Raw genomic sequence first — 243,793 nt, 5'->3', positions numbered from 1 at the left:
GGAAAATTAAAGATTAAACGCTGGCAAAAATATTCCCGGGGTCAGTCTGGTCGTTGGGGAGGTGGGGGGAAGGAGATCCAAAAACAATGTCTGACTAGACAGGCAGACAGATGGCAGCTGTGAGGGCGGATGCTGGAGGAGATGGTGGCCAAAGTCAAACAAAAGCTAAATGAAACGCTGGCATTTTCTCCCCACTCGATTTTCGATTTCCCGGATCCAAGGAATGAAGCAGTCAAAAGGTCCAAAACACGACTTCCAATTTATGCGCATTATTAAAGTAAACGCATGATATGCCCGGAATTCTAGCTACCCAGCTAACCCAAACCTTGTCCGTGGAACTGCTACGGGCCACGTTTGTAGGTGTCCGAAATGGACATTTATTTATTTAGATTTTAGTTGAAGAAAACATGGAAGGAATTACGTTTGGGGTCTGGGCTTTTGGCTTTGGCTTTGGCATCTTATTGGTGTTATTAAATCAAGTGGTTGGGGATGGGGAAAAGGTAGAGGGAAAATGTGATGGCAGATGGGAGAAATGTTGGTTATGGGAAAGTAAAAGTTTTAAATAAGTATAATAATATTCGTTGTTTTTTTACATTTTTTACTGCTTGTGTTTCACAAACATTAGGTTATAAATGATATCTAGTAATATCAATTGTTGTTAATTAATAAATTTAGAATATTTTCCTCATTTTAAGGTTCTTCATAAATCCCCCATTTTTGATTTCATAAACATAATCCCCAAGGCCTCTTCACCCACCGAAAGTTAAGCCCTAAACAGAAAGCCATTTGACCGCCACTGCTTCATTAAGTCCAACATTTTGCGGCATTAAAAGGGATTTATGAACACCGCCAATAGCAGGAATTATAAGTTTTTAATACGCCCCCCCCTCCACCCACCATGCAAAACCATCTGTAATGAGGCTGGCATTGGTGCAGTGCGTCGAATTATGAACGCGCCATTTGAAAGAGGCCTACGCTGGGCAAGATGGCCAACACAATAGGCATAAAAATCAATTATGAACCATTAGCCAGGCCCAGAAGATGAGGCTGTTGGCTGTAAGGAGGGATGCCTAACAAAAGGCCAGGCCGAGAGCGAAGGTCATAAATCATCTGGCCAGGCTGTTGCTCCGAAGGTTCCTCGGGGAGGTTCCACTTCCACTTCCCACTACCTCCTTCTCCTCCCCACCAGTTGTTCACGCATTAAATATTTATTTAGCAAGATTTTAATGGAGCCGAATAAGTTAAGTGTACGGAACAGTCCATGGCCGAGACAGAAGGTGGCCCAAACACGTGTTCCAGCAACAGTTCGAGAGTAGGTGGCATGGCCCAGGAAATGGCAAAGGACTTCGAGGAGGAAGCAGAGGAGGACATTCGCAGTGAGTCAGTCAGCCAGCCTGGGTGCTTTATGTATTTGACAGCTGGAGGGGCATTGGGACTGGAAAATAAAGAGAGAATGGGAGGCAGGAGAGCTCTTACAGCCGAGTTCCAAACAAATTCATTTCATTCGTGCGGAAATTAAATGCATATTTGACCTATTTAAATTTTTGAGACCGAGTGTCGAGCCGGAAACAAGTCTGACTGAAATTTAATTTATTGTAAGCGATTTTTCAAATCGTTGAACTGGCAATGGAAGAGTCAAACGATGTTGGACACCAGCAACAGATGATGTCAGAGTTGGGATGGCAAGAAGGAAGTTGTTGATTTAGATATCAAAAGATAAATGTTATGGTAGATATGGTAAGGGTCATTGATAGTGGCCATTTTATGGATTTTAAGTTTAAGTTTCATAAGTTTTAAGCTAAAGTTGAAGACCTAATAAGGCCTTTGAACAACAGAAGGTACTTAAGTGCAATCTCGTACACTTTTAACCCTTATAAGAGTAAGTACAACCTTGCATATCCTCCCTAAAAGTATAGTTTTTGTCCTTTTATCTTACCTGCTAAAATCAAAGCATTTCCTCAGACCTTTTCCCCTTCTAACACCTCAAAACCAACCATTCTTTTTAATTTATATGTCCTCAACCCCCAGCCTTGTAATATTACCCATTTAATTGGCCCGCCCCGACCAGGCATTGTCTGCACACCTGATCCCTGTCATTCCCGAGGCCCCTTAAATTACCACAAGTTGCTCATTAACCATAAAAGTAGTCACATCCAGAGCCAAGTGGCAATTAAATGGCCGAAACACAGCATAATCAGTCATAAAAGTCTTTGGGGACGAACAAAAGGAGGGAAGGAGAGCAACGTGAGCGGAAAGTGAAATAGGTGGCAACTCCTATGGCCAGGATTCAGGTTGAGATCCTGCTGGTCGAGACACCACAGGACACGAAAGTGTCACATGACCAAATAAGAATGTTCGGCATTTAACTGGGAACAACTTTTATGATTGCTAATTAAGCCTAACGAGCGGAGATCCCATGTAAAGAGCCCAGAAATAGGCAAACAAAATTCTTTCCAATTAGCAGGGCATTTTTCTTTTGTGACTCTTTTTCCGTGGGCGAACATAAATTCAAGTTGGAAACCAGGAAGTTTTACTCCCTCAGACAGTTGCGCATTTTCCCCTGAGGATTCTTTGGGCCAAAGCATCCAACAATGATGAGCCTCATCTGCATTCGTTGCCAAAAACTTATTGCAGCCTGCGGGAAAATGCCGAAAATCAGCAGGAAAACTATGGCTGTGGCAAATGGAATATTGCAAATTGCATGTCAAAAATTGTCAGAATAGCATCTGTATCCACATAAAATTGTTGATAAATAACCGTTGGAGTTGGGTTATATATAGATATAGCTACACAGACTCTAGCTTTCAAATTGCTTCAAACTGACTTAATGGCCATGGCTCAGATTGGCAGCAAACAGACGTCTAGAGAGATACGGCCGTGGAAATGGGAAAACAGAAATGCAGTAGATGGCTAAAAAGAAAACGCATTACAAGCAACTCGACGGGAAGTTCTTTCTTTCAAACTGAAATTATGCGTTTGCACAACGAATCAAAAGTTAACTTGAGGCCTTTAGCTTCTGCCTTAAAGGCGATTCTTGAATACCCTTTTGTGGTAACTGAAATCAAAGTTCCATCTTGTCAAAATCATCTAACTTGTCCCAGTCATCAATGTCCTCCTCAAACTCCTCCTCTTCATCTGGCTCATCTTCTCTTTTCTTCCGGCTTGGTGGTCTGTATACCCTACAGGTGTCCAAACACTCTTCTTTCGTATAGAAACGATTTGGATTGCCTCCACAGCCGCCGTAGTAGAAGAAAATACAGCGATTAGTTATGTAATCGTACCCCCAGACTTTTAACAAAGTTATCACAGGGTCCGGGATTGGCCACATACCAGCATTTTGCTAGGAAAACATGTTTTTTATGTTAACTAAATAAAAGTTATCTTAGAACTTACGCTCTTTTATTGTTACTCCTGGAACGATCACGGCAGCTGAGGGCTTCAAAATTACAAGCCATATAAAAGGAAGTATAAAATACATGGCTAAAATAAAGTGATTGATAATGACTGATATGTTAGGAAAATGTGACATCCTTTATTTTCGAATAGAAACTCAATGCTTATAAGAAAGTTTGAATAAACTTGCCTATCTTCTGATTTGATTATGAACCAAGTTCTTTAAAGAGTCCAAAAATATCAATCATGAAGCATTAGAAAACCCTTAAAGAAGTCAAGCACTTCAGGATTTTCAATAGACCCTTCTTGTTCATGGTTCAGTATATATGAAAACCAAAGGATATGCCTGGAATGCAAGCTTTCTCAGCTCCTTGGCTCCTTGGGTTCTTTTTTCCCAGACCACTCCCACTCTCCTACTCCGAAAGTACTTCATCATTTTTATTGCCACGAGAGACTTGCGAGAAGAGCAAAGAACTTAAATATTTTTTGTTTTTCTCGTATTTGACTAACGATTTGATGACGTTGATGGTTCTTTGAGATGCAGTGTCGCGACTATGCAGACACCAAAAGAAAACTGCAGATGCATATTATTTTCAGAGCTTTAAGCTTGAGTGCCAAAACGGAAACGGAAACGGAAATGAAAAACCATAATGTATATTTACAAGCTTTGTAACTTCCTCCTTTCCATCGTCTTCGAGAAAATCGATTTAATTTAATTTGCAAAGCGATTTTCACTTAAAATGTGATTACGCAAATTTTCAATTTGAAAACGATAACGTAAATTGGCAGACACAATGCTGGGGGGGAAATCGTTCAAATGGAGGGGTGTTTACTCGCCAAAAATTTCGCTACCAGCCGAAAGGAAGCGATTTGAAAATTGTTATACCCGAAAATTTGTTGGGGCGGTGGCTGGGGCGATAAGCCAGCCAGCCGCTTTTTGTCTCGCGGGTATTAACTGTCTCTGCATAATTCTTTATTGCTGGTAAAAGGTGATATTTCGGTAAGCATGGAGAGCCCAAAGATCCTATCGAAGGGCAAATGAATTTAAATTTTAAGACTTACAGGTTTTGGAGGGAGTATCTTAAGATGTAGATAAAGCCATTATTGGAAAGCAGGTCCTAAAAATGCTTGGCTAACTTAAATTATTTCGAAGCTTATTCAAGCTTTTACTATACTCAGAACCATACCATTAACCCCCTTTTGACTTCAATTTAAATCGTAAAAATTAGCAACCAGTTTGCCTAACCAAAACCAAATCGGTTAACATTTACCAGCAACCGCTGTACAATCATTTTCCATTCCAGCTCCAGGGTCCAGGGTTTGGATTTTGCCCTGGTCCCCATGCACTTAATTAAGTTTCAATATAACTCGATACGGTGTGCTATCCTCAAAATCATCGAACAGCAACCACGGCAAAGCTCAGTGCGAAGCCACCAAAAGTGGTTTAGTCGGTCGAATACCCACACTTTGCCGATCCCCATGTAAAATTTCGCCGGCAGTTGATTTCAGTTCGCTGATTATCGTCGCACTGACACCCAAAATTACACAATCCAATCTACATACACAACCCAAAAATAACACTAAAACTAAAGCAAATTGTAACAAATTGTAGGAAGAACCGCTCCCTCTCTCTCTCTCTCTACTAGCATTTGTAAATTTAAAAATAGTTGCCAAGTGAGGAATTCCTGGGGGGAGGCGGAAGAACCCTCATCAACTACCATTAGAATGTCAGAGTTCAGCGGATGTCGTAGGCTTTCGGCTGAACCGTGTGCGCAAAAGTGTCAAAATGTTTAACATATGCCCACATGAGACATTGCAGCAGGACGAACCAGTATGAATGTCCTTCTGTCCCAGTGGCTGTTGCTATTTTCGGTCTCGCCATTTGCACTGACAGCGTTGATAACAATGACAATAACAAGCGTTCTGAGCTTAGGGACTTGCTGTTGCCATTGTGATTGGGCGGAAAGAAGGGGACAGAGAAAGGGGGACAGAGCTGAGAATCGGAAAAGGTTATCCTCCCTGAGCTGTGTTTTCTGAGTAATCACATGAAATGGGCTGTTGACCCGTTAGTGGCTGCACTGATGTGGGACCGCACACGCAATGGTGGCGCTTGGATTTAATGGATGTCAAGGGGAAATCCGAGATGAGCAACTCCAAATTGCTGTTTAATCAGAGATGCTTTTCTGGGATTGTGTTTAAGTAGGTAAATATACAAAATATAAGTTTGTCTTTGATCTAATCTTTGTTAGTTTTGGAGAAAACTAAGGAAATGGAAAGATAAATGCGATTGGTTAGTGTAGTAAGCCTCAGTTAATTTTGATTTCCTACTTAGGGTATTCGAATAGTAATCATATTGAAGCCTAAAAATGGATAGGTTTAAAAAGAGGATAGCTTTAGAGGACAAGTAAATTAAACTTATTTATGAATTATTTTTATCAATAATGAAAAAGTATCTCAGTTTCTAAAGCTGTAGTTTTTTTTTAAGATCCAAGTTGCTTATTTCCTTCGATTCTATGCCCACCAGTCTAACCATTTTCAACCTCAATTTTCCATTTCCCAAGACCATTGCCAAAACACTTGAATTCATTTATTCAAAGCCAGTCAAGCCCAGTTTGGCACTCAGCTAATTACAGGACCCTTAAGGACTTGCAACGCCCCTTCCGGCAAACATTTTCATTAGCTGTCAGCTGCGACGCCGCATTTCCGCACCATTTTCCCGTCCTACAGGAAATTCCTAAAATTACATAAAATTTTAGCTACCATTTTGCCGCCTTAATGTTGAACTTAATTTAAGCGAACGAGTTAACAAGCAAACGCAAAAAATTTGATTTATCGCTGGGAAAACTTTTTCGGCTTGATGAGCTTCGGCTGAAAGTTTTTCGGGAATGGGAAGGGAAGGCAAGGCTAAACGTCTGCTGCATTTTGCTGCCGTCTTGGCCAGTATCCTTTTTCGAAGGAGCTTTTGGGGTCTTCTCTCAGCTAAGAACCCTATGCAAAATCGCCCACTAAACTTTAATGGCCTGACATTGAGGCGCCGCCGTCGTCATGTCCGCCATTTGGGCGCCAGTTAGGAACCAGAAGTTTGCCACATGCAACCCGATGGGCCGCTTTAATTGCTTGGCGTGCCATGTGAAAATGTTTGGGAATTGGTATGAGTGCCCCGCCCATTTCTCAAACCATTCTTCGCATTTTTAACCCCTTTTCGCCCACCCGCTATTTGTGATTTTATGTGCACTTTTATGGGACACGAGTTAACAATTTGCAACAAAATTTCCAAAGGCTGCTTATACTTGGGGTTGGTCAGTTTTCCCAAAAATGTTTTCGTTTGTTTTAATTTGTTTTCGGTCGTTACCTGGCGAGAGCGAAAACTTTCGTCTAGACACGACACTTGAGCACGCGCTCTAAAAATACTTAAAATGCAAAACAATTAGCAAAGAATGCCCTTTTCGGGGACATTATTATGTCGAATTACTAACTCATATTTCGGTTAAAAATAGGTCTTTATTTTGGGAGCGAAAAATGTATGAAAGGTAAGAGGATTTTCCCATATCAATATGCAAAGGAGGTTTAGCCCAGCCTTGTTCTAAGTGAATGTGAAGGCACGAGCAGGAGCACGAGAAACGACAGCAGGACATGGCCATAGAAGGGGAAAACCTGGTAAAAGCTGGAACTTGGGCTTGGGACACAAGTGGCTAGACGTGACTAGCTTACATTATATCTGGTCTGGTCCTGGCCACAATAAATGCAAAATATATATATGTAAGCATCAAGTGCAAAACACGCCTTTGAGGAGAAAATTGTACAAGTGCGGGCGACAGCTTAAAATGAAAAAAACGAACAAAATATTCAATCAGACAGAGAATTTGCAGGGACAAGGAGGCAGAGGAAAATGCGTGAGAAAAATCGCGAAAAGTTTGCCGAGGGAAGTTAAGTGAAACCAAAAATAGAAAAGTAAAATAATCAATAAGTTTTTAATATTTTTTATATAAAATAACTCAAGACCTCTTCCTCCTAAGCAAACCATAAGCTGTCCCATAAATTCTTGTCCACATTTTTCAATTATAGGAAAATTGGCAATCTGGTATGGAACAAGGCCAAGAAAATGAAATTATTCTGACTTCCCAGCCCTTAGATTGAGAGACTATAAAACAACTTGGCACATTTAAGGACTAAGAAAACATTTTTTATATATCAACAATTTTAATGTCAGCAAAATCTTGGAAGTCCCCTCAAATTTAATGCATAATATTAATCTTATGCTTATTTCATTTGAATGCAGTCGAGAGGTAAACTGGCAAAGAAAAACTCTTCAGAGAAATCCATTTGTTGTGAAAAATTCAATTTATATATATTCGATTACGCGAGGATGTCTAAGTAGGAAAATAGAGAATGGCTCAAGTGCTTGTGAGGGATTTCTTTTATTTTTTTTTATATTTTTGGCTTGGAGCGCATTGAGAATGCCCTGTCATGCGTTAAAATTGCAATTTCTTTGCACAGGCAAAGTAAGAAAAACCTTAAGAAAATTGATGAATAAAAAATGTGTATAGGAAAAATCAATCTCGAACTTCAAAAAATCCCTTTGGCCTTTAGTTCAATCCTCTCTAATTGTAAAACACGAGGCAGCGGCAAACATAACAATCATAGCCAATTGTTGGCAGTTAAATATTCATGGGCCGAGTGAGAAATAAAACTGGAAATAGATATCCCAAAGGGAAGGGAATGGGTCTAAAAACCAGAAGAAGTATCCCATGGACATGAGCGCTGATTGCCCACATGACGTGCATAGGAAATGCCCAAAACTGCTATTGGAGGGATAAAACTCTCTCTCTCTCTCGCTATATATATATATATAGTCGTATACTGAATTCAATACTGTATTGGAAAACGATTTCCATTCAATGGCAGGCAATGGCGAGCAGACAAAACAAAGACAGGCCCGGCACTTGCGAAAATTTCATTGCAAATGAAACGAAAAGCGTTTTATTTTGATTTTCTGCACACGCTCGTCGATTCAAGATGGGGAATGAGAAGGCCAATTGGTGTGGGGCTGGAAGTGAATCCTCTTCAAAAAGGCAAATGTTTTGGCACTTTTTTTTTCTATTTTCATTTGCCAATTGCCGGGGAACATCCTGTTTTTCCGCTTTTTACGTGGGCAATTTTAAGGTTGAAGTTTGGTAAGGGAAAGGTAAGAAGAGGTTTGGTTGGTTCAGGCATGAGGGCTAACGCCACATGTTGACAGCTGCTTGTCATTAGATATAGGGGCTCTTGGCTCCAGGACTTTAAAATTTAATCAACTTAACTAAGCTAAAAAAAGCTTTGGCTTAATTAGAAAGTGGACAACTCGATTCATCAGCAAACTGTAACTAGAATTAGATTTCCTTTTTCACTTTCCCTCTAAGCATTGACTTATTGCATTTTCCATTTCACTACGACTCTGAGCCATGTGCTTTTTTCCTACTCCTACAGGAATTAATAAACCACTCAGCGGAGGACTCCGAAGACAATTGTCGTTACCTCCCCGAAGCAATGATATCTGGGAAAAGTCAAGGAAATGGGTAGCAAAGTGGCAGACTGAATGCAAGTCTGATTCCGTTGCAGCTAAAATGCTTTTCATGTTGTAAATCCACCGCAAACCAGTCTCCTTTTGCCAAGTTCGTCTAAGAACGTTAGTCAGGCGGACAAATAACTGAGAACACACACAAAACACGAAGGAATCGAAGTCTAGATGGGGGGTTGTCAAAGTGAAACAACTCGAAAAATATCAACTTATGTAAATTGTCCTGGACGAGGAGGAGGACGGGTAGGACGGTGGGCGGTGGGCGGTAAAACAGTTGGCACTATTTGTATTGACAGGACTTGGGACTATGTCTGCCATTTGTCCCTCAAGGAATTGTGGGCATATTTGCTTCTGCTGAAATGAGCAAAAATAATTGCAAATCGTAAAAGAAAAAAAAAGAGAAAGCTAGATAGGGCGCCTGTCGTCGCTTTTCCATATGTGCAAGGATTCGGGATTCAGGACTCTAGGCTATGGAGCTGAGGGACCTGCAGTGGGCCAAGACTAGCCCAGTCTGTAGGAAACGGAAATATGCAATGAAGCAGAAGTTGGCAGGAAATTGTTAAGACGCCGCGCCTTCTCCACCTCGTCTCGCTTTAACTCTCACTCCCGCTCTCTTTCGCTCGCTCTGTTTTCCCCGTTTTTCCTCGTTTTACAACTCTTCTTTATTTTCCATCATCGAAAGGGTTCCCCGAAGGTTCCCCTGGCTGGCATTTGTTTTTTTTTTATGTTCTTGGAGGAAATGAAAAGCCGCATGCAAATAAAATTTGCCTTCTTTTTAGTGTTGTCCTATGACCGCTCACGACCCCCCTTTGGGGGTCTCCCTCTCTCTCATTTCCGTTTCCTTATTTTATTCTTTGGGTTCTTGTGGTTTTTATATTTCAATCGAAGTCTTTGTATGCCTTAAAGTGTTTTCCGTTTTCCCCCTTTTGGTGTTTTTGGCAAGAAATTTATAGAACATTTATAAGCCATGCAAATGATGATCTATTGCAGGCGCAGCTCCCTGGGGATCTATGCCCTCGATTATGTAATGGATTCCATCCGTTTTGAAGAAAAGGAAGACCCCTAACTTAAATATAAAGAAAGTTGGTTGGAAAGTTACTTTTGATGTTGCATTAAATTATACAATTTTTCGCTTTTGATATAGTGGTTTCAATTTTTACATTATTTTCTTCCAACAACCATTTCCCAGATAAATAAAATCCCAAATGATGCTTCCTTTTAGCGTAATTAAACACTCTTTCCACTTAGCTTGACCCACTTAAGAACTGTAAAAACAAAGCAATAACATACCAAAACCGTTGTTTGCATAATTTTAACAACTGTCTGCATAAATTTCAAACAACGACAGCAATATATGAACTGCAAACTGAATCGCTGGCCAAATGCGAAAAGTTGTCCTAACCGAGAGCCAAACTTTGGCTGACAACTTTTAAAATAAAGTAAACAATAAAATGTGCCAATTGCGATTTTGTGCCAAGAGAATATAATTAGGAAAAAGCTTATAAGCTCTTCCCTCTTATAAGCCCATAAAATACCAAAGTTATGCTGAATATCCCTCCTAATTTAAGGTTACAATAAGAGCTGCGTGGAGACACCTCAATTAGTTGGTTACTTTAATTGCAATTTGTTTTCCCAAACAATTGCTAATCATTGTTCATGAAATGTAAATGTTGCATCACTGATTGAATAATAATACATCACTTTGAGGGATGGAAAGATATTACAAAAAATAATATGCATTTTAAAATCCACTCCCTAGGATGGTGGAGGCATGAAGATTAATACGGGCACTGCCAGTGGTGGAGCACACGTGCCATGGTTTAGTCTGCACGCGATTCCCCCAAACCACATTTTGGCGTCCTTCCGATTCGTCTGCCGCCTGTCGCCTGTCGCCGAAAAAGTGGCTAAAAACGTGATGTGCATTTCAAATCGGGGTCCTCATCATCACCACAATCCTAGAGAGAGAGCTGCATCCCCAACAAAATGCATACCCACCGAATGCACCTGCTCAACTCCCCCGACGACGAATCGCTTGCACTTTTGTTTATGCTCCTGGGAAAGGCGCGAGAAATTGAAAAACGAAGGGTAGCTCTAAGTGATTCAGCAGTGGGAGTGCAAACGGGGGCTTACTCCACTAGAAGTCCCTGTTAAGTGGCAGCTTGTCTCGGGTAAGGATTTCACACATCATTAGCCTCCGGAAAGTGTCTTTATTGCGGAAGAGGCAGAAGAGATCAAAGAAGCGCTTGGATTTTTCACAAAAATTTTACTTTACGTTATACAACTTGACCTGATTTAAAAGTGGATTTATGAAATCTATTAGTTTGCAATAATTTGATAAGTTTTTTATATTTATCACCACCTTAAGTTTAAAGTAGTTTTATATCTTATATTAAACTTCAAAGTGTAAAATTATTAAAATTAGTCATACATGCCTTTATTTACATTACACAGACCTTACTGCACCTTTACATACATGAAGTAATATTGAAGCTTTTCGTTCTGTTATCTGCTAAGGGGCTAGACTTTCCTTTTTAAGCCTTTTTTTAAAGGATATTTGAAATTGATTTGACAAAAATTTTTTATATACGTTACATATATTTTACACATACATGTTACATATACATGTATTTTACATATACATGTTACATATACATGTATTTTACATATACATGTTGCATATACATGTATTTTACATTTTACATTTTTTCGCATATTTTCGCTAGTTGACGCTGAAAGCGCGTAGTTCTTGTATTCATCGCATCAGGTCATACAATACCTTTTTGGAAAGCTCATTTCACGTCGCAGTCATGGAGCAAAATAAAGAGAAAATACGGCATATTTTACAGTACCACTACGATAAAGGCAAAAATGCACCTCAAGCCGCCAATAAAATTTGTGCAGTTTATGGACCGGATACAGTTTCCATTTCCACCGCACAACGATGGTATCAACGTTTTCGTTCTGGTGTAGAGATGGTCTAAGATGCGCCACGCTCCGAGTTTTTTGCCAATAGGGAAGCGAGCTTCTACGAGAGGGGCATTATGAAGTTGGCATCTCGTTGGGAACGAGTCATCGAACAAAACGGCGCATATATGACTTGATTCGCATTATTGTAACCAATTTTATACCGCAAGATATTTTACAAAAGTTTTACATTTGTTTTACATATGACGTATTCAAGTATTTTAACAAATAAGCAATGTCATCGATAGGCATCGATTTCTTTGAATAATTTTATTCAAGTTAAATCGAATACTTGACATTTTAAATTTTCCATTCAACAAGAAATATTTTTAAGAGTTTTGGAATAGTCAGTTTAATATTCTTGGAAAAAACTATATTAGTTAGTTTAACTGAATGTATAGCTCTTCCTTCCTTGAGTCCGGACATTCTACTTTTCAACGCTGAATGCAAGTTCCCTCGAAATATATTGAAACTTACTGCATTATTCTTTAATTAAGGACCCAAGATTTGTCGAATTTTTTTTTAAAATAAAACTTTTCACATTTTCTAACAGGCGAGTAGATTTCTGCTTACGTGCGCTAATGAAGATAAGATTTAGATTTAAAATAATCATAGGCTGCGCAGGAATATGTAAATCTTATAGCTCCCGAGGTCTCCGCCTTTATATGGACATACTCTTTTGATTGGGACATTGATTTCTGGTTTATAATTTATTATTTTATAAGGTGGGAAACTGTTAATTAGATCTGCTAAAATCGTTACAGCGTTCACAATATACCCTCTAATTTTACTAGTAATGGGTATAAATATCTACAAACAACCTAATATACAAAGTTAAGCTTTCGCGTTAATATAGTGCTGTAAATGAGGTGAAATAACAGAAGCTCAGGGGCTGCATACAGAGTCCTGGAACATTTTTAGTGGTTCTTTCAGGCAACAAGGGCTGCCAAAATCTTTTAGTTCTGTAACACTCAGCCTTTAACAGCTTCCAAATGGCGGGAATTTTAAATAATGAAATTACAAAATGTATTCATTTTAATTTTAAATGTATTACAAGAACAATTACAATGAATACAAATATACCAGTTTTGTTAAATATTTATTCTATAGATTAAATTTGAAATATTTCTCATATCTTAAGTATTTTATTGTAGATGTGAATTTATCACTGAAATGATTTAGTAAAGTTCCGATTATATATCTCTTAAAAATCTCAACAAACTCATATCTTTTTCTTATATATTTCTTTCAATATCTAACGAATTTCCCTGCAGCTGTTGCCTCAGCATAAGGTGTGGCATCGAATAGATCAGTTTGTTCCAAAAGTTGGGATTATTTCGATCCAGATAGGTATTCAAAACCATATAAGCCCTCAGTTCACTATCCAGATCATCGAAGTTCTCCACATCCGGATAGAGGACCACGATGAGGCGCTTGCATCGATCCTTTGAGGTGGCATGAAGAGCCAGCCTGAACTCGAGTCGCCCCCAGGTGGACTTTAAAAAGTTCTTCGTCATCAGGATGATAATGCGTCTGGAGTCCTTGACAGATTGGTTAATGCATTCGGGTATGGACTCGCCCACCAGCCAATCTCGCATGTAGAAGCAAAGCTTGAACTTATGCTTGCCATTCTCCAGTCGTTCCACAAACTCATCAATCAACTCTTCGTCCTTGTGAGTGAATGATAGAAATGCATCGAATTTTTTGTCCTGGTCGAGTTCTCGCCGGGCAGCCAGACTCAGACATATTTCATGTTCATAAAACCAGATCAAAATTGGTTGCCTGAAGCATATAAAGACGTTAATGGACAGAGCTATAATCAATAGGGAAACGGCAAGGGAAGTATAATAGATAAGGACAGAGGGACAGATGTCAATCTCTTCAACTTCAATCAGTGATTTGCCAGTATCGCTACACTGAACTGCTGATGCATTGCCAATATTTTTGGCTTGCTCTTTTACAAAGGCCAAGAACTCCTTTTCCTCACAACTGCAAGTCCAGGGGTTTCCAGAGAGAACCAACTTTATACGGTTAGAATTCATTCTCTTCTGTAGAAAATCTCGTACACGATTGCTTAAAGCTGAGAAATTGTTATAACTTATATCCAGATAGTCGACAATAGTTGGTAGTTCGTTGATAGAGGTCAATCGGTTGTTGGCCAAATAAAATCGTGACACACTTGAGTATCCTGGTAGTGAGCTGGAGGGCCATTCCTTGAGAAGATTCCTATCAAAGATGAGAGTTGTGCTGCCAATAGTAGGCGTGGGTAGTGGAGGTATCTCCCGTAGACCTTTGTTACTACAATCTATGATAAGTGATAACGATTCGGATTTGGAGGTGCCCAAACAGCAAATGCACGCTTTAGGACACTCATCCTGCGTTATATTCACACGACGAAGGACTGCCTCGTATTCCTTGGGCTCGCGTTCCCTGAGGAATATCAGAAAGGACTTGGCCTTGCAGTCAAGTTCCCATGGGTTACCCGACAAGCGAACTTCCGTGATTTCTTTACGATATCTAAAGAAAGCCACCGATGCATCATCAAGAGAAGTCAATAGATTGTTTCGCAGATCTAAATAGGTTACGTTCTCCGGAAGCAAGTGATGTGGCAGTTCGAATAGCTTGTTGTTTGACAAATGCAGTTTCTGTATGGAGGCCAGACCCGGAATGATAAGATTAGTATTAGAATCAGTAAGTTTTCTAATATCATTGTTATCCAGATATAGCGTTGTGTTGTACAAAAGAATGTTCGGGAGAATTGGATAAAATTCAAGATAGGCATTCGTGCAGTTTATTATGAACTCATCGGTTTGGCGATCCAAGCAACAAACGCATCTATATGGGCATTTTTCATCAAGATGATGTAGAATGAATTCATCATGTTCGCCGTCAAACAGATAAATGGCACTGTTTAGTTCTTCCAACAGCTTATATGTATAGAAAAGATTTTCATCACCCAATTCACGTATTAAGTTGTCTTCATGTAAGTAAAAGGTCTCAAGATATGGTTCGAAGAACTCGCTTAGGTACGAGGCGCTTGCTGTTATATTCATAAACTCAATAATGAGGTGAAATTTGGCACTCCTTATCCTAAACCATTTTGAGTTTTCCCAAAAATAATCAATTAGGTAACTTTCATCGCAGTATACAATCCATTTGTTGCCATATTGCTGAAAAGTAGTTATCTTTCTGATATAATCCACAACTTCTGGGCTCATTGTGGTAATCTGATTAAAGCTTATATCCAGATAGTCAAGAGCCTTGGGCAGCCGGTCAATGGTGAGACTGGTTATTTGGTTTTGTGAGACATCCATACTTCTCAAACTATTATAGCCCTCTAATGTGTTTAAGGGAAGTTCAGTTAGTTGGTTCTCTAGAAACACAAACATTGGTACTCCTATTCTAGGAACAGGTAGTTCAGGGATAACTGAACGATTCTGTTTCGAGCAATTCAGTTCGGTCACCTTTTCAGCCCGAAGATATTGGCAGAGACAGTTGTGGGGACATGGAATGCCATTTGTGCCCATTGTAAAGTAACATTCATTTTGATTTGGCCGGCAAATGAATGCGGTTAGATTTTTATACTCCTTAAAACCGTAAACATCAATTATTTCCAGTTTGGAATACTGGTCAAAGTATTTCATATCCACATTATTTTCAATATACATAGTGAGAGATTTTAATGATCCCCGAAGTGTGGCAGATCTGAATTATAAAAAGTAGTTAGTTTAGCTCATAAAAATTAGTCCTTTACATACCTAAAAAAATCAAAATTGTCCAAAACCACATCGGAAAATACCATCATAGTTAAATTTGTCAAGTCAAGGAAGGTTATCTCTGTCAAACCCTCAACTTTTAATCCGGAAAATGCTATATCATATATTTGCGACTTGCCCTCAAAAATATTATCTTCAATTACGAGCTTCAGTTTTTCCGAGGTTCTAGCAAACATTTTGATTAGTTTCGTATTATTCATGCATTCCCTTATATAGTCATTTGTAACTCGAGAATTTTCCGCACTTTCACTCAAATATTTAAAGTTGAGAGTCCTTGGTCCGTCTCTTATAGCTTAGATTATTCTCATATATCTTCATGGAAGGAGTGTGAGTTTCGTATTCATATAATTCTGATATCCCAAGCAGGCCAAGATAATGTACACCTGGCCGAAGTCTAACATCTTGGGCACTAGTTATCCCAATCACAGTGATTTTCAGCATTTCACACTCGGGTTCTTTCGAAATATTGTAGATATTCCATTGTTGGAAACTGGGGTTGGTCCAAATGATTTGTAATTTTGAAAAATACAACTGCATTGTATAATCGTCTGTGGTTAGAATTTTGCCTGACAAAAAGCACGTTTGGTTTACACAAGATCCGCCGCAATACAGTTCGCAGTAATCCTCGCGGATCCTGTCCAATCCTTTGATACAGGAAATCGTAGAAACCTTCAAGGAAAACGCGTAAAATTAGAAATAATATTTTTGCCGTCATTTTATGATCCACTCTCTGCCGAGACTCGAATTAAACTGAATTTTAGTTTTGCTAAAGTTTTATAAAAAATTGTTCATAGAATTTTCAAATAAGTCCATAGAGTGCAATAATGTAATATATTTTTCCCGTCATTAAGAACTGACCTTGACTGATTACAGAAAGATTTGTTTAAAGAAAACAGAAAAATATTATGGATTCTTTAGCAAGTATGTAACCCTGTAAGGTATAATGTGCTCCTGATCGGATCAATAGCTAAGGGATCGATTTAGCCTTGTCAGTCTGGCTGTATGAATGCTGAGAACAAGTAAATTAATCATGTAGTTTCTACAGTTACCTAATGTATCGAAAGTGTATCCCAGCACGCTCAATCTAATGCCCAGAAGCCTTGAAAAACACAAAAACTTTGTGTCACCTCATGGGTTTAATAACAATTTAATTTAATTTCAGTTTCGGTTTAAACTTAAATATATTTTTTACGTACTATCCTATTTTATAGCCTAGTTTAGAAAGTTATTATTCGCAACTTATTAAAACCATAAAATTTTCTATAATCTAAATTTTAATTCATAATTTTTATGATTTTTACCATCCGTTTATAAAAATTTATTATAAGACTCAAACAACAGATGGCGCTCGTAATTCATTATAGGTTCGAACAACAGATGGCGCCCGTAAAATTTTACAAGCCAATTTTTATTAGCCTAAGAAGTTAGAACTTGGTTAATAGACTAAGGGGTATCTGATAGTCGCAGCACTCGCCTATAATACTGCTCTGTGTATGTGTGAGCATTTTTATTACTCCCATCGCGAGTATTTTAATTAATCTTTAACCATCAGAGCCACAGTAGAAGGGGGACATTTTGCCCAACCGAAATAGTAGACGACCAAGTATATATATTAAAATTTAATATAAACCGAGTTTCCAAGGAAAACTCCAACATAATTTTGTACCATGCAGGAAATGTTATTATCTCCGTTTCGAATTTCGCTATAAAAATAATAGGTTTTCAAAAATACACGACTAAAGGCAATATTCCACCGCTAGACAAAAATATTTTGTGTAATTAAATTGGCCAGCGAGTACACATATTTAATATTTTAATTAATATATAAAATATAATGGCGCGCGTGTCCTATTTTCTTTGCCGTCATTATTCTTTGGCAGGATGGGAATTTCGCCCAAGGGGCGGTGTTTGTGACATTTTTTTTCGAATTTTCACTTATTAAATTATATAAGCTTTTGATGCATCAATTAAAATTGTTCAGCGATGGTACGAAAGTTATTCGTTTTGTATACACAAAAACGGGCTTTTCACTTTGCCACCTCATGGGTTTAATAATAATTTAATTTAATTTATAATAAAATCCGGTCTAGTTTAAGGCTTAAACTATGCTTTGTTTTAAATGTTATAATCTTTAAAATATATAAAATATTTATAGATATGGTTAAGAACAATACATTTTTATATCAAGAAAAGGGCCTTAAAACACCCTACTTTTGCTCTTTTTAAAGGCATACAAGATAAACACCTTCCTTTGTTCTCTTTGAGCTTAAAGAAATCCCAAAAAAGTACAGAAGAAAAGAAGTGGTTAATTCGTATTAAGGAATCTATTGACTATTTTCCTGTCAAATTGCTCCGGAACCACCTTCATTTCGACTCACTCGCTAACCCGGTCCTTACCTAAGTCCAGCTGGATTTATATTATTTTTTTTTTTTGCAATTTGGCTCACATCCACATCAGGGCTCCCCGTCTTCAGCCCGAAGTTGCCTCCACTATTTGGCATCCCGGCATCCTTGTGCCTGGACTGTCAGACCTTCGTTGGTCACATGCCGTGGCAATTGATGTCAAATTTATAACGACAAATACTCGAAAAGTTTGCCACGTAGCCCAAACACACACACACTCATGCATTTATAGTGCCCCCAGACATTCCCGCTTCTCCCGCTTTTCACACCTCCCGTCCGAATTTCCCGGCCCAACCCGGACCCGGGACCCGGACCCGGCTGTTCAGATTTCGAGCATCATTATTGCTTTTTGATTTTTGGTGTGAATTTGCTGAACAACAGAGGTCCGGCGATAGTTGAGTGTGTGCTAGTGTGTGTATGCTGGTGTGTTTGTTGGCTTTCAGATGAAATATGGCCAGTAGATCCGGGAAAAGGCACGGAAAAGCTCTTCTTTTTCGCTGGAAATTTGCCCAGGACACAGGCTGCAGTTGGGCATTTGGGTATCTGGGTATCTGGGTGGGTATCCTTTACGGCGGAGAGAACATATTAATGCAATTTTATTTAAATTACGCTACATTTATGCCCCTTGCTCGCTTTGATATATTTGCTTTTTATTCGCCGCCCCATCTCTTTCACTCGGTCTTGTGGCCATCTCGCTCTATTGTTGCGGCGTGGCAACGAGAAGAAGAGGAAAACGGCAATCGGAACTGGTTTCCTTATTGTCCTTTTGTGCATTTCATATTGCGATGTCTGCAAAGTTGGCTGCCTCCGTTCGTCGGCACAGATATTTATGGCCATCAAACAATTTATGTCAACTGATAATTTTAAATGTTAATTAGGCTTGTTGGCTTGTTGTTGGCTAGCTGTTGGCTTGTTGGCCCAGAGACCGTGCCAATTATTAAAGACTTAACAAATGACAAATAAATTTGCGTTTAACAGGAACAGGATGAGTTAAATACAAATTGATATATTAATGTTAATAATTAAATTGTAGTAATGCGTAATCAATTGTCAGCGAGTTGTTATTATGCAAAGCAGGCTGGCTGGATGCGTTGGCTGTTTGGGGCTTTAATACTTAAATGCTTTCAATTTTTGCCCGTATTAAATGAAAATCCGCATTTAGAGGTAGACAAGTTGATAAATCAATCAGTAATTATTCATTGGAAGAGCTGTTCATATGAGTTCTCAGAGTTCTCAACAAATTTTCTTGCCATGGCGAAATCATTAAGTGAACTGCTGTGGAGCGTGAAAAGACCTTAGGAAAATTGAAATTGCTTAATTTCGTTTACACATACACATTGAAAATCACTTGGAATTGTTTGCGTGGATAGCCTTTGGGGGTTGGGGTGGGGGAGCTGGCCCCCAAGGTGCCGCAGGAACAGGAGGAACTTTGCAATTATGGCTAAGGAATAGAAATTCCCGTCGAGCCGTCAAAACCGGAAATGGCAAAGTGGCAAAGCGCAAAGCGGAAATGGCAGGCACAACACAACGCAAAGCAACAGAAAAATGCAAATTTCCACCAAAAAGGAAATTATAAAAATATTTGTTGTTGGCGTCGCACCTGCCCTGCTCTGCCCTGCCCAGCCTCAACTTGTTTTCCGCCCACTAGCCCCAACCTTTGGCACCCATTGAAAAATGGCAAAAGAATTTTTTCACGTGGATCGTCCTTGTTATTGCACTCGCACACTGTTGTTGGGCGTCTGAAGTCCACTTGAAGCGACGTTCCCGCACTTTGGAACGAAGGTCCCACAACTTGGAGTGCTCCATCGTCTGGCTGAAGGTTTTTATTTCATTTTATTTTATTCGACATTTTTTGTAGTTGTTTTTTTTTTTTTTTTTTTTTTGCTTGCCACTATATAACAAATAACAAGTAGCCAGCCCAAGCGTATATATCGTAGCCCAGATATAAATGGCTGTGTGTGTGTGTGAGCGGGTAAATTTATGCACTGGCAAGTGAAAGGTGGAGTTCATATTTTAGCCAGCCAGCGAGCGATTTCAACTTTAATTATTTTTACAGGTGCAATTTATTTACATGAATTTCAATCTCCGCACCGGGGTATAAATTACCATAAACATCTCCTATATGGATATATATTTTCATATCTATATGTATGTGGAGGATATATTTGCACGTATTTGGGAGGAGGCTTCGCCCATTTTTTTTTCACCTTACCCAGTTGCCGGGGCTTTTTCCATGATGAATATTTAATGCATGGGAAAAGGAGTTTGGGGGGAAAAACCACTCGAAATGTCAGAAACAGCGAGACAGCAAAACGAGCATTACAAACAAAGGCTGTTCGAGACTTGCTTTTCCGAGGCCTTTTTCCGAAATCATAAATGCACAAGCACAGGCACATGCAAACGGCTGAGTGTGTGCGAATGAGTGTGCAGATGCACAGGTGAAAAGCCAGGCAAAGTCAAATTAATTCCACTTAATTTGTTTTAACCACAAAAGCCAAAGTATCCAATGTCGAATGGCTGTCACGATTTACTATGCATTTTTTACGCGACCATTTATTTTGGGACTCAATGGGTTTGTTATTGGCTTTGTTTGTTGGCTTAAAATATCAAATTATTCTCGAGCTTTATTTGGGTTTAAAAAAAGTATATTTTATTTTAATCTTCCTTATAATTGCAAATTTTTATTAAAAAGTTGCCATTTTTATCTAAAAAGTATGCAGCCTTTCTCAAAATGTTAAAGATACATTTCTGTTAATATTACATACCACACCTAACATATTTTACCGAACATTACTTTTAATGCTTACATTGCCGTTACTAACATTTTTCTAAAGAGTTTAAAATGTTTTTCAATATGTTATAATTAACATTTCTGTTAATATTACATACTATGCCTAACATATTTTACTGAACATTACTTTAAAAGCATACATTGCTGTTGCTAACATTTTCCCTTTGCCAAATTGCTTAAATGTTAAATATATAACAGCTGCCCCGACCTCTCTGGTATTTTGCAGAGTTCTCTCTTTAGCCGTAAAATTGAGCTGTAAACAAGAATGTTACGGGTAACATCTTATGTTTTCTCCAATCTTAATGTTACTTACATAGCTGTTAGCTTGAATTTCCCTCGAATAGTGGTAAATTTCCCCCAGATTTTTATGCTAGCTTTCAAGCTTAACCCATTAGCTTTCATTTTTTAACATTAGCTTTTCTAAACAGCCACCCCAATGTATCCCACCCCCTGATCTGGATTTCACGAACTCGATATAGCATCGGCTCCTATTGGCTGGACTGGGTTATAAAAGTCAAGGCGGTGCCCAATTGAAGTTTAGTTAGGTTCTGGAGCGGAACTCAACGGCTGACGCTGAAGGATGTGACGGACTCTAGAAACTTTCCCAAGCTTGCAGGAGCCAACAATAACAACAAATATATTTGTTTAGCCTAAATACTAATATTTTCAATAAATACCAATTTATTTCTCAAAGTGTTTTATTGGAGGGAATTTATTTTGTTTGGTATTAAATAAGCGGAACTTTAAATTTAACACATTTTTTCTTTAAAAATGTTTAAGTAGGTTGTCCCGTTTTAACTCTTTAATTTATATGTTATTTATTTTGTCGCTAGAATTCAATTTCCAGAAGGTAATTTATTGAGCCCTTTCCGAATGGATGGGGAGACAGTAGATAAATTGCATCAGTCGAGTGAAAAAGTGACTGTCGCATCAAACGGTAAAGTAAATACAATTTAAATTCCAATGAGACGAAATGTAATCTATTTTATATTTAACGAATACAAAAGGAGTTTAAGAGCTGCTCTTAAAAACTAGAAGTTGAAAAATTGTTTTTAATAATAAATATATTAATTAAAGAACGAATAATTGTTTGCTTTAAAATATTTGCCATTGATGTTTATACTTTGCTTTTAGTTTTCTAAAATAAAAATCAACCCAACATAATATTTCGATGGAATAATTTTAAAAGTACCAACTTATGAAAATATTTTCAACTTGTATTAAACTAAATTTTAGAGCGCCTCGAAATGAGTTACTATTTTCTGTTTCTATCTACGTGACTTATTTTACACGAATTTATTTAATGTCTACATTAAATGTATCTTACAAAGTTAGTACCGGATTATCTACACTAGGATGTCAAAACATACCACCACTTACTATTTACAAAACGAAACCAAAAGATGTACACAGTTTCCTTAATAATAAATTATATTTAGATTAAAATATTGAATGATTTTTTCAGTTTAAAAAAATATAAATGTAAAATGAAATTATCGATTCTTTCATGAGGAAAAGTAACGATGGGTCACAACGATGAATCCGGCATTTAAATCACGTACTGGATTTTTATGATCGGAAAAGCGGTTGCTATTAATAGTTGCTGTATCAGAGCCAATGACCTAAATTGGAGTCCAGTTTTTTACTTACTGCTTAATTTTAAAAAAAACCCTTCTTTGTAAATTAAAAAAATGTAAATAAATATAAGCCTGAATTTGTGTTCTTTATTAAGTTAACTGGTTAAATTTTTCAACTCAGATTAAAATGAGCTTTAATGCCTGTTCGAGTTACTGATGATAAAGACATTGCATGAAGGCTTTAAATGGTTTAAATGTTTTTGATGTGAACAGAAATATATAAAAAGAATTGCCTATTCTTATAATCTGAATTTGGCTCCACAACCATCCAGTCATCATCTAAAAATAGACAAAAAAAATCCCTGAAAAACGGAATAAAAAGTTTAAAATACTTTTGTCATAACTATAAAACTATTAACTTAAAACGCCTTAAGTTTTCGTAGCATCCCACACGACTGGCTGCCATCATTTATTTTCCCCTTTTATTTCCCCATAAGTAATGTCTTTGGGGAAGTCACCCTCGAATGACTCTCGACCGCTTCTAACCTAAATTTCTCAAAAACTCCAATTACGACCTAATTAACAGCGCCTAATTACATCCTGCCACGCCCACTCCGCCCCTAACTAACTCCCACCCATAACCTTAAACGCATTTCTCTTGTGCAGTTCACTAGAGTCGTGAGTAAATTAAATGCTACGCGGGTTTCTCAGCTCTTCTTATATACGTTTTTTTTGTCTTATTTTTGCCAATTTGGCGAAGTCGAAGCGGAGGAAGCGGAACTACTCGAGGCTGGAAACAATTTATTGGAAATGCAATTGAAAATGCAGCGAGCGTTTCGAGGTCGATTCAGAAAAATGCCAGGCATCGAAACGTTTTGAACTTGCGGCAATAAATTCTTCGGTTTTTGGCAAGCTATAAAATATCAAAAAAAAAAAAAAAAGGAAATAAAAATCCTAATGAAGAGCAGCCAGAGCTGTAGTCAGAGCCTACAAATTGTATTACAAGTTTCCATTTTTTGTAGCCCAGCACTCAAGGACTGTTTTTCGTTTTGTGGCTTTTCATATTCATTGGAAAATTACTCACGTTTTTGTGAGGGGAATACTCACACAGAGGTTTATGGGCCATGGACGATAGTTCAGTCAAAGAGCCGGAAAAGTCGACTACTTTTGATCTTTAACTTCATTTGATACGCCCAAAAGTCCAGGGGAGAACATTTAACTATCCCACATAGACAGCCACACATACACACACACACACATAAAACTAAACTAAACGGACTAATTCCAGTTTTCAACTTATTTACTCTTTACCATGACTATGTCCATCTCGGGGCATCGGACGAAACGGGCAAACAAGTTGTCAGACCATCGGACTATCCATGACTGACTGGCTAACAAGTCGTTTAACGCCCACTCAGCTCCTGTTCTTGGTCCTTCCGAGCCCCTAAACATATGCCACAAATAATTTGTTATTCAATACGAAACACGAAAAAGTACACAAAGCGGCAAACGAGCTTCAACAATTCAACACACACTGGACATTTAGTAAATTGGCTAACAACTTTTTGTTCGGTTTCGCTGTTGCTGTTGTTTTTGTTGTTCTTGTTGTTGTTGTTGTTGTTGTTGTTGTTACGTGATTGCCCGGTGTAAGTGTGTGAGTGTGTATCTGTGTGCGAATGGAACACCATGTTGTTCTGTGTTGTGTGCCATATGCTTGACCACAAGCAAAAACCAAACCAGACGAAAAGGGGGAAAACGGGGAACATCAAGCCGTCCTGAAAAAAAAGGAAGGAAAAAAAGATTTCATGGGACAGATGACACGAAGGACTTTCAGACAGGATGACTGGACGGATTGAGGTGTGGGATTTCGGGGTGCCAAAAGGGTTTGTCGCGGCCAATTAATCCCTACGGTTTTCAGGTCCATTTCAGATTTGTTACGCATACAGCTGGAAATGGGTGTTGAGGACTCGATATATCTAGAAGATGAGAAAGGTTTTATTTGAAAATGGATTAGTAAATTAGAGGAGTTACAATATGAAGACGTTGCTAGCATAGCTTATTAGGATTTTAACAAGTAAACAATATCAAAATATTTTTGACTAATTATGATCAAAAATCCTAATAAAAATACCAAACTATCTTCCTTATCATACATAACTATCGCAGCTGACATATAACTTTAAAACTTTTACTGCCTTAAATCCTTGTGCCAATCAAGAAACCTGTACTCAGACTACACTTACACTATCTTTGGGTAGTAGGTACTTGGGGTTATTTTATGTCTGCAACCCTTGCGCCCCTCACCCAGTTTGTTTTCCTTAGTTTACCCCCGTCTACTTTCTTTGTTGTTTACGCTATGGCCACTTGAGCTGCTTTTATTTTATTGAAGATTTGTATCAAAATGTCAACAGGAGCGCAAGTCAACAACAACAACTAAGGAACAGGAGCAGCAGCAACAAGAACTGAGGGGCAAAAATGCAGAAGTTGCTCTTTTGATGTGGGTTGTGTGTGTGTGTGTGTGTGTGTGTGTCTCAAGTTCCATTCTCACTCCATCTTGTTATTTTTTTTTTTGTTTTCCTAGCATTTGAGCAAATAAAATGTTTGCTTAAAAAATTGCAGACATGCATTGCCAGTTGCCTTGTCTCATGTTTTCGTTTTCCATTCTTTTTTTTTTGTATTTTTTGGTCCTCTTCTTAAGTTGAAAATGTTGAAATGCTCATTTCTTCCAAGTTTGCCATTCTTCGTTTTCTTGGGAATTTTTGGGTAGTCAGGAATTTACTGCAGTCACGACTTCAGCCTGACACAAATACATTTAAAAATGTGCTAACATATGTATGCTGCCCGCCAGAAGCTCACATATTTCTTATCCATCCGCCGTGTTGACAGAACCCCATCCCCATTCTATCCTTTTGCCCATATCCTAGAGCAGTGAGCAACTAACGACAGTTGGCATTTAAGTTTGGATAATGCCAGCTGGTTTGGGGGTGGTCTTTGTGGGTCCATGCTGAGCTTATCACAGAGTGTGTGATGATAATCTGCTAAGCTATATACAAATCTGATTTAAGTCTAGAGAAGGGAATTAGTGGTAAGATTAGAGGAGTCAGGGGTGGTCATACAGATAGATTCTTAATTAAGAAGATCCCTTTAAGGGACTCCAATCAGCAGGAAGTAACATTGTTAGCTTTAACAAGTTTTAAAGTTCTTTAGACAAACTGTAAACTACTTTCTCCAAGGTGTCAAGCCATCCATGCTGGAATTTATCCATTTTCCTCAAATACAATACAAAAACAATGGAGTTGATTTGCTGAGACAAATAGCACACAAGCCAGCGAAACCTGACTTCCTTCCTTGCGGATCCGATCCCCAGACATGTAAGATGTGAAATATTTAATATACTTTCCCCTTGTTCTCTTCTCCGTTTCCAAACCCCATCAACATCGAATCAGCACAAGAACAAATTCAATTACTCAACACTGGGGCAATAGCATTTGGCAGGGGAGGGGGTGGTTGGCGTGTGTGAGTGACATTAATGCGATTCCAGGGACTGTCAATCATATTAGTATTTCCAAAGCAATTGCCAAAAATAATGTTCCACTCGTTGTTTTTCTGGCACTTTATTTTTATTCGCCAGCTCTTTGATGAGCGGGCCAATGTGAATTTGCAATTTAATCGACTGCCTCTAAAAATCTACAAATAAATTGGTGTAAATATTTGTTTTAGCTGGGAGGTGTTCTGGGAAAGGCATATACTATAAAGTTTACACAAACGTTTTTCCCTTTAAAAATTGTTAATTTGAGTAATTTGGAGGGATAAACTTTGATATTTCAAGAGACTTAAAGAAAGCCTTGATCAAGCCTTATCAAACCAACCCAAAGAGAAATCGTTTTCCAAACTGCCCTGTAGCTCCCTGTCAATTACCTAACGAATAAATAACACCCTTGACACACTCATTAACACCCAGCCACCGCTCTCCTGCAACCAATCCTCCCCCATTCCGTAGTGCGGAAAGAAACACAAACAGAATCGCTTTCAACATATTGCCAAACGAAATCGAATGTCGAACGTTTGTCGGACAGATTAAAAATACAATTTACGGCAAATCAATTGCGGCTAACATGGCAACATCGACGACGGCAAGTAAAGGAAAAAAAGGAAGGCGAAAATTAAAATGGCCACCGCAAGGAAAACAGTTGGAGCAAAAAATGAAAAGCAAACAATGGGAGAACCGAAATCCAGAAAATCGAAAAATGAAAGGCACATCACCTACTTCCCTCCCGCCCAAAAAAAGAAAAATGAAAGGACGACAACAATAAGGCCGGCGATAGCAACAGCTGTTGGCATAAATTTGTATAAATAATAAACAATTCACGGGGACAACTCCGGGACGATCTCCGGTTCTGGCGGCTGAATCTCGTTGTCCATTTTTTCCCCATCCGCCTACTTTTCCGAATCCTCTTGGCCAGCAGGTTCACCCGCCTGCTTCCTTTGCTGCCTCTGCTGCACTTTGCTGCGCAGCACTTGCATCTCAAAGGCACGAATCGATAGTAAACGGTCCTTCCGACTCAGTTGGCAAAAGTAAAGGCATCCAATCACATAGGTGTGCATATCCAGAAAGAAATCGTAAACTGGTCCACAGCCCTTGGGAACGGGCAGGCCAGCTATGATCTCAGCCACCGAATCCTTCATCTGGGATTGGCAAACCATTCCAACCACAAGAGTTAGTGATGCAAAGGCTCCTAAAATGGTGCAGAATGTCATCAATCCGTACTCGCACCACATATTTCCTTTACAAACAATCTGCACAGTAACATAAGTTATCCTTTCGAATCCGCACCAGCCAAGAAGTACAAAAAGTTCAGTGAATAAGATGGTGAAGAAAAGATCACCTCCAGCCAAAATCCATGGTGAATATATATGCAACTTCTTGGGTATCATGTCAGAGTCCCAGAAAAGCACAAGAGTGGCCACCAGAAAGAGGTAGCTTCCAACGGCTGGAGCTGGCGAGCACTGATCCTTCGGCTGGGGCACGAAAAAGGATATGCCCAGAAGTTGAAGCACCGCAGCCACCGCAATCGTGTTCAGGCTCACCATCTTGAAAACTTTCTGCTAAGAAAAAAAATAAAATTTATTTAGTTGCTTGGAAAATTCCGTTACTGCTTATCGACCTCGAAATCTATTGAACTGCTTACTTTGACTTTCCCACCAACTGATAAACGCATCAGTTGAGTGTCGGTCTGCCGAACTGATAAGCCAAATGATAGCTGGTTCTAGGCAAACTGGATCCACCTGATGGCTTTTCCTGCTCCTTATGCTTTTCTGGACTTTTTACAGTTGTCGGCATCTCTTGGCTTTTAAACACGTCATAAGCTTTTGGGGCTGCCATCCTGGCTCAGCTTGGCCTTAACATTTATTGCATACTTTTGAGGGTCATGGCTTATAAAACACATTCTGAAGTGGCGTAGGTGAAATGATGCTCTACCGAAGTTTGGGTAACTTCTGAGCGAGAACCACTTTGTGGATGGTCATTGAAAAACTTAAAATATATTTATTCAATATTATATATGTTAAGTAAGGCTATTTATACTGAAAACCTTTGTTTTTGAATATGTTTTTAAGTTTTCTTTGCATTTTTCTTATTTTCACACGCACTCATAAAGCAAAAGGGTAGATAACAGGTAGAAGGAAGCGTTTTTGACCCTATAAAGTGTATATATATTTTATTAATCTTAATAGATAGAGTCGATTAAATGATGTCCTTTTATCCATATGAAAGCAGAAATATCAGGAAATCAGTAATGCAGACTCTAAAGATCCCTATGCAGTGCAAGTTTGTTCCAGTGTCCTGCCAGGCCCACTCTAAACTATTTTTAAAATAAAAAGAGTATCCAACAAGAAGTTAGTTTATATCTGAAATAGTAACATTTTTCTCCTGCTTCTACCTGCAGAGTTGCCTCTTTGGAATTTATATTGGGCCATTTTCTGACGTCTTTCTGGTTTCAGTTTGTGTGATTTTGACTGGCCTCATAAATTATTTGTAGCCGAAAGAGAGAGAGGAAAAAAACAAGTTTTAGTGCACACTTTGTGGCAAGCCCACAAACAAACAGACACTTAATGTGCCATCAAACCATTTCATGGGCGTTATAAGGCTTTGACATTTAAGCGTGACAAATTTGTGGAAAACTTGAACACTTTAAAATATCATAACCTCAGGCCTACCAACCAGAGAGGGCGGAGCCTCTGAACAAACATTGACCAAAGTCAATGACAAAACTTTTCCATGCTGCAATAAAAATCAACATTATTATGTTAATTGGCTTGGTTTTTTGGCGGAGCGAAAGAAGGAGGTCATGCCCTTTGGCGATTCCCCGTTGGTTGGGTCAAGATTTTAATCTCTAAATTAGTTTACAAAATACGTAAGTATTTTTCCAGGAATTTTGTAACCGAGTGCCTTAGGTCAGGTACGAACAATCAGGATGCAAAAATGCCTAAAAGCATGTGGCCTTTATTTGTCTTATAGCGTGAAACGCGAAAGGTATATTGTGGGTTCTTTTGTTAACTGCGTAAAGTTTTTACTTGTTAATATTTTCTCTTCTTGTTGCCTTTTGGTTTTGTTTTACCTTCATTCTTTTTTCAGGGTAAAAATAATAAGTAAACATTATTTATTTTAAAGGAAGCAGCCAAAGCCGTTGCATATCCCCGGGCGTTTCAAAGTGGAAACAATGCCGGAACGGTGGAAGTTGGCTTGTCATGGTCGCGGGCAGGACGTCAAAGTAATTAAACAAAAGTAATTAAGATTAGCGGACTTGGAGTAGCTCCGAGTCATCAGCCATCTTCTCTCACCTCTCGACCCGCCGCCATTATGCTCATTATCATTATCATAGTGAGCAGGGGCACAAGAGGCACAAAAAGGTAAGGTTAATGTTAAAGGCAACAATATGAAAAACTCCCTGACAACTTTGACGTCATTATAGCTGGCCATCTCTCAAGGGCTCTATCCATATATTTTTATGTGGGGACTCCTTACCCTTTTGGACCCCTTATGGCGTAGCTGCCAAGGACTCATCTCCAGGGGTATTTGGCAAATTATTATTGTTATGAAAAGTTTGGGCGAACAAAGCTAATGATCTTTAAAGATTAGTTTCAAACAATAACAGCATACAGCACACTCACTTGAAACTGGACGAGGGCAATCAACAAGGGGTCACGACCCCCCAGGAACAATCATCATCAGGCACTAAACTTAATCGACAGCTGACTTGCCATATTTCTCTCTTTCTCCTTCTCTTGACCCTTGAACCCTCCACAATCGCCGTGCTTCATTAACTCCCACACATTTCCCATCCCTCCCACCATATCAAGCCAATCCTTCATTGGCTTAACTCCTGGCTATCATCAACTAAAAAGAAAATCCCTTTCGATTCTGATTCTTTGGTCCGTTGCTGGCCAAAACTTTCGGCCAACAACTTTCGCAGATATTTGGCTACTTAAATTATTATATTCGACTGCCAAAGGTCGGGTTTAAGCGTTGATAGGCATCCCAGCCACGCACCGAACGAGATTTATTAGCATTCAAAGAGGCATTTTAGCCTGCCGCTTACCTCTTCTGTGAGGGGGTAATTTTTCACCAGACCAACTTTTGTTTTGATTAAATGAAGCTTAACGAGAGACCGCACAAGCCAAAATAAGTACACTGTAAGAAAGAATGTTATGTTATAGGGAAATTACAACCATTTCTTAATTGGAGAGAAAAATGTAGTTACGAAAATTAGCAAGGTTTGTTAGTCCCAGAAGTTCAAATTTATTTAATATGAGTCTCCTCTTAAAACAATATTTATCTAAGTCATTTAAAACACTTTAAAAATATGAAAAATATTTTTCTAAAATCTTTTGCTCTCACTGCACCACCAACTACGTGTTACTCATAGACTGGTCTTAGCCAAGCTCGAGGTGCTGCCAACTAACTAATGAGCTGATTTACAGCCCAACACGTCCAGGACAAAGGCCAAGGACTGCAGTTTGCCAAAAGGTGAATGCCTGGCAGGAAGGGAGTGAAGTGAGAATCGGAAATCAGGGATCGGGAACGGGAACGGGATTCGAGGTGGAGCGAGGTCGTATGACAAATGCGCTTTTGTGTTATTTATGGTGACCGCAGGACAAGATGTTCTACGTGCGGTCATTAGGCCTGTAGGCGTTACCGCCTAGCCATATAAAGGCAATTTGTACTGGTTATCGATGTCCTACAACCGACTTTGCAATGCTGGCTGTAATAAGAGTTCTTTTGAAATTTTAACAAAATCATTTTTTATATTTCAAAAATATCCTTCGGAGGTGACTAATTTGGTATTAAAGAAGGGAAAATTAAAGCCAATAACTTCCATCCTTTAGCTTCTTAAGTTATGCAAAACTCTAAATTCTTTAAAATATTTCTCACTCTTCATCTTGTTTACGTTTTTATCCGCCGCGATTATCCCTAATTAGGCCCTGAAATACATACCTTTTCCAGCCAATCAGGCGAACAAGGACAAAGGCAATCCCGACGACCTAAGCCCAACTGACAAATTGTAATTGTGTGACAAACAAGCGGAAATCGGCTTAAACTTGCCTTGGCACAAAGGAAATCCGCAGAAGGTGGAGCGTCGGCGGCGGATGGTTTAGGCCATGACTTCCTTTATTGAGTTATTAGCCGCCACAACGTGGCAGCTCGCTTTTAGGCCGTGTGGCAAGTCAATTTGTCAGTGCGAAAAAAGTTTCAACAGTCGCGCTTAGTCATGATTGCTAATAAAGTGCAGACAGATTTTAAGGGAAGGAAAGTACATAGTGACAGGCTATAGAAAAGATCATTTTTATTTGGTTAGAATGACTGAGGAAAATTTATGTCCTTTCTTTTGGAAAAATTGGCTGAATTATTGGCTGAAATCTCCTTTGCAGTATGTTCCTATCACCTAAAATTCTTCTGTTTCAGCTTTTTAGATTTTCATATGACTTATGTAAGATGTTACCCCAGTTCATTAAGTCATAAGAATATCTAAGAGAGACCAACTTAAAATACGACATACCCTTCCCTTAATAGCTTTTATTTTCTATTATAAAGTCATGTAGCTATTAACTTCATGAATATTGAAATTTCCCACAAGACGCAGCACATCTTTAAGCATTATAATGCCCTATTTTAAGTGAGGGGAAAACACAAATGTTTTTCCGTATAATAAGCCCTCATCGACTGCCAGAAGAAGTGAAATAAAAAAATGTTCTACTTGCTAGGTGCTAAAGGGCACTTATGCGTAACATTGCGTAAGTGCAGCTGTCAGATAAAACGAGGGGAGTGGGGTGCATCGTGAAGGGGAGAAACGGGGAGGAGATGGTTTCCAGCAAAGTGCATGCCAGCTTGGGTGTGAAAATTGCTGGAAAAATGAATGCATGCTTACGGGGGAGTCAGTTTTGATTCCCTACCATTTTCGCCTTGACTGTGGAAAAATGGAAATGCGACGTCAGCCTGCGGTTTGTTCAACCCCCGCAATACGTGATGTTATTACGTTTTTTGTTTTTCATTTTCTTCGTAACATATAAAAGAGACTACAAATCTCCGCCCATTAAACTTTCGATTCTGATCTTAAATCTTGTTTTATTACTCCACCCGATTCTTTTCCCATGTATTTGTTTCTTTCGCAAACTTGAATATCCCAAGTATAAATCTCCAGAGACAGGTCTGAGGGAAAACTTTCCTGGCGTATACTAGCCAAACTATTTTACCTCATTTGGACACTCCTTAGCACAGAGACTAGTCTGCAAGGCATACTTAACCAAAGTCGCAGACAAACTGCAAAAGGAATTGTGAATATATCTATACAGGAAAACAAGAACGAAACTTTCCATTTTCAATTTGGCCAAGTACCATAGGAGAAGGTCCAACATTTTCCGGGTTTCTTCCTTATTTTGTTTTTTTTTTTTTTTTTTTGTATTTTGTAGAGCTCTGTCTACTTTAACTCGCATTGAACTGGAAGAATAACATTGAACAGCAAACAATCAGCAGTCAAAAATTTCATTGTTAAGGCAGCAGCAGCGGAAAAAAATAGCAAAACAAGTAAGGGAAAAAAACAGAAAACTTTCGGACAAGGCGTGAAAAATACAAAAAGACTTCGGGGGGTATGAGGAAAAAAAAAAGTTTTTCCATGGTGAGAAAAACTTTACAAAGCAGCCAACAAAGTGTTGTAATGGCTGGCATCCAAGGGGATCCCCCGTCCATCGCTTGACTTTTGACCCAACGAAGCGAATGTGTTGCAACGACCTTTGTGGCCTTTCCGCCTCCTCCATTCCCTCCCACCCCTTTCCATCGCCTCTCTTCCTGATCCTGGTCACATGCTGGCGCAACAGTCGGCCACGCCCACTCAGTGCCGCTGGAGAACAGTCCCCTACCCCTCACCGAGGCCCTCACAATGAACTTGCCAAGCGACGGTGCACGTTTTTCCTTGGGTGTGTCCCAGAGCGGGGGTCAGAGGGCAGTCATCTTGTCTGCCGTCTAGCCTTGTCAGTTTTAATGTTTTTGGCATTGAGCGATGCCTGTGATTTGAAAGAGTTCATTAAGCTGGTTCAGTATGGTCAACAGGGAGAATTTATCACTCTCATTCTAGCATACTTCTCTGGATGCTTTGACTGCCTTTTGCGTTTTCATTACCCAACATGGAAAACATGTTAGGAATTTCATGCTGAGCAGTGTTATTTTTAAAGATTTTTACCTAGAAGATCTCAAATATTTCATATCATAACATATAAGTTTAACGTAGTAAAGGAATTTTCTTATTTGATTTTAAAGTGAAATACTCGCAAGACTTCAATGTAAGTTTACAGCCAAAAGCTTTCGCGTTTTATTTTGAAAAAAAAGTTATCAAGATAAAGTTTTAATCTTTAGGTAGATTAAATAAGCATCATCATTCGAGTCTAGCCATATTCTTTAAAGTATCTTAAATATTACTTCCACATAAGCAATCTTACTAAAGCAATCTCAATAAACTTTCTATTGATTGGCCAGCTTTGGTAACTTAGTCAGCCATAAAACGCAATTATCACCCTCAATTAGATGAAGCTGCGTCAGCGGAAATCGAATAAGCAAAGCTTGCAAATTGAATATCTCAAATTAATTGCACTTTTTCATCCAAAAATACACACAAGGACTTCGAATAAAATGCAAATAAATTTAATTAACTTGTCTAATTAAAAGCACTGCCTCGAAATAGCAATGTTCAGCCAACAAACCAAACAACTCCATGTGTTGCGGGATAGGGAACTCCATGTGTTTTGATTTTGTTTTCATTTTGGCTTAATTCGATTATTATTATTAAAAGGGTTCAAGCCGGGCAGCCAGCGAGCCAAATGGTTCGACAGCGAAATTGGCTTGCAACTCGAACATTGTGCGGCGTACATTTTGGGGGCATGGTATGATGGTTGGGAGGCGGCAACTCTGTTAACATTTTTGTCGCGTGTTTTGCGGTCTGTTGTTGTGGTTGCGGTTGCGGTTGCACGCAAAACTACAAGCCCCACGAACACAACAAGGATACCGGGCATTGCCATCAGCCAGCAGCGACCAGAAACCAGCAACAACTACCAATGGACAGCATCCTGCGTCCTTTGGTTGGCTTAAACCGAAGCTCCTTTTCGGCTCTCGCCCTGTCGTTTCCGTCGGTTCGTCCTGGCCTGTTATCACTCGTCCAACTCCGCGTATACGTAACAGCGCTTTTCATTCGTTGGATTTTCTTTTCTTGTTGTTGTGGTTGTTGCTATTGCTGTTGGTGTTGGTGGGAAAAAGCCAGAGCCCGGCTCTGTGCGAGCATTAAGTGTCGTCGGCAAATCAGTTTCGCTACGGATTCTGCACGAAGCGGACGCGTTTTATTACCAGTAACTCTGAAAACGTGAGTGAATGATCCCTCGGCTAAAGGGAAAGTCGTACTGAAGTGTCATGTGATCGATGAAATAATGAGCAAGCAACTGACTTTATGTGATCGTGTTTTTTGATTTTGCTGTGGTGAAAGATGGCACAAACTGCGCGGTTGTCTTTCTTGTAAAATTGTAATTGTATTGTAAGAGTTTTAGAGTTTAATGATTCACAAAATAAGAAATCTTTACACTTCTTTCGTATTTTTAAGTAAATATTTGTTTAGAACAAATAACAAATTATGAAGTTTGGGGTTGATTTATTAAAATAACAAACAGATCTACATTAAATAACGAGAAACTATAAACCGAAAGTATAGGTTGCGAGAACAAAGATATCGTACGTTATTTATTAGTAATTTTAAAATAGGAATTTCACCTGGCATGAGTTGCAAATTGAATATAGGTAGGTAATAGCGTCGATTCAAAATTAAAACAGCAGATCACTTTTTAAATACAGTACGTTCCTGGTGTGGTAATAAGAACTAAGCAACTACTCTTAGTATAAACATGGCCAACGTAGTTTTAAGTTATTTATATTATGTTATTTGTGTAGCCCTGGTTATGTATTATGTGTGCTATCCCTGGTTTGTAAAAGTATCGAGAGCATCTTCCATCCCTGGAATGCGAAAACGAAAAAAAAGAAGAGCATTCTAAAAAACGTAGACGGCTTGATCGGAAGTTAAGAACCGAAATAACTACAAGTATACAATAAAGACACCATACTATACTGGTTACTTAAGTTGGCTTAAACCCAAATGAAAGTTAAAGAAACTGAATTTAGAAATATATTACAGTATTTTCCGTGATCATCACAAAACTAAAATAGCTTTACTCTCAATTCCCTATTCACCGAAAAATCGATTAAGTTCTACGCATTATCTTAGTATCAGTTATTCAAGCAGACACTGAAATAAGTGAAAAGCATTTTAAAGTTAACCACAGCTACGATTCAGACCACACACTCACATGTCACTTGTCAGGCACTCGAAATGGGTAAACAATTAACAGTTAACTCTGCTAATGCACATTTCATGCCAGCAAAAAGTAAACAAACAGCGAGAGACTAACTCCAGGGCCCTTCAAGTCCTGGAAATCCCAAAACCGGCAAAACCGGCAAACACAACGCCACTCTGGTTGAATCTCTGAAAAATTCCCAAACAAACTTATAAGCGAATAAATGAATCCACTGGAGTTCACTTTGGGACAGATGGCAACAAAAAAAAGAGTAGTTGAAGGGGAATTTTGTAGCGATTGATAAGGGACAGGCAGTTGCTGTTGTTGTTAGCGTTGCCACTGCAACGTAACGCAAGCCAACGCAACGCAACGGAACGCAACGCACGACACACAAACACAACCGAAAACAGCAAGACAAATATAAACAAAGAATTTAGCTTAAAAATACATTAACCCACTGCAGCCAGGGCGAATCAGGGTATGTTGGGGAAAAGGGCCAGGACCCGTCTGCCAGCTGCTGGGAACTTGCATACGTAATGGGGTAGGAGATAGAGATAGTTGACGCGTGAGGCTACAGTGAAGCTAGTGTTAAGCTGGATACTGAAGGTTGTGTTTCTTTAAAATAGGATTATATTTATATAAAGAAGAAAATTTCAACCTTAGAGTCAAATAACCATTTTGTTTTCTATATTTTTAAAACCAAATAGTGAAGATTTTTAAACTATATTGCTACTTTTGTGTTGAGAATTTTTATCAGAAAAGAGATGAGAAATTTTTAAAAATATACGAATTTAATGAATCTTTTTTAATTGTTACTTAATAATGCGTTCTGAAGACTATAATACTAAATAAGCAGCTCAATTTTTATAATTTTGTACACACAGAAAAGAAAAGTCTACTAGTATTTTCATCATAAAGATCTTCAAGATCTTATGATAAACTATAATCAGTATCTAGTGCGTATTTAACTGCACTTAGTCCCACTGTAGAACGAGTTGTTTTGCATTCAAGCATCATTGCAGATCAATGGCAATATGGAGCAGATGCAGTGCGAGTAAGACACGTAAACACAGAGAGAGAGAGCAGGAAAATGATGGGAAACCCATGGATGTCAGCTGTTTGAGAACTTTTTGTCAGCAGTGGGAAGGCTTATGCCTCTTTATTTATTTCCAACTCTTTTTAAATTCTTTTTCGAGTTTTCAGCTTTGTTTTCGTTTTGTTTGCTTGAATTTGGTTTGTCGTTTGCTCCTGCAACTTTACAATTTGTTCAGAGGATGGCAAACAAAATGGCAAAACTATGATGCTGTCGATGATGATGATGACGAAAATATGGATATTATGTGTGACAGAGCTTTGATCAAAAGTGAAAATTTATTGATGCGTTTATTCATATATTGCCAAGTTGAAAGGGACTTTTTGTGCAGATTTAAGGGAGTAACTTTAGAGGGAAAAACTAACTAAACTAAATATAAATGTAGCTCAGTAAATAAAACTTAATAATAAATTAGACGAAAAATATTTCTTTACAAGGACGATTGAGCGTAGTTTAACTTTAGTTAATATTCATAGCTGTTCTACAATAATGTTTAAAGAATTTATTTTAATATTAATATTTATATTTAAATAATAACTTCTATTAGAGATTTCCTCATATTTATTATGTTTTTCATTAGGGATTGATTAAAAATCTAAGATTTTTAAACATTTTTAAACAAAAATACAAGACAGAAAGTTACCATAACTAAGTTTCTTATTTGGAGGAATTTTTAATGTACACGTTTGGCCGCCACAGGTATACTTAACTTCCCTTTCCCGGTTACCTTTTCCTACACACTTTTCCCCCCTCAATTACTATGGAGATGCGGAAGCTAAAAGCTGTCAAGCATTAAGTGCAGCTTAGGAAAAATCGCCTGAGGGCAAGGACCATTTTCCTATGGTTGATGATTTGCTCAGAGGACACCACACCTGTCAAGGCTTATTATTGTTTACACAATACCTTTTAAATAATTTTAGCAGTTGCTACAAAGGAATTCCCTATAATGGTTAAGATCTCTTCTGTACGATGACCAGCCTTACTAGAAACTAAAAACAAATACTGATTGTAAATTAATTAGCTAGCATCTAAACACTGCATAAACAACATGACATTCAATTAAGCCTTTAAAAGCTTAGAACCATTATAAACCAATTTGTTTTGGCAAAAGTTATCATTGAAAAACAGAACAAGCCAAAGCCAAACAAAACACTAAATAGCCTCATTAAAATTTAATTTGCCAGCATAAAAAGAAAGGAAAAAAAAGAGAAAACACATACGGAACAAGTTCCTACCCCAAACAATTTATTAATTTAATTACAAACACTTTGGGAAACTCATAAAAAAGTGCATAAAATTTGTTGGACTTCTTGTTCTTGTTGTTTGATGGCAAATCTGTTTTGGTCCATACCAAAAAAGCTTCATCATGTGTGAGTGGGGTATGGTGGCATGGGGAGAGGAGGCAGGGCGGCAAAAATTGCTTAATTTCATAAGCGAGTCATAAGGGAAAAAGTTTTGTCTCTCTCTCTGTGTGTCTGTGCAAGTGTTTGCCAAGCTGCGTGTGGAACCCACAAAAAGCTGAAGGCGACACGCTTAAAAGCCATAAAAAATACAAATTTTTCAAGAGAAAGTTTTGATGGCCAAGAAATAGCAACGAAACAGGGTATGGGAATGTGCGTGACATAACTATAAAGATAAATATTTATGGGTTTAAATGAAAACTTGAGTTTCGCTTAGTTAGAAGTTATATTAATAAATACTTACTATCTTATGTAAAATAAAGATAAAATCATCTTTCGACTTTTATTACAAAAATAATAATATTTTATATTTTTTTATCAGAATGATAGATATTAGTTTTCCAAAAGGAAGAAGCAAAATGAAAATCATAAGCCATTTAATATATGAAGTAACTTTAAGTAGTTAAAAACGACAGGCACTGTATGCCTATCCCAGTTTACCAAACAAATTTCTGTTGGAAAAACTTAAAATATAACAAGAACTGACAAAAATCAAGTTGCAAAAGTATAAAATAAACTCAGCAAAAAGAGAGTAAGCATGGCAAGAAAGCCAAACTTAAGATAAACAACAAATGAAAAGAGCATTTAAATTAATTGGCATAAACTAGACTGTCTGCACATGTGGTAAGAAAACTTTTTATTTCCGACATCTCCAAAAAGTTCTCAGACTGCGGTGCCTTTACTTTCATAAGATAAAAAATGTTTTGCCTTATGAATTCCGCTTAGGCCTGGCCGGACTTTTAATTTTTGCTTCACAGATAAACCTTGGAAAATTGGAATGTATATCAACTGGCCGCCAGAGGGCGCTCAAGTTGCTGCTACTGAGGCAAATCTTTATGACTTTTTGGTTTGTCCCTTTTCCCCTTCTTTTTTTTGGTGGCTTAAACTTTGCTGCAACACGTGCGAAACGCCTACGCAAGGAGGTAGAGCATGGAGGCGTGGCAGCTAGCATGCGGCTCTATGGCATAATATTTTGCCAAACTTTATTGAATTCCCAAGCAAATCTGCATGGCATCTGTGTGCATGCGTTGAAAGTTACTAGACAGCAAACAATTGGGCAGGGAACAGGAACGGGAACCGGAACGGGAAAGGGAACGGGAAAGTGGGAATCCAGTGCATTGAAAGCAAATTTATGGGTGCTAAAGTCAAATGGAAAACTCGAGAATTTAGGCAGTTTCTTTTTTTTTGCATTCGTTTTGGTTTTGGAAAATGGAAAAATGTATCACTGGAAAAGATTTAGATTTAAAATTAAAGAGAGCTAATCAAAAACCTTAAGATTTTAAAGGATTTGTATTGATAGTTTTCTGACAAAGTAAGTTTCTACATCAACAGACCTTTAGAATTGCTATTTTATTTACTATTTCCTATTGTCTGTCATCATTCTTTATACTTTACTTTATAATTTCGGTAAAAAATTATATTAAGCTAAGAAGAAGATTTTTTCTTATAATATTTGGATTTGCAATATAAATAATATTATAGGTCTTGTGGATCATTTTCAAACCTCTGCAATTTCACTAGACTTTGATAAACTGATTTTACAAGATTGGCTTCTCTTAAATACAGTACATATTAACAAAATGCCTAAGGAGAATAATCCGACAAAAAAGAACTAAAATTTGGTAATTGCCACGAGCCAAAAACTGCGAAAACAAAACCGTGTGAAAAACTGAGAACAAAAGCAAAAACACAAACAAGCCCCGTGGCGTTCAAAAAACAAAATCGAGAGCATCAGCGAGGTGGTAAAAAACTGAGCCAGTAGATCCGAGAGGATGCACTTTGGCCAGGAGACGAGGCCATCATTGGGGCTCCTGGCTGTGGCTGAGTCGACCGCAACGGCAAGTTGATGTTGCCCCCGTCCTGGCATCTAATTGGGGCCCTCCTAGTGCTCGCGGCAACAGCGGGGGACTCCACCAACAAGATCATCTTGCCGCAGATTCTAAACGGTGGCGTCGGGGGGAGCGTCGGTATTGCCCAGGGCAAACATCCGTCCGGCACCAAGACAGTGACGGTTGGAGTGGTTCCAAACTTTGGTGGACCAGGAACAGGAGGAGCGGGAGTAGGAGGAGGACCCGTGGCTGGCAGCGGAACCGGAAGCACGGTGGTCGGGAGCAATGGCGTGATTGTGGCCGGAGGTGGGGCCAATGTGCCGACCTCGAATTTAAACAGTGAGTATCTGGCATGACATATCTAAATGAATATTAAACTTAAGTAATAATACACTGTGAAACCAGGGATGTAAAAATAGTTAACTGATTTCCCATAATAAGTATTTTTATTCACTGAATTTAACTTAAATATATCAAAGAAGTAACTTTAAACAATAAATTACTTACTTTTATTGGCCAATAACCATAGAACTCCTGCTGCTTACCAACATTCCCCCCACAAACACCATGCAAATATCCCTTGGCTGGCAATTTTGTAGGGCAGTGTAAACACTGCAATCGCACTTTATCTTTATCCGCGATTGCCTTTTGGCTGCTCTCCGACTCCCGCTGCCTGATGCCATCAATAACACTCTGATACCACGTAGGCAGCCACTCGCCCCCGCAGCCAATCATATTTGCACAAACAAATAAGGGGAAAAGGGGACAAATACCCACGGATTGAAGGGATAGGGTGCCCAAGGGCAAAGGTGATACAGGGCTTTATGCCAAAATGGAAAGCCATCAGGGCAGAAGAGCCGCCATGGGTAGCACTTCATAGATATCCACTTCGTGCACAAAAAGAAGATATCACTAATACACGGTTAGCATGTATTTTATTTTTAAAATCGAAACTAATTTTCTTTCCCAAAAAACAACTAAAATACTAATAATAGTCCGACTTTTAGTTTTAAACAGAAATGTGGTCCTAAAACACCAACTTTTAAGAATTTTCCCAAGTGCAGAATTCTATTTTTCCCATAGCATAAAAGCAAAACTTCACCACAAATTCTACAATGTCATCCGCTTCAAGAGCGATTTCATATAATAGGAAATAGTTTCGAGTGTGCTGTTGTGAGCCACGTGACGTGAAAAAATAAATCCGGGATGGTGACAGAGCCGCGGGGTTAACACGCCTCCAACCCAACACCGATTTGCCACTCAACTCCAGTGAATGCCGGCTGTCATTGTTCTCAGGTGCAGCAGTGGCAGCGGCAACAAAAACAGGAGGGGAAACAGCGGGCCAACAACAGCAATAATGCCGTTTAACTGCGCGCAAAATTCATTCAGGCAGCGCAATTTATGTCGCAACAGGCGACATCCACCGCATCATCCCCATTCGCATCCTTAAACCCATCCATGGCGACATCATCATCATTCCACTGATTCACCATCCTTCACCGTCACCGTCTCAACTGCCGATGGCCAATATCATAGCCATCGTGTTTATGCATTGCGAGCTGCGAATTTATTCATGAGTCGAGCACCTTAACTATGCTGGCAAAAATGCAATATCAACTTCAATTAAGTGTTGAATATTAAGTCGAAGGCATTCATGACATCAACGTCGATATATGCATGGCTGCATTGTTGCAAAAAGAAAATGAAAAGTTATTTATGAATATAATTTTGAGCTTTTCTGTGCAGATAATTCTGATTTCTTATGCACTATTAGTTCTGGTAAATGTGATAGTTTCTTGCCATAGAACAAAAGAACTTAAAGTAGCATCTTCCTTGGTTCTGTTTATGAGATCTAAACTTAAATGCTGCAATGCTTATATATACCTTATAAGGTATAAAAGCATTGAGAAATATGGTAAATAGGTTTAGAAAACATAAGTTAGACTTAGGTCTTTAGTTAGTACTTTAGAAGGAAAATTCCTTCCTCTTGATAAGTCAAGTTTATAACTTCTCCTGAAAACCTGTTATCTCTATCAGACTTTTCATTTGATTGTTTGTTGTTTCTGTTTAAAGGGCGTGGTCGTGTGGGCGTTGGCGGACGGCTGAGACCTCAACAAAATTTATATGCAGACACGCGCTCTGGCGCGAAAATTGCAGCTGGATGAAATCCCATGATTATGCAGACCATTTTCGCCCGTTGCCAATGCCATTGCGTAAACGTTGCACGCTAGACTTGCAACAAGGGGTCATAGTTTTTGCCCTTTGCTCTTAGTTTTTTGTCAATCTTAGTGAGTCAGGAGATCAATATATCTTGATATTAACTTTTAATGTTAATTTATTAAACAAATTTAATGGAAGAGTGCTGAAAGATTTTTTCTTTCACATTAACTATCTTACTTATGCTTGATTAGTTTATAGGATGCTTTTGCGGATATTTATTATTTGAACTGACTTAAGTTAAATATTATTCTAGGTTTTTACAAATATTTGTTTCACTAAACCTCATTTCGAGTTCTTCCCATCAAAACTATTCAATAACATTTTCTCTGCAACATAAAAAACAGATATCAACTTTGGCCAATTTATGCAACTCCTGTGTTATTGTTTCATAATGGGATTGACAGGGCAGGGCGTGGTCGAAAAGGCAGAGTGGTTGGCATATTGTTTCCATCGCCCATGGCCTCGTGGAGTCAACAAATTTCTATTGACTTGTGCACATTTCAGCTCGGCAAATGTGTAACTCTATATGTGTGCGTCTGCTGCTATTTGAGTTTCAGTTTAAAATGTATATACTGTATGACTGGCAGGCACACCGACCCTCATAAATAGCTAATTAAGCTAAAGCAATAGTTGAAAACCATTTCTAGGTTCAAATATAAATTGCAAAATCCTAAATTCTAATTAAAATTTGGACTTTTGCAATGTTACTTTGATTCAGAGAGATCAAACGATATAGAGGTAGAAAAATTCTAATAAATCAGGCATAAAGTCAAAAGGCTTAATTCCCTTTGATTATATCAAAAAGTATACATTAATTTCCATATATTTTCGCCTGCAATCAACACCTTTAAGTTTTGAAAGAAAGAAGAGCAAATCTGTTTTGAAATTATAAGCGAAGAACATACAGAATTCACTTAGCCTCCCTGCCTAGTGAAAACTCTTTGACCATCCATCTAAGCTGCATTTTGGGCTTCATTAAAACTGCGTGATTTGTTATGCATAATTGTTGCCTTTTCAGGAATGCGATTAAATAATTGCAACTCAAACAGTTTAATTGAATTGCCAAAGCTATTTCGTTAGGCTATCAAGCTCAAAGCAAACAAAAATTGAATTTCTATATTAAATATTTGCTTAGCTCAACTAAATTAGCAGCTAAATGAATAAAGCCAAGTCTCCAACGCATTCATCCCCCCACCCTAATGTCGCCTGTGGAGTATCAATATTTGTCTGAATAATAAAGGAAATGCTGTTAGGAATTTTCACAGTTGCTTTCATGGCACAATTTAAATGCATTTCCACACAAAATTTTATGGTCATTAAAAGTTTAATGAATGCAGCGGCAGCTGCTGCAGCGACAGCGACAGCGACAAAAAAAGAGTTTAACTTGTTGATGTTTGAAGCAAATATTTAAGTGAAATTCACTATAGGGGTGTTTGTCTGTGTACGAACATGTGTTTAATTATATTTGTACATACATTCGTTGTCGGGCCAGCTTGCCCGCCAGCAAATTCCCATATATACAGCAGCAGCTGGAATAATGAGTCAACGCAAAAATCAATGAAATAATTATTTTGCACCCCCGAAAGCCATTTTTCGTACCAAAACTTCTGGCTCATCCTCCCGCACGCATTCAGAAAACATTTTTACAATTAATTTTTCGCGCATAATTGATTTTTATGGTTTATTTGATTATGCAAATTCACGGGCGGCATATTGACATAGAACTAAGTCAAATAGGAATAAAATTGTATAAATATTTTATGCACTTAATGAAAATAAATTAATGTTTAACTGACTCATTTTTAATCCTCTGACAGTTGTCGTCGAAGAACCCGAATTTACTGAATACATCGAAAATGTAACTGTACCTGCTGGACGTAATGTTAAACTCGGCTGCTCTGTTAAGAATCTGGGATCATATAAGGTGAGAAAAAGTAAAAAATTCTTTTAAAATTATTTTTAAATATTTATAAGCTTAAACTTAAACTAAGAAAATGTAGGAGAAACCCTAATTTATTATAACTTTAATCAAAGGTTAAAATCAGATTATAAAAAGTGATTTTTAATCAAAAAAGTGTGGGTACCCCCTTAACAGCTACCCTCTTAACAGCTACCCATTAATTAACAAAATACTAGAAAATATCCTTTAAATTCAGAATTAACTAGTACTTTAAACCCTTGAACTAAATCACAAATAAAATCTTACCGTTTTCCATTTAAAAACCGCAGTGAAAACCCGTTAAAAAGTGCTGACGTCGAATCGCTTAGTTTTTATGCATCATTAGCCGTTTTCCCTTTGGGCGGCTAGAAAAAGAAATCCAAACAGAGCAAGAAAAGCGAAAGGACCGAGGATAAATGGGGTTTTGTACGGGAGGGGACGTGAAATGATTTATTAATTAAGCAGCTTGTAATGAGTGCTAATGATTTGATTACTTGGCATAAAAACCATGTCTTAAAAGATTACACTGGGCATGCATAGCAAATGAGCTGGCATCGCGATGTGGTATGAGCTGGCTAATTAAATTTCATTGACTGCATTAGGCTGCTTTCTGCATTCTCCTCACAAAATCACCCATTCTCTATTCACTATTGAAGCTGGAATGGGGAATGTCAAACTGCTTTTGGCAGGGCTTAAACAGATCATTACCATGAATGAATGGATGGAACCAAAAGCGGAAGCAGCTTACTCGCAACTGACTTTGGCCATCATTAGGGGACACTCGAAAGTGCTAGATTCCGGGCTCAAGTAGCCATCATCACTGCCAAACGTCGCTGGCCTTGTTAGCAAGTTGACTCCGCAAAGAAAAACCCATCCAATAGTCTACCGGAACGCAGGAAATAGAATCAAATTGAGGTGTAAATGAGAGCAACAAGAAAAGCAAAACGTGCAGTGCATGCAAGTAAATGGAAAAAACCCTTGGAAAATTCCTAGCCAAGGTGGAGAGAAAGAGAAGCCCGGTTTAGCTTTAGTCGAATAGCATGTTTAAGTAGCTGGGCGTCGGTAAGTAAGGCTTCCTTTTCCTTTCCCTTACATATATTGGCTTCATGTAATTCATAGCTATCACCACACACCCAGTCACACACACACACACAGGATCCTCTGAACATCCTGGAACTTGTAACCGGTTGCGTTTATTTTTATATGCGACACTATGATGCAATTTTCTCGCTTCCGCTCTCTGCCACACATTTTCCCACCATTTTTTTCCGCCTTCTTCTCCATTTTGACTGCTGATGCTGAGCTGTGAAATTGCTGGGTGTTCTACGTAGCTTGTGAGTGTGTGGGTAGTGACAGAACTAACAAAACTAAACGGACGTTAGGATGTTATTAAAAAGTTCCCTTTTTATAAGTGCCAGCAGTGGTTGAAAGGTCGCTAAATAGTAACAAGGTATGATTCAAAAATAAGATTGCAGGTTGGAGCTTTTACTAGCCTAGCTAAATTAGATATAACACCTAACCCTAATCTACGAATATAAGCAAAAGCACTAAATGATAAATCTTTGGCTTAGGTTTCTTAATTAAATTAAATTAAATTTTGTATATATTTTTTATACTTATTAAAATTTGTATATCCACTTTCTCTTTTCAGGTCGCCTGGATGCACTTCGAGCAGTCGGCCATCCTGACCGTTCACAATCACGTGATCACGCGAAATCCGCGCATTAGTGTCACGCACGACAAGCACGACCGGCACCGCACGTGGTATTTGCATATAAACAACGTGCACGAGGAGGACCGGGGTCGATATATGTGCCAGATCAATACGGTGACGGCCAAAACGCAGTTTGGCTACCTGAACGTTGTGGGTAGGTTTATGGTGGAATCTAATCACGGCAGAGTACTCTGGGGATTTTAAGGTAGGGATGTTAGGAGGGCTCCTCGAAAATCCTGTGCAAATACGCGGCGAATTAAAAAATAATTTATGTGCCTTAAAGCGGGGTGCAAACATGGCCAGAAACAAAACAGAAAGCCGAAAAACAAAAACCGAAAATTGGAGAAAGCCGGCAGCAAAGTGGAGCCGTCCAGAGCCGCCGAATCCTGGAATCAGGACGAGGGCCAGTACTCCGGAACGGAGCACAGTTCAGTGAATCCTTTGCCCAGGCGAAATTATTTTCCCTGCCCGGGCAAACAACAAACAAATTATTAAAAATGCATGCGATATTTGTGGAAAAAGGGAAGCGAATGCGCGTGCTTTTAATTAAAAAATGTGAGAAAAACGAAACGAAATTATATGCACACCGAATATCAGGCATTTAACGAAACTTTAAAATTATATATAAAAATTATTTCAGAAGAGAAGAAACCAAATGTTTTTTCTAATCAAATTTAATATAGAAAGCCAGTTGAGTGTCAATAATTATATTAGACCAAAAGGGAAAACCTTTTTTTTGACTAATGGGAATATATAAAACTGAAGCATAGCCAATAAATGCTTTTCTATTTGAACGAATAATGGAAAATTGGAAAATAATTGCTGTGCGCGAATGCCGGGTCATATTAAAAGCAATTTCCTGATGCCAGAACTAGGAGTTTGCCTGTGTTGGCAAATATTTATCATGCATAAATACGAGGGCAGAGTTCAATTTTAAATGGTCGCTGACTGCATCTATTTAAGAGGATTATCGGTGTGCAACAGTTTAGCGGATATTGCAGATTATTATTCCACTGATTTTTCCCACTGATTTTTCACTCACTGCAGTTCCCCCCAACATCGATGACTCGCTGAGCTCCAGCGATGTAATTGTCCGAGAGGGTGCCAACATTTCGCTGAGGTGTCGGGCCAGCGGCAGTCCCAGACCCATTATCAAATGGAAACGGGACGATAACTCCCGCATAGCCATCAATAAGAATCACATAGGTAAGTGCGGATGCACTGCATCAATCATTTAGCACTGTCCCCTGTCATTTTCCATTTTCCTCCCTTTTTTTTTTTTTTTTGCTGTCTTTTTTTCGCAGTGAATGAGTGGGAGGGCGACACCCTGGAAATAACTCGCATTTCCCGCCTGGACATGGGCGCCTATCTGTGCATCGCCTCCAATGGGGTTCCTCCCACGGTTTCCAAGCGCATCAAAGTCAGCGTGGACTGTAAGTACCATAGATCAGACTGTCACATCCCACAAAAATAAAATGATCAAGTGACCGACTGGCCCTTTAAGTCAGCACTTTTTACTCCACTTTTCACTGTATACATATAGCCACGTTAACAGTTTTTTTTAACTATTCGATAACGTGTTCCCCCCGCGAAAGTTGACTAAATTCTAAATACAAACGATGTTGTTTCTATTCAAATTCTCTATTTTTTCCAATTTTTTTGGTTTTCAATTTATTTTTTGTTATGTGCGTTCTGGGAACTTTGTTTGGCTTATGAAATCGTCAGCTATATTTTTCCTTTTTCTGACTCGCTGCCGCTCATATTTCCATTTGTCGGAAAAGGATTAAAGTCGAACATCCAGGGATCCCAGGAAGAGATGTTAGAGAGCGATTGAAATTACTGTGGAACGTAAGACTTTTAACTTTGTTTCATAACTTAATAATAATTTAAATTATTATTTTAAAAATTGAGCCAGAAACTCATTTTGTTTCCCATTTTCCATATTTTACTCAGGGGAAAGTAGGTATTATTAAAAAAAAGATATCCATGATTTATTTTTAGGATATTTTAGACAAATTTTATAATTTTTTTTGCGGAATTCCTTTGGTTAAATCCTAAAGTATTTTTGTAATATTTTATTTTTAAATCATATACTACTGGAACCCAGTTCCTTGGTCCTTAATCCGCACTTCACATCTCACTACAAAGTCCTTTTAGAAAATCCTCACAAAGAGGCCCATGGTAACGACTTTTTTCAATCGGAAACACACTTGTAGCTGCCGCAGTTTGTGGCTTATACAGCTGCAGCTCAACAAAATAAAAAATGGTAGAAAAAAAGAAACGAATCAAATCACTGCGTTTGCTGTTGTGCACTTTTTTAAGATTTATTACAGGCGACAGACACATCACATGTGCTGTCAAGTCCTGTCATGCCCCGGGGCTGGCGGCTTTCAGTGGGCGTTGCCGTGGTTGTGGTCGTCACAGAAATTTGCTCGTTTGCTGTCACTTAAAAATGCCGCAAGCATAAATCTATTTTTGTTTTGTACACCGACATTCGCTGCTGTAACCAAACAAACAAACCTCCGTCGAACAGTGGTTCCAATTCCCTTGGCGCCGCACTAAAACCAAACTGGGCCGAAACCAGTTCCAGTTTCCGTTAACAGTCGGCCGTGGCTAACCTCTGGCCAGCAAAAAGTGCAATACAAATTACACTTGCGCCAGGGAATCACAAAAAGAAAGTAAATGAAAAATTGTGAAAAAATACAAACAGAAGAGTGGAAAATACCTTGATTGCTGCAGATGTCCTCCATAAAAAGAGAAATTGTTCGATGTGTGTGCAGATACCTCTAGATGGAATTGTTGTAGCTAAAACGCAATAGCGGCGAAATTGTTGTGTAGGCAAATGGTCAGCTGGTTGAAAAACACAAAAATTTGTTTATTTTTTGTCAAATTTTTCACAATAAAATTTGTTTTTATATAAAATTAAAGCTTTAAAAATCTTTAAAAAAATGAAAGTTCCGCGAAAACACCAATCGAACTTCCCTGAATAAATCTACCATTGTAGTTAGAAATTATGACATTTTTTTAAAACGTTACTAATCATTATGTCAATATGTCATGGATAAACCTTTATTCAGCTTTCCAAAAGGAGAATCTTTATCAATAACTTAAACAGTGTAACATTCCTCTAAGTTCAACGTCTTACGGCAGGGCATTTACTAACACAGATATAAGAAAGTGTGCACATATTTAGTGACCCTTTTGTGTTGGTTTTCAGCTGTGCACTGTGAGAAAGAAAACCACTTTTTTCGCTAAACAATTCATCACTCTTTTTCTTGACTCGCCAAATACTCCATTGCGAACTAAACTCCAAAGTGAAAACAGAAGTTAATAGGAATGAATTCCAGTGCAAGTTTTTGAAGATGATCCACGAAAAAACAAGAACAACATACGAGGTGTGTTCAAAAAGTAAGGTGACTCTTCAAATTTCGCGAATTTCAAATTTTTCGATTATCGATTTTTTTGTTTTGTTATATTGGTACACTCTTCCCTAACATCTGTACCAAGTTCAATGGAACATCCTTTTTGTTTGGTTGTGAGAGGTATAAGTTATTTTGCGAGCTCGGCGATTTTTGCTATCGAAAATATGGATCAAAGAATTTTTTGGCACAAAAACAACACCACAATATTCAGCAGTTGGCCCCATGTGACTTTTTCTTGTCAAACTGAAGATAATCAAATTTGAAAATTTGAAATTTGAAAAGAAGTTCAAAAGGTTTGATAATCGAAAAATTGTTAATTGCGAAATAGCAAAGAGTCACCTTACTTTCGAACACACCGTATATTACAGTTAGCGATGAACTGATGCGAAAAGAGGAAAACCAAAAAACTGTTAGTGGAATAGCAAGGAGTTCGAGGATGATCGAGGAAGAAACAAAAACAATTTATATTGGCGACGGAATGAGGCAGAAAGAGGAAAACGAAAAAATAGGGCGAGCATTTATGATGAGCACTCAGAGCATAGGCTTTGAGCACCCCTGCTTTAAAGAAACGTTTAAAAACTTGTATTATTACTAAATTTAACCCGCCCACTAAAATAACCCTATTCAATCCACTGATAGTCCTTTACAATCGGTGATTGCCCAGCTCAGCCAGAAGAAAGGATACCAGACGCAATTTCTAGTGCGACAATCAAGTCAATGCCATGAAGATGATTCCCATTTCGACCCACACTAATTCCACAAATATTGTCCCAGGATTTTTCCAGGACTTTTCCCCCTTGGCAGTGCAATCAATGGTCCGCAACTGTTCGACAATAGTGGCACTTGAACAGTAATCCTCTCTCTCTCTCCTTCTCTCGGCCATCTTGCAACCCCTTAACGAGGCTTCATTAACGGCTAATTTTCAAGTTGTTTACACTCGTAGTCAGCTCACCTTTTTTGCCATTTTCTTTGCTATTTTCTATGGAGCTGAAGTTGAAGTTGGAGTGGGAGAGCGGAAAGAAAAGAATGTCACTCAATGTCCAAGCCACCTTACCCTACCATCACAAGGACCGGGCTAAATTATTGTTGACTCAACGCGAGTCCTTGTGGCACTTAACAGCTGCTTGACTCGCCTGCTTCTACTGCCTTTCTGGCTTTCCTTTCGCCAATATTGTCGCCACTCAATTGTAATTTAAATCAGTGCCTCGAAGGGAGTGGAAGAAGCTGTTATCCGGGACAAATGTTTGTCCTGCCATGCCATGGCCAGCGCATTCACTCGACTCCTGCGCTTTTCAGAGTCCTTGGTTCCGCCCTTTTCTTTTTGTGTGGGCAATTAAAATGAATGGAAATAAAAGGAAACGACAACTTCAAGGTGATTTCTGCTTGACTTTCGCTTAAGCTCCGCTCAAAATTTGTCTGGGGAAAAGGGAAAAATGAACAAAAATTATATCAATATAGAATATCTGTACTGCATACGAAATTAGTAGGGAAAATGTTTCGCTCTTTTCGGGTTTCTTTTGCCATGGACGGTTTCCTTTTGGATTGGGACAGGTTAAGGGTCGTTTGCAGCATATGTTGCCCCATGTGCCGGCGAAGTTTGCTATTTCGGTTGCACAAAGGCAACAAATCAGTATGCAGTCAGAAATATGTACGCAAAAGAACCGTTCTCTCTTCGGAACCGGAAACAGAAACTGAATTTGTTGCTTCCTGCTTGCTAAGCAACGCACGCCACAAAAATAAACGTATGCGTGTATATGAGTGTGTGTGCCTGGTAGTAGTAAATGTATGTGTATCCTTGCCAAAGGACATATGCAAGCTGTCACAGTTGTTTTAAAATTGTTCGGGCTGTCTCCTATGTGTGTTTTCCCTCCATAAGTTCTGAAAAATCAAACAAAAATCTTCATGTTTATATTAAAGAATATGCCAATCAAAATATTATTGCTAGATTGGAAAATCTGAAAAGCAAAGATGGAAAATTGGATTTAGTATCTCTGCTGTTGGTCATAATTGGTGTGCCGAGCACTTCACTAACCCACTTGACCCAACAGCTCGCTGACAGGCTAATTAAGCTGCTCACTTTGTCACACTTAAGCTTATTTTGATTAAAAGGATTATACCCAACCCTGATGGCTCTGAGCACCTCATCAAAAATACAAAAGATCCACGAGTTACTTTTCATAAGCATACAGAAAAGCCAGCCAGGACCAACGCTAATTTGTGTCCAAGCTGATTAAAAATTCAATTGGAGCATCATCATCATCAGGTGGGGAGGGTGAGGAGCAATCCTTTTTTCCCTGCCCATTTTCGTTAGCCTTCAGCTTAATTGCCAACTCTTGGTGGACATAAATCAACAAAAGGTAAAACAGGCAGGCAGACAAATGACAAGGCAGAAAAACTCCCAAAGAATATATCCATTGTGCCCCTTAATGATGATGAAGATCCTGATGCTGATGCCGCTCCGGATGCTGACAATAACTATGGGAAAAGCGTAGTGCTCGAGTGTTCATTAGTCCCACTCTATGCGACATTTTCCCATTTAATATCTTAATTAAAAATGTGCGCCAAATGCGCCTGAAGTGTGCGGTATTTCTTTTTTGTTTGGTCTTTCGAGGTGGCAAAGGTTGCATTTCCATAGATGTCCTCGCACATAATTACTAAGGTGCAGGCAGTGCAAGATGGTGCAGCCGACTCAAGATGAGAAAAATCCCGAATAATGCTATTCATAAGATTTCGTTGAAAGGAAAATAGTTGATTTTTTCTTCGTTTTCGTTTGCGAGGCTCAAGAACTTTCTCTTGGTGACTCGTCTTGACTTGCAATTTAAATGAAAATCAGTCTGAGAGGAAAATGCCTGCTTAAATCAAAACTAAAAGAGAGCATTTGCATAAACCTAAAAACAGCAGGCAAAAATATATATATGAAATATATATTCATATATATACATATATCTTTTTTGGTCTTGCAACTTTGTTTGTTTGTCAATAAAAAAAAATGAAGAAGAAATAACTTTCAAAGTAACTGAAATGAATTATAGAGAACTTGACCACAAGTTTACTTGCAAGTTGAGCTTATGAATTTGCTGAGTTGAACTTTTTTGATTACAGAAATGGCTGGAGAGCAGTTTTATGATTTGGAAATAAAATTGAAATATTTTTACATCGCAATTTCAGTTCCCCCAATGCTGCTTATACCCCATCAATTGGTTGGTGCTCCAGAAGGTTTCAACGTCACCATCGAATGCTTCACCGAGGCACATCCCACATCTCTGAACTATTGGACACGTGGCGAGGGACCAATCATCCACGATTCGCACAAGTACAAGTGAGTGACAAAACTATATACGATATCGTATATATATAGGTTAATTTTCTTACTTTTGAATTTTGTTTTCTGTTACAGAGTTGAAGCCACAATCGGAGTGCCAGCTTATAAGACCCACATGAAGTTGACCATCATCAATGTGAGCAGCGGCGATGATGGCATCTACAAGTGTGTGGCCAAAAATCCCCGAGGTGAAACGGATGGCATTATACGATTGTACGGTAAGTTGAAAACAAGAAAATCTTTTACGTTTAATTAGTTATTTAAGAACTTAGATTCGGTTAGAAAGACGGAATGCTTTTCTTTCTTAAAGTTCTTGAATTGCCAGTTCAATCCCAACTAATTAAGTTCTCCGTGTCCAGCGGGTCCAATAAAAGGACTCGAGGCATTGAAAAACTACCGCATTGGCCTTAACACGAATTGACAAATCTAAGCCATTTAGATGTTTGTCCGTGCCAGGGACAAAGCCCAAATGAAAGGCCAAAACGAAACGGGAGAGCAAGGAAAAAAACTCAACCACATCCGTGGCCTGACTTAATTGCCTGTCTGCGAGTTGTAGGCAACCAGGCAGGCAGCACTCTCACTCTCCTCCCGCCTCCTCCTTTTTGAGCCATGTAGAACTTGGCCCCAACGAACCGAAATAGTCACCCGAAAATGGGATAGGGGGTTGGCCATAATCAAGCCAGTGAAAAATCAAGTCACGTCCCTCTACCAAGGTGTGGAATTTTCGGGCAGGCTGCTCTGACTCTGGCTTATCCCGACACTGGAAGGCGGAGAAGTTTCCACTGAAGGAGCGTCTCATATGAGCCAATGGCGAACTTGGCTTTAAAGTTGATATGCGTGTATGTGCTCTGAGATTGCTGGCAAGTTAATATCACGTATTTAGTTTAATTACGTGATGGATTCAACGGTTGGCTACGTTTTTAAGTTATCGATTGGGAGGGAAACTGTTATGCCCATTTCTTGGCAGTGGATTGAAAGTCTAGTCCCAGATTGAAGACTGTAAAAATAGCAAATACGGGAGATGCAATTATGCAGTGTCTGTTTAAAGGAATGGTTTCAGATATTTTCCAATTTTACAAATTATATCAAAAAGCGAATATATTTGACATATTAATTAATTTGAAATTTTGGCAAATGCCCATCATAATGCCATCTCGCCCAAAGGTACATTCCATATTAAAATATTTCGGAGCTAGCATATCCAAAATGCGGCATTTGTTTTCCAAAATGACCAGGCATAAATTTCAACATTCGAATTTTAATATCAACAAATTGAAATGGGACAGCCGAAACCGAACGAAGAGCTTTAATTATGGACAAATTTCTGGGACGCCCCCGCGGCGAGGGCAAAAATATGCATATTGACACATTATTATGAAAATACAAAATAATTAGCATTTCGCATAAACCACTGAGGCCGTATGAAATGCCCAGCCAGAGACAACTGCAAAAATTATACAGAATGAGATGGGAAAAAATCAGTAAAGTGAGACTGCGTCAGAAATTTAAATAAGTACAAAATTACGGAAATCGAAACAATAAAAAAATGTATCTACCTATATAACGAACGTGCTGTAAATGCCAAATTGAAAAAATGTAAATTTTATGAAAACAAGAAACATTTTCAACAAATAGAAACATATTTATTTTTGCCATTGTGCACCGATGTGGTGTGTCAAATAAATGCAAAGTAAATGAAAACACAATACAATGCCTGGCCACAATGAACTGAGAGTTGTCCTTTTAAAGGACTCAATTGTAAACAATTGGAGCTTATTATTATTGTTATGGCTGTCATTAAGTAGGTATTTTTAAAGAGTCAAAAGATTTACTAGGTATTTGGATTGTGTTGTTAACAAAAACAGAGATTGGTTAGAACTATTATTCATAAATAATCCTCTTTTTTTGCTTATTTCAGTATCCTATCCTCCGACTACTGCCTCGTCGGGCATATACTCCACCGATTCGCATTGGGGAGAGAATGGGATCAACAACAACTATGCCTACGGTGGCTCTGACTCAACGCGTTCTATATATGCACAGGATAAAAGTGAGTAGATATATCATATATAAATTCTTTCTATACCCCAGCACCCTTACTTATATCACCGAATCACTCTTACCCTACTCACACGATCTCTTCTTCGGCTTCTATTTGTGCTCTCTATTTCATTCCATGCCCAACATTTCATGGCCATGAATCAAACCATTCAGATACGCGATATCAATCGAATTTGAATGAAATCGGTTTATCTGAACAAAAATCCTTCCTAGATAAGACCCAGAATCCCCTCGTGGCCAATGGCAATGCCAACGAGGCCGATGCGGAAACCAATGGAGGCCACAATCCTTCAATGGCCATTGCGTGGCTGTTGGTCCTCAGCTCGACATTATTGTTAACAATCCGATCTGCGGTTGGTTCTAGCCCTAGCCTAAGTCTATGTTAGTTAATGCAAATCAAGCTTAGAGTTAGCTGTTTCAACTATGTATGGCTGTAAGGCTTCACATAAAGTTAGCAAATAAAATATATAATATGTACTAGTCCCTAGTGAAACAGACCCTAATTACGATCCGCCCTTTCCCCATATATATTCCAAAAAGTATATATATATGTGACAGACCAGGCTTGATCTTGGTCAACATATATATATATATATAGTATGTATATGTAACGCCATCAGACACAAATCTATATCTATATAGAGTCATAATCACCATCTATGTCTAGGTTGTAAGATAAACCAACCAAAGGGTAAATGCAATTTCATTTTGCTTTCCATGCTGTGCTTCAAACTGAGAACGTTTCATAGTTACCACATAATATATATATATAGTATACCACGATCTATATACCATAACACATCTTTATATATTCGTGCGTTAAACGCTGCTGACTCACACTTGCATATAGATTAACAGACACTTAACTATATTATTATGCATATGCCTTAAGGATTGCAAGCTGAAATGCAAATTAAATCTAGAAAATTAAGCCACCACACACATATCGATCATGGAAATTGTTTAAGTAAGCTTAAAAACTGGTTAAACTTATAAGTAAGATATAGAAAAAGTTGAGTTTGGGAAGAGATTTCACAGAGTTTTGATTTAGTTTAAACCTTATTAAACCTTTCAATCAGAATACTAAACTATAACACCCAAAGTATCACCTTTATAATCTGTTTATCATTTTATAACTTCAATAATTCGCTTAGCAATCCCCATTTTAATTCAGTTCATTAAATATTTACACACCAGCTCATCAGATAAAATCTCTTTCGGTCATCAAAAACCAACAATTTAATTACGATGTAACTAGCGGATTAACATAAATGTAAAGTTTAAACGAAATGTTAAACATTTAAGCTAAAATAATACGAAATTAAAATTGTGTTGCTTTAAAAACAAATTAAACTAGAAGCAGGCAACCATGTTGAATGATGAGAAAAATATATTTGGATTGAACGCAGAGCTATGGACACAAAGATATATATATATATATATATATATATGGATATATAACATTATATACAATTATAGACTTGGTATATACAAAGGAACACACGCATACACTTATGTAACATGTATTTAAGCATATAAAATGAGTTGTAACTGAGGCATTAAATTAAATAAAAATCCCGAAAAAAGACAAATAAACCAACCAACTCAATGGCATTCAGAAGTGGAGAGGGAGAGAGCGTCACGGCAAGTAATGAATGTGAGCAAATTGAAATAAAAATGATATGCATCGGCGAACAACAAGAATGATGTGTTAAATGCTTAATTAGCAACCAAATTAAACAATCGCCACGCAAACAACACCAAACATTAATATTAACAAAAATAAACACCAACCAATAATAAAAAAAAAAAAAAACGAGGCCCTGGAAAACATTAATAAACAATTAACCTGGTAATATTTTTTTTTTTTTTTCCCCCCGATCTAGCAAGGAGGAAGGCCAGGAAGACCAATTCATTCTGACCGCATTTTATTCGTTATGCAATTTTATTGTATCCATTTTTAATACCCATTCCAAAGAGAAAAACTACAGCAACCATAACAACGATGTTATAAAGGAAGGGGTTTTGGGAGGTCGAAGTCTTGTATACCCTTTAAATGCTTATACAATTTGAGTTTTCTCGACAGTCATCGAAGCGAAAAAATATCTATTTGGGGTTTTATTTAATTACACTGATGTTAACATTATGTTACTTAATATGTTTAAATAATATTATTAAAATTAAATCGTCTTCATGTCTTACTTCTTTTCGTTGACAACTCTTCTCGAACAATCATCGTTCCAGCCATCATCTACGTCGTTCCCATATCCCTCGCCAGATGGCTCTTGGTACCTGGTGTATAAAAAGTATTAAAGTTTTTGGTATTTAACTTACAGAAAGAAATTCTACAAAAATACATAAAATACTTTTTCCTACCAAATGTCACAGCCAAATCATAATACCCCCTCGTAAAGGCATAAAAACAAGTGAAATTGCGTAAAATTGCCATATTCAATTTAATTATTATGCGGACGTGTGATGTCTGAGGGTTTAACAGCAGGGATTGTGGGTTTGAGGGGGGGCGGATGGCGGTGTCTCACTTGAATTTCAATGACACAAACGCACCAAACTTTAGCATGCATTTTTCATTACGGTTTTTAATCATTTGAAAGTGCAACCCGCGCTGCCATGGTTAATGAGGCATCCCATCGGATGTGGACGATCATGATAATGGTTTACTGAGGCTTACAAATTATTGTCGCCTCCGGATATCGATTATATAGTTGAATACAACGTCGAATTCAAGGTAATAATAATGAAAATATTATACAAAATATGATAACTGATTAATTAATATAAATTATAGAGAAAAATACGGATTTCGAAAGTGAATTGACCGAAAAAAAGCATTTGATTTAGTGTTAATTAGTTTAAAAAGTTAGTAAGCTCTTTAATATATGTTTCAGTTCCATATTTCAGTCTCTTTCTGAGGCAAAAGGAAGCCCAGCAAATGCGGAAATTGAATTGAGAAACAGTATGAAAGAAAAAAAGGAAGAGAAAGGATATTAAATGTTGCTTTTAACCCAAAAAGGAAAAAGTAGTTTTTGTGGAGAATCCCAAATGCTTGATGAGGAAATTCGAAATGCTAAAAGAACATAACAGAGCGGAACAAAAAGGAAATCAGCTTGAAATCGCGACACAAGATGTCAATTTCATTACAAAAACGGACACTGCGAACTGCAGGACTCATCTGCATAAAAGGGAAATTATTTTTGCTATTTTTTCCTGGTTATTTGCCTTCTCCGCTTTCGCAATTGCAATCTGTTTGGACAAAGTTTTCGCCAAGAATGATGGCAAGAACGATGAATTTTCCAACGAAAACTGCTGAAATGAAGTATTCAAAACAATTTCCGCGCAATGCAAGAGGCATTGCATTAATGTAAAGTTAATAAACTCAATAAAACAAAATAAGTAACATAACAGATGAACTGGAATTAAGTTTAAATTCCAAATAAACTGGAAATTATGGCTTTGAGGCGAAATATGTTGAAATACTTAAAGAAATGACATTCCCATTCCATTATTAACCCATTGCATTGGCTGCGGGGTCTTTTTATTCGCTCTCCATTGTTGAAAACTTTCGAAAAATCCACGGAATCTGGTGGAAAATGAATGCAGCTGCGACTGCATACTTTTTAGGCCGCAAAACGCGAGCTGGGGCCAAAATGTCTTTGTGCATGCCTCGCGAGCCTAACAACAGAGATATTTCCTTACATACTCTCTATATATTACATAAGCGAGGGTGAGGGGGGGCCAACATATGCCAGTGGAAGAAAGTTTTTGTGGAACATCCTTGCCATACTTTTGGTCTTCTCAGGAAGAGTTCTTTATTACAGAGGAAGAACAAAATAAGTTCAAATATGTGGAATGGCAGGGAAGTACATTTCCCATTAATCGGAAACAATAAGGAAAGAAAATACGAAAAATATCTCCATAAAATTGAAGAGATAAATATTTTCTTTATTGGTCAAACCACAAACTTTGGCCCAGATAACACTCAACCCAGATTTGAATAAGCCAACTTCCCTTCATTCCCTTGTAATTGCCACAAATGAGCCGTATCAAATTTGATTTGATTTCAGCATTTGAGCCACAACAATAGACGTTGGGGATAACAATCGAAGGACAACACTTAGAGCGCATTAAGTGGAAAGTCGGATGGAGACGGAAGTGAAAGCGGAGGAATGATAAAAATATCAACAAGCCAGCAATAAAACATTCAGCCAGTGAAGTGGGGAAAGAGATCTGAACTGAGGCATCCAAGTGAGCACTGGAGGAGAATTGTCCAAATGACATCAATAAAATATTTAAACCCAACAGCAAGGCAGGGCTAAAAAAGACTGAATCGCAGCATCGAATGTCCTTGTGCCACGCCCCCTCAAATGGGGTAAGAAAAGAAAGAAAGAAAGCCCTGAGAAGGGGATGCAGGAGGTGGAAAACTCCACTTGACTGGCGCCGTGGCAAACGAGCTTAACAGGATAAACAGGAATAAGGATGTGCATGAAAACTCACTTGAAGCTGGGACTGGAGATGGAGCTCAATCCTCGCCGGAGTTTCTCGTCTCGTTTTCATCTTGACTTTGAAGTAGGATGAAGGAATTTGAATTCAATTGCAATCGCTAACCAATCCGTCTCCTTTTTTATTTTCCAGCCATAACCGAGTTTTTATTGCGGTTTCACCCCTTTATTTTGGTTTTGCTTGAATCATTTGTCGAAGGAAAAACACTCTGCCAAGGACTATGACTTGTTGGTTGAATAGAAAAGAGGGAGACAGTTTGTTTTGCCATTGCGTTGATCCGCTCAAGAAACCGCGGATGCCAATCAAAGGAGGAGAAGCAGCTGAAAGGACTTTTAGATGGGCTCTCGATGATAGGATACCAATTGAGATGGCAGATAGCAAATGGACAACGCGAAAGTACAGGAAAATTGTGGAAAATCCTTAAAGGATGCCGCTGCTGCTGCTGCTCCTGCTGCCTTGGTTGCCATTTCTCGTTTTCTGATTTCTCATAATTTGTGCACTGCTCTTGGAATTTGTTCCATTTCTGTAATCATTCCCCTTTGAGAAGCTCGAATCTCATGCTCAATTTTTGCCGCCAGAAATTTACATATTTTAATCAGAAATTGTCGATTTCCCAACGGCAATCAATTTGCCGGCAACGTTTCTGCCTCTCAGAGCCAGTCTCATTTTAAGTTCAGTGGAGATTTCATCTTTGATTTGGCTTGATCTCATTTCGTTGGCCAGTTGCAAATTGCTTTTTAAGAATTTCAACTTTAGGCTGAGTTTGCTTTAAAGTTTGGCATTAATACCATGTCTACAACGAAGGTGATAGAATGTCCGCCGTAGCTTCAGAGATGTCAACCAAAATGATAAATGACCTTAGTGAAAATTCATATTAAAGTGGTATTCTATTAGAGGTCCTCCCACACAGAGTTCACAGTCAATAAAGTATCAAATTACCTTTTAATATGCCGCACGGCTTAATGAGCTGCCCTCGCGTCCACCCCACCCTGGCGAAAACCATCGGGCTAAGTGTTTTACAGCGTTTTCCTCATGTACTTATGTAAATTTTTCATTGGGTCCAGAATCTGTTTTTGTGGCCTGTTAATGCAGGAAAATTGAGGAAATTTTACAATTTTAATGCAAATTTAATACAATTAGGCGGGAACACGGAAGCTGGCAGTTTAAAGCGGAAATGAGTGGAATGGTAATAGGCCGAAAGGAGGTTGAACTCGTGAAGAGGAAAACCAATAATCAGCTCGAGCAAACTTTCTTTGTAAAAAGGAAGATAAAGATAGATGATAACGAGGGCAAAAGGGAGGGAAAACCCGAAAATGCAATTGGGACATAAATTTCCATTTTCGGTTTTATGCCCTCGAGAGTTCGCAGTAATTTAACGCTAAGTTTTCCGCTTCGGCCGGCTCTTGCCTTTGGGGCCACAATAAAATAGTAAACATGAATAAGAAAATAAGTCGCGCAAAAAAAAAAAAACTGAAATGAGAAAAGGAAATTTTTGCTAAGTGTCCTGGCTGTCCTGTCTGGGTCTCCAGTTGACCGCCATCGGAATCCTGGCTAGTGGAAAAGTTTTTCGCCTTTTTTCTAAAGGATGGCCGGGGGGATCTTCAATCTACGCAGCTGTGAGTGGTTTTTGTTTTCTTATTTATCTTGGCCTGGTTACCAGTTCTCCTCTTAGCCCTTTTCCTTCGTTGTTTTTTCTTCCTTTTTGTGGCGGCAATTTAATGTCATCATAAATACAAATTCAACTTGCTGAAAGCTTCTACTCCTTCTACTTTTCCTGCTCTTCAACTTGAACTTCACGGTTTGGCACTCTATTTTTCGTTGGCTTAGACATTCAGTTAGTGGCGGTGGCTTTAAGCCTTTGTCCTGCTGCAATTCTATTAAGCGAATTCGGCCGCAAGTTGCCAGACCCTCTGGATTGCCTATAAATTTCAGCTGTTATCAAGCTAACCCGTCCACTTATTCATACCCCAAGTACAGCATGCAGCTGTAGCTTGGTAAACCAGAGCTCCATAGCTCTCCACTCGTTTCAGACTACATTATTTAGCATTTTTCCTGTGCAGAACATAAAACTATCAGGGTGTACGGTAGGGTTAAGGCAACATGGGAATGCTCTGCTGTGGTAATACAAATCGTTTAACAAGATTCAGGAATATCCTCTCCTTTATGTGATGTTTCTGTTATTCACATTTAAAGCAACAACAAATCTGTAAAATCATATTTAGCCTTAATATCCATATAAAATTCGAGCTTAGTACTCTTCAGTACCCGTTTTTTTCTTAATTTTTTGATTATATTTAAATTTAAATTTCCACCTCACAAAGAGCATTGGCGAACCGCAATTTCCCGGAGGGCACCTCTCTTTGCGGAAGAGGAGAAACAGACGCACTTGTGCCTGGGCCATGTCCTTGCACTTGAGCAGCACTAACAAATGCAATCAACGGAAAAACTCTGCAACGGCAAAAGGCAAACCACCAGGGCACGTACCTCTGTACCTACAACTAGGATCCACATCCGGAAGGTGGGGAAACTCCTTTACCCCGGCAACTAAAGCGCTACAAGTGCCGACTTCCCTTTTTTTTTACCTTTGCCTCGCGTTTTGTTTTACCGCTGAGTGCAAATTATTTATGCCACATGGGGGAATAACACCTCAGACCCCTTGCCACCTGGCAATGCAATCAAAGCGAGCGGTGAGAGGCAAATAACAAAAGCCACAATGCCACATTGCCACATTGCCACTTTCCACTTGCCACATTGCTACTTGCCACTTTCCACTTTCACTCGAGTGCAATTCGGCTAGGGTACCATCTCTTACCCCTCTCTCTCTCTCTATCTCTCTCTCTCTCTTTCTGCCTCTTTAGACCGGAAGTTGAAGTCTTTTGTTTTCATTTCCGTTATTTAATGCGAGTGCCAGCCAAGGCTGTTTGTTGTTAGCTGCCATTGTTGTTGGTGGTCCTGTTTTTAGGTGCCAGCTGCCTTGCCGCCTCGACTAACATAATATATGGGGAAAACCAGCCAGCGGCGGCGCCCCATGATGAAAGTTACCCCCCTTTTCAACAACTTTTAACGCAAACTTGTTGGCACCTAGTTCCCTTCTACCACTTGAAAAGAATTTGCATTTTAGTCTCCGCCTGTGTTTGTTTGTTGGCTTTTTGACTGCATTTTGAAAAATGTTTGCATTTTACCTGCTGAACTTTCTTTCCTTACTGCCCTCTCATTCTCTCAACATACTTTTTCGCGGTTCCTTTCTAAACGAAGTTAACCAGATTTTCATGTGCAGATAATGATTTTCGCTTTATTTGCATTCAGCTGTTTTTTTCCTTTACTTCCAGCTTCCTCTTTTATGCGGTTTACTCTTTTTTTTTATTTTAACGATTTTTCACTTTGCTTCGGAGTTGGTTTAGTGGCTGCGTGGGATTTATTGCATACTTTTGTGCGCGCAGAAAATGAACTTACGTCCAGAACTCTGGGCTGCATTTATAAGGTAAAATCTGGATTAGGTAGTGAAAAGAGCTTCTATTGAGAGCAAATTTATAATCCTCCTTTGAATATGAACTTTTGTAATCAACGAGTACATGCAAAATGTCATTGATTTGAAGCTTACAAAGAGTAAAGAAGAGTAATCCTTTCATGAAATTAAACATCTTAGCTAACTTTAAATAAGGTAAAAAATCATAAAACTGTATAAAAATGCGGATTTTAAATAAAATTGAAACTGGTAATCCCTTAAGTACTCCAAAATATATTTAACTGAGTGGTAAAGTCTTGTTAAGCCTTTAAAACTACATTTACCCAATGTTGGCAATTGATTGGCTCAATTTTGCTGAGCTGCTTACTTAACCCATTGATGCCCATCTTGGTGCTAACAAGTTTGCTACTGCAACTTTTTCGCCCAGCTGCTCGCTCAATCTGCTGCCACACACATTCCCAAACTAGCGACGGCCACAAATTGCTTTTTAATAACTCAACTAAGCCAACTTAAAACAAGCAAAACAACCGCATCAGTGTGGCAGCACCCAAAACACCGACCAACAGCCAACAACCTTCAACGGGAAGTTAAATGAAGGCAGCAACTATAACATCAAAAACAACTTCAATCTGCACTTTAAGAAAATCTTATTAAAAATTATATAAATATGTTTTTAATTCTATTCAGAAAATTGCATTTTTTAATGAATAAACATAAAAGAATGTAATGCCTACTACTTCTAAAATACGAAATAGTTTATCTCTTTTTTTCAGTGTAAGCAAATCTGTATTCCCAACCAGGATCTCACTCTCCTTACTCCTCCTGCGGCTGCTGCAAATCTCTGTTTCTGAATAGTTTCCCGGCCTGCCCACATACACACTCTTGATCCTGGATGAAGTCCAACCCGTTTCCATCACCCACCACTTCCCTCCTGTCGAAACTTTAAAACTTGAGCAATTTGTGAATTTAGTGGCAAAGTTTTGCATCAATTTTGTGGTTGCCACTTTTTCATTATCGTTCGTTGCTGTTGCTGTTGCTGTTGCTGTTGCCATTTTCAATCCTCATTCCGATTGTTGTTTTTCAGCAAATTGCGTCTGCACAGATTCCTCACCGGACAACCGGAAAATGATAAACTGCTTAGACAAATATTGCAATCATTTCGGTTCACAATTCTCTCGATTGTTGTTCTTGTGCGGAGGTAAAGTTTTGCCTTTGGCAGTTTCGAATTAAGCCAGCTGAAAAGGATAATCAGGATGATCGTGATAAAGAGTTGTGCTGAGTTTGATTCGAATTATGGCAAATTAACAAGAAGATCGAAGAGTATTTTAAGATGAGATAAGATGGATTTTGAAGATTTAAACCACAAAATCGAAAATTGTAAAATGTCTTAGAGCTGGTAGAGCAGGTTAAAAGGATAATGTAGTATTGCTGAAATATTAAACAAATTAATGTAATGCCAACAGTACTAGTATGAGTAACGACTTATTTGAAGTTAAAATATATTTATAAAGTATAAAATTCATAATGAAACGAAGTTGTCCTTGAGGAAACTAACCAACTACCATCTCACTTGCAGGCTTGCAATTTTTCCCCCAACAACTTTATTCAAGATTTTCCCAATAAAAGTGTAAACATGCCCGCCACAAACTTGGCGACATAAAACAACATTTAAATAGTTATGAGTGCCAAGGATGTAACATGGCTCCAAGACCTAGACAGCTCAAAAGAATGCAACATAAAATGGAACATTTAGGAGGCGCCATCAAAACAGCAGCAGACGGAGAGAGAAAGAGAGCAAGCGATAAATGTCAAAAAGAGACAGAGAACAGCAGACAACCATGAAAAGTTTCACATGCAACAACAAACAATCCACTTTTTTTTCTGCTGCGTTGTGGTAATAAAAACTAATTAAATCTGCACGAAAAAAAAAAAACGACATGGAAAATCCGGAAAGCAAAAGAGCAGTATATATCGCTATCTCACTCTAACTGGCTATATCCTGCTCTTTCTCTTAGTAGAGTAGCTGCTGTGTAGTAACATGTTTTAACACTTTGCGTCTAGCCGGAAAACAACAGGCCAAGAGTGGGGGTGGTGGCGGCAAAAGGAAAGGGATCTGACTACTGGAGAGCAATTCAAATTCCCATTGAAAATTTAATAACCGAAAATGTTCGGAGCACAAGTGGATTTTCCTTCTTTTATACTTCTTCTTTCTTTTCCTGGATTTTCCCTGTAGCTGTTGCCAAATTGCAAAAGCGAGTGGAGTCTATCAGCCTGTCTCTGTCTGCTCTTAGCTGCTAATTGTTGTTGTTATTCATTTATGTTTTATGCGGAATTTCCCGCTGTCGTTGCCTACGTTTTTTTTTTTCGTTTTGGGAGGACGAATTTTCCTCCTCGTGGCACTTGCTGACAAAAAACTTTGCCTGTCTGGCAGAGCAAGTGTTGTTGCTGGCGTTGCAATTATTATTGTTGGCACTTTCTGCTAAGTAATAAGCAACCGCAACAACTAGCAAAATCAGTGCAGAAGTGTCGACAAACGAAAATGTAATAAAATTGTTGGCAAACTTCCGAGGCGAGACGAGTGCCAAAAACGGGTCTTGGGTGGGTAGTGGCTGAAGGGGGAGTGGATCCCACACACACACACACACACATCCAAACACCTCCGTCGAAAGCAGGTGTAATTGAATGGCCTAGACTTCCGCTTTTTCCCCCGGGAAACTCTTCCGCTTTTGGCACGAGACTTGAAATGAGCAGCAGCACACGACAACCTTGCCTGTCTCTTTCTACAGACCTTACTCCATCTCTCTCACTCTGTAGCCATCAGCTTGGGCGGATTTTACTCAGGAAATTTTCATATGCATTGTGCACGGGCATTAAATGTGATAATTGTATTAATTGCGCGACGGTTTCCCACAAAAGCCGAGGAAAACAATGTGCCCGGAACGGAACGGAAAGGAACGGAAGGCAGCGATTGGAGGGAAATTTAACTAGCGAAAGGATATGCAGGGCGGAGAAGAGCGAAAGAGAGATTTCCTGATGAAGAAGGATTAGCAAGGAAAATACTTTTTAAATGGCGGAATATTTATGCTTTTAAGATGAGTGGATTAATTAAAATTTAAATTATATTTTAAGGCAGTTGGTAAGTTGATTTAAGCATTACATATCGCTGAATGAGTCTCTGTTTATAAGACATTACAAACAATTCCAGTTTTTATTGGTTTATTCATTACCAATAATAATAATATAAACTTTACGTTGCATACTTCAAGGGATATCCTGAAAATCACTTCCTCAACTTTCAATTTCCGAGTCTCTAGGCAACACTACCGAACCGCAATGAAAATAAATTTGGCAAAAATTAATAACTCATTGAAATTGGAAAGCCGAACTCAATTATCATTTAACGATGGCCATCAAATGATATTCTAACTAGTTTATGACTTACCCCGAGCTGAGAAGTCATGCCTGCGGGCATTGCCAAGCAGTTCAAAGGTTTACAAAGGCCTAAAGGGACTGAAATGCTAATTTGATATTTTATTGACTTGGCCAAGGCAACTCCATCTACCTTTCATTCCTCTGGCCAATAGGCACGCTTGCTTTAAAATTAAATGCAAATTTGCTGAAAGAAGCAACAGACAAAGAAGTCGTTTATCATTCTGGCGTTGGACTTCTGTAAGCTTCGGTCGCGACGATGGCGGACAGTTGACAGCCTGAAAATCCTTGGCGGATAACCAAGGCGTCGACATGGGATTAGGATCCGTTTTAAAGTGTCTTGTGAGGTTTACCGAGCCTAGTACATTTGCCGCTGGGAATGTCTAAACTGGCTAATCAAAGATTAAATCTCCTTAAAAATGAAAGTGAAACGATGCCAGCAAATAGATTGGGAAACCGGCGATTTCTGATTAAAATATGTAAATTTTTACCAGAGAATCGATCTTTTGAAAAGAAAAATCATTATGGGAAATTAGGAGAAATGAAAACGTGAAATCGAAACCTTTACTAAAATATCTTAATAGTATACTAAGCCATTTCCTGCGTTGTCCATTTACTATCTGCCATCTCAATTGGTGTCCTATCATCGAGAACCCATCTATAAGCCCATTCAGCTCCTCCTCCTCTTTTGATTGGCCTCTGCGATTTCTTGAGCGGATCAACGCAATAGCAAAACAAACTTAAGTCCCACATCCTCCATTCAACCGCCTAAGACCCGTAAACAGCTGAAAGACCTCGCTAACAAGTCTAAGTCCTTTGGCAGAAGGCTTCCTTCTATTCCCACAAATGATTCAAGCCACAAGGAAGCCGCAAATAAAATCTCTGTGTTATTGCTGGTTAAAGGGGTGTACCAGGGAGGGGGCAAAAACATAAAAAAGAAGGATTGGTTAGCGATTGCAATTGAATTCAAATTCCTACATCAATCCGCCCCTTGAAAGTCAAGATGAAACCGAGACGAAGACTTCCTGCTCCAACTCCAAGTGTGTTTTTATGCACATCCTTATTCCTGTTTATCCTGTTAAGCTCGTTTGCCACGGCGAAACTCAAGTGGAGTATTCCACCCTCCTGCATTGCTCATCTTGGATTTTTCTCAGCACAAGGACATAGCTCCTCCTCGTTGTTTGGGTCTAAATGTTTTATTGATGTCATTTGGACAATACTCCGCCAGTGCTCAGTTGGTTGCCTCAGTTCAGATCTCTTATCCCCACTTCACCGCCTGAATGTTTTATTGCTGGTTTCTTTATATATTTCTATCATTCCTCCACCGACTTTCACTTCACCCTCATCCACCAGTTATTGTGTTTTAAGTGTTGTCCTTCGATTGTTATCCTCATTGCTGTTTTCATTCTCGTTCTTGTTATGGCTTAAATGCTCAAATCAAATTTTATATGGCTCATTTGTGGCAATTACAAGGGATGGGGAGTGGTAGTGAAGTTGGCTTATTCAAATTTCAGTTTACTTTTAGCTCTCCCGCAGATAAAGTTTGTTGGGGTTAACCGAGTTGACCAACATCGAAAATATTTATCTTTTCAATTTCATAAAGTTATTCCTTTTGGCCACGTTCCGAGTTTCAATTCTTTGTGTTTGTCTCGATAAATTGAACAATTTCCCATTTATGCGAAATGCACTTACAACTTTTTCACCCAAACTACACCCCCCTCCACATATTTTGGCTTCTTTTGTGCTTTCTCCCTAATAAACTTTCCTCCTTTCCCTCAAGAAGATAAAGAGGGCGGCGTGCATGTTCAAAAAAAAAAGAATGTTTAAGCCATGTGTTCACCGCCCACTCTATTATATGGTTACCACGCCACTTCACTTCCCCATAACCGAAAAGGGGCGGAACCCTGTTGTTAGGCAGGAATGCATAAAGAATTTCCTACGCTTTTCCACAGCTTTTTGTGTTTTTCTTTGTTGGCGCCTGAAAGTATGCAACTATTTTGCAGAATTGGCCAGCGGAATTGGCACAGAAATTTTTAAGGATACTTGAAATAGTAATGCTAAATGCAGCCAAATTTCTCAGGAACTTTTATATATTTTCTTTAAAGGGTTAACAACTGATTCCTAAATAATTCGAATTTAACAATAAACATTAACATTAAGACTTAAATAAAGACTTCCTTTATATTTAATATTGGTAAATTCCTTATGAAAAGTTCAGTTAAATTACGTAGTAAGCTTTCTTTTCCCTTCCGTAATACTAACTGTGACTTCACCCCTTAAAGACATTAAAGAGCGCCCTTTTTGGGAGGAACCTTAACCACCGGGCTCCTCCGCATTTTGCGAGTTCTCCTCTCACTCGATAATCGAAAGCTATTATGCCCACATTAGTCTGACTCCCAGATTTCCCGTTGTCGTTGCTGTTGTTGTTGTTGCTGCTGCTACTGTCTGTGGGTTGAGAACGTGTCGCCTCTTTGCAAATATTTACATATGCTCAACGACGACATTGGCGGCTGCGGCACACTTCTCTCGTGTCCTTGTCACTCCGGGGTATTTCCCATCTTGCACCGCCCGCCGCCCCTTACGACATTTATTTTTCGATTGTTTGCAGAGGCTGGTAGATATTCTCCACCCATGCCCCACCAAAAAAAAAGAAAGGAATATATTCGCTTGTCTCGTATTTTATTGTTATTTTTCCTATTAAATTGCGTCGGCTTATCGCACGTTTAAAATAACAGCAACAACAATATCAACGGCACCCTGCAGCCCCGCGGAAACCGTTTGAATTGTAACTTTTAACTCCATTTATTGTAAATTGTTGTCTGTACAATACACCCATCACGCCCAGCGGGCATGTTGCGTGTAGGCGTGGCATCTATCATTACAGATAAGAAAGAAAAAAATAAAATGGAGCGTGTGCTTTACGGGGTTTTCTTTTGGGGTTGGGCTCTGCGTATTGAAGCTGGGAAAATCTTCTATCGATTTTGATTTTCCATAAGTGTAATTTTTGCCTTTTTAAGGGGAGATGGAATTTATCGGTTCTGCTTTTCCATTGCTCATTTTCATTGCTTTTTTAAATGGCAATAATCTAAAAGTTAGAGTTTTTTATTTACAGAAATTATTTTAAAAACGTTAGGAAAGGTGTACAAAAAAGCCAAGTATCATTATTATTTGCATCATTACTAGCATGTAGTAACAAAATTCTCACCACATTTAGAAAGCCAAAAACAATCTACAATCTCCTAAAAATACTGACAGTGCCAACCCAAAAGTCACTTTCTTTTCAACCTAATTCTTAGGTCAAGAGCGTAATTATTTTGCATATTTCATTCAACTGCTGAAAGGATAAGGAGATCGTGTAGTTGGGTGAATGGCAAACAAGTTGAATAGCTGTCGACTTGTAGCTGCCTTCCCTCCCCCCAATGCCCACTTCAAGGTATAAGACCCACTCAAGTTCACAACTTGTCTATCCTTTCGGTTCCCCGCCCAGGCATTCGACTTTCTTTTCAAATTGAATCAACACAATTTTCTTTGCCAGAATTATCATCATTATCACCACCATCATCATCATTGTCGTACTCCTGTTTTCTGTGCATATATAAGTGACCAAAGGACTTGAGGCCTCCGTTCGAGAAGGGAGCCCAACTTTTTGAGACTTGTGACAAGCCACTTAATTACAAAATAATAAAGATTTTCGGTTGCAGACGGTGGCGCCTTCATTAACACAATTCCATCGTGTCTCTCTCCGCCCACAGAAGTTTTTATTCTAATTTCAGACTCGTCGCCGTCCATAATGACCTGGTTACCAGGATCTCATCTCCATCTCGCCATCCTCCCCCCCGTCTGGTCCCTTGTTGTTAATTTCAATTTGAAGAGTCCATGGACTCACTTGTGGGACTCACGTGGCGCCTCCTGGGTCTCTAGGTTCGTCCGTGGCCCGTTTGTCTGATTTGATTATTAATTGAAATTATGTTTGCCGCGGCAACGCGCATTGAATTTCTGACAGTTTTGTAGCAGCTCAGTGGCAGGGATTTCCATTTTCCATTTCGACCACAAAAGTCCCTTCGGGCCTGGCCAGTGCCAGAAAATACATGGTGATTAGTGGGCCAATGTAAGAGGATTGTTCTGGTAATTTAAGGTGAACTTATAGGGTTAATGAGAAGTTAGAAGTTCAATTTGGAGATTCAGTTTAAGGCTACCAATAGGCTTCTGAATAGGTTTATGAGGAAAATTATGCCTTCTTTGGTCAGAAAATTTGATAAAATGAATTAGACATTCTTAGACTTGACTTTAATTTAGACAAAAATTAATTCTTCTTGCCTCTTCTTTATAAAATATTTAAGAAAATATATTGAATAACCATTAACTAAAACGGAAATCCCTAAAATATTTCCGTAAAATAAATATTTAAGAAAAACTGAGATATTTGCCAACATATCCCCCGCTGGGGTATTGCATTTTATTGGATGGCCTATCCCAAAAAATGCCTTTGGCAGATCTCACTTTGATATGCAGGAACATGTCGGTGTAGGTTTCATCTGGCGGAACCCCGGAGTTTCCTCATCCCGTCTGACATTTATGATGACAGCCGGTCATGTTGTGGTGTGTGTGTGAGCGTCATTCGTTACCATTCCAACTGATGTTGACACGTGCTACATCATCATAGATGGCTATTCCCTCTTTCCAGCTTTTCCCGCCAGCACGGCAGCGTGTCTCCTCCTCTGATGCCTTCCTCGGAGGCACGTACAAAACATAAAAGTAACTGCACTGCGCTTTGTTGAAATAGTTGCAAAAGGAAACGGGTAGCAAAGCACCAGAGGGCCACCGACACACAGCACCAAAAAAAAACTGCAAAAATGAGAAAAAAAAAAAGGCTAAAACGCAGGCCAACACACAGAACGTCCAAATTCGACTGGACTTCAAAGTGTTCAAATTGCAGCGTCACGGAAAGTGCGAGAGAGATTGCCGCCGAGTGCAATAAACCCAGAAGGGAAAAAGAGGAAAAATGCTTATAAAGGATAGCTGGAATCGAGACAGAGAGCTCGATAAGCCTGGAAAAAAGAAAAGAAACTGCAAAGCCTAATGACGAACTGAAATTCTTGGGAAAGATTTTAGCAGAAGGCATACAAGAGATTCAGGGTCTGTTTGAAGTGTGAGCTCTTATTCATGCAGGCCAAATTGAATGGGAAAGCCTAATTCAAGCTGCACTTACATTAACCTGATTTCTATAATTAACTTATGTCTTCTTATGTAAGTATTGGGAAGTCATTTTGGGTCAAAAGTTAAACTAAAATCAGATATTGAACCTAATAAATGCTAAAAATTCTTAATATTCATTCATTTTCCTCAATATGTTTAAAATCCTCTCCCAATCAAGAACTACTGATCGACTGGCAGCTCTTTAAACTCATTTCAATTGCCTTAGCCCAATCACATCAGCAGTAAGCCACTTTATGTAAACATTAGCCTTAGAAAGCAAGGCACACACCCATACAAACGTACATAGATGCATGTAGCAGCCATATAAGGTTGCATTTCAATGCTTACAAGGTCCCTGTAACCACCACCCACCCAGGGGATTCACAAGGGGTGATGGAAATCCTGAGAGAGCACACCGATGGCAACTCTCACTTGACTGCCCTGAAAGTGCATTTCATGTTCAAATCAAAGTAAAGGTTGTGCCAGCAGTCAACCCACTCTAGCTCGGCTCAGTCACCCACAAAGTTCAGTTTTGCTGGCAATTTTTCAATGATGTTCCACCGACGACTATAGAAGCTGGGCTTTAAGAAATTTATGAAAATGAAAATGATGGTTGCCATGGCCATCAGATAGGAGCCAAACAACCCAAGGCAAAGGCAAACAAAAGTCGCTGGAGAAGGGCAACAAAGATCCTTTTGGCTGAGTTGGAAAGAGAAACGGGAAAAGGTTGCCAATGCCATTACCACAATGCAGTCATCGTTGTTGTTGCTTATATATATCCTTGCAATGATTTTCAGCGTTCTGTTTACTCACGTCTTTCCCCCTCGGATGCTCAGTGAACTGTGCGAGGAACTGACGGCCCTGGCCGGGAATAAATTATTAAATCATACACCGTTTTAGAGCGCTTTAAGTTCCGCGATTTGCCTTGTTGTCTCTTGGCAGGAAATAGGGTATCAACTTAGAATATTGGAAAGTGGTTTGATGAGAAATATTCAAAATAAGGTTGATATAAAAAAAGTTAAAACTAAATATGGGGTGTTTTTGTAAATAACCTTTGTAAAAGGCTCTCACAAACTCTACCTATCCCTTGGCTTAGATCAAACCAAAGTCCTTGCAATCGGTTTTGTAAACTAGTTAAGTTTTCCTTGAAGAAGTCATCTTTTTCCAACTTACAGACGATTTCCACAAGCAAAGTTTAATAATTTCTCAGTGGAAAATTCTTTAGAATTTTCAAAACGCTTAAAAAACCCTTTTGAAGATTTTTACGAATGTTATTGTAAGTTTGTCTTAAAAATATAAGGAAAATATGTTATTTTCTATGGCTAAAAAATCATTTTGCTGGAATCCTGCAACTATTTTTTCAAAGTGTTCCCAATCTCTTTCTTTTAGCCAACTTAAGCCAGTTATGAATATGAGAGGCTTAGACAGCGAACAACAAATTTCACAGTCAGCGCTTTTGCTTCGCAGAAATCTTCATCCAACTTAAACACAGACAGACGAAAAGTAGGAGATCCTTCGCTCAAGCGCTTAATTGAAGTTGGATAAGGAAGCCGTAGGAGAGTGAAAAAAGTGTAGCATACCTACAGGGCTTTGAGCCATAAATCCTTGTAATTTGAGAAAGCGAGTTTCGAGCAAAGTCGCCGCAATCGATAAGCGCTTAATTGGCCACACGAAAGACATCTTGATGCAGTGCCAGTCAGAGGCTGAGGCAATTGGCTTAGCCGTGGAAATCAAGATCTTTGGACCTGGCTAAATGAAGTTGCTTATTGGCTGTGGAATTGTCTGACTAAAATCGCTTCCTTTTTGAGAGGTAGAGGCTATCGACTCTTTTCCACCTCTTTAAATGATGCATTAAAAGTGTGTGGCGAGCATGAAACTTTTATGCCATACCAAAGAGGAGCATAATTACGAAAAGTTTTTAACCCAAACATACGACGAGGGCCACATAAACTGGTTTTCCACGCACATATGCCGCAGTTTTATGAGTACAATGAGAGGCGGTAGCGTGGGATCAGATCACATTGTAAATAAAACATTGTAGAAAATGACAAAGGAGCCGTACCGTAAAATGAGCACCGACCAAGAGTTCCATAAAACAAAATTCCCCCCCTAAAAAAGCACAAAAAACTGTGAAAAGGCAATGGCAAAGTGCCGCGAGTGCCGTCAAGTGCGAAATTTAAATTTGCATAAATTATACAATGGGCAGACCCTCCGAACACCAAAAAAAAAAAAAAAAAAGAAAAAGACAACGGAAACCAACCACAAACACGAAAGACAAAAGCTCACAAATGTTCCGAACAAATTTTTTGTGTAAAGTCATGAAATATATATGCGATAATCATGAAGGCGTGAGATTTGAGTGGCCATAAAGTGTTTGACAAGGGCGTTAAAACGAGGAGTGTCGAAGGGATGGGGCTTAAGGGGTCACCATAATGACCAGCGAAAATATTTACGGACGATGGAATAAATTACTTTTAAATTAAGTTAAATTTGGTATTTGAAGGGCCTACAAAGGAGCTTTTAGAAATCCTTTGCTATACATTATTATTTAATTTATCCTTTAAAAAAACATATTTTTATATATTATTATTTCATTCATTTTTAGTTTTATCTTCAAAATCAGTTATGACTTCCTAATAATTCATCTTATCTAGCCTTATCCCAAATCTATTTATCCCTTATCATTTCCAACATGTCAACCCTTTTTGACGACCCTTAAATCTTATAAATACATCTTAGAAAAAGCAAATCTAGTCAGCAGAAAAACATTTACAAATAGCAACAATTGTCTGGGATATTCGCCAGCATTAATCACAATAACTAGCCCTAAGCTAGGTTCAATCCCTGCCCACTCACTAACCAGAAAATAGACCGCAAAATCCCCATAAATATGCGGAACAACAGCAAACTATTAAATATAAGCACAAACACACACATATGCAAAGGGGGACTGACTTATTCCAGGACATTTGGGGGGGGCAAGGCAAGGGCTTACCCAAACAAAAACCCGAAAACCGCAGCTTGTCATAATAAAAGTAGGAAAAGGCGATGGAGGGTGGAAGCACGTTTATATTGGCCTAGCAAACGGCTGGACATCTACAAAACAAAGGGAAAGGATAAGGATAAGGAGAGGGCAGGGGCATATGTATATATATATGATGGACATGGGCTAGTTGAGGTCCTGCCGAGACCCCATCTCTGGTGCTTTGCTACGTGACTTTGTGATTTTATGAGCGCCGAGAATGCCACACGTACCCGGCAAGGATTTGCTTGGCCCAGCACTCCGTCTCCCCTTTTGGAAATCCCCTGCATTAACACTCAACTAGTGGGGAGTCCTGGCAATGCTTTTTATGGCTGTGTTTAGTGAAAAAAAGGATTCAACTTGATTGCACCCCCAGGAATCTTGGCCTGTGTGCTAGGATATTGGCCTTATGGCGAATTTAATTGGCCAAAAGAACACTGGACACTGAGCACTACGGCTAATCCCGGCCAATTAGGAACCCCAGACAGGCACTCAAAATGATCGGTATTACAGGAATTTTCACAAGCAAATTCTGGGCCATATTTCGTCTCCTTTTGAACTGAAAGTAATTCCATTTGTTTGTGGCGAAAGCGGCAATGGCGCCAAAGCATCAGATCATACTCGAACTATGCAACCAGCAGGGCCAATTTAATGCAAAGTCGTCTGTAAAGTTTCCATTCCTCCTTTGCTGGCTGGATTTTTTTAAAGCGAAAGGCGAAATGTTTCAAGTGCACAGAAACAAAGAGTAAAAAATTCTGATACACAGGCATGGTAGCAAGGAAAAAGGCATTTTTTTCCAACGGCCTCAAAAAAAAAAAAGGAAGAAACTGAAAGACAGCAGTAGAAGTGGCCCGTCTGGCTGCGGATTTCCTGATGATTTTATTGGGCCGCCAGCAAACATTTTTGAGTGTTGCCAGCAGCGGCGGACTGCGGAATGCGCCAAAGTATTTGGTAACTTTTTTGTTCCCCTTTTCCCCTTCCCCTTCCCCTTCTCCTTCCCCTTCCCTTTCACTGCCATCATTCTTTTCCTTGCCAGAGGCTAGCCAAAGGATGCGGCATAAAGGATTAAGCATGGGTAGCCAGAAGGCTTGTAAATTGTTCAGGAAGTTTTCGCTGGGTGTTTTTAAATTTAATTTTTTTCTCCTTTAGCCACAGAAGAAACCGAAGACGACACAATAAAATGTGGCAAAATATTGAGCATCAGTGATGGGCATCAACAGGATGAGTGGGAAACTTATCCACCCACATACCTACTTACATGAACTGGCGAATGCATCCTTGGGTTCCTTCTTTCTGTCACACCCACTACGGTTTAGCTTGCTCGCCGACTCCCTTATTGCAGCCGACATCCTGCAGGCTACTTATGGTACTGCATACTATATGTATAGGAGAAACCAGGCCGGAACCCTCTACACCCTCTACACCCACCCCCTTTCAGCACATGTGTGTGCTATATTTCAGGCGGAGTTCCGTTCCTCCTTGGGCTTTACGTATCGCTGCTTATAGACTGTGGCATGGCTTCTGGGCCACTTACTTAGCGGTTGAGTGCAAATCTTAAGCGAGTATGTTTGTCTGCACACACGAGTGTGTATGTGTTCGAGTGTGCGGGGGAGTGTGTGAAGTGGCTGTTTTGTAGGTTTAAGTTGCATTTACAGCACGGGTATGTTAAACATTTGGCCACCTGGCCATGGCACATTGCGTGAATGTGATTGAAATTGGCCATAAGGGCCAACCGAATCAGCAAATAAGGAATCGTTAGCGGGCGAGTTAAGGAAGAAGAAGGAGGTACAGAGCTCTATTTCGAAGGGTTTTCTAGATTAAATTATTATACCGACTAGACAAGGGCTATGACTAACAAAAACAAAAAGCTGGAAAGACTTATTTATAACTTAAATCATAATTAATAACATAAAGTATGTAGCTGTAACTTTCTTTTCCATTATCGCCGTAATTCCTTAAAGATCTCAGCCAACTATACATCAAACTCCTTACTTAACCCTCCTTTTAAGTTCTTACCTTATCGAAAATACTTTTAAAAACTTTCAGCTTAAGCTGAGAAAAACTTTAGCCAACAACTTCACTTACTTATTTTTGTAATTATCACCCGCAAATAGTTAGTAAACTAGGGAAAGCGCAAATATTTTTAAATTTTTATTGAATCCCCGCAGAAATTGTACTTTTCCTCTTAGCTTTCAGGTACCTTTCACTGGCAAGACATTGCCACAGCCGACAAATGCTTCTTCCTATTTTAATGTCATGAAGTCATACCCCAGAAGAGTCTCCACTTGAATCGTTAATCATTTTGCGGCCAGAAATTACGTATACGTCAAGTGTAGTCGGTCAGATAAGCGGCACAAGGAGAGGGTTGGAGGAGCCAAACAAGGTTAAGGTTTGAGTAGGACAAAAGGGTTTATCGTTTGATAAATGGCTGTGGAAATTCACCCAACTCCATAGCCCGCCTCTTTCTTTCCTATTTTCATATGTTTGCCGTTGAGTTCAAGGTGAAGCCGTGAACTGGCTTTGTGCCCAAAGAATGGGCAAAAACCTGAGATGAGATGCGACATTTGGGGGTTAGAATTATGCAAATGAATGCCCACAAGCAGGGAGCCAAACAATTTGTCAGTCAGTCGAGTTGAGAGGGTAAGGAGTTGCCAAGGAAAGTTTCAAGACAAATCAATGGAGGACCACAATTGCAATTAAAATAGTTGGGTGAAAGTTTTTCCAGGATAAGTACGTGACTGACTGAAAGGGCTTAACACTTTAATTAGGCACTAGGGAAAATCAATATAAGCCTTCAGCCGCAATCTCTGGCACATTTCCACTAATTCAGCTTCATATCAATCGAATCGACAAATGCAATTTTACAAGCAACTGCAGACAGACAATGATTTTCAAGGGGGGAGGAAATAAAGAAGTGGATTTTCCGCTCTACGCAAGTCAGTCCTCATACCTATATATATCTCTCAGTTGAAAGCTTGTTGCAGTGGGTGCTGCACATTTTTATGCTGCCTCCTGCTGTCTGTCTGGGCTTGCAGGGTCGTCCTTCCCTCCTTCTTCCTTATCGAGCCCTCAACCTCTTTGATCACCCCCGCCGACTGTCATTTAACTGTCAGTTTCTCTGCTTGTTTGTGTCGCCCCGCTGTCGCTTAAACGTCGCCCCAGGAAAATCGCTAAGGGGGCTACGGAAAAGTTCGGGCGTGGCTGAAATACAAATGGCGGGAATTCTTTTGGGCATATGTGCGACTCTTTGCGGTGATTATCTTCGCGGCCTGCCGGATATTTTGGCTCCAGCCAAAGGGAAATTGGCCAAGAGATAATTGATTAAGAAAACAGAAAGTCAGACAATTTCGGATGACCCAATGTGTAATTTATGGAAAAGCACTGCTTATTAGGCTTTTAAACTTTAAGTTTTAAGTTTTTCATTTTGCCCAGTAAGGATTGACTTTTGAAGTCTTTCATCTTTTCAGGAACCAAAGCAAAACGAAAAGATGTAAGATTATTAATATTTGCTGATTAGCCACAGCTGCTTATTAACAATATTATAGTAGTATATATAGTAGTTAGTTATATATAGTAGTTAGTAGTAGTCCGGTCTACTTTTTTACCCAATTTTAGCATTCCTAAACCATAAAACCACCATAAAATCACATTCCCGTCAACGGCCTTGCAGTTCGCCGACCGAAAATTCTAAATTCCAGCTCCCTTTCAGCCTAATTGATTTCATTGCCTCCACTTTCTGGCCAAAAAACGAACAAATTTAAATAAACTAGTTAGCCAAGAGCCATGAAAAAGTGCATAAAGAAACCGGGGGGGATGGACTAAAAGCCAAACGGGGAACATATTTTAGCCATGAAATTTATGCCGCCACACACTAAATGAATTTCCCAGACCAAGGACCTTCAGCTGGCCAGGACGAGAACAGCAGCAGCAACAACAACGGAAACAGAAACAACAACAACAACAAGAGCAGCGGCAACAACAGTAGCAACAAAGGACAAATGCAAACAATGCAGATAATTTAGTTGGCGGCGGATAGTTTTGCAACAAAAGCACAACACAGGGAAAGAGATCAGAATGGACTATATAACCAGAAAAGCGAAGAGCAGGGTTGGTGGTGGGTGGTGGTGGGGAAAGCGCTGAAAATTCGTTTGGCCAACTAGGCCTGCCAACTTGTTTAAATTGGCGCTAACACAACGGAAAAGTGGGGGAGCTCTGGGTCCGGAAAATCCATTGGCACGCCACAAAAATAGTTAACTTTGTGCAGGCAACATTTAAATTATGCAAGCTCCGCAGGACACCGGACTAAGGACCTCTCGTCCATCCATGCAACCGCCTCTGCTACACCCCCACTCGTCCTCAATGCTGCCTGTTGTTTGTTCGTTTGTTTGCTAAACGTCTGTCAGGCTTCACAAATGTTTGCATTTGGCATTCAAAAAGTTCATGCAAAATGAAATTAAGTTGACTCCGCAGTGGCTTTAAGGATTTACAAGTATCTAAGCTGTGTCCTGAGCTTGTGCGCCCTCTTCCACCGCCAAATGCAGCTCATTTAAACACATGTCACAATACTTTCGCACAGCTGTCACTTTGACAATTTTCTAGATGAGTTTCTTTGCGATTTCGTCGACGCTTCCGCATACCGAGTCCCGAGAAATCGGGGCAAAAATGCGAATCTTTAAGCCATCTTGGTTGGTGTCTGCGTAGGTCTGTCAACGTCATCATCTCTCGCTCGTAATGTGGCTCCTCTTACAGGACCCCCAGCATAAGGTCCTTCGTATGAGGCCCATTCATACACACACACACACAAGACCCACACATATCACACGCCGGCTTCTTAAACTTCCAGACGCATAATGAAAACTTATATCACGAGTATTAGAGAAATTGCCAGCACATGTGGCCCCTGACTTTTCCTCTGACTTTGAATGCCAGCTAAGGGGGCTTAAAGCTGAGTGGGAGAGTGCTGTAAAGTGGATTGAACTATTAGATAATCTATAATCAAGTAGAAATATTTCTTTTTTAAGGTTAACTTCCTTTGTATCCTTCCTTGTATCTTTAATAAGCTAAAGCCTATCTATATTGCAAATTAAGAGGGTTAAACTTTATAGATAGAAACTTGTGGTTTTCTTAGCCAAATGGCTTAAACTAATAGGTACGAAAGCTTTCTGAAACTTAGACCACAGTATAATCTTGAAAAATGAATTTTGCCTCAAAAAATCTCCCAAAAAAAGAAGGACCCTCTTCGACTTTCCTTGCATTAGCGAAATTAAAACCCATGACCGAGGAGTGCGTTTCCGTTGTAATCCTATTCCTCTAGGTTGGATGGCATAAAATTTCATAACAAGAGTCCTTGCCCCAAAAATGGGAAGGATGCGCTTTGTGTGGCACCCACAACCACATCCGCATCCGCATCCGTATCCGCTCTATCTTCGTGTTCGCGGCTTCCTAGGAAGTAAATTTCGTTATCGTTTATTATTATTATTATGCGCGATGTGTGAAATGTCTAAGTCCGGCGTCTTCCCGCCCACTTGATTCTTTGCCAGTGTTCGGTGTTTGTGTTGTGACGTGGGAAATAAATTTATATTCATAACACACAGGACGAAAGGCGGGCGGGGGTAAGGGCACCCCGACATGCATACAAAGTGCTTTATGTGTGCCACAAGATGGTGAAAGATGGCTCCGCCTAGATGTGGAACGCTCCTGTAGCATTCCATCAACAGAGACTCGGCAAGTTTTTTGATTAAACTCGAGTGCCTCAGCAGAGTCAGAGTGGGTTCTTTTTGGGTTGCTGTCCTTCTTCTCTGTTAGCTTATTAAAGCCACGTCAAGTGCGTGTCGGGTGTAAAGTGCTGGTAGAGCATGTGCAGCTAATGGGATTAGCGATGCATCCAGAGTGGGAGGAGTCCTTCCTCAGAGGATCCGACCAGAGCTCCTTCAATCTCCTCATATTGATTACTAATTTACTTGCCAGAACGGTCTGTTTCCCCTTCTATTAACTTTCTAGGAACTTCATCATACAGTAAAACTTGGACTAGAAGAACTTAACTATTTCTGGAAGTAAGTTATCAAGAGATAGTTATATGTATTTTATAACTTTAAGTTAATAACGAGCTTACAGTTTGATTTGTCCTTCTTAAAGATAATGACTTGATCTATAGTGTATTCACTGTAGCACGTCAGCCCAGATGCACATACAGTCAGACGCAGATAACTCGATTTCAGGTAGCCAAACTTGGCATTAACGTGACGACACGACGACGACAACGACCAAAGTTGAAACATGCGTCTGGAATCCCCGACGCTGGACAACTTTGTCGTAATATAAAATGTACAAAGCTCAGGTAGTATATAGTTTTCCGAACAGCAGGGGACAGTCTGCGAAGTCTGTCTCCAATCCGTGCAATGTGCAATGCCTTCCAGCCACATAAAGTGGCCAAGTTCCACTCAAAGTCATTCATGCATAAAGTCAAACGGCAGCCGAACATCGCAGAACAACAATCAAAAAAGCGTTTTCTGAAGTCAAAGATGCCGCTGGGCAAAACTGGAACTAACTGGGGAAAAAAAAAGGTGGAACTGGGAATGGAAATGGTCATGGAAATGAGTTGGGAATAGGCAGGCGAATATGAATGGGAATGGGCCATGTGCAGTGCAATAACTTGCCAAACTGACACCATGTCCTTGGGGCCCACTTTTTTCGGGAAGAGCGCGCGCGACGTATCGATAACGGTTGGTCTACATCTAAAAGGGGTGGCGCTAAGGGCGCTTAAACTACTATTGCTGTTCATCATATGTCGGAGGACTTCCAGGGGATTACAGTGAGAGTAAATGTTATTTATTAAAGATTTTCTAAGAGAATTTTACTGGAAGATTCTTAAACTAATCATTGAGAAGCATTTTTGGGAGATTTTTGTGATCGATCATTAACTTTTACTTTTCATTTACATTTTCCATTTTATTTACCAATATAATTCTTGAAAACAGTTGCGTATGTATTAGATTGAAATTTACTTATGAAAATTATTCTTTTTTTAACTGGAAGTTTCTCATAAGTTTGTGTATAAATATATTGATAATCTTTTCAAATATTTATTAATTAAGAAATCCCTTCTTCAGCATTAAAAATCTCATTTCCTCCCACTGCATTTTCCTTGACAAACAATAAGAAATCATGCACAAGACGAGCAGATTGCATATTTCTTATTTCTTACGCTGCGACTTTTAATTTTTTATGCGAAATGCAGTTGAGACACGACTGCGACTGCAGATCCTTACCCGTTTTCCACCGCCATTTCCATTCCGATTCCGATTCTGATTCGCAAAAAATGCATTCCCCGTTGGCCAAAAAGGAAAAATGATGAGAAGGAGAACGAGAACGACCGCATACCTCCGCCTTTTGCCTTTTTTCTCGAAAGAACTATATTTTGTACGGTCGTGTGTGACTTGTAAATTTCCCTTGTCGGACTCTTAGAGGCGCTTGATTGAGCTCACGTTCTCTTTTCTCCAGGCTTCTCTGACTTCGCCGGCTCTGTTTTCCCGCCACCCGGTATCCATCTACGATTTGACTGTCAGACAAAGTGCACACTTGGCTTGACTTTTTATTCAAAATATATATATGAAATGGAGTGCATACTCGAATAAGCCCTAAAATTAAACCGGGCTAGGGAAACGCTTCTTTATTTCCCCGGTGAGTGTGAGAGAAGTTTGCCGCAATTTTCGTTTAGTTTTTCGGGTCGGAGTCGAAGTCGCAGTCCGGACGTGAGTTCCCGAATTCCTCAAGCCCAAATGAGTTTCCAAAACTTCGACATCATTGTCTTTAATCAAAGAGCATTAAAATGTGCATGCATGTTGAAGCCAAACCCTAATCCCAAAACCCGGATCCAAAACCCATTCGAATCCCCTTTTCTTCTTCAAGTCCGGAGTTACATTTTTGCATGTCACACGGCGTATTGCGAAACATGAGTATGTAAATTTTTTCCTCTCTTCTGTCAGTCACCCACCATGCAAAGTTCTATACGAAGCTCTTAGGGGTGTTCCCTATGCCATTATACTGTATTAAGTACGGAGTTGATTTCACATGTGTCCCCAAGTAAGGGTGGCTGCTGCTGCTGCTGCTGTGAAAAATGTTGCAAAGATGCAAAACAACTGTTGGCAGTTTGTCAAATTTGATTTGTCATACATCAAATGGCTTTAAAATGACAAGGAGCAGTCTGATGTGCTGCTGACAGTGGGTAAGAACCTCTGGGCGGGTTTTTCTATCCTTTTTTTGCTGAGATGGAAAAGTAGACAGCAAAAGCTGGGGGAGATTCTGTGGGTTTCTGTTTATTCTGTTGATGTAAAAAAATGTCCAGCAAATAACTAAAGTGTTGATGTGTAAACTCAATTGTGGGTTGGTTTTTTGCGAGATGGGAATGGTCGTGAAAGCTTGCACTAGAAAAGGGTTCAAACTAATTAAAAGGTTTGGAGAACAATAATGATAAGGAATCTCATACTGATTAAGGGAAGGAAACCTAGGATTGTTCATTACAAAGGGCTTAAGCTCTCTTATTTAATCATCTTCCAAACTTGAAATGGCTTTGACTTTGCTTCGAGATTTCATCTTCTTGAGGTCACAATGTCATATAAACTATGCATGATGTCACTTTCCCACCAGCTATTTCAAGGAGTGTACATATTGTTTTCTCCCCCTACAGACTAGAAACCCCCATCTAGACCTTCTTTTTCCTCATTGAACTACCATTTATCAAACTTATGCAGAACCCGGTGAGCTTATCAACTTAATAGCCGAGTCATCAGTCACTAGGCCAACTCCAAATGCGGCCAGCTTAAGCCACAAATTGACGCCACTTCACCGCCCTTAAGAGCCCTGCTCATTGCCGTAATATTCTAATATAAATTTAACGCTCTCCATCAGGAGAGTGGCTACCTCAGGTTCAGGTTGTTACGATACCAAAACACCAAAGGACTAAGGAACAGCCGGCGGCAATGAGCTGACTTATGAACAACGACCTGGGTAACCCGACGCCAAAAGGTACTTCAGGCCAACAAGGCAGAAGGAAGTCAAGGAGCAGCTGAAGGACATGGATGGCAACGAGACTCATTTGCCTCATCAGGCCGAGAAGAGAATAGGAAGCTCTACAGTTGGTTGCGGCCAGGACGTAGCTGGTCTGCAATTGTGCAGCGTGACAAGCAAATTGCCAGGATACACACCTAGCCACAGACAATGTCGGTCCTTCACTCACTGTTCGCGTGTTAAACTTTGCTGAATGAACTCCACACCACTCTGTGGGCCAACCAAACCAGCCAAAGAGCCAGCCAGCCACCACACACACATTTCCAACATAACTGGGCCAAAAGAGCTGGGATGTGTAGGTGGATGAGGCTCACAAAAGGGCTGGCACTGGCCTGTGCGACCATGACTAATTTGTTAGCAATTATGTTGGATTGACGTCCCGGATTGGGCCACATTAGCATAATTGTTGTTATGAGATCGCCCAGGAGAGTCCACCAGTACAACGGACATTTTGATGAGGGGGGTTCCTACAGGCAGTGCACTTGACATTCATTAACATGGCACTCGGAGATACATTAGAGGTTGGCTGAAACTGCAGAGGCAAGGGGCATGTAAGCTGAGGCAAAAATAATAATGTCCTTTAAGATAGCCTTACAGCTGCTGTCCCTTTACTGGCCAAATAAGGCTTTTAAGTTTGTTTCTATCAACTTCTCTGGTCCTATCCATTCAACATATATGGGTTTTTGAAATGAAATTAAAAATGCGTTCAGACAAAATTCAAAATTTGTTATCGACGCCCGAATGCCGAGCCATTCCGAGGCGCATTACCAATTCTTAGCTGGCGCATTATCTGGCTTTCTGGAAATAGCCTGCTTCCATCCCCTCGATGTCGTAAAGTCACGGATGCAGATGCAGGGCTCACGTCCTATTCATGGCGAGGTCATCTACAAATGTACTGGCGAGGCTCTGGTCAATATATATCGCAATGAGGGTTTGGCCTCCTTTTGGAAGGGCATAGTGCCACCGATTTGCGTGGAAACCCCGAAGAGGGGCGCCAAGTTTCTGGTTTACGAGCTGCTGAAGCCGTATTTCCATTTCGGAGCTTCTCATCCGACTCCACTGACTCATGCCATGGCAGGTTCATTGGCTGCATCGTTAGAGTCATTTCTGCTCAATCCCTTCGAGGTGGTGAAGATCACTCAGCAGGCTAATCGTGAGAAAAGTCTAGCAACATTGTCGGTGGTCAAGGACATCATCAAGCACGATGGCTATGGCATCGAGGGATTATATCGCGGGATTACGGCGCTCGTGGCACGAAATGCAATCTTTCATTTCGGTTTCTTTGGCTCGTACAATGCTCTTAAGGATTGGGTTCCTAACTCACAGGATAGCACCTCGGAGCTCTTTCGAAAGATCGCAATAGCTTGGTCGGCCAGTTGCTTGGCTTGTGTCATGAGCGCCACTATGGATATGGCCAAGTGCAGGATTCAAGGTCCCCAACCGGTGAAGGGCGAGGTGAAGTACCGATGGACCATAACGACCATAAAAACGACCTTCAGAGAGGAAGGCTTCAGAGCCTGTTTCAAAGGTCTGGGAGCGAATTTACTGAGGGTCGGTCCAGGCGGAGCTCTGCTGCTGGTGTCCTACGAGTATTTCTATGAGTTTTTTAAACGCCAAAACTTTTGAATTTTTTTAATAATTTACAAAGCTGAATATAAAGTAGATATATATAAAATATTCTTAAATTAAATATAAACAGCCATTTATTAAACATCAAAATCATCCGTTTTAGGTTAACAACTCAATGCTGAGCTCATTTTCCCAGGACTAATTGCTCAAATAAGGGATAACCATCATGGCAAAATCTGTTTACATTCCTGCTAATAATGGCCACCCAAACAATATAAATTTATCTTCCAGTCTTGGGGGAAAGTCTCTTCAATAGTTTGGTTAGTGTTTCTGGTTCTGTTACAGCTTGAACTTCCGTTTCCGTTTCGTGGTTTCACCACCATTTTCACACCCACACACAGACAGAGACAGAGAGAGAGAGACATGACCGCAGACCGCAGCTCCGCATGTTTTACAATTTACACTTAATTGTTTAGCACGACAACAACAGAGCAGAAACACCGAAAACAGCAACTGAAACGGCATCAACAAGACCGACAATTATAAGCCAGCCATAACAACAATTACAATTACACGGAGCACTTACAGGGGGAATTATAATTAATTTATGCCGAGTGTTGGAAGTGCTTGCTCGGACGCGTCTAAGTGAGCTACTGACTTGGTTTTCCTCCTAATTTCCCACAGTTTTTCTCTCTCTCTCTCTCTCTTCTGACTCCTTTTTTTTCGTTGGTTTCATTCCACTTGACACTCGCACCTAATTGCGTGGTAATTGAAGGGTCCTGCAGGACGAACGGCATGGCAGCAATTAAGGGCCATTAAGGTGAGCAAAAGTGGAAGAGAAGGAGCATTAGGATCTAGGCATTATCATATCTAAAATCAAGACCCAATTAAGCCGCTTAATTCCTATAAATCAAAGTTGAATGCTGTAGCAAATTTGGAGCGGCTGCAAATCAACATTTGTTGCCATCAATCAAATTTTGAACCCAAACAGGACTTTTCCTCTGCCAAAATGAGTGAGTGTGTGTGTGTGTGGGGGGGAGGGGGTCATCAAATACAGTTTCATGCTTAATTAGTTTTAATGCGTAATAAGCATATTTCGGCTGAATTAGCCAAAAACATCAACCGTAACTGCGCTTGCAACTCTCCAACACACACACTCAAATGTTCAATTGTAATGGCAATTTGGGCCTTAAAGTATGCAATGCACATTTTCAATTATTCATAGTTGAAATTGCAAATGCGTAATGAAATGAAATCAAAAGCAGAATTTCCAATAGACGGCTATGCAGTCGAAAACCTAATTCCGCCCACAATCCTCAAACCCAATCGTTTTCGTCCCCAATGGAGTGGAAATGCCCTTGAGCCGTTTGCCATCATGTTCATGTCGACGTCATTTTCCATGGTATAGTAATTACACTAATCTATGTTCCGAGTATCTGTGTGTTTGGTTTCCCTCTGTTGTCCATATGTATATGTGTTGGTATCGTTGTTTGTTGGCCTATGTAAATGCATTTGAAATTGACCCTGGAGACATTTTCGTTGGCCACAAAATGCAACCCGAAACGCATTTATTGTTTTCTCCTCTGCCCTGCTCTGCTGTTTGCTGTTGTTTGTTTCTCAGTTTGTTTAATTGTTTGCCAGCTGGAAGTGTTTCTTGTTTCTTGTTTGGCAATTTGTCGAGCGGTTTAAATTTATTGTAACCAGATCTGAGAACAGGCTAATGGCTGAAAATTTAAATGATAGTTCTCGAAAGTGCTTCATTAAATTGGAGTTAATAAATATATGTTTTTTGGAAATTTATAGCTTGACTATTTATGAAAGAACTAACTAATTTGATTATATCCCTAATGAACCCATTAAAAATAAACGCCAACGAAACATAACATAAACTATTTCACTCACTTGCTGCTCAATCAATTGCTAAACAAATTTTGCTTTTCAAAAATTTCGAAAAACAAATTGAATTAACAGAGAGAGAGAAGTGCACAATGCAATTTAATTGCTTTGGCTGTCTGTGTGTGTGTGTGTTTCCATCCTCACTTTCGGCCACAACTCTGTTGGTCATGTCTAGTCAATAAAATATGAATTATTTGAAATATTTAAACGCCCCAAAATAAATCAAATGCCAACACTCAACACCATCAAAGCCCGTAGAGAAGGCAAAAAATTTACAAGTATTTTTCTTTTTCGTTTTTCTGTTGCTGAATTGTGTGTTGCCTGCCAAAAAATTTTCCAACTGAGGATAATATTTTTTTTTTTTTATCGGGAAACAGCAAAAAATTTGTGTTGCCGTTGTGGTTGTCTAAATAAATTTTTTATTGACCATGGTTAACGCTTCACTGGCCAATAACCAGAGACAGGCAGTGGGCAGTGGGCAGTGGGCGGGGAAAAGGCAAAAACCACTAGAGAATGCCAAATTGCTGGGCTCTGAGAGGAGGGTGAGGGGTTGGTGGAGTGCTCAAAGTTTTGGCTTCCCACACAAACGCCTCAAAGCATGCCACAAGTTATTTTCACAGCCCAGCTCACACACAGCAGGAATTCAACTGTGCGTGTGTGTGTGTGTGTCTGAGCCTGTGTCTGTGTGCGAACGAATAAATGTATGAATGAATGAATGAAATGCTCAAATTACACATGTTATACAATTGTTGGTAGAAAATATGATTATGCTTTTGGGGGGGAAAAAGGCCAGCAGAACTCCGAACACGCCCAACGAAATTTCAAATGTCTAAACGTGGGTCTTGTGTGCGTTCTTCGGAGGTGTTAATCTGGAAGAGCAGAGGATGACTACATGTTAATACCCTTTTGTTAGGTTCATAAATGTGCCAGACAGGTGTTTTATTTAAAGTTTTCAGGCTGAAAAGTTACATTTTTGTAATGTGTTAATAAGCTGCAAGTGTAATGTCATAACTTTATTGAATGTAATATCTTATTTATTTGCTTTATTAACTAACTAGCATGTGTCCTTGTGGTTTTTTGGTTATTTTGTAAAGTTATTGTTAACTTAGATAACCTTATGTTAGCTTCTTAGTCTTCAGGTACTTTAAAGTTTTAAAAATTAATTCATTTTTAGATACTAACTACTACTAACTACTATACTCCTATTTCTTAAAGAACATTCCCAATTCGTTGTTTTCCTGAACTATCACATTCCATAAATTCATAACACGTTTCCCGGTTACCGTATTTCGCCTAGCTATCGACTGTTCAGACGGATTTTATCCTTCTTGACTGGCTTTTATTCTCGCATTTTACGTGTCTCATGTGCACCCATTTCCCAACTTTAAAGCAACCGAAGGCAGGGCTGGGCTGGGCTGGTTGAAAATGAAATGAAATTAATATGAAGTTTGACTTAACGCCTCATAAATCATTGTCCAATTTTCAGACGACAACGATACAGGGACACTACAACCTCTGGATTCCAGAAGAACTCGGAACTCTGATGGAGAGCGCTGGAGAAAATACGGGCCATCCTGTGGTGGCATCGCTGTCCTGCTGACGTTGTAACACAAACACACTTAAAATGATTGAAATATATGTAGAGTCGGATATATGCGTAACATGGCACGACATTGCCTTATAGTCGCATATATATATATATATATAACACATCCCGACAATATATTGGCTGGCTAGCTTCCTAGACGGGCGAAGACTGAAGACTTCCTCATTACACGCTTGTCACGTGCACATTTAACGTTCCGTTGCACACACACATCCACATAATTATACGCACACACAAGCAGGACCACCAACACCAAGGCATGACAGTCATTCATATTAATATTGTTGGTCAAAATATAAAAAAAAAACCAGAGCGGAAAAACAACGCACGAAGAAACGACTCTTTAGACGCTAGAACGTCAGACTTGCATACCAATTCTTAGATTTTAAAGCTTTTTGGAAAAGTTACAATTTAAGATTAAGTGAAAGCAAAGTTAGGATAAGATAAGTGAGGTTAAGCTAGAAACTAAAAGTAACTAATATCTTAACAAGCAGACTGTACCTTGATAGTACTATAACTAAACTAATAATTTTGTAAGTTCAACGATAAGGATAAGTTGCCACAAATACAAAAATTACTTTAATTTTAATCATAGTTCAAATGTAAAGGTGAGTTTAGTCTACAAGCCCGTTTGAAGCCTCAAACTACCCAACCAATAAAACTAAACTTAAGCTCTCTATGAACAACTTTAAGCCATGAAAAAACAATCTCTGGAAAACAAGAGCCAAGAAGACCCTATCCAGTCCTAGTTAAGTTAGTCAAAATTTCCCCATCCCCCATATGCTAATTTTTCCTGTGTTGGGAGAACAATATACAGCAGTATAAGCAATGCATGGCAAGTGTTTTTCAATTTGTTTTGCAAATTATGCAGCAAAGTGAGAACTACGAAATGGAACTCCTCCTCTACTCAGCATCAGAACATAGTGTTAAACCTAAAGACCTAAGGGACAAGGGACAATTTGAAGTTTGCAAATGAAAAGTTTTAATTTAAAAGCAATGTCCTTTAAAATTGACCCTAATCAAATTGCACGTTTCGAGTTTTAATTCTGTTTTTGACGAATTTCTGCACTATTTCGAAGCTGATGTGTAATTTAATGGCAACTAAACAGACCCAGATCCGAGCCGGGTCATTAAGCTTGGACTTGAAACACTGACCACATGAGCCGCAACCACATGACGCCGTCGCCCCACTCAGCCACACATCCACATCCCTATATCCGCCCATTCACATTCGGAGATAATTAAACATGCTGCGCACGTGCAGCGGCTGCTTTCAACATTTTATGCTCAAGCAAAAATGAAATAAAATGCGGGGAGCCCTACAGGGGGGGGAAGGAAATAAGGGAAGTCATGTCTGGGTATGTGTTCCACAAATTGAACCGCAAGTAGACGAAGCAACTGCTGACCAACAGCAGCAGCAACAATTTTATATATATTAATTAAAAGGAATTTTACGCGCTAATGAAATAAAATGTGAAAGTGTGTGGAAAGGGAAGCTTAATAAGGATATGCGTGAGGGTGTGTGTGTAAGTGTGTCTGTCTGGTGGTGCATATGCAATGAAAAAGAATTCCACAATTTAATTTGGCAAAGAAAATGAGGCACACAAAAAAACAAGCTTCACATTACACATACGCCCTGTAGACCACGTAATTTGTTATGATATCTCAAGAGGGAAAAGTAGCGTAGTCCTTGCGGAATCCTAGCAGTTCCAACAGCAGTTGCCGAGGAACTGAAAGAGTGTTAAGATGGCTTAAGAAGTTCGTGTTCAGCTGCCAACAAGTTGCAGCCGAAAAAAGTTCGATCGAACTTGTGCTGCTAAAGAGGGTGGTAACAGAGCGGCCCACTGTTAAGGCCATGACGTGTGGCCATTGGTAATTGAATATGTGGAAAGTTCAGGCCAAAATAATTAATGGCAACACCACAAACACACTCATCTTTCGCTGCAGCCGTTCCATTCATTATAATTAAGGGAATAATTTTTATATATTTTTCGCTGCAACTTAAAAGCCTTGCCGAACCCGATTTCATATTTCAGTCATTTACTTTTTTTTGCATTTCATGCTGTCCATATTGCTGACCCATATCGTGGCAATGTTCTGTCAACGTTTTCTGACAAATATTGTGACAGCTGTCAGCGAAAGTGAAAGTGACAGGCCACTGACCCGGACTTCCGGCTTGCTGTTGACTTTCCTGCTCCTGCTCCTCCCTTTCCCGAAACAACTGTACCTCTCATGCGAAAGGATTTACCTCGACGCATCTTTATAATTGAAAATTAATAGTCGCTAGTTGCTTGTTTATGCATTCTCCGGCTGCCCATCAGCCTCGCTTTTCCATTTCCCTTTTTTTTTTTTTTTTGGCTCTGGTGTTGGCTTGCATTTCACTGGTTTCCATTTTGCATTTTCGGTGGCGCAATGATGGAATGACGGCTGTGGGCATGGGTGTTGGTGTTGGTGTTGGTGGCAACCCTGGCCATTCCCAAAGAGTGGACACGCGTTCAGGCAAACAATACCAATTACCAGGCGCGTAACGGCGCGGTACAGGATATATGCCAGGTTGGAGGATATGAGACCCCGTACGTGTGTGTGTGTGTGTGTGAGTACTTCCTGGCTTGCTGCCCTCTCATATTCATATAGATATATATATGCACGTGGGTGAGCATGGTGGGTGCGTGTGTGTGTGTTTCTGTCTGTCAACCATGGCCAATGCAGATGTCTGCTTGTGTTTGTTTTTTGCTGTTTGTTCGTTTAACTGACATTCGTCCAGTGTTATTTTTCCCTTCTCCCCCGTATTCCTTTTTTTTTTGGTTTTTTTGTTTGGAGTCACTGCCTGACCAAGAAGCCATTGTACAATTTTAATTGGCGTTTCAGTTATTGAAATGTTGCACCCAGATCGATTTATATATGCCCTATGGATCGGGGTATCATGGCAGAGTGAAGAGGTTATGATTCCTTCCAACAAATAATAAAAATGGAAGACCTAATTAGGTAGCCCTGAGTATCATGCATAGCATTAGTTACCATAAGAACAATAATATTCCAGTGCACTTTTGTACTAAAAAAGAAAATATTATAAGAAATTCCATATTACAAGTTACACAGCGAAAGGGCAACGAAATGTCCCCTTTAACGTAATCCCCCTGCCGTTGTTTTCCAGGATATTAACAGTCAATAATGTCAGGTTTTTGTCCAACATATGCGGCAGCGATTTTTCATTGTCGCCTCCAATAAAACGAGTTTTCCGCTCTCTCACTCTCTCCCTCTCAGTCTATCTTAATATTTTAATTTTTCCTGCATTTCACTTTTAATATGCTTAAATCCGGCAGAAGAAAAAAAGAACAATAACTTTATTAAGTGTCACTTTTGCCGTTGCAAATAATGATTGATTTTCAGCTTGAGTGGAGATTTTGAAGGGCCAGAATTCAGGGATTCAGGCTAATTGAAATGCAACGATTTACTCGTTTGAATTAAAGGCAGTTCTGTCCTTCTGTTTTTGTTTATCGTTTCAGATTTTGGTGTTAATAATAATATAAGCAGACGAAGGAGGACTGCAGTTTCAGCTTGTTTTGCTTCAGCGATTGTTGCCTAATAACAAACACGACACACCCAAATTCCCTGTCCCCGGAAAATCTCTCGCACTTTCTCTACAGCAACTGACAGCTCACGTTGGCGCCTCGCAGGGATTAAGTCATGCTGATGTCATGCATAAATTCTGCAAGTTGTGCAACGGGAAGGGACTTGAGTTGGTTGAGAAATGGTTTTGCATTTAATGCAGTAGGTGGGATTACAGAATTATGGTTAAAGAACAAAGTTATATGAGAAACAATCGACTATGAGATACCTTTACAGAGAGAATCAACTTCAATATAACTTTCAGCCTTTCCTAGCCCATTTTGTTACCTTCTGGCCGCCGTTTTTCAAAATTTTGATTAATAAACTATTTACTATATTAGTAAGAGTTTACAGGCTATTGCTTTCGCCCATACTTTATAGGATTGAAAATGCTATTTTCCACCAGTTTCATGATTTTCAACGACTGCAATATGCCCTAAAACTCTATGAGTAAAATTGATAAAAATGCAGTTCATAAATTAAATATTTCTAAAAATAAACAACAAACTCCTTTTTAAAAACTAATCATTTATGTAACTAATTATTAAACTTAAGTCATGTTATGACTTCTTTTAACTGTGCCACACAAATTTAAGCCACTCAGCCACTTCAACCCAATGCCCGAAATTAGAAAATCATTAGCTTGAACTTGCCTCCATCTCCACATCGTTATTACCATAATAATGAAGATGTTGGGTCGACACAAAACCACCAACAAATAAGCCAAATATCTTTCTAATTACTGACAAACAAGTCCCAAACCGAAACTGAGCCCAAAAGCAAAAGCAGAGCTTAGCCAAAGTTACATTGGCAGCAGAAGGACCAAAGACATTTGCTAATCTCTCAACAAAAACCCCAAATCCGACCCTTTCTCGGCTCGTTATGCTGCATTTTGTGACAATGTGATAAACGTTTTAGGCAAATATTACAATAATAATTTTCAAACTGTTTTACAGAGTTTGTGGCCAAGGAATTTGAAGCTGCATTAAACCAGATTTCCCCTTCTTTTGCTGGGGGATTTTCACTTTTCATTTAGAATTTCTTGGTGTTTACACTTTAGCTGCAACTCGTAAATTATGAATTCCCTGCGAATGTGTGTATGTGCATAGTTATATAGAAAATTCTAAAAACAAAAAGCAAATGTATAAATGTTGTTTATTTGTATTTGCCTCTGATTTATTTGTTACATATTAATTTTTAGATTTATGGGCTAGCACTGCGTTTAGCCTAGTGCTGAGTTTTGGCAACACTTTCTCTTTAAATGGGCACTGGGGATGGATGTTGGTAAATCTCATGAAATATTTCCAAAATGGTATCAGCTTAAACAGAAATGCAATTTATTTCTTGGAATATTATTATTTATTTATAAATTTTTGTCAGTTTTAACAACGCAATTTTAAAACAATTCACTTAAGCTAAAATATTTATGCAAATAGAAATCAATTTGAATTTCAATCTTAAACATTTGCATAGAAAAATTAAAAGGAAATGTGATTAATTCAAATATGTTTATTTATTCAATGAAAACTGAATGTTTATGGCAAAAGGCAATTCAAAATTTATGCACCATATTTGGCCTTTAATATGAGCATGTCATATTTCCTATTTAATTCTGATTTCAGCATCATTATTCAAATTGCCTTTCTTTGATTTGCATTCCGAAATTCACAAAGCATCAAGCTGCATACCGCAGCCATTTTGCGACAATATAAAATTTTAATACATATTTAATTTGCAACATTCGTTCGGGGTATATGACTTTGTATATAGATACAAAGGGAAAATTGAAATAACTGTCAGGCATTCCGTGTCAAATTAAAATAATAATAAAATCCCATAAAAAAAGAGGCAAAAACTAACAATGTAAAATTGAATAAAAGTGACCAAAGAAGGAGCTGAATGTAAAAAAAAAACGAAATTAACCGCGAATTACAAATCAATTTAAATGCGCCAAACTTTTTTCCTTGCTTTCCAGCAGCCAAACAATGAAAATTCTCGTTATTCTATTTCCGCGGAAAAGCTGAAACTTTTAATTCAATTCTTGTCTCAGGCATGTCAATGAGCCTGCCTTCGTGTGGGCGTGTTTGGTGGTCTGTGGCCCAAAGTTTTATGCCTCTCTTTTTTGGCCTCTTGAATGCAACATTTTCGGTCGTCGCGAATAATGGAAATTTGTTTAGTAAATTAAAAGTACTTAAAGTGCAAGTCAAGATCTTAGGTCTCTTATTCCACCCTCCTCCACAGAATCTGTGGCATTATGTATTCTTTTTTAAAACATGCAAAATCACGTCTATGCATCTTAATAACTTTTCGTGCTCGTGCAAACAATGCGAACGTGAAAGTTGAATAGGTTTGGCTTAGTTATCAGAGGGTTCCCGTCTACGTTTTCGCAGGAGGAAATTTTCTGGTGCTTCAGGAGGAGAAGTAGGAAGAGGAGGAGGTCTATGGTCTCTCAATGCATAAATCAAATGTACATATTGTAGTTGTAGTTAAACTTAATTTAGTTTCTCCGAGTTCCGCACAAGTTTGGAAAATCGGGGGTGGTCCTTGGTCTTGGGACTTTGAGAGGATGCTAGGAAAATGTTGTATAGGAAGGGTGCTTTGATTTTTGTCTAAATAATTTGAAGTTTTGTAAATGTTTTTTTAAGAGATGTAGTTAGCAAGTGAATCTGCTTCTTGAATATCTTTGAAGCAAACGTGATAATTTGTAATGCTTAAAGGACTTACAAACATTTTCAAGCATTTTTGACCCGCAAACCTGTTAGCTTCCACAACATAAATGTTTATTTTAGTATTAGTTTTTAGTTTAAAGATGATTAACCCGGCAAACCTTTGAACTTTCAACCAAATTCAACGTACAAGCTCTCTTACTTTTATGCAAAAAACTTCATATAGCTCATCTCCAGATGTCAAAGTCATAACCATAACTTTGTTTAGCGAACACATCCATCGCCACGCACACAGATGAAACAATTGAATCGAAAGGAAAGCAATCAGTCAACAGGGAGGTGGGTGGAGTGCAGCAAAAAACCCACCCAAAAAACAAAGTTACAACAATACAAAAATTAATTGATGACGTGAACACACACACACACACACCCGCACACACACTAACACACAGATGACGCACCAACACTAATTGGCAGCTGGAACAACGTGGCGCTAGCACATTCATATATGGCCAGGAAGTCGATTTGATAACGGTGCAGGATATGATGGGCGGTATATAGACCATGCCTCCCTCTCCACGCAGCCTGTTTGTGGGTTATGAAACATCCGAAACGTGGAGCTGTAACGGGATTTTAGGAGAATGGACGAGTTTAGGGGGGGTGGGCGGTGTGAACACGGCCAAATCGATGCAGACATAGACGAGCAACAATCAATCAATTAAATGCCTGACTGCAGTTCCAAACAAACGGAGCCACAACAACCATGACATGACCCACCGGATAATGTTCGGCATGCAAAACTGAGGCTGCCTTTTAGCCAAACCGGCAACACTATTAAAGATTTATTCATGTTTCTCGGCAAGTTCTAGCCCAACACACGGCGGCTTTCCCTGGGATAGTTTGCCAACTTAAGTGACAGACTGAAATTTTTAGAGTTCCCCTGATGGCTAATGCAGCAAACAGATTTTTCATGAGAAGAGAAGATGGGGCTAGAAGGGGAAAAAAGGAAATAAGTCTTCTCATAGTGGCATAGATTTTCCATTTTAAATCGACATGAGTACTGAAAGAGTTGCACAGTTAATAAAAGAGTGATATCTATGCCCTATAACTTGTTTCCTATAGAGTAATTAACAATCTAACAACTTAACTCAAATGCTAGACTACATAATTCTTACAAAGAGCTCTGCTAACCAAGCACAATCAGTCTAGTCGGTTGTAATTAACCTGAGACTTTACTTAGCTAAAAAGAACTTAAAGAGAGTCATAAATTTTAATCATAGGCGAACCGATTAAGAAAACGTGAAAGACTGGAAAGTCCAATCTAATCAAAAGTTGATAAGAAACAAAGTTACTAAAGACAAAAATAATTTATTACAAAATGCTACGGTCCTATGTTCTTAACTCATCTCTATAAATAGTCACACTCTAAGCATAGATCTTGACCAGCAAGAGACCCAGAATGCTTGCCGTAATGGTGATGGTGCTGCTGCTCATCTTTCCAGCCGGATTCTTGTTGCACTTATCGCCGGAACAGATCTTACAAAGGGTCTTATTATAATGGGCATAAGCTGGCTTGAGGCTCAGACTGCAGGCTCCAACGTTTGGATGAACACAGCCATGGAGCTGATGGATCACATCGTTATCTGGAAATATGGGAGATATGTTTTAGAAATCTATCTAAGTTGATATTGGTTAACCAAGCTACTTACTCCACTTGTACTGCAGGGCCAGGCAGTCAAATCTAGAGCTAGTCAGGTTAGCCACTCCCTGATGATAGACACCCAGGTAATAGCTGGTCTCATTGGCAGCCGCATTTGTGCAGGTTACCTTCTTGGGACTCTTGCAATCCTTTGGCGTAACGCAGGTATAACAGACCAGAGAATCAGCTATGTAATAGGTTATATTACTAACTTTGAAAACCATTTTCCTAGACATCTGACTCACCTAATTGCACACAGACAAAGGCCACCAATACACTGGCTATTAATGCTTTTTATACATTTTGGTTTAGATAAATCTTTTTCACACTTAACTATAGAGTAAGTTGTACGTTCTTAGTCGCCTTTTCGCTTTAAACTAAACTCTCGGGGAATTTCGGGAGCTCTTTTATAAAGCGTTTCTCCTCAGATTCCGCACTTTACTCAATTCTTGTCAGATAAGCATGAGTATTTTCGTTGATTAACTTATCGCAGCGTTTATAGCCTAGTAAGCTTATCAAAACGGTTTCAATGGAGGAAAGCAAAGGGTTTCCCCTTTTGATATTCATTCAATAGAAATAGAAAGGGTGTAATTATGTATATCAGGAGTGCTCAAATTCGTCTTACGGCAGAGCATTTAGTAACCCATTTAGTGACGCTTTTGTGTTGGTTTCACAGCTTTGATCCTTTTGCCTATCACACTTTTTATTAAGAACTTAAAGGCTTTTTAATATTTACTCATTAATGTAGTAATTAAGAAGCAATATATAAGCTTTAACTTTCATTTTCTGTACTTTGCAATGATATTTGGCACTTATCTCAGACCTAGCCCACTCTTTCAAGTATTACTCACAGCCTGACAATTTCACACCCGACTAAAGGGTAGGGCTTTTTCTCACCAGCTAATCTTTTAAGTACCTCTTATCTAAGTCGGCGCCATATCAATATGAAACACTATAGGGTAATAAATTGATAAGTCAGCTGCGTACAATTGGTAGCAATTAAAGAGGGGAAGTTGGTTTAGTGCGTTGCTAACCGATATTAAAAGTTATATATTGACTCATATTTGATGAGATTCAAAACTGGAAATAAGTTCAATTTGATTATTCATATTATTTATTTATTTTTATTTCTTATTTAACAAATATTGAGCTCCTCAAAGCTGTTTAAGCTTTTTATGATGTCAAATAATAAATAAATATAATTAAACTATAAATCGATTAAACAAACCTCCTGAAAACAGACCAATAAAAGTTGAAGTAAACAGTTTTGAGTAAAATGTGATAAGATTTGTGAGTCATAAGATAATGTCATGGAACAAGTAACATAAGTCGGAATATTCCCAAAGTGATTCCATTCTAAAAAGATCTAATTCCTACCTAATTCAGGGATCCATCAGGGTATCAATGCTAGTTTTTACTCCCAAAGTCCATTAAAAACTTCATATAGGTTTTTGTACAAAGATGGTCTATTTTAAATCTTTTTGTTTTTCTAATGACTTTCTTGTTTAAGGAACATAAAGTAAATAAATATTATACACATAGAACTCCGATAAGCTAAGCAGTAGAGCTCCTCCTCCATTAGACCATCAATTTAGCTTAGGAACTTGGCCAAAAGCAGGGCAATTACAGAGCCCACGATGGTGTAGGCACTTCCGCTGAAAGTTCCCGCCGGGTTGCAGTAATCGGTGCCGCATTCTAAGCATTTCTTTGACCATCCACTCGCCGTGTTGGTCAAAGTCAGAGAGCAGACATTGGTCTCATTGAAGACACAGCCCAGGAACTCAGAGGTGTGAGTGTAGTCTAAAGGAATATTGATAAAATAAAGTTATTTAAACCCATTTAAGTCAGAAAAATCTGTTAAAAAACATACTTGCTGCATGGTAGTAAGTAAGATTGGCACATGAGAAGCTTAGACTTCCGTTGACTGTGGGCACATTGCTGTGATAGGTTCCCAAAAATTCCCTATTGGCATTGGCCGTGGAATTCGAACAGGTTTCCGATGATGGGCTCTTGCAGCCAGAAGGAGTTGTACACTTGGTGCAGGTCAGCGAGTTAGCTAATAGTTAAAAATAAGTTCTATTAGCAAAGATTCAAGTTGGAAGGCACACAAATATTTCTCACCAAACTGCACGCCTACAAAGGCCACAAGGACCACACAGAAAATCACTTTCTTCCACATATTTGATAGGGATAAAGTTTTTTTTATTTTTTAATTTATGAAACACAACTCTGCACAAAGCTGTCTCGATCGAAACTGAATCAAGTGCAGCCGATGGCTGCTCATTTTGTAGGCCAGCATTTAACCATCATAAAAGCGGCTTTTATGCCGGCTATAAAGATTAGATTTGGTTATCTTTGTGCTTCAACCCATTTTGAGTCAGGCCAATTGTTGACTAAACCCTATAGTAAGGGGGTTTTCAGTCGATGGGATGCATTTATAGTTTAGCTATATGTACTTGGGGAATACTTTTATCAACTGAATTCCAAAGCGATAGCCTCAACAAAAAAGCAAACATATTGATCGCTGATTTTATAACTTTTTCCACATCCGTTTATAAAGAGTGACATCATTATAAGAGTGTTTATATTTCGTGGAAGCAATACGTTCTTTATTTCCTATGTCTAACATTCTGATTGCTAACAGCTGATAGTATCTAGAGATATTATAGAGATACGGTTCATAAATCATAATGGTTAATGATAGAGGAGATAATAGCTCAATGTTTGGCTTATATTTCCAGATAAGTCTGTCTATGAATGTATATATTATATTGATAGCTATTACACAATGATATTAGTTTAGAAATAATGTTGTTACAAGAGATATATATTATTTATTTCATTTCTCCGAGAAAGTTGCATTAGATTGAGTAATATCTAGATTCTGGATTCTAAAGTTTAGAGTTTATTCGACAATAGACCATCGACATGAGAGTTGAAATAAGTGATGAATTGCTTAGCAATTTCTCTCAGTGCACAGCTGCAAAACAACACAAAAGCGTCACTAAAAATGTGCTCGTTTTCTTGTGTTTGGGTTAGTAAATGCTCTGCAGTAAAACGACTTTGAGCAGCCCTAATGTAGACAATAAGTACTCATAATTCTAAACAAATTATAGATCATGTTCTGGTCTGTACTTCTATTTTTCCTATGTATTAACTTATAAAATAAATTCGTAACCCATTTTGAGTAGCTTTGATATTGCAAAGTAATAAAGAAACTTAATTAAACTGAATTCTCCTCCCAAGAATTATATATCTTTATTATGTTATATGGAGGACGAGTATTGGTATGAGTAATCTGCTTCGGTCAAGATAAGATACTCTATAAGTTTTTTAAAGATAATATTCTTAAGCCCAAATACGGAAATTACAGAAACCGAAAATATAAATTCTTATAAAGAATCAAAATTAAAAACATTTTTATATATAAATAATTCCAAATATTTAAGAAAAACAACAGCACAAAAGCAAGTAACTTATCCCCGAAAAAAACCCCACAAAAATGTTTCCATTTCATTTGTTTTTTTTTCTTCAGTTAAACCAACGAATTATATAAACAAAATTAGAAGAGGACTTGCCGTAGGTGGAATTGAAAATCATACATCACAATCGTGGCCAATGCCCAGGACATGCCACGAATAACTAAGCAGCTATAACAACAAGGATGCTAAGCCGCTGTCAAGGATGCGTGGGGGAATATTACAAATGACAGGACAAATGACTGACTGCATTGGAAGCAAAACAGGATGAAGACAGGGACGAAGGAGCAAGGAGCAAGCACTCCAATCTGGTAAGCAAAAAACCAAGAGATCACCTGCGGTCGAGATTTAAAAAGTACGTGTATCCGAGTGTCCAAACAGGTAAACAACAGAATTACAATATGCTTTCTTAAAAATTAAAAAGCAAAAAAGTAACAGAAAACAAGCAGTAGCAGCGAGCTCTTTCCGACAGGACAATAAGCAAGGATAAGCATCGAAATGATGATGATGATGATGATGGTGATGGAGGTTGGGAAGTGGCTAAGAGCTGGCAAGAAAAATACAAACATGGATACAGATATGCGACAGGCGACAACGATAGCAAAAGTCGACGAGTCTGACAGATACATTTTAGTCCTGTTGCGGCTCCTGTTTGTCTACTTTTTCCGCTTTTTGTTTCCTGCCCTTTCCATTTTTTCCTTTGTTTTTTTTTTTTGTTCCGCTTCTCTCGCAGATCCTGGCCACATTTCCGCATGCACATTGCACTCGTATTCCGGTCACGTATCCTTTTTAATCCTGACAAGAATATTATTTCCATAAAAAACATACATACATATTCACTAGGAAGAAAGAGCGAGCTGCGGCAGCTTCCTGTCAGATCAAGCATACGCCGCGTGGGCCACCTAACTGAGTCATAGACAACTCGCAATGGCCCCCCGGCAGATGTATTTAATCTTTCGAATATATATATTGCCATTAAACTTCAGCCCTAACTGCTAGTGCGGAATATAAACAAATTTAAATAAGAGAAAGGCAAAGTAGGTAAGAAAAGTAGCATTTCTGTTCAAAAAAAAACAAAAATTTCCAAAACAAGTTACAGTTTTTATAGAATTTTCAAAGAAAATACATTACGTATTAGTTGATAGAAGTAAAAAGTTTATTATTAAACTTAATTAACCCTTTTTTATACTTTCAAAAAATATAAATAAAAAGGAAGAGTTCCCATCTAAAAACTGAATGTCGTCTCCTCATCAATATGCACTCTGTTATTGCACAAAAAACAAGGACTCAATAGATTTTTTATACTCTCGACAATATTTGTTGTTCGCATAACAAATTACAAAAGCTGCAAAATAATTTATAACAATCGATTGTTGTTGGACCATCTGGACGCACACTCACACACATACCGAGATGTGTGTGCTTTTGGCCTGGCTAAGAGAACAACAATGTGGACTACAATGCAAACAAATCGACAAACTATAATAATAAGACAGTCCCCTTGGAATGCCAGCAGATAAAATTAGAGTCAGAGGAGGATATAGGGAAGGGGCGGGAATATAGGAACCGACTCATTGCATTGTCTGCAGCAGCTGCAAAAACTTTCAACATCAATGAAAGGAAACAAACAAATTTTACATTTTCTATGTCTCGCTGGTTCCAATGAAAAACAAGGAAAAAAATAAAAACAAGGAAAAGGGGGGAATTTTCAGCAAGAAAAACAATAACAAAAGCAGCTTAAGTACTGCCACAAGTCGTTAGTCTAGGTCGCCACTCCGTAAAAAAGAAGGGACTGGATAACTTTAAAGGATAAGCTTAAGGCATCCTAATTGCATAGTGGAGAGTAGGAGGAGGAATCATTCAGATGAGCTCTTCCATTGCTTTTCTCCTCGGATTTTTGTAACTATTAGTATTCCTATACTAAGACTGTTATCGATTAGTGTACAGGCTAGTTACTTATTACCGAATTAAAAGGATATTGCTATTGGATAAGCTTAATGTGTAGATGACAAAAAAAGTTCATCATTTTAAAGGAAATGCTCCGAAAAATTACAATTTCTTATAAATAGTTATAATATATAAAAGTAATTTTAGAAATATATTTTCAAGAAATCTTATAATAACCAGAATTTCAAATTAAAAAAGGTTATGAATTTTGTACTGATTCTAAACAAAACTTTAGTGTGTAAAGTCGGTTGCTCCCCCGACCGTAGATTAAATGATACGCCGGAAAGTATGCTACACATTGTGACCCACTTGAGTTCATTTGAAAGTTGAAAATTGCAACGCCAAGTTTGCCTTGTAACCCATCTCCCGACATAACCGTTCAATTTGCAGTTCATGTCTTGGCTTCGTTTAGTTCACCTCTGGGTTTTTTTTTTTTTTTTTTGCAGCTCCTTGCTGTTAACAAGTTCACGTGCAAAATTGCAATGACCCAAAGGACACACCTGCCGGGTTATTCTCCGCCACCCAGAACTCCCCCTTTAGCACCTGTGGTTCCCACTGCTAACTGCTACGACAACCATAGATGGTGAAAGGTAACCGAAAACGTCAACGGCAAAGGCCAGCTGTACGAAGAAAGGCAACAATGGTGAACACTCGCAGCAATTTGCAGCATTTAATCAACAATTAGTGAGCCCAGGAAAATGGAAAATGGCTGGGAAAGACCGAAAGGAAAAACAAGCAGAGAACACTGCAATCGAAGATGAAAAATATCTAGAGGCGGAAACGTACTGCGAGGACTCCAAAATGGAAACTTATGCCACTCTAACCAATCAATTCACTTTACCTATGCCAACTTCGGTCGCTTTTCCTTCGGTCCTGTGAACTTTTGTGTTTGCCTTTGGGCCAATCATTAGGTAAATTTGATCTTTGTCTCTCTGTCTGTCTGCAGTTATTGATATGCTGTGGTCATCTGACCCCTTTCCACTACCCCTTACAGACTGTGTCAACATTTGGACATGGCGGTTTTCTGGGTCAATTGCTAGCGTTGGCGATGATGAAGATGAAAAAGTGCAGCTGCTGCAAGGGAAGTAACAGAAATTCGTTGATTCTTTATTCATCAGTTAAGAATATCTTAGAAATTGTTAGTTTTTGGTCTTAAATTACTTATTTGAAAGTTTAATTAATGTTGTGATTTAATTGATCAAATTGAAAAATCAATATATTTTAAAATTATTTTATCTAATTACAATCGTTTTTATTGATCCATCAATCTCAAATACCACTAACTGAAGCAATCCAATCCCGAACTGCAGACACTCGTGAGTAAACACCGGGGTAGTTGGGTCTGGCACAGCCATAACCCCAGGAGACAACACCCCAAAGGATGCCATCTGGCGGCCAGAGGACCTCCAGAATCACCTTGGCAGGCATCCTTGCCACCCTCCGGTAGTCCAGCGCAGAGCATGCGATCCGTGATGCTGCCAAAGCTACCATATGCCTCTGTGCACTGCATCTGACTGACTTTGGGAACGGTTACGGCCCGGAGAACGGTAGTGGGCTCCAAGCTGCTCTGAGTGTTCCCCCAGCCGGAAACCAGCACGGGAGTTCCATCAGCAATGTCTGCATCCTGTTGTGGTAGCTTTATGAAAGCCTGGGTCACGTTCTCCGCACTATAATCCTCCAATTCAAGGAGCGAAAAGTCAAAGTCGATGGTGTAGGCATTGAATTTGGGATGTCGATGCACCCGCTTGATCCCCACCAGCTGTCCACCATCGGAGGTACGCGAAGAACCGATGCGTACCTTGGATATGAGTATGGCTGATCCTTCAGTGCAATGGGCGGCTGTGAGAACCCATCCTTGAGCAATCAGTGAGCCACCACAGAAATGATAGCTCCGTTGCAGTGAAACCTGGTAGGGAATATCCTTAATACTAGCCACCTGACCGCCCACAATGCGTCCATCCAATCGAGGTCGTCTCACAGTGCCTCCGTAACTAAAATTCACCAGGAGAATCCCTACGAGAAGCAGTTGAAGAATCGTCTGTGCCATGGCTGCGACTCCGATGATCGATCGCTTGTGCTGCAGGTGCAAAATCAGATCCCTCTTTATATAGAGTCCGAGCCAATCGATCGAGTGATTATCAACTGCGCTTTCAGGGTCAATTCCTGCACTCTCGCCCCGAGTCTCACCTCGCTCTCTGTCCACTTGGCCTAGTTCGATGAGCAGGCACTCTAATGGCAATAAATTTTATTACTTTCAAATCAACAATGTGTTATCTAAGAGGGGGTAACCGCCCAATAGCCTTAGTCTAGTGCACTATTTTATAGCTTAAGCCAGGTCAGAAACTTATTGTTCGACGGCATCTCCACGATCTTCTCCAGCTCCAGTCCATTTTCGCTTGCCAAGACTTTTAGATCCTTGATGTCACGAACTCCCCAGGATTCATCTCTTATTCGCAGACTAGAGTCGAAGTTGACATTGCTCTGAGGGGTAAGCACGCCATCTTCCGCATATGGTCCATAGGTGAACATCTTTCCGCCCTTTTTCAAAAGCTGCCCGGCAGCCCGAAAGAGGCCTATAGAGCATTCCCACGGAGTGATGTGCATCATGTTGGAGTTAAACATGTAATCGTAGCTGGCAGGTGTTGGGGGAACTTCCCAATCTTTGGGTTCCTTTGAGATGTCCGCAAGGAGAGGTTCTTTGATATTTTTGGTTAAACACTCCTTCACATAGACGGAAATCGATCCGAAGTGAAACCTTTCGTACTCCGACGGTTGAAAGGTGATGTTTGGCAGCAGTGGAGCCAGGAATCCTGCATGTTGTCCGGATCCCGAACCAATTTCAAGCAACTGCAAATTCTCGGTGGTTTTGTCCACTTGGGAAAGTAACGCCTCCGAAATCGGTTGCGAGTTGCGGTCCGCCGAGGGATGCGTTCTCTTGGGGAAGATTAAACGAGGGGTACTGTGAAGCAGACGTTTGGTCAGGCTGTGTTTGTTTCGATTTAAATTAATACAAAGTTAAGATATGCGATTTGTTTACCTCATTTTATTTGCACAAAAGGATGAATGCAAAAACCGGCTTGACTGATGGGCAGCACTGTTTAAAACTAGGGATGGAAGCATTATCGCAGTCGTTATTTGTCAGTAACAGTGATAGAGTCACAAAATTGTTAAAGTATGCTACGTATGCTAACATTATCGCTGCCGGTATTTGTTAGTAACAGTATATATTAGTGAATGCAAAACGTAATTTTGAGTAATATTTTCAATTAAATTATTTTTACCATAATATAACATCAGATTTAAAATTAAGATCACACATAACTGTAGTCACTCTTTCTACTTTGCCATCATCGTAACTGCTATCGATGAGCAACAGCTGATAACCACATTCAACATCATTATTTTGCTATCCCCCAAACGGTCACATCTTTTCTTGCTTTGTGTTTTTTAACACAAAAAAAGTTTTTCCCTTTCGTACTTTATTTGTTGATAAGCTTCTATTTACGAATTAAAAGCAATAAAATGTCCGACAATGATGATGACTTTATGTGCGACGATGATGAGGACTATGGATTGGTAAGTAATAAAGAAATCTCGATGATTTGGAGACCATCAAATAAAGCCGGCTTCTGTGTATTTCCATATTTCACAAACTTAATAGGAATACTCCGAGGATAGCAACTCGGAACCGGATGTGGATCTGGAGAATCAGTACTACAACAGCAAGGCTCTGAAAGAGGAGGAACCCAAGGCGGCGTTGGCTAGTTTTCAGAAGGTACTCGATCTTGAAAATGGCGAGAAAGGAGAGTGGGGATTTAAGGCGTTGAAGCAAATGATCAAGATCAACTTTAGATTGGTAAGAAAGTTTGAAACCGGTGGATATATAACTTTTGATAACATTTTACCACCTTCAGTGCAACTACGATGAGATGATGGTTCGCTACAAGCAGCTCCTAACATACATTAAGAGCGCAGTGACCAGGAATCATTCGGAAAAGAGCATCAATTCAATCCTGGACTATATATCGACGTCGAAGAATGTAAGCGAAGGGAATATGTGTATTTCCTAAGAAGACTGCTAATATAAGTTTCTAGTTTCTAGTTACTTTTCTAATGAATTTACTTCTTTGTAGATGGCACTACTGCAGAACTTCTACGAGACCACGTTGGATGCCCTTAGGGATGCCAAGAACGATCGCCTCTGGTTTAAGACTAACACCAAGCTGGGAAAACTGTACTTTGATCGGAGTGACTTTACTAAGCTACAAAAGATACTAAAGCAATTGCATCAAAGCTGCCAGACAGACGATGGCGAGGACGACCTTAAGAAGGGTACACAGCTACTGGAAATCTATGCTTTGGAAATTCAAATGTATACGGTACAGAAGAACAATAAGAAGCTCAAAGCCCTCTATGAACAGTCGCTGCACATCAAATCGGCCATTCCACATCCATTGATCATGGGAGTGATACGTGAATGTGGCGGTAAAATGCACCTGCGAGAGGGTGAGTTTGAAAAGGCGCACACGGACTTCTTTGAGGCGTTCAAGAACTACGATGAAAGCGGATCGCCAAGGAGAACTACGTGCTTAAAGTACTTGGTATTGGCTAACATGTAGGTGTAACAAAATAATCCATAAACCCTTTGCGTAATTAACTACTCAAATACTCTTTAGGTTGATGAAATCCGGAATAAATCCCTTTGACTCACAGGAAGCCAAGCCTTATAAGAACGATCCCGAAATTCTCGCCATGACCAATCTGGTTAATTCCTATCAAAACAACGACATCAATGAGTTTGAGACCATTCTGCGACAGCACCGAAGTAACATCATGGCCGATCAGTTTATAAGGGAACACATTGAGGATTTGTTAAGGAATATTCGCACTCAAGTGCTTATAAAACTAATCAGGCCCTATAAGAACATAGCAATACCTTTCATAGCCAATGCGCTGAACATTGAACCAGCTGAGGTGGAGAGTCTGCTGGTGTCCTGCATATTGGATGAGTAAGATTAATGTTTTAAAAATACTTAGAATTTTACTAACATTTATTGCATCATCAGCACAATAAAGGGACGCATCGATCAGGTCAATCAAGTGCTTCAGCTGGACAAGATCAACAGCAGTGCGTCACGATACAACGCCCTGGAGAAATGGTCCAACCAAATTCAATCACTGCAGTTTGCCGTGGTCCAGAAAATGGCCTAAGTGCACCTATTGCGTATATAATATCTTTGAAATCAATTAAAAATGCTAGAGTTTAAATTAAACAGTTAGAGATGATTCTTTTGGAGTAGCTTCTATGGATGTTGTTTCCTTCTCCTTGTTACAACATCTGTATAAGGAAATGCGCAATCTGTAAATACCAAAGGCCACCAAGGCGAAGCAGCAGATTAGAACCAAGGCGGCGCACACAAAGCCAATTGCCAGGCCAGGACGTGCCCAGTCCAAAGCATAGTAGATAAAGCGATTTCCGTCCCTAAAAACAGGAATTTTTAATACAGAAAAGTTCTATAATATATTAAAGCACAGCTTACATGTCAGTGCCTCCAGCCCAATAGTAGATCAAGGAATGCACTAAGAAAATAAGCACAACGGAGATGGGATACACGAAGTGCATGAGACGGTTCGGGTAGGCCACCATAAAACAGTCAAAAACCATGCAGATTGAGTTGAAGGCATGACACCACAAGTTGTAGAGCTCCCCAGCTATTTCGGGCATTGCTAAAGGAAATAATTGGTTACTTAATATAGGTAAAATATATTTTAAGTCCAAACTTACTAGAGGAAAGCGCAGCCCAGAAAACTGTGGTAATTAACATGGAGAGGACTGAAGCCGTATAGTGCGAGATCCAGTAAACCTTAAGAGATCGATCACCAGGCGCTAAAATTAGTTGAGAAATGCAGAACAACTATTGATAAGCATGTTGGGGAAATACTCATGTAAAATATGAAACCTTTTAATATTACCCTCGGCAGTTTTAACACGATTTCGTTACTACTCACCAAAATAAGCTTGATTAAAGTAGTAAATAGTAGAGATTACAGCGCCATACGTGCAGGTAAATAGGCACAGTGTGAAACCCCAATCCGTGAGGAATATAAACCAACGACCTCCATTAAAGTCCTGCCTCATGCTGCCAATAACTCCTGCGGCAAAGAAGGCCGCCAGAATCCAACGATACAGAACCCAAATTATATTTCGATCTGATTTCTGCCACTGAGATCTACAGAAGACTCCCGGATCCTCATGGTACAGCGAGAATTTAGAGCGTTGAAACTCCGCCTTCAAGGGACAGCAGACCTCTTTATCCTTATCACTCATAACTTGGATTATTTCGATGGACTGCCACCAAAGCTAGTTATTGCTTTGACTGTAAACCACGGACTGATTTAGGAACAGGTGTTCCATAGTCTTAATAGGGGGCCATATTTGACTGGAATCGTGGTAATCGTGTGATACACACCATGTGAATTATCACGATCCTTATCATTCCTTATTCGGCTTCACGACCACGCCCCCGATAAGACCCCCAACGTGGACAAGGTCGGTCAGTACGGTCAACCAAATTGAGCTCCGAGGGGAGTAGCATACCTTTAATCTTCCATCTGGCGCAGTCGCAGTGGTAGCTATTGGGATTTCATAAACTCATTTTCGGGATTTTCCGTATATGCTAGTGGGACATAAAACAATTGGTGAAAACTTCTCAGCCTAGGCAAGTGTCGGATGATTTTCACCGAGCAATAAAACGTTTTGCCAATATAATTGGGAATTCTTGATCAAAATGTCGATCTGCCACCATTCCTTAGCCACGAATCATGAAAAACACCCTATCAGCAGCTGTTGTTAAGATAGAGGCTATAATGTGAGCACTTTTATAGCCGCTATCGGACCTGTCTACCAAATCGCTTACAGATATGAATACTTTACAATAGTTTTTTTTCCATTGATACTGGAAAATCAAACACTTTTATATATAGATGTATTAAGGTACATTGGCACTTGTAGATAATCTTTGAAACATTAAAATGAAAATATGGATGTAAACAAGCTATATTGGCAATGATATATAAAGTCATTAATTAGGATTTACATTTCAAAGTCATTGATCAGAGTCCTTATTTTTCACCTTTTTAGGAAACACTTTTTCTAAGCCTATGGTTTCCAGATTTACTTTTAATTAATTGGTTTTAATTAATTGGCTTCATATTTAATCCAAAGAGAAATTGAGCAAAAATATATATCTTTTTGGATTGCAACCCAATTGCAAAAAATACTTTCATTTTCATTTCGTTTTTTAACTTTTTCATTTTATATAGATAATTATTTTCACAATTTCAATATGAATTGTAGAAAATTGTAAACGAATTTTCAAGCGTTATAATAGATTGAAAACTTAACTTCTTAGTCAAAATGCTCTAAGAATATTCCCTTTAAAAGAGGTTATAAAACAGAAATTAAAAGTTCTATGGAGGTAAGGATCGAAGTTTATAGACTTTCCAGATCTGAGCCTCAACAACTCCCTCAAGAAACTTATTTGCATACTTCGAGTTCTGCCAGAACTTCAATCAAACAGTTTGAGCTGGCTGCTTTGGTGGAGTTGTAGCTGGAATTTCCTCAGGTTTTTTACAACAGGATTTGTGCATCGAGATACGCAGCCTGTAGAGACCAAAGACAAGCACACAGAAGCAACTGACTAGCAACCACACAACCGCAAACAGTTCCAATTGCCAGACCAGGTCGCTCCCAGTCCAAGATGAAGTAGATATAACGATTTCCCATTCTATAAAAATGATACTTTGAGCAAATAGAGTTATTTCTTTATCTTAGTTTTACTTACGGATCTGCGCCACCAGCCCAGAAGTAAATCAATGAGAATATACCATAGGTAATACCTGCGGTGAAGGGGTAGACAAAGTGCATGATCCGAGTGGGAAAGGCCACCATAAAGCAGTCGAAGACCATGCAAATGGAGTTAAACGCATGAGCCCACAAGTTGTAGAGTTCAGCACCCATTCCTGGCATGGCTATAAAAGAAAAATCGTTTCAAAAATACTTATATTTTGATAAATCATTAGCACAACTTACATGGATAGAGGGCAGCCCAGAAAACCAATGTAATCATCATGGCCAGAACTACAGTTGTGTAGTGGGAAAGCCAGTAGATCTTCAAAGCCCAACTGCCGGGAGCTGAAATGTGTATATGATAAAGTATATTCTTGATAGATCATGTTTTATAATACTATGGATATAAGATGTTTATATCGCTTTAATAGGACATGGGCAATGAATATTTCATATTCTATTTCTTGATTACTTTGCAAACTAAACTTAAAAGATCATAAAGATTGGTTCAAATTTTGATCTTCACAAAAAGTTATACTGAAGTGATATGATTCATTCCTGACAAATCAATACAAATCAACAATAAAGAAAGTAAAAGTATAAGACCCTGAATACCATATTACCAATACCCATCAATACTCACCGAAATATGAGGGCTTTATGAAGTAAATAGTGGCGATAACAGCTCCATAGGTACAGCAATAAAAGCACAAGGAAAATCCCCAATCCGTGAGATAAATGAACCAGCGACCACCGTTGAAACTCTCCACCATGCTGCCAATGACGCCGGCGGCAAAGAAACCAGCCAGGATCCATCTGTACAAGAGCCAAAGGATATTCCGATCTCCCTTTTGCCATTGCGAACGACAGAAGACTCCAGGATCTTCATGATGCAGTGAGAACTTAGATCGCTGGAACTCCTCCTTCAAGGGCAGACAGCAGGGCTCGTCACTCTTATCACGCATTTCGGTGGTCGGATGAACTCGTCGTCGGTTTCGCTGAACTAGGATGGCCAAAAGAGACCAGAGCTGGTGACTTCCTTGCCGGTAGATCGCAGACTGACGGAACCATGTGGCCCAGGTGTCAAATAGTCTGAATGGAGGGCCATTTTTTCCGCAAATCGTTTCGGCTTGAATCGTGCTTAATCGGCTGTGATAGTAGGAACCGATTCAATTATCTGGATCCTTATCACCTGAACGAGTACCGTTTATGCCTAATTCGTCGGCAGCGTACGCCTCTGATAAGGGTAACAACTTGGACGTGGATGTGGCCAAGTGCGGTCAGAGCCATAGACTAAATAAAAACCCAGACGCCGGCCAATGACTGGAACTTTTCCCATGCCCCATTAATATCCACAGATTGGGCCGGGACCCACGCCAATCAATGGCCCTGAATTTTTAAACATTATTTTGGGAATTTTCGCATATGTAAGTTGGGTCATAAACTTATTGATAAAACCAACACTCGTGTTCCTGAAGTGTTAGCGGTTTTTCCTTCCTGACAAGTCAAGTGCTGGCGGTTCCAGCCATTCCCCGCAAATTCAGACGTGATAATGATCCGCCAAGACAACAACAATAGCAAAATTCAAACTTCAAAGGAAAATACAATTTTGATTGAATGCTCTTTAAATACTGTTGCTACTTCTAAGAAACCTTAGGACTTAATCAAATACACTATCAAATATAAAAAGAATTATAATCAGTTTTTGGTAAGCAAAAGGTGCTATAAAGAGTTAATGTATGTTTGGCTCTATAAGTTATATTATTAAAATATAAATTATATTTTATATTTTTATTTTCTTTTCTTTCACCAGCTTTTTAAACCTTTGTGACAACTCTTTTGTAGAGTAACCCAGCCTTTTCTGACAAACTCATTTGGCTAATTTAGCAGTTCGTCTATCATATGTTCAAAGTGGAGGAAATGTGATTGACGTTGTTGCCATTACTGATACGAGGCTTTGTTGATATATATGTCTATATACATATATATTTATATATGTATGTATATGGAACTTAAAACTAGTGGACTCTAAGCAAATATTTTGCAAAAGCTTTAGGGAATGTCCAAAAGATTAGAAAAAATATCATTTCATGACGTAAACTTTTAAAAGTGACTTTTGCTCATGAATCATTGGTTCTCTGATAAGTGAAATAGCCAATTAAGAAATAAAAGTTCGGTGATAAAGATTATTGTATAAACAGGGTGTTTCTTTTAGAGAAAATACTAAATACTTGAATACTACATTTTTTAATATGATTTTAATTTCTATTGTGAAGCTCAGCACTAGTTTAACCATAGAATATTAAAATATTAGTATTAATGATTAAATACAAAAACATATACTAAAATTCTCATTTACGCCTTGAGATATGCAATTTATTTTGAATAGAAAAAGTGAGTAAATGGTAAACGGGCATTGATAAGACATGAATCGTGATTATGAGCTGTCATTAGCATTTAGTATTTATTTACACTAATTTAGGCAAAGGTGTGGAATATTTTAATTAAAATATTACATAAATCTTTATAGATCATCGTCTAAGAGTCAGACAGGTTAGGGCGATAAAAATTTGTGGAAATCTCAGTAATACAACTAAGATAACAACTAAGAAGTTAAAATGAATTTAATAAAATATTACATTAATTAATTTATGTTCTTAATCTAGGTAAACATAGATAGAACATTCGATTGGTACCTTATGCTGAGCTTACTGTTTACAGATGAACCAAAATTAGTTTAAGCAACTAACCCTTATCTAAGTACAAAACTTATCTAAAGCTTTATTAAATTAAATACTAATTAGCCGTTTTCGAGTGCATAATAGCTCTCTCCCTGTGATGGATTAGATAAGAGCGTACTTTGCTTAACGCATTGGGAACATGTCTGCCCTCAATAAATGTAGATCAGCTAGAATTTCTAGCTGTTTTTTTTGGGTGGTACTTGTTAAATGGATATCTTAATTGGTCGACCTCCGCGGCTTCAAGTTCAGTGCTGGTCAATCGTGACACATGTTCATACATCCGAGCGTTCCACGCCAATAATATGACTGATATATGTATCCAACTATGACTCCAAACTGTCTTCGCCACCAAGGTGGATGGTTAAGAGTTTGTTAACTGAATTAGCCACCCCGCGTAGCTCCGTTTTTGGGTTTCTCGTTGAAAAGTTTCATTAGCGTGGCGGCATTCGTGCAAGTTCAGGGACAATGAACAGCGCACTCTTGAAATCTTTATATCAGATTGCATTCTCTTGAGAAGTAATTACACTTAAGACCGGGGGGTATGGCACCATGTTTGACCCGCCCAGAAGCTCGGAGTATGGCATCGCTAAACACGCTTTAGATTGCTTAATCCCTTTTGTGAGATTTGTCTACTTACGTGAACCCAACTTAGCCAAGTTCTAAAGCCAACAGAAACTAACAAGATGAGCAAACTCCAGATGATCGTACATCTAGTGAAGAAGGAGTTCCAGCGGAAGAGCTGCGGCTTTGACCACGATATGTCCGATGATTTTGTCAAGTCACAGGTAAGGATGGGCTTACAGGATGGGTCATTTTAAATGGTTCAATGAAACTTTGACGACAGTACAAATAGCTGCGTCCTTGAAGCCCACAAAAAAAAAAAATAAACGCCTCCATTCGGCACGCACCTGAGCAGGTGTGTTTCTATTTGTTTTGCACTCGGGCGGCGGGTCAATGTACACAGTGGGCAGTTTAAAGTGTAGGTTGTTAGGGTAGGCTATAGGAGAACTATTAAGATTAATCTAGGTAAAGATCTAGAGAAGGTTGCTAAAGATGTAAATGTAAATGCATTAAAATTTGTAACTAACTTAAAGAAACTGCAATCTTAAGTTATCTGTTAAGTAAATTCAAAAATTTTAAGTTAATAATATTTGATTAATCATTAAAAAATTCAAATTTTCACCTCTCCCTCATAAAAATCTGCCAATTTGTATACAATCCCTAGCCAAATCGAATCTCCTTACCAAAGCTAAAAGGACATTGGGCGTTTTACTTGGGCTTACCTTGAGCATATTTGATGACTTCTTTTATTCACAGTATCAATAGGAACAGGGCTCTGTTTGGGTACAAATATATAGTATATAGTCGTATATGAACAAACTGATATATATGACAGTACACTTTGACTTGTGTACACCGATTGCTCTTGCATTGTAAATTACAGTATTGAAATATTCATAAGCAGCAAGCCGTTACAAACTGTGCGGCAAGTCAGTTCGCAAGCGAAACTTTAGGCATGCGACAGGTACAACAAATTGCGCTTCTCTAAATTGCTGCCCTTTAACCTTTAGAGCTTAAAATTTTGGATTAGATATGGGTGTAATATGTTTGTAGATGACATGTGGAAAATATGATCGAAAATTCACAAAGATAGTGAGACGTTGGCATTATTAAATGGCTTTTTAAATTTATTTTTACAATTCAAGTCAAATAATTTTAACGAACTGTACTTTAGAATCTATTATAATGAATCTGAATAAATTATCTATAATAAATTTTTGGAAACCTAATAATAGATATTTCTGAATAAATGTATCAAAAAGTTAATCAGTACAAAAATGTTAATAAAATAAGTTACAAAATCTATTAAGAAAAATAAAACAAGGTATTAACAAAAACAACTTACAGCAGGGATGCTCAACGCCTCCATAAGCTTTGAGCGCTCCCGGAGCTACTCCACTAACAATTTTTGTGTCCCCTTTCCGCCTCATTCCGACGTCAACTGTAATACAATTTGTTTTTTTTTTCTTCCTCGATCATCCTCGAATTCCTTGCTATTCCACTAACAATTTTCCGTGTCCTCTTTCCGCCTCATTCCGTCGCTAACTGTAATATATGTTGTTCTTGTTTCTTGCTGGATCATACTCGAACACTTGCACTGGAAATCATTCCTTATAGCTTATGTTTGCACTTTCTAGGTTATTTTGGAGTGGAATTGGCAACCAGTTTTTCTTTCTCTCAGTGCACGGCTGTAAATGTTCCGTAAGTAAAATTTTAGCACCCCTGGTTTACAGTATATTAAAAAAGAGTTTGATGAATAAATAGGAAAATACTCTCATATTATAATATATGTACATATGTACATATATATATACATTTCGTAATAAACACTAATAAATCATAATTAGTATGTGTTATATTATAATTATTAGTTCAAAGGTCAATGACTTTGAATAATAGAGATATAAAAACCTAAATTATTATGCATAATTATGAAATATTTTGTACTACTTTCCTGTGGCAGTCATGTACAAAGAGTATGGCCTACTTGTTTTATCGCTGGTTCATGGCCCTGTTCTTTGTGGTCGTAGTAATCATCTCGATTTGGCCAGAAGCCAATGAAAAAAGCAGTTATTGGCTTTAATTCATCTAGTCTGGCAACTCGGGCATCTGGATGTGCATGCTGACGAACGTATTGGGTGCTGTTCTAGTCACAGTCTGGCATTATCATCTCGAATACGCGGGTAAGTAGAGGTGTAAAAAAACTTAACTGATTACTAAAAAGTATTAATATATTTTAAAGATAAACTCTTGAACATAAAAACCTTCAGCTAATTTCGAGTGTATTCGGGTATGCATATCATAACTTTGGTGCTGTCTATTGTAGTCACCATTATCTACTGGACTATTCTATGTACATACATATATAATGGTGAGTTGTTGTTCCTGCAAACAAGTTGTTTAACAAGTTGTATTAACGTTTTTTTATTTTCTCATAGCTTTGGAACTCAAATTCCATGTTTATCGATCTATGGATAGTGACACATCCGCTGAGATTGGTGCATGTCTTATATCATTTGTGTGGAGGAGTAAATAAGTAAGTTACAGAAATAATGTATAAAAACAATATTCCCAATTTTCATTTTGTTTTTTAGGAAGGGCATGCTTTATATCTACTTCGTGATTGATTGGAGGAAACCCCAAGATGCTTTTGTCACAGTCATTGGCGTACTAATCCTGACCTGTTGCATTTACGTACTGCTTTTTGCCTTCTTTAAGCTTCGACTATTCCTCCATTGACGCTGTCGTAATGTCAATTTCGTACTGCCAACCAGTGCAAAATCAAATGGCTAAATATGGATAAATCTGGAAATGACATTCAACACTCGCCTTCGCGCATTTCAACGGTTTTGGGCAATTTCGCTGGCTACTAGAATCAGGCCAATTTACCCTCCCTGGATTCCCCAATTTCCCAATATAATTTTGTAGAATTTATAACCAGTGATATTATATTTTATTGTTTTGTGTTACTTAAATAAATATTTGTTTCCGTGGTAAATTCTGGGCAAGTGCAAGTTCTTTGCAGGTAAAGGGTTCATAAATGTCCTTTGGCTTAATCAATATTTATTCTCAAACTGAAAACATGCTTAAGAATTCTGATCAAAAATTCATTCATAGTTAAAAGTTTGAAGTGAAAAACATGAATGTCCACAACAGCCTTCGGGTTTTCCTATTTTTTTTTTCAATTCGATTGACACACCCGCTTTTGGGAACTTTACAGTTGATTATTAAGAATTTATGGATGACCATAGTTGGACGGAACGACGTACATGTGCACTAAGAAAAACTGTAAGCCAATTAGCCTTCTTATTTTGGACCGGGTAAGAGATGTGTAAATATTTTACTCAAGCCCCTAATCACCTTTGAATGGCCACATTAGCCCAAATAGGCCCTGAAGGACAACGAGTTGGAGTTAATAAACTGGCAAGGACAGGTTTAATTCCGATAGTGGGATATCTATTTATAAATACTAGCGAATGTCAGAAGATTTACAGTGCTCTTTAGATTTAAATATGTTTAGTTTAAATACAAGTGAAATGAAATTATTAATTAAATTTTATTCAAAATTTTAACAATATTTTTAAGGCTTTTCAGGATTTTAAGCCAATTTTAAACAAAAAAGAAAACAGTTTTTTTATAATAACAAAGTTTTTTGTTTGTATATCGATAAATATATATCTAAAAGCTATGTTTTTAAAAAAAATTTAACAAATTTGTTGATTTAATTTCTTGAAGTAAAAAGCTGTAAAATAACTTATTAAAAAGACCATTTTAAGATTGATATTTTCGCTTTTCCAGCCTTTTTATTTTTGAAAATATGTAGTTGTTAAGTAATATTACTTATTTAAAATTAATTACTTTAAACAACTGCTGCCCTAATAACATATTTTCAAATAATTTTCGAAAAGATTATAGACTTTACCTACAAAATGAATTCCTTAAAAACCAACTAATTAGAGAGTTGAATATTATAATTTACGGTTTTTGTATGTCTAACACTGGTCTTTCCCACCTTAATAACGTATTTAAATAATTTATTTGATTGGATCTTTAATTCAATTGAATGATATTTTCATAATCTCCCATCCTTCAGCACACTTAACACACCTAACAAAGAGGGTCCTTAGCCAGTGTCCTTAATCACAGATGTTCGGTTCGAGTTGCTTAACCCTAAGCTGGCCGCGCCCGCGTCTGCAATTGTGTACACACGTTGGCCAAAACGTGTAGTCTTAATTAAGTTTGAAAAGGCGATTTAATAACCAAAGGGACCCGCCCTAGGAGCGTCCAAGGACGATCACGAGCCGCTTCTACTGCTGTGGTCATTGGTGGTCATTGCGAAGGATTTACTTTACGCATAAGTTGGAAAAGGAAATCCAGGTAACAGCAGTTCCATTGGTGTGGTCAGGTGTGGGTGTCAATGTCAATCGGTAGTGTTGTTCTGGTCAATTCGGTTGTTATCTTTGTTGTTGTTGCCGTCCTTGTGTCGACGGGCACATGACATGTCACAAATTCCAACAAATTAGGCGTCGCATCTGTGGTTGACCATGGATCGATATGAGACCAATTTGGTCGATATGAAGTTTCCTTGAGCTTTGAACTTCTTTAGTTGTCCTTGGTAAGCCTACTCAACCTGTAACCTTTCCCCTCTCACCTCCCACAACTTCAAAAACCCAAAAAACCCAATCAAATTGAATTTTAATAGAAAACATTTTGGAACTTTTGACAGCTGTCCTACACCCACTTCGCGTCTAGTCCATTTCATTGAACTGCAACTAGAAGTGAAATTAATTATTAACGCCAATTAATAGTGTGAAATATTAATTGAATGCTCGCCCACTGCACATCAGACAGGCAGTCCAGTGTTCTAATTCCCATCTAATGTTTAGAAAGAAACACCAAAGGTGTGCTGTAGCCCCCTTTGGGACTTATCAATTTGGGGCTCTTGTCACTGTGTGGCGGCATGATTGCGCAATTTTTCTGCCATCAAAGTCAAAGAAAAGTAATTCAGAATGAACACATACCTTATGGCAGACTCATGATAGGTGAACACTTTGACAATGCAATGGAGGACACCTTTTTAGAAACAGTTTGCGGGTTCTTAAAAATAATTGTAAGTAACTTTTATTTTATAGATTTAACAAATTTATTTTAAGGAATATTATAAAGGAAAGAAGTTGAATCTTTTATAAATATTCAACAGAACCTAAATCTTTGTAAGATAAATGTTTATTCTATATCGTAAATTTTCCATACTTAAATGGGTTGGTTTTGAGCTAATTAAAGGATACGTTTTAAGATAAGAGCTATAGAGAAAGATTTACGGACTTAAAACATAACATAAATTTCTTAGGAATATTAAAAAGATTAAAATTGTGCTATAAGAGTCCGAAACTTTTCTACTTTCTTATTTAACTCTTCTCCAAGATTACTTAAAATATAAATATAAAATTTAAAAGAAAATTTATAACTTTTACCTTTCCAAACGGCCAAAAACTATTACTTTCTAATTTCAATAAAGTTTTCTAATAATTCAAATAAATATATATTTTTAAAAATTAAATTATTTATCTACTATCTAACCTGTAACTATTTTTGCGAGCCTCACCTAACTCTTATATTTGGCCTCTTGACTTGAACAGCTGCAAGTCAGGGGATTTATTTGCTCCAACAGAAAACAGAAGCCCCACTGACAACAACAAACAACATAGACGACAGGACACCAGCACTGACAATAACAAAAAACCGGGAAAATGTTTTAAAAAAACGTTCCATATACCACTGAGAAAGAGCAAGAGCGAGAGAGAGAGAGAGTTCATACCTATAAAGGATGTATGAGAAACGCACCGCTGGCTCCAGGACTCAGGACACTTTGTTTGGAGCGCATAAACAAATGGCGCCACCCGCCGAAATGAATGACACAGACATGTGAGGTGGATTTTTGGATGGACAGGGCACTAGGGGTATAAGTGTACCCTTTCTAAGGTCGTGCGTGAGTCTTCCAATGGGACAAGGAAATCCCGACCGAAAGAACCACCCACGCGACTGGAACTGCATTCGGGGGGTACGAAACTGCTGGAACTCATAAAGTATTCATTAATTGGAAAAGTGACCAGGGGAACTCGTAGTAGAACCGTAGAGGTAAAAACCGAGTCAGTTGTCAATTTCGAAACTCAGTTTCGTTTCGGACGTTCGTCGAGGCGTACGTGCTCGTTTTCGTTGAACTTATGAACTCCCTCGGTAAATCAGAACGGCTAATGCAGGAATCAAAACACCAAAACCGGCAGCGTCATGTAGTAGTTCGTTGTTGTGCGTGTTGCCGACGATAAAACGCGAGAACAAGTATCCCAGAGATACCAATAATAAATGTACACATATTTATAATATATATATATATATATCTACCATATACACATCGGGCGAATACCTTTAACCGTAGCCATGGACAAAGTGCAAAACATTTGTGGAATTTTACCAATTTCCATATACAACTCCCTCTAAAGTACTTGATAATAATATTTTTTCAAACGATTTAAGCAACTTTATATTGGTAGTAGGGAGTAAGTGTGTAAACTCGAGTGTGTGTGTGTGTGTGTGAGTACGGTGTGCGGTAGGGAAAACACAATTGCGAAAATTCAGCTATACTGGCCACCGAATGGATAATGGGTATTTGTTTAGACACAGGTGAGTAATGCCACATGCAGGAGATTTGTAATCAAAGATTAGCCTTTTGCCTCTCCACGGCCAAAGATAGTAAAAAGAACCCTAATGAGTCGCCCCAGGTGAACACGCCAGCGGGAATACAATATACAAGTTTTCATTAGCTATTTTCTCTTTCTGCCAACGATTTTTCTGACAAATGAGGAGGGGAAAAGAACGATTTTTAGTTGATCGGAGAAGGCTAGTAATGCTTTTTAGCATACTTTTGGGGTTCATAATAAATTGAGACCTACTGAGGCATTTTTTTAGCATTTATTTAAGCGAAAGCCCACTATTAATGGTAAAGATACGAAAACTTAATTACTTAAATAATGAGAAAATCATGTAAAACATGCATGTTAAAATGAGCTACACCACAAAAACTATTACCCATATATCAGCCGTATCTTTTCATATCAATGAAGATTAGCACGAACTACAAGAAATTTCAAAACCAAACCACATTAATATCATTTTTACTTTTTATTATTTAAACAGAACTTCTAAGCCCTACCCCCTGTGACATATTCAATTGAACACAATGCAAAGGACAGCTGCAATTGAAATTACTGCAATTAGTTTGGGTTTGAAAATCATTTAGAAAAGCGATTATCTGTGACAAAACGGTTTTGCAATGCATAGAGGGATATGATTTTATATATGTACTCGGGGGTTATATCAAAATCGAGACCTTGCCCAACGCTATAATTTGTATCGGAACTTGGACCCATTGGCCTCCATGGCTGCCAGGTCCTTGGGCATGTTCGTTGACCACCAAAAGCTAATACACATAAATCCTGAAATGCGCGTCACTCACAAAAACAAAAAAGAGAAAAAGGAACACGACCGACTGACTACCACGAAAATAAAAAGGGAAACCCCCGAGACGAAAAGGGATAGCAACAATAACAAAACATGTCAATTAAATAAAACTGCAGGAAAATCAATAAAAATGTTACAACGCTGAACTGGTTTTCTAACTGAATATACAAAAATATTTTCAATTGGGTTTGGCTGTGGTTTGGGTTCTATATCTAAAGCTATATAATCGCCAAGTAGCAGCTGATTTTCCATGAATGAATTCAGCGGTGACGCCATACTATACTAGATACCATTGCCATACAATTAAATAATTGTTAAACATGTTTTAATGATTGGGTTTGCGATTTGCTTCGATCCTTTTTGCCCATTCTGATTGCTGAGTGCGTGTGCTTCTGTCACTAATTTCCTACTTCTGGCAAATTACTTCCGGCCTCGATGAAGGCTGGCTAATGCCAACTTGGCACGTTACGGCTGCCCTTGTTTTTTCTACACCCCCCTCCCCACTCTCCCGTGCATTTCCTTGCGCTAACCTGCCAACACATCCGGTTTCCGGTTGAAAAATTTCTGCACTTAAGTCGAGGCTCAACTGTTGCTCCCACACGGTGAGAAAATCATGGTCACTAGCTATTAAAAACGGAAGTGCAAGATTTTGTAAGTGTTTTACACATTAAATTTAAAGTTTAGAATATATTTATATCTAATTTCAAAGGGATTTCCATAAATAATGTTAAAAAAGGGGAAAAAATAAAAAAGTTTTAGGCAAAGATTAAAAAAGGGTTAACCACCGCTACTATTATGTCAGGATGACTGTCTTAGGAAGTTTAAATATATCTGATAATATCATATATAAATAGATAACTAATTTAACTAACTAACCTTTATAGATGCCAGCGCGGCACAAGATACCGGCGAACCAGGCAACGATTGGAGTCTTACACGGAATCGAAATGCCCAAAATGCTGGCGATTTGGAGGCAGCTGCGGCTATAGGACATTTGGGTACTACCAATGTCGGCGGTATCGATATGCAAAATGCTGGAAAAATCAAATTCGATCCGCCCAAAGTGCCAGTGATATTTGTTTTAGGCGGCCCAGGTAGTGGCAAGGTCACCCATTGCGACACTTTCATGCAGGAGCGACGCGGTGTAACGCACATCAATATGATGGATCTGCTGCAGCAATATGCAATGGGCAATGGTATGGAAAATATTTTATTATAGTGTTAAGAACACCTAAAAAGATGGCTAAGAGCATCTGATAACAAGAAAAAGTGAAACCTAAAGTCCTTTAGACTTATAATTATATAGTGTTGCATACTTTTAGGCATTGTAATTTTCATATATCATATCATTTCACTTTATAATCCTTTTAGACATGCAGGACTTTTCGCAACTATCGTCGAAAACAGTCACTGAGGTGCTGATGTTGGAAATGAAAATGGCTCCAGCTGCCAAAGCATACCTAATATCTGGATATCCACGCTCAATGCGCGACGTTGTCGAGTATTCTGAGAAGGTAATTTTCCCACCCATACGGCAATACGCCACTAATTTGCGCTGTCTTCCCCACCAACCATCAGCTCTTTTATTTATTATGAAGCCATTTTTTTTTTTTTTTTTTTTGTTGTTGTTGTTACCGCACACTTTATTTGCCCAGTAAATTGCTGCTGAACTATTTGAACTAATTAACTGGGAAATGGTCGCCGACAGTGTGTTTATTCGGCCATAATTCCCATGGATTTACAGTAAGCCATTATCTATTATATATGCAAGTGCTAATTGGACAGACTTGGAGCAGGCGGAACTTAGGGTGTTCCAAACAACCAGTCACGTAACCATGGCATATAAGGACATATTCTTTGACCCTTAGAATATAATTCCCAAATCATTTCTTCGATTAATAGATTTTTGAAATTATTTTCAGATTCAAGTCGTGAATGGCGTGATCCTAATATCCTGGCGTCAATCGGTTCTACAGAAGCAAATCGATTATGGGGCCAAATTAGGTCATGTAGTACTCTCCTTAGCCAAAATGGAATTGGAAAATTTCTTTAAAAATGTGATGCCAGTTGCCGATTATTTTGATCAGAGCGACATGTTGTTGGCCGTGAGTATTGAGAATATTCTTTTCTTTTCGGTTAAAAATTTATTAATTTCTATTGTTTTTGTTTCACTTTTAAAGGTTAATGGCGAGCGTGCTCCCACAGAGGTGTACAAAGACTTTCGCACCGCTGTCCTCGATATACTGAGCACCCTCGAGAACCAAGAGGCCGTGATGAATGGAGTTACAGGTATGGGCAGAGGGATACATGATATACCCGGCAGTATAGTTAGCGTAGACACCGCACCAAGTCAAGCCCAACAAGCGACTCAAATTGCAGAAGTCAACGGGACCAATACCAATGCCGAGACAACGGGAACCGTTTTGGCCAGAGATTTGGCCATCGAACGGATCGATGGTGGACCAAATGGAGGTGTTGCAACCCTGAAAACGGGAACCACCAGTGCTGATGATGACAGCGGTGTTGTGATCACTCAACAGCCAAAGTTGCGACCGGATGCTGGATCAGATGAATCAGGCCTGCCACCCATTATCTGGGTGATCGGCGGTCCGGGCAGCAATAAAGCCACACTTTGTCTTAAAGCTGTTGGTCTCAATCCTGGCTGGTCTCATATCAGGTAGGTTGATATGTGATTACTTTTAGATTTAGTTAACTAATTAATTTATTTAATTTTTTGTAGTGTCGGTCGTCTCTTACGCAATATTACCGACTCTGCACCACGTGCCAATACGGAAAGCTTTGCTGTCAAGGAAGCTTTGGCCGCTGGGGATATGGCCCCAGAGAAATCCCTTAACCAGCTGCTGGAAACCAATCTTCGCCAGTTACGAGATAGAACTGGTATCATCATAGATGGGTATCCCAGGAACCTGCAGCAGGTCAAGTACTTTGAGAATAAGGTAAGTTATAGATTATCAAACTAACTTTTAAAGATATTAAAAATGTTTTGGTTATTTTTTAGTACAAACAACGACCTCCTATTATCCTGCTCGATTGCTCGAAACTTCAGTTAGGCAGAGGACGTATAGATGACACTGTATCCTCATTTCGCCGGCGATTGGAGCTCTTTCGTGAGCAGACCCTGCCCATGCTGAAGATTCTCGATACCAGCAATCGTTTGCAGATTGTAAGTTTAGTTAAGAGTAAAACCTTTAAAATATAAAATTTAAAAAAAAACCTATCCACCAGGTTGATGGAGACACTGATAGTCCATCTGTACAGCGTGAATTCGAGCGCCTCATCCGAAGTCACATCCATCGTTTGTTGAACAAAACAGATGACACGGATGACACGGCCACTGTGGGTGATCAAATGATGCGAAACGAGCAAACGGATGCGATTCTCCATGATTTGGAGACCAATGTACCGGGAGCAGTGCCCACAATAAGTCATCATGTGAGCATGATGAACGGTCATCTGAAGAATCGAGGAAGTGCCTTGGGCAGTGGCAAGCATCAGGGGCAGATGATGAATGGACATGTTCCAGGCAGACCCGGAACTGGACCGGTAGGCCAACCCGTGCCCGTTGATTTCCGGCATATGCTCGAGGAGGCCGAAAGATATCCGGTTGATTCGTACATGTAGATTCTCAAGGGAATCAAAGTTTTATAGTTTTCTAATGGACCTAGACTAAGCGTGTATTGTTAATGAAGGTTTGTTGAATTTTCGAATGCGGTTCGAGGGACCAATGCGTATGTTAGTCCGGCTAGATTAAGAGTTAGAAGAATTCAATTCAATATTTTATTTCACTAGACTTAGCCTAAGAGTGCCTTAGGGGTAGCCGTAAATTAAATTTCAATAAAAGCTAAAAGAAGTTCAAGATTGATCAAGGAATGGAATTAAAGGATTTTCCAATGTTACATTTTCTGAAGGAAAAGAAGAAGTTTGTTTGGCGAACTTTTTTCTTTTCAAGCTCTTCCACACCTTCATATTTTCATTTAACTTGTCTGGATAGCAAAAACAGAACTTCTTTGCCATTTTATCATTTATGCACATCGAATGTTTATGGTAGTTAATCATGCTACTAATATCCGACATTCTTAAATCAATAAAATCATTTAGATCCTCCCTATACCGAATCGTAGCCTCGAAAACTCCCTGAATGGGAAAGGTGCGAATCCTTAGGCTATAAGTCCCTTCCTGGCCATCGTCATTACTAATCGCTTCTTCCATATAATCCAGTTCAAGAAGTTGCAATCTCTGGCAGAATCGATTGAATCGCCTTTTCAGCATCCATTTGTTGATGTGGAAAACAAGAAGTTTTCCCAAAAAGTATGATCTGTCATCGTTGGGCAGGGGAACAAACTCGTTGCAGGCGCACCAATTCATTCCAATGCCAGCCTCGTCACAGCTGCGATTTTGAGGAACCAAATGGAACAGGGACTGACATGTGGAGCAGTATTGCAGTGGAGATAATTCATTAGTATTTGATGTGTTGAGACTTAGTAAATGGTTTAAGGTATTATGGAGGTCAAATGGAGAAGTCAGGCGATTGCGATTCAGATGCAGATTCTCGGCGTACTTTGGGTATGCAATGAGGAACCATTCCGGTAAATAAATATGCAACATGGGAAGTCTTTCTTCGAGGAAAGCATTTGGAAGTTTGACAAAGTCTGATTCCTTTTGACCCTGATCACTGACTAGAATCACAATGGATCGCTCAAAAACCTTATGCTTTCGCATTAGCTCCAAGTACTCCATGAACTTATCATCCAGGATAATGGCTCCCAGCGGGTAGTTACGTGTTAAGGAGGAACTCCAAAATAAACCAAAGGCCGGGTGATCTAGCTCCTCTATTATGCGCTCCGTGAACTGCATACAAAAATCGTATAAATAGGATAAGCTTAAGCGTCTACCTATGCAGTATTCGGTACCAAATTTTCGATATATACTCATAGATTCGGCAATCTGTGTTAGAAAAGAGCGAAGCTCATAATCGCTTGGAGTCTGTACAGAGATCGATGATCGCAAGATGTCTTCTGCGAATGCTGTTATATAGCCGGCTTCCTTAAACTTCTTCCATAGTAAAGGATAACGTTCCAGGCACTGCTTTCCCGAGAGTTCACCAGCAAAAATGGCACAGAGATTTGGAAAACATGGTGTCGCCCACTTTGTTGTATCCCTCCATCTCGAAAAATCCAAGTTCTTTCACAAATTGCGATGTTCCTGGCATCGTGCGCTTGAAATTCATTCGTGAAAGACTGTCCAGTCCTAGGATTATAACACTAGGTTTTTTGTTCACCAATTGGGAATCTGATGTTGACGTTCGATTAGGTATCTGAATCAAAGGAAATGCATCCTGTTGAAAAATCTCAGAGGTGTTTCCAGCTAGGCGACACTCCGTTATGATGCCAGTTAGTTTGGTGCTTAAAACCTCAGTTTGCTGGAAGCTTTTTCTATATTCAAAATGAAAAGATAAAATATTTATTTTTATCATAAATTTAAGAGGAAAATACTGCTTAGTCACATGATTGTTCTATGAGATATCAGATTTTTACAAAATATGTTGCATACCTAAAAGGCGTGCCATGGTTTTAAGAACTAAGAAAGCTTTTCTACCATTGAAATTAAGGATATCTCTTAGCCATATCACATATATATATTACAATTTATAGTGAAAAGCAACAAAATATTATAATATAAACTTACTTCAGCGCTTTTCCATCAATATCATCTGAAAGCCCTCTGTAATGGCAGCTCATTTTGGCCTTAGAAGGTAAAAACTTAGATAACACTTCCTTATTTGCATGCAAACTATACTGCTGCAGATTTAAATCAAAGTTCAGGGTAAGGAAATCACTTTCCTTGCTGCACGTCTTGTATTTTACAGGTTCAAGGGTAGCTAAGACCCCGCTGGAAAAGGGATCCACATAGGGCATACGGCACTTGGAACTGTTCACAAAATAACGGCCAAGTGGGTTTCGTAATCGCATTTTGCGTTTTTCAAAATCATTAAACTTATCATCATCAACCTGAGGATACTTCTCATGGATATCTAAGCTCCCGAAATCCACTTTCCTCCTTAATGAACGATCCTTGGCATTCTGAAGCGGCGTTGTTTCTTGGAAAGCTTGATTAGTTGGTATAACTTTGACGACGGTACCACTCTCTACATGGCTTTCTTCCCTGATGGAACTTTTATGATCTTCATCGACTTGGAGATATTTCTCAAGGAAGTCTAAGCTTCCGGAATCCACTTTTCTCCTTAATAGACGATCGTTGGGTTTCCCATGTGGCAATATTTCTTGGGAAAGCTTGACTAGTTGGAATAACTTTCACGAAAGTAACGCTCTCAACATGGCTCTCTTTCCTGATGGAACTATTATGATTACACCATATAAACACCAAAAGTAGCGCAAAGAATATAATTATAAACTTTCTAATCCTTATCATTGTTTTGCGTCTAATCATATTCCGGAGCTCAACATGAAATTTTACATAAATTGTGACAGCTATCAAAACGAACGCTGGACCAAAAACTACAATCAAAGTCAACGGAATAGTATAAAAAAAACCACCAAATATACAAAAGATTATTTAAATATTATTAATCTATTTAGTTTCGTCATAAAAGTCGTCCTCGTTCTCCTGTATTACATATCTTAATTTTCTTTCCTTTAAGGCTCCCTTCCCTTTCCGAAACTGATCCTTGTAGCACAAACAGAATTTCTTGGCCAGAGCATCCTGTACGCAATGAGACTCATTGCGATAGGAATTGAGCCGACTAATCATTTCAGTCTGAATGGTCACGATTTCATTGTTCTCTCTGCTATAAACTGTGGATCTGAATTTAGCATTGTTCGGTTTGGTGGTAAAGACAAGCCGATAGGTGTCCACATTATTAGGAGATGCCATTTCGTTTCCCGACTCATTGAAGTGCAACTGTCGGTCGGCCCTTAGAACTGCACTTAACTTAAGACTCTGGCAATCTTCATCGAGATTCAGCATCTTCAGGTATTTGTTCATCCGACTAACAGCCAATTTGGCAAGACTCGTGATGAAAAGAGTGACTTGAACACCTACAAAGGGCTGGCAAGTACACCAGTGATCGGGAATGCCTGCATCCGAGCAACTTCTGTCACTAGGAAGTACTTTTAGGATAGATCGGCAATAGTTACACTTCACAAGTCTACTAAAATGTAGCCTTGGTTGAATTTGCTTAATCAGTTGTCTTATACCAAGATGGAGATCGTAATTAGAACTCAGACGATTCCTATTCAAAATCAGAGCCTTCTCCACCGATGGGTGGCGCCTTCGATACCAGGGTGGTAGGTAAATATGCAACATGGGCTGGCGCTCCTCCAGAAAGCCGGTATAGTGCTCAACCAGAGGTCCGTGCTTAGAGCCATGATCACTGAAAAGTATCACAATAGATCTATCGAATAGTCTAAGCTTCTTGAATTCTTCCATGTAGCCTACAAATAGACGATCCAAATTCGCACCACCACGAAAATCATCGTGGGTAAAACTGCTCGTCCAAAAGACACCAAAAAGGGGCTTTGGCTGCTCAAATACAAAACGCTCTATCAGCTGCTTGGCAAAATCAAAAACATAACTAAAACTGTGCCTTCTGCCAATGCAATATTTAAAGTCAAAATACTTCAAGGTTTGTTCAATGGCCATCAAAAAGGGTCGCAAATAAAAGTCCACTGGAGGACGTTTGAATCCCATCTTCAAGTAGTTGAAGGTGGAGATGGAGGTCGAGTCATCGGCATAGGCTGTTAGATAGCCGGCGCTGTGGAAGTGATTCCACAGAAATACAAGACTGTCCAGGCAACCGGACTCTCTCACATCACATTTGCTTCGCCATTGCCTTGGAGTACGACCCGTGAGTAAGGCCATTAAATTGGGCAGAGTATTTTCGCCAACCTTGTTATATCCCTCCATCTCGAACCATCCCTCTTGGCTGACAAAGTCTGAGGTCAGCGGCATGCTCCGCCGGAAGTTCATGCGCGACATACTATCGATTCCTAAGAGCAAGACACTCGGATACTCTCCACCTCTTTCTCGATCGTTCTTCTCATTGCGATTCTTTGGATATTGAACGAAGGAGAAGGCATCCCGTTGAAGAATCCTTGACTTGTTAGCCATTTCATGACATTCTACGATCACACCCAGAAAATGATTGGGAACTATCCAGTCCTGGTGGAAGTATTCAGGAGATTTAAGACTGAAAAGGAATTAATGTAAATTTTTTATTGCCTTTCGATTGTAACATCCATCTTACTAAGCAAGAACGTCTGCTGGTCCGGGGACAACCTCGGTATAGGTGCATCCAAAATCCGAAAAATGTGAAAAGTGCTTTAAAGATACTTCCACATTAAGATGCAGTTTGTAGTGTTGCTTGGCATGATCGTAGATAACACTGACCAAACTTGGCTCATTTGTGCAGACTTTGAACTCGAGAGGTTCCCACTTGGGGTAGCCTTCTGCAAACGGATTGACCTTTAGCATCTTGCAATTGGGACTGAGGACGCAGAAGCTCTCGGAGACATTTTTCGGAGCAGCCCACAAAGTCTCTTCAGTATAATTAAAGTTGAACCGGGTTAACGGCTCGATATTGATCTGCCATGATTTATCTATAGTTTTTTCTTTGAAATTGCTTGACTTTTGGTTTGCTAATATAAAAATCACCAGAAGAAGTACCAAGCACAGGCATAGTTTTCGGCCATTACATCGAAACATGATTGTTTTCTGTAAATTTTAGGAAATTACTTTTGCTTTGTTAGGCGTTACTCACTTTGTTCTTAAATTTTGGTTCGAAAATATGTATTAAGCAATATTTTGTAATATCAAGAGATTTTCGAAATTTTTTGAATTTAATTTCGCAAAATAATGAATCTTAAACCTTAAATGCAGGGCAAAGACTCTTCAACGTAAGATGATGATTAAAATAATAGCTTGTTCTCACTAATATTATTTGATGATAATTGATCCTCAAGCTAATAGTATCACTCCCAAAAGGTAAATATAAATCGTCTTGTCGGAATTTAACTTTTAGCGGAAAACCAATCTATGGATTTTTAATATATATTTTCCTACAAAATCCTTATTTCATTACCTTAATAACATAAACAGATTGATTTCTGCCTTGCCATTATTACATACAAGAACATTACTAAGTTCTTACATTATACCTATCAATTGAGGGTATATATTAGTGTATATTCTACTTGACGACAAATTAGCTGAGTTCATTTCACCCTAAAACTATGTTGGTCTACACTTAATGATAACTTAAACAGAAATTTCTATGTTGAGATATTTATGACTTGAGGTCACTGAAACAAATGCAATAAAGTTTGGCCAGTTTGTCGTCGATGCAGGTGGAGTCCTCCTTGTACGAGTTCGTTCTACTGATTTTCTCCACATCGACCTCAGCTTTTTGTGTGGAATTATTATAGACAACGGTGGCCTGGAAATCAGCGCTATTCTGCTCCACTTTGAACTTGATACGATATACAGAGGTCTCCACCTCTTTTATTTCGTCATACCAATTGACATCCAGACCCGTCTTAATCTCAGTCTTATGGATGTAGTTTAGGGTTAGATTGCTGCATAGTTTGCTTAGATTTTTTTGGACAAAATACTCGTTCATCCGATCGATCACACTATGGGCAATGGGTTCTGTCCACTCTTGATCTTTGAGAAGCAGGTATGGTTCGCAGGTGCACCAGTGGTCGACGATGCCTGCTTGAGAACAGGTGCGATCCTCGGGCAGAGGATAGAACAGCGACTGGCATGTGGGACAGTCGAAGGACTTGGGTAGCTCTGGCCCATCTGGAATACCCCCAATCTCGACGATGTGCTTCAGTGTATTGTGGAGATCATAATTGGAACTTAACCGGTGCTGATTAAGTTCCAGTGCTTGAGCATAGGAAGGATATGTCTCACGGAACCAGGGAGGCAGGTATATAAACATCATGGGCAGCCGTTCCTCCAAGAATCCTTCCTTCAACGTAGTCAACTCACCAAAGCGGGTGCCATGATCGGCAAAGAATATCATAATCATTTCCTCAAAATCCCCATCCTCATGGAAATCGAGCAAGTCTCCAAGAACCTTCTCCTGCATGGACGACGGCATGAAAGTATCATCATGACTAAAATGATTTGACCAAAACATTCCCCAAATTGGACGCTCGTGGACAAAACGCTGTGCAAACTGGCGACCGTAGTTGTAAATATAACGATTTGCAATTCGACGTCCCAGACAATATCGCATATAGTCATGTTCCGGCAATCGATACACATCCATCTCGCTTTCAAGTGCTCGCAACATTGGGCGGAAGTAGTAGTCCATGGGTTTTCTGGTGAAGCCGGGTCTCATATAGTTAAAATGATTCGAATCACTCTCGTCCTCTGCATAGCCTGTCAAATAGCTGGCATTCTTAAAGTACTTCCATATCATGGGCATATCATCTAAACAACCCTTCACGTCAGTATCACACACCTGTTCCCTGGCCGCACTAATAGAATACCCACTGAGAATGGCGAGGATATTGGGAAAGGAATTGTCCGCAACCTGAAAAAATTCGACAAGAAAATACACTTTTACAAAAGCAACCTAAAGGTAATGCGCATGCAGGGCTTTATAGCCTTAAATTTGTTGATAAATTGTGAAATAATGTTTATACAAATTAAGACTTTATTTCCAGTGGATTGTTCATTATTTTATTGTTCAATAATGAGTCCATGTTTTGTGGATCATTTTAATTACTCTATTTTACTGACTCGAACAAAATTTAAATCAAACACTCGCATCGATCATTCACTGCGAAATAAACTCTTTATTGCATACGAAATTTATAAACAAATTATTTCCGGTGCAAGTTTTCAAGGAAAAAAGAAGAACAAATTATACTGCAGTTAGTAACGGAATGAGGCGGAAAGAGGAATACGAAAAATTGCTAGTGAAATATCTCCGCGAGCACTCAAAGCTTTTGGGAAAGCATAGCGAGCTTAACATTGTATAGTCTATCTCTCCCTTATGATTTTTGAGAACTGTTATTTGTGGACATTTCCTTGCCTACTCATCTTTTTCTTGTGATCTGGCGTTGCCACTATATTTTAATTTATTTGACTTGGAAATATAAAAAAAATACTTAGTTTACTGAGTTTTGTGTTAAAAATAAAATTATTTTTGAAAAATTCAAAGCTCATATATTATTATTGCCGAGAAAGTTTTAAAAGGAAGTTTCTTTAGACTTTTTAGTAAGAAGTTAATTTAAATATGTATATTTAATTTAAATATGAATATGTTGAAACCCCATCTTTGCAAACTTTAGCTATTGCTTACCTTATTATATCCCTGCATCTCGTACCAACCGGGACCCTGGAGAAAATTGAAAACCTTTGGCATAGTGCGGCGTAAATTAATCCGAGAAAGCGAATCGATACCGTACATTATGACACTCGGCTTTCGGGCAGACCGAGGTTGGTTGAGATCCTTGGGCAGCGGCCGATATTGTATAAACATGAAGGCGTCCTTCTGGAGGACCACTTTCGGATCCTCAGCCGTCTGGCACTCAACGATCAATCCCTCCACATGCAGCGGCACCACATAACCGTTGGTAAAGTACTTCTTTAACCCGAGACTATGCGATTGGAACATTGGATAACTATTTCTTTGCAATTACGGGAACTTGTCTTACTTATCATAAGTATCCGCACTATTCCCATATTTGATTTCCTGGTAAAAGCAATTATATTCCGATTCGGTATTATTGAGTAACTTAAACGCTACTTCATCGTCAATGTGCAAAACATGACGCTTTATGTTTTTGTTATATTCAGTCCAAATGAGATCGCTCTCATTTGAACACCTGACTAAGGTTTGTGGTTTATAGATTTTCATCACTTCATCGTTAAAAGGATCCACGAAGGGGATTTGACATTTTGAGGTTTTCACAAAGTACTTCTGTAGTTCCGGCTTGAGTGAAACTCGCGATCGCGTTGTTTTTGAAACAAGTTTAACATCCGAATACGAAAGATTATTAGACCGAAGTAATAGATAACCCACAATGATCAACAAGTAAAGCATTCCAAGGATCTTGTAGAGCGGATGAGTGAAACGAAATTGCGACTCCATGGTGTTCCTTCGACAACATAAACGTTCCAACTGAACTGAAATCACGGAGCACAGAAGAATTGTACCAACATACGAGGTGTGTTCAAAAAGTAAGGTGACTCTTCAAATTTCGCGAATTTCAAATTTTTCGATTATCGATTTTTTTGTTTTGTTATATTGGTACACTCTTCCCTAACATCTGTACCAAGTTTCAATGGAACATCCTCTTTTGTTTGGTTGTGAGAGGCGTAAAGTTACAAGTTGTTTTGCGAGCTCGGCGATTTTTTGCTATCGAAAAATATGGATCAAAGGATTTGGATTTTTTGGCCAAAAACAACACCACAATAATGCCTCAGCCACCATATTCACCGGATTTGGCCCCATGTGACTTTTTCTTGTTCCCAAAACTGAAGATAATCGAAAAATTTGAAAAATTTGAAATTTGAAAAGTCACCTTACTTTTTGAACACACCTCGTATAACTTCTAAAAGGTTTCGATAATCGAAAAATTTGAAATTCGCGAAATTTGAAGAGTCACCTTACTTTTTGAACACACCTCGTATGTATGACATTTCGTTATCACAATGAACAACGAACTAGAGGTGGAGAAACATCGATGTTCACGGACATCGATGTTTACGATCGATGAAACATCGATGTTTTAAATAAAAAAAATGTGCAGTTATTTTAATGTATTTAAACTTTATTTTAATTTGTAATGTTTAAAAATTAAAAGTCAAATTTTCAACAAAAAATATCCAATTTATTAATCACTTATTAAATAAAAACGAAAAGAAAAACAAATTAAAATAAAACTGTTCATGATATTCATGTTCTACTTCTTTGGTATATTGTCATATTCTTAGTTTGTAAATAATAACAAAAAAAACAAATTTTATATCAATGTTTCAATATATACATACATGATCCAAAGAAAATAATAGTTTTTTTGGATAATGTGATATTCCTACTATACTTACTATTCCGAACTCTACTATATATGTATATTTATACATATACATATACACATACACACATATACACATATACATATGTATCTGTGTATTTATTTACATCTTTGTTTTTGTATAAAAAGAGGAGCTTATCGACAACGGTCGATGATAGCCGCGTGCGACGTTCACTTATAAGTTGTCCAGCTTTACTGAAAACTCTTTCAGATTCGCACGAAGATGCCGGATCGCAGAAGTATTATTAAGCTAACGTTTTATAAGCGTAGCCATTAAATTAAGTTATATATGTACTTACAATTCGCCAATCAATCAATGTGCCTTAGAAAAGAAAAAACATCGATGTTCCTCCGGTAAACATCGATGTTGCCGATGTTTCGAAAACATCGATGTCATCGATGTTCGCATCGATGTTTCTCCACCTCTACAACGAACGTACACGACTAATTACCAGCTCGAGACCGCACTTAAACATTACTCTGCCAATTATCTGAAAGATATTCGGAATTGTTGTTGTTGTTGGGCAAGGTCAGGTTCTAGGTAATTTCGGGAAGCACAGGGTGTAATTGTGGGTGTGTCATTGGATATTGGACAAACTTCTGTTGCTACCCAAAGAGGCATTTCCTTTGAGTGTAATAGTTTCTAAGATAAGGTCAAATCTACTTTACATAAATGGCAATCAGTTTGTTACAAATACCGCCTCTAAATTCATGATTAATGAAAAAACCAATTTTAAAAGGCAATTTCAGATAACAATTAACATAAAGTTTGCCATTAGCTTTTCCACAGATAAGGAAATCGTTTTGGAACAAAAATAAGAGGGATTATTAGTCTTATTTCATAAATAGGCGTATGTATGTGACAAATGTTGGCTGTATTTTTAGTTTACCAAACGAAAAGACAATTTAAAAATACATTTCATTTTACTTAAATAAAAAAAATGTATCGATCGAATCATTAATATCAAACTGTTATCCATAACTTTGATAAACATACACAAAATAGTTTATGTATCTTATTATTAACGCATTCAGCATCGGAACCATACCAATTAGTACGACTAATCTGTTCCACATTGATCTCCAGATCTTCCGTTTCTCTATCGTAGGATGTGGTGGCAAAGAACTCAGCTCTATTCTGATTAACCTGGAATTTGGTGTGATAATGTCGCATTCCCTTTATAGGGCTTACGTCTCCATCCAGCTCAAGCATTCTTTCTTCGGTGATGTTGACCACCCTCAGAGTGAGATTGCTACAAAGATTCTGTAGGTTCTTCCTCTGGAGGTACTGATTGATGCGACCAACCACCAGATCGGCCATCTGCCAGGTCCATGGGTCCGCCTTAACTTCCTCGTAGTTGTGGCACGTACAGTAAGCCTCCGGTATGGCAGCCTCCGAGCAGCCGCGTTTATCGGGCAGCGAATAAAATAACGACTGACACTGGGGGCAGTCGTGGGACCATTTGGTATCCTCTTTTAGTTCTTCAATATTTAAGATGTGCTTCAAGGTGTTGTAGACGTCAAAGTTTGAACTTAGACGATTCTGATTTTGGGAAAGAGCTTCCGCATATTGGGGATACTTTTCCCGGAACCATGGAGGCAGGTAAATGAACATCATGGGTAAACGCTCCTCCAGGAAAGATTCCTTCATGTGCATCATTGGACCAAACCTGGCTCCGTGATCCGAGAAGAAGATCATTATCGTATGCTCGAAGGCTCCATCTTTCTCAAAATTCAGGAGATCATTTAAGATCTTATGCTGCATTGCGGACAGCATGAAGACGTCGTCGTGGCTGAAGTGATTCGTCCAAAACATTCCCCAGATTGGGCGATCGGCCACAAATCGTTGCATAAACTGACGGCAGTAATCGTAAATGTAGCTATTGGCCAAGCGACGACCCAGGCAGTATTTCATTTTACAACTTGGGCAATATTGGATCATCGTTTCCTTCTCCAGAGCATTAAGAAAGGGGCGAAAGTAGTAATCTGTGGGCCTGTAGTAAAATCCTGGCTTCAAATAGTTAAATGTATTTATACTCAGCGAATCCTCAGCATAGGCTGTCAAATAGCCATCTTTCTTAAAGTCCTTCCATATGAAGGGTATTTCATCTAAGCATCCTGTTTTACTTGTATTGCAAACTCGAGCCTCTGCCGTCTCTGGTGAAAAGCCAGTTAGCATAGCGAATATGTTAGGGAAGGTGTTATCGGCCACCTTAAAGTTAAATTATTATATTTATATTATTATACTAGTACTAAAACTCCTCGTATTCTACCTTATTATAGCCCATCATTTCGAACCATCCTGGGGACTTCAGGAACTCATAGATCATGGGCATCATCCGGCGTAGATTAGTTCGTGAAACAGTATCTATGCCGTACATAATAACACTGGCTTTCCGATCTTTCTGAGCGCTGTGGGGAATCTTTTTGTCCTGTACAAACACAAAAGCATCCTTTTGCAGAAGTCTCCTTTCGTCCGCTGTCCTGCAGTCCACCAACATCCCTTCGACATCCAAAGGTACCAAAAAGTCTTGAGTAAACTTCGTTCTGTTTCCTTTCCTGTACTCAAAAAAAATAAGTTTTTCTTGAAAGTTAAGATCGTTTATTTCTCCACATTACTTATCGTAGCGATCCGCTGATTGGCCGTAAATAATTTTCTGGTAAAAGCAGGAAAAGTCATTACTTTTCGACTGCGACAGTTTGTGGAGCACTTCCTCATTAACATGAAGTGTATATTGATTGAAAACTTTATCAAAATGCACTGTAATGAGATCACTTTGATTGGAGCAGCGCGTAAAATTTCTTGGCTTGTAGGTTTTCATGAAGTCTGCACTGAAGAGCTCTACGTATGGTATTTCACATTTTGAATTTTGCACATAAAAACGTTTTTCACTTTCCTTTTTATATATTATAAAATTTTCATTTTCTTCTAGTGGCATTATGTTCCACAGTATTAAAAGGCAGAAAATCGGAATAAACCATAAAAATCCCTTTTGGGTGAGGACTACTTTCTCCTTCATTATTAATATGTTACTAAAATAAACGGTTAAGGATATATGATAATATGAATATAGATGAGTACCATATCTATACAAAAAGGAAATCAGAAATAGATAACTTTGAGTCTAAACTAAAGACCTTTAATAATATGACTTTTAAAAACAGCAAAATATTTATTTTTAATTTATAAAACTTAGTTAAAACAGTCAATGATCTGTTAATGATAGTTATTAAGTTGAAAAAATTGATCTTTATTGGTAAAGCTATCACTAACAACTGACTTCGATAAGCAGCTGGAAGCGAGGAAATAAGGTCAACAGTGTGTGAACTGACAATATTATTTACTGATACTCATTATTGGTGTAACATAACAATAACTTCGCTAAACACAACTTTAATTATCGAGCGAACTATTTCTACCTATTTGTTTGTTTCCATTTTTTCTCAATATTTTCCTGACCAGACTTTTCCATTTTTAAGTTTTAGTTACTTTGTTGCAATTTTGAACTGCATATGCAGAACAACTTGGTGATCTTATTGTTAATGCATTCTGAATCCGAACCGTATATATTAATACGGCTGATATGTTCCACATTGATCTTGAGCTCTTCTGTTTCCCTATTGTATAGGACGGTGGCATAAAACTCTGCCATATTCTGATGAACCTGAATCCTCGTATGATAATACTGCATTCTTTTCGGTAGGCTTTCATCCTCTTCGATCTTGTCCACTCTCTGTTCAGTACTTCTAAACTTCAGAGTGAGATTACTGCATAGGCTATTCAGGTTCTTGAGCTGGAGGTACTGATTTATACGATCCACCACCAATTCGGCCATGCGCCAGGTCCATGGCTCCTCCTTGACTACCTCGTAGTTGTGGCACGTACAGTAGGCCTCCACTATGGCAGCCTCCGAACAGCCGCGATTCTCTGGCAGCGGATGAAAGAGCGACTGGCACTGTGGGCAGTCAAATGCCCATTGTGTATCATCTACTCCTTCATCAATGTTTAGGATGTGCCTTAATGTATTGTAGACGTCGAAGTTAGAACTAAGGCGATTCTGATTCTGGAAAAGAGCTTCCGCATAGAGAGGATACTTCTCTCGAAACCAAGGCGGCAAGTAAATGAACATCATGGGTAGACGCTCCTCCAGAAAAGATTCCTTCATGTGCATCATTGGACCGAACCTGGCTCCGTGATCCGAGAAGAAGATCATTATCGTATGCTCGAAGGCTCCATCTTTCTCAAAATTCAGGAGATCATTTAAGATCTTATGCTGCATTGCGGACAGCATGAAGACGTCGTCGTGGCTGAAGTGATTCGTCCAAAACATTCCCCAGATAGGGCGATCGGCAACAAATCGTTGCATAAACTGGCGGCAGTAATCAAAGATATAGCTGTTGGCCAATCGACGACCCAGACAATACTTCTTCCGACAATCCGGGCAATACTGTACGTGAGTCTCTTTTTCAAGGGCATTTAGAAAAGGGCGAAAATAGTAATCGGTGGGTTTCACGGCAAAGCCTGGTTTCTTATAGCTGAATGTATTGGAGACCTCCTCATCCTCAGCATAGGCTGTCAAATAGCCGTTTTTCTTGAAGTCCTGCCATATGAATGGTATTTTATCTAGACATCCATCAAGATCCGTATCACAAATTTCGGTTTCTGCTGTCTCCGGGGAATATCCAGTTAACAGAGCGAATATGTTGGGAAATGAATTATCAGCCACCTATAATGAGAAATAGGTTGTTAGTTCAGATCCAAGTTGATCGGAGTGGTAGTATTTTCAGGAATGATCTGCTTAGTATCCATTAGGGATATTTCTGGGGCAATTTCTGGGGTATTCTTCTTACCTTATTGTAGCCCATCATTTCGTACCATCCTGGTGACCTAAGGTACTCGTATAACAAGGGCATCATCCGGCGTAGATTAGTTCGAGATACCGTATCTATGCCGTACATAATAACACTGGCTTTACGATCTTTCTGGGAACTATGGGGAATCTTTTTGTTTTGTACAAACGTAAAAGCATCCTTTTGCAGGAGCAAAATGTTGTCCGCTGATCGACACTCCACCAACATCCCTTCGACATCCAAGGGTACCAAATAGTCTTGAGTAAATTTCGTTCTGTTTCCTTTCCTGTAAATAAAAAATGTGATTTCATAGAATGTTGAGATTACTGATCATTTAGCATTACTTATCGTAGCGCTCCGCTGACTGACCGTAAATAATTTTCTGGTAAAAGCAGGAAAACTCATTACTTTTCGACTGGGAAAGCTTATGTAGAACTTCCTCATTAATGTGTAGTACATACTGATTATAAACTTTATCAAAGTTCACTGTAATAAGATCACTCTCGTTGGTGCAGGGCATAAATATCTTGGGTTTGTTGATTTTCATGAACTCAGCATTAAAGGGATTTACATATGGCATTTTACACTTTTCTGAATTTACATAGAAAAGTTTTTCCCCTTCATGGAACTCACGCACAATAATTTTGAACTTTTCTGTCGTTTTTGAGTTAAGTTTATTCCATAGTGTTATGAAGGATATAATGAGAAGGATTTAAAAAAAGTTTTTTAAAAGGGCTCGAAAGAATCCGCACCATTTTTAATGTGCCAATTAAGTAATATTTTGCATGTATTTTTAATTTTACTACAAAAAAGTTAAGGGAAAACATAAATTTCACTGTCTAATTTAATATTCTTCGCTTCTTAACTAGGGATTGAGGGAAACACTTTAACAAAATGTTTGGTTTTTTAATAAAGAATCATAATAAAAATGTTCGATTACAGAATGACTTAAGTGATATGATAAGCATATCCTCTGCAAAGTAATAAAGAAAATAAAGTTAACATTTATTTGAAATGTTTAGCTCTAAGAACAAAAAGTGTACTCGTAAAATAATATATTTTTAAAATTTACTTTTTTAAAATTTTATATAAGTGGGGTTTGATTTAAATTAAATTATTTTTATATTATATTACTTAATTACACTTATTTTTTTTTTTATTTTATTTAAATTGAATGTCGTCTCTCCGCCTTATTTGCTCTTCTTGAGCACGTCTTATCGGCGTCAACTTTTCTCGAACACTCCTCGTTCCTCTCGTCACTTCTCTCGTCGTTCGCTTCAATCTTCTCGTCCTCGTCTTCATTGTCCACGTTGTTTCCACCTCCTTCGCCAGATGGCCACTCTCTATCTCTTCGTTCCTGGTGTTTCGCCGTTATGTACGTATGTACGTATGTACGTATGTATGTATGTTCTTATTAACCATTTCTATGTTTATTTTACTTTTCACAGTGATATAGGAATAAACACCATGAAAAATGGAAATTTACCATGAAAAAGCTAACTTAGCTCATGAGAAATACTACATATTAAGACCAGTTAAGAGTAAACATGTCACCTATCAGCTTGCTGCTTCTAGTACTTAATTTACTCCTTTTAAGCCATTTGACGGACACAGTTAAAAGGCATAAAATAAAGCAAAACTCTTTGCAACAAACCAAACATGAACATTATATCAAGACATCAGAGTGCCATATACCCTATATCCCAAGGGAAATAAAAAATATAAAAAGTATATCTAGAAATGAAAAAGTTTGCTCCCCAGATGAGAGTTTGATCAGCATTAGTTTCGATGAGAAAACCCAGCAATATGTTTTACATGTTAACGATTCTGTTGCCCAATTGAGACTAAGGGCTTTGGAGGATATACCCCTCAGCTTGGGGGGATATAATTGCAGCTACCAAGAGATCCAAAGGGTAAATCAAACATATAAAGCTAAAGAACCTGTTGTGTAAGTACATTTTAGTTTCTTAGATAAAAATCTTAATTTGTAATTTACTTTTAAGCAGCTTGGGTGAAGAAGTGGCCTTTTGGGATGGCTATTTGGTACCTCGTAATGTCCAGGGCATGACAGCTGCCTGTCGAAATGAGCTGGCTGAGGAACTTCAAACAGATACCTTTGCCCTTGTGCAGCCTAAAAAGTCATATACCCCTCTAAGCTCATGGCATCGCAGACCCAGTGTTCTAATGATTGGCATCGATGGAATATCTCAAAACAACTTTCACAGCAATATGCCCAGAATATTCAATTATCTAAAAACGAATGGCTGGTTCAGTATGGATGGTTACACCAGGGTGGGTAAAGATACTCTACCCAATCTAATGGCTATGCTAACAGGTTATAGTCCTCATACTTGGTCTAATCTGAAGTGCCAATCGGAAAGACAATTGGGATGCCTTAAGACAATACCTTTGTTATGGAAGCGTTTTAAGAAAAAGGGTTATATCACTGCCTATGGTGAGGGCATGTCCGACTTGACAATGTTTAATGTGGATAAGATTTGGATTTTCTGAAAATTCCATTGACTTTTATGCTCGACCTTATCTTGAGTTAAAGAAAAGACAAGATTGCATTGACAGGCGGTTAAATATGAGATATATCCTAGACTTTTGTGAGGATTTTGTTAAGCAACACAAAAACATCTCTCGGCCTTTGTTCGGACTTTGCTTTAGCATTAGTATAAGCCCTGAAAGGTCCTATGCCAATGACAGAATGCAAACTGAACTCTTGGAAAAACTGGAGAAATTTAAGAAAATGAATGTGCTTTCCCAGTATATTGTGATACTTTTCAGTGATCAGGGATCATTAGAAAAGGGAAAAAATAAGGACTTTATAGAGAAAAGTCTGCCAATTTTATATATTTGGTTGCCAACATGGTTTAGGCTAAGACATCCCGAAATAGTTCAAGCCTTAAGGATCAATAGCAAACGCCTGACTTCCCCCTACGATCTTCACCTGACACTGCAACATCTTTTGGAACTGGGAGAACGTTGGCCTCGAGCTGTGGATAAGCTGGTGGATTGCCCCACCTGTCAAACACTTTTTGCTCCAATCCCCGAGAACCGCACCTGCTCAGATGCTGGAATAGGAGAGACCTACTGCCCTTGTGATAGCTATAAGATGCTCAATAACAAGCAGGTCAAGCAATTGCCCTTGGGAAAGCTTCTCATTCGCAGTATTAATAGTTTTCTCAACCATAACAATTTGCGGGAACTCTGCTCCAAACTAAGTTTGAACTCCATCAAAACTGTGCTACAACGTAAGGATGTGAAGTTTACAAATGGCAGTACTTATCGAGTCGAATTTACTGCCAAGCCAAATAACTTAAGGTTTTCGGCCACCACACGCTTATAATCATAAAAACCAAGTTTTGGAATACCTAAATGTAGAGTCCATAAACCGCCTTAATAACTATCAAAATGATTCCAACTGCATGCGAAGATTGCGAGGCCGAAAGTTCTGTGTTTGCAAAAAACGAATAGTTAAGGCTAAAACTAAATCTAAAGTTAAAGTCAAGGAAAAGCTGGTCGCCAAAAACAAGGCCTATAGAGAAATACTAAAAAAAATCAAACTTAACAAGGAGTGGGAGCTGAAAAACAAAATCTGGAAGAAAGTAGATGATAGTTTATATAAATTGCCAGATATGCAACCAGAAAACAACCAAAACATTGAAATTATATCGGTATAAATATATTATAACTTCAATAAAGTTAAAACCTACCAAATGTTTTAGTTTATAACTAATAATGAAGGTGTTTAGAAGAGGCTTTCTAGTAATGTTAATAATTTTTCAAATTATTGGACAGTTAACAAGCAAAAAGTTAGAAACTACGAAAACACCTTTTATAAAAAAGAGTACAGTACCCAAATGGAAGGTGAAAACGGATGAAAATGTAAAAGATATCATTAGTTATAAATACAATGATCATAAACAACAATATGAGCTATATTTGGACCGATCTGCAGCCCATAAAAGTTTACTTAAACTTAAGAATAGGCCAAGGGATAAGTCTTTTAACTGTACCTATCAAAGTATAGCTTTGGGTTTATATAAGAAGACTAATATCAAGTAAGTTTTGGAATTAAAATATAGAAATAAACATCTTTAAGGTTGTTTTATTAGAAAAAAGCTGTTGAAATCCCTATAAAAAATGGAGATGTTTTACCCAAAAGTGTGGAAGCTATCATCGCCACCTGCAAGAGTAAAATGAATGATCTTCTACAGGTTAAACCCATTTTATTTGTGAGCCCTAAATACCAGGCAATCCTCAAAAGAACACAACGGCGACATACGAATGTCTTGCTATTTGGATTTAATGGAATGACGGCAACAGCTTTCCAATCAGTACAAAAAGAAGTTCGTGGATCTAAAAGTATGGAAAATTTCTATGAAATAAAAAGATACCTAACCATCAGTGAAAATGAATATCTGAATTTAATGGCATTGCTCACTGGTTATAGTCCAAATGATATTGACAATCTGAATTCAAAACAATCGTTGCCTACTATATTCCAAAATTACAAAAAGGAAGGTTATGTGACTGCCTTTGCTGAGGATATTGCAGTCATAAAGAAGTTTTCCTTTGAGATGGGGGAACAACCTGCCGACTTCTACCTGAGACCCCTGCTGAAAGCAATCTCAGATAGTCCAAAATTACGCAATCAAACCATACTTACATCCAACCTTGTTTACGACTATGCTGAGCAGTTCATGAAGCATTATCTTTACAGTTCGCAGCCAATGTTTGGTTTGTTCTGGACTAATGCTTCCGAAATAGAACAAAGAAAAGATAGCTTTCTGGACTATATAAAACGATTTAAGCAGCTGGGTTTGTTCAACGAATCTATTGTGATCTTTTTCAGTGATCATATATGCAAGCCAATGCTTTTTATATGGCTGCCTAACTCATTTCGTAAGAGAAACCCTAAAATTATTCAGGAACTTACTAAGAATGGAAATCTCCTGACATCACCATTTGATCTTTTTCTTACCCTACAACATATACTGGACCTAGAAAGAGATAAAAACGAAAAGCTAAGCAGATCTTTGGGTTGTCCAAAATGTCATTCACTTTTTAAAGAGTTGCCAATCAATCGCAGCTGTGAAGAAACGGGTTTAAAGGATAGTAACTGCGAGTGTGGCAATCTAATTAGACTTCCTCAAACGGATCCTTTAAATATTCCCCTTGGAAGGTATTTGGTTAAAAGTATTAACAAGTTTCTTCTAAGTAATCACCTGTTGAATCGTTGTGAAGAGTTTACTTTACAAAAAGTTGATTCTATTTACAGAATCAGAACCGAATCAAGAACCATACTCGAAAAATATAGAATTCAAATTATAGCCAAACCAAAACTAACCCACTTTTTTGCTACCATACAGTATAACCCAGCTAGTGGCAATATTGAAAGTGCCTCCATACAAACTTTCGACCGACTTTACAGACATGCCATAGAATCTAAATGTCTGAAAGAAGAAAAGCTCAAGAAGTTTTGTCTATGCAAAGCCAAACTAAATAACAACAAGCCAAAGGAAAGTTCTACAAAAAATATAAATTTATTGTTTAATAAACTTATAAAGAAAATAGAGGGCCTACGAAGAGATTTAATCAGTTTAAAGGATATTTTAGCACATAATCCTGACCAGCAGAGATCAGCCATCACAGAGCCACCGGAGAGTCAAGAATCTCATGAAAACATCGAATCTAGCCTGATGATGCATTACTGATGCAAAACTTTCCACATTGCTAATAAAGTAACTTGATAAGATTTAAGATAAACTGTGCCGTGCCGTAAATCCTTAATTTATTTGATGTCTAGAACTGTTGAGAAGGGGGCAATAAGTAGTTTTATCTTTTGCTTTTTTGCTTGCTGAGCATCCGATAGATAGCGACAATAGATTAACGGCCAATACGTTCTTGCATTTCTACAAGCCCTTCATATTTCTTTAAAAAGCGGAAATTAAATAATTTTCTCATTTTCTAAAATGATTTTCTAACCGGATATTGCCGCTCGCTGTGTTGGTTTACCAACTAAACAAGCAATTAATCAGGTGTGGGTGTGTAGCTCTTGCCAATTTTCAAAAAGTTCCCCTGTTTCCAAGGAAAATATATCAAATCGTTTGATAGATATATAACCTAGTTCAGAGCTAGCAAAACAATCATAATTAGCCGCTTATCAATTGAAAGGCTGCGTCTGGGTTTATGTTCTGTCTACTTATTAACATTGTTTACTAATTCATTATGATAATAGGCCGTCAGCGACTATCAGTATCAGTATCAGTATCAGTATCAGTATCAGTTCAGATGAGGACAGACACCCCCGACGACTGTTTGGATTAAGCGTCATCGTTATCCCAAACATTGTCCACACTCGACTCTCGCACGATTCGGATTATATTCTTGATGTTAGTTCGCTGCAATAATTCATAGGCTTCGGTTCTGCTCTGGCTTCGGTTTAAATCCTTCTAGAAATCACCCTTAATAGCTAGGATGCCCAACAAAAAGGTGTTCAACAGGACTAACTCAGTTAGTCCTGGACAATTGCATTATTATCACACGGATTTTTACTACTCCATGCCGGATTTGAATAGTAAGTATTAGGGAAAAGTGGATTACAGTTCAAACTTTCTTATGATTACAAAGGAAAATTACATTTTTCTATTCTTCAAATCAATAAGTCAAAGTGCAAATAAAAATGTGGAAAAAGTTAAAGGAAATCAAAAGTAAAATTAAACACAAATTGGATTGGTTTTTGGGTTAGTGTGGTTTAGTTTTTCGAGACTATTAAATATTTTATCATTTAGAAATGTCGCTGTCAGATTAAGTTTTTCCTTATTTATTATTTCCGTTCAATCTCTTTTATTTCTTATTTTGACAACAAAGATTATAGATGTACACAAAGATATTATCTTTTTCACATATGTCCATATATATATATGTATATATTCTTGATAAGATAATATCTGCCTTCTTCTTTATTCCACTTTTTGCATTTTTAACCATCTGGCTTCATAAAACAATAAAATTGTAATAAATTTTTAATGCAAACAAAAAGTATATATTTGTATATTTTCTTGCTAAATAAAAATCAACTAAAATAAAAATTTATTTCTAATTTACTAAATGTTTAAATTTCTTAAAATAAATAAAAATAAATTTTTATACTCTTTACCTTCTCTTCTTCTTCAATATTTACTTCAATCAAATTTCGAATTTATCCTAGTTTTCAACCCAATTTTGTAGCGCAGCCAACTTCACTTCAAAACAAAATTCGTTTCTCTTCAAATTTTCTGGCCCAAACAAGATTTTTCCGAGCAGTAGTCTCCCTCCGCTCATACACGGAGTCTTGCTCTCAGAACTGAGAGGATACACTGAGAAATAATTTTGTTAACAAAAAATAAAATTATTACTAAAAAATATTTCATTTTCATTTTTCTAATCTAATTTGTAATTTACAGTTGACAGATTGTTAAAATATAATAAATTTAAATAATTAAAATCAAATATTGTATTTATATTTCATTTTGGTTTATATATATATTTTTAATCATGTTTTTTCTTTGATATGTATTTTACATTTCTTAATATCTTTCTTAAATCTAAACTAAACTAAAAGTTTTGCCAGTGTAATATTAAAACAAAGAGCGCAGAGAGCGCATTGCATTGCGCTATCGCGTCGTCTAGATTTCTTTGGGGTTAAAATTTCCACTGGTGCAGTTTCCGTCTCATTTGTTGGTCTGCTTTGTGAGTGAGTTGAAGCGTTTTGTTTTTCCTCTGGCGAGTCTTGTGAAAATTTCGTAATAATATCGGTTGATAAATATTTAACTGACTTGTGAAGAGAGAAAAATGCTGAACTATAACCAAAAATAGCAATAAAAAGTTGATCTTAATTTAAAAATATTCCACGACGTGACTCTAAAAACAAACAAAGATATGCGGAAGCTAAAAACAAAGTGTTAAGCAAAAGAGAGACAAAGAGAGAGTGTGTCGCGATAAGCGGGAGAGCCAGAGAAGAAGAGAGAGCTAGTTGTTGATTAAAATGTGTGTCAAAAAAAGACAACAAACCGATGGAAAAAACAGTTGTTTTTGATAATAAGTCATGGGAAGCGGCACGTGTGTTTCGGGTCTCTTAAATTAAATATATCTATAATATACAAATCTAATTTTGGATATATGCTCATCCAAGCCACTTAGTTTTTAAACAACAAAATAGAAACCCAAACAAAAGAAAAGACAAATCGACAAGTAAATGTGAAATTCGCTCGAAAATCGCACTTGTCACCACTTCTTAACTCTACGCTAATCCCAAAGGTACAGATCAAATATAGGAAAGATACAGATACATGTAAGTGCAGCAACAAAACTAAAACAAGAGTGTAAATTTGATTCGAGTCCCACGCTAAAATAAACAAACAAGACAAACATTTCCACAGGTGCTTGCAGCGGGTTTTGTAATTCAAATTCAAATTTTCGTTGCGGCTGCAAATGTTTTTCAAAACCAGAAAAAATCCGTATTTCCATATTACACTTTAAAATAAATATAAGACTTTTGTTTAATAATCGGAAAACTGTGTTGATTTGTAACACAAAATTTAAAAATCTTTAAAAAATATAAAAGTTTTTCACTTCATTTTTTAAGTCAAACAAAGATGAGTTTTCAAGTTTTTTCAGTTTTAAAAAACTAACAAATATGTATTCTTAAAAAATACTTGTTACGATTTATACTTATATTTAAATAACACAAATTTTTCTTCTTAACCGCCAAAATCTTTCCCTAAATTGTTATTAAAAAATCCATTTTTATTGATCATAAAACTGACTCCCTTTAAGTTGTTTTCAGTGTAGTCACAACAGGTTTTTTTTTTGACACCTTAGCAACGGAAATAAAAAGAACATTGTCGAAAATGCAAAAAAGATATGTAAACAAAAATAAATTCTTAATAATACACGACCTATGCCATTTTTTGAGGCCACATTGTATGTGTTTCTTTGTCATGGGAAAGCCCTGGGAAAACCTGACAAAGAAACAGCAAAACCGGCAAATGTATATAGAGAAATGGAAAGAAAGAAATTTTATTGGGCTCAATTTATAAGGGGGCCGTTTATGTTGTTATCGAAAGCAAGGCTACTGATAGTATTGGTGATAAAGCCAAAAACTAACTAAAAGTAGGCCATATGGTTAGTAACATCAAAATACTAATTCTTTTAGCTTTTATTTTAGTCGGAGGCAAAGAGTCTATAGAATCAAAGCAAAGTCACTTTACTAAATTCGTTTATTAGGGTCTTATCACCCAAAATGAATTTAAACTGACTATAATTTATTTATAAAGATTATGTTATCAACTGTTTAAGTTAGGACAACTTGGCTTAGTTAACATTTTTTTTGATTTTTGCAATTTCTTTTTCTGCTTTCTTAATAACTTTACTGGTTAAAGATTGTCAACCATTCTTGTGTTTTTATACAATGAATAATTTAATCTCCCATTTGTTTATCTTATGTGGCTTTTCTTTCTTTATAAACGTTTTCAATTTTCCTTTCATAACATGTTACCATGGCAAGCGATAAAGGTTAAAATTGTTTATGGTATTGTTTTTAGCTGAAAAGCACATTTCAGGCGAGTTCAAAAAGCACTCGACAAAAACGTGACAAATAAAAAAATGACTCGTGTACGCCATAAATACTATATTTATGTCAGAGAAGTATCGCACATATGAAATTATTCACATATATTTCTGATCACAACTCGCTCGATGTTGATAAGAGCCGACTAATATCAGCCGACTAACATCACTTTCATGAGGGCAAAAATGGGCTTATCAAAGCTGGCATCTATAGGCCGGCGGTAATTAGCCAAGGCACCTGATAAGGTAGTAAAAACTATTCGTAATCATGTGAGATTGGAGAGTAAATGAAGAAAGGGAGAGGCTAGGAAAATATCATTAGAAGATAGAGAGAGAGCTAAACCTTAAACGAACTTAGTAAAAAGAAAGAATAAAATGTAGTATTTTTACCTTACAACTTGAACCCAAAAACAACAAAAATAAGATACTGATATAAAATACTATTTAAATAATACAAAAATATTATTACCATCTTGTTAGTTGCAAAGCTGCAGTATAGTTAACTAGATACCTTACTTCCCGAAACCGCTCCTGTTCTAAATATTTCCCAAGCTAACAAAATATAACCTCATCTTTTTCCGCAAAATTAAGTCCGCTGAGTGATTGATCCAGAGTCTCGGGTCGCTAAGTATCGATCAAACATCGGCTGTCACTTGGCTGGCCATCGATCTGAGTCTGCCAATAGAATCTTGTGAATAGCTTAGTTATACACTGGGCCAATATCAATAATCGTGTCAGATTGTTGATACAATCTCGCCGCCTCCTCTCACACATACATTAACTTGGCCATAAGAAGGCGTGAAAACATGCCGGTCCCCGACGGCCAGACTAATTTTGATAATCGCGAAATCAGACAGTGTACAACAAACCTGCCTGGCAATCAGACGTAGTCGCCGGAAAAGTTATTTTGCAGGAAGAAAAAATAAAGAAAAACTTAAGTCACCAAGATGCAGCCCTTAACGGAATATCACTTTGAAGGTGCCTTGTCAGGCCATATAAAATAAATAAACAGAAATATATAGTAACGAGATAGTAATTTTTATCATTTTTTTTCTATTTACTTTTCCAGAAACCCGCAAAATGCACGGAGTGAAGAGGGTGCTGATCTTCTGCCTGATGATTGTGATACTGCCGGCCATACTCATCATAATGCCACTGCACCTGCGAAAGACCGTGTTTGCGGATGTCATCTATCCCATGGCCGAGTCCGATATCATTGAGATTCGTGCAGGAATCTCGTCTATCTTCTGCGCAAAGCACACCCTGCGAATGAATTCCAATTTCAATGCCTTTCAACTTCGGAATAAGCCAGAGATCGCAACAAATCGCAAACATATTAGGCTAAAGAAGTCTATGATACTGCCGGATGATACCCTGGAATATTGGGGCTTCTTTTTACTAAAAGGTGCCAGAGTCCAGGTGAAGTTCTGTTCCCGCTATTATGGATCACGAATCCTGATCGTCCATGGTCACAGGGAGCTAAATCTCTGCGGTCTAACCGATCATAATAAGAACAAGGTGGACGCCAAAGGTTATGCCAAAGGTCATGACCAGGTTCAAGTATTCTTCGAAGACAATGTAGAGATCACAGAGGAAAAGTATAACCAGGATCGGTTAATGGAGCATGAGAATCATGGTGGCGAGGACCTGAGCGACGATGGGCCACAGTTGCAACCCAAAATGATAAAAAAGAAACTACAGAATGGCAAATTTCATGGTGATTCCAGTCTATATGCACTTACAGACTTGCAAGGATCACATCACACCGAGCACATATTAAATCATAATAATCACAGCTCAAATTCTTCTGGTCACCATCATCATCATAATCACTCCTTGACTGATGCCCCCTATCTTCAAGATCAAAGTTCGAATATCACAATTGATGAGTTCAGAGGACCCAATTCAAATACGAGTGAGATTCATCATAACTCAAATAGTGCACCCCACAAGGAACGGCTGAAGAGGCATAATAAGGGAACCCATAGACATCAGAAGAGGCAGGAACTCTACGAGACACTTTATAAGAGATCAAAACGTGAGAACGTCTATGATCGGAAGACCATCCATGGCGGTAACGCCGCGAACTTTACCCAAATCGACGAATCAAATTCAGTGTCCAGTTTTGAGACAGGACTTCTTGGTTGCTTTCATGGAATGATACTTCTGCAGGAGTCCTTCAATCCAAAAAATGAATGCTCAAATCCCCATACAATGGAGAGTTCATCCAACATGAGTTCATTTTTGGTGCACAATGTGATCGAGGATGGTTACTACTACTATATCTTCTACAGTGACAATGATGAATATAGAAACGAGATACATGCCATATTCGACTTATACAAACCGACGTATCAGTACTCAAACATGAGCGACACCCAAAGCTGTATGAATACCACAAATTGTACTTTCAACATTAGTTTCCTTTCGGACGAGATCGTCGTAGTGGAGGTACCCACACGGGATGGCATTGAGCACGAGGCGGATGATATAACGAATCTGATATCAACGTGTCATCCTCGCAGCGAGATATATGCCATATTTCCCATCACTGTGCTAGTCCTGATCCTGTGCTGCTCCTTCCTGTAGTCCTCTCTTCAATCCAATAATATTATTAGATACTATTGTGATACTCATTGTGAGGTAACGACTACTACTGAGTGATAAACTCGCAATGTGAGTAAGAATGTCTGGCCCCCAAAACCTAGAGCTTTTCGAGTAGCCATTATGGCTATATCCAATATCGATTATATATACACACACACGGAATGAACAGTCTGAACAATTCGTTATCAATATTCGTAGTCTGTAATATCAATGTAGATAGCCTAAGATGCAAGCATTTTAAAAGTCTATGGTTTATTTTGTGAATGTTAGGCTTAAGGATATATATAAATTGTATATTGTGTACAAATAATTGTAGATAACGAGTAGTTTTAAGAGTAAGCAATAGTACTTAACAATAATTCTCATTTATAATGTGGAAATTAGCGACTTCTGTTGATAAGGTCAAGCTAAAAGTTAAGTTAAATCCAATTTAAAAGACATTTCTTACTGAGACATTTCATTTATGTTTAACTTTAGTTTCAGAGTTTTAGTTTTGAATAAAAACAACTTCAAAGAACGTAAAGCAACCTTCTGCTTGTTATTTTCAAAGCACATACTTTGCCAGTGGCGCAATCATGGCCAGAATATTTTCCATTGGCTATAATTTCAGGACAGAAAGCAATTTTGTTGATTTTACTTATTTTAGATTAATTCACACACAAGTCGGTGGCTCGTTTGAGTGTGACTTGGTACTTATTTCTCAAATTGGCCACGGGAGTAATGCCAATATTTACACAAATTGTATGCCTGCAATGAATGGAAAATAACATTGTCATCAAAAATAAATTCATTTACTTTGCAGTCTTTTGGTTTCTTGCGCTCAATTGGGCAGCGCAAACAAAGTGCCTTGGATTATCCGTTAAACATAGTTTCATTAGGGTAAGCTTATGATTAAAAAATCAACAAAATAAATAAATAACGATGTCAAGTCTTGAATGATATTAATTTTTTTTATTAAGGGGCAGAATAAAAGTGAAAACATTTTTGAATTTTGTGGATCGTTATGAGCGGAACAAACAAAAGCTAAGTGCTATGAAAGTAAGGTTGTCGCATCGACTGATCTACGCCATGTAGAAAGGTGTAGAAATTATGTAAGATAACAAAATAAGGTAAAGTATTTTTGAGTTCTTTTTGAAGTTTAAAAAAACGGTTAATGCGAGTTTTAACTACTCTAGTACTAAAGTTAAAACAAGCAATAAACTAGTAATAAAGTGTTTTATTATGAAATCTTCGAAATTTCCAGGATTAAATCCTTTTTCAGGTAACTTCTGTGGGTAGAACGCACTAATTAAAAGTGCACATTCTGTGTTATCATATTTGTCATATTGGTTTGTATGAAAGTAGTTATGCACTTAATATCTTATCTTATCTTAATTTGAAACGCGCAACTAACAAATTCAATAAACATTACTGCAGTTCAGCAACAGTCACTAATTTACCGATAATGTATTCTGAACTTGAAAAAGTAAAAACTTGACATCAACGAGTTATTTTTAAGTATTTGCAAGAAGTGTTTTTTAAGACATGTTAACCATTCCGGTTTAATGTGAATTATGAAATTATTAGAGTCTACAATATAGCATCACAGAAGCCAGTTAGTTGTTGATGTAGATAAGAAATCAAACAAAAACATCTTCTAACGAGTTAGCGCTTATAACTTGTTTAATTACAGTCCAATCACAACAATTAATACGATGTTTGAAAAGGTCAATAATTAGTCATTTAGAAAGTACAGTCGAACTTCTTTAATGTGAGTACTAACTCGATGAATTAAACCCTTCGGGGAATCTTAAGATACAAAGATTGTTTAATTTTAAAATAACATTTAGTGAGGAAGTAAAAAGATTCGTAAAATAAAACATATTTTGAATATAAAACTAATTTTGATAATATGAAAACGAATGCCTAGGTTGTAGATAGCGAATTTTACCTGTTTAAAATTTAAGACTTTTCGACTTGCATTTACCGTTTTTTGGCAGTAAATAAAAAGGTTGACAAAAACATGTTTTTTGTGATTATATCAATAACGGTTGGCGTGCAATTTTTTAATGACGTTTTCATTAATTATTTATAAAAACAAAATGTTAAAGTCATTGAATTATAGAACTTTAAAAATATCTCTTTCAACATTTTTGAAAAAATTCTGAGATAGTTACATTTTAAGAGATCGCTCCGGCTTGGAATTTTCACCCCCGAAAACAAACCCTTAACATAGATAATAGCTCCCAACAGCTGTTTCTCTCTCCTCATATAGAGTAGCAAACAGCGAATAATAACGGAGATAAGCGATTAATAAATCAAAAGTCAGATCCCAAATACATACCATTTGTAATAATCTTTATGCACACATTTATAGTAGTAGTTTTTTTAATCAGTTACTTTATCAATGCTCTCTTTAATTCGCCGCTCTTTATTTGCTCGCTCTCTGAAAAAGCTGCAGCCGGTTCTCACTAAGAATTGCCGGCAATTTTGTAACAAAACCCTCTTCACCACCCTCAACCAACGAAAAGAACAGAGAAAAAGAGAGAGTGAAAGCGCTCTTAGCACTCTCTTGATTTGTTGTATACCCATTGCTTACAGATTATAAGGGTATTTTACGTTCCTTCAAAGTTATGTAAGGTAGCTGTCTAGTCGCTTTAAAACGCATATAAATTTAGGATCAGGAACGTCCTTATGAAGTCCATGGCATGGCTGGTAAAGGCCAAGATCTTAAATACTATAAATGTAAAAGTGTTTAAATTATAAGAACATATTTTAGTGATGCCGCAAATTTGGAAACTAGCAATTATTATTGGTTTTAACACCAAAGAAGTAAAAAGTAGAAAGAAAGTAGAATCAAATTCCAACAAGGGTTACAAAGCAGATCATCCTTGTTTCGAAAGTTCCTTAAATTTTAAAATTTGGAAACATAGTAAGAGGTGTCACATAACCGAGACTCCCGACTATCTTTTCATCTTGCTGCTACTCTCTTGTCGAATTCATGGGGGCAGTTCCTGCTCAGTTTTAGAATTCGCGGCAGTTTTTTTTGTTTGGCCGACGCGTTCGCTCGTTTCATTTATGCGCTTGTCGAAAATCAGGAAAAGGGGCGGAAAATAAGTTTAATTAAATATTTCGATTGCCTCGACTAGCACAGCAATTAAGTGAATGTGCAAAACGTGAGAGCAATTGTCAATAGTCAAACTAATACACAATAAATGCTTTTTTGGAGCGTCCTGCGATGGAGAAGCGCGTGAGGAATTGTGCAAAAAATCAATTCGTAAGTAAATGGATGCCGCGTCGAAAGATGATTAAAATCAGTCAAAATGAAACGCAAATGGAATTTACCTGGAACGAAATACCATTTGCTCAGCACAAAATGGCATTTTATGTCAAAACAAAAAGTGCAACGAAATTGTAAAAAAATGCAAGAACAACGTGCGAGTGCTTAACAAACCAGCGGAAGGTAAAAAGTGCGAATAAAAACAAAACCAATAAGAACAAACAAGTTTTGAGACAGCCGTAACGGCGGGTAACGCACGAAAAAATATATATGTATGTACATATATATATTGGTTTCCAACTGGATGCCAACTAAAAATGAGCCGAAGGAAGTGGAAGGAAGAACCTCCGCTTAAGGCCCTTCTTCCAGTTCAGCCACTCTCACTTTCTAAGCCCCTTTGCTTTAGGATTGAAGGAGAATAAAATAAATCAAGTGATTCGGTTTCGGAAAAGTTAAAAAAAAGTAGTTGCAAAATATTTATACAAAAAATATTTTATTAATTATTTTCGGTGCTAACAAAGTGCAGAAAAATATAACTATATTTATTAAACCCTTGAGAATTTCGATTTCAAATGTTAAAATGAAAGATTTTTTTTTATTTATTTAAAACCGAAAAACAAGCTATTTTTGATCAATAACACATTCATTTGAAAAATCTCAAAAAACGTTTTAAAATTTTAAAGCCAAAATAAATTGTGCAACACATAAAAATATTTCTTTTATGACTCATTTTAAATTTAGTTGAACTTTGTTCATATGTGTACGAGTATATCGACATTAAAGACTATATCGTTTATTTATGGCATTCATTTTAATGGTGCCAGATACTTTTTCCCTCCATCAAGTCTATTGAACTCCCTGTAAAAATACATTTTTTTTAGCATACAACATAGCTAAACTTTCTTAAAAGAATTAATTTGTTTAATGCATTGAATGTTAAGTTTCAAGGGTTTTCTCAATGACGACACATTCAAATGTAAAATTTTATCAGCGGAGTGCGAAGTAGTAATGTGTTATTCTAGTAATTGTCAAGTGGAAACAAAACATTGATAAAAACTTGAGAAGTGTCTTCCTAATTCGTAGTGCCTTATCCTAGTGGTTGTTGTTATTTTTAATGCGATGACATTCCCTCGAGCAGCTGCACTTTGCTCTCTCTTTTAGCGCTCTCAGTCTCTGTCTCTCTTCGGTTGTCATTTCCTCTGTTTGCCCCTCCCCATTATATTTACACTCGGGGGGTGGAATTGCCTGCAGCCAAAATGCATTTACTTTAATTTATTTGTGGTTCCAATTCCATGTGGGCGTCGCTCTCTCTCCCTCTGTCTCTTACTCTCGTGAGAGGGCAGCACATGGAATTGATTAGCCCCCTGTTGTTATTGTTGTTGGGATAATTCGTTTGCAGATTGCACATAGTGATTGCCATTAAAATGCAACTGCAACTGATAAGAGAAGCTTCAACTTTACACAGAAAGCTACTGGATTTTGTTTATGGTGTATCTAGCAGAAATGCAGTTGAACTTCTATGGCTTAAAAGAACAGATTTTAGAAAGATAAGTTGAGTTAATGTTTGTTAAAAAATAGGAATTCTAATATAATAACTAAAAACTAGAACACTTCAAAGATCCTTAACATCTGGAAATCTGTTTCTTTTCTAGTTTTAAACACATACATACATTGAGAATATAAATAATCTACATTTCTTTATATACTTCTATTAAAGATAGATCACTTTATAAATAAAAGAGAGAAGTAGCTTTAGAGATCTCTTGCATTCTTTGCTTGTTTCGTTTTATTTATTTTCTAAGCTCTTAAAATTTATCATTTAATATTTTAATAAAATCATAAAGTACATTTTCAAACTCGATATCAAAAGTACATTAATCAGCCTAAACTGTTGACTAATAAACATTTCTTAAAGTACATAAAATACAAATATTCCATATACTAATTCCCATTTGGGTCACTTCGCTTGCTAAGATACAAATTTGTATTTGAATAGGATGACCCATTAATCTTAAATCGGCTGTTATACCCCAAGGGCTAGCCTGTAGAACATTGTTCAATGGTACCCATTCACATAAGGTTCCAGTGAATAGACCTAGACCTCTTTCATCAATCAGCAATCAATTATCTATTGGCAACTATTTTTAATCAATATTTTATTGGGAAACTTTCCTTCGCCGTTTTTATATTGATTGTGCACAGAAAAGATAAGAAAAGTGTTGTAAGTTAATTGAGACAGAAAATATGTTGTTTTGATTGGGTGATAGATTAGCTTCCTATTAGGTAGAATAATTTATAGGATTTTTTGTTATATTTGGTATTAAATTAATGGTACTCTGAATTATCGGGCATTTTATAAAAAAAAAAAATTTATTTATTTATCAAAAAATAAAATAACACAGTCAAGACATTTTTAATTCATACATAACGCATACTTTGTTATCTGACATAAGTCATGTTTTGTCCAGTGCTACGACTATTAGATACCTTTCCCCCTGTTAGCAAATTTTAAAATAATTTTGATAGCAGCAATAGACGCTGTGTATAGTCTTACCAACGGCATTTGTTGATAGAACTATGCAAGACCTTGTTAACTAAGTGTGTTAACAAATTATGAATTAATGTTTTGATATAAAGAGTTATTGATCAATCGATAGGCATTAACAAATAAATATTACTTAAGTTCAAATCAAAACCGAAGCCTTAATATTATAGAAACCAATTTTTTCCGTGGTTTCTAGACTAGGGAAGGAGCTTGCTTGTTAAATAAGAATTTTCTAGTTTTTATAGTTCTTGAGATCTCAAGAATACATATACTTTATAGTGGGCTTGGTACTTCCTGTTACATACTTTTCAACGGATACATCATACTCCTAAACTCAACACGTAGAGGATATAAAAAATATATATGTATTTGCATAAATATATGTACTTATTTGTCACTTACTGTATAGTTAATCAATGGAACAAAGCAGTTTGAGTTTGTTGAACGGATGTCATATGTTTTCTTTATGCTTGATAACAATTCCCGCCCCGACCAGTTCCACATTGATAAGCAGAGCCCATTTGTTGGACGAGTGTGTACTGTATTGTTTATCTGAGAGGGGAAGTTGTACTGAAAGTGAATTAATATAAAACCACAGTCATAGAGTAAATTTAGTTATTTGAATGGTTCCAAAAATAAAAGTACGAGTATATAGAAAATGCGCCAACTGAATTGAAATATTTGCGGAATCGCAGAGCGTGGCTGATTTTTATTGACCGCAGATGAACAGCGGCCTAACAAAACAATTTTACAATTGGTTTGGTTTTGGCTTTCTGGTTTCGGGTTTTGTTTTTTCTTTTTGCTCTTTTTTGAATGGAATGAAAATGGGGATGTCACGCTAGTTTGAGTATAGGGCAGGAATTAAATCAACGGCCATTAACCGAATGACATAATAATAAATTAATTTTAACCAAGTTTCTATTAACAAATGATTCATTATCAGACAGTGAATAGAAAACTATCAATGATTAAGCAAAGTAATTATTTATGTTTATTAACTGCTTAAATATGATTATGAAATATTTTTTAGACGTCCTTTAAACTTCTTAATCGTTTAATTAATGTCGCTGGCATCTTAGAAAGAAACACAATAACTTAATCTAGATAAACCAGTAGGTAAATTATTTGCAATTTTAAAGGTAATGTCGTGTCCCTGTGCTTAATTATAAATCCACAAGAAAACATATTCATCATCGTCATATATTTTATATTTTTATAATCAATTACATTTTTATTATCATTTCTTGACTGTTAAACAAGATTCTTGCCTAAGAAAATAATTCATATCTAAATTATTTTTTGTTAGATTGTAAATCTTATTCTATGACCTAAGACACCCTGACTTTGAGACACGTTGAGAATACCCATTTTTGTTATCTACGTTATTCAAGGTTTATTTTTATACTTTTGCTCCACATAAAGGCTTTGCTATGAGGTTTTACTATCTATTACGTTATCTGAGTAACTCATTAAGTCCAAATTTTCAATGATAACATATAATTGTTTAAATAAAGCTAATCACCATAGATAGCAAATAAAACAGCGAAATAGAATGCTAGACACAGGATGAACTATAGTCACGTTCCCATTCGTGTTACTTCAACCGACATGTGATTATATAATTTTCTTTTTTTTTTTTTTGTTCAGTCACTAATTTTTCAATTGGAAGCTGTGCAGTGCATGTAAATAGGTTTTTGGTTGGCTTTGAGTCTAATATTAGAACATTTTTTGTTCTAATATTTGTCTAGAATCGCAAATCGTTCTTGTTTGTATACTCTCCACGCGAATGCAGTGGAATCTCCTCAGTGGGCTGCAATGATAAGCAAATATGTTGTTAAATTGCGTTTAATTGCAATTGTAGATTGAATTGGAACGGCTGAGTCGTAGGTCTGACATGTTGTTCATGCTAAAATTTAATTAATTTGCAATTACAATTGCAATTTTGAAGTCTCTGTGGGTGTTCCACCCACAAATGCGGTAAATTGCATTCCCAGAAAACAACAACAGTTTGCATTGGATAATTGGTTGGTCTCAGGGGTTTGCTTTAGATTTTCCAAATACTTGACCTGCTAATTGGACATCCTCCTGAATGGGCCTCAATCTGAAGCTATCAAAGTCATCGATGCGCAGAGGAATGGCTACGAGCTTAGTCAGGCCATAGAACACAATTAGGCACAAAAATATAGTCAAAATCAATTGACTAGCTGGCACTAAAATACAGATTTTATATTAATTAATTAATTTTATAAAGGTATGTAAGGTATAAAAACCTTTGGTAGCAGACCAAGGCAGCTGAATCTTAGAAGTTATCATTTTTCGGCCCACTTCACACCTCACTGACTGACTTCAAAATGAGAAATGAAGTTGAACATTGAAACATTGTGATCTAAAAAACAAGCAGCTGATCAAACAGGAATTACGTCTACAATATCCCAACATACAGTGATCTCTGGTAATAAAGGGAACAAGTGAACAGAAGACAAGGAAGTGATAAGTTAACACGCATGCCACCTTTTGGTTTTTCTTTCTTTAAACAATTAAAAACTCTTGTAAAATATAGACTTTTGATCGTAAGGAACAATGAGATAGGAAAGGCTTAAAATAGGTTAAGATAGCTTAATAGCTTTAAACAATTAAAAACTCTTGTAAAATATAGACTTTTGATCGTAGGGAACTATAAGATAGGAAAGGCTTCAAATAGCTTAAGATAAGATATATATTTTTACCATTAAGAGTTTGTAGTGCTTTGCTATTGATAATGGCAATTCCTTGAAATCGATTTAGATAGTAAATCATTGGTACAGAAAACCTATCATAGTGCTGAAAGCTGACCCACAAAATGGTATAATATACCACACTAGTTATCGGCTGGGGAAGTTATGTATGATAAAGAACAATTATTGGCTTTCGATAAGGCTAAGTAGTAATGATAAGTCCCGTCTTTGATAGTGGACAAACCCATATGATTCACCAAAAATCAATTAACAAAATTCCAATATTCATTTGCATTTTTCGTGTTCATTTGTCTTTCCTTACACTCACTGATAAGCTGAAAACTACTTACTACCTACCAGTAAGTACTAAAAACAAAAGAGAACAGAATGGAAAAAATGCAGTTGGAAATTGCTTAAAATAGCTCTGGTTTTTGGTATTCTGACTGCATTTATTAACCAACTGGCGACTCGTTCGGGTTCAGAGCAGCAGTCTCTGATTTGTTTTCAGCCACAAACGGTTGACGCAGCTGTTTTGCATCCTCCTGCTATTATTATTACCAATATTATTGTTTTATCCATGCAAACAAAAAATTATTAAGTAAGTGCTAATGGCAAAAGATTTGCTAAACAATGACTGCGAGACAAAGAGATTTTCGTAATCAAATCGAAGATTTAATTGTTCTAAGAAATGTGATGACAGTGCCTAATAAAAATATATAAAAATAAAATACATTTTATGACAGACATGAAGTGAAAACAATTTTTCATATTAAACTTAATAGTTTTTCGGTTTAAAAAATAGACATAAAATATTCCCAGCTTTTTACACATAGAAATCCCAAAATTATTGCTAATTTCCAAAGTGTATAAACGGCTTCTATTTAAAATATAGTTTATTAATTAACATTAATTATGCCAGCAACACTAAGTGAGCAGTCAGTTCAACGACACCCGCCGAAATAATCTATTAAATGGGTTTAGTACTCGTTAAGCTCGTTCCCAAACTGAACAAAAGTGTGAAAACTGAAACTAAAACAAAGCCATGTCGAAATATGTTATCTTTATTACGGAGCCAAAGGTGTAATTGCTTTTCTATTTGCGTTTTGCGCAACAAAATAGGCAAATCCTTGGCCTAGCCAAATCTCATAATATTCTTCATCTTGTCTTCTTGCTAGTTTTATGACACAAACTCGAGAATGGGCAAAAACTCAGCGCGATTTTAGCCATATAAATAATATATTTACTTATGCCAAAATGCCAACGTTCTGCGGTTATCTTGCAAGGGAAACACATTAAAAAAAAAAAAAAACAGGGGTAAAAACACACACAGCCACGTGCATAATTGAGAGAAGAAAAGAAATTAAAATGTTTTTTGAAATAAATATTTATCAGCTACGACGGTTGCACAGAATGCAACTCGCCAACAGTGGCAATTGTCACGTTTTGCATGAGATTAACACAGTTCGACTTAGCCCGGCGGAGGCAAGCCAATCCGAGCAGAACCATCTCAATGTTCAGATGCTTGACACTAATCACCAAGTGCAGATGCTTAAACGTGGCTTTAACTTTAAATTCTACTTTACTTACTTGCAGAAAATGTAAGGAGCAGCCTTGGTGGATTTACCAGCTGAAGAAACGCAACCAAAGAAGCTGCCAGTCCTCAAGGGAAAAGGCTCCTCGCCAGTACTCAGTGTTCAAGTTCCTTCCATCTTTAAGCCAGTAATTAGACCAAAACTTAGTCCCAATGACTGCCAACAGTTTGCTGGGAAGGTCCATACTCAATGAGGGTGAGTAGAATCGGGGTTCTATGTTTCAAACTGTTTATTTTTAAGTTCTTAGTTTAAGATTTAATCAACTAATACATCTTAAAAATTATAAAGAAATGTTTAAATTACAAATAAAAGGGACTAAAATGTTGATTTAGAAACTAGCTAAACTTTTCTTCAGCTTAATATTATATAACTTTAGCTACGGAATCAACGTTTTTTTTTTTTTAATATAACTCTTTGTAGCAACTTATATCAAAGATAACTGCCCAGATGTCTAAGTACTTTCAAATCCACGTTGTTAAAACGTTAAATATTTTAAACATCAAACGGGTTACCTAATAATTTATCATTTAAATGATATGCCAGCGTAATAATTAAGATTCTAGAAAACAAAAGGGAAACTCTCTTTATATTGCACTAAGAATGTTTACTTTATCTTATGATTATTACACCACCTGCTGTTTTATTAACTAAATATTGACTTTTTCTCTTCACAGGCCGCTCGAATAAGCGATCGTTCGTGTCTTTGATTGTGGGCCTTGTCGTGGGCTTCTGTCTGGCGGAGCTGTTTGTGTACTCCACGCCGGAACGCAGTGAATATATGCCATATGATGGCCATCGGCATGGCGATGTCAACGATGCCCATCACAGCCATGACATGATGGAGATGTCCGGGCCAGAGCAGGATGTGGGCGGACACGAGCACGTCCATGAGAACTCCACCATTGCGGAGCGTCTGTACAGCGAGGTTCGGGTCCTCTGCTGGATCATGACCAATCCGAGTAATCACCAAAAGAAGGCGCGCCATGTGAAGCGCACCTGGGGCAAGCGTTGCAACAAGTTGATCTTCATGAGCTCGGAGAAGGATGAAGAGCTGGACTCTGTGGCTTTGCCGGTGGGAGAGGGTCGCAACAATCTGTGGGGCAAGACTAAGGAGGCCTACAAGTATATCTACGAGCATCATATCAACGACGCCGATTGGTTCCTGAAGGCCGATGATGACACCTACACGATAGTGGAGAATATGAGGTACATGTTGTACCCTTACAGTCCGGAGACCCCCGTCTACTTTGGCTGTAAGTTCAAGCCATATGTTAAGCAAGGCTATATGTCCGGCGGTGCCGGATATGTCCTCAGCCGAGAGGCAGTTCGTCGCTTTGTGGTCGAAGCTTTGCCCAATTCCAAGCTATGCAAGTCGGATAATACAGGAGCCGAGGACGTTGAGATAGGGAAGTGCCTGCAGAATGTGAATGTGCTGGCAGGGGATTCTCGGGATTCAAACGGACGGGGTCGCTTTTTCCCCTTCGTTCCGGAGCATCATCTAATTCCCTCGCACACGGACAAAAAGTTCTGGTACTGGCAGTACATCTTCTACAAGACCGATGAGGTGGGTTTACATACATAGTATATATATACTTGCGGTTACTAATTAAATCCTATAATTTCAGGGTCTTGACTGTTGTTCGGACAATGCCATATCCTTCCATTATGTCTCCCCAAATCAAATGTACGTGCTGGACTATCTGATCTATCATCTGAGACCCTATGGTATCATCAACACTCCCGAGGCATTGCCCAATAAGTTGGCCGTGGGCGAACTAATGCCGGAGATCAAGGATCAACAGACAGAGAGTTCGAGCGATGGCGTCTCGAAGAGATCCACCGATACAAAGACGCAATAGTTTAGAGACAGACGGATATAGACTCTTAATTGTATATAGATAGCTTTTGTATATATTTATAGATAATTGTGTTGTCACACATATTGAGTCACTATAAGCTATTCTAGCATTGCCATTACCATTTCCATTAGCCGTTGGTCCTTCGACTTAGTACTAGTTCCATTTCAATTAAATCAAAAAAGGTTTCGTTTTGGGGTTCCATTCGCAGAGCTCGTTCCTTTTGTACAAACACCGAACCTAGTTATAATTTAGATCTGTTACTATAGTTTGTAATTAAATCTCGGTTGTACAATTGTTTCAAATCATCACTAATAATCATAGTAGGGCGCACTAACTATTCTATTCCGGTTTTCCAATACTGAATTAGTCGCTAAATATTTATAAGTCGCCTAAGTATCACCTTTATATGTAGCTATATTTAATCTCTTTTGTGATTGAGATTATTACGTATTATTGATCTTAATCTTCTACGTGTATTGAATAAAATGCAAATGTATTACAGAAGAAGGCAAAAGTGACTTTTGAATTCACCCGCCTATTGCATGGCCTAAAAGTTCGATAAGTCGATATTCTTAGAATGGTATGAGTCTTTATATCTATATTTTATATATATAAAAATTCAAATTTATTACAAAAGAAAGGAAAATATAATTTTAAATTTAACTAATATATTTTAATTAGTTAGCTATCAAGATTTTTAGATCAACAAATTAAAGTTGGTGCGTGTGTTTGCTGATTCGTGTCTCTTGCTTTTCGATTAATCGTTGACCACAGTAATCGTCGCTTTGCCATCACAATAACACATGTTTTGGCTAAAGTTTGTTTATAAATAAAATTTGGTTATAATGTTGGCGCCAATTAAGCATTTATTGGGCAATTATCGCATTGTTTTGGCCAGCGGCTCGCCAAGAAGGCAGGAACTGGTTAAAATGTTGGTAAGTTGGCAGAGTAATTGAAACTCTTTAACAATCTTATAAGAATCTTTATTTCTAGGGCTTAAATGCAGAACTTTGTCCTTCAACTTTTGAAGAGAACTTGAAGCTGGAGGATTTTAAGGAATTCTCTGATTATATAGAGGCCACCGCTTTGGGAAAAGCCGAGGAAGTCTTTGAAAGATTGAGTTCCTCTGGGGATTCAAAGGATTTGATAGTAATAGCTGCAGATACGATGGTGACTTTGGGAAAGGAGATCTACGGAAAACCAAAGGACTCGGCAGATGCAATTCGAATGCTAACCAAGTAAATATTAAATTACATAATAAGAATAATATTTTGAATAACATTATTTTTATATTCATCAGTACATTTATCTATTTTTTAAAGTTTTTCTTACTTCTTAAAAAATGTCAAAAGATGTATTATAAACCCTTCACATCATCTTCTAGTTTATCTGGAACCTCCAATCGCGTTTTTAGCGGCGTTGTACTGAAACATGCCCAAGGAATTCGCAAATTTACAGACACCGCAGACGTTTACTTTGGTGACCTGCTGCCAGAACAAATTCAAAGCTATGTGGATTCCGGAGATCCTCTGTAAGCTGTATATTTATTAAAGATAATCTTAGTAACTAACTTAAAGTATTTTTACTTACTCACAGAGATAAAGCTGGAGCCTATGGCGTCCAAGGACCTGGAGGAGCCCTTATTCACCGAATCGATGGAGACTTTTACTGCGTGATGGGACTACCTCTGCATCGACTGTGCTGTGAACTAAATAAACTGTTCCTTGAAGATCTATCAGCGTAAGAGAAGTGCCATTGTCTTGCTCATCACAACCAAGATATCTGAGGGCTATGCGGCAACAAGCGTCAGAGGCTACGCTCTTGTGATTTTAATCTTGGCTGATAAGCGGTTGTATCTGTCCGACACTCTGGGCTTATTTGTTTTGTTTTTTTTTAGCCAAGTCAATTAAAAATAAAAATCATATTGCTAACTAGAGAGAGAACAGGGCACCGTGGTCGCAATGCTGTTAGTTATTTCCAAAGAAATATAAGTTCAGAAATTAATTTGTTGGTTACTGTAAATGAATTTGATATTCAGAAATAATTGACTTAAATTGTTAAACGCATTAAACCAAAAAGCAAATTCATTCCAAAAGCATTTCAATTTTCAACCAACTTTGATTAGGTTCGATTAGTTTAGAACTTAATTAACTATTTCAAATTTTATTTTAAGCTAAACCACTGTTCGCACAGAGAGAATTTCGCGTTTGACGTGCCCTAATCATATAAAAAAGCCGAGCAACATATTATTTTCAAAGATAACACTGTTATATGGCACAATAAAGAATTGTATTCGTGAGCTGAGCTGCAGAGCAAATACTCTCAGTAGACATCGCACTGTTACGCCAATCGGATCCATAATGACCCAGATCCCCGAGACTTGCTATAAAATGTGGGGTGGACGCTTCACCGACAAGCCCCATGAAGCGCTTCAGTCTCTAAACAATAGCCTTCCCTACGATTATCGTCTGTACGCAGATGATCTGGATGCCAGCAAGGCATATGCAGAGGCGCTCCATAGAGCTGGTCACCTGAATGAAGCCGAAACGGATAAGTTGGTGAAAAATCTGGAGCTGTTGCGATTCGATTGGATCGAAGCATCCGTAAAGTTCCAGCCTGGTGATGAGGATGTGCACACGGTCAACGAACGATTGCTGGTGGAGATCACCGGTGAGCTGGGCCAACGGCTGCATACGGGAAGGAGCAGGAATGACCAGGTGGTCACCGACATGAAGCTATGGCTTCGCAAGGCCATTCGTGAGACCTTGGGCCGTCTGAGTGCCGTCATCGAAACTGCCGCCCGTCAGGCGGAACTTAATCTGGGCGTCCTTATGCCAGGATACACTCATCTGCAGAGGGCGCAGCCAGTCCAGTTCTCCCATTGGCTGCTCTCACATGCCTTTGCCTTGAAGGAAGATGGCCAGCGGTTGGTGGAACTGAGGGATCGTTCTAATGTCCTGCCCCTGGGAAGTGGCGCACTCTTGCTGGCAATCCCCTCGGCATCGATCGTTTGTGGCTAGCCGAAAGGCTGGGATTCTCCGGCATTACAGCCAACAGCATGCACGCCGTGGGAGATCGGGATTTCGTGGGTGAGCAGACCACTTAAGTCATTTCAAAGTCGTTGATACTGCATTTTTGGTTCGATTGATTTCTTATCTGAGCACTCCTCGACACTAGATTGTTCGGGGGAGAAGCTGATAAGGAGGTCTGGTGGAATTACTCAAGAATCGAAGAATCATTGATTACGTTTATTACTTTTATTTCCCATAATACTGGCTTGAGCTAATATTGTTATAATCTAAATTGTATTTTGAATTTTGGTTTCTCATTGCGCTCAACTAATGCAAGTCAGTCAACACAAAGTCTAAGGCAATTAGGTTTATTTTTGGATTTTCTTTCAAGTCATTATCTTGAATTCTCAGCGGTGTCTTAGAGGAAAGTTTTTGAAATTATCAATAGATTTGGTATATAGACATTTGCACGGGTAATATTAAGGTCTTACTCTCATCCGTCTTTAGACATTTAAGGCATAGCATATCGTTTGCAATTGAGGATCTCCTCATGGCTTATTACTCATACGTACTGTTGCCTTTGATGAAGTATTCTATTTGGTTTGTATATTGAAGGTGTAGGCTTGTTTTTATTTTCTTTTCTATTTGTGGACTCATTAGAACACGGCCAGAAAGTTAGGAAGGGCAGTACGACTTGTATCAGAATTTTAGCTTAAATACGTGTCGTATGAGTAATTTTTATTAAAATTATCTTTCTCACCCTCTTAGTTGACTTTATCTACTGCTGCTCCATGGTGAGCTTGCATTTGTCCCGTTTGGCCGAGGATCTGATCATCTACAGCACCAAGGAGTTCGACTTCATCCGACTGGCCGATGGCTTTTCCAGTGGCAGCAGCCTAATGCCTCAGAAGCGGAACCCGGACAGCTTGGAGCTGATACGCGGCATGGCCGGAGTGATCACCGCAAATCTGACGGGCATTATGATGACTATCAAGGGGACTCCATCTACATACAACAAGGACTTGCAGTACGACAAAGAGTTTTGCTTTAAGTCGTTTGACAAACTTTCTCAGGTTCTGGATGTTGCCGATGGTGTTCTGCAGACAATGCAGGTGAAGCAGGAATCCATGGAGGCTGCTCTCAGCACAGATATGTTGGCCACTGATTGGGTAAGTTTACTTCTCCAGTTGTTGATAATAATTACTATTTCGAATAACTTTCCTGTTTCTTTCAGGCTTATTATTTGGTAAGGAAGGGCATTCCTTTCCGCCAGGCTCACCACATTATCGGTCGCCTGGTTTCCGAGGCCGAACGTCGAGGTGTGGACATCACCGACCTACCATTAGGTGATCTTCAGACCTTTAGCCCTGTTTTTGGATCGGATATCGTTGGAGTGGCTGATTACTCTAACAACGTGCAGCAGTATAATGCGATCGGTGGAACCGCCAGTAGCAGCGTCGTTGAGCAGCTGAGATTACTCAAGAAAGTTGCCAAGGATTTGCGCAAGCAATCTTAGGACTTCCTTTTTCTGTTGACTCATTTTTGTAACAAATTAAAAAGATTGATACTTCAGACTTTTAAGTTATTAAAAAAGAGGACACTTATTGTGGCTATTAGGTGTACCAATCGCTATAAAAATCTATGAGGAATCGTAAATGTAAATTTCGGTTTTTGCTGTCCGAGTGGGCTTTCCCAGAAAAAAAGTTCTGAGAATAGTTTACTTTCTCTTATGTCTTTTTGGCTTTCTGAATCTTACAGAATTAGCTTTCCTTTCCCAATTAACTGACCAATATTTTCAGCGCATAGTCCAAGGACCACCGCGTTTATTTCGTTTTACTAAGTTTGGTTGTTAACAAATTAAAAATGTACATTTACAAGTGGATCTCTTTGGGTATTCTATATGGTATAAATATAGAGCTTCGATCTGTGCCAAAGTCTAGTTAACGCTGGGACTCTGGGGCGTGTAGGTGTAGGGTTCGTTAGATCCCTGTTCGCCGTTGCCCAGCTGCTGGTAGCCAGCAACCGCCGAGTTCTGGGGCAAACCCATCTTTCCACCGGAGATGAGGACGCCGAGGCTTTGCTGCAGCTGCCAGCGGCGGGCCTCTCGAATGGACTTGTTCCGGCGGAGTGTCTTGGCCAACATAAAGGCACAGAGGACTCCAAGCAGCTGGACAAAGGCCACCGTTGTTGCCCCTGTGGCAATTAACATGGCGCTCTGCGAAACAATGAAGTTCATCTTGCGGAAGCAACCGAGTTCAAAGGTCTCCGTGCAGGTCACCTGGGTGGCATCATAGAAGTCCCGGCCCGAATCGCCGCAGCAGGAGATGGGCACCACCACGTCATCGGATCCAAGTGTGAGGTTCTTGTTGGGACTGTAGTATTCTTTCCAGTCCTCCGGCTCATTGACGCCGCAGCACTGAAGCTGTAAGAAAATACGATTTTTAGAAATTTCAAATGATTCGAGAGTAAATTATTGGAAGGATGTTTTATTTCCTGGCTTTAGCTTACCCCAGATTGCATGAAATCCACTCCAGCAGTCACATAGGGATCAGATTCGTACTCGGCCAAGGCATTGCGCATTGTACGAGTCAGCATCTCCCTCACCTGCGATTGCATCACGAAGGCGGCGATGGCAGCAGAGACCTCGAGGATGAACACCAGGAACAGGCAGACTCCGTACTACAAATGAAGGAGATTATAATATACTTTTTATGACAAAGAATAGTATGGATCTAAGATCCTTGAACTTACCAGGTTAATGACCATCACACTCTCCTTGACGGCTCCGTAAGCTCCCAAAGTGGCCACTGCGATCAGGATGAATCCAATGGCGATTAGGAGAGCCGGAGGTGATGAGAAGTGTCCATCGAGGAACAGGCTGAAGTCACCGAAGACCGCCTGGATCGTAGTTCCCACCATTATCAAAAGGATGGCGGTGAGCTGCGGGGAAATTAGAATCAGGGTTAGATATAGTTGCGAATTGCATGTCAAAACCCATTTGCGGCGAGATTTTCAGTGTGACTTTGTGAGCACACGAAAGGCAGTGGCTTTGTGATGACGGGGTAATGGGTAATAGCATGCAGTTGGGTATTCCAGGTAAAATTATGTCGAGTGGTTATTAAGCCATTTACGAATGATCTGCCATTATGAAACAGTTGGGGTTTTGTAAAACTCTTTAAACTTTGTCTTTATATAAAGAATAAAAATTAAATAAATTCACTTTTTTATCTTTTACTAACAAAAGTAACCAACAACAATGTTAGCTTCGACATTTATTTACCTTATCTTATTTATGTTTGCTTATAATGTTTGTTAACTCATTATGGCATAGCTGCTTCCACTGCAAACCTGATACTTTTACATACAATCCTCAATATTTGTTTGTTTAAAAACAAGTTTGTAAATATTTAGAAATTGTTGTTTAACAACTTTAACTCTACATTAAATTAAGAAAAAATGTTATTAACTTTCCCGGAAATAAAAATGTATATTGTTTTACCAATACACAAACACAAAGTAAAAAAGGAATGTTATTCGTTTTTATCTTATCAAAATGAGTAATTTTTGTACAGTTTGAAAGCAACTGAGCTGTTGCTAGAATGGTGAAATATGGGAAAGAAGATCAAAGGAATTAAGATGTAATAAAAGGAAGGGAAAATCAATAACGTATGTTGAAAGGATTTTTCAAACATAGCTTTTTATATCTTGATCATATACTAATCTTAAGTATTTTGAGAAATTCTAATTTAAATTTGCCTAAACATCTCTTCTGACTGTAAAAGATCTTATCTATGGTTATCAACCATAAATACGATATCATCTCAATAGCTTCTGACCTTGATAGTATAATTATTCCAAAAGCTAACAGAGAACAGTTCCTAAGAGAGAACTCCAGCTTGTTCTTGACCCGTTTCTCTTTTCCCCTAATTTCCCAGTTTGCTCATGTTTATTTTCCTAACAACGTCTTACGTAGGCGCAAAAAAGTTAACAAAAAAAAAAAAACAATAACCCAACACCCACACACTCTATTACCTGAAAAGCTGATAAGAGTGAGTGTTCCATTTGATAAAAAATAAATCAAGATGGCGGCGCAGTAGTGATTCATGGATGGAATTTCTAGAGGATTTCGACTTCAGGGATCAACTCACCGCAAACATAAAGCTCACGATGATGAGCATGTACTTGGCGCACCGCATGCCCGAATCCAGTTGCAGTTCCCGATTCGCCATAATGCAGTTTAGAATTCTCGCTGGGATGTCAGCTGCAATTTGTAAAAGTGCTAATAACAGGCCAATTCCGATATATAGTATATATATCGCTCGCTTTAATGTTGTCTCGCCGACCGACTCGACAGTGAACGTACTTTAACTTTTGCTAGTCACACGTGAACTGAGTGGCAAAACGGTAAACGCAATCGACGAACTCAATTGCGAGTCGTCATTCCCTCTCCCACGCTCTGAAAAGAGGCCGTCCGGCATTGTCACCCTCCCCCTTCTACTGGCTTCAACACTGAGAGAAAATGGTTTGGTTTTCTTTTTTATTTTAACATTTTTTATAAGCTTAACCAAAATTTTAGAAACATTACCATTCTTTCTACAAAATTTTAGATACATTTTAAAAATCAAAATTTAATATATTTTTTACCTATTTTTTAGATATTCTTTACCCCATCTTAAAAACAGTTATAGGGAAGAAAAATTATCTAAATAATAAGAAAAAACACTTTTAAAATGTTTAACTTTATAAATTAGCCTTTATTCTTTCTTTCACTTTTTAATAATTATGAAAAATATTTTATCATAAATACAGCCATTTTTTTTTCCAGTGCACCTTCTCTCCAGAGAGCTTTTCCAGCGACGCTTATCAGGCAGTTATTGTTCATAGTCTTTCCGTTAGACAAATAGTTGATAAGATAACGATCGCTTTATTCTCATTAGGCGAGTTTTCGCAATACAACGGAAATGGTGCAATCGAATATTGGAAATCGTCTATCCTGTATGCCATGTCCTTCGGGAAATTATTTAAATTACTAGGAACTACTTTTATGTCTTCATATCACAACCCCCCAACATTGTCATATACTTTGCTGGTCAAGTTCACAAGTCAATGTCGCATGCCATATCGAGTATATTATCGATTTAAATTCAGTTTTAAGTGAGTCAACTTTTATGGTCTATCGATTTTTTAATCGCACTGCACTGCTTAAATTATTCAGAGGTAAACACAGGTGTGCTTGCTCATAAGTGTGTTGGCTGATTGTCTTACTCGGCTGGGAAATAATAATTGTATTTGTTTTGACTGGTTATTATTTTTGAACATGTTTTAAATGGGGCTTAGACTAGATGACGGCTGTTATTTTAAGTTAATTTGAATGTCAGATGCTCTGAAAATAGCTTACTAAGGTTTTAGGGATATTGGATGAACTTATTAACATGATCTGCTACTTAAGTTATCATCAATCTCTTAAAATGGCTCACAGCAGTTTTAGAAGTGTTGGATCTTCATCGTTCTCTGAAATGCAAAACAGTTTTAGAGTAATTGGACACATTTACTAACAGTATATGAACCTTCAATAATTTTCGTGGTATAATTCTTTCATACTTTTTTCATCTTAGAATACACATTTATATATATTTTGTAAAAACCTAAGAAACTTAAAACTAACTTGCACTTGACAAGTTTATCAGCAGTTAAGCAAACCTAGAAATTATATCTTTTGGGATAAACTTATGATTCTTTACCATTACTGATGAAATAAGTACTTCGAATATATATAACATCCAAATATTTAGAGGTGCGGTCTACACAATTGAATTTTTATAGGCCACAATATATGAGTGATAAGATTGGATTCCCAAAGGCCGCCCAATATAAAACCTACACGTCAGATAAGATTTAATAACTCAAAGAAACAAAAGAAATTCGCAGAAATTTTTGTTTAGAATTATATATATTTTTTTTTATTCACACAAGCAGAAGGAAAAGTCAATATAGAACTATAGAACATCCATCGAATTTAGAAGTTTCTTAAAATTAAAAGGCGGGTTTTTGATCCTCTCCAGTTCCTGTTCCCCACCTCACAGATCAGGTATCGATGTCATCTTGGACTTACATGAAGCCAGTGATGCCATTTCGGATCTTGATCTCTCGGGCTATATAGCAGGCAAAGATGACTCCAAAGAACTGAAAGGAAGAAAATCATTATTAAGTACATTAAATGTATTTATCAATGGAGAACCATTCTGTAAAGAGACACCTTAATGGGCTCTTCTGAAGATCAGCGAAACTCACCTGAAGAACTGCAATGACCACACCCGCAGCTCCAAGACTGACCGCATGGGCGGAAATATAGTTGGAGAATCCGTCGAGGCAGCCGTTGTCATGGCGGGTTGTATCGGTGGTCGCATTGGCCGAGCAACTGAAGGTTCCCACCGTACCCGCTGGAATGTCGCAGCAGGAGATGGGCAGCTGGCCTTCGGTCAAGGTGACGTTCCAGTCGGTATAGGAGGTAACTCCACAACAGTCGAATTCCCGCTGCACGTCATCCCAAAGTTTGGTGGTCGAATTTTTACCAACTACATTGTACTCGTGCAGGGAATCAGTAAGCGACGTTTTGATCAATGTGGAGGCATCGTTGCGCAGGACATAGCCACTAATGCCAGCAGCCAGTTCCAGGATGAAGATGATGGCCAGCATGATCGAGAAGCTGAGCACCAGACAGTAGTTCTCCTTGAGGGCTCCCCAGCAGCCAAAGAACGAGATCAGAATGATGAACGATCCGATCACGATCAGGAATGTGGGGATCGAGAAGAACTTGCCGGCCAAGAAGAGTTCATAGCCCGTGTAAACGGCACCGACTCCGGCTCCAACGGCAATCAGAATAATGCCAGTGATCTAGTTGGTTTATAATAATGATCGATATTAATTGCTTTGACTAGTCTTTTAGGTAATTAATAATATTTTTGATTTCGTATTTAAAGTTGTTATTAAAAAATTTCAGGAATCTTTCTTATTCATTACTCATTAAACTAGATAAATAAATTTGTATCATGTTGACATGTCTTTTGCAAATGAGATAAGATAATGGTTTAAAGATTCTTCGGGCATTGTGAAACTAAATAGGCTTAAGTGACGTGTTTTTAAGAATTTTATACAAAATTGCAAACCTATTTTGAATATCATTATATAATATAAAGTAAAAGAGAGTTCATTTTTTAAGAAAAGTAATGGAATGGGTCTCCATTATTATTTTATTGATTTATAAACCATTAATCGTCTTTGTGGTTCCCCTTTAACCAATGACAACCAATCGCTTTATCAATCTAATCTCGATACTCTGTTATCAATGTGACTCTGACTGGTGACTCATCCAAGCCGAAAACTTAATTAGTTTACTTACCAAAAAGATCAAGTTAAATCCAAAGAGCGTGTATTTCACCGCATTGGCGCTGCCCGTTAAAAGCGACATCGTTTATTATTTAGTTTGTAACCTAAAAAATCGATAGTTTTTAAGCTCTTAATGAAATATTAAAATGTCGAGAGAGCGAGGGAAAGCTTGGTCAACTTCTTCGATGGGCCGAAAATTTAAACTCAACTGTTGCGATTCGATTCCGAAAGTTAAATAAAGTGGATTGCAGACCAAACTTAGACACCAAGGAAGGTCTCACTTCTAATCAACAAAAACCTATATGTATTTATATATATATTTAGTTATCAGTAACTGATAGGGGACATTGCTTTTGTTTAAGCCAAATGTGGTCAACTACCTGCTGTATTTTCAATGTACTGATGTTGCCTAGACCGCCATTTCAGACAAGATAACCGCTCGCTTTGAATCCGATAAGATATAATATGATAGAATAGGCCTGCAGTTTATATTGTGGCAAAAACAAAACTAAATATATAACTAATATTGATCAGTGTTACTAAATAAATAGTAATATATCGGGACAAAGGGTATGGAGTGCAAAAAGTTCTCCTTTTTTACTGAAACATAAAAAATCAACTTTTTAATAATATTTTTATTGAAACAAAAAGTAAATTTGCTTTTTCACTATGACACAGCAAGTAAGAAAAATGTAAATAATTTGTTGCAGAAATTTGTTATGTTAAGAGTTTAAAAACTGACAGCATATATTTCCAAAGAAACCTAAAAATTAGGCTTGAACTTTGCGCCAAAAGTGTTTCTGACTCATTTCGTTAACAAAAGAAATCTAAACACTGCGAAATACAGGTGTTATCACAGTTGAACTTGATGGAAGACACAAATACGTTGCTTCTGTTCGTTTGATATTAATAGATTATCATGAGATAGTAGAACGAAATGCCAAGGGTTGATCTGCCTATCAGATCGATGACTCATTTCAGTGTGGCAATGGCTCTGAGTGTAATCGAATTAATAATTATGTGGAGCATTGATAGTGCCGATTTTATGGAAGCTCTTTCGCTTATCACAGACCCAGTTAAAACATAATGCAGTCACACTTGAAATTATCTTTTTTTCTTTTTGATTATACTCACGACACTGGCACCGGCACTGAATGTGAACAATTTTAGTAGTTTGACGTGACGGCAGTTGGACAACAACTGAGAGCCTCTTCCATTTGCCGGAACGCTCACAGAGGATTACAATTACGAGTAACCATAAGCTTTGCTACCTATCACGGCGTTGCTTGGTGTGAGTTTAGTGATAAAAAGTTAAATATATAATGAAATACTTGGCTGAAAAGCTGCGAAAAAGCTTTTCACACAGTTAGCACCGTTCTGCGAAAAGAAAACCTTCGCGTTGTTTTACGAGTTCCACGAGAGATCTACTTTGTGTTGAAATCAATTGGTTGCTAACTGCAGATTGAAAATATATCATTTCTGTAGATATATAATTAATTTGGTTAATATCAAAAGTTCCCATTCCCTCCTCAGATCAAACTAAAATCATTTATAATTGAAAAATGTATTATATTTATTTTCATTCACTTTTGCTTGTCGTAAACTAAATGCTATCGAAGAATATTTATGAGTATCATTTGTTATTTTATATGTTTAGTTTTTAGTTTCATTTTGGGGAATTGGTGGCATCATTTTTTGTTTTAATACTTGAATTTCGAGTGCAATGCCAAAGCGGAGGGGGTGTGAAAATGTGTGTGGTTGTGGAAATGCGAACAGGAACTGGGAACTGGAACATTTTCAAAGTCACATTTTGCAATATCGAAACATTAGTAAATCGGTTAGTTCTTTTGTCCCATAAACCTCAAAGTAATTTGTTTGAAATTTTTTCACAATGCCAGAAAATTTCGCAAATTACCAAAAAAAAGTCTCATCGAATTTGGGCTGGTCGTCGTTCATGTGTTAGTACATATTACAAATGTTAAAATATATATATATAAGTATATATATTTATATATCTATTAAAGTAGGTTTTTTTTTTTTTTAGTAGTTCGTTGCTTGCTCGCTGGAGAGTTCCCATAAATTCTATTTCCTATCCTTGCCGTGACGATCGCGCTGATGTCTGCTATTGGCGATCGACGAAGTGGTCAGGCTGTGGACATGATGTGGCTGCTGCTCCCGATGACCATGTCCGGATCCTTGATGCTTGCCGCCGCTGCTGTGCTGGTGCTGATGATGATGCTGGTGTCCATTCAGTGTGCTTTTACCGTGTCTGTGGAGATAGATAATAACCTGTTAGATTAAACCTTCTTCTCTGAAAGTTAATATATTTTTTAATAATTTTTCTACTGTTTTTTTGGTTTTTGTTTCTTAGGATAGTGTTTCCAAATTGCTACTTCAACTACGTAGTTCCAGTTGCTAAAGAGAAATAGAATAGAGGCTGTTTTATGTTGTGTGTTCGGTTTTTTTGTTTTTAATTCCAATTTCATTGATGATTTCTTGGTTTTCTGGTTTCCAGCAACATGTTCATAGTCAGTTTTTAGAGTTGATTCTACTGATAGAGCCGAGTGTTGTGCATGAGGTTAGAAATTTAAGTGTTGTCAGTTAGTTAATAGTAGTCAAACATGCAATGTTATGGTTAAAATAGTCTAGTAAATATATTAGTTGAGTTTGTTTTTCAATGCTACATTTGGTAGTTGGAAAGTTATACCCATTTCCAAACCACTTTTCGTTTTACCCAATAAAACATGCACTACTTGGGGGTTAAACAAAAAAGGAAAACAAAATTTGGAAAAAACGCTTACGCTGTGAAAAGTAAAAACAGAACCCAGAGACAGGCCCTTTCTTTTTGTGCTTGTGCTTGTGTGCTTTTGGCCAAGTTTTTGATTGTTTGTGTGCGCTCCGAAATAAATAATAATCAAAATTAACAAACGAAAATCTCTCACACTTGAGTAGTAACTTTTTGAGGGAGGTTTTAGTATTAGTATGGGGAACACAGTGGTTGGGTGGTTAGGGAAATGCAGTTCGCTTTTGGAAAATCAAACGTAATCGTGCATTTGGGATTATTTGGGTTTCTTTTTTTGGGGGGTGTGTGTGTGTGTGTGATATTTCTGTGACGAGATCCTTGCATCCCAAGATTATGTAATATATTTATTCTGATTTTTGGTTTCTTGTGGGCTTAATATCTTGTGTCTCCAGCGCTGACTATGAACATGTGCAGATGCCAAAGGGCTGATGGGTTGACACACTGCTTCGAACTTGTCGCATTTTCAGCCTCTTTGGCCAGCCGCCCAGGCGACCACGCCCCTCCCTATGCCCAGCCCCTGCTGCAGCAGCACCAAAAAGCTGCGCATGGTCATTGCTCAGATTGTTTTGATAGGGACGCAGTTTTTCCGTTTTTATCGGATCTTCACTGGTGGCATACAGCAGGTAATTGTCGTAAACATGGCTAACGCTCGAGTTTCGCTTGGCCGGTAAGTAGGGCAGAAAGGCAAAACTGGAGCTAGTCGATTGGGTGGCTTTCAGGGAGGGTTTCTTGCGGGCCACACTGCGACACCTCAGGGTGGACTGATTCGAATAGCTGGGCGGTATCATCTGCAATTTGGTGCGATACTCATAGCTGGCGGGCTGATTTATGGGCACTGGGATCATCGATCTCTTGCGTCTGCTACGCGGCGGTGGCTGAGGAGTATTCGATACCTCCACCTCATCAATACTCGCATAGTCCGCCTCTTTTGCTGGCTCTTCGGCACTATCACTCATAGTGATTCCTGGTGACTCCTCGTTGGTTTGTGTATTGGCTAAATTCGTTACGTATACGTACGTCAGTTCGTGGTGCGTGGGTGGTGCTACTGTGGTGGTGTTGGTGGTGCTGGCTGATGCAGATGGTTTATGCGTTGTGGTTTTCGATGTTTTCGAACTGCCTGTTGTGCTCGTGGTCGTCGTTGTTGACTTTTTGTGTGCCGTCGTCGAGTCGTGGCTACTGCGACTCGATCTCGTCTTACTTGGGCGACTGCTCTCCCGGGTTCCCGACGATGGGTGCTCACTGTGCCTAGAGCGACTGGAGTGACCTATGCGAGGGATAATATAAGATTATTAGATTAAGCTTTAAAGGAATCTAAAATGGTTAAGTGGCTTATTAAGTTTAGGATTAGAACATCTTACAAAACTGTTTTTCCTTAAAGGTTTTAGTTTAGTTAAGAAAGTTAAAAATCATGCTGAGCTAATATATAAAACTCTGTGCGATATCTTTTGGTGTTCTTATGTACTGTTTTTACAGAAATTTTCCATTTACTCCTCTCAATTTAAATCAGTTTAGGCTCTTCTCTTGTTTTTAAGTCCATTGTGATTTTAGCTTTGAATATCACAGCATTACGAAGGTTTTTCTTGAATATAACAATTTACCATTTTTAAAACTTTTTAGGATGCTAAGACTTCGGTTTCAAATAATAAAATATAGAAAAAGTGTCAGTGTGTTGTATAAGACTATGTGTGAATGATGCAAAGAAGGTATAAGAAGATTATCATTTTTCTGACAATTTGTGTGTGTATTTCGTTTAAGACAGTGTGTGCTGAGAAGACTGAAAATAATTTAAACAGTGTCAGCTAATATTTCTGTAAAAGTGTGCGCTTTTAGTGTTAACTAATCTGATCGCAACTGAAACTCATCTGGCAAACCTAAAACGTTTGTTCAGCCTCTGCGGCTGTGTGGCACCCATAATGAGCAAGCCCAAAACAAGAAGTTCTGCAAGATTAACCGGAAAGTATTATATCTCCATTTAATCCTTCCTGAAAAATATCTAGAATATCTTTCTATATCTTGTTATAACCTACCCCTGGAACGTGTGAGTTCATCGCGATGTTTATCGGTGCCTCGAGAGCGTTCTCGATCGCCTTCCTTCTCCCGATCCCGATGGCTGCTCTGTCTCGAGCGACTTTCATCAGCCACCCGAGAAGATCTTATCAAGCGGCTGGAAGAGGAGGTCTTGGTCTCCGTGGAGTGATCAACCTCCCGGCTGTGGCGTGAACTGTGACGAGAGCTACGCTTGGACTCCAGAGAAGATGACCCCTGTGCCGTGGCATTTGAACTGCTCCTTGGCTTACTGCTGTGGCGGTTGACACGAACTTCGATCGGTTCATGACGGGACTTCTCTCGTTTTGGAGTGCGCATGCGAAGGCGCTCGGCTCGCTGTTTCTGGGCCACTTGGTCATCGGATGAGCCACCACCGTGGGTCATCGACTCCCGCGAACTGGAGCGGGATCGATCCCGTGGACAGCATTCGATGGAGGACTGCGACGAGCTGCGTGCCCGCGTAGGCGAAGGAGTCGACTGCCGGGAATTACGACGTGCCTCCGAGGCGAAAGTGCCACGGGCCACCCCGATCGTTTGGGGGTATATCTTCACCTTCTCATCAATGGTCTCCAAGGGCTTGGCGCTGCGACGCTGCAGGGAACAGGATCTGCGCCGCTGATCCTTGATGGCTGCCTCATCGGAGAGAGCCTGTTAAGGAAGAAGTAGATTTATGTCTTGACTAGAAGTACTTGAACTATCACATACCTTCAAAGTCTGATCAGCGTTTCGGGTCATTTCGCTCAGGATCTGAGCGTCCCTCTGCAGGTCGGTCTTCCTTTCATAGCTACCCGGTGATCGTGATCGATCCGGGGAGTGGGATGGAGATTTGACCCTAAAAGTGGTAGTCAGTTCGGTGGCAATGTTCTCATAACAGTGTTCCTCGTCCTCATCCAGATCATTATCATCCTGGTCGTAGTCGTTGGTCGTGCCATTATCGTTTTGCTGGGGACTACTGTGCCTCAGCAGGTCGGGTCGATCGTTGAGCAATTGCCACTTGGTGGTGGTCGTGGTGTTGGCCTTGATCTCATCACTGTGGCTCATTTTGCTGCGACTGGGCAGTGTTCTTCTGGGATTCGTGGTTGTTGTCGATAGTTTCGCCTGCTGCTGCTTCTGTTGCACTCCAAAGTAAGAGAGTTCGTGTTCACGCAGCTTGCGAGCTCCGCGTGCTTCCTTGACAATCTTCAAGGACTCACTTCCGGACTCGTCACCGTTGTCTGCTTGTGTAGTCTGTGTTTGGATTTGCGGCTGAATAAAGAGGGTCCTGGGCTTGGCCACAGGTATCAGTTGGCCAATTCGAAGGGTAGGTGGTGTAGCCTTGGGCTTCTCAATTCGGGGAGCGTGCAGAGCTATGTTCATCACATTCGATTTGGGTAGATCTGAAAAGGTGATCAGGAAGTTATTAGGAAGTCAGGATTACAAGTTTTTTAACTATTATAACTCTTTTTAAATAGTCTTTAAATATTAAATTAATAATGTTTGGTAAAAAGCTGATAGACGTCAATGAAAATGGCTTAGGTTCCTTGCCCAAAATCCTTCTTCAAAAACCTGTTAACAAACTTTCTTGTTTTTTCTGCCTGATCTGATGCCCCAAATGAACTCCTCCTAACTCAACCCTCTCTGTGAATTGAACAGGCTTTACCTGCTCTCTTCAGTATCTGATCTTGTGCCTCGATTTTCCAGATGGTTCGCTTGGCCTTAAGGCGACTCCAGCTGCTGGAATACTCGCTGCCCTTGAACAACTCCGCCGGCTGATGATCTGGCGAGGAGCTTCCCTGAGTTCCTCCACCGCTGTCACTATTGCTGTCCCGGAAGTACCGCTTCACCTCCTCATCGGCACTATCTTCCTGATCCTGTTCGGCAGCATCGTAGAGCCTTCTCAGTTGGGTTAACTGCTGGCTCACCGGGATCTGAGTGTTTCCCAGTAATTTCAAGCGCGGTGGAGCCAAAGGTGTCCGCGGCAGGGAATCATACAAGGCACTGCCGAAGAGATCACTGCTTGTTATGGAGGTGGTGGATATGGTGGAAGGGCGGCGGTTGGAGGAGTAGGATCCCTCCTCCTGGTAGCTGTGCGATCGCAACATGGGCGTGGGCACCACAATAGTCGGTTGAACTAAGGCGGACTCAATCGAAGCTATGCTCAGGCGTCGCATGGCCTCATCGAATTCGCTGGCCGATCGCATGGTCCTCATTATCAGGGACGTGGACTTCAAACCCTCGTCCAGGATGCGCTGATGCTGGCGCAGATCCTCCAACAATAGCTCTTGGGCACTTGGACGTCGATACTGGCGGTATTTCGAGCTGGGATGATGATGCATGGCTGTGCCTGTGTGGGAAATGTGCGGAAAGTGTCGTTGGTGGGTTTGGCAATTCATGTTTTCTTTCGATTTTCTTTTAAATGGTTTTTTTAGAGCGTGGTTATCGAGCTGAGCTTAGCGAGTGGTGTTAGATGTAGCATTAGATGTGGTTTAGAGAAGCGGCAGTCAGAGTTCACAACATGCATTAGAAATACAAATCAGAGTACAGAGAGTTCGAGTCAAGTAGAGGAGTCCATGGCTAAAACCCAGATAGACTAAATCATACAACGTTTTGGTTTTTTTTTTCAGTGGACAAGGTACTACAAACTACAGGCATTCCAACTATCTAATCAAATGTACAACTAATTATGCTTAGGAATATAGTAAAAATGCAAACCTGGTTCTGCCCAATCCTCGGAGCCCAGGCTCACATTGATCTTGGTCGAGTATCCATTTCCAGCTGGAGAAGGTTGCTGCTGCTGTTGGCGCTGCTCCACAATGCGGATTCTCTCGGCCACCGACTTGGGACTAATGGGTGAATCGCTAGTCACTCCTAAGGGTGAAATAAGTACTACTACTTCTGTAAGTTATCCAGTATCTAATTAGTTTCTTACCGCTATCTCTTGCCGAGGGACTTTCTCGATCGACTTTCATAGCTGGCACACTCCAGAGTACATCGGCGCTCTCTATGTTCTCGCCCAGGTGATAGGGCTTCGGTTTCACCGGTTTGTTCTTCAGGATTCCCCTAATATTTGATAGCTCATCTGTCTCGTTATCCGTGGTATCCACTCCACTAGTGGAGGTGTAACTGTTCCTCGAAGTGGACTCCATCAGGCTGTATCGTGGTTCGTGCACAGGCTTAGCCACTGTGGTTACGGTCACTTGGGTGCTGGTGGAGGTGTTGCTGTGGCTACTGGAAATCTGGACATGAAAGAACAGAAAGAAATCTTTATAAAACCAATTTAAGGAAAAGTTTCCCTAAAAGAATACTCACTGGCTGGCTAACCACCTCTGGCGGATCCATGAGCGTGGCTCGGTAGGCCACAGTACTGGTGGCTATCGTCTTGCGACGCTGTGAATCGTCCCCAAAGTGGGTCACCTCGCTGCTCTGCGTGGTGGCAGTGCCACTTCCACCGCTGGCACTGGCTGACTTAACCAGACTCTGCAATGGACCGCTGGCTGTGGTGGTGCGACGGCGTCGGCGAAAGTTTTGCGTGGGCGGCGGCTTGCCGTCGGTCTCCACGATATTAACGCGACCCGATTCCGCGGCAAAGTGCACCTCTGTCTTGCAGAACTCCACTCGCTTCTGAGCGCTGCCCTTGTGCAGGTGACTGGTGGTGTTCGAGGTGCTGGGGACAGCGCTTCCTCCATTCACATGCACCTGCGAGGTTTTGCGAATATCACGCCAGGTTTCCTCTACGGCTATCGAATGGCGTTTACTCAACTCTCCTTCTGTGGGGCTGGATGATGGGATGATGGGTCTCGGGGATCTGCCGAAATGGACAATGGTTCCACCGCCATTGTTCTGATGTCCACCAGCGGCATTCCTTTTCGTTTCTCTCACGCTCTCTTTCCGTGGGTGACCAGTTGCCTAGTTGCTCACCAGATCTGCCTAGGCCACTATCTGTGGAGGCGTCTACCCGGAAGATGCTCTTGTCCTCGGGCGGTGACATCTTCTCAAAGCCGTATGACTTGCGCCGCAAATGCCATTCACTGGAACTGGTGTCCTTCTGCCTCTGACGGGACTCCAGACTGTGGGTATTGTGAACGGGTCGAAAGGCCGATGGAGTCGATAGAGCTGGTGGTGTAGGATCTACCTTCTCCACGCTGATTTCCCGCACTACCGCAGGATTTTTTTGGTGGTAGGCCAGGAAGTCCTCCTTGTAGAGACTTTCGTCTGAGAGTTTCTTCAGTTTGCCGCGTATCTCTTGCAGGGACTCGGCCGTGAGGAAGGTGTTCCTCTTGGCCACCGTGGGTTTGGCTGTAGGAGTGTTAAGTATATTGTCCAGGGCTGCCAGATCCACGTGGTTATTCCGCATGGCCGTATGCAGGCGACGTCCGTTCTCCAGTTCCGCCCGTAAACGAGCCACACTCACTGAACTTGCCGGCAGATCCAAGGGTCGAGGTCGATTCACGGATACCGGGCTCTTGTAGTGATCTTGCGACTGAAAAGATCGTCGCAGCTTGCTGACTCGTCGCCACTCACCAACCGGCTGTTCGGCGGGATCCTCACGCTCCCAGTCGTTGCTGAGATCATCCGTGGAAATGGAGCGGGAGCGCTGGAGCAAAGTGGATCCTAACGAGGGCAATGGTGGGGCGTAGACCGACTGGGACACCTGCTGACGACGCTGGTGACGAGCGGTAAGTCTGTATTGGAGTTGGAGATAGAGATGTGGTACTGGATTCAGGGCCGATCGGCTAATGGACAGAAATTTCTGTATGTGACTTACCGCAGATCGTCGTCGTCGTCATCGTTATAATGCCGGAAACTTTCCAAATCACGACGTTGCGTTGGCGTGGCAACAGCTACGTCAGCATCACCACCAGCAGCAGCAGCACCAGAACCACCCACGCCACCGGGGAGTTGGCCATATAAGTCAGGCTGCTTGGCCCAAACCGCTGACGATGATGATAATGATGATGATGATGATGATTCTGGTCCCACAATTGCATGTAGGCTTATTTTGCCCGCACTTTTGTGGGTGTTGCTCGCTTGTGTTGCAGTTGTTAAGTTCGAATTGTTGCTGCTCTGGCTGGAAATGCTCGAACTGCTTTTCTGTAAATGGCAACACACAAAAACAACAATGAAAGGCGCTAAGTTAAAAACAAAATTAAATAAAAATCAACCAAATCAACAAAATCAAAATGAAAATCAAGCACAAAGAAGAGCTCAGTCCGACTGAGCGCATTATATAGCCAAGCTATATACCGATCTCGAGCGCGAGTGCGGGAGTCTTTTGTATGGTTATCGTTATTGATGCCGTTGTTATTGAAATTGTTATGCTATATCGTTGGAGTGGGTGCAGTGTTTGACAGGAACTGCTTAAGGAAGCTGGGCACTTAAGTCGCATATAAATTGCAGACAGCAGCAGCTTGAGTGTCTAAATAAGCCATGGCTAATGAATTTCCGTATTGGTAGCAAATGGTTTTAAAATAGAATTAAGTCCTAGAATAAATTAACAACTAATAGAGAAATAAATTTTGTTTAGATAAGCTTTTATAAGATATAAAGTGATTTTGATTGAATGATAAAGTTGATGCTAATATAGATTTATGGCTAGATTAAGTACATTCAGTCTGCAGTGCAAATTTTCATATGAAAAATAAGGAATATACAATGATTTAGATTATAGATAGTGTTGCGATAAATAGTAAACTGCTCTCGCGGCATCTGGCAACGCCGAAGTTACAGAATCGATAGTTTTAAGCTCAGGTGTTAAATTTCTGTTAAATCAGCTGGACATGCGCAGGACATTAGCTAAAAACTTTAAAGATCCGCAAAAGATAATAAAAGTAGTTTGTGAAATGCAATAAATAACAGAAACCATATAATCACAGAAAGCCATTTAACTTTCTGATAATAAACATAACATAAAACATATATGAATATTTTCCACCCCTTTAATATAAAGTTATTTTTTTGATTTCCAAGCTTAGCTGAAACAAAACGATTTAAGCCGTCGATATTTTCGTGGCAAGATTGATGACCAGAACCTTCAGGTGTTTGTGGGCGTTGCTCTTGTCTCAAGTCACTTTCGCATCTCTTTTTTTTTCGCTGCTGCCCAATAATTAGATACTTTTTCTCTTAGAGAGAGTTGGCGTAGAAATTTCCTTTGTGGTCATGACCTAAATGTCCAGCTGAAGTGCTAAGCAACGCCTAATTGAGTTGGGTTATTATTAAATTCGATTTCGATTCGATCGATGAGTCAAAGAACCAGACACTTTGTAGATTGTCTAGAGAGGTTTAGTCTGATATATGACTTCTGGCCAATTGTAGAAACTCAGATATTTTTTGGTAGCTAGATGATGTTCCTTAATGACACTTCCATTTATTAAAATCTTAATTTTATGGCCAAGACTAATCCATTTGAGTAAAGTAGAGAAACCCAAAGAGAATATTTACGGGTTATAGAGTTAGCTTTTACTTTTAATATCTGTTTTTACAAGAAATTTATATAAAATATTTAGTGTCATTAATGCTTATTATAAGCACTCAGATAAAATCTTTATTTGAAGTTGTAAAGCTAACAACCATCTTAGGATTTTAGTAAGTAATTTTCCGAACCCTGTTCATTACATGTTTTCCATGATTTTCCCAGCGGCTAAAAGCGAAACATTTTCCCCGCAAAAACACGACAATCGTCGTCCGTTAACAACTGGCCATTTTCGGTCATTGCCATGGCCATGGTCAAAAGATTACTCCTCGAAAGCCACCGAGTACGAAACGAGATGGAAGAAAGCAAACATTGGTTCATGCTAATGAGCTAACTAAACAAAGCGAACTACACTGAGTAAATAGTAGGCTTAACTTGAACTAATTTTAAGTCAATAAATAAGGGGTAATATGAGTCACATTAAGTTGCAAAAAGTTACAAGTTATTAAATTGCAAGTTTTGTGGAATTAACTTAGTACTTATTTCATTAAGATAATAATAGATGTTTCCACCCTATTTTTTCTCAGTGTTGCCAAGTCAATAGAAGCAAAACCCTGACTCTGGACTACTGCATTTGAGCCTGATGCAGGCAACTTACCATTAGATTGCTCAATTTCAGACTCGGAGCCGTATCGGGTAACAAATTGTGGCCGCCTTTGTGCAAATGATCGTCGGCAGCGTCCTCTTGATCGCTCGCCTCGCCATTAATCACAACAAAATCAACATGATCGTCTATGAGCTCCTGGCTCAGTGCGGATGCGGATGCGGAGGCTGAGGCGGATGTTAAGGCAGATGCAGATGCAGTACGAACGATGCCAGCATCGCTGCCGCTTAGACTGCAATCGTCGCTAAGTTCGCAAATGTCAACACCACCCTGATCAATGGGGGATAGGATTGTGGGCATTGATGGTGGAACGTGGCCATTACTGTTACTCGTGCGGTGGGTGGTGGATGTGGTGGTTGTGGATGTGGAGGTGGACCACGAGGACGAGCTCTTTTGTACTGTCTGGGTGCGGATCACCTGCATGGCGCCGTTGGCGGTGCGGGCCTTCAGCACCTCCAACTGTTTGCGCTGCGTGTGCTGTGTGCCATTCGGCTGTGAGATGTTTTGGGAGTCGGATATCTGGGGAGAGATCGGAGAGAGAGAGAGAGAGAGTGGGATTCAGTGGTGGCAGGATAATGATGTGGGATGTCAAGGGTTCAATATTTGTTATGTAATGATAATCTTTGGGTTAGTATTAGGACTTTTAGTACGACTTATTGCATGTTTAGTTGGAGATTGTTAGCTTATCTTAAAGGATTCATTTCCTCTATCTTGGTGACCTTTGATATCTGATGATATTCCTAAGATTTATAACCTTCACAACACCATTCTTCAACTTCCTTTGATCTCAAGTACTCGTAACCCTGCCCGATCTAATTAATACATCAACAGCTACCTTGCCATATCGATTTCTTGGCTATAATAACATTCAAATCTGTTAAAAAACAGATAAATAAAACATTAAACAAGCGATCGCAATGTGATTGTCTAAATTTTCTGTACGGATGTGGGTGTGTCTCTCTCGTGTGTGCTGGGCGTAAAAGTGCTTTGTCGCATGGCATTCGGCCGTTGGCAACGGGGCGTATGAAAGTTGCCAGACGAAACACTTGACCGTCAAGCCATTCCCTTCCCCCGTTCCCCCCCGTTCAACTATCCCCCTTACCAAAATGTTTAGATGTCTCTTATCTTGGCAGCTGGGCGTGCTTAGTTCGCCCGCTCGGCACACGTGACCAAACGCCAGCCACAAATCAAAAGACTCTCGAGAGCAACTGCAATTGCAACGGCAACTGTAATAGCAACTGCACCCTTTTGTTGTCATACACTGGGAAAAATAAAGACTTACTATATAAGAAAAAGGGAAATTATGTAGGATAAGTTGGAAAATGTGTTGGTAGGTTATAAAGTTGCTTAAAAAGTATGAAAATCTGAGTAAGTTTCCTAAAAAATCCCTAAAAATCAATAATTTTGGAAAATACGATGCTAGAGGAAGGTTTATTCCTGTTATGGCACCCTTATATCTGACCTTAAGTAAATATATTTTATTTTAAATACCAAAAGAAGTCAAATTTTTGTTTTCCGTGAATTAACTCGAACAATTAGCAGATCCGTTCAATGGATCGTGCCATGACACACCATCGAAGGAAAGAAACCGAATTGGGAATAAGAAACACACTCGAACTGGCCCAAAGATCGATTGTGGCAATCGATTGCATTGATGATTTATAGTGCTAAAAATGCATAATATGCTCCGAAATGAAAGCCTTTAACCCGCCGGTGTCCAGTACTCGCGGGGTATTCGTGTCAATGACCAAAAACCAGCCGCACATTTGGTCTATGAGTCAAAGTTGAGCATTGTTTATATTAGAATATAAAAATTTGAATGTTCTCCAAGCCAAGGCAGAAACAAAGAAAAATATGCATATTGTATGCAAGTTGAGTCACCTCAATGTTCTTGGTTCTCTCTGGGAAGTCTAGTCTTTGGTTTTTTTTGTTCTGAGCTGCAACTCATAACTCGGCGAATGGCGCAAAACTAATGTCTGTGGTTTAACCTCTGTAATTAGCTTCATTAGATGGGAGTTTTTTCGGGTTGCTGAACAAAGAATATAATATTCTAGGGGTTAGCTAAGAATGAGGTAAGTCAGTTGGATTTGACTTGGTAATAAGAAGGCATTCTAAGAAGTTTTGGAAATTCTGCAGATATGTGACGGATTATTATGGCGAATTCTCTGGAATACTAAAGATAAAATTGAAAATATTTATAAAAACTTAAGATGAGGATGAATTTTAAAGTAGTTGATGGATAAAACACTTCAAAAATTATATAAACACCAAAAGAAGTGATTTTTGAAACCATTTTGAGACTCAATTAATATAAAATTGATACTAGATAAAGCCCCAATCTTCACTATCTTATAGTTTCTGTGTCATATTTTTAACCTTCTTTTTTCCTTGAATTTACTTTCAACTTAAAATTATGCTATTACGAGAGGTAACATCCAAAGCCTTATACTTATGCAATGCACTGTCTTTGAGTTCAGGGTTATCCCTTCCAAAGTTCTCAGTCGGGCTATTTCCTTCACTTCTCTGTACATTTTAGTTTCTGTCTGGTTTTGGTCAGCTTGTGATTTTAATTCAACGTCCGTCTCTTTGAGCTTCCCATTGACCCCGTAGGGCATATGGACAATGCATAATAATTTCAGCGGCTCCCTAAAGTCACACTCATCCTTGGGACTGGGACTGAGTGACTGAGAAAAGGAGTGCAGAATAGCGTGGCAGACATAAATTACAAGCCCAGTTTGGCACCCGCGGGCCATGCACGTTCTGCCGTAGTTTCTCACGATGGTCAGGAGGAGGCTCTTGGCTATCTGGGTCCGCTTTTCCGTAATGCCTGGCAATTTACAATGTGCCTGCTATGTGTATGTGTATCTATCGATGACCTCTTTTCCAGCTTAGTTGCTGATTTTTCCGTCTAGCTGCGCCATTTTAAGTTCAAGCTAGCTTATGTGTAGGCTGTTGTTTGGCTTGTTGGCTGGTCTTGATCTTGGCCAGGCTTATTAAGCTGTTTCAGTGCCTGCGCTGGCTTTGGCAATCTGCATGGCCCAGGGGGTGGCTCAATCATGGAGCAACTGGCTCAGCGAGCACACAGCTGGCGAGGATAGAAAGCCAACTGTAAATGAATTATTTCAACCTGGCCAAAATCAGCCAGCCAGCGATCAGTGTCATGATCTTGTACAGCCTCCGCCGGCCAGCTGATGCCGATAAAAACTAACACTCAGCTTAAAAAAAAAAAAAAAAAGGAAAAAAACATTGAAAAAATTGAAAACGCTGAATCCAAAAACCGAACCGAAGCGCAAAGTCAAGTTGAAGGTTCAATGAAATGCAGAGACTTGCCACGACTTCCACAGAGCCCAGCACTCGCATATATTATAGCCAGCCGAAGTCGTGATGATGTAGAGGAAGACTTTGCTTTTGGCTCTACACTTAGAAAAATGGGAGAATATTTACCTAAAGCTTACAGTTTTAAATGCTTTTAACTGGCAAAATAAAGTTATATGACTTATTTTATAACTTCTAACTTTTATAACTTTTTGATTGCAAGTTATGTTAAGAATTTTTGTTTATTAACGTTAAGAAATCGTTAAGAATTTTTCACCGTTTATGAATATGCCAAAATATTTCGTTGCCTGCGCTTGAAACGAATTTAATGATGCTGCACCATCATCATCACGGTCGTCGCAGTCGTCTGCCTGGTCGTGGTCGTCTGTCTGTGGCCATAAGATTGACTGTCTATCTACCAACTTCTCCGACTTCTGCTGTGTGTGACTCGGTGACTCTGCCATATGCTCCATGTACATCCATGTCTATCCGGCATCCAGTCTGACCCTCTGTCCTTCTGTCCCTCCGTTCGTGGCATGCATGTCGCCTTTTTCCTACCTCTTCTGGCTCTTTTGGCTGACAGCTCACACAGATCGACGGCATAGACATGCCGAAGCGTTGACTCTTTTTTATTTTTAGCTGGCTTTGACTTTGGTACTTTGCAGTAGAGCACTGCACAGTGGGATGCAGTTTCTGGCCAAAAGGAAATGACGGCTTAGCGATCATAAATCGGCAATTTGGTTAACTAACTTAGGGGTTTTCTTTTATGTGAGTTTGCTTTTTTCTTGGTAACTTTAGAGACTTTTGGTCCGGAAACTGTTTGTTATTATAAAAGAAAATAATTATTTCCAAGAAAATTAGTAACTGACGAAATGGTTTATGTTGCCTTAGATATCTTAGCCACTGTAAGAGCACATTGCCCAAAGTTGCTTTTGGCCATTTTATAAACCTTTTCACTTATTGCGATCTGTGCTTTAAGGCTATATAATAACATATATTTTTTATGCATTATTTCTGCCACGATCTTGTTGGCTCTATATCTCTATATGCTTGAGCTTCGTAGTGCAGGCAGTAGATCATGTGAATCCCCTCTGCCTCTCGCAATCTCACTTTGGGTGTGGAGTTCATTAGCGGCAGAGGAAACACTTAATTGAGGCAAGACACGTCACGTTGACATCCTCAATTAGTTGCAAGTAATTTACGTGTGTCGGCCAAATGGCTTGAAGAGCACTCGGGGAAAAGAAAAAACTGAAGACAAATGAAAAGCTGTTGACCAGAGGTAAATCTCTTTGGCCGGCTGCATCTTCTCTGCGGGCAGCATCTCTGCTTTTTATTTTATTTGTAGTTTTTTTTTTTTTCTGGTTAGACTTGTGGCAACCCAGTGACCCACAAAGGCGGTGGCATTGCCAGCAGCTTGGTACCGTTAGGCGGCAACATTGTGGCAACATCGCCACAGAAACAGAAACAGAAACACTGCAACTGCAACTGCATCTGCGAATAATTCAAATGCTGCTGCGCTTGCATGCGGCGAAAAGAGAAAAAAAAGATTTTGCAAAATGTAAATTTCTGCTTTGCCTTTCATTCTGCACAATCCACCATCCGCCATCCGCAATCCATAATGCTAATGAAGAAGTTGTCAGGGATCTATCCGCCGTCTGGTTGCCTAACGGTGTCTGGGGTGCGTTGGTTCTGCCCTGTCCTGAACCCGACCGGATTCGATATTGGCCATAATGGGTATTGCCAAATTGATTTTCCTGCGATCCGTGGCGGCTGGCGCTGCCTTTGACTTTGCCTTTGTCGGCAAAAGTACTTTGGACGAACAGCGGGATGTCGGTGATATAAATCCCGGACTTGGCCATCAAAACAAGCCGTGTCGAGCTCTTTAAACTGAAACTAATGCGGACTAGGACTAGAGATGGCAAGTTATTAGCTTACTTGTGCTTTTTTAAGAAGTTAGGAGACCGTTTTATGTATCATAACTATAAGCACAGATCTATATATAGTCGATGAATTAGGTTCTTAGATTGCTTGTTAATCAAAAGAATTTTTTAAAGAATTTTAAGAACATTTTTGGAGACACTCTTGCCGCATTTTTCCCCTAGCTTCTTGGTCAATGAATTAACCTTAGCATTTTATAATCCTTATAATATATATACAAAGATTAAACGTTATTTTTATTATTTATTGTTAATAAAATAAATGAAAAATGATAGCATAAAATCCCAAGCAGCAGAAGGCATATCTCCCTCTCTTCGCTATGAAAGTTAACTTTTCTCATCACTGGCAAGGACCTGGTGTCTTCTTTCCGCTGATCGTTTCCAATTGATTGTATTGATCGCTTCCCTAGCCAACCCCCCACCACTCTATTACCCTTTCATCTTTTGGCCAGGCTCTCAGCATCGTCAGCCGCAGTGGCAACAAAGTTCAATCGCGATAAGATACAAAGTCAGCGGAATGAAACAACTTTCAATGGTATTTTTGCTTTTTTTTTAGTTTCATTTTTCGGTTTTCGGTGTTTCTCCATCGAATACCCTGCAGCCATAAAAGTATGGCTTTAAAAAAGGGCATATCGACACTGAACGGGTGAATGTAACAGTTGCCAAATTGAGTGACTGTTCGGTCATTAAATGATCTCGAATTTTGCTTCAGGAAGAAGGCATTTCAAATGTCAACTTTTAGTAAATAGTTAAAAACTGAAAGGGAATCAATATGTTATCTTAGTGCTCCCCCCAAAACAGATTAAAGACAACTTCTAAATGGCCGAAAAATGTCATAAAAATCTTTTAGTTGGCTGAAAAATCGTAAGGTCAACAGTCTTTAGATATTTTACCATGATCTCATCGACGTGGCAATAGGATATTCTATTGTTTCGTAAGCCGATCAGTATTCAATGGCAAAAAATCGCTTAATTATTTGGATCAATCTCTTCAGTTTGAGTGCGGCAATACCAAAGCCATGATGTCATTGCATTTGATGGACGTTCCCGGGGCAGACCAAAGCGAATGGCTAGAGTATCTTAAAGTCCAGATCTCGTTAAGTATGTGGTGCTATTTAAGTTTTTTTTTTTGTTTTTGGCCCCAACACGAACTGAGACCACGAACTAACTTTCAAGATTCTATTTCGATTTGGTTCTGGGCAGCCAGAAACTTGAGCACTTGAGGCGCGAACTCCAACTTGACCACACACACACAAACTAGATGGCCAACAGACTAGATGATGATGATGATGATGGGCCAGGTTGATGACGGCTGCCAGTGGATGAACCAGCATAAAATTAACGATAGGCCCCCAAGTGCTGCTGTGCCATCCAGCCAAAAGGCATTTATAATTAACCGACAAATTCTAGAGCAATCAATGCTAAGGCATAGCCCAAAGACAAGTGAAATCTGAAATCTAAAATCTGAAGAGGAATATCACGAATTAATTAAGGTATATGGCCATATACCTCTCTCTCTGCTGAGCTCTCGAATCACAAGTGGCACAGCAGCGTGTTTAGTTTTTCTTTCACTTTAATTTATTTGATTTTTATTTTCGTTAACTAGCAATTGGGACTTGCATCCAACTTATCAGAGCCGTGCGTGTGACCTGTTAATTATGGTTGAGTAAAAACGGTCAACGTACGAGTATCTCCGTTCATGTCCATGTCCATGTCCATGTCCATGTCGATGTCTGCAGTTTGATAGGCATTCGGTGAAAAGCCAACTGACACACAAAACGATAGGAATTGCGGTATTCTGTAGTCAGTAACCACCAATGAGCAGCTGACTGGTTCTCCAGCGATTAACTTGGCTATGCGTAGTTAGCGTTCCGTTCTTGCCGAATTATTAAAAGCCAGATGTTTGAGTTTCCATCACGGGAATTTGTGCTGAATTTAATTGCAATTTAACTTTCTTAGTTTAAGTTTTCTTGACAGCTAGTAAAAAAGCTCTTAGGTTTATATATAACTTAATTCCAACGTAAACTCCAATTGATTTTATGAACCTTAATCGATCAACTTCTGTTTCTTCTGGCCAACTCATGCAGCTTAGCTTCGGGTATTCAGCTAAATAAACTATTAACTGATTAAAATCGAAAAGCAAGGAAACCGAAACTAGCAATCAAGCCGCAATTGCCGCAGACTCTGCACTAAATTAGTGAACGCCTTCCCATTTAGAGAGTCTGGACCTTTCAATTTCATTTAAAATACGATGGACAAACACAGAGCCCAGCAATTAGGTCTAGACCCGAGGGGAACTCAGCAGACTAGAGCCACTACCAGCAGCATCATGGTCTGGAGCCACTGGTTCCATCAATCAGAGCCAAAAGTAATCGCATTGTGGTCTTGGGCCATGTCTCAGGGATGAGTGTTTAGCTCGTGAGTGGAAGAACGGCTACTGGTGTTTGTAGAAACTTAAGAGGCTTTTTTAAGGCTTACACCAGCTTACTAATGAGTGGTTTATATTATAACTTAGAACTATTTGAAATATATATTCGAGTATATATAAAGTTAAATGATGTAGAAAACAGAGAAATTGCTATAACAAAGAGCTTACTCTTTTCCCGGAAACATAACCCCTGATAGGCAGATCACGCTACCACCTTTAGTCCATTTTCCACTCACCTTGCCATAGCTGTTCAGCGGTCCATTTATCCAGCGGTCAGCCTCCAAGCGTCCGGTGAAGAGGGCTCCGGTATTGGGATCGATGCGTTGCCATTCACGCACCTCCCGCTGGAAGGGGGACCGAGAGCCGCTGCCTTGGCCCCCCAATGATGGCTGCAGCTGATGATGATGATGATGATTGTGATGATGATGGCTCTGACTGTGATTGTTTGTTGTGGCCACTTCCATGTCGAGAAGAAGCTGGAGCACTGGGGCTACTGTGGTGCGCTTTTAATTTGCACGCTCGATGCGCTCGAGCTGCCTTTTCCGTTTTTCCTCGCTTTGTTGTTTTGTTTTTTGTTTTGTTTTCTAGCTGCTCCTCTGGAACGGGAGGCTGCACTTGGCCACTTCTTTGTGGTCTTCTTGTGTATTCTGTCTTCTGTCTTTCTGCTTTCTGGTGCTCGCCTATTTCAAATTATTATTTATTGTTATTATGCTACCGTCTACCATCCAAGTCTTTGTGGCCGTCTTCCCAGGCCTCGTTCGCGTTCCGTTTTGGCTAAATTAATGGCAACTTTAATTTATTATCATAATAATAATTTTCTAGCTTTTCTAGGCCTGCTACTGTGTGCACGTGGGGCACTGCCCCCTCTACTCTTCAACTCTATCTAATATAATTTCCCTGGTTTTTCCTTTTGCACGCTTTGCTGGTTATTTACTTTGCGGCTTTCACGGTCTAATTTGAGACCTCACTGTCTGTATTGCCTTTGCCTAGCTGTGAGTGTGTGTGTTTGAGCTGCCTGAAATGACAAGAGCAGAGTGTATAGAAATTTCGTTAGTTAATTATGTTGCAAAGTGTGAAGAGATATAGGGAAAATATACAAGTTATATAGTATATATAGTATCTTTTTGCTGATGTATGGCGGAAGCGAAAAGTGCTTTGAACTGCCGTCGTGCAGATTTCTAATTAAATTTGTGGCCAACGTCCAGCGGATATGAGAGACGGGTCTATCTACTCCTATATAGATGCTCTGAGAGACTGATAGCCCCTCGGGCGGCAGAGCCATGGATTCTTTTGATTTCTCTCTCTCTCTTTCTGGCGCTGTCAGCGGATGTCACAGTCTATTTCCGCCTCAGAGGCCCCTCAAACAATTCGCGGACATGTGTGTCCACTTGTTGTTTCTCTTTTTCTTTTTTTATTAAATTTAATTTAATTTAATCTGTTGTTTCGTTATTATTTCAGGTAGTCGGGCGAAAAGTCCGCATCTCCAATGCGTGGTGCCTGCTTTTTTTTGGGAGCTTGTCATCATATGCCTGACACATCATTTGTAATTGTCAAAGTTATGCAAGAACTTCATTTGTTTGGGGGCACAGTGGTTGGTCTTCAATTTAAGGTTAAGGTTTAAGGTTCCCCCAAAAAGTTATTAGGCTAAATTAATGATTTAAGTTTCTGTTAGAGCTGTGAGGTTGCTTGGCTTAATGGAGTTTTTGGTGATGAAATGGTGGATTTAATGGTTTTACTTCTACAAATATTATGTCTTCTTATGGATGTTTTTTATATTTCATAAATGAATTAGTTTTTCAAATAGTTTTTAAAGTTATTTTCTGTTTTTATCTCCTCTAAGATAGAGTAAGCAAATGCTCTTGAGTGTCAGCTTAAGTCTTGAAGGACTTCTATGAGTTTCAGAAGGTTTTCATATTTTTCAAGTTTGTTGCCTAAGTCTTTTGTTTTTGTTTGTCAAGTTGGCAATATTTTACCAATAAACTATAGCAGTAGATTGACTTAGAAACAGCATTCAATTTAAGATCTTTTTATACCCCAAAATATCACCTTTCGCCCCACTGTTACGCCCATTAAGGCTGTCCAAATAAGTGCCAGTCGGCATTAACACTGAAATACTTCTGTCTTATGGCTTTTGGAAAAAAACTAAGGAAAAACACAAACCAAATTTAGCACAATCCAAGTCCCGCAGACCCAAGTCGAAAGCAGACCAGCGGATGCAATTGGGTGGGCACCCCCCCACCAACCTGGGCGAGAAATTGCAACAACAACAACACCCACAAAGGAGAGAGAAAAGCAATTTTCTGAATATTTTATGCGGCTTTGGTCGACCGCTAAATAGTAACTGTTACTAAGTTTTCCACAGCTACACTTGGCTCGCTGTTAGCCGCACTTTGGTTAGCCAAGCTGCTCAGGCATTAACTTCCTCATATGCCCAAAGAGCCAGGCGATGTGGAAACCCGTTTTCCCCGTTGAACTTGCACTCGTTTTGGTTTTTGGTTTTGGTTTTGGTTTCGGTTTTGGCGAGTGCGTTGCGTTGAATCTTTTAGCACTTTGGCTAGAAATAAAAGTTGCTCGAAATTGTGGCCAAGCAGCACTCTTTCCTTTTTTTTCTTTTTCCATTTTTTTGTGATTTTATTTCTTCGGCACGCAGACTTACTCCACATTCACAAATTGGATTCGTATTTCGGACACGTTTTGCCGGTTTTCTACGGTGAGGTGACTTTGTGCCTATGCATCTCCCAGTGTGCGAATACTAGTTGATTGTGTTAATTAAAATTTAATTAGGCGTAATTTAGTGTAATTAAGCAGTGGCATAAATTTAATGACATGGAACTGGGCACCGCGGGCACTGGGGCGTAAGTATGGCCAATTTATTAATGCTATCCTATCGCTTGATTTATACTCTTTGGCGACTGGCCAAAAGGTTATGCTGATTGCGAATAAAAAACGCAAATTGAATTCATTAAAGCTGCGGGGGATGTTGGTAATGAGATAAGCAAGTTCGTTGCTTAAGTCTTTTGTTTTGAGTGGCTAGTTTTTGGTTTAAAAATTTATAGTTTTTAGGAAGAGAACTTTCCTTGTTCTGTTATCTAGAAGTCGCGTTCTAGCTGCAGGTTAACCTAACCACAGAAATACATTTTCCAACGTGCACTGGGCGACTGACTTTAGTCCATACCAACCAACAATGAAGTGACGATGAAGGTCAGTGTAATTATTACTATTATATGTACTCTTTTTACAGTTTGACTGTCACCCAACCGCAGTAAGGAAATACCTACGTTCACAACGGTTATTTTTGTTACAATACTTGGCCAAAACGAAAGTCATTTTGCTTGAGGTTTCTGCGGTTGATTTCGTATTGGTTTCGAGTTATTTTTCAATATCAATCGGATGCGTAATTCGCCACAAATTCGATTGAAATTGTTATTTCTTCGCAGCTTAAGTGTCCCTATGTAGGTTAATCCCTCATTTTTGGTTTTGCATTACCCTCCGCCCACTTGCCATTCAATTTAAAAATAGTCAAAACTTGAGTGGGCTGAAATATAAAAAACAATAGGTCCATGTTTATTAATAAACACAACAAATTCAAGCCTAAAAAGTGGCAGCAATTGGCATTGAATGTGCGTTACAGTAAAAATATTTGGCTTAAATAATTTTAACGAGTTTTGGAGGAATTCGAATTCACACTTTTGTGTATTTGCAACGCGTGCGGAGAGCACGAAAATCGTGCAACAATTGACCGATATGCAAATCGTTCTTGTTATTTTCAGAGAGGCAGAGTATGGGACAGGCTGACAGACAGTTGGGAATTTGCATAATTGGCTTGGACTTGCGTGTTTTTCGTGTGTTCTAATTTGAATTTGATTTGTGCGACACACAAAAACAGAAGCCACGGCAGCACGCTTGGCCAGCAGCAAGTGTGAACAGAAAACTTGGCACAACAATAAATTGTCAGTTTTAGTTTTACAAACTCTGTCTGGCAAAGGTGTTAAGACAGCTGCAAGGTAAGTTAATGCAATATCAGTTTATGTTTTATACACCAAACTAGTATTTTGTATTAAGAAGTAGCCAAAAGTCATGGAAAAATTTGGAGTTCTCTAAGCTGATTCTGATATTCCATCACTTCCAGTTCTTTCTTGGTTTTTTTTCAATTAAATGCTTCCCTTGTTCTGATTCTGCCATACATTGACTTCTTTTCTCATTATTATTTCTATTTTTAACTTATCTCTTTTTACCTTTCAACAGCAATCTTTAACCTCATGATTTGTGTGTCTCAATCGCCTTTTGATGTCTGCTTCATTTTTCAACATTTTTTTTGCTTTGCTACAATTCAATTATGAGAATATAAAAAACTTTTTGATTGCCGCCACAATTGAACAGCAACGCCTCTTTGAGTCTATTGATATATCTAAGCACAAATATATTTATCTACATATGAAAGAAACCACAATGGAGGCTGGCTTCCGTCTTTTAATACCTGGGCTGGGTCTATAATACTTTAGTTTGCTATGACTGGATAAAGCTTGGAAAATAATTCACATATATAATATATTTTTGTTTCAGATTTTGCTAATTTCAAACTGAACTTGGATAGGGGCAGGCTTTCGTTTAGCAGTCGTTATTAGTCACACGCAAAATAATCTTCGAGTCTTTGTCTGACTTCCGTATGCTACATGCTGAGCCATAGACAAATGCGCAAATCGGTTAATTATATAGACGATGGAATAACGATTCTAGCCAATTAGCAGCACCCGCATTTGTTTTCTCTCTCTCATTTCTTATTTAATTAGGCAAATGAGCAGGTCTACTGTAAGTTGAGTTGATATTTGTCGAGAGTATTCCTTCGAGCATTTCACTCAGATTACAAAATTACATAATTATAGACTGGGCTGGCCAAAGTGCCAAAAGCAGAGACAGGTTCCAGCCTCTAAAGCCATTCACACTCTGCCCACGAAACAGGTAATTGCGGTCGTTGTTATTTTGCATTTGCCGTGTCTCTAAATGTACAGACATATCATAGATATACCCGTAACTATAATGATATATATACTTGTTCCGTCGAATGAAAATTGTAATTTTATGATTTCCTGCTGACGCCCACAACCCAGCCCGTGCGATCAATTTTCCGCTACCTGCACCCCAAAACACAAACACACATAAGTCATCTAGCCATCCAGTGCGTATGCGTAATATGCATACGGCGCGTATGCGTAATGTGCAATTTTATACCCAACTTGTGTAACATCCAACTTGGCCAACGAAAACGGAAAAGTTGAAAGCTAATTTTGCGAAAGTTTTCATCCGCAGATGTCTTCGATATTTATGACGCTCTAAAAAAATACGAAAATTATAAATTTTTCGGCTGTTAATCATCTCGAAACCGTTAGCTTTAACACTTGCACTTGGCTTTGAATCGGTGGTAAATATTGGAGTTTTTAATTAGCAAGCATAGGCTGAATCAACAGTAAACATAAAGAGAGGCTATGTTTGCTTGGACAAGCAAGTTTGTTTACTTTGTGGTGTTCAGGCAGGGAGATGTTTTCGATTTCATTGATAAAAAGTTAAGTTTCATTCTCCTTGAAATAGTTATAACGGAATTTGTATACAGTTTCACATTCCTAAGCAAATTTGTATTTAAAAATCAATTTTTCAACATACCTTTTGTTTAGAGGCTAAACTTTATTAATCCTTGATGTTTGTCATTCAACTATCTTTATGTTTGGTTTTGATTTGTAATTTATTCTTGACTCATATTCAAAAACCCCCTAGTTGATGAGTCACTGACAGACCTGGCCAAAGCCATCAGTCTCTGCATTTTAACAATAATATATGACAAAGCTGTCTGGCTGAACTTAAATTTAGTTCGTCACATAAATACCATTCAGCGGGGCAAACAAATTGAGTTGCATGCCGCGGCGCCTGCAATTGTCAGGCAACATTTACAACGAGCCGCCCTCACAGCGGTTTTGGCCCGAAAGTGAAACAAGCCAATAAATAAAGCCAACATCCAGGGTTTATCGGACTTGAAAGATCTGGCCACAAAATATGTAGCCGCCCTTCTTTTTTTTCCTTTTGCCTTTGCTCCCACATGCATTTGTGGCTTGAATGTGACAAAATAAATGAGCCGTTTGGCCATGCGAACAGACGGAGCGAAAAGAAAAAGCGAATCAAAATCAGGAACTGCATATTAAATGAAGCGTAACAACAGGGAAAAGGGTTACCGCACTGGAAAGCTGGCTAGCTGGTAGCTGGAGGGCCTCAAAACTTAATTACAAGTGACGCCTACAAGGCAAAACCATCTGGGTGGCCCTAAAAAAAAGGCCCCTCGTCGAATTTTTGCATTTTTCGCTTAAGTGAAATATGAGCCGTAAACATATTTTTCATGGTTTCCTTTTTGTCAGCCGCTGAAACATAATTTCATCATTGTTTAACACTTTTACTTTTTATTTTGTCGGCGAGACAACAACGGACACTAAGAAATTATAATTTACATAATAATTTGCCGCTATTTGCTGATTGATTTGCGCTGCTTGTCGCTCATTTCTTGTCGCCAGCTAATCTGCAGCCTTGAACAACTCTCGAACAAGCTGTGTGCGCGCATTTGTCGCCCAGTCTTTTGTTTGGCTTTAATTGGTTTCGATTTTGGCAAGAGAAGGTAGAGAAAAACATGCAAAATTTTGCCAAAGATACCAAAAGAAAGACAAAAAATTAACAATGAAAGAGTGGCCAAATTTGCATATGAAGTTGGCGATGCCACGATAAATTGACATGGGTGGTGTGCGAATTTTGTTCGCAGATTAAGATAGATTGGGCTTTCATTTACATAAATGGAGTTAAATCGGTTGAAAGACTCCTCCTGCTGGCCAAAAAACACCCACGGATATTAGAATCTTAATTGACAGCGGGAGATATGCCATTTAGATTGATTTAACATTATTTTTAGGTTTAGCAATTCTATATATAATATGTTCTAGCAGGTCCGGGAGAAATTTGATCTTCAAAGAGCTAACAATGTTAACATGCAAGCTCAAAGATAACAAATTTGGATTCTGTTTTGAGGATCTAAGATAGGGGTGGTCAACGCCTGAGTGCTCATATGTTTTTGTAAATGCTCTCTTCATTTGGGCTTGCTCTCCCATAAGCTTTGAGCTCTCACCGTGCTATTCCACTAGCAATTCATTCCGTCTCTAACTGTAATATATTTTGTTATCCTCGAACTCCTTGCTATCCCACTAACAATTTTTCGTTCTCCCCTTTCCGCCTCATTCTCTAGCTAACTGTAATATATTTTGTTTTTGTTTCTTTCTCGGTTATCTTCGAACTCCTTGCTATTCCACTATTTTTCGCTTCCCTCCTTTCGACTCCTTTTATCGATAACTGTAATATTTTGCTCTTGTTTTTCCCTGGATCATCTTGGAACACTTGGAATTTATTTTTTTGTAACTTCTGTTTGCACTTTCCAGTTTATTTTACAGTGGACCATCGATGTGTGTGTCGAATTGAGTGATGAATTGGTTGGAAAAAAGAAGATGTTTTTCTTTTTCTCAGTGCAAAGCTGCAAACCAACACAAAAGCTTCACTAAATATGTGCACGCTTTCTTGTATTTATGTTAGCAAAATACTCTCTAGTAAGTTGAATTTGAACACATCTAAGACATCTACATGTATGGTACTTAAAATGTCAAGTTAGTTAGCATATATTCTTTAAATTAAATGACTAAAAACTTATGGGTCAATCTTCATATATTAAACTTCTTCTGTTTTAATGGTTACTTCCTGATTCTCAGTCATCAAAATAGAACTCCAGCACTTAACGACTTTCCACAACTTCCAAACTCCCTTTCCCTAAGACAGAACTTTCATTCTCCAATTCGTCGACACCAATCGTGTCTTCCAATGTCATTACACAAAATTATATATCTAAAGTACCCACTATAGAGTGAAATACCAAAAAGCAAACGACTTTCACCCAACATCTGGCAACTGGCATTGCTGCTGTGTGAGAAATCTCTGACATTTCTCCCGATTTCAGTTCACTTTATTTTGCACCATTTTATGACACATTCTTCGAGTCGCCTTTCTGTCAATTTGTGGTTCACAGACAAGACAGTCACAATAGGCGACATGGCCTAAACAGAAAGCAAAAGCGAAGAAAAGTACTTTGGCAATAGTAGAATGGCAGTAGACCGTAATTATATGCATGGTAAAGAGTCAAATAAAATAACTTTATACTTGTTTGTTGTCTCACAGAGAAGAAAGTCAAAAGTGGAGTGATTTGTCAGGCGTGACAGAAGAAATATAAGTAAAATAATAAAACAAACGAACTTGGCATTATTCGAGGGTTCTTTGGGAACTCGAAACTGTCTAACAATGGAAGGAGAAAGTGTTCAGTGCTCCATCTTCTACAATGAGTAGTACCTCTTCTTCTTTTTTTGTTTGACTAATTTCATGCAACAGAAGCAGTTTATGGCCTATTAGATATGCAAATTGAACACGATTCGCAATCAGCCTTATCACATAAATTATTTAACAAGTCAGTATTGTTGTTGTTGTTCTTTATGCCCAACTAAGCTTGGCTTAGCTTTGGCTTGTTTTGTTTGCTTTGTCATTGCCATATAGGAGAATACGAGTATATGGTCGTACAACAACGTATCTTATCTTTACGAACCTTTCCTGATACTTGCCGCGAGTATTTTCAGTACTTGATGGCATGAGTACGTCATTGAACTTGACTTTGAAGGCGTTCCACTTTATAATACCATGTTTAGCTTTTAGATCTTCACCATAGCCAGCATTCCCGCCTCCTTCTGCCACTCGGTGTCAGTTGGAAACGCATTCGAAGTCACATCTGTTGGTCAGAGGAAACCAGTTTCTTCCGCTGCCGCCGCCGCTGCTGGTCCGATGGTCACTCACAGTTGAAAATTAAAGTTAATTTTTGCTTTTTACTTTGCTGATCATTGGCCGATGTGGGGGCGTCAACACAGACAGAACAGGGGGCAAAAGTTGGCTGCCGTCTCATGGCTGCTCGCATCAATATGCTAATTAAAACTGGAAACTGGAAATCATCCAACGGCAGAGACAAATAAAATCTGATTTTTTCGTTTTTGTCATGAAATTTCCCCTCTTTATAATTTGTTCCCATTGAGTCACAGTTATGTAGGTTCTTTATTTTTGGTTTACAACTTTCCTGGGCCCATTTCGAGCAAGTTCGTCGCTTAAGTCTTTTGTTTTTTCACTTACTCACCCCAGAACTGGGATGAAAAATCCCTGCTAATAAAACGGAATGACTTGTTAAAAAACCGAAATTATGAATTGCCGTTAGCATTTTGGGTGAAATTACACAACTTAACGGTTAATTTCGTTTATTTTTATACCCGTTACTTGTAGAGTAAAAGGGTATACTAGATTCGTTGAAAAGTATGTAACAGATAGAAGGAAGCGTTTGCGACCCTATAAAGTATATATATTCTTAATCAGGATCAATAGCGAAGTCGATTGAGCCATGTCCGTCTGTCCGTCCGTCCGTCCGTCCGTCCGTCCGTCCGTCCGTCCGTCCGTCCGTATGAACGCTGAGATCTCAGGAACTACAACAGATACAAAGTTGAGATTAACCATGAAGATTCTTGAGGTCCCGGGACAGCGCAAGTTTATTACAGCATCCTGCCACGCCCACTCTAACGCCCACAAATCGCAAAAAACTAAAATTGCTGAAATCTCAGGAACCATTGGAGCTAGAAAGTTGAAATTCAGAAAGTATAATCTTTAGATGCTAGCGCATCTTATAGTGGTTCTACTATCCGGCCACACCCACCCATACGCCCACAAGGCTCAAAAGACGGTTTTCGGATATTTTAGAAAAGTTGATATCTCGGTAACTATAAGAGATAGAAAGTGCGGATCAAGCATGTAGGTTTTAATAATACTCCCAATGCGAATTGGTTTTTTCCGATGAAGCCACGCCCACAAAACTCGAAAAACCAAAAATGCAAAACTCTCGAAATCTATAAGAGCTACAAAATTTTGCTTAGGAACACGTATTAAGGAGATGCCTCTGCAACTTGCCACGAAGTTGCATCCGGCCACGCTCACTCTAACGCCCACAAACCGCGGAAAACTGTGGAGTCTATAATATTATTATGAATGCCTTCGTTTGACCTTGTGTAACTTATTTCTGTTAATATCTATCGATTTACAAAAGATTTTTCAAATCGGAACATTATTTCGCTATTTATAAAGAAATTAAGGTTATAAGGCCTCACATAGGCAGTGACGTCACTATAAGCATACTCAACATACTTCCTCTGACAATAGGTGGCGCCTTGTGAATTTCCACTAGCAAAATTAATATTTTAAATTTGTGTAAAACAGTAACGGGTATCTTATAGTCGCGGCACTCGACTATAGCGTTTCCTCTTGTTTTTTTTTCGTTTTTTGTGTAATTTGCGTTTTGCTTCGAAAACAACGAGCTCAAAGGGCAGCTCTGCGGCATTTGTTGCACTTAATGAAAGAGAAAAACCGAAATGAAAACAGACGTTGCCAAATAAAAGACAAAACGGTCGAGCAATCCGTCAGACTGACAGGCTTTTGACAGCTGAAATGCTTTTGAGGGAATTTCGCTTGGCTCTTTGTTCGTTCTTTGTCTTGGACAAAAAGTAAAAAACCAACAAGATTTCAATTTTCATTATTTATTTATTTTGCTTTTCGGTTTCGTTGTTTCACAGTTGCACGCGGAAATAATTCAGATAATCGATGACAGCTTCATTTTTACGTTGCCTGAATGGCGTGTAAGAGGGTTTCTTTTCGTAGAAACACTTTGTTCTGCTAAGTTTTACAGGATAAGAAGCTTCAAAGACACCGTTCTTGAGTTCACAAGAGTTAGCATGACGTACATTTACGAGTTACTTCTTCTCTTCTTATTAATTACTTACTGTCACATGCTTGTTAAAAAGTTGTTAATAAAAAGTTTGCATCTTATTTTCATGTCTCGCCTTTCTCATTTGCTCATTAAGACGATTTAATTTCTAGCTCCGATTACGTTATTTCTTCTTTCTTTTTGGCTAATTTCCATATCGATTGTCCGTCACACGTTTTGGGACTTTATCTTACCAATTTTTTGCGATTTTGCCGTTAGGTCATGAAACGTTGACCCGCAGAACTTGTTTGCTTAGGCTTTGCCATCAGTTGGCCAGATCTGCCATTGAGTAAGGTTAGGTTAGGTTGAATTGAGTCGCAAAGTGGTACCCTGATGGATGTCAGTCAATGAACGAGGGCTAAAGATCAGATTTCCGTGAGTTCTATTGTAATCCCGTTGCGTGGGCGATGACAAATTTTTGTCGGGCCACACGTGTCTCTGCATAAAGATCAAACGAAAAGTATCTGCTGGATATGTGTCGCCGAATTGCGTCATTTGGAATATTCCGCATGGGTTGCCACACGCTGGCCATAAAACTGCAGTTTATGGCTCTGTGAATGGGGCACCGGAGTGGTTATGATGGAGGAAACCATATCAAGGAACTGGTTAACTACCAAAAAACTAGAGTGACATTAACACTGCACGTCCGTGCTCTAAAGATCCGAATCGCCTTTTTGGCGGATGGACCGAAAAAATGCATAGAACATGGGTAGAATCTTTCTAGTTCTTCGACCTTTTCGAAATGGCAATACAATACGAGCTGGCAACAATGCAATGCACATACCAAATAGATTGTGATTCAGCCATTTGATTAGCACTGACACTTTTCCCATAAATAACCAGCTAAAACATGTGCCCCCAAAGGCAGCCAAAGAGACTTGAATGCGCCCCTGACACGCAAAAGTACTTAACAATGACCAAAGTGTACTTAAAAGGCTAAAAATGGTCAATACTGCAAGTACGTGGTACGTACAAGCGACAAACTTGAAATGGCAGAAAACAGACAGCAGCTGGACTGGCTGGCTAACAAGCTCTGATGCCTTTTGGCCAAAAGACAAAAGGATGCCTCTTAGAACTCTGTCTGTGCAGAATGGCAATAGCAACAGACAGCTTAGGCAGCAGCAGCAGCAGCAGCAGGAAATAAGCCGCAGCTCCTTTTAAAGCTAACCAAGGCCTTAAACAAACAGCCATTGGGATTTCGACTCTCGACCCTCTTTCTCAGCTAGCATCTGACTCAAAACGAGAAGAAGCCAAGGAAGAGGTCTTGGCCAGAGCATCCTAAGTGCTGCAGCTTGTTAGGGGCCCAAACTCCTCGGTTTTAGCCATCTCTGTCTCGCTGTGTGAGAAATCATTTCAAGGTGTCTTTTGATTGCCCAGCTAAGCTAGTTAGTTAGTTGGGTATATTGATTGCAGTTACAGGATGACACTTTAAGGAGGGGATCTTAAACCATTTTTATAATAAAAAATTGAAAATCATTCACTGAAAGCCAAGTTAGTTAGGTTTATATTATCAGTCTTTAACTATAACTAAGTTTAGCATTTTAACCGTTGTTTTTTCACGAGCTTGTCAACTTTTTGTACAACCTATATACCCTTTAACCCGTATTTCTAGGGCATCATTTTACCCTAACCCCCATCTGAATCATTGCGAGGCTTATTTCTTTCCTGTTGTTATTGCCTCTGCGGCTGCTGGGTTGTTAGTTCCTTTTGTGGCTGTCTTTAAAAATAGTTTATCGCCCGATCGCGCATTTATTTCGTTTGTCTCTGTCGAAGTGTTGGCCCCCCAACCCACCCACCACCCCCTGGTGGACCCCGAAAGTTAATGCTGTCAAGATAGCAAAAAGGAAATCAATGCAGCAGCAGCGGCAGCTCGTTTGGCCGGGGCTCTAAGGGCTCTTACCACCTCTTACCGCCTCTCTTCCCCCCCTCAGATGTCTGTCTCTGTGTGAGTTACATGATAAATGCAACAGCTGTGCCACCAACAACAACAATAACAGCCACAAAGTGTCCAAGAAACAGGAAATGAAATCTGGGCCCTCCACCGCTGGAGATCTTTTGTGCTGAGCTCTGTCGGCCCGAAAAGTGGAAAAAAAAACTGCAAGCTGGAAAATATTCTAAATTGCTGATTAACACGCCGATTGAATGCAAAATACAACTTTCAAACTCTGAACATAATGAGGTGGTTTGGCCATAAGTTTGAATGCAAATCTGCCAAGAGGATGACTGGGACTTTTTGGTAAATAATGTTGGTCAGCAATCAGGGAGGGAAATTGCCAAATTGGAGAAGATTTCCTTATGCAGTGGGTGAAGGAGTGTAAGTTGTAGGTGGAATTGGGAAATTTACTTCTAGTAATGAGGGTCTAGATTAGACTTTTACAGATATTTATGAAATTAAGATAAAACTCTAGGGATTAGGGAGAAATTCTCAGAAATATCGCTAAGAAGGCATTAAAGATGTTTCTTTTCTGAAACTTTTGGCCTAGAAAAGGTTACACCCTTCCCTCAAAATAGAGTTCTTTGATATATTTTCTCGAAATCAGCGAATTCGAGATCAATCTCTGTATCTTTCCCACCCCGAATACGTCGATTTTTATTGAAACTTTCGCTGTGGTCGATTTATCACCTACGACGACACTCAATCACACCGCATCACGTCTAAAGTCGAAGTAGAGCGCTGGCATAAAAGACTTTCAGCCATCCCCAGATCCCCACCTAATGACTTTCAAAATGTTCAGTCGCTGGCTGCCATTTCTTTCAACAATTAAATCATAAAGCGCAGAAATTAATTATGACAAATGGCGAAACGAAAACTTTTCATTTCAAAAGCAAAGAAAAAACAAAAATATAAAGAAAAAATTGACCAAAATGAGAGCAATAATCAATAATCGATACAAAAGTAAGTTGTTAAGGAAAAGTGAACAGCGAAATGGAAAAGTGAAAGCCGCCAAAACGCAGAATGTTGGAGTTGGAGAAAAGTTTAAGGAAATTATGTTCGAATGTCTGTCGGAGTGTCGGGCACAACCGCAAGATATAGGAAAATTATATCTCAGTTCCGCATTTTGCTATTGAGTAACGAAAAAGAAAAAGACACTGCACCCTGAAAGATAGCTGAACCTGCTGGGCCATTGGACTCATTAAAAACCTGACTAGGCCAAAAGCCGTCAATAATGTCTACAAAATAGAGAGTATTATTGAGTATTCCAACCCGCCCTGCTGCCAACTCAATTAATTTTCAGGGTCAGCCCGAAAAGTGTATAAACTGAAATTGCTTATTTCCTCGCCCAGTTATCGCACCTCAAAGCCATTTCTGTCTTTAATTCTAGGTCAGCAATGACCTTCACGTGTGTGCCGACACAAATTTGCATATCGCCCCATATAAACACTGTTATATAATATAATGCCATCCAATTAGCCAGCCTTAATCAAATTCAACTTGAACTTTTCTAACGACCGGAATGTGTAAACAGAGGAAATTGAGCTATCAAAACAGCTAACAGAGCTAAGCTAAGAAAATGAACTTATGAAGTTGAAATTGTTTTATTTTGGTTTAAAAAGAAATTTAGCTTAGATTTTGTCTGAAGTTTAAGTTGAAAATATATTTAATTAAGCCCAGAAAGTAGAAATACTTCATTATAAATACTTCATTAATTTATAAACTTAAACTTTAACCTAACTTAAAGTACTTCTGGCAAGATCTCAAATACTTTTTACCATCCAGGTCATGTCCACTTATTTATTTTCATATTAAACCCAGTTTAAGTCTTAGTTTCCCACATAATATTAATTAAACTTTTTATTACCAAATGCGGGCTAAAAATAAATAATTTTATTTATATTTTATGTTTACGCGTGCTGCTTGCAATTTGTCAGTTTGCTTTTAAATTGCTGGCTGGCAATTAAGCCCAGAAGTTTTTTTTTTTTTGGCAATTATTAACCTAAGCTGGCTTCTAGTTGGACTTCTGGCTGATTAATGAACTTAGCTTAAGGCTAATTAAAACATTAAATTATAAATGTTAAAACAAATTAACTGTGCAAACAATTGGCTGAGCCCAGCTAAGTGGGTTAACGGAAAAACTGCGATCGACTGTCAAAGTTTTCCATTTAGAAATCGTGTAAAAGTTAATTGGCGATCGGCGGATTGCAGTTAATTGAAAAAAATTGTATCTGTCGGCCATCAGGTTTCTTGCAGCGATGACAGAAAGTGCAAGTGGGAAATGATTGATAAAAATAAAAAATGAAGGAAAATATAACTCAATGCCATGGATAGCCATGGCATTAGACTAGCATGTAAAATCTCGATTATCTCTCAGATACATTGTACAACCGTTTTCATTGCCATATCGTAAGCGTTTTGCAAGCCAATCAACTCAAGAGCGTGAAAAGCATTCACAATACATATGTATTTGGTTGGAAAAAACATTCGGGGAGGCAATAATAAATAATATAATTGCTCGACTTCATGGGATAAGCAGCGACGTACAAATTAAAAGCATGAAAAACGAGTCATAAAAAGTAATAACAAAACCGAAATGAAATAACAACATCAACTAAAACTAAGACAGCAACAGAAATGTTACGAATTTTCTAGCTCTTTTTGCTGGCCAAAGATTGCGCAGTCAAAGACCTTCATGCTAGTAATTGGCAGCACCACTTTAAGCCCATACTAGACCCACAAAAAATCCCCTAAAAAAAACAAAAGAGCCCAAAGGTGACGTACCTCTAGACAAGAGAATATCGTGAACATAATTTATGCAGGCTGGTAAAAATAAATAAACAAAATGCTGGGCCTGAGACAGGAGCCAAGTCAGGACTGAACCGAACTGAAACCTCAACTAATGGGCCTTTAATATGGCTTCCCTGCACCCATATGATGGCTATAAGAAGCTAACCCCCAATAGGAGCTAATATGCTCCACAAACTCCCGTAAAATCAGAGACAAGACAATGGCCAAAGTTTGATGTCCGCGAAATGCTATCCAATGAGTGCTTTTTAACAAGGGTATTCGATTTTATGAGGCAGTTTCGGCGAAATGGTGTTCATGGTTAAATGTATAACAAGATTGTTGGTAATAAAAATCAACTGCGAAATGTTTAATCATGAAGCTTAAGGCTCAGTGGCTAGTTTTATTCGAGATAATATGAATGTTTGGGGTACCAATATCTCTTAAAGGAGCTCTCTAACCACCTTCTGCTGGGTATCAAAAAGTCGTTGCCACCCCTTGCCCCACACATAGCTACCATTTTTTCCACCTCGCTTTGGTGTCTCTGTAATTGTTTGCAATTATTACAATTCGCAAGCAGTTTTTGGCTTGGGCTTTGGTCATGGCTCAGCGGGCGGCGGTGGTTTTGGCCACCAGTCCACTCCCTCGTATCCTCCCGCCAAGCCCGGACAGAGCCTGGATTTTCTCCACATTAAAAGTAAGTTTTTGTTTTTTGTTTTGCCTGTCGGCTTGTTGGTTTCATGAAATGACGTCAATAAACACATTTCGGCTTTTTGCTGGCTGTCATTTGGCTCTGGTTTCTGGTTTTAGTTTAAGTTTTTTCCGCAGCCTTTTTTCCATTCCACTATTTTTTATGACACTTTGCCGCGTAAATAATTGTCATTTGGCATTGCCGGGCTTGTCATCAATCCTAAGAGTGTGTTTTTGTAAGCGACTTTTAGTAAGCGGCTTTGATTTGTTTGGTTCAATGACACAGCTCAGGAGACGCGTCTCGGTTGGGGTGCCGATTTGATGGCTCATTTAAATGGCAACAGATGGATGGGAGGTGGATTGGGTTGACAGTTGACGAGCTGCAGGCACTTTGATATTTAGACGATTGGCCATGGAAACTTTCACTTAAAGCGGACTGGCTGAGTTTGGATAAAGAGATTAATTATATGCAGGTTAGCGGAAAGTTAGTGTCCTAAGTCTTTCGTCTTGCAAAGACTGGCTAAAGTCAAGAAATCCTAAGAGGATTTTCAGCTTTTGGGCTATTGACATTTCCAAATGAGATGAAGATTAGTAAAGCTTAAGTTATTTTCATGTAAGAAAAAACAACTTTATATAAAACGTTTCATACAAAAGATTTCATAAAACTTGTTTATAACATTTTAATGGCCCTTGATCAAAAGAAATCGTTTCAGAAATCTACTATTAATCGCATTTATGATCAGCTTAGAAAGACATTAAAAAAAACACTCAGAGCCGCCATAAATTCTAATCACAATATCCTCCTGCCCTGCCCAATCTGTCCGCACTCGATTCACCATTAAATCACTTTATGACTCAAAGGAAAATTTGCATTTTTATAAAAATCGAAGCCGACACCCACCAGAGTCCCCCCTCTGAAAGTCTGTCCATTATGCATATCGAATGAAGCCATTAACTGTTTAATTGCCAGCATTGGCCAACTCTGAAGTTAGATATTCATGCATCCATTTCAGACTCGGGGAATCTGAACAAATTAGTGGCATTTTCCTCATTTGCATTTCATTTATGCAGATGCTGGAGATGCAGAGATGCCGAGAGCCGAAAGACTTTTCGCAATGTCCACGAGACCACGAACAAAGAGCCTAATTGAAGGTAATTTAAATTGATTAAACATGTCTTTAGGTTGGGCCTCCTCTATGCCTGTTCACTGCTCACTGCTCGGTGGATCGTGGTCGCTGTCTGTTATGCGGAGGTGTTTGTTTGCTGCAGTTTTTTGGCTGCTCAATGATTTGGCATTGTCTTGGAAATTGAAAAAAATGAGGGGGAAAAAATGAAAAATGAAACAAGAAATCGATGTCGTGTGGGTCGTTTGCCAGTGGTGATGGGTGGGTCACCGGCACGATGTGTGGGGTTCTGCCGTGTGTTAAATATGGTAGCATGTTTTGAGGTGTTTATGGTTTAATTAAGGCTGGCTGTTTGGATGATGAAAAATGAAAGGATTGGAAAAACTGGCAAGCTAAACTAATGAGAAAACTTCAATTCGTTTCCTTGGAAGTCCAAGCCTGCTTCTGAGCTCATCATAGCTAGCCACAGACCTTGACCCAGGCTTTATTAACCATATTTTCTATGAATCACATTCGAACATCCTGTTCAGGCCTCAAAAAGTTAATGCCAAAAGATAAATATTTGGTTGCGAAATGCAAACAAATTGCAAAGCCAGGCAGAGTTCATTGGAAACATTAGCTAGAAAATGATTTATAAAGAATTTTATTTATTCCCCAGCCATAAAAGGCAAAGCTAATAATTATGAATTTGTTTGTTTTATTTTTCGTTTTATTTGATGAAAATATAACAATAGCTCATTCAAAAATGTCAAAAATATCATTAAAAATTATTGGCAATGCAAAATGAAATTCCAAAAAGTTTGAATTTTGGGCAGCATCAACCATTAAGCCTTTTCTGGTCATAAAAGGGTGTGTAAAGTAAAGTGTGAGTTGCAATTTGGGAATACGAAATGGAAAAGTAAACGTGAGAAGCTCAACTAATTTGATTCTTGATTCAACAAGGGATATGCTATGCTTAAATCCTTTAAAAAACTTCAAGTTAATTAAAAAAACTCTGTTGAAACGGTCTTAATGTCAACCTCGACTGCCACGATCGCCTCAAGTTCTAACTCTTGACATTCAGCACGACCGATAAAACGACCCAAAAGGCGCGTGCCCATAAAATATACATATAAAAGACCGTGTTGAAGTACAGAAATCAAGTATTATCGCACTTTGTTGACGAGGTAATGCAATATGCCATAAGCTCTGAGTTCCGCGCCCAGTTTTTCGTTTCAATATCTCTGGCGGAGGTGACAATTGGGGCCAACACCTTTTGGCAATTTGCACTAATGCGGTCCGCCAGTTCCTAAAGCGACATTTGTCCTCCCCGAAATCACTGGATATAGTCATAAATATCACTAAAGAAGCAGTTAGGATTGGATTTCTTTTAGATATATAAATATGTAAGAAAGAAAGGTACAAAACCAGACAACTAGCCACATAAGGCCAGAGTGAGTTCTGGTCTGGACACTCCGATGACTAATGGGCAGTCTGTGAACTCATGCCCAGCACTAGAATCATTGAACCTCAATTGCTTGAAAATATATTAATGAATCATGATATATATATAAAAGAATCGTTTGATTAGGCTCCCTAATGGGTGGTAAGAAGATATATTGGCCAGATCATAGTAATTAACTGGGAAATATTACTTTTAGATATCAGACAAAGGGAGGGATCAGAATATTCTCCTCCATTGTTGGCTGCTCTAAAATGGAGCAGGGAGAAAACATAATTATGAGAAGGCTTTCTTGGCCTAAAAGAGAATGTTTCTTTCTTTTATTTGCAATGTTTTTGTTAGTTTTTGAATGAGAAATAAATTAACAGAAAGTCGAAACTACAGAACAATGACCTCAACAGGCAAAGACTTTTTCTAAGTTTGATTGTTTTTAATGATTTTCTATAAGTCATGTTCATTTTCTATATCTAAATTTTGGACATGTTTTCAACTGATTTATTGCATCATCAACTGTAGTTATTTACTCATTAGTTTCTTTGATTTTTGGGCAACAATTTGTCTCAGGACCTAGCTCCTCTCACTTGATTTCTGTTACTATTAATGTGAGTTTCAATGGCTAACAAAATATAAACCGTAATTTATGGCTTTTTGTTAGCTTGAAAATAAATCAAAATGAGACGAATTGCACGTACCTGTCCGTTTGATATCTTTTTTCCAGCCAACTGAAGTCCACTGAAGGCGTTTTAGCTTATATTTTATTTGGCTTTATTTCTTTATATTCTGGTCCGATGCAAACGGCAACAACAACAAATGCACTGCCGATTGGCATCAATGTCGCTTGGCCGCTTTTTTATCCGTTTTTTACGTTTTTTTTTACGTTTTTTTCTTCTTGCCGTGCTCTGCTGATTGTATTTACCAACACACACACGTACGCACACACACACACACACACAGACAAGGGGCTCAATGAATCAATGGCAATTCGACTTAATACAAAAAACGCGTGGTATACGGCAATTTTTTTTCTTTTAATTTTCAATATTTTTTGTCAGCTCTCGATGAATACGAATAAAAACGCGTAGTCAGCTAGGCATTGGACAAAAATTATTAAAAATTTATTATTAAAAAATTGAAAGAAAAAAAACGTTTCAATGATCAGTGGGCGATTGTCTGAGTGTAACAGCTGTTTTTTTTTAGGGGGGACTTCTAATCGTTGCACCTGACATAGCATCTATGTAAAAGTTAGGAAAAACTTAAGTAGCCGCAAAGAAAGGGAAACCTTTCTCGGACTTTTCCTTTTCCCGTTGTCTCTGATCTTTCACTTTCTTTGCAATTGTTTTCGGGACTCGCGCTGCTCAGTCTTTGAGACGGATTCAGTAATCTCGCCAGTTTTGCATTTCACACTCAACGCTTGGCTGCACTCCAAGTCAGTCACAACATCCCAAAAAAGCCCAAGCAAACCAAGCACTGTTTAATGTTTACTCGTGTTTTTGTTTCTAGATTATTTGTATACTTTTATTTTAGGCACCGAAAAGTGTTGTTCATACAGTATCTGCTGCTCACACACAGCTATATATATATACACATTAATATTTGCTTAATAACGAACTCGTTTTGAGGTCTGAAAGCTGTCCAGAAAACCGAACCGTCTGTCTCGCACGCCAACGCTGTACTAAAAGAGTTTCGTGCTCGCAGCTCGCATTAAATACTCGGCTAAGACCAACAGTCTGGCCTATAGTTTTTCAAGTTGGCCAGGTCCGGAGACTGGGTCTCTCTCGATGATGTCAGCCCCAGTTGGGGAGCGGCTCTCTGCTAGAAAGAGATCTTCTATATTTTAGATATGAAATGTGACAGAGAGCTTGGGTTCTCTTTGGCTTAGTTCTACTTTTTTTGTTTGCATAAAGATAATGGCGTTCCTACACACTGTGCCTAACTCATTGTGGTAACAGTTGATTTATTGTCTCGTTCTCAAAAAGGAGCTGTTCAATAAAAGTTAATAACAATTGAGAAATATATTTAAGTTAAATGCTAACAAATGAAGTCATGTCAGAAGCTCAGCTGCACCTTTTTTCTTTAAAGAAAAGATAACCTTGGAAAAGCCAAGTAGCTGTAAATATAACATTGAATAAATATAACAAAAAGTTCGTTTTTTCAATCTGTAAAAAGTCTGGCAACTCTACACCGCGCTCTCTTAGTAACTCGCTCTCTCTTTCACCGGCTTTTGTCTGCCATACAACCGGCATTTTTAACGTAACGTAATGCTACTTAACGTAATGCCTTACGTAGCGTATATGCCATTGAACCAGACTTTATGGGCTATTGCAGCGAAATTGGACTTTAATAATAATAACTTTACGATGCCTTGCGGGTCTGGCTAATTAAACATTTATTGTTCTCAGCCTTAAGGTGTCATTGGGGCTCGCTGGGCGAGAAAATGAAGCCATTAATTAGAACAGCACACTTTCGATATGCGAATAACTCAATGTTGAACGTGGGACGAGCCCAATGCAGTCTAGACTGATTACTACCCTACCTACAGCATACATGCAACACGCACCAGCCGGTTAATCATGATCGAATTGTGGATCAGGGATTAGCAGATCGGGCAGGGGGAATGAGACTATATAGCTACGAGCATACATATGCATGTCAAGTTCAGACGCAAGTAAGGTCTCGCCACGCACTGGGGCATGAAGATCGAAACGATGCCAAGCGACTTTTGAGGGGGAGGGGGGAGATCGGTTCTCTTGAGCTTGGAAAGCGGCCCTTCAGTGGGTGGCCCCATATAGGCAGTAAAACTTTTTGAATTGGGCTACTGCTGCTGCTGCTGCTGGAAGCGGTTTAAGATTTTAGCCATGGCTTTCGCTACACGCGCCACTTGACCCTTTCGGGGTCGGTTAGTTCAAAAACGTGGCTCTGGCTGCCGCATTCGCAATGCAATTGAAATTGGATTTGGACTTATTTGGATCCGCGAATTAGTTGCATTCATTGGTTGGTCTGTTGGCTGGCTAGTTGGTCGGTTGGCTAGTAGCATGGCCAACTGTTGTCACGCCGTTCTCTTCCTCCAACTCTTTCTGTAACAAATTTTTGTACAAATCGCATTTGAAAGTTATGGCACGAGTTGTGGGCTGTCGTCGTCGCTGGGCCTACAAATTGCATTTCAAAGTGTTATTTCTTCCCCGTGCTCGTAACAGTTTCAGTGATCCATTTTTGGAACTCAAATTTGGTTTATTTATGGGGAAAAATTAGGAAGTTTAGCCGTTGAAAAGGGGAGGAAACCTCTCATTTTTAATACAAGTTCAAATGCCAATGACTTGCCTTAGACCAAAACGCAAAAAACCTATCAAAACTTCACACATTAATGCATCGACTAATGGGCAGTAAATGGGCGTAACCGATAATATCACTCCATCATTGGGTCCACCACGTGCCACACGCAGACATATTAGAAATATACAAAAAATGAAATTTATACATAAAAAAACCAAAAAAAAAAAATCCCACAAAAAAAAGGTAAGCTCGTATTTTTGTGTGTTCACCTGGGTGCTTCCTCAAACAAAATGTTGTACGTGTTTTGACAATCTTCCTGATTTTTAGCAGAAGGTGCATGCCTGACTAATTGCTAAACACAAAACTGAAAATAAACCCAAACGAGAGGCCCAACTTGGGAAGAATTAAATGCTTAAATACACTTTGAATTTAAGTAATTATTTTATTTTTTTTAGTTCTCACTAAGATTTGATTTGTAAGCCAATTTAATTTGATAATTACAGCGTGCGACAAAGATTTTGAAGGAGATTGTTCTGGAGTAATTAATTTGTGGATTTTGGAAATATATTTTATAAGGTTAAATGGGTTATCTTATATCTTATTAGCAGTTTTTATTTTTGAAAAATTGTTTTGTTATTTTCTTACAAAAATACTATTTGAAAAATATATAAAAGTCACTTATTTTTAAGATAGTTTAAGATAATAATGATTTTTAAGAGAAAATTTTATTTAATTTCTTAACACTTTCTACCTACAAATCAAAGTACCCTTAAAAAAGGGTATAAAAACACAGAAAATGTTTAATTAGCCGCCAAGCATGAAGAAGAGGTTTTCGTTGAATATATTTGTTATTATTTTTTTCTGTTGGTTTCTGGAGACACGCCCTGGTAATGGGCAAAGGTTCAACTGTTTGGCGTTTGCCTGCGGCTTCCGGTGTCGCCACTTAAGCAGGTGAGACAGCTGTTTAGGAGGCACAAAGCCTAGGAAGTTAATGGCAATTTTTCATTTTTAACATTAGCTAAAAAGCCAACTTCACTTTTAGTTTTCTTTTTAAGAAGTTTTTATATGTTTAAATTATGAATTTTGGATTTATTAAAGATTTAAGAAGACCTTTCTGGAAGTTCCCTTAAAATTGTCACAAAAATCTTAGAAAATAATTAAAAATCAGTAAATAAAGATATATTATAGCCTGATCTATATACTTTTTTAACATGTCTAACATTTAGCTTACCCCAAACTCACAAGTGTTTCTTGTCTGGGCGTGATTTTATGTTTGATTTACGTCTTAATTTGCATTTGCCCAAGCAACGTGCCCTTTTTATCGAAAAAACAAAATCATAAAAAAAGGAATCGTGTATTTATGAGACATTTATGGTGGGAATATGTTTTGAATATTTAATTAGAGATCGTCTTTGGCCACGCGCTAGACTTGGCCGCAATCTGCCAGTGTGGGCTGATGGTAAACATTATGACTTTGCTAACAAGGCAGGATCATTGTATCAGCAGGGATATAAAATCAGTGATTTCTTCATAAGATTATCAGCTTAAAGACCCTGAACTAAGAAATAAACTTTATAATTTATAGTAGCCACACTTTTCGGCACCACAAATTGAGTCATATTGCACGATGTTTCTGCCAAAGTCTATTTGCCAAAAGTTACGTTTTCGGTTAGTTCACTTGGCTCGACTCACGATTAGCCCCCGTAAACTTTGACCCCGGCTAATCAATGTTCATCTCCGAAATTCGTAGCTTATGTGCTTGAGTGTGGCATGCCCCAAAATGCCTTTAGCTAGCTGAAACTAGACTCTGGCGGCTCACATGCTCTATAGGTAAATACTTAGAGTCGCATACATAACACTTTGCTGACCCAATTCAAGAGTCGAGAGTGTGCTTGGGCTCTGAACCTTTTAAAGAGCTATTACATGTTGCAGCCAAAAGATTAAATGGGGGGGCCTGACATCAGAAACAACAGCGAATGCCAGGCCAAAAAATATTGCGTTGTCTTTTGGAGGCTGACTGACAAGACAGAAGTCGGTGCAGAAAACGGTTTGGAAATTGAAAAAAGCGAAGCCAGAGCGGAGATTATATGAATTTAAGGCAAATGGAAAGGGTGAAACTATGATATTATAGCGGAGCCGTAAGTTTAGTAAGTTAAACCAGCACTTACATAATTTTTTAGTTCCTTTTTAGATAGTTCCTACTATGCTGCTTTTGTAGCTCAAACATGCTCCCTCGCCATCATCCACATTCCAATCACTTCCTTCCTGTCCTCTCTGCCTAACATCATTTGATTTAACATTTTTTTTTACTGATCACTTAATTAACTTAAATTGTGGATATTTGATATTTCCTCAGCCTTAGATCAAGCGATAAAAAAATCTTCAAACCAAATAGAAAAACGTCTTGGAGAAGCTGCAGAAACGTCAAATAGTTTAGGCCAAATAAAGCTAAACTAATTGGCTTCCTGGCCAACGGAAAAGGCAAAGACCACATCGTCTGCTAAATAAACAATTTAATTATAAATAAATAATTAAATAAATGCCCCACACGGACAGCCAATTTACATGGCATGTAAATGTTTTTGTTCAGCTCAGAATTCTGGCCAAATTCTATAAATAAAATTCATATAAATCAGTCAGTCAAACGGTTTTGGACAAGTTCAAGTTTCTACCGAGAAGCGCATATATGTAGATGGCATTCGGAACAGTGCGTTTCATGGGTATAAGAGTGTGCCCTTAGGGTATTAAAAATCCTCATTATTAAGAATTAAATAACAATTTTTAAGTTTTTAATTTGAAGTTGCAAAATAAACTTAACTTTTTAAATTCATTTAAGTTTTATCTTTATGTTAAGAACTGTATTTTTGGCATAGGCTGACAGTGGATCGATCTGCCTTTTAAGGCAACTGGACCATGTGGCAAAATTGAATATCATTTCAAGTTTCAACTTGTTCAGGTATGTATATATATATATATATATATATCGTTTGTTCTCGCTCGCTGGCTCGTCTCAGTCTGAGACCCACGCGTGTTAATTACAAATTGTTTGTTGTGCCTGCTGTCGTTGTAGGTCTTGCCATTGTGGGCATTATTTTGTATTAGATTTTTGCTTTTTGTATTTCTAATTTTTTTTAATTTTATTCTTCTCCATTAGTTTGTGTCACATTTAGAAGCAGCGAATTTGTCATGTCAGCAATTAATCAATGGAATTTGTATAATATCAGGCAGGTTACATGGTTACCTCACAGAATGGAAGTTTTCTAATTTGAATAGATTTCAAATTATAGCTAACACTAGTCTATAGCCTTCTTATTTTCCTAATTTGATTAATTAAATACGAATATTTGCTTAACATTTTTGATTTTTAGAGCTCAAGCTGCTCTAGTCAGCTCTAGTTAGAAACCCAACCTCATGAGAGCTATCCCTCAGTTTTTCGTAATCATCTAACTCATTTTCATTAAGGGGACCAGCATTGCTAGCCTTTCGCAATGTTTCTGCATCTTTAGCGGGTACAGCATGCCATAAAGTCTGTCCCAGTCAGTCAGTCAGTTACCCAGTCAGCCAGTAGTTATTCATTAGGTCGCCGTAAATGGTCAGCGAAAAAATACTTGGCTTGTTAAATGGTTAAATGCGAATTTCTTGTTTTACTTTGCCAACCGATCTGAGAAAGCTGGGTGAGGTGAGCTCTGTACGGTGCCATGATCTAATCAAAAGGCGATAAAGTACATGCTGAAATGGATCAGTAGGCTAGGAAGGAGTCTGAGATGGCTTAGGAGAAGGAAATCTTTGATCTTCAATTCAAAAAATCTAGAAAAAAAAGGACTTTTGCTTGTAAATAATCATTGGGTTAGCCAATTATTACTTCATTTCCTTGACTTATATTATAACTTTCCAGCCTAGTTATAGTTTCATTACATAATCCAATTAAGCTGCAAGTTTAAGGCAATATTAAATGTTAACCCACCGAACGGCATTGCAGATAATTAAACACTGTTAATTGCGGCAAGTGAATGAGTCCGAAGTAGGCGTTTCTTCCTCTTTACATGAACACCTTTGGCTCGATATTTTTTTGGGTTACCCAATGATGGGGTCCGCCAGCCAGAGCTGTTACCATTGCGCACTTCATTTATGCCACGAGTCTGGGAGGGAGGCTGGCTGATTCACCTACATTAGTTAATTATGCAGCCCATTAGGCCCGATGAATGCGAGCCCAAGTACAGGTAGCTTAGTTGGCCGAAAGGGGGTTAAGTCAGGTGTTGGGTAATCCTCAGGCAGACAATTGTCTCTGGAGCGTCTATCTGGCATCTTCATTGCTCGCTCAGGCAGCCCACACCCCAGTTGGGGTACAGTGGAGATTGATTTGAGAGGATTTGTTCTTGGTTAAAAGTTAAAAAGGCAGGAAAATATGCAAGATTTTGTACTACCACCTCAGCCATAAACATTTTCAGCTTAAGAACTGATTAAGGAATATAATTTTTGTAATACTTTCTTAATTTTCCTTTATTATGGCCTCACTGTACCAAACTGTCTATTGTTGTCGCTCGTTGGCGCTGATGGCATCATTTCAGCAGCTTCACCAAATCTGCAAAGCACATGCAATGCCTGCTCTTTTGTAATTTAACATTTTGGCTGGTGGGAAGCTCACTGCCTGATTGACTGACTGAATAAGTGAATGACTAACTGACTGGCTGACTAACTGACTGACTGACTGACTTACTGGCTTACCTGACTGCTCCCTCGAACTCCACGCGATTCGATTCAACGACGGCATAAAGTTCGTCGCTTAACTCTTTCTCCATTTTAATTATTCATTCAATTGTGTTAATTCTATGCGTGCCACACACTGCACAACGATTCAATTTTCAACGAGTCTCTGCCCCAGACATAATGGCAGCATTCGATATGTGACTTGCGTGGGCCAAACTTCATGACAAAAAGGAAAAAAAAATCGTAAAAAACGAGAATTAATTTCTGAAAAGATGCTAATGATTGATTGCGTCTGCATCGGTGGATCTCTTAAAGATCTTTGGCTAAATGTCAAAATGCATTGCGTGAGTTTTTCCTTGTAATTGCTTTTATTTCGATGGTGGTGGTGTGCTGATTAATTTGGGTGCAGCCTGGCGTCGGGGCGGGAAATTACGAAATTGTCTGGTATTTTAGGTTGCCAAAGTGTGTTGTTAAATAAAAAACAATAAAATTGTAAATATGAAATAAGGTATGAACCCCCCTTTACATGGGAATTAACTGGAATTTAAAAGCTGCCAAACGTTCTACAAAATTGCCCCTTAATTCTCATTTTTTCGATAGCTCCTACAAGGCAAAAAAGTCACAACTGCATACCTCTGTCTGGTACCAAGAAATACTCAAACTGACAACAACTTTAAAGCTCCACACAAACTCTTCCCTAAACAGAAGAGTACATATCCTCAACCGACTCAGACTAGGACACTCATACCTAACAAACACTCACTACCTTGACATATCAAAATACAACCATTGTGCAACATTCCTCATCTCTCAGGTGGACATCCATCATATTATTTTTACCTGCCCTACTCCCTCACCATGCAAAGATTCCTTTTCCTCTAAAATCCAGACCCAATCACCGCATAAGCCTCCCTTAATATCCTTAAGTTCCTGGACAACTCCCTAATCACCTGCCAAATTTAAACTAGCCGCGAGCGGAAGGCCTTAGCTGTTGTTACTAGCCTTATGTTAGTTCTTAGGTTTAACTAGCCTTAGATAAATAAATAATCTGAAATAATATGTTTAACCTGTAACTTCAAGGATTTGTTGTGATATTTTGAAGCCTGTAAAAAATATGTTTCCCCAAACCAACCAAGAAAAGAAATGATTACCTTCAAAAGTCAATTTATTAATTTTGAAAAACAAAAAAACAAGTAAATCAAATTTATCTTTGCAGTTAAATATCTTGGAAAATTATCTTTCATTGCGTTAGAAGAAGATCATTAAGAGGTCAATTGAATTCTTTAATTACGAATGCAGGACCTTTGACAGCCGACCAAAGAGCAATAGCGATTGTTGTTGCCGCCACAGCCGTGGTACTGCATTTTCAGGCACTGGTTGGTGGCGTGGTTATAGTACCACATCTCAGGATTGGGCTCACTTATACAATGGTGCTTCTGTCTGACACCTTCGTCCTTGCCGCCATGGCAATCCTGGAAGCCTATTTCAAAGAGAATTTTGTATTTCAGGTTTTTTTAAATTACGGTTTTTTAATATAAACTCACGAGGACGTCCATTGCACTGAGCAGAGCTGAGGGCCACACAGAGGACGAGGCAGCACAAGACCAAAAGGAATTTCATGGTTAAAGATTTCTTTTCGAATTAACGATTTGAACTGATTATTTAAAGAAATTACTGACGCATATATATAGGGCCATATCGGAAATAGCTACTACCAACTGCATTACCACGTGCCGAATTTTCAATATGGCAAAGACAATGCAAAGTATTTTCCATAAAACAGATATTTTAGCTGAACATTTGTTTTAGTTCAGTCAATAAGAAGTCGATGGGTCGCGTGTTTTTTGTTTTATTTTGCTTGTGCCAATTAACGAAAACAGAAAAATAAATATTATATGTTAAATTTATATGTTTAATAATTTAATTTTATAATTTTATAAGTTATAAAAAGGTCTTAAAACCTGAAATCCATTTTTAAAGCCTTTCCTGATCGTAGACTTTCTTTTTAAGTTCTTAATTGACCAAATAAATTAATAAGATTATCACTTAAAGTCAATCTGACAACTTTAATCAGCTTTTACCCACTTAATCAATAAATCTCATAAAAATAAAATCTGAAAGTGGACTTATAAAAATCCCCGGGATATGGCAGAATTAGCCAGGTTAATAAAATAAAATGAGCCATGTAACGCCCACCAGCCATTAAATGAACTTCAAAGCAGGTACCCTAAATGCGGGAGACAATCTTTAAGATCGACATAAACCCAAGCCTTGTGATGCCAAGCATCCATAAAGATCTCAATTTTATTGTCCATCATTTCTGGGCAATCGAAATCACACGACTTGTGGCACCGATTCGTCTGCCAACGCATGAAGTTATCGATATCTATATGGATATGGCACCGATGATTGATTGCCATTAGCGATTCATAACGGTTTCGCCTTTTTCTCTAACTGTGATTTACCATCAACTTGGCACTGGTGTGTGTGTCATCATCACATCAATCATACGCCCCGGCTGACAAAAGTTGAGCTCCAGATCCAGTGCAGCTGCCACGTTGCATTGTGGATACGTGTCTCTCCCGATGACTTTGAAGTTATAATAATGATGCTCTTTGTCTTCCATATAGGAGAAAGTTTGAGCAAGAATTTAAATTCAACTCATACGCCCACTACGATGGACAGTACTTGGAAAGAGTTTTCTTACATGGCTAAAGATCATCATCAATCTTTTTGTCAGTCTTTGGGATGTTTTTAATTAATTATTTGGGTTTTCTTTGTTTATATAAAACACTGCAATGTGACTTTTCAAAATAATTAACTTTTAGATTTCTTTTAATATGGAAATATCTTGAAAAAACTTAAAAATTGTTTAAAAAAATTGGTATAAATTGATGTTGGACGAAGTATTTGAATTCCCTTTCATTCTCTTTTTTAATATATTTTTTATTAAATATTTCCAACTCTTTAATATTGTTTATTCGCCTTTTTTCTGTACGAACTGTAGCTGTTCCTGTTGCCAACTGCTTTGCGAGATCCACAAAAGCTGGCCAAATTCTGTTGATTTATTTTATTGGCAGCTATTTGTCAAATTTCCTTAAACATATCTATTTCGTGGTTGTCTTTTCCTAATTTAGCAAAAGCTGAAAATTAGACAACTTTTGGATATAATTAAAAAATTTACTCAAAAGTTTGTTTCTCTAGAAAAGTGTAATTCCCCTTTTATTTCATAATTTTTTAACATTTTTTCTTTAACACCAAACTAAAAACTAGATTTTATATATTTTTAAGTAACTTTTAACTGACTTAAACTATTATTTTCGATTATTAGTCATTAATCATTTAATTAATTAACCATTGTTTCGTATTCTTTGTTCGTCTGCAGAATCTTAGACATTCCTAGCGCCGCTCGCATTAAAGTTTTTTATTGATTTTCAATATTTGTTTATATTGGATTTCTTTGTTTAGTGCCTCACGACTATACAAACACCTTCGGTGGGGGTGTGGGAAGTAGGGGGCCATTTATTTGAATGATTTGACAGTTCTTTAAGACGATTGAATCAACTCGTAAAAGTCGTAAGCATTTGAATTGCTCAAAAAAATACTATTAAATAATAATAGTTTGAGTACATGCTGTGCAAGCCAAGTTGAAGCTCGAAATTCTTGGAGTTAATGTCTTAATAATGTTGGCCCAGTCAGGAAATACGTAAGCCAGAACCGAAGAAGGGAGGGATATTAAAAAATGTTAAATGAATTTTCTTGATCGGCGGAGTTACAGAAGAGATTATGAAGCCACCAAAGGGCCTTCAAAATGACATTTCAACTGTGGGCCCTCGAATATGGGTTTCTATATTAATCATTTAGCTATAAAAACATTGTAAATGATTATAGTTCTGAGGGGAGCAGCTGTGTCCGACCCATCTTCACTTCCTTATGGCTATCGGTGATCCATTGTGCGTTGAGATCGTAAATCGAAGCGAATCGAAGCGTCGCACAATGGAACTTCTGTGACGGCGGATAATGAATTATGCGGTTAAGGTTTTATTTGCTCATCAGAACTGGGAACTGTAACGTGATTGAATGTCTCTTGACGTAATGTCATACCTAGATATTTTTATAAGGAAATTATTAAAATTATAAAACTATTTTTAAGTATTAATTTAGCAAAGAGACACCCTTGTCCTCCGCTCCTGCTTAGCTAATACAAAAACTTCCAGCATTTTATATATATTTTTTTGATAAATTTTTTAAATATTTAATTTTTAATTTAACAATGCTTAAAAAGCTTTTTAATTTTGTTTTTTGTTTTTTAACTTACCGTAGACACAAACCATGAGAAGTTGTAAGCAAAGCAGAGAACCTAGACGCTACCTTAGCATATACTCAAACCATCAACTACTCTACCCCAAATACGTAAGTAATAAAGTAAAATGTATATTTCGAGTATATCTACATGTTCAGCTCATGTAAATTATTTTATAGTTCCGAAACAAGACGTTCTGTTTTGCTTTTTCTGGCGGCACTGAGCTGGTGTGGTGAATAAAATTTATTAAAGTATTTAAAAAGAAAACCAAAGTAAAACCTAAGCCAAGAGCCAAGATATTATAGCTTATATTTATTGTATATTTATCGTATTTTATCATTTTCCTTTTTTACTGAGCACCTAATGGGTTTAAAATAGCATTAAAACCGAAACTTCACCCAACAAAAAGTATTAAACTATACTTTTAGATACCAATTTATGTAATACTTTCAAAGTGCATCTCTTCGTTGCATTTAATCGTTAAGTTTGACAAAATATCTGTACCTTTGGGCTATCACCAACCGGTTCTACATCGCTTTAGCAGTTGGACGCCCCCGATGAGGGATTTTCAGTCGGAGATTCGAGTCCGCTTCAGGTGTCAATGTACGTGTTGGGCAATTCTAATTAATTAATAAATTAAGAATGACAAATGATTTTCAAATGCCTTAATTAATCATTTTTAACGCACCAGCGACAGCTTCGAACGTGCGTTGGACAGGTGACGCCAACCGAAATGGTCAAGGAAAGGTGCCAACGAAAATGTTTGTCCGCCTTAACTAACGATTTCTTTTTGGTGATGACGATAAAAAATTAATTTAGTGGTTAATTAGAAAAGCGCTTAGAATATTAAATGAGTCACATGGAATTTTAAGACTTACTTCTGGGCATAAAAATATTTGTAAATTATGAAACATTTTTAAACTTTAAAACTAGAAACTGAAACCACTTTGTAGTTATGTTAATTTCAGGTAACAAACTCCATGCATCAGTGGTTCTAAACTATCAAAATTATATACTTGATGAACAACTACAAATTGGCATTTAAAAATATTAACAAATTACTGCCCTGATATATAAAATAGTTTAAAACCCAAAGTTCCAAAGTTCCAGCAACTTTACACCGAATTCATGACAATTTTTTTGGCTTGATCTCCATCTCTCAGTTGGCCACAAAATCACAATCAGTTTGGTAACCGTTTAATTGGCCGACAATCGAAGCCAGGAAAATGTCAAGCGTGGAATGCCGGGTAAATGCGGCGGCTAATCAGAGACCGAGGGCCACAAAGAGCCATGTGAGTGGAGGCCAGGGTTTCATGATCGATTGCAGTCTCAGCTCAGCGCGAGGTGACAGTCACCGTCTGTGTCAGAGTTTGACAATCGACAGCCGGAATGGGCGAGGCAGTTATATAGCTATATATATATATATATTCCACAGCGATTTCCATTTCAAATGGTAGCAATTACAAAGCGACCCCCGAACTATTTGACACTGTTTTGGCCAGTGAATGTTGATTAATTAGATCGGATTTGGATTGGATTTTGTTGGATTGGCTGAGATGGCATGGGGGCCTTCTTCTCCTTTGAGAGATTAGCGCATCTCAAGAGGATGGGGTTTCAAGCTATACCCGAACATATATATATATATATATAAACACAAATATCAGGCGTCGGCATAGCGCATTTGATCCACGATGACTTGGTTTTAATACTAAAAAAATATGCTGACTGTTGGTCTTCGGATTCGTATCGTATCGATCGCCAAACACTTTTTGGAGTAATTTCAATTTCATAATTCGTTGCGCTAATCTCGTCTTTCTCATGATCCCAGAGAACTCTCAGCTGAGTCAGTGCATCACCAGTTCCAGCTCCTCCAGCTCTTCCATCTCCCTTAACCTTACACCCAAGGTATCCCCCTTACCCAGATCCATTTCCAGCTACTTCGTTTTGTGCCGCATCATGCAAATGGATCCGCGCCTCTGATTGATACATAAACACGCGCAAAACTCCTTCTCCGATCGGATCTATATCTATTGGGTTCCATTGGCGGCACCTCTAATAGAAATGTCGGCCTCGGCAGAAATCAGAAGACTTTCGTTTTTACCCCCGTCCTTACTTTTGTTACGAAGAAGCAGACCTTCTTCTTCCGTCGGCCGCCTTTTGACTGTCTAAGCCCTTCCGCTACCTTTATCAATATAGAGATATATATATATAGTCTAAATATATAGTAAGCCAGTTGAGATAAGCTTGGGGGCCTGGGGCTCAGAGGGAGAGCGGACTGCTTCCTTGGCATGCCAGCTATTTTGCATAAATGACAGTCGCACTCATACCTATAAGCACGCCACATACTCAGACCTTCAGCAAACAATCAAATGCTGTCTGGTGCCAAGAATGGGCGTTCCAAAAAGGGAGTTTCCCGCCCCAAAATGCTAGGAACGGTGGGTAAAATTTAAAATTCTGTATTCTTCATGAACTACTAAAACATTTTTTGAGAACGTAAAAATAAAATTAATAAATTTTTAATAAAGAAAGAGCCTTTTTAATAGTACAAAGACCTAGAAGGAAGGCCACGACATGAATTATTTAAGTTTGCAAAAACTTTAACAAAGCTAACAAAGTTTTCAGGAATAAAATATTTTAAAAATAATAATAATTTACTTAAAACAATTAAAGTTTATATTTTAATGTTGCTTAATAATACTTTAAATAAAGATTTTATTCACCCCCAAAAACTCATTTCCACAGTGCAGAGACTTCTTAGACCGCCCAGTCATGCTGAGAAGGAGGCGTTCTTGTGGGTTGTGGGCGTGGGCTGGGTCAGGGGGCGTTGCTCCACTTGTGGTTGTTGCTGCCACCATTGTTGTTGTTGCCGTCCTGGCTGCGTATTCGGCGCTTCCTTCTTTTGCATACATGAATACGTAATTGAATTTTGCGGCGTGTTGTCAATTTTGTTTTTCCCGCCAGCATTTCGAATGTTTTTCACCCATTCCACTTTTCTGTTTTTCCCAGCCAAAAGAGGCGCTTTTTTTTGTATTCTTGACTTTGTTGCACATTTGCCAGTGCATCCACTTAATTTGAAGACTTTTCCTTTCCGCTGAGAGAAGTCGTGGCATCGACTTGTTGCATTAAGCAAAAGATAAACTGAATAAAGTTAAGTTCATTTGCTGGTTATTAGGGAGGGAAAACATGCAATTTAAAAGTTGGTTTTGAGTTTAATCATTTAAAGTTAGGTTTTTAAAAACATTCTTCCTAAGTTAGGCAGTGAATTTTGGTCATAAAATATAAACTTTTTGTATTTTTAAAGACATTTCAGGTTCGCCAGGCTGTTTTTTTGAATAAGAAAAAGTCTTAAAACTAAAGTTACTAATTTTTCATTAAATTTACCTTAACGGTTACTTAATTTCATCAATTTTGCTTTATTTTTTTGCTAAATTGCAAAGAAATAGTGAAAAAGTTAGTTCCTATTGCCAGTACTTCCCCTGCAAACCGTGAAGGATTTCTGATTACTAGCCAGATTTCACCCGTCACCTGACTTAATTGCAATTGGCAATGGGAGTGACTTGGAGCTGGTCGAGAAGTTGGAAGCTAACAGCAAAGAACTCTAATGCAGTCGGCATAATAATTATCTGCAGCATCAGGGGCGAGCAAAGGCCAGAAGTCTGTGACATGAAATTGAAATTAAATATGAGTACTGCCTAACCGATGGCTGAGACCCATAGCGACGTGCCTGGTATGTTTAATTATTTAGGATGATATTCAAAAAACTAGGTATGAGTGAGAAAAGATGAGTAGGAATACCGATTTTTATATGCGCTGCTGCTGCTGCGATGACCGTTTAATAAAAAAAAAATCCAAAATTAGCGGCGCATAAATTTGAGAGATCTTCGATCCCGATCTACGTTCTCCATCTGAGTCAGACATTCCGACGTCTATTTCTTACTTATCGCCAGCACTTATCTACGAATGAGCTGTGGATGCTGAAGATTTCCAACATACACGCAATGGTGCTAGGGTTGTGAGAAGACTCCATTTAATTGAGGTACCAAAAGATGCAGCACTTTGGGTGATTGCTGGCTGCATCGTTGCACTGACACGAAGTTGATTATGCCTGCAATTAGATCGCATCATCACTCACCATTTTTTAACACTTTCCGACAACTACAACTACTGCTGCCCTAATGTCTGTTCATCAATCAGATTGGCGGCTCCGTAGAACTATATATATATATATCTCGGTCTCAACTAAAATCGGAGCTGGGCTTGAAGTCATTATTTCCACATTTACCTTGCTCATTTATCAGTATTTTCTTTGCCTTTGCATTTTGCGCCCACAACTTTCCAACCAAAAAAAAAAAAAAAAAACTGGGAAAACATTAGAGGAAAATTTCAAATTTCGGTTTGGTTTTTTGTTTGAAAAATTTACCGCATTTCTTGTTGGCTTTGTAATTTGGACATTAATATAAATGTCTCACTCATTTGGCTTGTTGCAGGTTGAGTTTTCTTATGGCTGAGGTCATCTGATGCTGTTTTAATGAAAGTAATTATCAGGCGGCATATGAAGAGTTAAAGAGTTGGGGGATTATATATTTTTTAGCCAGAAGTATAGATCATTAGTTTTCACAAATCCCTGGAAAATCCCCCACAACTGTTCGAAATAACTAAATCGAATCCGACACTAAAATCAAGTGATATATCGATGAGCGGCTTTGAGGTCGTTTAGTGGCATTAGCCTGGGAGTATCAGCAGTCGGCCTGATCCGCTCAAATTACCGCAGTTAAGCTACTTTTTTTTTTACCACCCTCTCGCACTTCGATGGGCCGTAAAAAATGACAAGTGCAAGGTGAAAAGGGGTGCATAAATTTAGCCAAAATGTAACACAATTGTTTCTGGCCCTTAGCAACCCTCGCAACTGTTCCAAATAAGAGGGTGGAAATCGAAGGTCTAACTGTGGGTGGGTGGTTCCTGGCCGTCGTAGTAGCATGTGTTTATGGGTTTGACTTTTCATTTGATTTAATTTGCCATGGCCATGCCCCCGGAGGGGAGACCCCAGATTAACTGTTAGCTTTTGGCACGTTCATCAGAAACAATAAAATCAAATAAAAATCCTCAACGCCCACTTAGTTATGGTTGTTGTCACTTCATTAGGAATGAACTGTGAATATTTAATATATGGTTGCAGGGCAATGCCGTTTTCGGGGGAAAACACAATGAAAATCTATCAGTTTTTTCATATTTATGGTTCTGTTTTTACAGATTATGATGATGGAAAGTTAAGTGAATAATAAAGAGTGAAATATTATTTAATTTTTGTATATTTTGCCAAGTTTTGTGTTTAAGATTTTTAAATTAACTTGGAAATAAATGAGTTTAGCCGTTGTTTGCTTATTTTTAACATGTTTTGGTAAGGAAGATATTCTAAGTATTACCAATTATCGCTTTTACTTTCAGCATAGTTAGAGTTTAAAACAAGCATCCTATTCCAGCTAAGGTAACGAAGTTCATAGAAAATAGTATCCAGAAAATACCTCCCAAGTGAAATCCGAAAAGGAATCTCCACCCCAAAACATTTTAACCAATCTAGTACCCCACCTTTACTACCACTTTGTCACTTTTCATCACCCACGCACATTCCATATTCGATGATCCTAGGCTTTTAGCCAGCAATTTGCAATCTGTTGGCCTTGCGGTCAGGAGAGCATAACATATATTAGCCAGGGTCTAGCCGCAAAAGCCCTTCATTCGCCAGCAGCACTTACACTTTTTTGCTTGCCAATTCATTTGCTCATAATTTGCGGTTGGCAATACCAGCAGCTGGAGGGCAGCACTTGTTGGCCAAGAAAGGATCACAGGATCGAGACCGACTTGCAGACTGAAAAATATGATTTAAAAGCCAAGATTTAAATGCAATTACAATGCAGACAGACAGTGGCACTGGTTGTGGTCTTTCTGGGCCAGGTGCCAGATGCCAGATAGTTTCTCTGGGCTTGACTTTTGCAATGGGCCGTGCGGTTTCTCGAATTGGTCATAGCCCAAAATGAATTTTCGTGCCAATCACGCTAATATCTATGTCACTGGAGCGTTGCTAAGCCGGTGGCCCGGTGGCCTAAGCTAACAATGGCCAATGTCCAATGTCCAAAGCTTAGAAGTGGCCCTCGAAAAAGATATCGGTAGCCAATTAGAGATCGGGCCCAGAACACCAATGACTTTGACTTACTTTCTCCATATATATTATATATATTCCTTCGCTTCAAGCTCTTATTTCGCTAACAATGACAAATTCTGCTACGTTTCCAATTTCCAACATTATTTTTTTTTTCTTAACTTGGCAAATTCATAGTTACGCTGCCATTTTTGCTCTAAGCGGCTTAGGTTGTCGGCTCAGTGGCCAACGGACGACTTTAATTAACAGCTCATCAAGATGAAGTTGTTAAGCATTAATTACATCTCACCTGGCATTTGCCTTCTCAGCTGAATCGTCTGCCTGTCGGCGGCTTTCCTCCCACATCAAATCAAGTGCTGGCAAAGTAGTTAACCAGATAGTTAAAGACAAAAAAAAAAACGAAAAACTTAGGCAACAAACTTGTTTACTTGGCTGTGAATACTAAGTTAAATGAGAAAAATAAGTTATTAGAAAGATGAATCGTCTTTATACCCCTAAAAATGTTTACATTTCGAAATAAATCTGTAAAAATCCTGATTAAAGGAGAGAACTTAGATCAAAACTCCTTTGAGCTTCAGGACTTCAACTTTCAGAACTCAACTCGCATTGCCTGATCGTGTTACTTACCAGCAGTTGCGAGGGTTGCGAGGCATCGAAAAAGTCCGACAACGATGTGTAAATCGATTCATCGTTTGATGCCGGCGATCGTGGATGCTGATGATGATGTTGATGATGATTTGGTGATTTTCTTTATTATTATTACTGTTTTTAACCAACTTCTTATTACAGCGAGTTTTTTTTTTTGTTTTTGTTGTTTTTTCCTACCTTCGTGTTTTCTTCGCGGCGCACTCGAGAGGTGTTGAAGACTTGGCGGTGCCAGATAAAAGGCGCTACAAAATTGCTTTCTACCCGCGCCGCGCCTCCATCAACTGGGGCGTTAGAGAGGGAAAACTCGAGTGGAAACGAGATGGGGAGCCACAGATTCCACACATCAATTCATTTTGGATTGCCATGGACGGCGGAATATCTAAAGTGTGAGAGGAAAAAACTACCGTTTGGCAATCAAAAAGCCATGGAGTACTACCGCCAGCTGATGATGTTGGCTGTTGCCTGTTGGCCATTGCCTGTTCGATGATGAAAAAAGTGGGCTGTAAGGCGTTAATTGCTCATTATTGGGCACACTTCATGTCACACACAAAATGCAGACGCAGAAATTTATACGCTGATTGAGTTGTCCACGCCGACGATGATGATGATGATGATTATAATCATTGTAATGATCACTATGACGCACTCCTCCAGTTACCTTTTTTTCTTTCTTTTTTTTTCGTTGAGTTTTTTTAAATTTTTCCACCTCCGCCACCGCCCTCCTTTTTAACACATCGTCTGCTTCTTGTTCAAGTACTAAATTACATAGTTTTTCAAGTGGAAAAACTCAAGAAATTAAGTTTTGGCTGCTGTAGCTGTAGCTGTGATGTTGCCTTTGTTAATTGTAGGTTTTGGATCTGTGCCTGCCGCTGGAGAAGTCGCTTATGACATCCCTGCACTTGGAATTAAAACAGATATTAAGTTTATAAAAATACTAGTTAAATTTCAAACTAATCTCTTAAAAAATATGTCAAAAAATTTAAATTAAAGCTAGTAAATAAAGTTAAACAAATTGGTTTTAAAAAGGAAAATCAAATTACATTTTTTACATTTTACATTTAAAAAGTAAAATCATAATTTTTTACAAAATAACCAATGTAAAAAAAATGTATAAAAAAATAGTTTTTTTTATTTAAAATCACTTAATTAACCAAAAATAAAATTTAAAAATTGTAAAATAAATATTTTTTATTTTCTACATTTTTTAAAAATTTCACCTAACAAAAACTGTTAAAAGTTAAAAGTTTTATATACTCAAAAATTGAATTTTTCTCAGTGCAGCTGCTATTGCATTCGTCTGGACGACGGCTCACGTCCGGGGCTAGTCCGATGGATGGATGGATAGCTAGATGGATGGATGGATGGTCCACTGACCATGCGCAGCTGCGTTTGCGGCGGCGAAAAATCTAAGTTGCCCGGACTTGAGTTTGACTTTAATTGCTCTTGACAGTCATCACTGTCAGCGGCGCGGCAACTTGCGCTCCCCACCCTCTCCACCCATCATCATAATCATCGCCATTATGGTCTTCATCATTATTATGATTGTGGTAACGTGGCAACAACAGTTGTTGCCGTTTGCCAATCTCGCTGCCCCAATCAACATGCGCTTGTCAAACCAGACTGGGGCTCCGCATTTTCTGGTTGGGTTAGACCAACCAACTGGTACGGCCAAAGGTAGTGGGTCTTGGGTCTTGGCCTGGGCCTGGGCCTGGGCCTTCTTGCCTAATATGGCCGCCATTTTGCAGAGTCATTTGCGTTAATGGCGGCTCCGTCTTAGTCGACTTGGCTCTAACTTTTTGGTCTGGTCTTTTTAGACTGTACAGGCACTATTCCATGCATACTATGTAATTAAATGAAAATTTACGAATTAACATTTAATGAATGCGATATGGAAAAGGTGTTAAACTACTCTTAGAAGAATTTGTATATTTATAAGTTCTTTAGTAACTAGAGAGATGGGGAAAACTATCTAGCAAGGAAAGCCCGCTAGTTTAAGTAAGTAAAGACTAGACTAGACTAGCTTATGGATTAGCAAAGGTAGTTATTATCCATTTACTCCCAACATATACGAATTTCTGGTGACTAATATTTCGCTTTTACTAAATAATATTCACAAAAGTTCATTAACACTTAACTTAAATAAATGTGGCCAGAAGAAGTTCCAGACATTTTTAAGGCAATCTGTATAAAATAACTGTTCGCCTAAATATAAAGCGCTACCAGTCAAAATGTATTGTTTTAGCCGTTGATTAATAGCCATAGATTAGCTGCCCGGATAAGCCTTACCCCTTTAAGACAAAAAGAAACGAGACTCGAGGCAGTTTAAAACGGTTCTGGCAACTAATAATATATTTATTTAAATATTTTGCACGCTGAAAGCATTTTAATTTTTAGTTAATGTTGCTAATTTGTCAAACATGTTTTGTTTCTTTCTCGGCAAAAACTGTTTGTTGTTTACAGAATTTGTATGGTTTTTTATTTGCCATTCGCTTGTTAATTGCAGCTCATTCTAAGGCGTAAATTATTAATTTTCCAATTTCAGTGAAATTTATTCACATATTCCTATGATTTATGCCTGTTAATGTGAAGTTCGCAGCCCGTTACCATTTTTTGTTTTAGCCAAAATCATTATTATGAAAAATTATTACTTTTCATTGTGTTTTGTTCTTTTTTTTTGTTTCTGCTTGACAATTATGTTTTTTATTGTTTGCTTTGCGTTGTAATTAATGTTGACACATTTGTTTTAGTCGATGTTTTACAACTAATCTCGTATATGAAAGGGCACGTTTGGCTAAAAGAGAAAATAAATTAAAAATCAATTTGTTTTAGAAACTAGAAGTAGTGGGGGGAAATCAAGCTCAAGCTCTTTCCACTAACAATTTTTCGTTTTCCTCTTCCCACCTCATTCCTTCGTCAACTGCAATACATTTTGTTTTTGTTTATTCCTCGATCATCCTCCAACTCCTTGCAATTCCACTAACAACTTTTCGTGTTCCTTATTTCACCTCATTCCGTCGCCAACTCTCTTCCTAGATTATCCTCGAACTCCTTGCTTTTCCACTAACAATTTTTCGTTTACCTCTTCCTGCCTCATTCCGTCGCTAACTGTAATATATTTTGCTTATGTTTCTTTCTCGATCATCCCCGGACACTTGCACTGTAACTCATTCTCCATAACTTCTGGTTTGCACTTTGGTGTTTACTTTCCGGTGGATCATCGTAATAGCAAACAAAGTGCCTCTTTTTCTTTCAGTGCTCAGCAGCAAACCAACACAAATGCGTCACTAAATATGTGAACGCTTTCTTGTAGTTGTGTAAGTAAATGCACTGGCGTAAGAGAAATTTTTAGCACCCCTGATTTAGGTTGAGCGGTCAAAAAGCCAGATATTTCCATTAAGTTTAAGTTTAAGGACCAATAAGCCAGATTTATCCTTTAAGCTGGAACCTTTGACTTTCCTAGACAAAGAACCTATTTTGAAATTCCCTACCTAATCAGCTGAATCAAGATCGAAATGCATATCCATATCCATTAACATTTGTCGCTGTCAACCTCGCTACGCCTGCTGTCCCCAACCACCTCTCATTCCATTTCCATTGCGACAAAACAAAAACAAAAATATTGAAATGCGCATACCAAATTATTCAAATGCGTTAAGTTATGAAGTTATCACGATGGCACTTCTGCTCCAGCATTCCACCCCAGACCATTCCGTTCCGATCCGATCCAATCCGGACCACTGGGTGACAATGGGTCTATGGGTTTCCCTCAATGCAAAGCACCCCGTGGTCAGATTTTTGGATATTTTAGTGGCCAGTGAGCGATCGGCCCTGGACTCGCATGGGTATCCATATCTATTGTCAGGGGGGGCATTTGTTTTTGTGCGCTACAATTTCGTTGAGCGACTCCCCTGCCAGCCGTTTATTTATGGGGCATTATAGGCGACCCATAGCTATACGCTTCTTGGCCCAAAACTCACTCCCCGGTTATTTTGACAGTAACAAGTTGGCCAGCAAATATATGAGCCGGGACAGTCACTAACTGTCGCCGTTTGCCGTTCACCGCGCCACATCGCTTCGCTTCGCTTTGGTACATATTTCATCGATTCATTTTAAAGATGAAGTTATGAACGCCGAAGCCCCACCAGAAAAAATGACACAAAAAAAATGTATTCCAATTTGAATATTTGATTGGGACGCTCGCGAGCTGCGAGCTGTGAGCTGCCAGTTCCAAGCTGCCAAGTCAGGTCCCCCCTTTTGCCCACCGGACAATCATCAATTTATGCGGCGTGAACGGTTATCATTTGTTGTTGTTGTTGTTGTTGGCTGTTTTAAGGTAGCCGTGGAAGTTTGCCAAGAGGAGGAGTGCTACGTGACATGCGCAGGTGTTCCGACCGATCGATCGATCCATCGATCCATAGATCTACCAAACTTCCAAAAACGGAAGTTGCCCAAATGGGTCTTGGCCAGGGCTGGCATTGGGTAAAGTAAATATTTATGCATTTCGCAGATACTCGTGTTTGGAGATATAGCTTTAGAGGTGAGATAGGAGGTATTAAAGTATTACTTTAGTATATTATTAGGAGATTATCTGCAAATCTAGGTAGATGTACAATCTTATTCTCAAGTCTTGCATTAACATTTCCCCAATCAGGCTATAATGAAACTAAGGAAACATTCATACTCTTATAGGCCGTATCTTTCTGATGAATTGACATTCTTCTTAGAGACTTTACTATCACCTAGCTGAGACGTGTAGCTTGCACCTGATGCATGCATCTGATAAGCCGTTGACAACTGATCTGTTAGGTCAAGTGCGGCCCAGTCGTATATAAGGTTTATGTTCGGCTTTATCGGACTTATCAGATCGAGGCGGCACTCTGGCTTAGCCGACAACAACTTAATTTTCTCGCCTCGACTTGAAAATGTTGCCTAGCCGGGGTTTATGGGCGCGTAAATAAATCAATGGGGCTGTCAAACAACGACGATGGGTCAAAGGCAAGAGATCATGGCATCTGCGCATCACGGCTAACGGTAATGGTGGGCTATAGTGTGATTGAGATCGGGCTGGAAATCGGAACCGGAGTCGCGTTTGGGATGGATGCTCGCTTCATTTAAATTTACAAGAGGCAACCACCTCAGACATCAACTACTTAACGCAGCCATTACACGATCGATGATGATGATGGGTAAGGTAAGGGGTTTGGTATGGGGACTGTGGTAACTTCATTACCGCACTCACAAGAGCCCCCCAGATTCCAGTTTCCCCCACCCTACCATCTGGCAGCTACTCAATAGTCAGGTCGGTTCGGTTTCGTTTCATTTTTCGAACATTCGGGCACTAATGACACTTTAATAAATCATTCGAAAGGTGAGACATCGAGTGCAAGTTAAAGTCGATGATGGCCCAGAAGGGTGTTCACAAGAGAAACGGAGAAAAACCCAAAAAACAAATCCAACAGCAAATGAGAAATGCGGTTATATAGGCGATTGGAGAACAGAGAAATAACTCTGTGGCATGATATTTCATGGCTAGTGGCAGGCTTCAGGACCGAAACAGTGAGTTATGTAAATTTTCGAGACCTTAGTTATGAGGAATTGAAATGTCTTGTCGATCCATTTGTAATGTGATATGGTGCTGAGGGGAATAAAAACTGTAAATTGGAAGAAATACTCATGACAAATATAAATAGCTTTAAAAGATTTCACATATTTAAAAATCTCTTCAAATTAGTTACAAATATTTATCCTGCCCTAAGCTAACCCTTTGGCTAAAACACATTTCATTCATTCAACCAGCTTGTTGACCTTCTAATATAAGCTATTTTTAAGTATGCCCAACCAAAAGGGTTTCTTAAATCTAAATTATGATAGCTTCTGCATAAAAACAAAGGTCCGGCGAAGAGCTCCAAAAAGTCCAAAACAAGACAAAACAACCTGCCGCGGCTTAAAGAAGATGATACCAAAATCGACTTATTTACGAAATTAACATTTTCTCGTTGACATCTTATTAATACTTCACACCTTTTTCTTCGGCTCGAAAATCGATTGGTATTTTATTAAAATTAGTCAACGCGCCGCAGACAGAAAAAACAACTCCAGAGAAGAAAAAACCGAAAAAAAAAGTCAAATGCCAGACCTGAGAAGATGCTCTTCCTCCGATAACGAGTTAAGTTTGGGATTCTAAAACTTAGCCCAGAAACTGTTCGAGTTAGAAACAAAATTGGTATGAAATTGGGTTTGTTCCCCCGGCAAAGTCAGAGGGTTTATTGAATCTTTATGAAATGTTTTTGTTGTTAATTTGGAAGAAATAAACAATTTGAATATTTTTTTAGCCTGCTGCTGCTGTATTTAGAATTTTGATCACTGGCAACTTTGACGCCAGTTTGCTTGTTTTAATATTAATTAGTTGCTGGCTGTGTGCTGCTTAATATACATTCGTGTAGCTATATAAATAAATATTAAATTAAGGCAGTCTCGCTGGGAGCCACACTCAACATTATTGAAATATTAATAATACAAAAACACACACACAAGCACACACACAAGCGTTGCCGGCAAATGGAAAATAAAGGCAAAACGTTTATGCATAATCCTAATTCGGTGGTGTGAGGTTCTCGGCCAAAAGGCGACAAATTAAAAATTCACATAAAATATATTAAAAATTGATCGTAAATTTCATGCACTCAGCATCAAACATGCCAAACTCCCTCACAAACCCCCTAACCGCCTAATGCCCCGGCAGTCGTTATTGTTCATGGTTATTAAGCTGTATTAATTTAGCATTTCTTGCCTTTGTGTTTTTGCTTTAATCTCTCCTTAATGAAGTGTAGGTTGGAATTGTAATTGAATTTAATATTTCACTGATTTCCTTTGCAATTAATTCATCATAACTTAAGCTTTATGGATTTCTTAATTCCGAATGATTGGGGATATTCAAAATATAATATATTATTATTTTGGATACAGTAGTTGATGTTTTAGGTTTTAAATTTTAGAACATTAACAATGTTTCGTGTTCTTCGTGTTCCTCATTTCACCACATTCTGTCGCCAACTGCAAAACAATTTGTTCTTTTTTTTTCTTCGATCATCCTCGAACTCCTTGCTATTCCATTTTTCGTTTTCCTCTTTCCGCGTAATTTCGTTGCTAACTGTAATATATTTTTTTTCTTGTTTCTTTCTGAATCATCCTCAAACCCTTACACTGGAATTCATGCTTTGTAACTTCTGCTTGCAATTTAGAGCTTTTTTCGCAGTGGAATTGGACAAGTGCTTTTGTTTCTTTCAGTGCACAGCTGCAAACCAACACAAAAGCGTCTCTAAATATATGAACGCTTTCTTGTACTTCTGTTAGAAACTGCTTTGCCTTAAGAATTCTAGCACCAAATTGTATGACATTAGAAATAAGCTAGCTATGTTAGTCAGCTTACAAAATTAAAGAGATGCCTTAACTAGGAAGGTAACCAAATTCAATGAATAAATTTAGCATATTGAAATCCTTTAATTAGTTTTCATACACTTTCCCAGCAACATGTGGGAGTGGCTTCAGCCTGTCCTGACCATTTTATGACGGGCCCTATAAATCAGCTTTCGTCCGGCTGACAAACCAAAATCATATTTAATTTATTTTGGCCAAATGATTTGGCATAAATCGTCGGCCGGGCCCGCCGATGCATTATGAAGGGACCCGCTTTAAATGACCATGACTGTGAAAATTTCTGGCAATGAAAAACATTTGTCATATGGCTGGGGAGGAGGTTTGGGGATGGTGAGGTCCCGGAACCAAGGGGATCCGAGAAGCGCATTCCCCCCCTTGGAAATTACCATGGAAAGTGCTGCATCATCGATGGCAAAAGCAACTAACTGCCTGGCTCGTTAATGTCCTCGTCCTCGTCCTCATCGTAGTCCTTGCCTGGCTTTATCTTGTTTACCCCCTCCCCTCACCGTATATAAGTATATACAATGAGTTAGTGTTGGTGTCTGTGACTAATGTGCACACCTGAAACGTCGCAGGACGCGCACAGGTGCAGGGTTTCGGGGACTGCGGGGCAATAACAGCAGGCGGCGGCAGGCAGACGAAGGACCTGAGAACGGAACATTAACGCCAGGCTGTCTGCTGCATCGCCTCGGGCCTGATCGATATATTCCGATTAATCAGTCGACTTTTGTCGCCTCGTCCCTGCGACTCCCAGCAGCGCCGGAGGTGTGAAAGATTTTACGATCCCTTTGGTTGCCTTCGAAAGAAAAATGCCAAACCCGCTGGGTGGTGGGGTCGGTGATCGTGCTGTGTGTCCTGGAATCCCGAGGACCCACCTGGTGTGGGAAATTTCTAAATGGTTCTGTGCGAATATTTTGACTATTTTTTCGTGCATTCCCATGGTCTCTGATTTTTCAGAATTTCCACTTTTAATTACTTTGCCAGGTTGTCTGGTTTTAGATGAGGTTTATTTTGTTTTTTTTTCTTGATTATTTTTATTTTTTTAATTTTCAGAATGGATTTCCTATAATAAAGGGAATGTAATAAATATCTATTAACTATTTTTAAAGAGCTTTCTACCCTAGGAATGCGTTTTTAAATACAAAATAGCCAACAAATCTTGACTTTAGTAAGTCAAACTGACATCCCTTTAGATTTTGATAAAGCCGATCTGAAAATAAATCGAAATTTGCATCTGATTAATTTAAAAAAATTATAAATACTTTAGGAATAGTTTAAAATCCAAAAATAACCCCAAATCAGTTTGATTAATCCCTTAAAATTCTTAAATAAATATTAAAATCAATAAATAGGTCCAGACTAGGCATATACGATTGCAACCACTTTCGGATGCATTTCAGCCACCATAATATTTGGCCATATTTGTCCCTTAATTTGTTTTCATTTATTTCTGTGGACTTTATGCAATTACTCATAGACACTCCAGTTCTGGAATGGAAGGGATGAGCCGCTGGTGGCCGGACTGGCGGGGATTGATATTGACTTAAACCGCCGGCGGTCGGTGGTCGACGGCAGTCGATGGTCGGTTGACATTGCCAGGACCAAACACGTCGCCCCCAATGGCAAATGGTAAATGGCAAATGACAGATGCTGTCAGCCACAAAATGCATAAACAAATACGAAATACACACATGTCCTCCTCGGGGGTGGGGAATGGGTGGTTTATGGGTGGCTTTGGCATATGCATTTTGTGAACGAGAACGCAGCGGAGGCTCATTAATTATGAAGGTATTAATATTGGACCGAAGCACACACACTCCCTCACAAAAGGACTTGCATATATGTATGTGTGTCCACACACACACACACATACATTTATGGGCATAAATTTTGAGCAAACATAATTTATTACAACACACACATTGCTTGTTGCTGGCGGGCTGTCGCTGCTGCCTGTGACTTTGTTTATTTGTTTGTCGGTTTTAACGCTCAAAATATTGTTTGCCCAGGGCATAGAGAAAAAAATTAGCACAAACGCACACACGCACACAGACACACATGGTCATGTTGGGGTCACCGCACCGTTGCCAGTCGCCATTTTGTCCAGTTGGGCGCCATTTTCACTGGCGACGGGAAAACTCCGTGGCGAGAATTTAGCAAATGGTACTAACATTGCATTTAGTTAGTGGCATTAATCACTGGAAATTCAGCAGGCTTAAGTTGGTAGAATTTCTTAGTGGAAATAACAGCAAATAAACATTAAATACGTGGAAAATTAGGGATATTTAATCATTATAAAATCAATATTTCCCAATTTTCTTCGAGAGTAAACTTAATCATTTAGTAAACTCCAAACCTTCTACTAAATATCTGACACATTGACAATGACCTTCAAAATGCCAAAGTCAAAATTATCAATAGTTCAAAAAGCAAACGCTACATGGGCCACCCTGCATAAACTAATAGTTAAAGGGAATGATAAAAATATTACTTTTTAGCCATCATTTGTTTTTCTTTTGAAGGCATCTAAGTGATTAATTAGAAAGCTAAAATGCAAATTTACTTATATATTAACAAGGCAAAGTAAGGCAGCCAGTTTCCAGTGCCTCTAAAACCGTCTACATCAACTTTTGTATTGAATATTAGACTTAATTTCTGTAAAAAATATCTATAAAAATATAATAAAGTAAAGCCTATAAGACAAATATTTTCTTTCTATAACTGACCTAGTTAATATTAATAAATCATAGATTTTCTATTTAAGCAAAATTTGTAAAGAAGCCTATAAAAAGAATATAGTGTATCATATACCCAGACCTACTCAAGAACTCATTGTCATTTGCTATTTTAAGAGTATTTGTCAAAGCGTTAGAAAGCAAATTGGAGAGTATTGACTATTGGCAAACAAAAAGGTTGTTAGTGTTTATTCAGCTTTTCCAAAAAATGTACAAGTATCTTTGTGCGGAGGTTAATGTCCATTAAAAGTATCTTTTTAGAAAACATAGCTCAAAACCGCCTAGTTGAACTTGACATTATTTTAGCAATTACCTATACTACCTTCTTTTCCAGGCAATATCTATAATTTCCGCCGCAGGGCAAGTAAAATGGCTTCTATATAAGCCACTCGAAGAAGCCACAAAAAATGGTTTAATTAAAAAAGCAATATGAAATATGAAATGAAAAATGTGATGAAAGGTTTAGCCATCAGCGAGTCAGGCAGCCGTGAACCTTGACAATTATCTTCACACATTTGACAGGGAGGCGGGGGATCCGGGGAATGAGGATAATCCGCTGACAGTCGCATCGAAGAGTCCTTGTGTGTGACCTCCTTTTGTGCCACTCGATTGGTATTGGGATGGCGGAGAGGAATAGCGATTGCGATTGGGATTGGGATGAGAATGAAGATGAGGATTGGGAGAGACAACGCCTAAGTCGTGGAAGATAACTCGCGTTCAATCACGGCCGCTGAAAAGGAAATGAAAGCAGTCTCCTTTCTACATACAATAATCGAATAAGCCGCGTATTCATTGCGCGAAAATAGAGGAAAGAATAAATCCGCACATGTCCGTCCGTCTGAGACTTGAAGATACATCTATCCCAGATACAAAGACGCTCTTCATGGAGTTGCAGGCGTTGCTGCAGTTGCTGATGCATCAAAAGCCTAACACGGGGATTTGTCTTTTCAATTGCTAGTCCCAGAGAAAGGGGTTTGGGGTTCCTGCCATTACGGCTTAGGCCCGATAGATATAATAGCCTTATAAGCTGCTCGGTGCCAATTTCAACTGGCCCAGGCTCATCCGCTTAGCTGTTGGATTGGGAGGATGGGTAAATCAAGGGGTTGGCCTGGTCTGAGGTCGCTTTACATGATTATTATTGCCAATGAAATGGCAAGAGGAAAATCAAATTAAAATATACAATTTTAATGGCCACTGGGATGGCCATCTCTCTCTCTCGCTTGTTCTGGCCAGGTCTTTTGTTCTTGGCCCATAACATTTCGCCAGTTCAGTTCGGTTCAGCTCGGCTTGGTTCGGTTCGCTGGTTCAATCTGCGATATGACATAATGCGTTTGGCGTCACGTTACGTTGCGTTGCAACTGTCTACTGTGCCTGCCACAGACTGCTCCCGTCCCGTCCGTTTCCTACCCTTTTTACGTAATTCATTAAAAAAGTTAATTTCTGCCATCCGCTCGGTCGTCCGTGGGCCTGATTGTGTGCCGATTATGGCCACAGGCCCGAAAGGATATGCCGCCTTATTGGCTCTGGCTGGTGGTCAGATAGTTCGTAATGACGGCGCACTTGGGAAACATAATTCCAGCGACAGAGATTTAAATCGTAAGATATGGCCATATATATAGTAAGTAGAGCCATTGACCTTAACTACCCAATTTGCTTAACTCTTGATGGTTATGTTTATTAGCTTGAAGTTTTCATTGATATTTCAGCATTTCCATAATAATTTCCCCCTTTTCCTGATTGTAAGACTTCTTCTGCTTTCTAATTAAAGAAAAAACATCTTGGCTCAGACTCGCTTTGCCCCTGCAACGAATCAAATCAGTGACCCCTGGTGCACCTTTTCGCATGCCTTTACACACCTTTTTCCATTCTTTAGGGCTACCATAAAAATATTTTAATTAAATTTCACATCTATGCCCACACAATATCCTTCCACTGAGCAACCGACCGAGTACCGGACGACAGACCCGGGCAAACCTTCAACTGTGACCGGAACACTGGCATAAAGCGCAGCCCATTAATCATTCAAATTACCCATACATCATCATTACCCACAGCTCTCGGTGTCCCTCTGCATTTTCCACGCCCTCTGCTGCCGCCTTTCTGTGGCCCCTTTCTGTCTACGAAGACTTCTTTGGCCAAAAAGGAAAACGAAAGAAAAATCTTCTGAAATTATTCAATGAGGGCGGTCTCAATTAGTTTTAGGCGTTTCACGGCCTCAGTAAACAGGTAGAACGACGCTACTGAGCGCGCGGGGGGCAAAAGGGAAAATTGTTCAGTTACCTGATTTGGGCATTTGGCCAAGTGGAAGTTCTTAGACAGAACGGCGTCTACAATATTTTCCACGAACTGCACTAAGCCTCTTGAAAATGGCCTCTGGCCAAGTGGAATGAGTTTAGAGAAGGCTAAATGCAGATTACATTCGAGGACATTGCTAGATAAGACTCGTTTTTGGGGTTTAGTTACCTTGAAAAGTGCATCTTATAAGTTGTTCTAGTACATAAACTACGATATGTGATTAAATTTATTCCAAGTTATAGTCTCTTATCAAACCCTTACCCGGCTAACCACCATAAATCAAGCAAACAATAGACTGCCGGGGATGTCACTTGAAAAAAATATAAAAAAAGATGCCTTGCAAATGACAACCGGCGGGCACCTCAAAATGTTGCACTCGCCTCATTTGCCGTAATTTCATCATCTGCGATATCTGCAGTGCCTTGCCACCCCATTTGGCCTGCGGTTGTTGCGCTTTCAACGCTAAAGAGCGTTAACTAACCGCAGCGAATGATCAAATATCGAAAATCAATTCCGCAGGCCATTGTCACCCATAATTAAAATCCTCAGAGCCGAATGCCCGCTGAGGTGGTGTCACATTCGGAATCAGGGGCAGTCAGTCGAGCGATTCGAGGTTTTGCGGTGCTGGGAATTCTCTCACGAGTGCCACTCCAGACTGTGATAAGGATATGGGATATATGGTATAGGGTATATGGGACAGACCACGAAACGAACAAATTGGAAAGACATTTAAATGCGTCCACCACTAAAACAAAACCCAAGGAGCTACCCTCTTTCCCAGTTTTGAGACCGACCCGGTCGACCGCAGCTTCCGAAACCTATTTGGGTTAGTTTCTCAGTTTTCAGTTACTCCTGCCGGTCTCAATGTCAACTGTAGGAATTTCTCAAGCGTAACAAGAAACAAGAGGAAACGCTATAGTCGAGTGCCGCGACTATAAGATACCCGTTACTGTTTTACAAAATTTTAAAATATTATTTTGCTAGTGGAAATTCACAATGCT

At 38.7% G+C, this 243,793-nt stretch overlaps 28 protein-coding genes and 1 pseudogene across 36 annotated transcripts; 10 read left to right on the top strand and 19 right to left on the bottom strand.

The window, feature by feature from the left end:
• Positions 1-2,937: 2,937 nt before the first annotated feature.
• On the bottom strand, positions 2,938-3,512 carry LOC108110631 (amyloid-beta A4 protein). Its single transcript, XM_017219729.2, is given in 3 exon segments — positions 2,938-3,292; positions 3,294-3,340; positions 3,394-3,512. Coding segments are annotated over 3 exon segments (363 nt in total). The 5' UTR covers positions 3,479-3,512; the 3' UTR covers positions 2,938-3,061.
• A 9,637-nt stretch (positions 3,513-13,149) lies between these two features.
• Positions 13,150-20,532, bottom strand: LOC108110420. Its single transcript, XM_041818646.1, is given in 6 exon segments — positions 13,150-15,619; positions 15,673-15,977; positions 15,979-16,359; positions 18,363-18,463; positions 19,789-19,812; positions 19,815-20,532. Coding segments are annotated over 6 exon segments (3,366 nt in total). The 5' UTR covers positions 19,900-20,532.
• Positions 20,533-26,785: 6,253 nt separating this feature from the next.
• On the bottom strand, positions 26,786-27,597 carry LOC108110625. Its single transcript, XM_017219724.2, has one exon. It carries the CDS (start codon positions 27,550-27,552, stop codon positions 26,899-26,901), a length of 654 nt encoding a protein of 217 aa, XP_017075213.2. The 5' UTR covers positions 27,553-27,597; the 3' UTR covers positions 26,786-26,898.
• A 6,730-nt stretch (positions 27,598-34,327) lies between these two features.
• On the top strand, positions 34,328-54,828 carry LOC108111164 (lachesin). Of its 3 annotated transcripts, none has more exons than XM_017220542.2 (10): positions 34,328-34,532; positions 39,463-40,064; positions 43,763-43,869; positions 45,536-45,752; positions 46,646-46,804; positions 46,903-47,031; positions 52,189-52,339; positions 52,418-52,560; positions 54,261-54,392; positions 54,617-54,828. In XM_017220542.2, exons 2-10 carry the CDS (start codon positions 39,743-39,745, stop codon positions 54,787-54,789), a joined length of 1,533 nt encoding a protein of 510 aa, XP_017076031.2. In that variant the 5' UTR covers positions 34,328-34,532; positions 39,463-39,742; the 3' UTR covers positions 54,790-54,828. The 3 variants fall into 3 exon arrangements, with proteins under 3 accessions (XP_017076031.2, XP_017076025.2, XP_017076029.2); XM_017220536.2 differs by having other exon boundaries at positions 54,557-54,828; XM_017220540.2 differs by having other exon boundaries at positions 34,329-34,364; positions 54,557-54,828.
• A 28,959-nt stretch (positions 54,829-83,787) lies between these two features.
• On the top strand, positions 83,788-84,790 carry LOC108110590 (mitochondrial 2-oxodicarboxylate carrier). Its single transcript, XM_017219687.2, has one exon. The coding sequence runs from the start codon at positions 83,842-83,844 to the stop codon at positions 84,724-84,726; it is 885 nt and encodes a 294-aa protein (XP_017075176.1). The 5' UTR covers positions 83,788-83,841; the 3' UTR covers positions 84,727-84,790.
• An 11,004-nt stretch (positions 84,791-95,794) lies between these two features.
• On the bottom strand, positions 95,795-96,780 carry LOC108110519. Its single transcript, XM_017219599.2, has 4 exons — positions 96,771-96,780; positions 96,391-96,435; positions 96,156-96,332; positions 95,795-96,089 (listed from the first exon to the last, which is right to left on the bottom strand). The coding sequence occupies exons 1-4, from the start codon at positions 96,778-96,780 to the stop codon at positions 95,872-95,874; spliced, it is 450 nt and encodes a 149-aa protein (XP_017075088.2). The 3' UTR covers positions 95,795-95,871.
• Positions 96,781-97,593: 813 nt separating this feature from the next.
• On the bottom strand, positions 97,594-98,419 carry LOC108110523. The gene is made up of 3 exons (XM_017219603.2): positions 98,267-98,419; positions 98,016-98,201; positions 97,594-97,945 (listed from the first exon to the last, which is right to left on the bottom strand). Exons 1-3 carry the CDS (start codon positions 98,322-98,324, stop codon positions 97,737-97,739), a joined length of 453 nt encoding a protein of 150 aa, XP_017075092.2. The 5' UTR covers positions 98,325-98,419; the 3' UTR covers positions 97,594-97,736.
• A 4,238-nt stretch (positions 98,420-102,657) lies between these two features.
• Positions 102,658-103,653, bottom strand: LOC108110421 (trypsin-1). Its single transcript, XM_017219488.2, has one exon. It carries the CDS (start codon positions 103,616-103,618, stop codon positions 102,851-102,853), a length of 768 nt encoding a protein of 255 aa, XP_017074977.2. The 5' UTR covers positions 103,619-103,653; the 3' UTR covers positions 102,658-102,850.
• A 148-nt stretch (positions 103,654-103,801) lies between these two features.
• LOC108111078 (UPF0585 protein CG18661) lies at positions 103,802-104,688 on the bottom strand. 2 transcript variants are annotated; one of them, XM_017220411.2, is made up of 2 exons: positions 104,609-104,688; positions 103,802-104,530 (listed from the first exon to the last, which is right to left on the bottom strand). In XM_017220411.2, the coding sequence occupies exons 1-2, from the start codon at positions 104,611-104,613 to the stop codon at positions 103,891-103,893; spliced, it is 645 nt and encodes a 214-aa protein (XP_017075900.1). In that variant the 5' UTR covers positions 104,614-104,688; the 3' UTR covers positions 103,802-103,890. The 2 variants fall into 2 exon arrangements, with proteins under 2 accessions (XP_017075900.1, XP_017075899.1); XM_017220410.2 differs by having other exon boundaries at positions 103,802-104,554; positions 104,609-104,667.
• Positions 104,689-104,978: 290 nt separating this feature from the next.
• LOC108111219 (COP9 signalosome complex subunit 2) lies at positions 104,979-106,844 on the top strand. The gene is made up of 6 exons (XM_017220619.2): positions 104,979-105,147; positions 105,233-105,427; positions 105,486-105,611; positions 105,705-106,186; positions 106,248-106,580; positions 106,638-106,844. The coding sequence occupies exons 1-6, from the start codon at positions 105,094-105,096 to the stop codon at positions 106,780-106,782; spliced, it is 1,335 nt and encodes a 444-aa protein (XP_017076108.1). The 5' UTR covers positions 104,979-105,093; the 3' UTR covers positions 106,783-106,844.
• LOC108111220 (protein rolling stone) lies at positions 106,840-107,949 on the bottom strand. Its single transcript, XM_017220620.2, has 4 exons — positions 107,581-107,949; positions 107,357-107,458; positions 107,112-107,298; positions 106,840-107,053 (listed from the first exon to the last, which is right to left on the bottom strand). The coding sequence occupies exons 1-4, from the start codon at positions 107,897-107,899 to the stop codon at positions 106,840-106,842; spliced, it is 822 nt and encodes a 273-aa protein (XP_017076109.1). The 5' UTR covers positions 107,900-107,949.
• Positions 107,950-108,863: 914 nt separating this feature from the next.
• Positions 108,864-110,579, bottom strand: LOC108110518 (protein rolling stone). The gene is given in 5 exon segments (XM_017219598.2): positions 108,864-109,275; positions 109,277-109,358; positions 109,416-109,602; positions 109,664-109,765; positions 110,064-110,579. Coding segments are annotated over 5 exon segments (825 nt in total). The 5' UTR covers positions 110,386-110,579; the 3' UTR covers positions 108,864-109,143.
• Positions 110,580-112,710: 2,131 nt separating this feature from the next.
• On the top strand, positions 112,711-117,080 carry LOC108110422 (annotated as a pseudogene).
• Positions 117,081-118,926: 1,846 nt separating this feature from the next.
• On the top strand, positions 118,927-124,117 carry LOC108111159 (adenylate kinase isoenzyme 5). Of its 2 annotated transcripts, XM_017220531.2 has the most exons (9): positions 118,927-119,403; positions 121,125-121,436; positions 121,612-121,754; positions 122,163-122,345; positions 122,421-122,529; positions 122,605-122,917; positions 122,981-123,197; positions 123,260-123,424; positions 123,487-124,117. In XM_017220531.2, the coding sequence occupies exons 1-9, from the start codon at positions 119,382-119,384 to the stop codon at positions 123,880-123,882; spliced, it is 1,860 nt and encodes a 619-aa protein (XP_017076020.2). In that variant the 5' UTR covers positions 118,927-119,381; the 3' UTR covers positions 123,883-124,117. The 2 variants fall into 2 exon arrangements, with proteins under 2 accessions (XP_017076020.2, XP_017076019.2); XM_017220530.2 differs by having other exon boundaries at positions 122,421-122,917.
• On the bottom strand, positions 124,112-126,273 carry LOC108111158. The gene is given in 3 exon segments (XM_017220528.2): positions 124,112-125,400; positions 125,402-125,693; positions 125,947-126,273. Coding segments are annotated over 3 exon segments (1,863 nt in total). The 5' UTR covers positions 126,231-126,273; the 3' UTR covers positions 124,112-124,113.
• A 576-nt stretch (positions 126,274-126,849) lies between these two features.
• On the bottom strand, positions 126,850-128,751 carry LOC108110423. Its single transcript, XM_017219490.2, has 3 exons — positions 128,525-128,751; positions 127,476-128,467; positions 126,850-127,388 (listed from the first exon to the last, which is right to left on the bottom strand). The coding sequence occupies exons 1-3, from the start codon at positions 128,749-128,751 to the stop codon at positions 126,850-126,852; spliced, it is 1,758 nt and encodes a 585-aa protein (XP_017074979.2).
• A 562-nt stretch (positions 128,752-129,313) lies between these two features.
• Positions 129,314-132,439, bottom strand: LOC108111215. Of its 3 annotated transcripts, XM_017220614.2 has the most exons (3): positions 131,949-132,439; positions 131,594-131,891; positions 129,314-130,819 (listed from the first exon to the last, which is right to left on the bottom strand). In XM_017220614.2, exons 1-3 carry the CDS (start codon positions 132,383-132,385, stop codon positions 129,563-129,565), a joined length of 1,992 nt encoding a protein of 663 aa, XP_017076103.2. In that variant the 5' UTR covers positions 132,386-132,439; the 3' UTR covers positions 129,314-129,562. The 3 variants fall into 3 exon arrangements, with proteins under 3 accessions (XP_017076103.2, XP_041674578.1, XP_017076105.2); XM_041818644.1 differs by lacking the exons at positions 131,594-131,891; positions 131,949-132,439 and adding an exon at positions 131,159-131,365; XM_017220616.2 differs by lacking the exons at positions 131,594-131,891; positions 131,949-132,439 and adding an exon at positions 131,029-131,077.
• A 1,856-nt stretch (positions 132,440-134,295) lies between these two features.
• Positions 134,296-136,315, bottom strand: LOC108110566. The gene is made up of 3 exons (XM_017219663.2): positions 135,951-136,315; positions 135,605-135,890; positions 134,296-135,543 (listed from the first exon to the last, which is right to left on the bottom strand). The coding sequence occupies exons 1-3, from the start codon at positions 136,268-136,270 to the stop codon at positions 134,296-134,298; spliced, it is 1,854 nt and encodes a 617-aa protein (XP_017075152.2). The 5' UTR covers positions 136,271-136,315.
• A 498-nt stretch (positions 136,316-136,813) lies between these two features.
• Positions 136,814-138,937, bottom strand: LOC108110424. The gene is given in 4 exon segments (XM_017219491.2): positions 136,814-138,058; positions 138,183-138,468; positions 138,527-138,891; positions 138,893-138,937. Coding segments are annotated over 4 exon segments (1,941 nt in total).
• Positions 138,938-139,701: 764 nt separating this feature from the next.
• Positions 139,702-141,868, top strand: LOC108110642. The gene is given in 5 exon segments (XM_041818645.1): positions 139,702-140,130; positions 140,189-140,678; positions 140,680-141,528; positions 141,530-141,706; positions 141,770-141,868. Coding segments are annotated over 5 exon segments (2,016 nt in total). The 5' UTR covers positions 139,702-139,729.
• Positions 141,869-144,602: 2,734 nt separating this feature from the next.
• LOC108111129 lies at positions 144,603-150,930 on the top strand. Of its 3 annotated transcripts, none has more exons than XM_017220488.2 (2): positions 144,603-144,768; positions 148,870-150,930. In XM_017220488.2, the coding sequence occupies exons 1-2, from the start codon at positions 144,669-144,671 to the stop codon at positions 150,387-150,389; spliced, it is 1,620 nt and encodes a 539-aa protein (XP_017075977.1). In that variant the 5' UTR covers positions 144,603-144,668; the 3' UTR covers positions 150,390-150,930. The 3 variants fall into 3 exon arrangements, with proteins under 3 accessions (XP_017075977.1, XP_017075980.1, XP_017075979.1); XM_017220491.2 differs by lacking the exon at positions 144,603-144,768 and adding an exon at positions 145,909-146,523; XM_017220490.2 differs by lacking the exon at positions 144,603-144,768 and adding an exon at positions 148,656-148,778.
• A 2,510-nt stretch (positions 150,931-153,440) lies between these two features.
• LOC108111039 (glycoprotein-N-acetylgalactosamine 3-beta-galactosyltransferase 1) lies at positions 153,441-162,880 on the top strand. The gene is made up of 4 exons (XM_017220367.2): positions 153,441-153,663; positions 160,519-160,712; positions 161,192-162,081; positions 162,143-162,880. The coding sequence occupies exons 2-4, from the start codon at positions 160,670-160,672 to the stop codon at positions 162,374-162,376; spliced, it is 1,167 nt and encodes a 388-aa protein (XP_017075856.2). The 5' UTR covers positions 153,441-153,663; positions 160,519-160,669; the 3' UTR covers positions 162,377-162,880.
• On the bottom strand, positions 157,402-158,598 carry LOC121530159. Its single transcript, XM_041818636.1, has 3 exons — positions 158,482-158,598; positions 158,278-158,421; positions 157,402-158,021 (listed from the first exon to the last, which is right to left on the bottom strand). The coding sequence occupies exons 1-3, from the start codon at positions 158,522-158,524 to the stop codon at positions 158,014-158,016; spliced, it is 195 nt and encodes a 64-aa protein (XP_041674570.1). The 5' UTR covers positions 158,525-158,598; the 3' UTR covers positions 157,402-158,013.
• Positions 162,881-163,145: 265 nt separating the features above from the next.
• Positions 163,146-164,307, top strand: LOC108110981 (dTTP/UTP pyrophosphatase). Its single transcript, XM_017220288.2, has 4 exons — positions 163,146-163,311; positions 163,370-163,614; positions 163,761-163,907; positions 163,973-164,307. Exons 1-4 carry the CDS (start codon positions 163,222-163,224, stop codon positions 164,118-164,120), a joined length of 630 nt encoding a protein of 209 aa, XP_017075777.2. The 5' UTR covers positions 163,146-163,221; the 3' UTR covers positions 164,121-164,307.
• A 255-nt stretch (positions 164,308-164,562) lies between these two features.
• On the top strand, positions 164,563-166,959 carry LOC108110978 (argininosuccinate lyase). The gene is given in 4 exon segments (XM_017220286.2): positions 164,563-165,354; positions 165,357-165,465; positions 166,156-166,556; positions 166,622-166,959. Coding segments are annotated over 4 exon segments (1,410 nt in total). The 5' UTR covers positions 164,563-164,736; the 3' UTR covers positions 166,904-166,959.
• Positions 166,960-167,179: 220 nt separating this feature from the next.
• On the bottom strand, positions 167,180-169,789 carry LOC108110979 (tetraspanin-6). The gene is made up of 4 exons (XM_017220287.2): positions 169,536-169,789; positions 168,139-168,327; positions 167,896-168,066; positions 167,180-167,809 (listed from the first exon to the last, which is right to left on the bottom strand). The coding sequence occupies exons 1-4, from the start codon at positions 169,614-169,616 to the stop codon at positions 167,324-167,326; spliced, it is 927 nt and encodes a 308-aa protein (XP_017075776.1). The 5' UTR covers positions 169,617-169,789; the 3' UTR covers positions 167,180-167,323.
• A 1,529-nt stretch (positions 169,790-171,318) lies between these two features.
• Positions 171,319-174,045, bottom strand: LOC108110700 (CD63 antigen). The gene is made up of 4 exons (XM_017219841.2): positions 173,908-174,045; positions 172,787-172,877; positions 171,679-172,281; positions 171,319-171,570 (listed from the first exon to the last, which is right to left on the bottom strand). The coding sequence occupies exons 2-4, from the start codon at positions 172,853-172,855 to the stop codon at positions 171,496-171,498; spliced, it is 747 nt and encodes a 248-aa protein (XP_017075330.2). The 5' UTR covers positions 172,856-172,877; positions 173,908-174,045; the 3' UTR covers positions 171,319-171,495.
• Positions 174,046-174,509: 464 nt separating this feature from the next.
• On the bottom strand, positions 174,510-212,179 carry LOC108110698 (pneumococcal serine-rich repeat protein). The gene is given in 13 exon segments (XM_017219835.2): positions 174,510-175,042; positions 176,594-176,840; positions 177,604-178,270; positions 178,328-178,998; positions 179,262-179,945; positions 180,314-180,469; positions 180,531-180,837; positions 180,911-181,462; positions 181,464-182,283; positions 182,367-182,692; positions 184,669-185,193; positions 192,590-193,368; positions 211,933-212,179. Coding segments are annotated over 12 exon segments (5,370 nt in total). The 5' UTR covers positions 192,818-193,368; positions 211,933-212,179; the 3' UTR covers positions 174,510-174,855.
• Positions 212,180-220,500: 8,321 nt separating this feature from the next.
• LOC108110425 (kunitz-type serine protease inhibitor homolog alpha-dendrotoxin) lies at positions 220,501-220,840 on the bottom strand. Its single transcript, XM_017219492.2, has 2 exons — positions 220,762-220,840; positions 220,501-220,697 (listed from the first exon to the last, which is right to left on the bottom strand). The coding sequence occupies exons 1-2, from the start codon at positions 220,835-220,837 to the stop codon at positions 220,501-220,503; spliced, it is 273 nt and encodes a 90-aa protein (XP_017074981.2). The 5' UTR covers positions 220,838-220,840.
• Between the last annotated feature and the right edge of the window lie 22,953 nt (positions 220,841-243,793).

This window comes from Drosophila eugracilis, unplaced genomic scaffold (genome assembly GCF_018153835.1).
Source record: "Drosophila eugracilis isolate 14026-0451.02 unplaced genomic scaffold, ASM1815383v1 contig_353, whole genome shotgun sequence".
In the NCBI taxonomy this organism is placed as follows: domain Eukaryota; kingdom Metazoa; phylum Arthropoda; class Insecta; order Diptera; family Drosophilidae; genus Drosophila; species Drosophila eugracilis.
This window is presented reverse-complemented; position numbering and strand designations above follow the sequence as displayed.

What these genes read in the sequence shown, in the direction of transcription:
- LOC108110590 (XM_017219687.2), top strand. Translation starts at nt 83,842, where the DNA reads ATGCCGAGCCATTCCGAGGCGCATTACCAATTCTTAGCTGGCGCATTA.
- LOC108111164 (XM_017220536.2), top strand. Translation starts at nt 39,743, where the DNA reads ATGTTGCCCCCGTCCTGGCATCTAATTGGGGCCCTCCTAGTGCTCGCG. An exon ending in CATCAATAAGAATCACATAG is followed by an intron (nt 46,805 to 46,902) that starts GTAAGTGCGGAT and finishes TTTTTTTCGCAG; the next exon opens with TGAATGAGTGGGAGGGCGAC. An exon ending in TATATATGCACAGGATAAAA is followed by an intron (nt 54,393 to 54,556) that starts GTGAGTAGATAT and finishes CAAACCATTCAG; the next exon opens with ATACGCGATATCAATCGAAT.
- LOC108111215 (XM_017220614.2), bottom strand. Translation starts at nt 132,385, where the DNA reads ATGGAGTCGCAATTTCGTTTCACTCATCCGCTCTACAAGATCCTTGGA. An exon ending in AGTGCGGATACTTATGATAA is followed by an intron (nt 131,892 to 131,948) that starts GTAAGACAAGTT and finishes CCAATCGCATAG; the next exon opens with TCTCGGGTTAAAGAAGTACT. An exon ending in AGATGCAGGGATATAATAAG is followed by an intron (nt 130,820 to 131,593) that starts GTAAGCAATAGC and finishes GAATTTTTTCAG; the next exon opens with GTTGCGGACAATTCCTTTCC.
- LOC108111219 (XM_017220619.2), top strand. Translation starts at nt 105,094, where the DNA reads ATGTCCGACAATGATGATGACTTTATGTGCGACGATGATGAGGACTAT. An exon ending in TACTTGGTATTGGCTAACAT is followed by an intron (nt 106,187 to 106,247) that starts GTAGGTGTAACA and finishes AATACTCTTTAG; the next exon opens with GTTGATGAAATCCGGAATAA. An exon ending in GTGTCCTGCATATTGGATGA is followed by an intron (nt 106,581 to 106,637) that starts GTAAGATTAATG and finishes TTGCATCATCAG; the next exon opens with CACAATAAAGGGACGCATCG.
- LOC108110566 (XM_017219663.2), bottom strand. Translation starts at nt 136,270, where the DNA reads ATGCCACTAGAAGAAAATGAAAATTTTATAATATATAAAAAGGAAAGT. An exon ending in TCAGCGGATCGCTACGATAA is followed by an intron (nt 135,891 to 135,950) that starts GTAATGTGGAGA and finishes TTTTGAGTACAG; the next exon opens with GAAAGGAAACAGAACGAAGT. An exon ending in AAATGATGGGCTATAATAAG is followed by an intron (nt 135,544 to 135,604) that starts GTAGAATACGAG and finishes TTTAACTTTAAG; the next exon opens with GTGGCCGATAACACCTTCCC.
- LOC108110700 (XM_017219841.2), bottom strand. Translation starts at nt 172,855, where the DNA reads ATGTCGCTTTTAACGGGCAGCGCCAATGCGGTGAAATACACGCTCTTT. An exon ending in GATTTAACTTGATCTTTTTG is followed by an intron (nt 172,282 to 172,786) that starts GTAAGTAAACTA and finishes TAAACCAACTAG; the next exon opens with ATCACTGGCATTATTCTGAT. An exon ending in TGGTCATTGCAGTTCTTCAG is followed by an intron (nt 171,571 to 171,678) that starts GTGAGTTTCGCT and finishes TCTTCCTTTCAG; the next exon opens with TTCTTTGGAGTCATCTTTGC.
- LOC108111159 (XM_017220530.2), top strand. Translation starts at nt 119,382, where the DNA reads ATGGGTATTTGTTTAGACACAG. An exon ending in GCAATATGCAATGGGCAATG is followed by an intron (nt 121,437 to 121,611) that starts GTATGGAAAATA and finishes TAATCCTTTTAG; the next exon opens with ACATGCAGGACTTTTCGCAA. An exon ending in TTGTCGAGTATTCTGAGAAG is followed by an intron (nt 121,755 to 122,162) that starts GTAATTTTCCCA and finishes AATTATTTTCAG; the next exon opens with ATTCAAGTCGTGAATGGCGT.
- LOC121530159 (XM_041818636.1), bottom strand. Translation starts at nt 158,524, where the DNA reads ATGATAACTTCTAAGATTCAGCTGCCTTGGTCTGCTACCAAAG. An exon ending in GCCTTGGTCTGCTACCAAAG is followed by an intron (nt 158,422 to 158,481) that starts GTTTTTATACCT and finishes TCTGTATTTTAG; the next exon opens with TGCCAGCTAGTCAATTGATT.
- LOC108110625 (XM_017219724.2), bottom strand. Translation starts at nt 27,552, where the DNA reads ATGGTGAGCCTGAACACGATTGCGGTGGCTGCGGTGCTTCAACTTCTG.
- LOC108110425 (XM_017219492.2), bottom strand. Translation starts at nt 220,837, where the DNA reads ATGAAATTCCTTTTGGTCTTGTGCTGCCTCGTCCTCTGTGTGGCCCTC. An exon ending in TCAGTGCAATGGACGTCCTC is followed by an intron (nt 220,698 to 220,761) that starts GTGAGTTTATAT and finishes TCTTTGAAATAG; the next exon opens with GCTTCCAGGATTGCCATGGC.
- LOC108110519 (XM_017219599.2), bottom strand. An exon ending in CTTTGTCTGTGTGCAATTAG is followed by an intron (nt 96,333 to 96,390) that starts GTGAGTCAGATG and finishes CCTATTACATAG; the next exon opens with CTGATTCTCTGGTCTGTTAT. An exon ending in GGCCCTGCAGTACAAGTGGA is followed by an intron (nt 96,090 to 96,155) that starts GTAAGTAGCTTG and finishes CCATATTTCCAG; the next exon opens with ATAACGATGTGATCCATCAG.
- LOC108110423 (XM_017219490.2), bottom strand. Translation starts at nt 128,751, where the DNA reads ATGCTAAAGGTCAATCCGTTTGCAGAAGGCTACCCCAAGTGGGAACCT. An exon ending in CCAGCAGACGTTCTTGCTTA is followed by an intron (nt 128,468 to 128,524) that starts GTAAGATGGATG and finishes ATTCCTTTTCAG; the next exon opens with TCTTAAATCTCCTGAATACT. An exon ending in TAATTACGATCTCCATCTTG is followed by an intron (nt 127,389 to 127,475) that starts GTATAAGACAAC and finishes CTATCCTAAAAG; the next exon opens with TACTTCCTAGTGACAGAAGT.
- LOC108110979 (XM_017220287.2), bottom strand. Translation starts at nt 169,616, where the DNA reads ATGGCGAATCGGGAACTGCAACTGGATTCGGGCATGCGGTGCGCCAAG. An exon ending in TCGTGAGCTTTATGTTTGCG is followed by an intron (nt 168,328 to 169,535) that starts GTGAGTTGATCC and finishes ATTTCCCCGCAG; the next exon opens with CTCACCGCCATCCTTTTGAT. An exon ending in GTGTGATGGTCATTAACCTG is followed by an intron (nt 168,067 to 168,138) that starts GTAAGTTCAAGG and finishes CTTCATTTGTAG; the next exon opens with TACGGAGTCTGCCTGTTCCT.
- LOC108110523 (XM_017219603.2), bottom strand. Translation starts at nt 98,324, where the DNA reads ATGTGGAAGAAAGTGATTTTCTGTGTGGTCCTTGTGGCCTTTGTAGGC. An exon ending in CTTTGTAGGCGTGCAGTTTG is followed by an intron (nt 98,202 to 98,266) that starts GTGAGAAATATT and finishes TTTAACTATTAG; the next exon opens with CTAACTCGCTGACCTGCACC. An exon ending in TACTTACTACCATGCAGCAA is followed by an intron (nt 97,946 to 98,015) that starts GTATGTTTTTTA and finishes ATATTCCTTTAG; the next exon opens with ACTACACTCACACCTCTGAG.
- LOC108110981 (XM_017220288.2), top strand. Translation starts at nt 163,222, where the DNA reads ATGTTGGCGCCAATTAAGCATTTATTGGGCAATTATCGCATTGTTTTG. An exon ending in AGGAACTGGTTAAAATGTTG is followed by an intron (nt 163,312 to 163,369) that starts GTAAGTTGGCAG and finishes CTTTATTTCTAG; the next exon opens with GGCTTAAATGCAGAACTTTG. An exon ending in GTGGATTCCGGAGATCCTCT is followed by an intron (nt 163,908 to 163,972) that starts GTAAGCTGTATA and finishes ACTTACTCACAG; the next exon opens with AGATAAAGCTGGAGCCTATG.
- LOC108111129 (XM_017220488.2), top strand. Translation starts at nt 144,669, where the DNA reads ATGCCCAACAAAAAGGTGTTCAACAGGACTAACTCAGTTAGTCCTGGA. An exon ending in CTCCATGCCGGATTTGAATA is followed by an intron (nt 144,769 to 148,869) that starts GTAAGTATTAGG and finishes TTACTTTTCCAG; the next exon opens with AAACCCGCAAAATGCACGGA.
- LOC108110421 (XM_017219488.2), bottom strand. Translation starts at nt 103,618, where the DNA reads ATGGCACAGACGATTCTTCAACTGCTTCTCGTAGGGATTCTCCTGGTG.
- LOC108111220 (XM_017220620.2), bottom strand. Translation starts at nt 107,899, where the DNA reads ATGAGTGATAAGGATAAAGAGGTCTGCTGTCCCTTGAAGGCGGAGTTT. An exon ending in CTTTAATCAAGCTTATTTTG is followed by an intron (nt 107,459 to 107,580) that starts GTGAGTAGTAAC and finishes AACTAATTTTAG; the next exon opens with CGCCTGGTGATCGATCTCTT. An exon ending in TGGGCTGGAGGCACTGACAT is followed by an intron (nt 107,054 to 107,111) that starts GTAAGCTGTGCT and finishes TCCTGTTTTTAG; the next exon opens with GGACGGAAATCGCTTTATCT.
- LOC108111039 (XM_017220367.2), top strand. Translation starts at nt 160,670, where the DNA reads ATGACTGCCAACAGTTTGCTGGGAAGGTCCATACTCAATGAGG. An exon ending in AAGGTCCATACTCAATGAGG is followed by an intron (nt 160,713 to 161,191) that starts GTGAGTAGAATC and finishes TTCTCTTCACAG; the next exon opens with GCCGCTCGAATAAGCGATCG. An exon ending in TCTTCTACAAGACCGATGAG is followed by an intron (nt 162,082 to 162,142) that starts GTGGGTTTACAT and finishes CTATAATTTCAG; the next exon opens with GGTCTTGACTGTTGTTCGGA.